At 39.0% G+C, this 273,968-nt stretch overlaps 6 protein-coding genes and 1 long non-coding RNA gene across 14 annotated transcripts in view; 3 read left to right on the top strand and 4 right to left on the bottom strand.

Annotated features, from left to right (window-relative positions):
• CHRNB3 (cholinergic receptor nicotinic beta 3 subunit) overlaps positions 1–22,199 on the top strand; it is a 55,513-nt gene extending 33,314 nt beyond the window's left edge. Inside the window, exons 5-9 of the mRNA XM_008706336.2 lie at positions 3,665–3,816; positions 4,872–4,916; positions 18,891–19,000; positions 19,225–20,107; positions 21,949–22,199. Of these exons, the coding sequence (XP_008704558.2) occupies positions 3,665–3,816; positions 4,872–4,916; positions 18,891–19,000; positions 19,225–20,107; positions 21,949–22,083 (1,325 nt within the window). The 3' untranslated portion in view covers positions 22,084–22,199. The remainder of the gene's footprint in view (positions 1–3,664; positions 3,817–4,871; positions 4,917–18,890; positions 19,001–19,224; positions 20,108–21,948) is intronic.
• A 13,655-nt stretch (positions 22,200–35,854) lies between these two features.
• On the bottom strand, positions 35,855–53,720 carry CHRNA6 (cholinergic receptor nicotinic alpha 6 subunit). The gene is made up of 6 exons (XM_008706279.1): positions 53,373–53,720; positions 51,105–51,244; positions 40,696–40,740; positions 39,239–39,348; positions 38,169–39,147; positions 35,855–36,177 (listed from the first exon to the last, which is right to left on the bottom strand). The coding sequence occupies exons 1-6, from the start codon at positions 53,449–53,451 to the stop codon at positions 36,046–36,048; spliced, it is 1,485 nt and encodes a 494-aa protein (XP_008704501.1). The 5' UTR covers positions 53,452–53,720; the 3' UTR covers positions 35,855–36,045.
• An 18,047-nt stretch (positions 53,721–71,767) lies between these two features.
• Positions 71,768–73,239, bottom strand: LOC103677048 (elongation factor 1-alpha 1-like). Its single transcript, XM_040643209.1, is given in 3 exon segments — positions 71,768–71,955; positions 71,958–72,815; positions 72,818–73,239. Coding segments are annotated over 3 exon segments (1,383 nt in total). The 5' UTR covers positions 73,170–73,239; the 3' UTR covers positions 71,768–71,782.
• Positions 73,240–107,258: 34,019 nt separating this feature from the next.
• Positions 107,259–117,246, bottom strand: THAP1 (THAP domain containing 1). Its single transcript, XM_008706277.2, has 3 exons — positions 116,915–117,246; positions 113,609–113,804; positions 107,259–109,176 (listed from the first exon to the last, which is right to left on the bottom strand). Exons 1-3 carry the CDS (start codon positions 116,983–116,985, stop codon positions 108,802–108,804), a joined length of 642 nt encoding a protein of 213 aa, XP_008704499.1. The 5' UTR covers positions 116,986–117,246; the 3' UTR covers positions 107,259–108,801.
• On the top strand, positions 117,129–118,023 carry LOC121105638. Its single transcript, XR_005838234.1, has 2 exons — positions 117,129–117,271; positions 117,552–118,023. It is a non-coding gene; the product is annotated as an uncharacterized LOC121105638 (long non-coding RNA).
• Positions 118,024–125,884: 7,861 nt separating this feature from the next.
• On the bottom strand, positions 125,885–164,754 carry RNF170 (ring finger protein 170). 8 transcript variants are annotated; one of them, XM_040643206.1, is made up of 9 exons: positions 164,532–164,754; positions 158,582–158,657; positions 158,361–158,431; positions 157,775–157,918; positions 143,178–143,253; positions 140,582–140,687; positions 136,667–136,740; positions 132,897–133,007; positions 125,885–128,784 (listed from the first exon to the last, which is right to left on the bottom strand). In XM_040643206.1, the coding sequence occupies exons 4-9, from the start codon at positions 157,909–157,911 to the stop codon at positions 128,515–128,517; spliced, it is 774 nt and encodes a 257-aa protein (XP_040499140.1). In that variant the 5' UTR covers positions 157,912–157,918; positions 158,361–158,431; positions 158,582–158,657; positions 164,532–164,754; the 3' UTR covers positions 125,885–128,514. The 8 variants fall into 8 exon arrangements, with proteins under 8 accessions (XP_040499140.1, XP_040499139.1, XP_040499138.1 ...); XM_040643205.1 differs by lacking the exon at positions 158,361–158,431; XM_040643204.1 differs by lacking the exon at positions 158,582–158,657.
• A 173-nt stretch (positions 164,755–164,927) lies between these two features.
• Positions 164,928–266,849, top strand: HOOK3 (hook microtubule tethering protein 3). Its single transcript, XM_040643202.1, has 22 exons — positions 164,928–165,224; positions 173,259–173,344; positions 191,210–191,282; positions 194,775–194,825; positions 196,356–196,488; positions 200,666–200,733; positions 208,733–208,795; positions 210,192–210,275; positions 215,316–215,479; positions 219,654–219,794; positions 221,357–221,558; positions 225,711–225,821; positions 226,389–226,476; positions 232,937–233,006; positions 235,425–235,565; positions 245,215–245,302; positions 250,104–250,138; positions 253,527–253,609; positions 255,220–255,320; positions 256,864–256,968; positions 257,141–257,212; positions 259,882–266,849. Exons 1-22 carry the CDS (start codon positions 165,168–165,170, stop codon positions 260,020–260,022), a joined length of 2,157 nt encoding a protein of 718 aa, XP_040499136.1. The 5' UTR covers positions 164,928–165,167; the 3' UTR covers positions 260,023–266,849.
• The last annotated feature ends 7,119 nt before the right edge of the window (positions 266,850–273,968 follow it).

Raw genomic sequence — 273,968 nt, 5'->3', positions numbered from 1 at the left:
GGGGGGGGGATGTGTAGGGCTTCAGCACAGGAATTTGAAGGGACTTAGGTATTCAGTCCATCACTGTCAGTACAGATTTCCGAGTTTTGTTCCTCAGTTCGGACAGCAGCTCACCTTCTGACATTGGCCAAAGTGGGTAAAACATACAACGGTCCCTGAGAGAGCAGATCTGCTTATATCCCTTTGGATCCCGGCAAAGAGCAGGGATCCAGCCATCCCCGAGGAGCGTGTAGCTTTGAAGGTCGCAAGTGCTGGGAATTGTCAAGGTCAGCATTTTAGAAGGTCCCTCCCGATGTGCAACTCCAACTCCCTGCAAACTGACAGTAAAATTGTCCTGCCAGGAAAGGAAATTCAAAAGTACAGTGTCTGTTCTCAGGACCTTCTCTCAAGTCCAGAATTATAATGGCAGGGCTGTCCAAACTAAGAAGTCCGTGTGTGTGTGTGTGTGTGTGTGTGTGGGTTCAGACATTACGCAGTTGCTCTCAGCCTTCCTGGAGTGTCTCCATCCATTGTGAGATGGTGTCGTAAGTAATTAGTTCTCACTGGCCTGAACTGGGACACAGGGGCTCTCGGAGAAGGGCAGGGCTCTGTGGCTCAGCTGCTAGAACTGCCCTCAGATGTATGTAACAATGGCTATAACCATTTATCCCAAAAGGAGGGTTGCTTTTCCCACACACCAAGAAATTTGGAGGCAGGCAGTCCTGGGCTGGTTGGCGGTCCTATAGCACTCTCAGGGACCCATGCTCCGTCTCTCTTTCTTATGTGTGGAGCTTTCATCAGGCTGTGTGAGATACCTGTGTGGCCAAATCCCTAGATACTGTGTTCCAGCTCCAGGCTGGAAAGAGAGCAAAGGCTGAAAGCCAAAAAGTGAAAGGTGCAGGTTGGACCGAGTCTGTCCTCTTCCACAGTATTCCTACAACCTCACCCCCTGGCTCTGTTTGTCTCCGAAGTGGCCAATGTGTAGGTCACATGGCCATCCCCAACTATAAGGGAGACTGCGAAGGGAACATTTTAGGCTGGCACCATGCAATCCTGAATAAATTTAGCACCTGTTACTGAAAAAGAAAGGGCAAATAGGCTGTTGAGCAGGAAACCAGCAGCCACTGCCACGGTTCCCAGGAAACAATATTCTCCTTACTGGAGGGCTGCTCGCACAGGGGAAGGCAGGGGGAGGACAGCTGTGGCCTCCCTGCCTCTCTCTTCTCCTGAGCAATTCAGCTCTGGCCCAAAATCTCCAAACACCACTCAGCAAACAGAAGCTGAGTAGCTCACTGCTTTGCTACACAGGTGTTGGCTCAGCAACCATGATGTGCCAAGCCCCACAGAGCTGGGAGGCAGCAGTGAGGAAGGTTTCCTGGAGCTGCCATTTTCCCATGGGACAGACAGACAATAAACAACACATATGACATGTCCAAGTGCTCCAATGCAAGATAAAGTACCGTCAAGGGGATAAAGTGTGAGGAGGATGTTTAGATTGCGTAACCCAAAATGACCTCTTCAAGGAGATGACAGGTGAGCAAAGATGGGACAAAATGAAGGAATGAGCGTGGGGTCATGGGGTCTCTACAGGGCAAGGGACTGCCCCAAACAGAAGCACACAGGCATGTTTTGGAAAGAGCAGATGGGCCTGAGGCCCTGGGGAGGAGGGCTGAGGGAGGAGTGGGAGAGGGTAGGGACCATACACAGCCCGAGAAACCATGGTGAGAATGTGAGATGTCTCTTCTAGGTTTGATGGGAAGCCATGAGGAGGGTTTGAGCAGGAAGTGACATAATCTCTCCCGCTTGTAAGAGATGGCTCTAGAGCTGAGCAGAAAATGAACTGTAAAGGGGGCAAGAGTGGAAGCGATGAGGAAGCTGTGCACGAATCTGAGAGATGATGGAGTTTGTGACTTGGGTGGGACCAGAGGGGATGGTGGGAAATAATCAGAGTTGCGATGGATTTGGGAGGAAGTAAAGACTGGATGTGGGGTAGGGAAACTTGTGAAGTGTAGCCTGAGCAAGTGAACAGCCCGTCCCTCAGAAGGCTTCGGGGAATTTCAACTCCCACCCTCCCCTACACTTCCAGTAAGGTTTTAGGGCATTTACAGAGTGCTGTCCTGGCGGCCGCCCAGCTGACCTGCTCCTTAGCATAGCTCTGCTCCCTGAGAACAGCTCAAGTAGCAAAGCGAGAGAACAGTTAGCTTTTTAAATAACTAAGCACAAACATAAGTTACAGCTCTCTCCATCACTCATTTGCACTTTAATATGCTTTTTAGAGAGTTAGAGAACAGGGTGGGGGCAGCCCGAGTATGCAACCCATTTTATGGACACCTCTGTTCAGCCCTAGGAGCATTAAGAGTGGGTTTCAATTTACTTATTTTGTAACTGGGGGGACAGACTTCCAGTGACACAATACATAGGTCACAGAAATGAAAAGTACAGCATAGGGAATATAGTCAATAAGGTGGTAATGACGTTGTTGGGTGACAGATGGTGACTGGACTTGTGGTGATGAGCACGGAGTCGTGTGTGGGACTGTTGCGTCATTATGTTGCACACTTGACACTAATGTAACACTGGACGTTAATTATACTTCCATTTAAAAACAGAGTGGATTTTTCATTGCTACTCCCTTAGTAAAGCGAAGGTCTATGCACACGCAAGGAATGTTGGCTCTTCTTCCTACTAATAATCTGCATTTTGATTGCGTAAACTTTGGGGTGTGTCTTGCATGTGATCACTGCCCATCATGTGTCTCTCAGTGGGAAAAAAGGTTTTCTTTGGTAAACCACACAGTGCAGAATGAATAGGGTGCTGAATATACCATGAGAGGAGCTGGATTATATTCAAGACACCAACAACAAAGCTTCCTTGCTTTAAATTTGATAGCATAATGCTTTTGGAAAGAAACATAACTTATCTCTAGACTGCATTCCTAAACCATTTCTTCAGCCTGAGGGTCAAAGCTTAAAATTAGGGTGTGTCTTAAGCTCTCAGACATATAGGGGTAGAGAAGAGTGTTAGCACCTGGTTGTTGACCAGGGAAGGTCTTTATAAGGGAAGACTTCCTTAGAAAGAAGGCAAGGGAACAATCGGCACAAGGGATGCAGTAGGTGTTCAATGGATATGTGTGGAAAATGGCTCCAACATATTCCTTTCATTCCATTCACTAAATAGATGTAAAATGAGCATGTGCTGTGGGCAGGCACTGTTCTAGGTGCTGGAAAAACGTCAGCAAGTAAAACGGATACTGTGCCTGCCATCATGGAGCTCAGGGGAGGGATAGACAATGCCAAATACACCACACAGTGTGGCAAGGGACAGGATGGAGCCAATAGGGCGCGGTGGCGGACAGTCGCACGTGGGCAGAGACGGTGTCTGTGAGGAGGTGGCAACTCAGGTGAGATGTGAGGGAGAGGTAAGCGGGTAGCGTAGGGGATTCTTGGGGTCAAAGTGCTGATGTCATGATGGGAAAATCCCGTGACAGAGTCAAGCTCTGGATAAAGCATTGGGTCTGCTTTCAGCCGTGTGTTGTGGGCACGGAGAACGGTTCGAGAACCTTGTACACTCAAAGCTGCCTTTGCTGCACTAGGCTGTGTAGACTGTATGAAGCTTCAGGCTGTAGGACGCTAAACCAGCCACGATGCCTTTCCCATTAATTCGGTTCCCCTCATGATTTTTGCAGCCGCTGCAGGATTCAGCTCAATAGCCGAAAGCGAAGACGCCCTCCTCAGACACTTATTCCAAGGTTATCAGAAATGGGTTCGCCCTGTATTAAATTCTAATGACACCATAAAAGTATATTTCGGATTGAAAATATCTCAGCTGGTAGATGTGGTGAGTAATCCTTGGCGCGGAGCGGAAAAGAACATGCATTCCTTAACCTGTTTGTGAGTCTAAGATTTTATTTTGCTTTCTTTCCCCATGTCTGCCATTTCCATTTTAAAAATAGCTTACTGTGAGAGAAAATCTGCCCCAAGAGGCCCGTGAAATGACCCGAGGAAGGAATGAGAAGTGTTGTGGCATAAATTTTCTTTGCCGCGCTGTCTGTGTGGGACCTTTTGCCGGGGGGCCGATGTGGTTGCTAGGACAGGCATTGCCCCTGGAGGGCTGGCTGGGCACCGGGACGAGCACCCAGGAGCAAGGGGCGGGAGAGAAGGGAGAACTGAGCCAAGGGCTCCTCAGTGCCCCCAGGCTGATTCGGTGTCACCGGGACTGCGTGAGAGCTTTCAGGGGTGCTGGCAGGGAGAGAAGGCAGATGATGTTGGTGGCTCCCAAGTGAGTGCCTGGCGACCCCATCACCCTCCTGAATGCACTCAGGACCCCACATGTTCCCCTGCCCCACCCATACCTTCACGTTCTCTGCCAATGTTCCTGTGGGGTCCCCACTTCTGCCATGATTGCAATCCGGGGAGATCAGTGAACTTTAACAAGCCCATTCTGCAAAGTCATCCTGCCGTGGTCCCCAGAGTTCCAGAATAATCCTCCCATATTGCCCCAATCTCCCGCCCCATCACTCACAGGATCACCCTCCACCCCCAGCTGACTCAATGCCCAAGGATTCCTTCTAGAAAATCATGCAAAACCAATCTCTGGCTTCGCTGATAGTCATTCTGCTTTGCCACCTTACCATGCTTTCTGGGTTATGCAATTTTAGATAAATATCACCACAATGAACTGCTACTTGCTTTAATTATCATTTTTTATTTTAAGCAAAATATGCATAATTTTTTAGGATCCCATGCCATTTAACTGTGCTTAAGTTGAGAATCCTTTACACTTTGAATACCTCAAATGTATGTGTCAGAGAGGTCTTTCTGACAAAAGAAAAAAAATCTAAAAACAACTTCGCTTAATTTGAATTTACCTCTTCCTAATTGTCACTTTCTTAGGATGAAAAGAATCAGCTGATGACAACAAATGTGTGGCTCAAACAGGTAACTGTCAACCCAAGCATTATATCCGCTAACCTGATTATTGCCATGCTTTTCTATTTAGAAAGACACCCATTTGAATAACAGTTATTTTACAGAGCATATTGGGTTCCTCGGGGAGATATTTGGGAATGGTTGGGAAGGGTCTATTATTTACTTATCTTTTGCGGGAGCTGGAGAGCCAGTCCTGGAAGCTCGGAGGCATGTGTGGAGGGACTCTGACACCGAGGCCTGGGCACTGCTCCCTGGCTACTTGGAGGAGGGGGGGGAGCTCCAGAGTGCCGCTTACGTCCCCTGCCCCTGCTAGAGTACAGCAACTAGAGAAAGCAATCAGCGATCTTAAATTCTCCCTCATCCCCACTGGTCCTCCGTGGGAGGAATCTGCCCCTAGTCTTTCCCGTTGCTCCCTAGAAAGAGAAAACAGGGAGGACAGAAGGCCTCTCATCATCAATTTCAGAACAAAGTGAAGCCTGAAACAAAATAAGAAACATACGTTTTCCTGGTGTTATATGCAACCAATGCCTCGTTGAACACTACGTCAAAAACTAATGATGAACTGTATGTTGGCTAATTGAATATAATTTTAAAAATAAATTAAAAATAAATAAGTAAATAACTAAAAAGGCATTTTTGAACGGGTTCAGCTCTGCTTAGAGAGCTTGCTTTGAGCGTGACTGGAGCCTGTCAGCTAAAACCGAAGCGTCCGTTCAGAGCAGCTTGTCCTAGAGCAGTCAGGGGAAACTACCTTTCAAAGCCCAGTTTTGCACATGTGATGTAAAGGAGAAAATACTGGCACTTCTTTGATAGGAAGTGAGACGTTTGGTCTCCTTATTTTTTGTTGTTGTCATCGTCAGCACTTACTTGTTTTTTCCTGAATGTCCAGATATTGCTTCACCTCCCATAGACTTAAAATCTTCCTGGTGAGGGATCTTAAATATCTCACTGAATTTTAACATACATACATAATGTTTTTTGTTCATTTGTATTGAAATAAGTTAATACCTATCCAGGTTCCCGAGACATCGTTCAGCTCTGCTAAGGGTTTATAGGAACAGTGGACCGAGATTGTAGGGAGCTTCCCTGGGCTTCCTTCGTGTCATATTTCTCCCACCCAAAAACTTTGGTCAGAGTCACAGAATTATTATCATTTTTACTACTCTCTAATCCTTCAATTCTTTGACTGGTAGGTATGGTAGCAAGTTACGAAATGGATCTGTGTATTATTTTACTTGCACATAAAGATGTCCAGGAGAAAATAATAAGCTGGTAATGTAGATAGAAAAATACAATTCAAATAAACATATTTTTCTGTATACCCATCTCCTTCCTCAGTGATGTACCCCACTTCTGCAGCTGAGAGGTTGTGGAATTCAGAAGTATTTTGAGGTAATAAAAATCAGTACGAGGTGCTGTATTTGAGCTTGCAGGGGAGAGAATAAAAGCTTTTAAAGTGCAAATGGGTTTAGGAAGCTAACAGACACACACACACACACACACACACACACACACACACACATCCTCTGCAACTGCTCCTTGAGATTAGCTTTTATTACTCTCTCACAAAACAGTGGTCCAGGGACTCTTGGCCTTTCATATTGGCGCTTTTCACTTTGCTTGAGATTTTGAAAACATGACGTCATTTCGGTAGACGTGGGTGACAAGCCGCGGCTCCTCAGAACTTAACTACAACTGTGGAAATGACCTCCAGCTAAGCTGTGCCACTGGAATCACAGTGGCCTGGTGAGGGCCTCCAGGTCAAGACAGAGGCAAAACCTAAACATCTCCAGGCCCCAAAACAGAGCAAGAGAAGCCCATAGGAGTAGGGCAAGCCAATGCTTGGAAAAACCCACCTCGACGACTTAGGTTCCCATTTTTTAGAAGTAATGAGAATAATAGATTTTTTTTTCATTAAAGTCTGGTTGGCACCCAATATTGCATTAGTTTTCAGGTGTGCAACGGAGCTCTAACAAGTCTGTCCTGCATGCTGTGCTCACCACAAGTGTCACTCCCATCTGTCGCCTACATGCCATTACAATACCAATAACTACGTTCCCTGTGCTGTACCTTTCATCCCTGTGGCTCCTTCATTCCAGACTGAGAGTCTATCTCCTACCGCCCCCCCATTTTGACCATCCCTCTCTGACCTCCTCTCAGGCAACCACCAGTTTGTTCTCTGTATGTGGATCTGTTCTGCCTCTTTGTTTGTTCATTTGTTTTGTTTTTTAAATTCCATATATACGTGAAATCATATGGTATTTGTCTTTGTCTGATTTGTCTCACTTAGCGCGATACCCTCTAGGTCCATCCATGTTGTCACAAATGCCAAGATCTCATTCTTTTTTATGGCTGAGTAATATTCTATTGTGTATATATATATATATATATATATATATATATATATATATATATACCACATCTTTTTTACCCATTCATTTATCAATGGACATTTGAGCTGGTTCCGTATCTTGGCCATTGTAAATAATGCTGCAATAAGCATAGGGGTACCTGTATCTTTTTAAATTAGTGTTTTCATTTTCTTTAGGTAAATACCCAGCAGTGGAATTACTGGATCATAGGGTAGTTCTATTTTTAATTTTTCGAGGAATCTCCATACTGTTTTCCACAGTGGCGTACCAGTTTGCATGCCCACCCACAGTGCACAAGGGTTCCCTTTTCTCCACATCCTCACCAGCACTTGTTATTTCTTGTCTTTTTTATATTAGCCAGAGAATAATAGACTTTCACTGCATCAAATTTGCAAAAGGTTGTCATCTCTCTTCTCTCATGTACATTTCTCAACACTCTGAATTCACACAGCAGGTATCACACTGCCCCTGTTTACAGAGACGAGGCGTCCAGGAGTTCATCTGGCTGGACTCTGGGTTTCCCCGTTTAGGGCCTTCTCTCCATACCCAGTCTCTGCACTAACCATCAAGCCCTGCTTCTAAATCAGTGGAAAAGCCAAAGTAGGAGAAACCTCTGTACACTTCATGGAACCACAGAGAACATTATCAAAGCTATTCTGCACACACAGATTGGATGGGGAGTGCAAATGTCATGATAAGTATTAGTCAGTACATGCTATGTTATGGGACAAACAGTGAGGCGCGTGTGCTGCTGAAGCGAGCACAGGACACAAAGAGTGTGGGAGCAAAAAAAGAAAGATGAATTGGTGGCATGGTGGCAGTCAGGGAGGGCTGCATGGAATAGAAGGCATTTGAGTTCCATCATATGATGTATATGTACCTTTTTATTTCTTTGTAAGATTTTATTTTTAAGTAATCTTTACACCCAACATGGGGCTCGAACCCACCACCATGAGATCAAGAGTCCCATGTTCCACTGACTGAGCCAGCCAGGCGCCCTTAGCTTTTTAAAACTAAAAAGGTAAAAGAAAGATGAAGGATAAAAGAAAAGAGATGATAAAGGTTCAAAGAAAAGAGCTTCTAAAAACAAGAAAAAATTGACGTGAAAAACCATGGGTGTTTTATACAGATCTCGGTTTTAGAGTAGCTAACAATAATACCTACGAGTTAATGACCACGGACTTAAGTGCTGGGTTGCTCTGCTTGGGTGTGTCATAGGAATGAACTCAGTTCATTCTCACAGCCACCTTGTGAGGTAGGTTCTGTTAGGACCCCACTTTGCAGATGAGAAAACTGAACATTGGAGAATCGGAGTCACTTGTCCAAGGTTAGGCACTGTTAAGTGAAGTTGGGCTCCCATGAAGAAATCCTTCCCTTGCCTTGGACAAGGGAGCGGATGGAAGATGTTCAGTGCCCCGCTCAGTGCCGTCCCTGCGGAGACTACTTCCTTCCTAGTCCTTGTCTTCTAAGGTTTTGGTCCCTCAGGCTCTGGGATATCCGATGGTCTAGAAAGGCATTTCGGAGAGAATGAAGTAAGGATTCACTCCATCTTCCATTCATTCCACAGAGTTTATTGAGAGCCTTCTGAGTGTCAGCCCCTCTGCTAAGGTTTGTGAAGAGTAAATTGCCCTGCCTTCAAGGAGAGGACATAGTGTTTCTTGTGTAAAAAACAACGACTATAATATGATAACCACCATAAGGCAAATCTGCATAAGTACTGTGTCACTACAAAAATGACAATGAGGCAGGGAGAAAATCGGGGAAGCTTCCAAGGAAGGAGATATTTAAGTTAGGTCTCACAGGATCAATAGACGTTCCACAAGCCAAAAAGGATAGAGAAGTTGTGAACTGTATATTCTTTCCAATCACCTAACTCCCCAAAGCTCCCACACCAGAGCAAACCTATGGGAACTCCCCAGCCGCCCTGTATGCCTCTGTCAAAATAAAGACAGGAACGATAAACCTGTTCTTTTCCCATTTGCTGCCCAGACACTGAAAAATGTTCCTGATTCACATCACAGAGAGAATAAAACCCTTCGTACTTGGAACAAAAACATGTTCTACGTGGTTTCTGCGACTGAGATGCTTGGTTTTTTAATGCAATTCTTCCGTCTGACCCTCTATTTCCATAGTTCTCCTCTGCTTTATTTAGATGTTCTTCCTTCGTCCTCTTAACCAAAGACCTTTATCGAGCATAAATTTAGTGACATCCTGAGAAAGTCCTCTATGTACAGCTATTTTTATTTTATTGATTTTATTTTGGAAACTCATTTGTCTTCTTCCTTCCTACTTCTAGAGAGTAATCAAAACCCTACTAATCATAAATAGATTATTAACACGGACTCACTAAAACTACATGAGAAAGTACTTAATGCCTCGCCACCGAGATTCTGCTCCGTCACATTCAAGGTTAGGAAAACTGTACTGCGAGCAGCTTAAAGGCGAATGGGAAATGAAACCACGCTTTCTTTCATGATAAAGCATTGGACCCTTGGCCTAGACACGATCATGTGAGTAATCACTAAGACAGCAGATGTCAAAATTACTCACTCAACAAGCATTTCCTGGGCACTCGGGCACAAGCACCGGGCACTGCGTAAGATGCTGGGCTGGGCACCATCCGGTGTAGACACCAATAAGACAGCAAGATTCTGAGTGATCCGGCTTCACTGTAGCTGAGAGCACTTTGCTGTCCTATCCCCTTCATTTTCCCGAGGAAGATAAAACTGCCTGAACGTCTGCCAAGGCCAACATCTCAAAGCAGCCTTGTTTCTCCAACAGCTGATTCCCGTTTTAGATCAACAAAAAGTTCAGCAAACATATGCAGGCCTCATAGGCTAGAGCCCTGGTGCTGGTCTCGGAGAAGAAATCAGAAACAAACCTGCCATGGAAGCCTCGGCCTTGCTGTAAAGGTCTGGGGGATCTTCCCAAAGTCTAAGTACCTCCCACAACCTGCAATGGCACCTACAAGTCTGTGAATGTATCTCCGGCCTTAGTTTCCTTTCTTCTCCTAGCCTCACTCGGACCTCAGCACAGGAGGCCAGTTTGGTGGACGCTGAGTGAGAATTGAGCAGGAATTAGGAGTTAGGAATCAGAAATCCTGCTGTGTAAACTTGGGCAAGTCATTTGGCTCTCTGACCCTTAGTCTCTTCATCTATAAAACAGAGGCGATGCCTAGCTCACAGTGCTGTTAAGAGGTGCAATGCGATCGTGTGTGAATATGACTGCCGCGTTGTCTGGCGCATAGTGGGGACTCAACAAATGTCATTTCCTGCTGCCACCTTTGGAGGCTTTTTCACCCTTAATGACAAATCCCATTTCTTGGCCCCGACAACTCATGGTTATAATGGGAATATGAGACATGGAATATGTCATGTTGTTGCCTTTAAGATAAAAATGAATCAACATTAACTTGTTTTCAGAATTTCACACTTGAGGGCACCTGGGTGGCTCAGTGGGTTAAGCATCTGCCTTCAGCTCAGGTCATGATCCCAAGGTCCCGGGATCGCATCCCGCATCAGGCTCCTCACGCAGCAGGGAGCCTGCTTCTTCCTCTGCCTGCCTCTCCCCCTGCTTGTGCTCTCTCACGCTCGCTCTCTCTCAAATAAATACGATCTTTAGGGGAAAAAAAGAATTTCATACTTGATTTTAAGAACATCGAAGATCCCAGGGATGCCCCAGAGGCTATAAATCGAGGCATTACTTGTTCCTTACTATCTTTCGGTCTTAGTATTAAACTAAGAAAAACTAGAAGAATTTTTTTGTAGTAAAAAAGTCTTTGATTTAGGTTTAAATGAAATTTGGTTCTGGATAATAGCTAGACATTTATGAGTGATATTTCAGATAATGTCTGTAAGAAAGGACAATTTTAAGGGAATATGTATGATATGGATAGGAATTGCACTTTTCAGAATTAAAAAACCTATTTTTCCATTCTTTTTCTTAGTCATAGATTAACTTTGCTCTTTGGCCCTGACATATCCTGTGCTCTCCCGTTTACTGCAATGACACAGCTCTCCACCCAGGCACTGCTTCAGGGTAGAGCTGGTGTTTGTAAAGGGCTTTGTGAAGCTTGGCCGGAGCAGGCTATAGGAACACAGGATGTTATTTCTAATCTCTTACTTGAAGAGGGGAGAGACAGGAGATTAGTCTCCAGATGTCCCCAGGGTTTCAGGGAGAACAGGAAGTGACTAGAAAGTCTCAGAGCTCCTTAGCAAGATAGAGGAAAGGGCTCTGAACCCTCACCCTGACACTCTGACGTAGCACGTGCTGTCGTCCTGGGGCATGGGGCTCTGTCCGCATCGTGAGGGAGCATATGTTGGTTGAAATTCAGGAAACCCCTCTGGATGGATGTGTCAGGGAGAACATCTCTGATTCCCCAGGTCTGGTTATAGAAGGATACCTCACAAAGGAGTACAACCAGTAAAGGACCATATGGGTAGGAAACTCAGGGCTTCTGACTCCAATTTAGTGCTTTTGTTCTTCTGGGTACTCCAAAGTAAGCAGCATTGACCAAAAGTCACACCTAACTCCTTTCTATTTACTGGTTAGGAATGAAACTCAGGGGAGGCCTGGGTGGCTCAATTGGTTAAGCATCTGCCTCTGGCTCAGGTCATGATCCCAGGAACTCCTGGGACCGAGTCCCGCATCAGGCTCCCTGCTCAGGGAGCCTGCTTCTCCCTCTGCCTGCCACTCCCCCTGCTTGTGCGCTCTCTCTCTGACAAATAAATAAATAAAACAAAACAAAAAAAAAAAGGAATGAAACCTAAATCACTTTAGATTTCTTTACGTCCTCCTTGAGGATTCAATGCACCCCTCCTTCATCGTTCACTCACTTCTGCCCCAGCACCTTCCCAAGCCCCCCTCCTTTCCCCTACCACATACCGCCACTCACTGCTCCTCCCTACCCTTCAGGTCTCAGCTTTTGAGGTTGTCTCCTCAGAACTACCTTCCCTGTCCACCCTGCTGTTCCCTACCATTACACCCAAACTGCATCCCCTTCAGAGCAGTGACCACAAGGCGTGCCCATTTGTTTCTTATTATGTGAGACAGCCCCAGGCCAGGAGTACAGGGCAGCAGCGACGTGTTCCGTGTGAGCATAAGCCTTTCGTACTTGTGGAATGTCTCCATTCCCCCCAAACTGTAAGCCCAATAAACCACCACCACTCTGTTCTCTAGGGCCGCGGCTGTTCATCCTGTGGTTGGAGGTCTGGAGGTCTTCCTGACCGAAAAGCCCCACACCCTAGGGTTTGCCCTGGTTCCCTTAGAACCAGGCAAAACCAGCTATGTGTTTGCTGGCATTTGCAAGAAGGCAGAAGCCCTAGCATGGCTGCCATCCACCTTCCCTGCAGCGTGGAACCAGGCGCGGGAAAGGCCGGCTGTGCCTCCAGCACAGAGGAAACTGGACCCAAGAAGCAGGCAGTGTTGTTGCAGCAATCTTTACGTTCCAAACGGAGGAAGTGTGCGACTGGACTCCGTGGCTGAGCTCACCAACGTTGTCCACTCAAGACAGAGCCAGCGCCAATCCGCCAGTCCGCCGGAGTCTGTCCCTGCGGCTCACTGCCTGCTGGCCGGCGGCCCACCACCTACTCAAGATCTACTCACATTCTCCCAGGATCGGCTGAGAAGTTTTTAGTTGCACACGACAGACAACCCAACCCAGACTGGCTTCAGCAAAAACAGAACATACTGTCTTTCACAGCCTGGAAAGTCCAGGGACAAGGCCAGGGTTACACGCAGCTTGATCGGGGGGCTCAAGCAATACTCCCAGGGATGGTGTTCCCTCTGTGTGTCTCTGGGCTCCTCGTCCTCCAGGTGACCCCATTCTCATCTCAGCCCTCCTCTAGTGGCAGCAAAGTGGCTGTATCAGCTTCAGCCTCAAAGTGCTTCCTGTGTTCACGTTCAGCAGGAGAGAGAATGGCCAGCCTCTTTTCCAGTGGTTCCAGAAGATTCATGCTATCTCACTGTTTCCCATGTGGTTACCTGCCGTCCTGGAAGATCACAGTGGGCAGGTGTGAGGCGCAGCCCCATTTCTGGGGCAGGAGGAAGAGTCAGATCCACCCATAGCTGGTAGGTGACTATGCAGTAAAGTGGTTCCCCAAGAGGAAACTGGGGTGCTCTTACCAGGAGAAAGGCAGGTGAACTTGAGGCAGCAGGCAGTATGTCTCCACTTTATTTCTGAATTCATTTTCTCCTCTTTCTATAAAGAACTCCTGACATGCCATTTCCTTCTCAAACAAAACCTTGCCTGAGTGGAAGTCAGCCAAAGGCTCCTGTTATTAACAGTTCATCTTCATCCGTAATTTCTCTCCCCTTGTTTGTCCATGAACTTGGACACAATGTAACATGCTTATTTGGATAATTCCTCCACTTTGGTACAGATATTTTACCATTAAGGCCAAATAGATTTCCTGTTGTTATTGTCTTCATTTTCTTTTTTTAACAGAGGAAAAGATAGAATAAGCTACTGTTTTAGCCCGAGTACAGAGTCAATAACCTTATAAGAATCAGCAGCCCGGAAACATCCTTGAGAGCAGAGCCACAGAAAGCTTGGTCAAACAACTGACGTTATGAAGAATTTTAAGCCACAAGTTTTTCCACTGTAAGGTAGCATGAAGAGGGAAAAGAGTGCAAGGTGTGGCTTTGGTGTACCATGGCACACCTCCAGGGGGTGCCCTTCACGTCCTAGTCGATGTGGAAGGCCCCTCCTGGAGTTGTGATGCCCGGCATACCCAGTCACATGCAGCAGACTTGAATCCTGTTTTCTCTACTGACCAGCTGTGTGGCCTGGGACAAGGCACTTGAATTCTCTGAGCCACGGGTGCCTCATCTAATACAGCACCAATGAGAGGTCATTTGTAGGTTATTGAAGAAATCAGCATTAATAAATACAAAGCACTTAGGCCAATGCCTTGCACATCACCAGCACTCGGTAACTTTTATACTTTACTATTTTTATTTTATTATCAGCATAGCCACAAAATAGTGTTTTTAATGTATGCTGCAGTTGTATTAAATCATCATATAAACATTCCCAAAGAAAAAGGGGAATATATGGGTTGCTTTCCTCTCGTAATTAGCCCAGACTTGTATTAGAGATTTGGTGAATTATGGGAATGTACTTTTTACATCTACAAACATATTATTTTAAAATGCTTCAGTAGCAAAACCACAAGGGTACATGCCATCTATTTCACTGCTTTCATTTTTCTCAAGGAAACCTCACTGTGTTTTTATTTGAATTCAAACATCAGGAAAACCGTTAGAGCAACACGCTCCTGGCCAGTGCATCCTTATTCTCTGTAAGGCAGAGGTCACCTATTTTACCTTATATAAGAAGAAAAACTATTATATAAAACTGTAATACATCAGAACTATGTGGGGTGGATCCCTAGAATGCAAGGCTGGTTCAACGTTTGAAAATCAGTCAATATAGGGCTCCTGGCTGGCTCAGTCAGTACAGCATGTGACTCTGGATCTTGGCATCTTGAGTTTGAGCCCCATGTTGGGTTAAAAAAAGAAGAAAAGAAAATCAATGTAATTCATCTTATTAAGAGATTAAAGAATAATCACGTAATCGTCTCTATAGAAGCTGAAAAGCTTTTTATACAACTCAGGATCCATTCGTGATGAAGAAAAAAAACCTTGGGGAGCCTGGGTGGCTCAGTTGTTGAGCGTCCAACTCTTGATTTCAGTTCAGGTCGTGATCTCAAGGTGTTGGGATCCAGCCCAGTGTGGGGCTCCACACTGGGTGGGGAATCTGCTTGGGATTCTCTCCTCTCTCTCCCTCTGCCCCCTCCCCACTCATACTCTTTCTCTTTCGTTCTCTCTCTCAGATAAATAAATAAATCTTTAAAAAACCAATCTCAGCAAACTAGAAATAGGAAGAAGCTTCCCTTTTTTTTTCTTTTTAAAATTTTATTTATTTGGCAGAAAGAGAGAGAGCACAAGCAGGGGAAGTGGCAGGCAGAGGGAAAGGGAGAAGCAGGCTCCCTGCTGAGCAAGGAGCCCAGGACCCTGGGGTTATGACCTGAGCTGAAGGCCAACGCTTAACCAACTGAGCCACCCAAGCGCCCCAGGAAGAATCTTCCTTAATCAAATAAAAAGCAGTTATGAAAATCAACAGCTAACATAATACTTAATGGTGAATAACTAAATGTTTCTACCCAAGACCAGGAATAATGCGAGGATATCTTCTCTTCCACTCCTATTTAATGTCATACTAAAGGTCCTAGCCAGTGACTTAAAGCAAGCAAGAAAAAAAAACCAATAAAAGGCATTCAGATTGGAAAAAAAGAAATAGAACTTTCTATTTGTAAATGATGTAATTGTTTATGTAGAAAATCTACCAAAAAAGCTCCTAAAATTAAATGTGCTTATACAAGGTCACAGGATATACACAAGGTCAATATAAAAAAATCAATTATTTATATTCTAGCAATGAACAATTTGATTTTTTCCTTTAATTTCAAAGTACCATTTACAATAACATCAAAAAAACAGGAAATACTTAGGTATAAATCTAACTAAATATGTGCAGGGTCTATAAGCTGAAATTACGAAACACTGATTAAAAAATATCAAAGACCTAAATACATGGAGCAAGAAATGATTTTCCTGGGTCAGAAATCTCAATATTATGATGTCAGTTCTCCCCAGACCAATCTATAGATTTGAGGCAATCACAATTAAAATTTCAGAAGGATTTTTCTTATGGATAACAACAAACTGACTTAAAAATGTATACAGAAAAGCAAAGGAATTAGAATAGCTGAAACGACTTGGAAAAGGAGAAGACAGTTGGAGGACTCACATTACGGGATTTCAAAACTTACTAGAAAGTGATGAGGGTTAAGAGAGTGTGGTACTGGGGAAAGGAGGGACACAGATTAATGAAACAGAACAAAGAGCCCATAAATGGACCCACACAGTTTATGGTTCGTTGATTTTTGACAAATGTGTATAGGTAATTCAATGGAGAATGTTTAGTCTTTTCAACAAAAGGTACAGGAACGATAGGACATCCATATGCGAAGAAACTGAAAAACCTCAACCCATATTCACACCATAATTAAGAAATTAACTCAAAATGGATTTTAGATCTAAATGTAGAACCCAAAACTATAAAATCTCTAGAAGAAAACATGGGAGAAAATCTTTGTGACCTTGAGTTAGGCAAATATTTCTTAGATATGACTTAGTTCCTAAAAGATAAAATTGGTAAAATAAACTTCATCCGAGTGTAGAACTTCTGTCTTGTGAAAGACACCGTTTAGAGAATAAAGAAACCACAGACTGTGGGAAACTATTTGCAAATCAAATATTTGACGAAGGGCCTTTATCCAGAATATATAAAGAAGTCTAAAAACTCAGTAATAAAACAAACCGCTTGATTAGAAAATACGCCAAAGTTTGAACAGCCACTTCACCGAACAAGATGTATGGGTGGCCAAAAAGCACATGAAGAGATGCTCAACATCATTAGTCATTAGGAAAAGGCATGTTAGAAACCGTAATGAGGTACCATTCCAGAACTCTTATCATCGAAATTTTAAAAATGAGACGATAGCAAGTACTGGAGAAGAGGCTAAAGAACTAGGACTCTCACACATTGCTAGCGGGAATGCAAAATGAGACGGCCACCCTGGGACACGGTTTGGCAGTTTCATATAAAGTTGAACATACACTTACAATATGGCCCAGCCATCCCACTCCTGGGTATTTACCCAAGAGAAGAAAAGAACGCTTTTCACTCAAAAAGCTGCACAAAAGGTTTATAGTGGCTTTATCTGTAATCATTAAAAACTGGAAGAATCCAAATATCCTACCCAGAGAATGGATAAATAAATTGTGGTATATTCATAGATGAGAATACTACACACGAATAAAAATGAACAAATCACTAATATAGAAGAATCTAAAATGCATTATGATAAATAAAAGAAATCAGGATCGAAAGGCTCTCTAACCTATGATCGATTCTATTTATATGACCAAAGGCAACATTACAGGATCAGAAAGTAGATCCTGGTTGCCAGGGGGTGGGGGATGGGAGGAGTTGATTACAAAGGAGCAGCACAAGGAAAACATTTTAGGCAACAGAGTTGCCCTTGTATCTTGATGGTGTTAGTGATCATACAACTGTTTGCATATAGAGCCATACACAAAGAGTGAATTTTATTGTATGTCAATTTTAAGAAAGTAAAAGAAGTGAAAGCGAAACAAACAAAAAGTTCTATTCTGAGTTCCATTCAACATTTCTGGGATTCAGACCTGCTACGGGTAGTACAAGTCTCCTTAGGAGGAGACAAATTATTCATAGGAAGGAAAATGTATTTGCTTTTCAAAGTGGGCAGAGGAGGGAGGAAAAAAAGAGAAGCCTGTGAGTACCAAGTAAACATGGTAAATACTTTATTAGTTGGGCTCTTACACTGTCAATGTTCAAATGCATGGTTTTCCATAAATAGGCATGCAATCTTTTATCCTTTAGACTGCAGCTTTCTAATGACCCATATCCTTTTCAATTTGTTTTTCAAGGATCAAGCCTCACAAATATTGTCTAGGATAGACAACTCTCATCTGGGGTGTACGATCTCATACTTTTTCAGGCATCATGCATATTTCAGTACTTTACCATCTAGTGCCGTTACCCATCTGCTGACTCCTGATTTTTTAATGACAGGAAGGGTCATATTAGGCACACCCTTCAAACTTTCTGGAATGTCATTTAATATTATCCTACAGCATTACTCAGCTGTCCTCATGAGGGACAGTGGGATAGAAGAATTTAATTTTCAGGTCAGATTTCATAAGATTCTGAACCCAAATCTTTTTAAGAAAGTCCACATCTGCTGTAATTGGATCATCCATACATCATCCTCTTGACCTTCATAATCCAATCAATTAGTGGTCAGGTTTGTTAATCTGGGTCCATTAGCCCTTGTAAAACATGCTAAATGATTTCATTCTATTATGAGGAAAAATATGTAAGTATCTGGAGGCTAACAATATTAGGAACATAATTTAAAACTGTAATTGGGTGGTCACAAGATAAATTCAGATTAGAACTTAAAAGGAAATTCCTGGAAAATATTTTTTCATTGGATTAAAATTGTAATGTCATCAAGACTAGTCAGTGGATACTGGATGTTTTAGATTACCATAGTGGGTGGATGTTTGTTCAAGACACTTGAGTGATATTCAAAATTGTTTGTACCCATTATCATGAGATTAAAATATTACTGGACCAATTCTCCTAGAATATACTGAGTTAGATCCATCTTTTGCTTCTTAAGAGAAAATAGGCTGAAAAAAAAAAGAAAATAGACTGAAAAAATGGATCACAAATCAGTGGCGTTTGCTGCTGAGACTCTTCATTGGGTGGTAGATACATGGCAATTTTGGAAATCCCAGGTAGGATGGCTCTGTGGGCCTGGGAAGATCAGCGGCCAGGCTGGCTCAGCCTGTATCTTGAGAAGCCTAGCAAGCACAGGTACAGGGGCATAAGCTCTAAAATGGATACTGGATTGGTAAATTAACATAAACTTGAAGATTCCAAAGTCAAACACACTGAATTTTCAGAATAAAATTACAGTATGCTCATTTGATGCAGGAATGGACAGACTACCAATTACGCTGGAATCCTGATGAATACGGTGGAATTCGTTCAATTAAAGTTCCATCAGAGTCTCTCTGGCTTCCTGACATAGTTCTCTTTGAAAAGTAAGTATCCCGGAAGAAAAATACACTGGTCAGATTAGGACTAGAGATGGAGAAGCCTGACTTTGACAAAATAATTAAGAGAAATGTACGACTTTGAGGATAAAGGAGAACTGTTCCTTTCTGAAGTATTGTTTGACTCTGCAGTAGGAAAATAATAAATGCAACTAGTAGAGGGAGGGGAGGGCAAAGACCGGACTCATCAGTGTTCGACTCTCTTACCACAGTGCCGACGGCCGTTTCGAAGGCTCCCTCATGACCAAAGTCATCGTGAGATGGAACGGCACCGTCGTTTGGACGCCTCCCGCCAGTTACAAAAGCTCGTGCACCATGGATGTCACGTTTTTCCCATTCGACCGGCAGAACTGCTCCATGAAGTTCGGCTCGTGGACTTACGATGGAACCATGGTTGACCTCGTTCTGATCAATGAGAACGTTGACCGGAAGGACTTCTTCGATAACGGAGAATGGGAGATCCTCAACGCAAAAGGGCTGAAGGGCAGCAGGAGAGACGGCGTCTACGCCTATCCGTTCATCACCTACTCGTTCGTGCTGCGCCGCCTGCCCCTGTTCTACACGCTCTTCCTGATCGTGCCCTGCCTGGGGCTGTCCTTCCTGACCGTGCTCGTCTTCTACCTCCCCTCCGACGAGGGCGAAAAGCTGTCCCTGTCGACGTCGGTGCTGGTTTCCCTGACGGTGTTCCTCTTGGTCATTGAGGAAATAATCCCCTCTTCCTCCAAAGTCATTCCTCTCATTGGGGAGTACCTGCTGTTCATCATGGTGTTCGTGACCCTGTCGATTATCGTGACTGTTTTCGTGATTAACGTTCACCACAGATCCTCTTCCACTTACCACCCCATGGCCCCCTGGGTGAAGACACTGTTTTTGCAAAAGCTTCCTGCATTGCTTTGTATGAAGGACCACGTGGATCGCTACTCTTTCCCAGATAAAGATGAGAGTCAACCAGTGGTGAAAGGGAAAGCTCTAGAAAAAAGGAAACAAAGACGGGTGAGCGAGGGAGAAGCAGTTCTTGTTGCTTTCTTGGAAAAGGCCGCTGAGTCCATCCGATACATTTCAAGGCATGTGAAGAAGCAGCATTTCATCAACCAGGTGAGTACATTGGTGTTCGTCCCAACGTTCTCATATCTCTTTACAACAAGATGCTGTCGTTGTTTAAATGTGACGCTATTAGCTCTCTGCTTTCCATGTGTAAAATGTTAAGCAAGCCCTGACATGACTAAGAATTTTACTATGGATTTTTAGGAAGCAGTTCACAGAAACAGAAGGAGCAAAAGTGAAGTCGATTAAGGACCATTCCTTACAATTAGACATGATTCTATTTAAAATAATTTAATTCTACATTTTAAGTTGGTTATCCTGGTCTCTGGTTATGTATCTCTCATTTTTAGTGCGATGATGGTTATTTCTATCTGTAGTATTTGGAAATAAAAAAAACAGAATTAGATTTGGGGATTAATATAAAAATATAGTGTTCCAACAGATATTTTGGTGAGGGAAAAGGGCATAGTAATTTAGCTTACAGATTTAAAAAAAAAAAGTGTGGCGAGAGTGTGGGTTTCAGACTCAAGACAGTCATGGACTTAGATCGTACCTGTGCTTGAAACAAGGTAGAGGCCAATTTATAGCGTTCAAGTACTTTATTCTAAAATCAGTGAAAATTAGTGCCAAGAGATTGATCCCATAAACAAAATTATGAAAGAATTTTTTTATTTTTATTTATTTATTTGAATTCAATTAGCCAACGTACAGTACATCATTAGTTTCAGATGCAGAGTTCAGTAATTCATCATTTGTGTATAACACCCAGTGCTCATCACATCATGTGCCGAAAAAATTTTTTTAGAGACCTATCCTTCTGTATTTTATCTGGACACTTACCTAGTATATTCTCTCTTACTATTCGTTGTGTTTTTCATCCACTGAAAAACATTTTTAAAGCATTAGGAAAAATGCTGCTATAGAAAAAACATTTCGGCTATTTTTAGGGTTGTTTGTTGTTGTTTCTTTACATCCTTTAAAAATTCTAATTCAAAGATTCAAATAGCCTTTTTAAAAATTATTAAAGTAACACCTTATCAGGTAAGGAATTTGGAAAATACTGAAAGTATCAGTAAGAAAATTAAAATCATTAATAATCCCACTACTTAAGGTTGACACTTTAAAACATTTCAATGTGTCTTCTTTGTGGTTTTCCCCCAAAGTTTTATTCCTAAACCTCTATGTGTGCAGATTGCATTCAGGTTCTCCATCAGTCCCTATGTCCCCTGTAGAACTCCTGTAAGGGTCTGTCTTTATAAAATCCCCATATAATAGAAACGGGACATTTCTTTTCCTTCGAAAGAGAACTGGCCCCTATCCTTCACACCTCTCAACTTCTTCCTGCTCCGACCTTGTTCTGATAGCGTGCTGCCCACTGTCCCTCAACTTCCCTTCCTCCAAAGGGACCCGGTCTCCCCCCTCCCTCGAGGATTGCTGTCCTTTCCTGATCACTTCTCTCCTCGGCAGTTTCCCAGCATTCCAGAGATGAAGCAGCCATACCCACATGCAGAGTGGAGGAAGAGAGGCTTGTCATATTGGGTCATATAAGTTTGTGATTTGTTTCCTATGTAATATCAGGAAGATACTGGCTTTGTATGTATGTAAAAATCAGGCTTTTCCCGTTTTGATCGAATTGTTCACAAATACAAACCTGATTCTGTTGTTCTGTTGAATATCTTCAACGTTGATGACAGTGTTCGCAGGCTGTTTCCTCTTCGCCCTGCTGGTGAGGTCGCGGGAAGAATTTGAGCCGACACTGCGGGGGTATGTTCAGGGCGTTTTTAAAACTGAAGTGCTATACATCTGAGTATTTGTCTTTTTCAGTCCCTTGAAATGAGTTCAGAACAGTTGCCCTGCATCTTGAATGGAAGGCATCTTTTTCTCTTTTGCAGGTGGTACAAGACTGGAAATTCGTAGCCCAAGTTCTGGACCGAATCTTTCTGTGGCTCTTTCTGGTCGTGTCAGTTACAGGCTCGGTTCTGATTTTTACTCCTGCTTTGAGGATGTGGCTCCGTAGTTCCCACTAGCGATCCAGAGCCATCTAAAATACCACAAAGACAAAATGACACCTTAGAACTGACCTCCAGCTACATGTCCATACAGTATCCAAGCGCATGAGCTTTTCGGAAGGGCCCACGTGGGACTCGGGGAAACTGAGCATTGGCAAATGCGGGTCTGCCCTCAGTAGATTCGTGGTTGCCACTGGAGCGAGTTTGGTTTAAATAAAGCAGAAGCTCCTCAGGCCCCTGCCTTGGCTTCCCCAGACGTCAGGGAGTCGTAGGTTCCAGGCCTGACTCTCCAGCCAGGACGCAGTAGGAGTGTCGCTGGCTGCTGGACCGATGCCCCCCAGAAGCTGGACTGAGGCCCTGCTGAGGACGCCCCCCAGGGATTCAAGACGGTCTCCGGGTCAAGCTATTTGTGTGCCCCGACCTGGGCCTCCTGCGTCTATTGGTGTCCTTGGTGGTTTTGCCTGAGTTTGCAAACTGGCTGTATGTCGTGCTGCTACAGCAGTGAGTGTGTGTGAACAAATCTCAACCACCATTTGGGGACTTGCCCTGGTGGGACAGATCTGGCACAGCATGCTTGTTTTCATGAAGATTCCAAGATGCGTGCTGCCCAAGTCCCTCCCCACCCCCCACAAACACGGCATTTGTTGAAAATAGTCTCTCTTGACTGTGGTGATCTCTCGGGCAGGTGGTATTCATGGATTATTCAACATTAGAAAGGTTTTCTGATGCTGAAACTAGAACCCACTGTGAGGTGTGGCTTGCTTAAAGGGCCGTATCAGAATAACTGACAGTAGGAACAACGTCATCGAGTACTGGGAGTGCAGTCATTAACACCCATTATCTTTTCCTAGAAAATACAGGTACCGAACATTCTTTGCTGAGGGGTTTTTATGTCGCCGCATCCAATCTAATCCGTTTCAACAGTACTCTCGAGGCTTTCCATTCTGTTTCTTCTCTTTTTTCTTTTTCTTCTTCTTCTCTCTCTCTCTTTTTTTTGGGGGGGGGACACTTAAGTTCTACTCTCAGCAAATTTAATTATACAATGTAGTCTGATCAACTAGTCACCATGTTGTGTATCAGATCCTCAGATCTTGTTCATTTTATAACTGACAGTTGATACCTTTTACCAGCCTCTCCCGCCAGCCCCTGGCAACCACTTTTCTACTGTTTCTATGAGTTTGACTTTTTTTCTTAAGTGTCCACATATAACTGAAACCATGCGGTATTTGTCTTTCTCTGTTGGATTTTTTCACTTTTTAGCATAATGCCCTCCAGGTTCATCTGTGTTGTTGCAAACCACAAGATTTCTGTCTTTTTAAAGGCAGAATTATGTTCCAGTGTGTGTGTGTGTGTGTGTGGTCACATTTTCTCGATCCATTCGCTCATCAACAGACACAGGTTGTTTTCATACCTTGGCTATTGTGGATAATACTGCAGTGAACACTGGAATGCGGGTAGTTCTTTGAGAAAATGATTTCGTTTCCTTTGGACACACCCAGAAGCAGATGGATCACATGGTAGTTCTATTCTCCATTTCCTGAGAAACCTCCGTAACTTTTTTTTATAGGGACTGTACCAATTTACATTCCCACCAACAGTGCAAAAGGGCTTCCTTTTCTCCATGTCCTCACCAGCATTTTGGTACCTCTTGTCTTTCTCGTTTTTGCTTTTTTTTAAAGATTTTTTATTTATTCATTCAACAGAGATAGAGACAGCCAGCGAAAGAGGGAACACAAGCAGGGGGAGTGGGAGAGGAAGAAGCAGGCTCATAGCAGAGGAGCCTGATGTGGGGCTCGATCCCATAACGCCAGGATCACGCCCTGAGCTGAAGGCAGACGCTTAACCGCTGTGCCACCCAGGCGCCCCTCTTGTCTTTCTTGTAATAGCCATGCTTTTTTTTTTTTTTTTAAGATTTTATTTATTTATTTGACAGAGAGACAGCCAGCGAGAGAGGCAACACAAGCAGGGGGAGTGGGAGAGGAAGAAGCAGGCTCCCAACAGAGGAGCCCGATGTGGGACTCGACCCCAGGACTCTGGGATCACGCCCTGAGCCCAGGCAGACGCTTAACGACTGCGCCCCCCAGGCGCCCCATGTAACAGCCATTCTAACAGCTGTGAGGTGCGATCTGACTGTGGTTTTGATTGGCACTTTCCTGATGTTGAGCGCCTTTTCATGGACCTGTCGACCATCCGTATGTCTTCTTTGGAAGTGTGTCTGTTTAGATCCTTTACCCGTTTTTAAATTGGGTTATTTGGTGTTTTACTGCGGAGCTGTATAAGTTCCTTGTATAGTTTGTAACTAACCTCTTATCAGATACATGGTTTCCAAATCTGTTTTCCCGCGTCATAGGCTGTCTTCTCATTCTGCTGATGGTCTCCTTTGCTGTGAGGTCTAGTTTGATGCAGTCCCACTTGCTTATTTCTGTTTTGTTGCCTTTGCTTTTGGTGTTAAATAAAATCATTGCCAAGATGCCCTCCATTCTGTTTCCATGTGTCTTCCTGCCCCTCAGGGAGCTGTCCGCTCCCCGCCCCCCGACCCCCACCAACTCCCTCTTAAAGATTCATCAGGGAGAGTAAGTTCAGAGGCTTTTCGCCCTCCAAAATTGCTGCTGCCAAATCCTGGATTTTAGCTTGAAGCAATTGTTCTTTTTTCCCAGATTTAAATCTTAACCCCTTCTGGATTATTTTGTTTGGGACATGTTCCCCTTAAACAGTTTACAGCTGAGACGGGGTCTAACCCTATCACATATATTGTTACCATACATATGGTTAGTCTTATGCATGCCATTTTGTTTTGTGTTTTCTTTGTAATGTTTTCTTGTTCTTTCTTTTTTTGCTTCTTTTCAGTCCTGACTGAATTTGTCTATTGTTCTTTCTTCTCTACTGGTTCGAAAGTTATGCATCCATTTCTATTAATTTATTAATGAATATAGCCAAACTTTATTTATTTATTTATTTTTTTAGAGAGACTGTGGGGGAGGGACAAAGAGAGAGAGAATCTTTTTTTTAAAAGACTGTATTTATTTGAGAGAGAGAGACAGAAAGAACAGGAGCAGAGGGAAGGGGCAGAGGGAGAGAGAGAAGCAGACTACCTGCTCAGCGGGGAGCCTGACATGAGGCTCGATCCCAGGACCCTGAGATCATGACCCGAGCCACAGTCAAATGCTCAACCAACTGAGTCACCCAGGTGCCTCAAAAGGGAGAGAAAGAATCTTAAGCAGACTCCATGCCCAGTGTGGAGCCCCACATGAGGCTCCATCTCACAGTCCTGAGACCATGACCTAAGCAGAAACGAGGAGTGAGCCACCCAGGCGCCCCCAAACTTCTTTTCATTGGCATTGGGATTTAATGCCTGTAACTACCGCTCTTGAAATGAAACAATTCCTTTAGCTCTTTCACTTCCCCTCTTCTTTTATCACTTTTTATATTTTATCTAAATCGCCCAGAATTTTAGTTCTAGGTTACTAATTTTTTATATTTTGTGTTTCTTTCTTCTGAATAATTTCTTGACAATACATTCTGCCCACAACCACATTATAAACAAATAATTGTTTTACTCATTTCTTGGTTCACCACTTTTTTTCTCCTGTTTTCCTTTCCCTGATTCATTTCATTATCTCAGAGGACTACATCTCCACGCAATTCTTTTAGAAAGTTTTGACTGGGGTTACCTTTCTGAATCCTTGCGTTTCTGAAACTGGATAGGTTGGCCCTCCTCAACCTGAGCTGGTTGAGGGTAGGTTGGCTGAGTATGGAATTTTGAATTCAAAATCACTTTCCCTCAGGACTGTGAGGATAGTATTCTGTAATTTGCCATGATCTTTCTTTTTTCTTTTCAATTTCCCATGTTCTAGATGAGAAGGATGGTGAGGGTTGATTCTTATTCCTTATTCCTATAGATTCCTGTTTCTCCCTTTATGAAACTCTTGGACTTTTCTTTCTATCTCTGGACTTTAGAAATGTCACCTGAATATGCTGTATGTGTTTAAATGTAGGGCTTGTACTCTCTCTCTTTCTCCCTCTCTGTTGGAGAAGGAGACTTGATAATTAATGTCTTTCTTCAACTCATGCCAATTTTCTTCTCTTATCTGTTTTATTATTCCCTATCCTCCATTCTCCCCTTCCTTTCTTTTTGGAAATTTCCAGAAGGATCTCAGTATTCCCAGATCTGTCTTCCATGTTTATTAACTTATGAACTCTTCTTTCATATTTTTTATTTCTTTAATTATGTACATTGTCAGTGTGATGATACCGCTAACTGATTTGATATTCAGTCATTGTCTGCTTTGCTATGCAGCCCACCTACTGAGGTGAGGTTGTGACTGTTTGTGGAAGAATCGTGTATTTGATTTCCAAGAACTTAGGTTTTCTTTTTGGATGCCATATGCTCGGTAATAACTTGGGGGAATACTAATTGTGGTTGTTCTTAATCTCCTGTTGTCTGCATTAATAATTTTTTTTTCAGTGGTTAATTCTTCTACTGATTTTTTTAAATGCTTTTTGTGGTAGTTCTACTCCAGTGTTTGTTGATTTTGGGTATTGTTTCTTTACCTGACAGTGGAAACCATTTCTGATTGCAGGAAACCAGGCTCCAGTTGCTTTTCTTTATTGTCTTTGTCCAAGGAAGCATTTCTCTAGGTTGTGTGACTAGCTCATTTCTACATTCAAGGAACCCCTTTCTTCTCGGCAGCCATAAATAATCTGGAGCACTGAACTATTTCTCTGACTCCAATGCTCACTCTGGTTTCTCCTGTGTCAGAATGCCCACTAGTTGGGACAGACCACGGAAGCCACAGTGACAAATGGAATACTGCTGCAGCTGTTCTTGGCCCTTTCCTTGATTACCCACCAATTATACCTTAGGTCTCCCCTGTTTATAATCTTAGAATTATTGTAGGGTTCTGTTACAGAGAAAATAATTTCTTTGGTGGTCCCGTCTTCCTTTCATGGGACCAAAATTCCACCGTTCTGTTAGGTTTTATCATAAATCTGACCTCCTGTCCTACGTATTTCAGCCATTCCCCAACAATCTGGTCTGTGAAGGTCTCTCAGCCAACTTCCCAGTGCTGTTATGGATGTATTCATTTTACATTTCTCTGATATACCAGTAGGATTTGGAAGACCAAAAAAAATTATTTTTAATTAAAAAAAAAAAAAGGAAACACATCTGCCAGCCATTTTATACTGATCTTTTCTAAAACAGTCCTTATAGACATGTCCAGTTGTGTATAGAAGCTAGGACACTGAAAAATCACTATATCATGAGAAGAGCGTGGATCTGTGTTAAGGATTCTGATGAATCTTGACTTTACAGACAGGTGGATGCTGGACATGATGGGGACTGGAAAGATGATTCTGTTGGGAATAAAATTATTAATTATTGGCCCCCAAAAAGTGAAGCATGTCTTGAAGTTAGTGATCCACATGCGTTGTTAGATTTGGCAGGAGGACTAATGTGGTTCTTCACACCTGGCTGTTTACAGTCTCCCAGACATCAGCGCGGGTTTCCAAACTGCCTCTCCTGCTCCTAGTCAGATCTCTCCGTCCTGTTCATACCAACTAGCCTTTGTCTTTTTCGTACCTAATCTCTCCTTCCCCTGTGCCCTTGATCTCTCCTCCTGGAAATGGTTTCTTTAATTACCCTGGCTCCCTTTCCTAGGCCTACAAAGTGCTCAGATCTGCTTTCGTTTTAGAACAAACACAGATCATAGTGAACAGAAATAATAGAGCTTTTTCAAACAGCCTGGACTGCTTTAGTAGAGAGAATCATGCCATTCAAATCATCCTCAAAAACAGTTATAAATTCCAAAACAGAAATCACCTTTATATATTTTCAAGTGTTGAAGGAATATTTAATATGGTCAGTACATTTTTCAATGGATACCAAATTTTATAGCATAGAATTTTATTTTTATGTGCTATGCACACACGTGGAACGTTGGGCTCCTTGTATGGTCTACGTATCTATTGCTTTTCTGCTCATTCTACTGGATTTTTAAAGGGAAACAACATAATGAAGTGGAACACAGGACACTAGGACCGTTGGGTCCCACCCCAGCCATTACCTAGCCGTGTGGGCCGTGGGGCCTTACGTGGGTCACTTGCCCTCTGGTTTCCTGGTCAGTTAATTAAAGGTTATGACTCATGGTTCTCTCCTGCTTTGAAATACTAAACTTTGGCGATTTTCACAGTTTTTAAACCACACAACTTCTAATCATAACTTTGCTCCCTTGGGAAATATCATCTGCTTTATCACTGCTTTAGAACAGGATTTGCAGGGATACATTGTGATGAAAACCAAGGATGCCCTGCCTTAAATCCCTGGTCGGACTGTGGACTCAAAGGCAAATCACTGTTCTTCCTTTTATTGAGAACACTGTTGACTTTGCCTCTTTACTTAACTTTATCTGACTCATTCCTCTGCTAGGTAAATGACAACACTAATCTTAGAAAAATGCATTTAAATTCAAATTCAGTTTTAAAGCTTGAAAAATACCACATGAAACACTTTCCATAGCAAGCCTCTTCCTGACCAGACACAAATACAGCGAAGGTCAAACATTTATATGTGTACACAGAGCTTAAGTGGGACACGACACGTTTCAAATATGAAAAGTATAAATATTTATATATCACAATAACCCGAAGATAGTAACTACAAAAGATAACTTTAAAGCAAAAGAAATTTTAATTTCAAATATATAACAAGAAAAATCTTTTTTTTCTGTTGCAACCGGGAGGCAGGGGTCCAAGAGAACCTGGATCCGGGGATCCCCAACAGACCAGTTTTGGCCACTCTCCGATGACAAAATCCAAAGGCAGGGGTGTCTGGGTGGCTCAGTCGGTTAAGCATCTGCCTTTAGCTCAGGTCATGATCCCAGGGTCCTTCGATGCAGCCCTGCGTCAGGCTCCCTGCTCCCCGGGGAGTCTGCTTCTCCCTCCGCCTGCCACTCCCCCTGCTTTTGCATGTGCTCGCTCTCTGTGTCAAATAAATAAATAAAATATTTTTTTAAAAAAGGTGGAGAAACTCGTGGTGGTAAAACCAGAAAGGAATTCATTTCAGTGAGGCCAACACTGGGAAGACAGTGGACTAATGTCTCAAAAACTGTCTCCAAAGTGCTGAAAATACGTCCAGGTTTATGTAAGTAAATGGGGGACAAACGTCAGTGGGTACGTGCAGGTGGCCAGTAAAGGTCAAGTCAATCACTGTCTTGGGGTCAATCACCCCAGGGTCTTGCTGGCTTCAGAGCAGTTGCCATTGTTGCTTAAGGGGTAATGGTTTCAGTCCCCAACACGGGATGCTTTGCCCACAGCTGGGTCTTTTGCCTGAGTTAAAAGATATGCAGGAAAGAAGAACTTAACCAGAAAGTACAGACTGAGGTCAGAATGGAGGTAGGTGGTTGAAGTCCTCTTTCACTATTTCCAACAAGTAGATGTTGTGAAACCTGTACAACTCTCCATCACAAGCGTGGGAATGTGGACACACACCTATGCGGACACACAGAGAGCTGTCCTAAATTGTCCTCAACCTTCAGATCTCTGCTCACACCCCACCTCATGAAGCCTTCACAGAATATGTCGCCCCAACCAAGCTCCCTGTCTCTGAAAGCCTGTGGTGTTTGCAGTCTCTGCTAGATAGTGTAGACTATAATCGTCCCCTATTACTTTATTAAGTGAATTCTATTTCCCTTAGTGATAGCACAGCATATCATCCGCTATATGCCCAACAGCGTCTAATAGAGCTGAGTGCATGGCCAAGGCCTAATTAGTACTTGTTGATGAATTAAACCAACACCAGAAAACCTGATTGTTTAATTTGTCTGCAATGAGGACACATTTGTACCCTTGCTCAACCTCTCTCAGTATTTCCAGCTCTGTGTGTGTGTACATGTGGGTGTAGTTTTCAGTATGCACCTTCAAGACACATTTTCCTACATTGAAAAATTTCTAAAATACTATTATCATACTTAGATAAATTAATGATTCCATATTCAAGCCCCTATCTCAAGAGCAGCCTAAATTTATAGCCAGCTTGTTTGAAAGAGGATTCAACCATCGTGTTATGCCTCTTAAATGTATTTTCATGTCTTTCTTGTCTCTGACTTGTTGAAAGGACCAGATCAATTTTCACCAAGAATGTCTCATTTTGGGGATTCAGCTGGTCACTTGCTTTCGGTGTCATTTAGTTTATGCCTCTGTTTTCTGCACTTCCTATAAATTGGAAGTGAAGTTACAACATAATTCTGGTTAAATACTTTTGGCAGAATATGTCACAGACTGGGTTGTGTAGTTCATACCGTATGGTAGGAGGGGACATACTATCAGGCTAGCTCATCATTCGTGTGGAGACTAATCCCTGGATCAAGATGGTAACCGTCTGATCCCCCTGCCCAGTGGTAAATACAGTGGTATGGCGTATGACATACAGCAAAGTTATAGACTCTTACCTATTACCTCGGACCCCTTAGAGATGGTCACCAGCTATATTAGAACACTGCAATTTCCAAAGAGCAACATTTTTGTGCTGGGTTGGACCTTTGATTGTGTCATAATTCTTTCTTGGAACACCTACTATTATGTATTAAAGTGAATTCGTTTAATGAACACCCTGGTGACTACCATTTATGTTTAACCTGATATGAATTTCTCTTTGTATCAAGACTTTCTGTTTAGTATGTGAATAAAATAATAGTGAAAATAAAAGTAACATTGCTTCTTTGGGTCATGGACAACCTTAGGTTTGGGAAACTAGTCAAGAGCAGCGATACATCCACTGGTGTGTCATCTCACTCCACAGTGACCGCCGTCGGGGCAGGGCAGCCTGGCCTGTTGTGAAATCAGATGTACCCCTGAGCTCAAGGGTGGCCCCAGCTTTGGGCAACCAGAGGAGACCCAGCCAGGCCAGAAGAATGCAGCATAAAAAGGGAAATCATACTCAAAAGAATACACATTATGAAGATTAACTCAGGTAACCTTCTAAACAGCCCTACAGGGAAAGCGCTAGCATCATCCCGGCTCACAGGTAAAGGTCTTAAGACTTCACGGGCAGAAGTCGACCCTCAGGCGAAAAGAGCAAGAAGGATCCATCTTACTGTTTGTCCAGCAGAAAGGTGTTCTTGCCACCAAGAAGTACCCGGCGAGGGTGTGCTGGGGGTGGGAGGTGTGTGACTGCCCCCAAACAAGCTGGCTTAGCGTGTGCCTGCAGAGGCCGGTGCTCCAAACTAGGACCCTCAAGAGTCCTCTGCTTTTTCATAAGGGGCCTTCGTGGGAATTTTGATAATTCTACACTGGCCTGTCCCACACATCGCAGGATGCCTTGCATCCCCAGCCCCCAGGACTTACGTGACGATAGTCATTGCAACAAGCAAAAATACCCTTTAGACATTTCCCAACACCAACTGGAAATAGAGCGTGTGTGTGTGTGTGTGTGTGTGTGTAAAAGGGGTGCAATAGCATTTCTGGTTCCCAATGGCTGGATACTGCTGAAGGGTCCAGATGAGAGTTCAAAGTCAAAAGGGGGATAGGCAAAGGGACGTGCTCAGATCTTTTCCCCCATTCTTGTTGCCCTGTCCCCTCACTGCATGCAGGGGGCACACGCTAGGCCCTGCAGGAGGATGAGGCTGGGTGGAGGCATCCCAAGATGTGGAATCTATTAGCTGTGTGATCATGGGCAAGCCACTCTACCTCTTGAGATAAAAAAGAAAGAAGAACAAAGAAAGAGAAGAAGAAAGAAAGAAAGAAAGAAAGAAAGAAAGAGAAAGAAAGAAGAAAGGGAAAGAGAGAGAGTTGGGCTAAATAATCTATGAGTTCCATTCCATCCCTAAAAGTCACTGATCTTATAGTTCAGGCACACAGACAGTCCCACACATGTGCACTTGTGTGAGTGTGTGCACGTGCACGCCACATCCCCCCCCCCACGGATATTGATAATGAAATTATAACCAGGATAATTTCAAGTCAATTCTAAAAATAAAGTGTCAGTTAACAAAGAATTCTTTAATGATTTACTGTCTTTGTGACCCTTTATGAATTTTCAATCCTCGCTTCCCCTTGTTCTTCTGAACAAACGCTGTGACTTCCCTTTTATTCACATGCTTATCTCATTTCTTTTACATGCATAGTGCTGGTCCCCCTTACCTGTGAGTACAAGATCCTCTCTCCTCTGAGGATCCCTGAGCAAATTCTGGAAAGTTGGGCTGGAAAGTCTGAGGTATGTTCATGTATACGAGAATGTGTGAGGAAGTCAGGATTGGGGTTTCCCTGCTCCTGGCCAGGGGCACTTTCCTCCATCCTCCTGCTTTGCATCCCTTACAAGTTTTGTTTTTATACCTAATAAGGGGTTAATGTCCAGAATATATAAGAACTTTTACAACTCTTCAACAACAACAAAAACAACCTGATTTTTAAAAGTGCAGAGGAGGGGCCCCTGGGTGGCTCAGTTGGTTAAGTGACTGCCTTCGGCCCAGGTCATGATCCCAGGGTCCTGGGACCAAGCCCCACGTCGGGCTCCCTGCTCAGTGGAGAGCCTACTTCTCCCTCTCCCTCTGCCTGCTACTCTACCTGCTTGTGCTCTCTTTCTCTTTGTCAAATAAATAAATAAAATCTTTTAAAATAAATAAATAAAAGTGCAGAGGACTTGAATATACATTTCTCCAAAGAAGATATGCGAAGAAGAAGAAGAAAGAGTAAAGAAGAAGGAAGATGAAGAAGAAAGAAGAAGAAGAAGAAGAAGAAGAAGAAGAAGAAGAAGACGACAAATGACCACATGAAAAGATGCCAATGACTAGGGAAATGCAAATCAAAACCGCAAGGAGATATCACCTTACGCCCATGGGATGGCTACTATAAGGGGAAAAAAACAGAAAATAACGAATGTTGGCAAGGATGTGGGAAAAATGGAGCCTTTATGCACTGTTGGTGGGGATGTAAAATGGTTGCAGCCACTGTGGAAAAACAGCATGGCGGCTCTTCAAAAAATTAAAAATAGAACTGCCATATAACCCAACAACTCTACTTCTGGGTATATACTTCGAAGAATTGAAACTCAGCGACGTTCATACACACCTATTCACAGCAGCATTATTCCTGAGAGCTAAAGGGTAGAAGAAACTCGAATGTCCATTGATGGATGAATGGAAAGACAAAATGTTGTAAGTACATACAATGGAATATTATTCAGCCTCAAAAGCAAATAAATTCTTATGTCAGCTGTACTTCAATTAAAATTAATTTTTTTAAAGCAAAGAAGTGCTGACACATGCTATAACACGGATGAACCTTGAAGACTATACTTAGTGAGGGAAGCCAGTTACAAACAGACCACTCCTGTGTGATTCCACTCATATAAGGTACCCAAAGTAGTCAAAGTCATAGAGACAAAGTGGAATGGTGGCCAGGAGCAGACGGAGTGGTGGGGTTAGGATGCTAGGATGCGGAGCTGCTGTTAATGGCTACAGAGTTTCAGTTTTACAAGATGAAAGAATTCCGTGGATGGATGGTGGTGAATATCACTGAACCATCTGCTTAAAACGGTGAAGATAGTAAATTCTGTTATGTACATTTTACCACTATTAAACTTTCTAGGGGCGCCTGGATGGCTCAGTTGGTTAAGTGTATGACTTTGGCTCAGGTCATGATCTCAGCGCCCTGGTGATGAAGGATAGTCGGAAGGCAGGCAGGGACAAGGGGCCTCGCACCCTAAGCAGAAACCACCTTTAAAAGGATTTTACACCCTGGAAGGAGCCCTCCCCCTTTCCCGTGTGAGGGAAACCTGCTTGGATGACAGGTGCAGGGAGGGTTCATCAGATTAAAACAGCCCACCAACAACCCCATAAAACCCCTAGACCCAGAAATTCTGGTGGCAACCCTCTCCGGTCCCCTCCCTGCTCAGGAGCTTTCTACTATCACTTTGTTGTTGCTCAATAAACCTTGCTTTGCTGCCCACCACTCTGTCTGGTCTACGTCTTCCTTCTTCGCAGCAGCGTGACCAAGAGCCGTGGGCACCTATGGAGAAAAAAATCCTGTAACCCTGGGAGCAAGCTCGGGGTTCTGCTGCACTGCGTTGGGCTCTGTACTCAGTGGGGAGTCCGTTTGTCCTTGTGCCCCTTCCCCTGCTGGTACTCTCTCTCAAATAAATAAAATCTTTTAAAAAATAAAACTTTTTCAACAATGATATTAAATATGGATTTGGCGTAATATTAAAAAAATAAATGTATCAAGTAAACCAAAGCATTGTAAGAAAGATAAAATACAGATATGATTACAAACAGGAGAGGCAGTAAAAATACTTTAAAACGGAGAAATTCAAGTTCACGACCTCTGCCTGCTGTACGGCAGAGGGCCTGAGGCTCGTGGACGAGGTCGACAAGGGAGAATGCGCACGACGTAATAGTTGTGGTGGAGCGACACCTCGGAGATTACGCAATCATAAGTCGTATAGGTCAACGTAGGGGCCGCTGGTAGGCAGCGGCGTGAGCAGGGGAAACCCAGCAAGGCACAGGGGCCCACGCCGACCACGACCGCGGGGCTGAGCGCAAGCAGGCTCGTGAACGACCCACCTCGAAACAGCCGTAGGCCCTCGTTGACCCATGGGCGACTTACACCCAGGCACAGTTTCCAAAAAAGGGAAAATTCTATTCGTTCCCGTAGCTCCGTCGTTCCGCCCTATACCTACACCCCTTCACCACCGCATCGAGAGACCCCCGTCTCTCCCTCGCTGTCCTGCCCGCTGCTCCCTTGCCATGTATTCAATAAACCCCGATCTCTTTGTTCTGCCTCTCGTGAATTCTCTCACCACCGGCGCCGCCGGCCCCCACCTGGTAGGGACACCCCACATTCAAGCCTATGCAACATCACAGAGGAATAATCCTGGCATGTTTTGAGAAAACAGCAAAATACAAAACTGAAAGGTAAAATTGAAGTGTAAATTATGTGTGTGCACAGACAAGGAGGAGATGGGGAAAGACCAGAATATAATTAGGTCCTTTGTTAAGTAGATTTATTTTTTTCTGCTTTGAAATACATTTTTTAAGTTACAATAATATTTATACAACAAATATGAAGATAAATGAGGGTGGAATGAAACAGAATTCCCCAAGTGCTCCCTCTCAGAAAAGGTATTGCTCCAAGAGGTACCAGATCACAATTTCTTGCAGAATAACTTTATTTGCTGTCTCAGCTGCAACGAACAAATGGAAACGCTACTGTCTCGGACCGGCAGCAGAGGCTGCTCCGTGTCTGTGTGGCCACACCACATCACGCTCTCCCACTCCGCTGCTCCAGCCACATTCCCCATGCGCCACCTGGTCCTGGAGATCTTTGTGTTTATGGCTTTTCCTAAAAAGCTGCAAGCACTTGGGGACAGGACCTATTTCTGTTGCCCTCGCCATGCCTAGCACAGTGCTGGGTTACCACTCGAGTTTCTAGCCAGATGAATGTTAATTAGGTGCAGCCTGCTGAGATAGACACTGATGACCTGCTATCACTTTTTGCCAATTAACATATCAAATAATGTTGACGTGTCTGAGCACATCCCAGAGGCATGCCTAAGGAAGCGAGCGTGTAATAGTTCCAAGCACCACAGGTGCCGGCAAGGTACGAGCTGGAGTTTCACGTCTGGATGATAAGCAGCAGAAGCTGGAGGGATAAGATACCCCGTTCTAGCGTGGCTTGATGTTGATTACATGGTTCACTGTATTATGGGTCATTCGTGTCCCTGGAAGTCGAACAAGTACAGAGAGGAGAAGCCTGTGGGTGCTGCCCACTCTGCTCCAGGGCTATCAGACATCTTCAAGTACCCTCTGTGCTACAGAGGAGGGCGTTCAGCCCCCCGATTTGCAATAAAGTCCTCTTTCCATCTAGCCATCAGCTTCAGTAAATGGGGGACTTGGATGGAAAGCTTTATGTCCCTTTCCTGATGGTCGGGAACATAGAACAAATACAGCATCTGTAAGTTTCAAAAGCTAAAAGGAAAATACATTCTTAAGACTTCCCTGTGCTCCCCAGCAGTGGCTGTAGAAATAGCCCCGCAGTTCCAAACACACAGACAATTATAAACACCCAAAGAAACACCCTGTCCACCACCATGGCAACATATTTCCAGTCGTCCTCCACCTGAAAGGCAAACAAAAAGTCAAAACAATTAAAAAGTACATATTGAAGCCACAGGAAATGTGCTTTGTCTCATAAATAAGCTGCTTCTTTTTCAAGAAGACTTCCCTGGTAATTTTTAAAGCAAATATTCGTTTCATCCTGGTTAAGCCATGCTGCCTATATAGTTCACAGAACTTTTTTTTTTTTTTAAGATTTTTTTTATTTGACAGAGAAAGACAGCCAGCGAGAGAGGGAACACAAGCAGGGGGAGTGGGAGAGGAAGAAGCAGGCTCCCAGCCGAGCAGGGAGCCTGACCCAGGGCTTGATCCCAGGACCCCGGGACCACATCCTGAGCCAAAGGCAGACACTATGACTGAGCCACCCAGGCGCCCCTAGTTCACAGAACCTCAGTCTGAAGAGGGTGGAGTGTAAGCCCTTCCAGGACCTCCCGCAGGTGGCTACAGAGTGAGCAGGACTGCACGGGGCCCCAAGGACTTTTCCTGCAGAAAGCACTCCCGAGAAAGCCACTCAGATACCTCAACTTCTGGCCCTTGGCCCCACTGGATATTCTGATTCTTTGGCAAGTCTGGGAAATGGGTTTGGGGCAGGGGGTGCAGGACGTGAGGAGTGATGGAGGGCCCCCCTCTCAGGAATAGCAACCTTCCAGCCCCCAAAGCTGTGCTGGCTGTGGAGAGTTCATTGCATTTCTCATGGCCTTCTGGTGAAGGACAGTCGGAAGGCAGGCAGGCAGGGACCAGAACCCCCGCCCCGCCCCCGCCCCTGCCCTAAGAGGAAACCACCCTTAAAAGGATTTTACACCCTGGAAGGAGCCCTCCACCCTTTCCCATATGACAGAAACCTGATTGGATGACAGGCGCTGGGAGGGTTCATCAGATTAAAACAGCCTGCCAACAAGCCCATAAAACCCCTAGACCAGAAATTCCAGTGGTAATTGGTCCCCTCCCTCCTCGGCAGCTTTGTACTATCACTTTGCTGTCGCTCGATAAACCTTGCTTTGCTGCCCACTGCTCTGTCTGGTCTATGTCTTCCTTCTCCAAAGCGGTGTGACCAAGAACCGCGGGCGCGGATGGAGGAAGAAGTCCTGTAACACTTCCAGTTTCCGACCTTCAATTTATCAGCTTCCAGCTTATGCCCTAGACTGACGGCTCAGGTTGTGTCTTGACCTGCCCGGTGGTGTTTAAATCAATAACTCTAGCCTCCATTTTATGAAGGTGTTACCATGAAGGTACAGCTCTGGGCTCACCTGTCCCGTGATGCATCCCCCACCCCCTGCCTTGCGACTCGCAGTCACAGTATCCTCCCCTGCACCAACGGGGCGGACTTCAGGTCTCGAGACAGCCTTTCACTAGGAGATACAGATGACGGCCTCTGCAGCGTGAGGTGAAACCCAGACCCCTGGTGCAGGTTTTCAGATGCCCTCAGCTAGCCATCCTGATGAAATGGAAAATTGGCATGACTTTCTTGAGCTCTCTCTTTGGAGGATGGGGGAGGTCCATGCTGCTATAGTTAGATTCTGGGCAACAAAAGCAGAATATGTTGATGCTAAAAATATCCCCCCAAGGCTCATTCCATCTGCACCTAAATCCCTCTGCAGTAGAATAAATGGGGTTGGAATTGCAGAGGACTCAGTCCCCTCTCCCAGCACTCTCCGACTGTGGGCTGCTCTGTGGGCAGGTCTCCCCATCCACCCTTCCCTCTGCCACTGCTTTTAGGAAACACTTCGATTAACCAAGGTTGTCCTGAGTGTTTATTTGGACCGGATTTCACTGGAGTTAACATTTCCAGAGGTGGAGGTTTGCAACGAGGCTATGGTTTACTCCACCCAACCCCCAGGCCACTTCACGCACAACTGCATAATAACCGAGCTCGGTCTTAGAGTAATGAATGCTCCCTGACCCTCCTGCAAACAGCTCATGCTGGAGCTCTGCCCTGCTCCTCCAAGTGCCCCTAAGCCTGCTTCAGGTGGAGGGGCTAGGGGGCCATGTACCCACCTCCTTTGTTTCATTTTGGTTCTTCATGTTTGCTGCTATGAATTGAACACTATTAATGACATCTTCGACGTCGGGCGAGTGCTCTGAATTGTCAGTCGTCCACTGTGAGGGCCCATGACTCGATCTGCTCTCGCTGGCGGCCAGCTCACTTGATGTATGACAGCTGCAGCGTGCTTTAGGAAGTTTGGTCTCTCCGCAATGATCAAAGTTGACTCTGGTGCGCCTACTGGAAATGCTTTTGTAGTTTTTATCAGAACTCGTCCCCCTCGTCTTGTCCAGAGGCCTCCTCCTCATCAGGATCTGGGGTAACAGCTGGAGGAAAACCGTCTTCACCCACTTGGGCATGGTGTGTGTTGTTGGCGTGCGATAATGTATGTTCAACACGAACACGGTCACTGCAATGGACAGGGTGACAAAGATCATGGTGAACAGGAGGTACTCACCCACCAGTGGGATCACAAGAGACGTGGACGGGATGGTTTCCGTGATTACCAGCAAAAACACAGTCAGAGAAAGCAGAACTGAGATGCAAAGGGTTACCTTTTCACCACAATCAGAAGGAAGGTAAAAGACCAGCACAGTTAGAAATGAAATAAAGAGACAGGGGATGATCAGATTAATGGTGTAAAACATCGGCAATCTTCTAATGTAAAAAGAATAGGTTATATCTGTGTATATCTCCTCACAACAGTTGTATTTTATGTCATGCTTGTAGCCAGAAGCATCAACAATTTCCCATTCGCTGTTTTCCCAAAAATCTTTCATATCCACTTTAGATCCAATGATTAGAAGATCAATTTCAGCTTTGTCATATGTCCAGGAACCAAATTTCAGGGAACAATTTTGGTGATCAAAAGGGAAAAAAGTGATATCCATAGGACAGGAACTCTTGAAAATGGCTGGTGGAGTCCAGGTTATCATGCCATCGTATTTAAGAAGAGCTTTTGTCTTGCCTTCGACTTGAAAATCGCCAACAGCACTGCAAAGTAAGCCAGACACCATTAGTAACACCCCCTTTGCTGGACCGAAGGCAACTTTGGAAGGAGACTGCTGCTGCCAGAAGCCCTTACTTGTTGTAGAGAACAATGTCAGGCTTCCAGATCTTATCTGCGGGAACACGTAGAGTCTCAATGCCATCATATTCCATTGGGTCCCAGCGCAATTTATAATCATTCCAGATCTAAAGGCAGTAGAAGACAGTTGAATAAAAAATTCTTAGTTACTCTCTTCCAGTGTTAATTCTATGTTGGTTTAGCAGGGATTTTTTTAGGAAAAAGTAAGTTTTTATTTAAAGAGTACATTGAGGGGCACCTGGCTGGCTCAGTCGGTAAAGCATGCAGGTCTTGATCTCAGGGTCATGAGTTCAAACCCCACACTGGGCATGAAGTCTACTTAAAAAAATAAATGAAGAGTACATTGGTTTCTTTCTTCCTTTCTTTCTTCCTTCCTTCTTTTCTTTCTTTCTTTTCTTTTCTTTTCTTTTTTTTTTTTTTGCGAGAGAGAGAGAGAAAGCATGAGCAGGGGGAGGGGAAGAGGGAGAAGCAGATTCCCTGTTGAGCAGGGAGTCCAATGTGGGACTCGATTCCACGACCCTGGGATCATGACCTGAGCCAAAGGCATACACTTAACTGACCGAGTCACCCAGGCGCCCAAGAGTACATTGGTTTCTATCAAAAGTCGGGACATTAAATCCATGTGGAGTAGGGGGCTAGGTAGCTGACCTGATTTTGGCCAGTATGACTTAGATAATTAACTACTGATTATTAATTACCTGGCCAAGGTTATAAACTCAATTTCTATGTTCCATAGATTATATTCACACTGGAGCAACTCATTTCTAATATTAAAAAGATAGTTCAAGTGTACAATGATGAGTTTGTTACAAAGTCTGTTTAAAAGATTAAGATAAGAAGGAAGCATGAGGGGGCGCCTGGGTGGCGCAGTCCTTAAGCGTCTGCCTTCAGCTCAGGGCGCGATCCCGGCATTCTGGGATCGAGCCCCACATCAGGCTCCTCCGCTGGGAGCCTGCTTCTTCCTCTCCCACACCCCCTGCTTGTGTCCCCTCTCTCGCTGACTGTCTCTGTCGCATAAATAAATAAAATCTTAAAAAAAAAAAAAGAAGAAGGAAGGATGAGATGGTATAACTGATCAAACCAGCTGGTGGGAATCTAACCCACACGCTCTCATACTCGTTTCCTGACTTCCCTGCGCCTGGTGCAGCAGGATCAAAGAGTGGGAAAGCATCTGACTCCGGGGCTCAAGTTACAGATAAAAATAGGAGACTCGAGGGCAGAAACCAGAAGGGACAGGTCTCTATGTCCTAGAGCATTTTATCATTATGTTTCTGCACCTGTGACGTCTGCATCAAGCAGCTGTTACCAGAGCTGAACTTTAGGCTTTGGAGACAGATAATATTTTATGCTCTGTATAAGTTGGAGATGGAAAGAGGGGATGCTAGTGGAATTTATCCATTAGGCACTGCTAAGCTGGCACATGAGTAAGACACGTCCAAGGGCAGGACACATACGTGACGTAGCCACAGATTGGTTTCCATGATCTGGTTTACTTCATCCTGGGAAAAAGAAATAATATTTTTTAGCCTTAAATGTACTTGCTAATAAAGGTGGATCTTAGAACAAGAATTACAACAAGAGAGAGCCAAATCTGAGTTATTCACACCAATAGAGGAAAACAAAGAGGACTAAGAAAGCAACTTATAAAATACAACCAGAAATATGTATTTTCACATCTGGTTCCAACCCTGTTGACTTGGAGAGAAAATGTAGTTTAAAGACTGTCTTTCAAATCTGATTCAAGTCTCACCTCTTATGTGAAAACTTTCTTGTTTTTATTACTGTTTTTAAGATTTTATTTATTTTTTGAGAGTGAATGAGAAAGAGCATGAGCAGGGGGAGGGGCAGAGGGAGAGGGAGAGGGAGAAGCAGACTCCCCTCTGAGCAAGGAGCCTGACATGGGGCTCAATCCTGATCCAGGGACCAGGATCATGACCTGAGCTGAAAGTAGCTACTTAAGCAACTGAGCCACCCAGGTGCCCCTTGTGAATCCTTTCTGATCACCAAAGTCTGCAACGCTTTCTGATTCCATGAAAGGAGGAAGAGAAGGTGCAGTGGGAAGGAGGGAGGGGAAGTACTGCAGATCGTGCCAGGTATCAGAACCTGGTTCATTGTTTTTACCATCTTCGTCCCCAGTCCTGGAAACCTCCCTTCCTCAGCTGTGCTCAGCACTCTCTAGGCTCTGAGTCCTGAGCCCAGTTGCCCCTTGAAATGTCAGCCACAGTTCCCCATGGAGTTTTCCAGCTGGGACCTAACACTCCACTACAACACATCCCAATTCTCATCCAAGCCATGCTGATTGCTTCAAGCATTTATTACCCAAATATTTACTGAGTACCTACTATGTGCTATAAAATGCTGGGACTGCAGCAGTAAACAGGATGGAAAAACTCCCTCCCTTCATGTGTCTAAACTGTTAACTGGGGAGACAAAAAAATCAATAATAGATATATAATATAATGTATGATAGTTAAAAGTTCTATAAAGAAAAATAAAGAGGGATGGAGTGGTGTGTGTGTGCGTGCAGACACACATGCACACACACACATACGCACACACATCTGTTTTAGACAGAATGGTCAAAGGAGGCTTCTTTGAGGAGATAGTTTAAGCCGGGACCTAAATGGCCTGAAGAGAGTCATGGAGCTATCTAGAAGAAAACATTTCAGGCCAATATCCCAAATATAATGTGTTCTTAAGCAGCTACTAGCCTTCAGTGGAAAAACTACTAAAGACATATCCAAAACTTTCAGCAACTTTACAGCATAGCAGCTTAGAAGTTATTGGGTGTTCCCAGTGGCCAGCACTGGGTTCCCCAAACTTAGCAACTGGGGTGCTTGGGTGGCTCAGTCGGTTAAGCATCTGCCCTTGGCTCAGGTCATGTTCTTGGGGTGCTGGGATGGACGCCCATGTCGGGCTCCCCGCTCAGCAGGGCGTCTTCTTCTTCCTCTCCTTCTGCCCCTCCCCATCATTCATGGTCTCTCTCTCACTCTCTTTCTCTCTCAAATAAATAAATAAAATCTTTACAAAAACAACTTACCAACCTTGCTTTACAAGACACGTGGACACCCTCAGAGTCAATGAATTCAACTGTGGTTGACAGAGCTGTGGCCAGGACTCAGACACCAACCTGCTCTTTCTCACTGAGCTGCTCTGTAGTTCTCTATTCTCCCTGCCAAGCTTCCTTCTTCAAATGGGTTTGTGTCAAGTCATGGTAAGCCCCAGAGTTTTAAAGGGTCAACAAAAGTAGTTATAGTCATGGTTTCCTATTAACCAGGAAAAGGGGGAAAAAAAGAAAAAAAGCTATACTTATCCATTGGCCAAGCAGTCCATGGCTTTATAATCACCCAAGCCCAAGGCTGATGACTTCTGCTTATGAAAAGGTCATGTTGTGACCTATAGATTCCAGCAGAGGCCATGTCAATAAATTCATTGGCTGCCAATCAGGAATGGACTAACTATGCAGTCCAAAAGGTCTCAGGGATAAATGTCATAAGCATCCTCCAAAGACTGCATCCTCCCTGTACATTAGTATACTGTGTTGATAGAACTCGTGTACACTGTGAACTCCTACACTGTGTCCAAATCATGCACGTCTGTTGGCAATATCATCCTGACAATATCCTTGTCTCCCCCCAACATGTCCACAAGCTGGTGAGGCTCAATGTGGTGTGGACATCCTCAGGGGTGTCAGCCAACTTTACGGATCAAGACTTGTTCTCGCAAGTCTTGTTCTCCACCCAATTCCAAACCACACTGATGGTCATGGACACTACCATCAGACAGCCCAGCTGGAGGAGGCCAGAGACCCAGAGTAGCACTCCACATTTCTGGGACCATTGCCCTGTATCTCTTTCTTGGGAAAATAAATTAGTTGGCACCCTGCTTGCATCAAAGGATTGGAGTTACAATTTCAAATTGATTAGCTTCTGGAGCAGCGGAGACTGAGATCAGAAGGGTCAGGTGGACTATACTTTAAGGCCTTTAAGTTCGTCATTTCAGACATGTGGGGCCATCAAAACATTGGACAGGGGCTTTGTCTTGAATCCCCATTGGCGGGACAGCAGATGTGCTCTTACGCTGAAAGATCATTCACCCAGAAGCCTTTGTGGCCAGAGTCATTCTGTATGGTAGCGAAAACACTTCCAGGTAGAGCAGCAAGAGGCTTAGAGACTTTGAGAAGGGAGCTTTTGTGCATCCTGGCTGTACTGCATCACAGAGCCATCCCCAGAGCCCACCATGGCTCAAGGACAACAATGAATATGGTCCACAGGGACTTCTGGTGCCCCACATGAGTACAGGTGGCTTTTAATACACCAATAAGAATGGCTACATTAATATCTGACAAAGTTGACTCCAGAAAAAAACAATTACTATAGACAAAGAGGGACATTACATAATGCTAGAAGGATCAATTCACCAGGAAAACATAATGATCCCAACTGTATACACACCAAACAATCGCCTTAAATTACATGAAACAAAAATGATAAAGCTGAAAGAAGGAACAAACCCCCAATTATAGCTGGAGACTTCAACACCACCTCCCTCAGCAAACAATAGAACCACTAGTCAGAAAATCAGCAAAAATATAGAAGATCTGAAGAACATAATCAATCAGCAGGATCTAACTGGTATATATAGAACACTTCACTCAAAAGAGCGGAATACACATATTTTTCAAGCATGCATGGAATATTAACCAAGATAATAAACCATATTTTTATCACGGGCCATAAAATAAGCCGTATAAAATTTAAAAGAATTGAAAACATACAGTGTGTTTTCTGACCCTAACGGAATCAAACTAGAAATCAATAACAAAAAGACAACAGGAAAATCTCTAAACCCACAGGAACTAAACAATATTCTTCTAAATAATCCATGGGCCAAAGAGGATGTCTCAAAGGAGATTTTTTTTAAGATTTTATTTATTTATTTGAGAGAGAGAGAAAGAGAACACATGCATGCACGAGCAGGGGGAGGGGCAGAGGGAGAGGGAAAAAGAGAATCCCAAGCACACTCTGCACTTAGCACGGAGCCCCATACAGGGTTTAATCTCACAATCCTGAGATCACGACTTGAACTGAAATGGAGTCAGATGCTTAACCGACTGAGCCGCCCAGGTGCCCCTCAAAGGAGATTTTTAAAAATACATAGAACTGAATGAAAATGAAAAAACAACATATCAAAACATGAAGGACATAGCTAAAAAACAGTGCTGAAAATAAAATTATAGCATTATATGCTTACATTATAAATAAAGAAAGGTCTCAAATCAATAATCCAAGTTTCTACTTCGAGACATTAGAAAAAGAAACACGAAATGAACCCAAAACAAGCTTAAGGAAGGGAAAATAAAGATAAGGGTAAAAATTATGGGACACCTGGCTGACTCAGTCATTGGAGCATGCAACTTTTGATCTTGGGGTTGTGAGTTCGAGTCCCACATTGGATGTAAAGATTACTTAAATAAATAAATAACCTTAAAAAAAGAGTAGAAATCAATAAAATTGAGAAGGAAAACAATAGAGAAAAATCAATGAAACAAAAGCTGATTCTTTGGGGGGAAAAACAACAAACTGATGACCTTGTAGCAAGATTGACAAAAATAAAAATAATGACAAAACTCACCAACATCAGAAATGACTTGGGAACACTACAGATCCTGTAGCCTTTAAAAAGAATAGACAATACTATAAACAACTTTATCATACATTCAAAAATTTAAAAGAAGTTGATTAAAACCCCAAAAGCCACAAATTACCCACATTCAAAGAAGATGAAATTAACAGTCTGAACAGCCTATAGTCATTTTTAAAAATTGAATTTATAGTTAAAAACTCCTGGAAAAGAAATCTCTAGACCTAGTAAGCTCCCCTGGAGAATTCTGCCAACTATGTAAAGAACTAATATCAATTTTATACAATCTCTTCCAGAACATAGAAGAGGATGGAACAATTCCAAATATTTTTTATGAAGTATTATCCTGACACAAAACCCAAAGACAGTACAAAAAAAGAATATTACAGATCAGTATCTGTCATGAATCTATCAATAAAGTATTAGCAAACTGAATCCAACAACATATAAAAAGTTATACACCATGACTAAATGAGATGAAAGACCGGTTCAACATTCAAAAATCAGTGTAATTTACCATATCAACAAGGTAAAGAAGAAAAATTATGTGACCTTATCAACTGATGCAGAAAAAGCATTTAACAAAAATTCAACATCAGCTCGTGATAAAAACCCTCTGGAAACTGGGAATAAAGGAGAACATCCTCAACTTGATGAAAACCTCTATAAAATGCTTACAGCTCTCATTATACTAAATGGTGAAGGACTGAATGCTTTTTCCTTAAGATTGAGAACAAGGCAAAGATGTCCACTCTCACCACTCTTATTCAACACAGTACTGGAAATTCTAGTCAGTGCAGTAAGGCAAGAAAAAGGGGAAAAAAGGCACAGATTGAAAAGGGAGAAATAAAACTACCTCTATTTGCATATGACATGGTTGCATTTATGGAATCTATAAAAATACCGAAACTAATAAGTGAGTTCAGCAAGATCTCAGAATACAAGATCAACATACAGAAATCAATTCAGTTTCCATATACTAACAATGAACATGGAGAAACCAAAATTAAAAGCACATTATTTTCAATTGATTCAAATAAAACAAAGTACTTACATATATGCATAATAATGCATGAACAGGATCTGCATGCTGAAAATTATGAAATGCTGATGAAAAAAGAGCTAAATAAATGGAGAAATATCCTGCATTCATGGGTTGGAAGACTCAACAGTAAAAATGTCACTTCTCCCCAAATTAATCTACAGAGGTAATGTAATTCCTTTCAAAATCCCAGCAAGGATTTTGGTATACATAGGCAACTTATTCTAAGGCTTAGGCCCCAGAACAGCTAATATAATTGTGACAAAGAAAAATAAGATGGCAGGAATCACTCTGGCCAATATTAAGACTTACTGGGTGCGTGGGCAGCTCAGTCGGTTAAGGGTCTGCCAATGGCTCAGGTAATGATCCCAGGGTCCCGGGATCGAGCCCTGCATTGGCCTCCCTGCTCAATGGGGAGTCTGCTTCTCCCTCTCCCTGTGCCCCTCTCCCTGCTCCTGTTCTCTCTCTTTCTCAAATAAATAAATAAAATCTTTTAAAGTTAAAAAAAAAGGCTTAGTATACGGCTACAGCAATCAAGGCTGGGTTGTATTGGTGGAAGGTTAGTCACAGAGATCAATGGAATGGAACAGAAGACCCTGAAATAGACCCACACAAATATACTCAACTGATTTTTCACAAAGGTGCACAACCAACTCAATGGAAAAAGGGATAGGCTTTTCAACAATTGATACGGGAGCAATGAAACACCGCAGACCAAACCAAACCAAACAGAAACACCAAGCCTCACATTTTATACAAAAATTAAAAATTAACTCAAAATGGATCACAGTCTTAAATGTAAAACATAAATAAAACTTAAAAAAAATAAAAGAAGATCTCTGGGATCTGCAATAAGGCAAAGAATTCTTAGGCTACTGAAAGCACAACACATAAAAGGACAAATTGATAAATTGGACCTCATGAAAATGGAAAACTTTGAGTGAAAGCCCACATGAAAAAGATGAAAAGAGAAGCTACAAACTAGGGTAAAACACAGCCGACCCTTGAATACATAGGTTTGAACTGTGCAGGTCCACTTACGTGTAGAATTTTTACAGCACAGTGCTGTAAATGGACTTTCTCTTCCTTATGATTTTCTTAATAACATTTTATTTTCTCTTGCTTTATTGTAAGAATACAGAATATAACACACCTACCATACAAAATATGTGTTAAGCAAGTGTTTATGTAATCAGTAAGGCCAGTAAGGTCAGTAGGGTCAACGGTAGACTATTAGTAGTTAGGTTTGGGGAGAGTCAAAAGTTAATGAAGAATTTTGACTATGGCAGGGGCTAGCGCTCCTAACTCCTGCATTATTCAAAGGTCAGATGTATCTGCAAACCACATATCTGGCAAAGCGTTAGTATCTAGAATATAGCAAGAACTCTCAACACTGAACAGTTAAAAAAAAAAAAATCAAACAATCCAATTAGAAAATGGGCAAAAAAACCATGAACAAACATGTCACCAAAGAAGACATACAGACAGCAAATAAGCACGTGAGAAGATATTCTATATCATTAGTCATTAGGAAAATGCATATTAAAACTACAATGAGATATCATTATATACCTATTAGAATGGCTAAAATAAAAAATAGTTACAACTCCAAATACTGGTGAAGATGTGGATAAACTGGATCACTTATATATTGCTGGTAGGAATGAAAAAGATATATTCCCTCTGGAAAGCATTTGGCAGTTTCTTAAAAAAAACTAAACACGCGACTACCACATGACCCAGCAATTGCACACCTGGCAATTTATCCCAGAGAAATAAAGATTTACGTTCACACAAAAACCTGTACCCAAATGTTCTTAGCACTTTTATTTGTAATAGAATGAAACTGGAATGAACCCAAATGTTCTTCAAGCTACGAAAAGTGAAATAAACTGCAGTGCATAAATATCACAGAATATGACTCCGTACCAAGAAGAAATGAACTATTGATACCATCAACACCTGGGAGGAGGGTCCAGAAAATCATACTGAATGGAAAAAACAATCCCACACTATTAGGTACTATATCATTCGTTTTTATATAACTTTCTCAAAATGACAAAATTTTAGAAATGGAAGACATATTAGTGATTGCCACTGGGGAAACTGGGCAAAGTGTACACAGGATCTTTCTATCATTTCTTACAGCTGTATATGAATCTACAATTATTTCAGTAAATAAAATTCAACTTAAAAAACTAAATTTCCCAAGTCTCCCTTAGAGCTGGAGGTTGTCAGTGAGATAGGAAGCCAAGGATGTTAGTAGGACTTCTAAGAAAACTCCTCAAGGAAGTCACAGATGTCTGTTATGTGCCCTTCTCCCTTTCTCCAGCTTATTACCAAGGATGTGACTATGATGAGTGAAATCAGCAGTTACCTTGGACCACCTTGGCAACACTGAGGGAAGAAAGCACACGGAGAAATAGAAAGATAGGAACCTTGCTCACCGTCACCATGTATGGTTTATGCTTTTAGCATCATGGTCCATGGGGTTGGTGTCCCGTGGGTGTTGTGCAATGCCTAACCTGAGCAACCAAACACAATGGTGCAGTCACTAACACCATGAAGCCACTTGGTGTTAACCTCCTAAACTGTTAGCCTCTAGATTTCTGTTACATAAGAAAGAAATAAACTTGTTTTATTTAAGCCGTGTAATTCTTAAAAATCTTTGAGAGCAGCCAAATGCAAATGTCAAAATCTGTATTCTGCCGTCCCCACCCACCATCCTCAGAGCAATGTCCTGAAAGGGTATATCAACCATGAATTTGAAGTAATGCTGTACAGTGAAATAGACTGCCTTTAAGTGAAACTTTCTTTATAACAGCCCAATCCACAGCAAATTATGGTTCCCAGCCCAGCAGGAGGCCAGTAACCAGTACAAAACACTATTTGGGGGTAGAGAGGATCAGAATAAGTACCAAATAAATATTTTTTAAAGGAATGAGTGAGTGGTCTCTTCAATAAATGGTGCTGGGAAAATTGGACAGCTACATGCAAAAGAATGAAACTTGACCACTCTCTCACACCATACACAAAGATAAACTCCAAATGGATGAAAGACCTCAATGTGAAACAGGAATCCATCAAAATCCTAGAGGAGAACATAGGCTGCAACCTCTTTGACATTGGCCACAGCAACCTTTTTCATGACACATCCCCAAAGGCAAGAGAAACAAAAGAAAAAATGAACTTGTGGGACTTCATCAAGATAAAAAGCTTCTGCACAGGCAAGGCAACAGTCAAAAAAACGAAGAGGCAGCCCATGGAATGGGAGAAGATATTTGCAAATGACACTACAGATGAAAGATTAGTATCCAAGATCTACAAAGAACTTCTCAAACTCAATACACAGGAAACAAATAATCAAATCAAAAAATGGGCAGAAGATATGAACAGACACTTTTCCAATGAAGACATACAAATGGCTAACAGACACATGAAAAAATGTTCAAAATCATTAGCCATCAGGGAAATTCAAATCAAAACCACACAAAGATACCACCTTACGCAAAAAACAATAAATAAAAAGATTGTTTCCTTCCTTCTCTCCAAACAGAAGCAGTGGGAAGGATAACAAGTAGAAAGGCCACTCAAGGGATGCCTGGAATCACTGTGTCTTCGTGGGCTCGAGAATCACTAACGATGTGGTGGTACCCATACTGCACCATTAAATATCTTTTAGTAGGTCGACTCTAAGACCACTGTGATCATTAAAATTATTTTTTAAATTTTAATATTTATGTTCCAGATGAATGTCCCTGAAAATAAAAATGGACCTATCACACTGATGTTTGTGGACTATCTTAGGCATAGGCAGTGAGGTATTCAGTGTGACTGCCAAATTCTTTCTGGTAAGAAATGATAATATAGTCTCTCATGGTTCACAAACTGAGGGCTTCAGAGGGGAGGGGGGTGGGGGATGGGAGAGGCCGGTGATGGGTATTAAGGAGGGCACATATTGCATGGAGCACTGGGTGTTATACGCAAATAATGAATCATGGAACACTACATCAAAAACTAAGGATGTACTGTACGGTGACTAACATAACATAATAAAAAATTATTATTAAAAAAATAATAAAATAAAGGAATGAGTGGGTCCATCTAAGCAAAAGAAAACGTGACTTTTTAAAACAAATATGTACCAGTATATATATACTTCCAACTTGGGCCAGAAGCCAGAGGACCAGGCCAGGGTCAGCCTCGTCCACCCCGAAGCATGGCTGTAGAAAGTCGTGGGCCCTGATTTCACATCTGTAATTGAGGTCTTTCCACAGTGAACCTTGAGAGCCACCACTGTTTCCCAGGGGCAAAGTCTACGAGGACAGCGACTCCTTCCTCATCCACAGGCTGGGACTGACGAAAGGAGCTCTCTTTGCTGTTGTCTTTCTGGAGATGCTTTAGCCCCCCCCCCCCCCCCCACTCACTCTCCCTTGTTCCTAGAATTTGATCCAAGCCAGCTCAGTCCCGTCCCTTGCCTTGGAGCCAGAACCCTGCACTATGTTATAATATCAGGTCCCGCTACCTCCTCTCCTGCCAACTAGGGCATGAAGATTATTCAAAAAGAGCTGCTGTCCTACTTGCCCTTGAACATAGAAGCCATAAATTAAAGTAAGAACGCCAAATTCACATCTGTTTTTCAGGCCTGGATGGAACTCCATATAAAAGAAGGTGATTTTTTTTTTTCTTTCTTGCATAATGTAGAAGACTTAAAGCCATTCTTTTTCTACGGGGTGAAAAGAACATGAGCTTTGGAGTCAACCAGGCTTGATTAAGATCTCAGTTCCGCCATGTTAGAGCCGTACAACCTTAGGAAGTTTGCTCAACTGAGCTTCCCTCCAGCTATAAGATGCAGATGACAGCCACTAGGTGTAGACACAGTGACTGGTGCATAATAGGTGCACAATGAAGTTAGCTTCCTCTGTATTCTCCCTTCAACTTCCCCTTAGCCTCTTTGTTTCATAAACTCACTCTGAAAGCACTTCCAGAAAGACACTGCCTTGAAGTGAGTAATTATAGCATTAATGGGGCAGTGTGTTTGTTCGTATTTTTTAAATTTCTATATTTACCATGTGCAATAACTGGGACAATGTCGAGAATTGCTCTGCTCCCGCACCCCCCTGCCACCCGCAGAGTCAGGGTTCCTCCAGGAACAGGTGGTGAACTGGAGGCACTTACCACATTGGCCAGCTGTGTGATGGCCACTTCAAAATGCACCATGACGGGATCAGAAACGTTTTCTACAGGCCTGATGAACTGGTTATACTGAGAAAACAGTTTGTGAAAAAGTCTCTCTTCAGAGGCACAGCCTGCAGAGCCTGTATCGCCAAACAGAGGGAAGAGTTAGAGAGGCAGAGAGGGTGTTCACAGATGGGGAGGTTCTGGCAGCTTCCATCACTAAGTGACACGGGCAGTGGGGCGTCCGAGGCAACTGAGCCCTCCTGCCCCTGCGTTCTGTCCACCCCGCACAGACTGCCCCTGGTGTCCACTGTACCTCGCCTCTCCGAGCCTCGGTTGTTACCTCTGCCCTGAAGATGAAAAGAGTAATGCCTACGTCCCAGAACTAGTGTGATGTCAAATAAAATATTGGCAGGAGTACTTTTAAAAGTCTACTGCACCATGGGGCACCTGGGTGGCACAGCGGTTAAGTGTCTGCCTTCGGCTCAGGGCGTGATCCCGGCGTTATGGGATCGAGCCCCACATCAGGCTCCTCCGTTATGAGCCTGCTTCTTCCTCTCCCACTCCCCCTGCTTGTGTTCCCTCTCTGGCTGGCTGTCTCTCTCTCTGTCAAATAAATAAATAAAATCTTTAAAAAAAAGAGTCTACTGGGGCGCCTGGGTGGCACAGCGGTTAGGCGTCTGCCTTCGGCTCAGGGCGTGATCCCGGCGATCTGGGATCGAGCCCCACATCAGGCTCTTCCGCTATGAACCTGCTTCTTCCTCTCCCACTCCCCCTGCTTGTGTTCCCTCTCTCGCTGGCTGTCTCTATCTCTGTCAAATAAATAAATAAAATCTTTAAAAAAAAAATAAATAAATAAAAAAAAAAAAGAGTCTACTGCACCAACATGTAAAGGGATAGCATGAACTCCAGTTTCTGCTTATGTCACTGGCGATAGCTTATGATCTCACTGATCTGGTTCCTAAGGAAGAGTCCTGCCCTTTCTTGTCAAAGTGCTGATCCAACAGCCAGTGAAGCGCTTAGCGGGGAGCCTTCACCAAACAAACTGAAATAACTAGTAATTTTATTAAGATCTTAACAAACCATACTCTTTAAAATCAGCTTTGAATTCAATTATTCTGGAGATTTATGGAAGTGCAAGGTTTTTGAGGCAAGCTTATTTAAATAGTTTTAAAAGAATTGGGAATTAGCTCTTAAATAATAGCATTTTAGTCACTAAATTTTAAATAGTTTAATGCGTATGTCTGTCTTTTTCCAAGAATGTATTGAAAGTAGGTTACTTGCCTTCATTCGACATAATTCATTTCATTAATACCCCTCTATATTTTCCCTTAATAGAAGCCAAATTTGACATCTGAAATACTGTTCTACTAATTTCCCAGAGAGATTTATACCCTGAAAGAAAAAAAATTAAAGGGACTGAGAACTCATTCCGTAAAAATGAACAAAAGGATAGCTGTTGTATCACTAAATAAAGAGCTGTTCGACGAATGCACTTGGAAACACTGAAACTCGGAGCTTTCAGCAGGAAAGAACAATTTTAAATGTAACATAGCACTCTTACCACTATCATCAATAATGGTAGAAATAGTTCTACATAAAACAGACGAGAAACAATTCTTTCCATTACCCTGTTACCCATCTCCCCCCCCCCAAGACACTGTAGATAAGCCCTCCATGAGTCCTGAAGCAAGCCCCACAAAGCCACCAGCATGTGGAAATGTGGTTTTCTTCAGCCAAATAGCAGCTGTCTGTTTCCAACTCCTAACTTTTTAAAATGAATAATCTTACTCTTAGGACACATTCCAGCACAGTAGTATGACAGGCTTCCCAAAACAGTAATGATTATCTTCAAAATGGAGGGGTTCATGGACTAAGTCATAGTATCAGCTAACAAACAAATCACACTTTTAAAAAATATACATTAAATGCAAATACAAATAAATCAGTTGAATATACCCATAGCAGAGATGGATAGAAAACTGCATCATTATTATCACTATATTTCAGTGGGACAATAAAATAAGGTATGGTTTACAATGTTCCATTGTCCTCCCCTCCCCACCCCCTAAATCTCATGTTACGTGTTAAACCCACCCAGTAGGAAATCGATTAATTAGCAGTTATAACAGTAGTAATTCTCTGCAGACCCTCTACATACTCAGACATAGAATATCTCATCTCTGCTCAGTCAAGCACGACTAGAAAAGAAGAGCGAACACATGTAGCCGAGAAGAGACTACGAGATAAAGCAGAAAGAAAACCCACCTTTCAAGCCGGGCATGAATATACACAGCCAGAGACACAAACCAAAGGGAAGGGGTCCCTGGCCCTTGCTGGGCAGCATGATTCAAACACACTTTGATTTCTTCTTCTAGTCGAAGGACTGTGGAAAGCAGAGAGCTATCAGACAGCCACACGCATCAGACCTTTAAATCATCCGAGTCCCACTGCAATCCACCTGTGTCTTCTGTGAAATAAAAACATTCACAAACGCAACACGACTATTCCCAATATCAGAGCCTGAGGCCAACAAAAGGGCAAATAAAAATGACTCAATCTGATGTCAGATGAGTCATCACTTCCCTGTCCCCCTAGATCTCTTTTCGTGCAAGAACAGTGAAGAAAAGCAGTGAGGGAACGCGAGGCAGGCAGGACTGAAGGAGGACAGAAAACATTGCCTGGCTTAGATCTTTCTGTAGCACAGTCTCGGCAGTCATCCTTGGGGAAAGAGACACCCTTTGACTGAGCCCCAAGTCCAGGGACAGGAGGTGCTGGGGCCCAGACAGTGTGTTCTGATTCACTGAGTTCTCTGGTTAATCAAGGCTTACCCTTGTTATTAGAAAACTTCCTAAAATAGGGGTTTCCTTTCCTGTCTTAATAAGTGTGGCTTCGAGCAGCACTCATCTGGTTTCGCCTGACTCCGGGGTTTCTGGTGTCTTGTCTTTCTGAGCTCAGCAATCACCATCCAGGACCAGAGATTAGGTGTTTGAGAACCAGAGGGATGCGAACTGAACACAGGATGCCACCTGGACAGCCCTACGTTTACTGAAATATCCTTGTCATCGACTGCTTTTCTTATAAGTTTCTTCTTGCCTCTGTAAGTTTAGTGTCAATAGGATTCTGATGAACCGGGCCTTCTGGTCAGATTTTGGTGCTGGTTAAAGGGGAGACAGACCCACGGCAAGCAACTTGTGGAATGGGAGAAAATATTTGCAACCATATGTCTGATAAGGAATTAATATCCAAAACATATGAGGAACTCATAAAACTCAATATCAAAACAAATCCAATTAAAAAGTGGGCAATGGACCTGAATAGACATTTTCCCAAAGAAACATACAAATGTCCAACAGGTGTATGAAAGCGATCTCGAAGTCGCTGATCAGCACAGAAATGCAAATCAACCAAAGTAAGATATTACCTCCCACCTATTAGGATGGCTACTGCCAAAAAGACCAGACATAACAGGTGTTGGTGAGGGTGTGGAGGAAGGGAAGTTGGTGCAGCTGCTGTGGAAAACAGTATGGGGTCCCTCAAAAAATTTGAAAAAGGAACTACCAGGGGTGTGGACATGCCATTTGTTGGCTCACACCTTCGCAGCCACCAGAGGCCTCATCACCCGGAGGGGAGAGTAGGCCGGAGCCGGTGGGGGCTCTCTTCCTGCTAAGATGTCTATGGGAGAGCCGATGAGAGTCCCATGGGGACGGGTGAGACCTAGCCGGCGAGGTGTATCATGGGAAACTCTTTGATGCAGAGGACAGTGTGAACTGCCACATGTCCAACATCACACTCACATACGGAGAAGGCCGCGGGGCCCAGCGGGGCGGGCGTACATCCGTGGCAGCAAGATCCGCTTTCTCATTTTGCCTGACATGCTGAAAAACGTGCCCATGTTAAAGGACATCAGAAATAAAAACCAAGGCTCAGGGGCTGACTGGGGAGAAGCTGCTCTTCTGAAGGCCCAAGGGGGCGCCTGGGTGGCTCAGCGGGTTACCCCTCTGCCTTCGGCTCAGGTCATGATCCGGGGGTCCTGGGATCCAACCCTGCTCAGCGGGGAGTCGCTTCTCCCTCTGTCCCTCCCCCTGCTCATACTTTCTCTCTCTCTGTCTCTCACATAAATAAATAAATCTTGAAAAAAAAAAAAAAAGAAAGAAGATTGTTGTTTCACGCCTTTTGTTTTACCCGACAATCCTCTATAGTCACGCCTGTCGCCTAGGGGAGCGATCCTCTGGACTGGGTCCCAAACCAGCCCTGCTTTCTTCTAGGAGCATGCTATCTCTCCCTGGGGACTAAGGTGCAGAGTGGGAGGATGGGGGACTTTATGAGGGTGGGTCACAGAAGAGCTTCACGGGAGGCAAAGAACGCAGAGGGAGGAATACGGACTTTGGAGTCAAATAGACCTGGATTTGTATCTGGCGCTGATACCTGGGGGATGTTGGACAAGTTGCTTAAACTCCTTCAGCTCTGTCACCAGAAAAAATGTGATTAAATTTAGTAATATAAATCATTTCACCTCTCCCTACCCAATTTTTCGTGTCATTTTTACTCACTCTCTCTTTCTTTTTTTTTTAAGTTTATTTCTTTATTTTAGTAATCTCTTCGCCCAACGTGGTGCTTGAACCCACAACCCCAAGATCAAGAGTCACGTGCTCTTCCGACTGAGCCAGCCAGGTGCCCCTCTCACTCTCTTATCACTGCAAACAGACAACATAATTGAGTAGCTCTCGGGCCTGAACTTGTAGGAAAAATGTGCTGTATTTCAAATGCTTATGTAGAATATACATTCTCCTGTTCAAAGAAAACATTTATACTACCCCCTCATCATCAGAAAAATGCTTGAGTTTGTAATTCAATTATGGGTTTATATCATGCTTTAATCCCTTTCTGAAAATTGCGGGGATAGAAGTTAAGACCAAATACACAGAAGAAAGGAAGCACACTTCCAAAAAATTTTTTTTAATTTAATTCAAGAAACGAAAGAATTAAAGACTTTTTGTCTTTTCCTGATGTTGCTGGTTACCATTTTATGTTCGTATTCCAGTAATTAGTTTAGCTGTGCTCTCAAACCAACCAGAAGTTTAGTGCAGCTCATGGTTTATGGAGGTGGAAAGGCTGAAGGGAGGGAGAGGGTCATCGACCTGGGAAGAGTCCTCTCTTGCCCTCCCCGCCCTCGCCCCTACCACACACACACCCCTCCAACCCCAGACCCTCTCATTCCTCTTAGCCCGTTCCAAAAGGAAAAAGGAAGAAACAATGCAGCTTAACTTTTCCAAGACCATAAATCTGATGAAAACTGTGGCTCCTATGCCTCCATACCCTTATGTGTATCAAATAAAATTTGATGTCTAATTCCTGGGGATTTCCAACCCAGGGGGAAGTAACCCATTGTTTTCCCACTTCCTGCCCCCAGTCACCCCACATCATCCCCTAAAAAAAAAAATTTTTTTTTTAATTTATTCTTTTGGGAGAGAGAGAGAAAGAGAGAGCACTAGCAGGGGGAGGGGCAGAGGGAAAAGCAGATCATCATTGAGGTAGGAGCCTGACGTGGGGCTCGATCCCAGGACCTGGGATCATGACCTGAGCTGAAAGCAGACACTTAACCATCTGAGCCACCAGGCACCCCCACATCATCCCTTTTTAAAATAACATTCTAGGGGCGCCTGGGTAGCACAGTCGTTAAGCGTCTGCCTTCGGCTCAGGGCGTGATCCCGGCGTTCTGGGATCGAGCCCCACATCAGGCTCCTCCGCTGGGAGCCTGCTTCTTCCTCTCCCACTCCCCCTGCTTTGTGTTCCCTCTCTTGCTGGCTGTCTCTATCTCTGTCAAATAAATAAATAAAATCTTTTTAAAAATAATAATAAAATAAAATAAAATAACATTCTAGCAAGCTAATGTGTTCCTTTTCGGTTCTGATCCATAGACACTAACTTCAATTTCGAGGTTTTCTGATTAAAAAAAAAAAGTGATACTTCTTAATATGAAACTTTTAATTATTAATATTGTTTTAAGCATTTTCCCCTCCAGTAGCTAAATTAAAGCCATTGCCTCATTTGCTCTAAAAATAAGGGTGACTGTTTGATACATTCTATAAAACTGGTTAAGTACTTAGTTGAAGTCTGGGGGGGGTTGGCATAGAAACTGCATGAACAGGGGTGCCTGGGTGGCACAGCGGTTAAGCGTCTGCCTTCGGCTCAGGGCGTGATCCCGGCATTATGGGATCGAGCCCCACATCAGGCTCCTCTGCTCTGAGCCTGCTTCTTCCTCTCCCATTCCCCCTGCTTGTGTTCCCTCTCTCGCTGGCTGTCTCTATCTCTGTTGAATAAAATAGTAAAATCTTTAAAAAAAAAAAAAAAGAAAAGAAAAGAAACTGCATGAATGAACATTTTGTTGACCTTTCTCCAACTGTCAGATCTCTTTAAACTCAAAACGAGAAGACTTTCTAGTTGTCCCTAAAGAAATGTAAAGGAAATAACCCTTTAAACATGTATTATTTATAAATTCACTGCAATAAAACATCATCAATAATTTAATGATCCCATATGCCTGTTTTTTTTTAACTACTGTCATTAAAACTGTCACATGTTCAAAATCCCTAGTCAGTAGTATTTCACATTCATACCACTTGACATTTCCCATACAGGAAAAAAAAAAAAAAAACAGCAGTAGGGTAAGTATTCAAATTAAATGCTAATTTTAGACCAGGAAGAAACATTTAATAAATAGCTCATAAGAGAGGCTCGAATTAATCCTACACCCCCACCTTTGGACCACCTACATTTAAAGAAAAAGGGAAAGCCTTCGAACCTGAGGTGAGGTCAAGCAGTGAAAGAAGGTCAAAACTGTGTTGAAATGCAAGACCGTGTGTCACCATGATAGCTCGCTCCCAGCAGCCTGTGTGCCCATCAGCAGGCTAAGTCCTTTCCTTTCTTCCTTTAATCCCCCAGCCACTCGAGGAAGTGAGACTCCGTGTTGTCGGTGAAGACACTGACACTAAGCAGGTGAAGTAACTTGATTAAAGGTCCATCATCACTGATTGATGGTGAGTTAAGATACCAGTCTCGCTCTCTCTGCATCTACAGCTAACACTTTAACCTTAAAACTATCCTCAAGTGCTTTTAGATCCATGAATACTTTATAAGTTCAATATATTTTTAGAGCGTTGTTTTTGAAATGGGCCATGGTTAGTGTTCACTTCACTTTCATTTGCCATGGATCCTTCACATGAGTCGAGGAAGCCAAAGCTAGTATATAAAGGAGTTGGAACGGAGCACATAATACCACACAGAGGTGAAAGCCCAGAGATTGCCCCACTTAAGGCACAAGCTGATACCGGGCAAGTTCCCAGCTCGGGGCGTGTGGGCGATGGCGGCCACAACCACATCCTCAGGGGTGCTGCTGCTGGCTGTGCGGTGAAGGTCGCTAGGCTAAGCACTTACTGGTGACGGGCATGGTGGGCCACACGCTTCCAGCCAGAATGGTTCCTACACAGACCTTTGGGAATTCTGTACCTTCCCTCCAGCTTTTCCCCTTCACTAAATGGCAGCAATTATCTCTGAGAATGTGCTTAAATCATAAATCCCCTCAAAGGAAGAATTGATTCAAGGTGACCATTGTCCTACAACCCAGCAGTAATAAAATTGTAACACAATGTACTCCACTTACAGTAGACCCAGCTCTATGATCGTAAATAGGAATAACTGCCAATTTGTATTCATTTCCTGGGACTGCCGGACCGAACTACCACAAACTTGCTGGCTTCAAGCAACAGAAAGGTATTCTTTCACAGTTCTAGAGGCCCGAAGTCAAAATCAAGGTGTCAGCAGGACCTGCTGCCCCTCCGGCGGTAGGAGGGAACCCTTCCTTGCCTCTTGCAGCTTCTGGTCGCCCCAGGCGTGCCTTGACTTGTGGGCCACATCACTTCCATCTCGGCCTGTGTCATTACACGGCCTTCTACTCCGTGCCCGCGCCTTTGCCTCTTCCGTGTCTTAGAAGGAAGCTGGCCCTTCGATTTAGGTCCTACTGGGTAATCCAGGAGGAACTCATCTCAAGATCTTTAACGAAATTACATCGGCAAAGATGTAACTTTCACAAGTAACAGGGGTTAGGACACAAGACATATCTATCTTTGGGGGGGCCACCATTCAACCCACCACAGAAACTCCCAGGATTGCGGTGAGGATTTAATTAGGAAGCATATATAATAGCAGCTACCGGAGTACTGTTGGGGCAATGCACATTCATTTTCTTTTTCCAGAGAACAGTACTCTGATGTGTACAAGAGGCTCTGAGGACTGGTGGGGAAGCCCAGAAAGTATGACTATTTTTGTATAAAATGGCAGATTTCTTGTTTTTTCAAAAAAGAAAATCTGAAAAGTTACATATATCATGGCTCCTGATTAGTAGTTCAACTCAGTGTGCATCAGAATCAAGGGTAGGGGACAGTCTTTAAAAGCTCCGATTCCGGGTCCTGTCCTCAGAAATCCTAATTGGCTGGGTCTGTGGTGGGACCTGGAAAAGCTCCTGAGTGGATCCTGCTGCAGGCGGGCAGCGCCGCTGCCGAGCTGCTCCCGCAAGCTGCGGTGGGATTTCCACTCAGTCCGCCTGCAGTGCGCTTCTGTGATCTTATGGAGTTAGACGTTTCTGGGACATACGTGCCCCCACAAATGCGGAGGTCACCAAACAAAAATGTTAGAGATATTCCAAAGTTGTTATACAGGCACTGTGTTCTGTGTGAAAAAGCTCCTTCACTTCTTAGAGATTCTATATTCTCGTTAATATTTTCATTAATACTTTTTTCAAACCAATGGAACAGAATAGAGAACCCAGAAATGGACCCTCGGCCCTTTGGGCAACCAATCTTTGACAAAGCATGAAAAAACATCCAGTGGAAAAAAGACAGTCTCTTCACTAAATGGTGCTGTGAAAATTGGACAGCTACATGCAAAAGAATGAAACTTGACCACTCTCTCACACCATACACAAAGATAAACTCCAAATGGATGAAAGACCTCGATGTGAGACAGGAATTCATCAAAATCCTAGAGGAGAACATAGGCAGCAACCTCTTTGACATCGGCCACAGCAACTTTTTTCATGACACATCTCCAAAGGCAAGAGAAACAAAAGAAAAAATGAACTTGTGGGACTTCATCAAGATAAAAAGCTTCTGCACAGGCAAGGCAACAGTCAAAAAAATGAAGAGGCAGCCCACGGAATGGGAGAAGATATTTGCAAATGACACTACAGATGAAAGATTAGTATCCAAGATCTACAAAGAACTTCTCAAACTCAATACATGGGAAACAAATAATCAAATCAAAAATGGACAGAACATATGAACAGACACTTTTCCAATGAAGACATACAAATGGCTAACAGACACATGAAAAAATGTTCAAAATCATTAGCCATCAGGGAAATTCAAATCAAAACCACATTGAGATACCACTTTATGCCAATTAGAATGGCAAAAATAGACAAGGCAAGAAACAATTGTTGGAGAGGATGTGGAGAAAGGGGATCCCTCCTACATTGTTGGTGGGAATGCAAGTTGGTACAGCCACTCTGGAAAACAGTGTGGAGGTCCCTTAAAAAGTTAAAAATTGAGCTACCCTATGATCCAGCCATTGCACTACTGGGTATTTACCCCAAAGATACAGACGTAGTGAAGAGAAGGGCCATATGCACCCCAATGTTCATAGCAGCATTGTTCACAATAGCTAAATCGTGGAAGGAGCCGAGATGCCCTTCAACAGATGACTGGATTAAGAAGATGTGGTCCATATATACAATGGAATATTACTCAGCCATCAAAAAGAACGATTTCTCAACATTTGCAGCAACATGGACGGGACTGGAGGAGATAATGCTAAGTGAAATAAGTCAAGCAGAGAAAGACAATTATCATATGGTTTCACTCATTTAGGGAACATAAGAAGTAAGAAATCGGTAGGAGAAGAAAGGGAAGAAAGAAGGGGGGCTAAACAGAAAGGGGAATGAACCATGAGAAACTATGGACTCTGGGAAACAAACTGAGGGCTTCAGAGGGGAGGGGGAGGGGGGATTGGGAGAGGCGGGTGATGGGTAGTAAGGAGGGCACGTATTGAATGTTGCACTGGGTGTTATACGCAAGTAATGAATCATGGAACATTACATCAAAAACTAGGGATGTACTGTATGGTGACTAACATAACATAATAAAAAATTACTATAAAAAAAACTCCTTCAGCATAGGTATTTACTAAGTCCTACTATGTTCTGAGCACAGGGATAGATGCTGAAATACAGCTGTAGAAAATATACACTTATGTTTTCAAGTATCCAAGGAACATTCACAAAAATGGACCTCTTGTTATGACCAAAAAAGACTCAAAAAGCAACAAAGAGTCTTTAGCATACAGAACACTGTCCACACAAAAGCAAAATTAAAAATTCCAAGATAAGGCTCCAAACTTCCCTTTCTTGCAGAGCTCAAAATGTTGTATCCAGTCTTCTCTTTTTCAAAGTCCAGGGAGGTAAAGCTAATAATGGATAGAAGCTGTATGGCTCTGGTTTCATGGGTCCAAATATAACTAAAATCATATTAATCCTAAGGTGTGATCACATCCGTCACCCAGCCTGCAGCCCCTTCCCAACACTGCCCTGCTATTCAGTCTGCTGTCCATGCCTCTGTGGGAGCTGGACTCTGCCCCGGGCTTTCCTGCTATTTCGCTGAGCGTGGTTGCCTTCCCAACATCAAAGCCTCCCTAAGTTCTGAGAGTTGGGATGAGGAATGGGGGGGCTGGGGGGCGGGGAGGTGTTCTGGGCAGGGAGGGACCAGAAAGAATCACCACCTCCACCTGCTGAAGCAGGGTTGCTTGTGCCCCAACCTTACCTGGATTTTTCTAAACATGGCGGTAAGGGTACCAGCTAGGCCCTCAGCTAGGCTACAGTCTCCATCTGCTAACCCCTGCACTCTCTTTTCTGGAGCCCTGACACCAGAACACCTCCCTCTTCCTCGAACTAACAAAGCAGAGGCCCAAGGCCTAGCTGTGGATGTGAATTGCTAGGGAGAGAGTTGGCACCAGGAAGCTCCAAAGTCCAGAAACAACAAGTGAATGGAGGGACAGAGGAGGGAGGCACCCCCCCCACAGGAGGCCCCGGGGTGGCTCCCTCAATGTGCTGTTACTCATAAATAAAGTTTCATGGGGAGGATAAAGAAAAATCAAACTTGTGGCCAGGGAAGTGCACTGCTGTCTGGAAGGCGATGTCAAAGCACTGTGCTGGAAGCAATCACGGCCACATCAAGAGACCACCTGTGCCCCCTGCACAGGAAGACCCTGATTTTACCTCTCTAGGCAGCAACTTCCTCCTTCAAATGAGGTGATAGGACCAGATGAACTCAAGGCCCCCACTCTTAGTTTTACTCGATGAAATACAATGACGTGAGCAAATACGCAGTGGTAGCCTACTGTGGCCAGTGTTTTAATTTAAAAACTAGCCTGATATTAAACGGTACAGGGAGGTGCAGACATCCTTGAAGGAAAGCAAGAAAACATTCGCTTAAATGACATGAATGAAGGGGAGCAGTCTGTCAGGGGAAAAACGAAGAAGTGAGAAAGTTAGGGTATCTGGACAGGCTAAGTAGACGAATTTGGCTACTTGATTGAGTGCATGGAGAGCTCAGAGCTAGACTTTGAAGGAACCTGAGTGCTAAGCTGACACATTTGGTGTTTGGGTGATAGGAAACCACTGGACAGTTTGAACACGGGATTAACATGATGGAAACTATAGTCGAAGAACATTAATTTCCACCTTACGCTGTGTTTGTTTTGACGTATCAGACTTTTTGTTTTTAATAATTCATAAGTATTTTCTCTAGCATATTTGAAGGAATTGAAAGGGAGTGAAATGAATTAAACTAATTCCCTTAAGACATCCTAAGACTTTAAAACCCTGTGCTCTTTTCAAGTCCAATGCTCTCATGACTTAACAAGAAAAGTTTTAGAATCTACTGCAAACTCATAGAACACACTATAGTTTTTACATTTTAGTTTGAACTTCAGGAATCTATAACCTAAGACTTAAATTATGTTTAATTAGTTTCCACATGTCCTCTAGAAGTTCAAAACTAAAAAGGCTAATTTATATGACATCTTATTGTTCAGTTGAAACAGTTGGCAAGACTGTTTTTCACTTTCCCTAGCAAATATGAGGTTAAACCGAAGTAATTCAACTGTTTTGACCTACAAAGATGGTAATTTTCTATAGCATGGCCAATTGCATTGTTACATGTTTTGCTACTACACACTTAACGTCCCATTTTCCTTTAAAAGTGTGCATAGAGGGATGCCTGGGTGGCTCAGGTCATGATCCCAGGGTCCTGAGATGAGTCCCTCATCAGGCTCCTTGCTCGGCGGGGAGCCTACTTCTCCCTCTGCCTGCCACTCCTCCTGCTTGTGCTCTCTCTCTTTCTCTCTCTCTCTGGCAAATAAATAAAATCTTTGAAAGTAAATAAATAAAAAATAAAAGTGTCCATAGAGTATATACTACATGTGAGGTATTGGGGCAGAGGGAGAGGTAACTGAGATAAATAATAATGATCCCTAAAAATCTAGAAGATTCTCAACCTTGCACGTATATAAGAATCATCTGGAGATTTCTTTTTAATTATTGCAAATCTCCAGAGACTCTAATTTTTACTAAACACGTAAAGCCAGAGTTCTCAGACTATCCTCTCTCAAACACTGATCTACAGAGAGAAAGAAGCACTTTAATGACTACTATGTTCGGGAGGTAGGACAGCTAGAACTCAGAGGAGGACCATTTTCTGCCTGGAACTCTGAGGAATTCACAAAACATTTAGAAGCAGTTGTCTACTGAAGGTCCTCTCAGAAACAGCCAGAGTGACCTTTGGAGAAAAGGATTAGGTAGAAAGAAGAATCAACTGTTTGGTTTTTTAAAAGATTTTATTTATTTATTTGAAAGAGAGTAAGAGAGAGAAAGAGAGAGAGAGAAAGCACAGAGGGAGAGTGAGAAGCAGACTCCCTGCTGAGCAGTCTGATGTGGGACTCGATCCCAGGACCTGGGATCATGACCTGAGCTGAAGGCAGACACTTAACGACTAAGCCACCCAGGTACCCCCAGAAGAATCAACTTTGGACTGTTACTAAGACTTTCCTGGCCCATGGGTCTCCCACTTTAGTTACATTCCTTTTTTTCAAAAATGGTCCAGAAATAGATCACTAACCTAACTATCTCAGCTTGGTGAAAGTATTCTAATGGCCAAACTTCTTTTTTTGTTTGTTTGTTTTTAAAGATTTTATTTATTTATTTTACAGAGAGAGAGAGACAGCCAGAGAGAGAAACACAAGCAGGGGGAGTGGGAGAGGAAGAAGCAGGCTCCCAGCGGAGGAGCCCGATGCGGGGCCCGATCCCACAACGCCAGGATCACGCCCTGAGCCACCCAGGCGCCCCTAATGGCCAAACTTCTGTATTCTAAGTAGAAAGTTCAGATTATACTTTTAATTAATTACAGTACAAAGCACCTGCTTGTTCTGAGACCCGGTCTGACCTTCCACAATTTAATAAAGTATCTTTCTTTCTAGTGTCCTCCATCTTCTTTGTGTTCTTCATTTTCACTGCATAACAACCACTACCAGCACAGCCACACTCTGGGCGCAATAGCGGCAGTCCACAACATCCCCCAGAGTGGCACTCCTATCTCAAGCACAATTTCCTTTCTAATAAGTCGATTTAGAAGTTGATGGTAACCCTGTTTATCCCACTGTGATAGCAGGACCTGAGGCACGCTTTCAGTGAACTTGGATGTGCTTTGGATACTAAGACTTAGCAGAGAACTTAGCTCCTCACAGCCTGCAGAGATTTAGTTATTAAATCATTTATCAGATACAGATTCTGAAATATAGTTTACATATCTAAAGAGAAAAGAAAGATGGTTATCATAAACATGAAGGAATAAGAGACTCTCAAAATGACCAAATGACAGATATGAAAAAGAATCAAATAGAACTTCTGAAAAAGAAAAATATAATATTGAAATTAGAAACTAAATGGATGGCTTAGACTGGAATTAGACATAATGAACTAATAATGATTTGAAAAATTATTTAGAATGTAGCACAGAGACAGGTGGAAAGTATAAAAAAGATATTAAGAGACATGGAGGAAAGAGAAAGAAGCTCTAAGATATATCTAATTGGGGGCAGTAGGCTATCGTCACAAGAGAGTTTGTGGGATCAATGAAATAATAATGGCTGAGAATTTCCTAGAGTTTATTAAAGACATTGCATCCAAAAACTGGTATAAATATCAAGCAGGATAATTAAAATGAAATCTATACTGCTGTGAAAATGTAGAACACCATAGAAAAAAATCTCAAAAGAAAGTAGGTAGAAAAAACAAATCATGTACAAAAATACGATATTTAGACTGAATGTAAGTTTATCTGTAGCAACAATGGAGGTCAGAAGGTAATAGACTAGGGGCGCCTGGGTGGCTCAGTCGTTAAGCGTCTGCCTTCGGCTCAGGGCGTGATCCCGGGGTCCCCACATCAGGCTTCCTGCTCCGCTGGGAGCCTGCTTCTTCCTCTCCCACTCCCCCTGCTTGTGTTCCTTCTCTTGCTGGCTGTCTCTCTGTCAAATAAATAAATAAAATCTTTAAAAAAAAAAAAAAAAGAAGGTAGTAGACTAGAATCTTCAAAGTTCTTAGAGAAAACTATAGTCAACCTACAGTTGTAACACTATCTTTCAAAACCAGGGTGAAATAAAGACCTCTAACAGAGCTAATACAACCTAAGGGTTAACTAAGAGGCCTTCGCTTGGTACCTGCTAAAGGATGTACTTCAGAAAGAAGGAAAGTGATCACATTAGGTCAGAGATGAAAGAAGAAACAAACAGCAAAGAGCATTATAAACGTGTAGGTTAGTGTAAACAAATATTACTTATCTTGACTGCTAAGGAGTTTTTTTAATACTCTCTTAAATTTTGTGCCCAGGGCAAGAGCCTCACTCACTTTATTATGCCCTAAGGAAGGGTCTCATCATTCAGTGTGGAGAGTTTCACTTTATCTTCCTATTTTCAACATGGTACCCTCCTCCCAGCCCCATACTTACCTGGGCCAGACTGACTCCCTTTGATTCAATATCTCAAGACAATGAAGCCCCAGCCCTTTGCTTGGAGGAAGAAGGGAGATCTGGGGTCCAGTGTTTAGTATACAGACATTCAGAAATCTGCCTGTTTTGGTCCTCATGTGTATCCCTCATTTCATAAGTATCCAGTGTTTCCAGTTCCTGACTTTTCTGGGGATCTGCCAATTGATTGATGGATTTCTCTACTGCTGGCTTCGGTTTCAACTTTCTTGGGTTCATAAAGTCAACTATCACTCATCTATCTCTCTTCTAGCTTCCAAAATTTTGTCCTTTTCTCCCATCACCTTTACCCTTTACCCTTCCTAGCGTCTTAATGGCGTTTCAGTTGGATGAGAGGCATTTTTCAACCCACCATATTTTAACTACAGATTTGTCTCCTGTGACTCTTTCTTAGGAGAGAGAAGAACCTCAGAGATTCCTTCAGCAGACTTCCCCTTTCATCTCAACTGTCAGAAATAAGTCACACACCCAATCCTAAAGGCGTCACAGGCAAAGAGCAGGGAGGGAACTGTCACGCTGACTCGAAACCTAATTATTTGGGGTGGAACGATGTGTGAGAGCAACCACACCCTCAAGAGCCTAATTAGGGAGTGGATAAACTCCAAACCACTTACCCAAGCCGGAAGATGACCTCTTAAAGGCAGCGGTCATATTTTATAACTCTCCATACCTTTAGCAGTGAATGTCAGCGTTTATTTGACCGAGGAAATGATCTATTACATAAATACAATGTACAGAGACTTTATTTGCATATAAAATGGTGAGATGGTAAAGGCACGATGATAATGAAGGTTCTCCACTCAGACAAGACCTGCAATCTGGAGGGGGGGAAGCTTTAGAGCCTCTGCGGGGACACTGCCTGAATCCCGCTGCACTGACCTGTACCAGTGACTTCCTGGGTAAAGAGGCATTTTAAATGTCAAGGAGCGAAAAGACAGGATGATGGTGGCTCTCAAGCTAAACACGAAATCAAATTACTTCAAGGACTACAGTCTTAAGGTCATATTTATATAACTGGTGGCCAAATTAGACTGGACCAAACTGCTTGGGCTCTTCTGCTCGCTGCAGCTCATGTGTGTATACATAAATACACGTGTATCTGGAACACTCCCCGTTCGGCAAGGCATTAAAAGAGCGTCTAACAAATTTAATCAAGTGAAGCTTTGGTCTGAAATTAAAATTTGTCATAATCATAAGGTGTAGGTTTAATATGAAATTCTAAGAGAAAGTCAACAATTTATTAAACAGAATAAAATACAGTTACATTGGTTGCCTAAAAAATAAGCAAAACACACGGAGAGATATGTTTTCTCATAGTTCTAAATTGTCTGCTACAAAAACCTTGTAGTTTAGGAAAGAATATATGAGATTCAAGAGGTTCCATTTTTTGTCTCCTAAATGTCTTGTTTAAAGGGCGCCTGGGTGGCTCAGTCGGTTGAGCAACCAACTTTTGATTTCAGCTCAGGTCATGATCTCAGGGTTGTGAGATCGACCCCACCCCACCATTGGGCTCTGTGCTGGGCATGGAGCCTGCTTTGGGATTCTCTCTCCCACTCCTTCTGCCCCTCCTCCCAACTCCCTCTCTTAAAAAAAAAAAAAAAGCTGTTTAAGTGTATTTTTAAGTGTATATTTTGGCAAGATTTAGATGCATAATTGAAAAAGAATCTGGGGGTCCCTGAGGAAGATATTTATCTAGAACTGTTAGTTGAGCTTACTGCTAATGCAGAAATCCAGAAAGTCACTGGCCATTTCCAACTTCCAAAGCTGCTGAGCCACAAATTTTTGAAAAATGAAGAAACATAAAAACTATACAGGCAGCTTTTAAAGGAAAGTGCACAATGGATCACATTCAAAGTACACAAATACATAAGTACTATTTTCCTAGAAACGTACTTTATATTGATGATAAAATATCCTACAATACCAGATTTTATGTGCTACGCATATGTGAAAAAAATGTTTCTTTTTAAAATTTTTTAAAAGATTTTATTTATTTGAGAGAAAGAAAGAGAATGAGAGAGAGAGAGAAAGCACAAGAGGAGGAAGGGTCAGAGGGAGAAGCAGACTCCCTTCTGAGCAGGGAGCCCAACTCGGGACTGGACCTGGGTCTCCAGGATCTTGACCTGAGCCGAAGGCAGGTGCTTAACCGACTTAGCCACCCAGGTGCCCCCAAAATAATAAATTTCTAAATATGATGCCCCCTTGTCTGCCTTCAGCTGGAGTCACATATTGGGCTCCCTGCCCAGTAGTGACTCGGCTCCTTCCTGCCCCGCAGCCCCCCTCCCCCCTCCCTTGCACATGTGCTTTCTCTCTCTCTTTTCTCTCTCTCAAAAATAAATAAATAAAATCTTTTAAAAAATGTATATGATGCCCTTTTCCAGCAAACTCATGAGTCTCTGACATCGCCATGGGGAATTTACCCAAAGTTTCACAGAAGAATAAAACGCAGGAGATCTTCTAAACTTTGAAGCCAGTGGGTGATGTATCTAAGAAAAGAAGAAAACTACGTCACACTCCTCTCTGACATTTTTTTAAAACAGTATAATAAACAGTATAAATAAATAACAGTATAATAAACGAATGCCTTTATTTAAAGGCAGGAGAACTGCAGACGGATGCAAATACTGATCGGATATTCTTCAGCTGTTCTCATTGCTGATCACCGAGAGAAATAGGAGATAGATGACAGTGTACATGGAACCCAGCTCCTTCATGGTGGGTCTCTATCCCATAAGGTTCACAGGGGAAATGTATGGTGGGGAGGAGAAAATACTTACTATTTCTATTTTTTTAATTAATTTATTTTTTAAGGATTTTATTTATTTGGGAGAAAGAGAGAGAGAGAGCATGTGTGCACAAGAGCACAAGCAGGAGGAGGGGCAGGGGGAGAGAGATAAGCAGACTCCCCGCTGAGCAGGGAGCCCAATGTGGGGCTCTATCTCAGGAGCCTGGGATCATGACCTGAGCTGAAAGCAGATGCTTACCTGACTGAGCCACCCAGGTGCCCCAATAGTCACTATTTTTAAAGCAAGCTACAGTTTAAGACTGTTGCTTTAAGCAAGGGCTGCCAACTCAAACACCTCTTAGAGCCAAACAAGCAACAGTCAGGAGTGAAAGGGCAAGTGGGGGAAGTTACCTGCATCTGCCCCTCAAATACACCACAGCCCTGCTCTGCTCTAGCCCATGGAGCCACGTGGAATGGTGTTGCCAGGATTGCTGGGGTTTTTTTCAAGAAAAACACAAACTTTCAATTAGATGTGATTTCTCTTGATTCTTTTTGTTCTTCTTTTTTTCTTTTTTTAAGTAATACGTATGCCCAATATGCAGCTCAAACTCACAACCCCAAGACCTAGAGTCACACGCTCTACCGGCTAAGCAACCAGGTGTCCCTCTCTTCTTAATTTTGACAAATTTAAAAACATTTTATTTTTTAAATGTCATTTTAAAAACATCTTGAATAGCTTGTGGCCCCACAAAATATGTCTGCTGACCAGATTCAGACCATGACCTCACAGAATTTTCTAGAATTTCTAGAATTTTCTAATGCTACTCTAGAGGAGAAACAGTATCTGTAGGTAGAGGATTGCAGCATCACTTAAGAAAATATGCAGATGGATCTTTTTGCTGAGCTAGTCTGCCTTGCTTAGCTGCTCTATGTAACAAAGTAAGGTAAATGTGTCATTTGCGTGGAATTTGGGGGCCAAAAAAAAAGAAAAAAATTTCTTCAAAGTGACTGGGAAAGCAGATGTCAGCAATATGGTTGATGGTCTACACTTTAGCTGAGGGAGATGGTAAGAAACTCACAGGGATGAGATGACTGAAGCTTTACTCTGTGTGTGTGAGAGAGAGAGAGAGAGGGAGAGAGAGAGACTGCAATACCCCTCTGTTACCGCAGACCTTCAGTACAAGCCCGTTTCACAAAAGCACTGCAGAGACGGTGCTAGCAGAATACAAGCCCAAATTGCCCCACCGGAAAGTTAGAGAAGTTCCGAAGCAAAGATCACACTGTAATTATTAAGAATGAAGACTACCAGAATGCAAATGTGTATGGGGAAGGAAAATAACAGTTTGGGTTACTCCGTTTTAATTTGGAGAGTGATGTGTGATCACAGGGACTTTCAAGGAGACGTTATTTTTGTGATTAGGGAGACCGAAAAACCTGGCTTTTCTTCCTTTCAGACACTTCAAATACCAAGCTTTCCCTGCCACCTGCTGGTTATTGGTTGCAACTTAAAAAAAATCTGAATAATTCATAAAGTATGAAGAACCCCCTCACAATGTGCCAGCTTTAGAAATAAAATATTATCAACAAAATTTGGAATCTCCTGTATTCCTCTCCCTGACCACATCTCCCCTTCTCTTCCGAAGTATTCATCTTGAATTATAAGTTTATCATCCCAACACACTTTATAATTTTTCTGCACATGTATGTATCCCTAAGCTATGCTGGTGATATTTTGTATGGCTTCAAAGTTTATATAAAGAGTATCATTTTGTATAGGATTTTCTGTATGAAATCTGCAGGTTACTTTTTAATCCCACACTGTGTTTATGAGATTCATCCTTTTTTTTTTTTAAGATTTTATTTATTTATTTGAGAGAGAGAGAGCGAGCGAGCGAGCACAAGCAGGGGGAGCAGCAGAGGGAGAAGGAGAAGCAGATCCCCCCTGAGCAGGGAGCCCAATGTGGCGCTCGATTCCAGGCCTCTGGGATCATGACCTGAGCCGAAGGCAGATGCTAAACCGACTGAGCCACCCGGGTGCCCCGAGATTCATCCATGTTGACCAACAGTGCGTTTTCACTGCCACATAGAATCCTATTAAGTGGATATGTCATGAGTTATTTGCCCCTACTCTTTTCGATGTGTATTTAAATAGCTTCCAGTTTTTTACTAACACAGACATTGCTTGTCTAACATCTAGAACATGTCCTCATATGTAAATGCTGAGTTTCTCAGATAGCAATACTGTGATTGTTTTGTCATAATGTTTACACATCTTCCTCCCCACTTGATATTGTCAGATTCCTGAATTTTTGTGGTTCTGGTGGGTGTGCAGTGATATTTCTTTGTGACTATTTTCATGACCTTGATGGCCTTTTGCGCCGGATCTGTGAATCAAGTTATTTAGGTCATCTAGAATAAAGGTTTATAATCACCTCCATAAAGATTCTTTTATTATATTCATTCTTAGGTAGCTCATATTCTTATCCTAAATGTATTGGTGTTTTTTTTCTCATTAAACTTTTGTTTTTTAATGGGTCTCAAAATTCTGTGACAGATTTTTGGTCAAGTTGTTTCCATTAAAACTACTGATTTTAAAAGCTAATAACTTAAAACTGCCACACACACAAAAAAAAAACCCAAATGGTCCACAAAACATTCTCCTTTCCTTCTGAAGGTTTTACGATGCACTGTTCTCATTAACCAGTCTTCTGCTATTAAACTTAAATGGCCAATTGACACAAACAGTTCGGAGACCGTTCTTCCACCACTGATAAGACTGGGGTGGCAGGTATTGGGGGTAATACTCATTTAGCCTTCTGAGCTTTCTGGGCAGACTTGGTGACCTCGCCAGCTCCAGCTGCCTTCTTGTCCACCGCTTTGATGACACCCACAGCAACCGTCTGTCTTGTGTCACGAACAGCAAAACAGCCCAGAGGAGGACAGTCAGAGAAGCTCTCAACACACATAGGCTTGCCAGAACCATATCAACAATGGCAGCATCACCAGATTTCAAGAACTTGGGACCATCTTCCAGCTTTTTTCCAGAACGACGATCTATCTTCTCCTTCAGCTCAGCGAACTTGCAAGCAACGTGAGCTGTGTGACAATCCAGCACAGGTGCATATCCAGCACTGATTTGGCCTGGATGGTTCAGGATAATCACCTGAGCCATGAAACCAGCTGCCTCCATTGGTGGATCGTTTTTGCTGTCACCAGCCACATTGCCACGACGAACATCTTTGACAGATACGTTCTTGACATTGAAGCCCACATTGTCCCCAGGAAGAGCCTCACTCAAAGCTTCATGGTGCATTTCAACAGACCTTACTTCAGCTGTAACACTGACTGGAGCAAAGGTGACCACCATGCCAGGTTTAAGAACACCAGTCACCACTAGGCCCACAAGGACAGTACCAATACCACCAATTTTGTAGACGTCCTGGAGAGGCAGACGCAAGGGCTTGTCAGTAGGACGAGTTGGTGGCAGAATGCCATCCAGAGCTTCAGGCAGTGTGGTTCCACTGGCGTTCCCATCTTTACGGGTGACTGTCCATCCCTTGAACCAAGGCGTGTTAGCACTTGGCTCCAGCACGTTGTCACCATTCCAACCAGAAATGGGCACAAATGCTACTGTGTCGGGGTTGTAGCCAATTTTCTTAATGTAGGTGCTGACTTCCTTCACAATTTCCTCGTGTCTCTTCTGGCTGTAGAGTGGCTCAGTGGAATCCATTTTGTTAACACCAACAACTAGCTGTTTTACACCCAGTGTGTAAGCCAGAAGGGCATGCTCGCGGGTCTGCCCATTCTTGGAGATACCTGCTTCAAATTCACCAACACAGCAGCAACAATCAGCACAGCACAGTCAGCCCGAGATGTTCCTGTAATCATGTTTTTGATGAAGTCTCTGTGTCCTGGGGCATCAATGATGGTCACGTAATACTTGCTGGTCTCGAATTTCCACAGGGAGATATCAATGATGATACCACGTTCACGTTCAGCTTTTAGTTTATCCAAGACCCAGGCATACTTGAAGGAGCCCTTTCCCATCTCAGCAGCCTCCTTCTCGAATTTCTCAATAATTCTTTTGTCGATCCCACCACATTTGTAGATCAGATGACCAGTAGTGGTAGACTTGCCGGAATCTACGTGTCCAATGACGACAATGTTGATGTGAGTCTTTTCCTTTCCCATTTTGGTTTAGGTTAAGCGGTGGTTTTCACGACATCTGTGTTCTAGCGGCAAACCCGTTGCAAAAAAGCTAAATGTATAGTTTTTAAATGACATTTTTTAATAGATTTTTTTGGTGCTAGGGTCTGCAACTGATTTTTTATATCAGTTTTCTGTCCAGTAACATTGTTAAATTCTTTCATCAACCCCTAAGACTGTATTTGAAGATTCTTCTGGATCTTCTATGAAGGCAATCATATTTTCTATGGATTTCTATTTTCTTTTTTCTTTTTAAATTCTCCTCTTCCCTATTTTTCTGATCTTATTACACTGTCCTGGGATGTGGTAGAGTTGAATAGAAATGGTGAAAACCAGCACCTTCGGATAGCCCATGATCTTATCAGGAAGTTCCCCTTAGTCCTAGTTTTGTAAGAGTTTACTTTTTGTTTTGTTTTTACCATGAATGTGTGTTAAAACTTATCTTTTTGGCCCTGGATATATTGATAATTCTATTTGGTTTGTGTCTCTTTCATCCTGTTACTCCAGTAAATAACATTAATAGATTTTTTTCAGACTTAAACCAGTCTTGCATTTGGGGTATAAACTTAACTTGAGTTTATCTCAAAATGCGTGAGTGCAAGCCTGAAATGTTCTTTTCTTACACTGTTTGTCCAGTTCTGGCATATCGGCCACATAAAATAAACCGGGTCACATTCTCTCATTATCTTTTCTCTGCCCTGAAAATTAAGACCCGGTAGAAATATCTGTTTCTGAAATCTGAGGCGTCAGTGGGAGCATTTAAAGAATACTTCAGGGGCGCCTGGGTGGCTCAGTCAGTTAAGCGTCTGACTTTGGCTCGGGTCATATCTCAGAGTCCTGGGATCGAGCCCCGCATCAGGCTCACTGCTCAGCAGGGAGTCTGCTTCTGCCTCTGCCTCTGCCATTCCCTCTGCTAGTGCTCCCTCTCTCTTTCTTTCTCTGTCAAATAAATAAATAAAGTCTTTAAAAAATAAAATAAAGAGTACTTCATTTCACTTTACAAATGTATAGTCTACGGTTAAAAAGAAAGTCTCAGGCCCAAAATGGTGTCATTTAGGTTGAGGCCCCAAGACTTAATACCTAGTCTAACCGCAGTTTCACCCCCCCAGAAATGTGACCTTTCAGTAGTCAACATGGGAATTTCCCGGTCAGCACTAGGAAGTTTACTGATAGACCCCTTCCGTTCCCTTTAGGAGCGTGACCTTGCCTAAAAGAATGGATTCTTGGCTAATAATTTCCTTTTTACCACTCCCTCTCTACCTTTAAAAACGCTTCCTTTTCTGCAGCCCTTTGGAGCTCCCCTCTACTTGTTAGATGGGATACTGTCGGATTCATGACTCAATTAATAAAGACAATTAGATCTTTAAAATTTATTCCCTTGAATTTTTGTCATTTAACAGGGCATATGTCAAAGATTCACTTCTTCATGAGGGAATCAGCAAGGTAATAGAGCTGGTCGAGTATTGGAAAGACTGACTAGGTACTGAAGCCAGATGCTGGAATATGATGACCAAAACAGGCTATTGTCTACAGACGGAAATAAACTGTCACCTGTGGGGTTATCTCTTCTACCAGATAGAAATCTCAAGCATCCCTACTGGGGAAAAAAATTTACGGGTTAGCATGCAACTTCAAAGGGTCTTGGTTCTAATCACTATTAACTAGTCAATCAGACAAAGGTATAGTTTCTTGGAGAATGAAATAGTCTTCGATGGGCCTGTCCCATAATGCACTGGTCTGACACTGAAGACATGCGGTCATCCTTTGCCTTACTTCCATGTTTTGGCTCTTATTTCTTAACAATTGGATGCCCATTATGGGCTGAGCACTCTACTGGGGACAAAGGTTTAGCAGAGAAAGACAGTCATGTCAATGACCAATTTCAATACTGAATTATAAGAACTATGATTAAGTCTCCCAGGGCACAGGAGAGACACTAAGAAGGGGTGGTCAGGTGTTCCTAGGAGAGCAAAACGGCCAAAGGGATTGTGCAGGTGCTGGGGAGGGGAGGCCATTCCAGGGAAGAACCATCAAAGGCAAAAAGGTGTAAAAAGCCAGTCATTTTACTTGTCACAATCTCTCTTTATAGCCTTTAATTACATACTGTCCTGAATTGTCGTTTAGCTGCTTTGTCTAATAGCAACATTCCAGCAGCATCACATACTTGAAGCAGAGAAATGCTGGGCAGAGATGGTCTTCTGATTTTGAAAAAAGTAAGAGGTCGTGGGTAGCCTATGAGATTTGTAGAAATCAGGACAACTGACATTCGGAACCCAGGTTCAAATCCCAGCACAACCATTTGCTAGCTGCGAGACCTTGGGTAAATTAATAAACTCTCTGTGATTGCTTTATGCCAAAGGGTCCCCAGACTACGTGACACTAGCACCAAGAGGTCTAAATGAAGAATAGTGCTTCTTTGGAAGCTCTCACGCGGCGAGGCAGCCGAGTCCAAAGATCCTCTGCACTTCTGCCCTCCCGCGGGTCAGCGTGCCAGGCCGGGGAAAGAGAGGGTTGGGCACACCACAGAGGTGTCCAGGAGAAGGACTCCACTGCGTAATCACACTCTAGCTATGTTTGGGGGAGGGGCAGAGCCAGAGGGAACATCTAGGTGAAGCCAGAATTATGGGAACTTTCTAGAGGAGGAAATGACCTTTTTAGAAAGATGGACCTCCAGAGGCAACCTCTGGTTTCAGCCCGTCAGACCTGTGTTCAAAAAGTATTGCTGCACGATTTTAATTCACACAAGTGACCAAGTGCCAACAGGAGAGGCCAGTGCCATTAAGAGAATTTATCACTCGCATTTCCCAAGGGAAGGGGCCATTGTAAGGCCACACGGGGTCACAGGGCGAAAGCCAGGTTTGGTGAGGTGGCAGAAGACAGGAAGGAGGGGAAAGCTGAGGTCAGAGCTTCTACTGGGGTTTAAGGGAAAGGCTAGGCAGTGTGGGGGGAGTGGGGCTGGCGGTTACAGTTTAGGATTAGCTAGTTCAGATAATTCCGGTGGCTTGGGCTATAGGGGTGGTCTCCAGTGTCCCATTCCTGACACTGGGGTGATTTAGGGCTGGGGAGATACCGGTTTGGTGTGCGAGAGTCAGAGAAGAGGGTGGGGAGGGCCCAGCCTTGCGTCTGCCAGTCTGCACATGAAAGGTGTATTCTAGGGGCGCCTGGGTGGCTCAGTCGTTAGGAATCTGCCTTTGGTGTGATCCTGGAGTCCTGGGATCGAGCCCCACATCCAGCTCCTCCTCTGGGAGCCTGCTTCTTCCTCTCCCACTCCCCCTGCTGTGTTCCCTCTCTTGCTGGCCGTCTCTCTGTCACATAAATAAGATCAAGAAAGAAAGAAAGAAAGAAAGAAAGAAAGAAAGAAAGAAAGAAAGAAAGAAAGAAAGAAAAAGGAAGAAAGGAAGGAAGGAAGGAAGGAAGGAAGGAAGGAAGGAAGGAAGGTGTATTCTAGGCAAGCTACCCACTTGCCTACCCATTGTCCCCAGGAAGTCGCAGGCCTGGGAAGGGCAGTCTCTCCCGGGTCCAAAAGACCCCCAAGAGATGTCAAAACATCATAAATACAGAAAAAACAAACCATAATGAATACAGCCTCCTGGACAGCCCCTTGCTAAGCCAGTCCTGCGCCTCCAGCATCTCCCGGAGGGTCTGTCCTCGCCGCATCGTCCGCACGGGAGCGCTCGTGTCCAACCTACCTCACGAGGTTCTCGCGAGCCGGAAGTGCAGCGGCAGGCGCTTCATAAATGGCAGCCCTGTGACCTGTCTCACCAGCCTAAGTCAATAATCCCTCGTCACTCTTTTCTTACTGTGGTAGAATATCCATAACATAAAATTTACCATCTTAACCATTTTTAAGTGTACAGTTAAGGGATATAAATACATTCCCGTCGTTGTGCAGCCATCACCACCATCCATCCACAGAAATCTTTTCATCTTGAAAAACTGAACTCTGGACCTCATTCTCCCCTCCCACCAGCTCCTGGCAACCACTGTCTTTTGTATTTTCACTACTCTAAAATACCTGACGTAAGTGGAATCACACAGTATTTGTCTTTTTCTGACAGGCTCATTTTCCTTAGCATACTGGAGCAAGATTCATCCACATTATAGCATATTGCAGAATATCCGTCCTTTCCAAGGCCGAATAATATTCAATTGAATGTCTATATCACATTTTGCTTCTCCATTCTTTTGTCAGTGGACACTTGGGCTGTTTCTATCTTTCGGTTACTGTGAATAATGCTGCTATGAACATGGGTATACATATATCTTTTTGAGACCCTGCTTGTAGTTCTTTTAGGTATATATCCAGAAGTGGGATTGCTGCAACATATGGTAGTTCTATTTTTAATTTTTTGAGGAACCGCCATATTGTTTACCACAGCAGCCGTATCATTTTATATTCCTGCCAACAGTGTACAAGATCTCTATCTTCTCCAATCTTTGCCAACACTTGTTTTCTGGGGTTTTTTGTTTTTTGATTTTTCTTTTATAGTAGCCATGCTAATGTGGGGTTATATATTGTTGTAGTTTTAATTTGCATTTCCCTATTTACTGGTGATGTTGAGCATTTTTCATGCCCTTAGTAGCCATTCCTATATTTTCTTTGGAGAAATATCTATTCAAGTTCTTTGCCCATTTTTGAATTGGGTTGTTTGGTATTTTGTTATTGAGTTTTAGGAGTTATCTATATATTCAGGATATCAATCCATCTCTAATTAGATATATGAGCTGCAAACATTTTTTTTGCCCATTCTGTGGGGTGCCTTTTCACTCTGTAGATAGTGTCTTTTGATGAGCAAATTTTTTTAATTTTCATGAAATCCCATTTGTCTATTTCTTCTTGTGTTACCTGTGCCTTTGGTGTCATAGCCAAGAAATCATTGCCAAGTCCAATGTCATGAAGCTTTTGTTCTATGTTTTCTCCTATCAGTTTTATTGTTTTAGGTCTCGCATTTAGGTCCTTAATGCATTTTGAATTAATTTTTGTATAGTGTTAGGTAAGGTCCAACTTTATTATTTTGCATGCATCCAGTTTTCCCAGTATCATTTGTTGAAAAGACTATCCTGAATGGTTTGGTCAAGAGTCATTTGACCATCTATGTGAGGGTTTATCTCTGGGCTTTATATTCATTCTATTAGTCTATGTCTGTCTTTATGCCAATACCACAGTTTCTATTATTGTACCTTTGCAGTCAGTTTTGAAATCAGGAAGTGTGAGTCTTCCAATTTTGTTTTTCTTTTTCAAGATTGTTTTGGCTATTCGCTGTCCCTTGAGATTCTTTATGAATTTTGGGATGGGTTTTTCTATTTCTGCAAAAAACAAAACAAAACAAAACCACCATTGGGATTTTGACAAGGGTTACATTGAATCTGTAGATTGTTTGGGCAATATTGACATTTTATTTATTTATTTATTTATTTATTTATTTATTTTAAATATTTTATTTATTTATTTGACAGGGGACAGAGCCAGAGAGCACAAGCAAGGTTATACACAAACAATGAACCATGGAGCACAACATCAAAAACTAATGATGTACTGTATGGTGACTAATGTATCATTAAAAAAAAAAAAAAAAGGAATGGCAGAGGGAGAGGGAGAAGCTGAAGGCAGATGCTGAACTGACTGAGCCACCCAGGCACCCCGATACTGACATTTTAACAACATAAAGTCTTCCAATCCATGAACATGGAATGTGTTTCCATTTGTTTATGTCTCCTTTAATTTCTTTCAGCAATGTTTTATAGTTTTCAATACACATGTCTTTTAACTCCTTGGTTAAGTTAATTTCTAAGAATTTTTTATGCTATTGTAAATGAAATTTCTCTTGTAATTTCTTGCTCAAATTGTTTGTTGTTCATGTATATAGATAACAACTGATTTCTGCATATTAATTTTTATCCTGCTACTTTGCTAAATTAATGAATTAGTTCTAACAGCTTTTTTTGTGTAGTCTTTAGGGTTTTCTACACATAAAATCAGAGCTTCTATAAACAGAGATAATTTTACTTCTTTCTCTCCAGTTTGGATGCATTTTATTTCTTTTTCTTGCCTAATTGTTCTGGCTAGAACTTCCAGTACTATCTTAAATAGATGTGATGAAAGCAAGCGTTCTTGCCTTGTTTCTGTTCTTAGGGGGAAACTCTCAGTTTTTCACTATTGAATATGATGTTTGCTGTGGGGTTTTCATACATGGCTTTTATTACGTTGAGGTAATTTCCTTCTATTCTTATTTTGTTGAGTGTTTTTAGCATGAAGGGTGGTATTGAATCCCACATCACTTTTATTTCTCAAAGCAATCACTCAAATCCACCATGACCAGATCACTAGGAAGCTCGTTATCTCTTTCTTAGCCTCCTCCTGCAAAAGCAGGAACTGGATGCCAGCCCTGGGAAGCTAAGGCAGTGAAACGACTGCAGAGTGAGGGATGGTAATGGGCACTCTGCTGGGACAGCATCCGCCAAAGAGCTGCTGTAGAGAGAGTCATTCCAAAGCAGACTGTGGTGTCTGCTCCTTTGCAGCCCTCCACAGCTAGTAAAAATCCTGTTCCAGCCCCAGTGGTCATTCACACGGACAGTCCCTCATTCTTGGCACTCACTTGGTCTGGCTGCCTCACGCACTTTATGCCCATGTGCTCAGGTGCTGCTACCTAAGCACACCTGCTGGGAGTTGAGGAAGATGGAGCAGGACTTTCACGCCCTGCCCCGGGGTTCCCTGTCACCAGGCCAGATGAACCATTTCTTCATATGAGGTCCTCTGAAGGAGCCCTTGGGGCCTTCCCTGCCCGTAGACCTCACTTGGTCCCTTACAAAGGTTCTAATAATATTGAATCTTCAGAAGTGAGTCCACTGTGACCCTTGAAACTGTCAAGGTCATGAAAAACAAAGAAAGACTGAGAAACTGCTACAGACCTGAGGAGACTAGGGAGACGTGACAACAAAATGCAGTGTATATCCTGAAACAGGAAAAGGACATTAGTGGAAAAAGTGGTGAAACGTAAGTTTGGAGTTTAGTTAATGGCAACATACTAATATCGGTTTCTTGGTTGGCAAAGGTACCATAGACTATGTAAGAGGAAGACAGGGGAAGCTGAAACTTTGCAACTTTTCTAAAAATCTGAAATTATCCCAAAATAAAAAGTTTATTTTAAAAAAAAAGGTTGGGGAGGGGAGGGGAGTCCAGGTTTTAGTCCCATTTCTTCCAGATGACTCCCTGGTTCTTACACAAATTTATTTACCTCTTTCTACCCATTAGTTTCTTTTTTCTTTTTTAAAGATTTATTCATTTTTGTGAGAGAGTGCACAAGAGAGTGAGGGAGGGGCAGAGGGGGAGAGAGGAAGAGAATCCCAAGCAGACCGCCTGCTGAGTGTGGAGCTTGACCTGGGGCTCAATCTCATGACCCTGAGATCAAGCCCTGTGTCGGACTCTGTGCTGAGCATGGAGCCTGTTTGGGATTCTTTTGCTCCCTCTCGCTCTGTCCCTCCCCCCCTTACACTCCCTCACACATGCTCTCTCTCAAGAAAAGAAAGAAAGAAAGAAAGAAAATGTAAAGTTCTGCTAACCCCCCTTATAGTAACTACTCTTACTGTTGATATGAACTAATGAGAAAAAGATAATTACCATATATTTTTAAAATATTAATAAATGAACCAAGTTACTTATTTATAAATCTTGACCTATGGAGAAGTATCATTAGCATCTTCTAATTGGAAGAGATTGTCTAGATATCTCCTAGGATAAAATAACCCCAAAGTGAGTTCTCCTGTTCAGTGTACATGCATTATTTACATTCTGTGTTGGTGTCATTTTATTGATGGGAACTATCAAATGACTCAGCTGTAAATATGTTAGTAACATGTTAAACAGCTATCAACCTGACTGCCAACATCAAATATCACAGGAATGTGTTCAGTAGTCCCATGATGGCCAAACTTGTAAATACCCAGGCATCTTGTAGCAACTTGAATGAATGAATGTGAGCAGAGACCTAGGACCTCCAAAGTCTTATACTGACCTAACAGGGACTCCTGTGCCAAATATACCACAGGTTCCCTAATGAGAAATGCTAAGGGGAAGAGAGAAAATAATTTTTCTGGACATACATAAAAAACAGATTCCAAAAGTAAAAAAAACAGTAAACAATAAACAAAACAAAAGTTCAAATAAATGACGGAGGAGCTAGCCAATGACCACAACTCTTGGTACCCTGCAGCTGTCCCAAGCCAAAAGCTGATCAGGTATTGAACTTTTCCCCACCTCTCAGCATAATTTAAGCAAGAAGCCTAAATTCAGCAGACCGGACTATTTTGATGCTCCTACTTTAGCCAACTGAGTGGTTCCCCTGTTCATCATGATTCCCTCAAGATGGAGAATGGGGACCCAGTTGGCTACTAGGCATCTATACTAGATGGTAAAATGGGAAAGTGATGAGGTGGGGCAAACTAAGTCCTTCTGAGCACCATATTTCCAAGATTTCTATTTTAAGACCCTAGCTATTATGAATGTCTAATTTGAGTGTGTGACTTAGGGAGTGTATCTGTCAAGGCTCTTTGCTTTAAGCAAACAGAAATCAATTCTGGCTAACTTAAGCAGAGAAAAAATGACCATATTTCACTGATTCCTACCCACATATTTTTTACTTTTGGAATCTTTTGAAATCAGGAATATCTTTCAACAGATGGTGCCTTATAACTGCCTTTGGCCAGGTGGCAGTCGTGACATAGTTGTCATGGCCTGAACGTATGCAAACTAGGTTAATATTCCCATTGGCATGATGGAAAAGGCAATCCTGGACATTTCTGTCAATAAGCCATTTAAGGTCCACTTGAGGGAAGAACATGAGCCTGCTTTTGTCTGACATCTATGGTAAGATCAAGAAAGTGTGAGCATCGCAACTTGAAGCACTGGTATGAGGGACACGGAAGAACTCGAGTGGACAATAGTGGGGCGCCTTTCGATAAATACTTCATCACCTAAGCTCTCAGTGGCATAGAGAGCAATGTTGCATGGAGAAAAAATGTTTCTTAAGGATTCTAAAAAATCAGACTCTGAATGAGAAGATGTTTTAGGAATACCTTAAGACGTTTGTTCTGTTAATAGTTTCCTTTTCATGTATCCACAGGTGATATATGATAAGGAACTATGTCTAAATACATCTTTAAAAAACATCTTTTATGAGTATACAGATTTAAAATTCCTGGTGGTAAGAAGACATTGCATCATCATTAAATTGGCAGCCATTTCTCTTTCATAGTCGTACATGAACTGCTGATTCATTGATCATTGGAAGGTTTCTTGGATTTGATGATAATTAAAATGGTATGGTAAATAAGAATTATTGAGAGAATCAAAGAACCAAAATTGAGGTCAAAAGTCAAGAACAATGCTGAGGGGTGAATGGGTGGTGCAGTCTGTTAAGCATCAGACTCTTGGTTTTATCTCAGGTCATGATCTCAGGTCATGAGATCAAGCCTCCCGTTGGGCTCCTCATTCAGCACAGAGTCTGCTTGAGACTTCCTCTCCCGCTCCCTCTGCCCTTCTCTGCCGCTCTCTCTTGCTCTCAAATAAATAAATAAATAAATCTTTAAGAAGAAAAAAAAGAACAATGCTGCAAATCATGCCACAAAAATGGTATGGCATGAACACCGCTACTCCCACTCCCAAGCATAGATACCAAAGCTCGTAACGCCAATACCCTTAGCACTAGCTGCTGCACCAGCACCATAGCCAGTGCTGACCAACCTTGCTCTATTCTAATCCCTATCAGAGACGATGTCTCACTTTTTTTTCTCCCCTAGACTCCCTATGTCACCTTTTTGCATTATTAGCTTCTGATATAAAGACTAAGGTGGACATTAATGCCCTTGCCACAAAGACTGGAAAACCAGTATTTGGCATTTTGGTCCTTCATAGTACAAAGTGGACTTGGTCTTTGGCAAGTACTTACAGATAAGGGAATTCTCTAGCTATAAAAAGGGGATTCAGACAAGCGGCAGCCGGAAAGAATGACAAATATTCACACAGAAAGGATTGTGATCAGGCCTCCTACTGGCGAAATCATAATGCCCTTCTATGAAGGCCTTGGTAAAAAAAAATCATGGTTAATGCTGGGGAGAGGTCAGAATAACAAGAACTCTGAGCTCACCCCAAAATCAAAGCCCAAGGACATCAAGGATCCCCAGAGACTGCAATACTAGATCAAGAGATTCTGTGCTTATCAGACTTTATGTTTCAGCTTCATTGGTCCTGATTCTTCTGTCCAAAATAATAATGGACAAAATTATGTCCACTCTTACTTTTGGAAAGTCCTTCATATATTTGAAGATAGCAGCTCCTTAAAAAAGATTTCAACAGTTTTAAATTTTAAGTTATGAGAAAATAGAAATTGAAAAATTCTATGCTAGGGGTTCCTGGGTGGCTCAGTCAGTTAAGTGTCTGCCTTTGACTCAGGTCATGATCTCAAGGTCCTGGGATCAAGTCCTGCATCGGGCTCCCCGCTCAGCGGGAAGTCTGCTTCTCCCTCTCCCCCTGCTCGTGCACAGTCTCTCTCTCTTTCAAATAAATAAGTGAAATCTGAAAGAAAGAAAGAAAGAAAGAAAGAAAGAAAGAAAGAAAGAAAGAAAGAAAGAAAGATTCTATGCTAGCATCCTCAGGCTAAGATATTCTTTGTCTTATAGAAAGTTTATGAAGAGGAGTCCAAGCTGGCGGAGGAGAAGGCGACATTAGTTTCATTTGGTCCCAGGAATTCAGCTAGATAGCTATCAAATCATTCTGAACACCTGTGAACTCAACCAGAGATCTAAGGAAATAGCTGCAACTCTACAAATAGAAAAGAGACCACTTTTTGCAAGGTTGGAGGTGTGGAGAAGTGAATCCGAGACGGTATATGGGAAGATAGACCGTGCGGGGAGGGAGCTTTCATCAGCCGGCTGCCGGCAAGTGATAGAGCAGTGGAGCATAAAGTCAGAACTTTTAGAAGTCTGCTCTGGTGATGGACGTCCCTGCCTGGAAGGCGCTCAGGAAGCTAAGTGGGGTAGAATCCTGAGTGCGACAGAGTGGTCTCAGGATCCTCAAGGTCACAGGAAGACCGGAGGTGCCTGAGTGCAGCAGAGGTCCCAGACACCAGAGTGGGGAAGCCGGCTGCAATCAGTGAGCCCAGGAGTGGGCTCTCAGCTTGGGGTGCCCATAAACTGCGAACCGTGGCACAGTCAGGTGACCGTTCTCCAAGCAGGGGCCCAGCAAGCAGCAGAACTGACACCAGACACCCCCTCCCTCCCCGGGGCGGAGTGGCATGGGAGTGTGCCGCAGGAGTCTGTGGGGTTTGGAGTCTTGAATTGGGGTCGTGTGCCTGAGATAGAAATGCTTGGTCACAGGCTGGTGAGCACGGAGTGTGGCCGGACACCAGCGAGCAGCTTACTTAGCCTGGCCATGGGGAAGGGCGGTGCAATTCCACCTGGGGCAAAGACCCCTGAGAATCAGCTCAACAGGCCCCTCCCCCAGAAGATCAACAAGAACATCCAGCCAAGAACAAGTTTACTTGATCACACAGAAATGCAAAACTCCAGCACTAGGGGAAAATAGTATATAGAATTCATGGGTTTTTCCCCATGATTCTTTAGTCTTTCAATTTTAATATTTTTCTCTTTCCTTTATCAATGAATTTCTTATTTTATCAACTCTTTGTTTAAATCTTTTTAAATTTCCATTTTTACAGTTACATTCTACCCTTTCATTGTATTTAATTTTATTTTTGTCTATATATAAGTTTTTCTTTCTTTACAATTTTGGGATACAGTTTCAAACAGACCAAAACACACCCAGAATCTAGTGTGTGGCTCTGTTTTCTTCACCTATCTGCTTATATTCTCTCTCTCTCTCTTTTTCATCTTTACAGTTACATTCTATCCTTTCGTTGTATTTAATTTTTTGTACATATATAAGTTTTTCTTTCTTTACAAGCTTGGGATCTAGTTTTCTAACAAACAAACCAAAATACAACAGGATCCAGAGTATTGCTCTGTTCTGCTCACCGGTCTGATTACATTCTCTCTCTTCCTATTTTTAATTTTTTTTTTCAGTTTCGGGTCTCTTCTGATTTGTTTAGTGTATATTTCTCCGGGATCATTGTTGCCATTTTAGTAATTTGTTCTCTTATTCATCTATTCTTCTTCGGACAGAATGACAAGATGGAGAAACGCACCTCAAAAAAGAGAATAAGAGGCAGTACTGACTGTCAAGGACTTAATCAGTATGGACATAAGTAAGATGTCAGAAATAGAGTTCAGAATAACGATTATAAAGATGTTAGCTGGGTTTGTAAAAAGCACAGAAGACACTAGAGAATCCCTTTCTGGAGAAATAAAAGAATTAAAATCTAATCAAGTCAAAATAAAAAAGGCTATTAATGAGATGCATTAAAAAGGGAGACTCTAACTGTGAGGATAAATGAAGCAGAAGAGAGAATTAGTGATATAGAAGACAAAATGATGGAGAATAAAGAAGCTGAGAGAGATAACTACAGGATCATAAGGGGAGAATTCAAGAGATATGTGATACTATAAAGCGAAACAATATTAGACTAATTGGGATCTCAGAGGAGGAGGAAAGAGAGAGGGTGGCAGAAGGTATATTGGAGCAAATTATAGTGGAGAACTCACTTAATCTGGAGAAGGAAACAGGCATTCAACTCCAGGAAGCACAGAGAACCCCCTTCAAAATCAATAAAAATAGGTCAACACCCTGACATATAATAGTGAAACTTACAAATCTTAGAGACAAAAAGAAAATCCTGAAAGCAGCTCAGGACAAGCAGTCTGTAACTTACAAGAGTAGAAACATTAGACTGGCAGAAGACCTAGCCACAGAGACCTGGCAAGCCAGAAAGGACTGACATCATATATTCAGGGTGCTAAATGAGAAAAATATGCAGCCAAGAATACTTTATCCAGCTAGGATGTCATTCAAAATAGAAGGAGATAAAAAGCTTCCAGGAGAAACAGAAACTAAAAGAATTTGTGATTACTAAAACAGCCCTGCAAGAAATATTAAAATGGATCCTTTAAGGGAAGAGAAAGCCCAAGAGTAACATAGACCAGAATGGAAGAGAGACAATATACAGAAATAGTGACTTTACAGGTAATACAATGACACTAAATTCATATCTTCCAATAGTTATTCTGAATATAAATGGGCTAAATGCCCCAATCAAAGGACACAGGGTATCAGATTGGATAAAAAAGTAAGACCCATCAAGATGCTGTCTGCAAAAGATTCATTTTAGACCCAAAGACACCTCCAGAGTTAAAATGAGGGGTGGAAAACCATTTATCATGCTAATGGACATCAAAAGAAAGCTGGGTTAGTAATCCTTATATAAGACAAATTAATTTTAAACCGAAGACTGTAATAAGAGATGAAGAAGGACACTATATCATAATTAAAGGGTCTATCCAATAAGAAGATCTAACATTGCAAATATTTATGCCCCTAACATGGGAGCAGCCAATTATCTAAACCAATTGATAACAAAATTAAAGAAACGTATTGATAATAATACAATAATAGTAGGGGACTTTAACACCCCTCTCACTGCAATGAACAGATCATCTAAGCAGAAGATCAACAAGGAAACAAGGGCTTTGAATGATACACAGGACCAGATGGACTTCACATATATATTCAGAGCATTCCATCCTAAAGCAACAGTATACACATTCTTCTGAGTGCACACGGAACATTCACTACAATAGATCACATATTGGGTCACAAATCAGTTCTCGACTGATTCCAAAAGATTGGGATCATTCCCTGCATATTTTCAGACCACAATGCTTTGAAACTAGAACTCAATGATAAGAAGAAATTTGTAAAGAACTCAAATATATGGAGGCTAAAGATCATCCTACTAAAGAATGAATGGGTCACCAAGGAAATAAAAGAAGAATTTTTAAAATTCATGGAAACAAATGAAAATGAAAACACAACTGTTCAAAACCTTTAGGGTGCAGCAAAGGTGGTCCTAAGAGGCGAGTATATAGCAATACAAGCCTTTCTCAAGAAACAAGAAAGGTGGAGAAAGAACAGCAAAAAAAGCCTAAACCCAGTAGGAGAAGAGAATTAATAAAGATTAGAGCAGAAATCAATGAAATAGAAACCAAAAGAACAGCAGAACAGATCAACAAAACTAGGAGCTGGTTCTTTGAAAGAATTAATAAGATCAATAAATCCCTGGCCAGACTTATCAAAAAGAAAAGAAAAAGGACCCAAATAAATAAAATCATGAACGAAAGTGGAGAGATCACAACCAACACCAAAGAAATACAAACAACTATAAGAACATATTTTGAGCAACTATATGTCAACAAATCAGACAATCCAGAAGAAATGGATGCATTCCTAGAGATGTACAAACTACCAAAACTAAACCAGGAAGAAATAGAAAACCTGAACAGATCCATAACCAGCAAGGAAATTGAAGCAGTAATCAAAAATCTCCCAACAAACAAGAGCCCAGAGCCAGATGGCTTCCCAGGGGAATTCTACCAAACATTTTAAGAAGAATTAATACCTATTCTTCTGAAGCTGTTACAAAAAATTGAAATGGCTCACTCAAAAGAATAGAAAAATCTAAAATGCAGTTTTTATATTCTCACCTCAAGAAGCTGGAACAGCAACAGAGGGACAGGCCTAATCCACGCACGAGGAAGCAGTTGACCAAAATTAGAGCTGAAATCAATCAAGCAGAAACCAGAAGTACAGTAGAGCAGATCAACAGGACTAGAAGCTGGTTCTTGGAGAGAATCAATAAAATTGACAGACCACTGGCAAGACTTATCCAAAAGAAAAGAGAAAGGACCCAGATTATTAAAATTATGAATGAAAAAGGAGAGGTCACGACAAACACCATTGAAATTGGAAGGATTATTAGAAATTTTTATCAACAGCTATATGCCAATAAACTAAGCAATCTGGAAGAGATGGAATCCTTCCTGGAAACCTATAAACTACCAAGATTGAAACCGGAAGAAATTGATTCCTTAAACAGGCCAATTAATTATGAAGAAATTGAGTCAGTGATAAACAACCTTCCAAATAACAAAACTCCAGGCCCGGACGGTTTTCCTGGGGAATTCTACCAAACATTCAAAGAAGAAATAATACCTATTCTCCTAAAGCTATTTCAAAAAATAGAAACAGAAGGAAAGCTACCAAACTCATTCTATGAGGCCAATATTACCTTGATCCCCAAACCAGGCAAAGACCCCCTCAAAAAGGAGAATTACAGACCGATTTCCCTAATGAATATGGACGCCAAAATCCTCAACAAGATACTTGCTAATAGAATCCAACAGTACATTAAAAGGATTATCCATCACGATCAAGTGGGATTCATACCTGGGATGCAAGCGTGGTTCAATATTCGCAAATCAATCAGCGTGATACATCATATCAACAAGAAAAGACTCAGGAACCATATGATCCTCTCAATCGATGCCGAAAAAGCATTTGACAAAATACAGCATCCTTTCCTGATTAAAACCCTTCAGAGTGTAGGAATAGAAGGTACATTTCTCAATCTCATAAAAGCCATCTATGAAAAGCCTACTGCAAATATTATTCTCAATGGGGAAAAGCTGGAAGCCTTTCCCTTAAGATCAGGAACTCGACAAGGATGCCCACTCTCGCCACTATTATTCAACATAGTACTAGAAGTCCTTGCAACAGCAATCAGACGACAAAAAGGGATCAAAGGTATTCAAATTGGCAAAGAAGAAGTCAAAATGTCTCTCTTTGCAGATGACATGATACTCTATATGGAAAACCCAAAAGAAGCCACTCCCAAACTATTAGAAGTTATAGAGCAATTCAGTAACGTGGCGGGATACAAAATCAATGCTCAGAAATCAGTTGCATTTCTATACACGAATAACGAGACCGAAGAAAGAGAAATTAGGGAATCCATCCCATTTACAATAGCACCAAAAACCATACGTTACCTTGGAATTAACTTAACCAGAGACGTAAAGGACCTATATTCTAGAAACTATAAATCACTCTTGAAAGACATTGAGGAAGACATAAAAAGATGGAAAGATATTCCATGCTCATGGATCGGAAGAATTAACATAGTTAAAATGTCCATGCTACCCAGAGCAATCTACACTTTCAATGCTATCCCGATCAAAATACCAAGGACATTTTTCAAAGAACTGGAACAAACAGTCCTTAAATTTGTATGGAAACAGAAAAGGCCCCGAATCTCCAAGGAACTGTTGAAAAGGAAAAACAAAGCTGGGGGCATCACAATGCCGGATTTCGAGCTGTACTACAAAGCTGTGATCACAAAGACAGCATGGTACTGGCACAAAAACAGACACATAGACCAATGGAACAGAATAGAGAGCCCAGAAATGGACCCTCGGCTCTTTGGGCAACTAATATTTGATAAAGCAGGAAAAAACATCCGGTGGGAAAAAGACAGTCTCTTCAATAAATGGTGCTGGGAAAATTGGACAGCTACATGCAAAAGAATGAAACTTGACCACTCTCTCACACCATACACAAAAATAAACTCCAAATGGATGAAAGACCTCGATGTGAGACAGGAATCCATCAAAATTCTAGAGGAGAACATAGGCAGCAACCTCTACGACATCGGCCAAAGCAACCTTTTTCATGACACATCCCCAAAGGCAAGAGAAACAAAAGATAAAATGAATTTATGGGACTTCATCAAGATTAAAAGTTTCTGCACATCCAAGGAAACAGTCAGAAAAACTAAGAGGCAGCCCACGGAATGGGAGAAGATATTTGCAAATGACACTACAGATAAAGGACTGGTATCCAAGATCTACAAAGAACTTCTCAAACTCAATACACGAGAAACAAATAAACAAATCAAAAAATGGGCAGAAGATATGAACAGACACTTTTCCAATGAAGACATACAAATGGCTAACAGACACATGAAAAAATGTTCAAAATCATTAGCCATCAAGGAAATTCAAATCAAAACCACACTGAGATACCACCTTACGCCAGTTAGAATGGCAAAAATAGACAAGGCAAGAAACAACAATTGTTGGAGAGGATGTGGAGAAAGGGGATCCCTCCTACATTGTTGGTGGGAATGCAAGTTGGTACAGCTACTCTGGAAAACAGTGTGGAGGTCCCTTAAAAAGTTAAAAATTGAGCTACCCTATGATCCAGCCATTGCACTACTGGGTATTTACCCCAAAGATACAGACGTAGTGAAGAGAAGGGCCATATGCACCCCAATGTTCATAGCAGCAATGTCCACAATAGCTAAATTGTGGAAGGAGCCGAGATGCCCTTCAACAGATGACTGGATTAAGAAGTTGTGGTCCATATATACAATGGAATATTACTCAGCTATCAGAAAGAACGAGTTCTCAACATTTGCTACAACATGGACAGCACTGGAGGAGATAATGCTAAGTGAAATAAGTCAAGCAGAGAAAGACAACTATCATATGATTTCTCTCATCTATGGAACATAAGAACTAGGATGATCGGTAGGGGAAGAAAGGGATAAAGAAAGGGGGGGTAATCAGAAGGGGGAATGAAACATGAGAGACTATGGACTATGAGAAACAAACTGAGGACTTCAGAGGGGAGGAGGGTGGGGGAATGGGATAAGCTGGGGATGGGTAGTAAGGAGGGCACGTATTGCATGGTGCACTGGGTGTTATACACAACTAATGAATCATCGAGCCTTACATCGGAAACCGGGGATGTACTGTATGGTGACTAACATAATATAATAAAAAATCATTTAGAAATGGAAGGAAAACTTACGAACTCTTTCTATGAGGCCAGCATTACCTTGATCCCAAAACCAGACAAAGACCCCACCAAAAAGGAGAATTACAGACCAGTATCGCTGATGAATATGGATGCAAAAATTCTCACCAAGATACTAGCCAATAAGATCCAACAGTACATTAAAAGGATTTTTCACCACAACCAAGTGAGATTTATTCCTGGGCTGCAAGAGTGGTTTGACATCTGCAAATCAGTCAATGTGATACATTACATAAATAAAGAAAGGACAAGAACCATATGGTCCTCTTAATAGATGCAGAAAAAGCATTTGACAAAGTATAGCATCCTTTCCTGATTAAAACTTTTCACAGCATAGGGATAGAAGGAACATACCTTAATAGCATAAAAGCCATATATGAAAAGCCCGCAGTGAATATCATTCTCAATGGGGAAAAACTGAGAGCTTTTCCCCTAAGGTCAGGAACATGGCAGGGATGTCCACTCTCACCACTGTTGTTCAACATAGTACTACAAGTCCTGGCCTCAACAATCAGACAACAAAAAGAAATAAGGCATCTAAATCAGCAAAGAAGAAGTCAAACACTCACTCTTTGCAGATGACATGATACTGTGCATGGAAAACCCAAAAGACTCCACCCCAAAATTGCTAGAACTCATATAGAAATTCAACAAACTGGCAGGATACAAAATCAATGCACAGAACTCAATTGCATTTCTATACACTAACAATGAGACAGAAGAAAGAGAAATTAAGGAATTAATCCCATTTACAATTGTGCCCCAAACCATAAGATACCTAGAATAAACCTAACCAAAGAGGCAAAGGATCTATACTCAGAAAACTACAGAACACTCATGAGAGAAATTGAGGAAGACACAAAGAAGTGGGAAAATGTTCCATGTTCATGGATTGGAAGAACAAGTATTGTTAAAATGTCTATGCTTCCTAGAGCAATCTATACATTCAATGCAATCCCTACCAAAATACCATCAGCATTTTTTGTGGAGCTAGAACAAATAATCCTAAAATCTGTATGGAATCAGAAAAGACTCTGAATAGCCAGAGGAATGTTGAAAAAGAAAATCAAAACTGGTGGCATCACAATCCCAGACTTCAGGGGCGCCTGGGTGGCGCAGTCGTTAAGTGTCTGCCTTCAGCTCAGGGCATGATCCTGGCGTTCTGGGATGGAGCCCCTCATCAGGCTCCTCCACTGGGAGCCTGCTTCTTCCTCTCTCACTCCCCCCGCTTGTGTTCCCTCTCTCGCTGGCTGTCTCTCTCTGTCAAATAAATAAATAAAATCTTAAAAAAAAAAAAATCCCAGACTTCAAGCTCTATTACAAAGCTGTAATCATCCAGACAGTATGGTATTGGCACAAAAATAGATACATAGTTCAGCGGAACAGAATAGAGAACCCAGAAATGGACCCTCAACTCTATGGTCAACTAATCTTTGACAGAGCAGAAAAGAATATCCAATGGAAAAAAGACAGTCTCTTCAACAAATAGTGTTGGGAAAATTGGACAGCCACAGGCAGAAGAATGAAACTGGACTATTTTCTTACACCATACACAAAAATAGACTGGAAATGGATGAAAGACCTAAATGTGAGATAAGAATCCATCGAAATCATAGAGGAGAACATAGGCAGTGACCTCTATGACCTTGATTGCAGCAACTTCGTGCTAGACATGTCTCCAAAGGCAAGGGAAAAAAAGGCAAAAATCAACTATTGGGACTTCATCAAGATAAAAAACTTTTGCACCACAAAGGAAACAGTTGCAAAAACCAAAAGACAACTGACAGAATGGAAGAAGGTATTTGCAAATGTTTTATCAAATAAAGGGCTAGTATCCAAAATCTATAAAGAACTTATCAAATTCAACACCCACAGAACAAATAATCCAATCAAGAAATAGACAGAAGACATGGACAGACAGTTCTCCAAAGAAGACATCCAAATGGACAACAGACACATGAAAAAATGCTCAACATCACTCGGCATCAGGGAAATACAAATCCAAACCACAATGAGATACCACCTCACACCAATCAGGATGGATAAAATTAGCAAGTCAGAAAACAACAGATGTTGGTGAGGATGCGGAGAAAGGGGAACCCTCTTACACTCTTGGTGAGCATGCAAGCTGGTGCAGCCACTCTGGAAAACAGTATGGAGGTTCCTCAAAAAGTTGAAAATAGAACTACCCTATGACCGAGCAATTGCACTACTAGGAATTTACCCCAAAGATACAAATGTAGTGATCTGAAGGGACACGTGCACCACAGTGTTTATAGCAGCAATATCCACAGTAACCAAACTTTGGAAAAAGCCCAGATGTCCATCAACTGATGAATGGATGAAGGAGATGTATATATATATATATATATATATGCACACACACACACACACACATACATACACATACATACACATACACACACACAATGGAGTACTACTCATCCATCAAAAAAATGAAATCTTGCCATTTGCAATGATGTGGATGGACCTAGCTAAGTGGAATAAGTCAAACAGAGAAAGACAATTATCATACAATCTCACTCATATGTGGAAATTAAGAAACGAGACAGAGGATCATAGGGGAAGAGAGGAAAACATAAAACAAGATGAAATGAGAGAGGGAGACAAACCATAAGAGACACTTAATCGTAGGAAACAAACTGAGGGTTGCTGGAGGGAGGGGGGATCGGGGGGACAGGGTAACTCGGTGATGAACATTAAGGAGGGCACATGAGTGGAGAAATTTTTTCTTTCTTTTTTTTTTCTGAGACCTTTTCCATTGTAAACCTTATTAAAGAATTTTGCTGTTAAAAACATAGTGATCTGAAGGGGCACTTGCACCCCAGTGTTTATAGCAGCAGTGTCCACAATAGCCAAACTATGGAAAGAGCCCAGATGTCCATTGACAGCTGAATTGATAAAGAAGAAATGGTGTATATATATATACAATGGAATACTACTCAGCCAACAAAAAAATTGAAATCCTACCATTTGCATCAACGTGGTTGGAACTAAAGGGTATTATGCTAAGTGAAATAAGTCAGCCAGAGAAAGACAAATATGTGATTTCACTCATATGTGGAATTTAAGAAACAAAACAGAGGATCATAGGGGAAGGGAGGGAAAAATAAAATAAGATGAAATCAGAGAGGGAAACAAACTATAAGGGGACTCTAAACAATAAGAAACAAACCGAGGGTTGCTGGGGGGTGGGGGGTATGGAGATGAGGTAATTGGATGACAGGCATTAAGGAGGGCACGTGATGGGATGCGCACTGGGTGTTATATACAACAGATGATTCATTGAACTCTACCTCTGAAACTAATAATACACTATATGTTAATTAATTGAATTTAAATAAAATTAAATTTTTAAAAAGAAAACATGATTGTACATCAAGAAAAAATAAAATTTATTACAGGGCTAAAAACTACCATTTCCAAGTTAAGTGAGAATTACATACAGTAGAATAACATAAAAACTTTATGATGGGATCTTTATTCATCATTACCTGAATCAGAATTTAACTTTCAACTTAGAACAATGCAAATCAAAATATAGTCAAAACTTCAAATGAAAAAGATTCTGCCATATAGAAGTACTTTCTGCAGGAATAACAATAATAATGATAATAATTTTTGAAGTAATTATGCTGTGACTTAAATTCGTTATCATGCATTCTTTTTTCCCAGCTTCTCTGAGATATAATTGACATATAACAGTGTGTAAGTTTCAAGTGTATGACATGCTGATTTGATACATTTATATATTGCAAAATGAGTACTACCATAGCATTAGCTAACGCCTCCATCAGGTCACACAGCTACCCCCCCTTTTTTTTTTTTGGTAATGAAAACATCTAAGATCTCTTAGCAGCTTTCACTTATATAATACAGTATTATTAACTATAATCACCATGCCATTAAATAGATCCCCAGAACTTATTTGTCTTATAACTTGAAGTCTATACCCTTTGACCAACATCTCCAATTACCCTACCCGCCAGTTTATGGTAATCACCCCTCCACCCTCTAGTTTCTGAGTTCAGCATTTTTAGATTCCACATATGAGTGAGATCAGACAGTGTTTGTCTTTCTCTCTCTTCTTGCAGTTAGCATAATGCCCTTACGTTTCATCCATTTGTTGCAAATCATAACAAATATTCATAAGCTTCCTACATGTCCTGAAATTTGTGCAAATAAGTCTCTGAGGTCATTTCCAACTTGCTTCTAGTGTTTAAAATACTTCCTCCTGAGAGGCTAGAATTCAGAATGTTCAAAATATGTAACCGTTTCTTTTTCTAAAGAGTCTAGAACCTGGGATGCCTGGGTGGCTCAGTCGTTAAGCATCTGCCTTCGGCTCAGGGCGTGATCCCAGGGTCCCCACATTGGGCTTCCTGCTCTGCTGGGAGCCTGCTTCTTCCTCTTCCACTCCCCCTGCTTGTGTTCCCTCTCTTGCTGGCTGTCTCTCTCTCTGGCAAATAAATAAATAAAATCTTAAAAAAAAAAAAAGAGTCTAGAACCCTAGTCAGGCCCTGGTTTTTCAGATTCTTTGCTTTGAAAAGAATAGTATCACGTCTAATAGGCATGGTTTTCTTTTCTTTTTTATTTATTTATTTGACAGAGAGAGACAGCAAGAGAGGGAACACAAGCAAGGGGAGTGTGAGAGGGAGAAGCAGGCTTCCTTTTGAGCAGAGAGCCCTATGCAGGGCTCGATCCCAGGACCTTGGGATCACCACCTGCGCGGAAGGCAGACGCTTAACAGCTGAGCCACCCAGGTGCCCCAGGCATGGTTTTCTTTGCCATGCACTCCTCTCATCTAGAGTTAGGACCACTTTTTTTTACTTCTTAGGGAAGGCAGCATATCATGATGGCTAAGGGTGCCAATTTTTGAGTCAGGCTGATGGAGTTCCAATCCTAGCTCTGCCTCTAACTGTGGGATTTCTCTGTCCCTCATGATTCCATCTGTAACACGAGGATAATAATAATATCTTCCAGACTCGTTCAGGTGTCCTGAGGATCAAACGGTATGAAGTGTTTAGTAAGGTGTCTAATCTATATTAACTGCTAATAGATTGGCTATTTGTTGCTATTTTTTTTTCATTTTTTTGTTTTTGGAACCTCAGGTGTACAAAATTATATTAACTGCTTAATCCTTGATTCATAACCCACTGTCATCATTGGCCCATATATGGTACTCTTTTGTTTTAATCCTTTTATTTAATTTCTGTTCATTTTTTTATTTTTCTATATTAGCTTGTTTAATGCTATATTAGATACACACCAACACACTCAACCCTAGAACTAGGCGATTGCCCACAACTCGCATGTACTTAAAGGCTCTCACCTTGTCCTCGTCTTTAGCCTTGCTCCTCCCAAAGATAACCACCATCTTGAATTTTGTGTTACTCCTAAATACTTTTTTAAAAAACTAAGTTATATACCTATGTGGCTCAATAATATATTACTTAATGTTGTTGGTTTTGTACTTTAGAATAAGGGTACAAAACTATACATTGTGTTCTAAGACTTGCTTGTAGCCCACATTATTTTATTATGATTCATCCACATTTTTTCATGAGCTCTAATTCATTCATTTTCACTGTTATATGATATTCTATTGTGTGACCAAACCACAATTCATCAATTCTTCTATCAATGGACATTCGGATTAGTTCCTTTTTTCTTTTTTTTCTAACAGTGTTTCTATAAACATTCTGGTACACGTCTCTGGTGCATATGTGTAAGAATGTCTCTTGGACATATAAATATAATGGGTGTGCTAGTATATATGCTAAACTGTTTCCCGAAATGGGTGTATCAGTATATAATCTTACTAGCAATATGCAAAATATCACAGTGGTCTACATTCTCTCTAATACTTTGTATTGTCAGACTTTTTTTTCGTAATATGTTTATTTTTTGGCCTTGTTTAGGAACTATACAATAAGCAAGTGATTTTCTGTTAATTTATTAAAAATAGAGAAGATTAGTGGGGTGCTTGGGTGGCTCAGTCCGTTAAAAATAGAGAAGGATATTTGAAAACAATATATGACATTTTAATTGCTGAGTATCAAAGTCGATCTCGTGTTCAACAGAAAAAGAATGGAATGGAAGATGTTTTGTCTCAGTATGCTTAATTTTATGTTTGTTCATTCATGAGCTATGTGTACACATTATGATTAAAGTGCTAGGTTAAAAATATAATATTAATTGACTGGAATTTGAATGAGTAAAGTCAATTCTGTATTTTTCTTTCTTAAGAGACATGATTCAGATTGCTGTTCAGTTAATATATTCATTTATTTAAGATTTGTTTTAAATTTATTTACCTTTTCACTTCTTAATTCTTAACCATCAAACGAGGATGAAATTATATGTCTCATTATGGTCTCTATTTCCATTTCTCTAATTATTGATGAGATTAAACATTTTTTTGTATATGTTTATCAGTCAAATATATTTCCATTTCTGTGAAATGCCTTTAAGCAGTCATTCATATTGGATTTAATTATCGTTTGTTAGCCTGGCTAAATTTTGTCCCTTTTGTTGATTTTCCCATACAACCAATTTTTAGTTTCCTTTTTTTTTTTCAAAGATTTTTTTATTTATTCGACAGAGACAGAGACAGCCAGCGAGAGAGGGAACACAAGCAGGGGGAGTGGGAGAGGAAGAAGCAGGCTCATAGCGGAAGAGCCTGATGTGGGGCTCGATCCCACAACGCTGGGATCACGCCCTGAGCCGAAGGCAGACACTTAACCGCTGTGCCACCCAGGCGCCCCAATTTTGAGTTTCTTGGACTTTCTCTATTGTTTTTCTATTCTCTATTTCATTAATTTCTACTTTAATATTTATTATTTTCTTCCTTCTGCATCCTTTAGGCTTAGTTTGTTCTTTTTCCAATGTCTTAGGTAGAAGGTTAAGTTATTGAGTTGAGATCTTGCTTCTTTTTTTAAACATAGGTTATAAATTTCCCTCTAAGCATTGCTTGGGCTGCATCCCATAAGTATTGATACTTCATGTTTATTTTTGTTCATAAAATATTTTTTAATTTCTCTTGTGATTTTTCCTTTGTTCCACTGGATGCATAAGGATGTGTTTTGTAATTTTTACATTCTTAAATTTCTTTCTGTTATTGAATTCTTATTTAATTCCATCTTGGTCAGAGAATATACATTATATGATTTCAATACTTCAAAACTTGCTGAGACTTTGGTTTTTTTATGGCCCAGCATATGTTCTATGTGATTTGAAGAGAGTATGTACTCCGCAGTGGTCAGGTGCAATGTTTCATAGAGGTCCGTTAGGTCTAATTTGTTTATAGTGTTGTTAAAGTCTTCCATATTCTTGTCAATTATCAACTTAATTGTTCTGATTATTGAAGATGGAGTATTGAAGTCTTCAACTATTATTGTTGCATTGTCTATTTCACTTTTCTCTTCATGTATTTTGGGGCTCAGTTGTTAGGTGCATATATGTTTATAATAGTTATCTTTCTGATGGATTCACCTTTTATCATTACCAAATATCCTTCTACATTTAGTAATGTTTTCTTTTTTCCTTTAAAGTCTGTTTTGTCTGATATTAGCATAGCCACTGCAGCTCTGTTGTGATTGTTTGCCTGGCATGTCATTTCCATCTTTTTACTTTGACTTATTTTTATCTTTAATATAAACTGTTTCTCTTGTAGACAGCTTATGGTTGGAGCTTATTTTTCTTATCCAGTTTGACAATCTCTGCCTTGTGATTGGATTGTTTAATCCAGTCACATTAAATGCTGTTATTGATGTAGCTGGATTTATATCTGGCATTTTGGTTTTTGTTTTCTGTATGGCTTGTGTCTTTTTTCTCTACTCCTCCTTTATTGCTTTCTTTTGCATGAAGTAAAGGTTTCTAGCTTAAAATGTTAATTCGTTTAATGATTCTTCCTCCTACATTTTGGAGTTATTTTTTAGTGGTGGCTATAGGGCTTATGATATTTATCTTAATTTATCATAATTTACTTCAGAGCTGTACCAACTTAATTGCAGTGAGGTACAGAAGCATTACTTCTATGTACCTCTATTACCTCCTATTTGTCTATTATAATTATTATACAAATTGCATCTATATATGTTACAAACCCAACAGTACATTTTTATAATTACTACAATGTATATATATTTTATATCTTCAAAAAAAGCTGAGAGAAAAAAGGACAGCAAGTATATATTTATAGTTTATTAACCTTTTATTTATCATTTTTATTTCTCTACATGTCTTCTTATGGATTCAAATTACTGTCTGGTGTTATTTCCTTACTTCAGCACAGCTTTTTTCCCACGCACTTGTTACTGTAAAATAGATTACATTTCTCTATGTTATACGCTAACAGTTACACACATAGATTTATGTAATTGCTTTTTAAATTAGTTAAGAGTAAAAAATGCACTTATACTGTCTTCTATAATTGCACAATTACCTTTATTGGCAATCTTTGTGTTTTTTTAATTCAAATTACTGTTGAGTGTCACTTGCTTTCAGTCTGAAAAGCTTCCTCTAGTATTTATTTTAAGGTGGGTTGGCTAGCAACAGATTCAGTTTTTGTTTATCTGAGAATCTTTTTTACTTTATCTTCATTTTTGTAGAACTATTTCTTCCTTCAATTGTGCCAAATTTTTCTTTATATATTTTGGTGGTCTGTTTTTAGGTATATGAATGTTTATAATTTTTATGTCTTACTACTGTATTGAAACTTTTATTAAGACAAAATATCCTTTCTTTGTCCCTTGTAAACTTTTTAAAATCTAAAGCCTATTTTGTCTGATGGCCACCCTTGCTTTCTTTTGGTTACCATTTGCATTGAATATCTTTTTCCCATCCTTTTATGCATAATCTATTTGTGTCTTTGGATCTAAAGCGAGTCTCTCTGAGACATAATATAGTGAGATCACGTTTGTTTGTTTTTTTAAATTCATTCTGCTAATCTCTGTCTTTTGATTAGAGTTATTCCATTTACATTTAAAGTAATTACTGATAAAGAGGGATTTACTTCTATCATTTAGCTACTTAATTTCAATATGCTTTATAGCTTTTTTTGTTTACTTCCTGTTCTACTATCTTTGTATTTCATTGAATTCTTTTTATAGTGAAACATTTAAATTCCCTTCTCATTTCCTTCTGTGTATATTCTATAACTATTTTCTTTGTGGTTACCATGGGGATTACATTTTACACCCTAAAGTTATAACATTGTAATTTGAATTTAAACTATCTTAACTTGTGACATACAAAAACTCTGCTTCTTTACTGCTTTATTCCTACCCCTTTCAGTTATTGATGTCACAAAATTACACTGTGAGTCCAAAAACATAAACTAAATTATGTAGAAAACAAAAGGTGGAGTTACAAACCAAAGTTACCATAATACCACATTTTAAGCTAATAATTTTTTAAAATGTTTATGCAATTATGTAGAAAACAAAAGGTGGAGTTACAACCATTGTTACAATAACAGTAGCCTTTGTGCTTACCTTTACTGAGATCTTTATTTCTTCATATTGCTTCAAGTTGGTGTTTCTTCTTCTTTTTTTATTTTTTTTTTTTTAATGATTTTTTATTATATTATGTTAGTCACCATACAGTACATCCCCGGTTTCCGATGTAAGGCTCAATGATTCATTAGTTCTGTATAACACCCAGTGCACCATGCAATACGTGCCCTCTTTACTACCCATCACCGGTCTATCCCATTCCCCCACCCCCCTCCCCTCTGAAGTCCTCAGTTTGTTTCTCATAGTCCATAGTCTCTCATGTTTCATTCCTCCTTCTGATTACCCCCCCTTTCTTTATCCCTTTCTTCCCCTACTGATCATCCTAGTTCTTATGTTCCATAGATGAGAGAAATCATATGATAGTTGTCTTTCTCTGCTTGACTTATTTCACTTAGCATTATCTCCTCCAGTGCCGTCCATGTTGTAGCAAATGTTGAGAACTCGTTCTTTCTGATAGCTGAGTAATATTCCATCGTATATATGGACCACAACTTCTTAATCCAGTCATCTGTTGAAGGGCATCTCGGCTCCTTCCACGATTTAGCTATTGTGGACATTGCTGCTATGAACATTGGGGCGCATATGGCCCTTCTCTTCACTACGTCTGTATCTTTGGGGTAAATACCCAGTAGTGCAATGGCTGGATCATAGGGTAGCTCAATTTTTAACTTTTTAAGGGGCCTCCACACTGTTTTCCAGAGTGGCTGTACAAGTTGGTGTTTCTTCTTATTTCAACCTGCAGGATGCCCTGTAGCATTTCTTGCAGGCAGATCTAGCTGTAATGAATTCCCCCAGCTTTTGTTTATCTGGGAGGGTCGTAATTTCTCTCTCATTTTGAACGACAATTTTGCCAGATACAGGATTCTTGGTTTACAGGTGTTTGGGGGGTTTTTTGTTGTTGTTTTTATCTGTTGTTTTTTTTTTTTTTTTCCCTTGTAGCACTTTGAATATATCAGTGCACTGTCTTCTGGCCACTAAAGCTTCACATGAGAAATCTGTTGATAACTTACTGAGAATTCCTTATATGCGATGAGTCACTTCTATTTTGCTGCTTTCAGTATTCTCTTTGTTTCTTGACAGTTTGATTATTAATGTGTCTTAGTATGAGTCTTTTTGAGTTTGTCCTATTTGGAGTTTGTTGACTTTCTTGGTTATTTATATTCATGTCTTTCACCAAACTTGGGGAATTTTTAAACATTGTTTCCTCAAATACTCTCTCTGACCCTTCTCTCTCTTTTCTGTTTATGAGACTCCAACAATGCATATATTGATTTACTAATTTGTGTCCCACACGTCTCTTAGGTTCTGTTCACTTTTCTGCAATCTTTTTTTTCCCCTTTTCTTCAGATTCAACTATTTCAATTGTCTTAGCTTCAGGTTTGCTGATTCTTTTGCCTGCTCAAATCTGCTTTTTAAGCCTTTTAGTGAATTTCTCATTTCTCTTATTGTACTTTTCATCTCCAGAATTTCTCTCTCTCTCTCTTTTTTAGTAGGCTCCACCTGGAGCCCAAAATGAGGCTTGAACTCACAACTTTGAGGTCAAGACTTGAGCTGAGATCAAGAGTCAGAGGCTTAACCAACTGAGCTCCCAAGGGTCCCCAGAAATTCTTTTTAATTCCTTTTTAGGTTTTCTATCTCTATTGATAATATCATTTTGTTCATACATCATTTTCTTGACTTTCTCCGTGTCTTCCTTTAGTTCTTGAGCATATTCATTAAACTTGTTTTAATATTAAAGTTGTCTAGTAGGCCTGCCAACTGATCTTTCTTAGGAATAGTTGCTTTGGATTTATTTTTTTTCCTTTGAATGGGCCATACATTCCTTTTTTTTTTTTTTTTTTTTTTTTTTTTTGGTATGTCTTATGACTCTTTTGTTGAAAACTGGACATTTGAATCCTATGATGTGGTAACTAGAAATCTGATTCTCTCCCCTCCCTAGGGTTTGCTGGGTTTTATTTTGTTTTTTATTGTTTTAGCCTATCTACTATGAATCTTCCAAGGGTCAGCATAAAGTGTAAACTTAACATCTTCTCAGGTTTTCTCCAAGATTTCATTTTTCCCTGGGTATGTATGCACAATGACTTTCCAATTTCCCTGTAAGTATGGGTGGTTTGAGCCAGCCTTTATTGCCTGGCTCCCAGAAGAGGAGAAAAAAATGAATTAGGGAAGAGAAGGCACCAGCCCCTTAAGTTCCCTGAAGTCACTTTGGTCAGAGTTGAGGACCTTGTGGAGTGAGGGGGATGTGACAATGGCTGCCCACCTCTATGTCTTCACCTTTATGATCGAAATAGCAGTCACCTTTTAGAACACAGTTCTTTGATATTTGGAGGACAGGATCCTTATTGCTCACCATAGCTTTCACCAGCTGCATATATAAAGTTTCTCCTACAACTCCTCCACTGCCTGCCATGGGGCTAAGGGTGGAAAATGGGTGCGTGTCACTGAGCTAACAGCTGAAATTGATTGATATTAACCACAGTTTGCCATCCAAGCCTTCTTTGGGAAGTTGCAAGCCCCCAATAGACTCCAGAGTTCCAAATATTTATATCAGATAGATTACATCAGTGCCATTGTTGCCTAGGTGAGGAGACAGATTCCTGGTGTTTCCTACTGCACTATCTTCCTGAAAACCTTCACCTTCATTTTTGATGGTTTTGCTACGTATAATAGTCTTGGCTAACAGGTTTTTCTTTCAGCACTTTGAATGTCCTCCCACTGCCTCCTGGTCTTTATTTTTCCTGGTAAGAAATCAGAAGTTAATCTTATTAGGGTTCCCTTGCGTATAATGTCATTTTTCTCTTTGATTTTGATCATTTTTTACTATGATGCATCTGGTTGTGGATCTCTTTATCTTAGTATAAGTATATATCTTGAATTTGTAGATTAGTGTTTTTCATCAAATGTGTGGGATTTTCACCCATTATTTCTTCAAATAATTTTTAAGTTTATTTTTTTAGTAATCTCTGTACCAAAGGTGGGGCTTGAACACATAAACACAAGAGCCAGTCAGGCACCCATCTCCAAATATTTTTCTGCTCCTCTCTCCCTCTTCCCATCATTTCTATTCCACCCTCCCCTCTTCTGGTACTTCCATTATGCATATATTGTACGTTTAGAGGTATTATGTTTCTCTGAAGCTCTGTTCATTTTCTTCATTCTTTGTTCTCTGTTTTTCAGATTGTGTGATCTATCTTCAAGTTCACTGATATTTCTTCTGCAAGTTCAAATAACTGTTGAGCTTCTCTAGTAAATTTTTCATTGTAATTATTGCACTTTATACCTCCAGAATATCCTTTTTAAAAATTTGTATCTCCATGATATTTTCTTTTTGATGCAATATTGTCATCATTCCTTCCTTTACTTCCTTAAGCATGGTTTCCATTAGTTCTTTGGAACTAGTATTTATTTAGCTTATTTATAATGGCTGCTTTTAAGTCTTTGTTAATTCTGACATCTGGTCCTTTTCAGTTTCTGTTTCCCGCTTGCCCCCATCTCCCCATCTCCCCTTCCCACCCCGTATGAGTTACACTATCTTATTCCTTTGCATATCTTGTAACTTTTTATTAAAAACTGGACATTTTAGATTATATATATTGTAGGATCTTTGGACCTAGTGACCCACCCACTCTTCTCCCAGGCTTGTTGTGATTTTTTAAAATTTAATAACTTGACTAATTTAGTGACATTTATTTCCCCTTCAGGGTGAATGAAGTCTCTGATTTCATTTCTTGGACGGTGCAGCCTTGGGCATGCACATAGTCACCTGGGGTGATAGAGCTTTTAACAGGCCTCTCTCTATTTTTGTGGTCTCTTTGTTAAACTGTCTTTGCTGGTGTCAAACTCAGATGTTAGCTCCATGCCTGTGGATTGCTCTTTGCTTCGATGATGTCCTAGGGCCAAATTGCCCTGTAGTCTGATCCAATTAGATCCGGGCCTTTTTGCAGAAGTTTTTGAGGCTTGTCTTTGAAGCTTGTTATGACCCCAGGAGGGCTCTTCTTACCTCTTTCCCTGTTCTCTCCGGTAAATTACCTATAACTTAGTTGGTTACTCTGGTGGAGCTACCAGCCCCCTTTTAATTTTTTACTATGAAACTTTCCATTGTCCTTGAGAGTTCCCTTAGTCCTGAACTTCCCCACAGTCTTCCAGATAAAATCAGTTCCCTCGGGGAGAGCTTCAGAGTTCTCTGTTCTTATGGCTTCCTCTCCCCTGGGAGGAAAAAAAATCTATGTCACTCCTCTGTAGCTACGGTGGTAGGGGCCATGATCTGCTTCTCTAGGGTTGATATGCCTACTTTATGATCAGAACTCAGTTGGGATGGTAGCTTCTGGTCTTCTTGACTTGCCTCTCCTGGCATGGAAACTTCACCCTATGAGCATCTAGGAAGAGGGTGATCAGAGTCCTGGTACTCTTGGCCTGCTGCACCTGAGGTAAAGCCTCCACCTTGAGTGGGAGCTGGGTAGAGGGAGTCTTGACCTTTTGGCTGCTCTTGCCTGCAAATTAGCCTTTGCAACACAAATCTAGGGGAGTATGAGAAATACTGGCTGCCTGCCCGTCCTTGGGAGATACCGCAGGACTTCAGTGGGTACTGGAAGGAGAGTAAGCATTGTCTTCTTGGCCATATCCACTCAGAATGGAGTTTCTGTAGCACAGAGTTGTGTGTGTGTGGGTGGTGGTGGTGGTGGTGGTGGTGGTGGTGGTGGTGGTTTAAGGCAAGAATTAGTTGTGGTGTAAATGCTCTTAATGTTCTTTTAGAGATTTAGATTTTCTTGAATGTTTCTTCATTTGCTGTATGACCTTAAGACAATATGCAGAGACCTTAAATCGTTGTTTAAAAAAATTTTTTTAACCAATCATGGTAGTTAGGGTGAACATGTAGCGATTCCAGAAATCATTTGTCTATTTGTCGTTAATATTGTACAGTTTATCTCACCAAAAATAGTTTAAAACAAAGGACGTTTATTCATATCCCTCAGGATATTTTGAAAATGAAATTTTGATAATCTCAAAACCCCAAATACTATGAATTTAGAAAAGAATAAAAATTCTCAATAGATTTTTTTGAGTTTAAAAAATATTTATCATTCAGAAAAAAATCTCAGTAGAATAAAACAACATCCAAGGTAAAAAAGACATCAAGATATGGAGTTCTAAGAGCAAACTTTTCCATTATTTTAAGTACAATAATTATAACTGCTTTTTTGCTTGTTTGTAAATCAGTTTGCTTTTTGATATTTTTTTTCACATTGAGGATTGTATTTTAATACACAATATATAAAATCATAATGCCCAGAAACACACCAGTAACCATCACAAGAGCAATGCCCTTCATTCATCGGTAATCTAATTCACATGGTTGCCAATATCAGGAGGAGTAATAAGCAAGCAGATTTGTGAATCTGCTCTCTTTTTCCTTTAAATGCTATTCACGGATGGCTGTCTTTTAAAAGTTCTGGAACATAAATGGGAGTTTTCTTTTTACAGATTATATGGACTTTTAAAAGTATATTGTTTTACGTTGCTTACTACTGACTTTATAAAAGCCATAGGTGTTGAGTATGTGTGTATAGTATTTTTAATAGCCAGAGATGATCAGAGAATATTAATTGAACCAAAAAAAAAATCCATATCAAGTGAAACTTTCACTTGCTTTCACCATTATTGTCACACTTCTAAGAAAGGGATTACACCAATTATAGTTGAGAGAAAAAAAAAGATCTCATGTACTTGGACTTCCAAGTAAAAAGTTTTGCTAATAATTTTAAACACCACTGTTTCTTTACTGCAATGACAATTATTTTTAGTTCACATAACAAATATACAGTTACTAAACATTTAAATTATTTTACAAAATTTTAAAACTTCTTTAACTCGGGAATTTGACAGTTCAAACTATGCAGCAGTTCAAAGTGAAGTTTATATTTCCACTATAACCAAGTATAAAAAGAATGGCAACTATTTCTATCCTAATCCAGAAACCCATTTTAAAGAATCTGAGAATATCTGCTTAAATGTAAACAGTAAACAGAGAACAGATGACCACTTGTCACGGATATTTTACAGATTTCTGTAGGGTTTGGAAGTCAGGCTAGTGTTCAGTCATTTGTAAGTCCCTTCTAATTCTAAAATTCTATGATTTTATAGTTTTCCTAACAGTTTTAATAAGAAAGTTATTTCTTTTCACCATTATTGCCGGATTACATCATTGCACATAAATGGAAATTTTAGTATGTTACGGTATGTGCTTAAAATAAATGTCATCTTTCAGAATATGCTGCAGTTCATACGAGTCTTCCCCTCATTTATTCCAGATTAAGACCGAGTCCATTTGTTTTAGACTGAGTTTCATCATGCTTGAATAGGACTTATTTCCTTTACTTGGCAATGTAATGAGCAATACAGTAGACAAAATGAATTTTTAAAACATTCACCAAATGTTACATCTCATATTCAGAAATAACCACCTGTACCTCAAACTCCCTATGTTAAACTATGATAATTTATTTAAATGCAAACAGCTGGTATACATACTGCTTGCTCAGTTCTCTCCAAATAGAGATTTATGTTTGTTATGAAAAGAAACTCCAGGTTAAATCATAATGTTAAGATGCTAAGTAATTAGGATTGCCACTTTTACAATTCAATGTTGGACTCTTGGTTTTGGGGACACATACACACAAACACACACACATTTCCTTTTATGTAGATGACAATAAGATATGTGCTTTGCAAGATGTTTACTCATATATCCTCCAGGAATTACTAGACAGATGAAATATAAAACCAAACTACTTCATGGGTTTCTAAAACAGTGATGAGATCCATGAGAAACTAGAAAACATCCTCTGATTCATTAGAGTTAGTTCTATATGTTATCAGACCATATAACTTCAAGTAATCTTCTGATTATAATTTTCTATTTTTGAAATACTGGTTCATAAAAAATCAAGGTATTATCTACCGGCAGCATAGCAGTAAAATACATTGAAAACCACATCTACAAAAGACACTTTTGAATGTCATTTCATAGTTTTAACACTGCCTTAAGAGGCCTGTTATACTTCAACTATCTCAGTGTACTTTGAAATATAAAATAATTGTAATTGGAACAATTATTCTAAATCTAAGTAGATAATTCCTAAGGCAGTATTTGTTTACTCAGAACATATTTTCATTTCAAATATGTAACTAAAACTTCTCACAAACTCAGAATACAACTCATAGTTTGAACAAAAAAGTCAGTGTTTAAATTTCAACATTCAGTAACATTAACACTACATATTAGGTTGCTCTGGAATACAAATCACTCATTTAAGTAAATGGGATATAATTTCTAACGTGTTAAAAGTGAAGAAATCCTTTTTTAAGTGAAGATGTGACCAAAATCAACTGGTCATATTATGGTACAAATCAAACTCTACTGACACAACACATTTGTTAGAAATCTGGATACACATATAACAACAGTTGGGAACTAGATGCTCCTTAAGGTTGGGAATAATGAAAGAAAAAGGCATACTATGCATCAGGCCCCTATTGTTATTACTTTATTAATAACAACGCCTACTTTATTGAAGAATGTCTCTTCCACTGGAGATACGCTTCTAATTTAATAATGCTAGACAGTGGGGGGAAAAAAGACAGACCCACTTTCATACTTCTTTACTCATATTGACTAGGTATAGAATGACTCTTCATTTTCTGCTCTGAAGACAACCAATTTATTTTTTTAAGTATTGACTTGTCCATTTATCTTTGACAAGTGATTAAGAAAGATAAACAAATCTTCTGACTTTACAAATAAGAATATGTAAGAATATATATATTCTGAGAAGTTATATCTCGTGATCTGACCTATACTTCTGACTTACAATGTAACTAAATTCTTTGAATAACCTGCATTAATTTTAAATTCTAAACTTAAATTGTCCTTGCTCTACTGTTTACATTCACTTTACTTTTCATTTTTACATTTCTATAAATACCCAAAAACCAAAACTCCTCAAATTGAAACCAACTTACATTGGAGTTCTGAGGTTAGTTTATAACTTTTAAGATATTTTGTTAAAATGTAAAAACCCTGAAATTACAAACAAAAAATTTACAATTTTACAGTATATATCTAATTTATTTTTTTAAAAAAATATTCTGAATTGTTTTTATACAAGTAATCAAGTGTTATTTTTTCAAATGAAACTCCTTTATAGGCTAGAAGAGGGTGTGTGGTGTTGCCCCGTTAAAAACCAATATAAACATCATTTTTTTATGCTGGCACTTCAACTATTTCAAAGTAGTCATTCGGCAAAATCACGTAACCTCTCTCTGATATGTCGTCCTTCTCTTTCTGGAAGTGAACAACCTCCTTTAATTTTTCAAGCTGTCGTTCTTGTCTTCTGCATCGCTGCTGTGCAGTCTTGAGCTTCTTTCGGAGTTTTTCAACTTGTTGTTCCAGCTGATGAATCCTTTTTCTCTGGTGCATTGTATCCTCCACAGTATAGTTGTGGTCACAGAAAACTGAGAGATTGTCAGGGGTCTGAAGGGGAGGCATTAGTAATCCAATAGCAGCATCGACCTGGGAAATGGGAGGTGTTAAAGGAGGCGGGGGAAGCTGTTCTTGTGGCTCCAGGAGATCTTCCTTCTACAACAATAATGCAGAGTATGTTCAAGTTTAGTAATGACAAATAACAGCTTAAAAGAATCCACCTGTGGAATTTAAGAATGACATTTTTACAAATTGGACAACCTAGAAGAAATGGTTAAATTTCCAGAAACATACAATCATCCAAGAACGAATCAGGAAGAAATAGAAAATATGAACAGACCAATCATTAGTGATGAAATTGAAAAGGTAATAAAAAAACTCCCAAAAGACAAAAGTCCAGGACCAAATGGTAAATTCTACCAAATATTTAAACAGTTAATACCAATTCTCCTCAAAATATTCCAAAAAATAGAAGAGAAAGGACTTCCAAATACATTCTATGAGGGCAGCATTATCCTGATATCAAAAATAAAGACATTACAACAACAACAAAAAACTACAGGCCAATATCCCTGTTGAACTTAGATGCAAAAATAAATATCAACATATTCGACAATACATTAAAAGGATCATTCACCACAATCAAGTGGGATTTATTCCAGGGATGCAAGGATAGGTCAATATTCGTAAATCAATGTGAAACACTACGTTAACAAAACAAAGGATAAAATCATATGATCACCTCAATAAATGCAGAAAAGGCATTTGACAAAATTCAACACCCATTCATGATAAAAATTCTCAACAAAGTTCGCTTAGGGGAACATACCTCAAAATAATAAAGGCCATATATGATAAATCCATAGTTAACATCATGCTCAGTGGTGAAAAACTGAAAGCTTCTCCTCTAAGATCAGAAACAAGACAAGATGTCCACTCTCACCACTTTCATTCAACATAGTACTGAAAGTCCTAGCCATAGCAATCAGACAAGAAAAATAAATAAAAGGCATCCAAATTGGTAAGGAAGAAGTAAAACTGTCACTATTTGCAGATGACATGATACTGTATATAGAAAACCCTAAAGACTCGAACAAAAAACTATTAGAGGTAATAAATGAATTCAGTGAAGTTGCAGGATACAAAATTAACATATGGAAATCAGTTGCATTTCTATACACTAATAATGAAATAGCAGAAAGAGAAATTAAGAAAATAATTCCATTTATAACTGCACCAAAAAGAATGAAACTCCTAGGAATAAATTTAACTAAGGTGAAAGACCTATACTCTGAAAACTACAGAACACAGATGAAACAAATTGAAGATGACACAAATAAATGAAAAGATATACCATTCTCAAGGATTGGAAGAATTAACGTTATTAAAATGTCCATACCACCCAAAGCAATCTACAGACTCAATGCAATCCCTATGAAAATACCAACAGCATTTTTCAAAGAACTAGAAATAATAGCCTTAAAATTTGTATGGAACCACAAAGACCCCAAATAGCCAAAGCACACTCAAGAAAGAACAACAAAGCTGGAGCTATCACAATCCCAGTTTTCAAGATATACGACAAAGCTGCAGAATCAAAACTGGCACAAAAACAGAAACACAGATCAATGGAATAGAACAGAGTCCAGAAATAAACCCATGCTTACATGGTTAATTAATCTATAACAAAGAAGTAAGAATATATAATAGGGAAAAGACAGACTCTTCAATAAATGGTGCTGGAAAAACTACAGTTACGTGAAAAAGAATGAAACTGGACCACTTCTTTACACCATACACAAAACTACATTCAAAATGGATTAAAGACTTAAATGTGAGACCTGAAACCATAAAAATTCTAGAAGAAAACACAGACAGTAATTTCTTTGACATCTGCCTTAGCAACATTTTCCTACACCATTGTGTGGACTACACCAATTGTGACTACACCAAAATAAAAAGCTTTTGCACAGGGCAGGAAACCATCAAGAAAATTAAAATGCAACTTAGTGTGGGGCGCCTGGGTGGCTCTGTCGTGTAAGCACCCCACTCTTGACTTCGGCTCAGGTCCTGATCTCAGGGTTGTGAGACTGAGTCCTGGGTTGGGCTTTGTGCTCAGCGGGGAGTCTACTTGAGATACTCTTCCTCCCTCTGCCCCTCCCTCACACATGCTCTCTCTACAATAAATAAATCTTTTTAAAAAAAGAAAATAACATGTGGGACGCCTGGGTGGCTCAGTCAGTTAAGCATCTGCCTTTGGCTCTGGCCATGATCCCAGGGTCCTGAGACTGAGTCCCACATCAAGCTCCTTGCTCAGTGGGAAGCCTGCTTCTGCCTTGGCCTATTGCTCCCCCTGCTTGTGCTTTCTCATTCTGACAAATAATAATAATAATAATAATAATAAAACACATGCAAACTAGTGAATGCAAAAAGATATCTGCAAACAATATATGATAAGGAGTTAATAACCAAAATATATACAGAACTTATACAACACCACACCAAAGAAATAAATAATCCATTAAAAAATGGGCAAAGGACATGAGCAGACATTTTTCCAAAAACATACACATGGCCAACAAACACACGAAAAGATGCTCAACATCACTAATCATCAGGGAAATGAAATTCAAAACCACAATGAGTTATCACTTTATATCTGTCAAAGTGACTAGTATCAAAAAGACAAGAAATAACGAGTGCTGGTGAGGATATGGAGAAAAGGGATCCCTCATGCACTGTTTGTGAGAATGCAAACTGGTGCAGCCACTGTGGAAACCAGTATGGAGGTTTCTCAAAAACTTAAAAATAGAATTACCATATGATCCAGTAATTCCACTACTGGGTATTTACCCAAAGAAAATGAAAACACTAATTCGAAAAGATATATGCACCCCTATGTTTACTGCAGCATTATTTACAATAGCCCAGATATGAAAGCAACTCAAGTGTCCATTAATAGATGAATGGATAGAGATGTCCTGTGTGTGTGTGGGGGGGGGTGACATACATTTATATCTATACATACATATATATGTACAGACATACACATGCACACACACACATATATACACACAACAGAATATTACTCAGCTATAAAAAAGAATGAGATCTCGCCATTTTGGGACAACATGCATGGACCTAGAGGGTATCATGCTAAGTGAAAAAAGTCAGAGAAAGACAAATACCATGTGATTCCACTTATATGTGAAATCTAAAAAACACAACAACAGAAAAAACAAACAGAAAAGCAGAATCAGACCCATAAATATAGAGAACAAAGTGATGGTTGCCTGAGGGGAGTGGAAGGGGGGATAGAAAAAATGGGCAGAGGGAGGTATACGCTTCCAGTTATGGAATGAACAAGTCACAGGGATGAAAGGTACAGCACAGGGAATAGGGTCAGTGGTGTTCTAATAGCCTTATATGGTGACAGACGATAGCTCCAGCTATGATGAGCATAGCATAATATGTAGATTTGTCTAATGAGTATGTTGTACACCTGAAACTAATGTAACATCATCATGTGTCAGTTACACTTTGATTACCAAGAAAGAATATTAGACTTTTTTGGTGAATCCTTGAAATAGGAGCATTCTAAAATGAGAAAACAATTTAAGTTTTAATTATACTTTTCACCTGAAGTAGAAGTGGGATGCTAAAAAGAGAATGATTGATAAGATTTAATTAAAAATTGAGGGGGAGGGGCACCTGGGTGGCACAGAGGTTAAGCATCTGACTTCGGCTCAGGGCGTGATCCTGGCGTTATGGGATCGAGCCCCACATCAGGCTCCTCCGCTAGGAGCCTGCTTCTTCCTCTCCCACTCCCCCTGCTTGTGTTCCCTCTCTCACTGGCTGTCTCTATCTCTGTCGAATAAATAAATAAAATCTTTAAAAAAAAAAAAATTGAGGGGGAAATACTTTGAAACTGAATTGTCCCTGATAAAGAAAACCCAAAACTTATCAACATACGTGTAGGGGTAGAGAGTGACCTTTTTTTTATTATAATAATATTTTTTATTATATTATGTTAGTCACCATACAGTACACCCCTGGTTTTTGATGTAAAGTTCCATGATTCATTAGTTGCGTATAACACCCAGTGCACCATGCAATACTTGCCCTCCTTAATACCCATCACCAGCCTACCCATTCCCCCACCCCCCTCCCCTCTGAAGCCCTCAGTTTGTTTCTCAGAGTCCATAGTCTCTCATGCTTCATTCCCCCTTCTGATTAACCCCCCCTTCTTTATCCCTTTCTTCTACCGATCTTCCTAGTTCTTATGTTCCATAGGTGAGAGAAACCATATGATAACTGTCTTTCTCTGCTTGACTTATTTCACTTAGCATTATCTCCTCCAGTGCCTTAAAGTAAGTTACAAAGCTAGACTGACTTTCTTGGTGTGAGGATGTTTAACTTTAATAAACTGCACTTTGGTATTTTTAAAATGTATATCATTGTTAATGGTGGTTATGTACAAGTTATGGCTTCCAGGTAACATTTATTTTCTTAACACTACTCTGAATTTTCCACAATAAAAACTTGAATTTTATAAATAGAAGGCCCAGTATTTGAAAACACACGTTACCTTGTCATGTGGCTCAGTACAGAGAAATATCGTGGGTACAGCATTCTCTTTCAGTAACTTGTTGTTGCACTCCCTCTTAAAGCAGTCCGGAGTAAAGTGTTCGGAACAGATACTGCTGTACTTCGTGGGCTTAAAGTTTTTCCTTCGGACAGCTGCCTCCCATTTTTTGCAAAGACTGGGTCGAGTAAGAGGAAACCTAAGAAGAAGAGATAATTCATTTCTCGGACCTTCTTTTAAAAGGAAAAAAAAGCACATCCAGACTTTTCTGATTAGCAAAGAACTATCTTATATTGGTGTTAAGAAGCTATGGGAAATTCGATTAAAACACTAGCTCTGCTATCTTTTTTTTGACAGTTTTTAGTTGTGCCTTTATTCACCCTAGTTAAGAATGTACTTGTTTTAAAGATCCTTTAAATAAAGTGACCACCCACTAGCGTATGATGTAAGTCAGCCCTCTCAGCATGGAATTTTTTTTTTTAAAGCACTATTTGGGGGTGTAGTATGTAAGTGATGAATCACTGAATTTCACTCCTGAAACCGATATTGCACTGTATAACTTATTAGAATTTAAATAAAAATTAAAAAAATAAAAAGCATAAAAAGCAGTATTTATTTATAGGAATCTTCTGATCACAGAATAGTTATAAGAATGTCAGATACAATGATATATACAATTTGTTTAATCAGACAGGCTGATTAAAAATTTATAAAATATAAAAATATACATATCAAAAGTCAGCCGCAAAAACAGATGCATGCAATGGGAAGAGGAGATGATGGGAGATAGTAATATTGCTTGTCTTCCTCTATTACAGTAAACAACTTTCACTAATTGATACAGGTATTGTACACACATGTAAATATACAAGGGTAAATGGTGTATCTCCTCTATCTCATTTATTAATGTTTAATTTTTTATGTCAAAGACACTAAGAGTTTTAAGTAAAATACATACTATAGGGTGAAGCTGTACTGATTTTTTTTTTACCAATGAAAACAAAATTGCATTTTTATATCTACATATTGCAAAAAAAGAAGGTTCTAGTTCTCTTAGGATCAGTCTGACAAATATGAATTAATCAAATTATAGTCAAATCATAATGATAAATTTAAATTTTAATTCATTTATTTATTTATATGTTTGGAGAAGAGTGTTTGGAATTGAAAGTGAGTGGTCTACTAGTTTCATGAGCTTGAATGTCCAAGTCTCTCCCCAAGTTTGGGAAGTTCTTATTTATTTTTTAATTTTTAAAATTTGTATTTATTCATTTTAGTCTTCCAATTTGTTTTTAATTCCAGCATAAGAATATTATTTATCTTAATTTACCTCGAAATCAACTGGAATATGTCCATCAGGCCCAGATAAGGGGGCTTGGGAAGAGTTTAAATTTATTGTGATTTTGCTTTTCCAGGTCAAGTATTTAGTGAACTAGGGAGACTGGAAAGAAGCCAAAGGATGTTTCAATTCTATGTTCCAGTTTCTCTTCTACCTAGGGCATGCTAGAACCTGACTCTGCTATCATGAAGAACTTTAGGAACACCGTGTAGAAACTGGTAAAAGTACCCCTAGAAGATCCTTGCTGGAAATGGTCTCCAGAAATACAAACTGTGGTGGCAATCACTGGTAAAATTCAGCACCTTGCACCTCCTGTCTCAAGCACTACAATGCTCAGGCTGTTTATGGAGTTCTGTCAAGGTATTTCCCATCTAGTCCCCAAACTGTTCTTTATAGGTAAGAATGCGAGGCAGATCAGCTCTTCCTTTGATTTGTTTCATAGACAGCAGAAACTATTTCCGATATGTGAATGCCACCCTTAGTTTCCAGTACCAATGAAAGGTTCTCCACATTTTTAGATTCTTTCCGAGATATCATTAGAAATGGGGTTGTGGGCAGCTGACTGTATGTAACCGTGTCACCATCTTCTGATCTATTCCTACACTTTCGAAGAACTGGAAGTCAATTCATCATCTTCCAGAAATTCCAATAAATGAAGAAGTAATATCAGGATATACTGAGGTAGATCCTGGAAGTGTTAAGTGTTCTCTCTGGTCCTGGAGGTGGAGGGCAGGGGGTGGTGGTGGTGGTGGTGGTACATCAATCAGCACTCAAGATCTATGTTGTAAGGCACTCATTTCTATCGGGTCTCATATCAAACATAAAATGCATTTACATCCCCTGTTAGACACAAACGACCCCACCAAGAAACCTGAAGGAATATTTAATATTTGCTTTTGTAATTATTTACCTACAAATAATTCCTATAATTTACCATGGGTTCTAATTTCTTAGCTATCATCTATTTATAGTCGGGTATTCTTACAAAACAAGTTAATGTAAATGTAATAAAATTTGTAAATACTTTATTTGGCTGAATGAAAATGCCATTGTGTCACATTTGCAGACATCGATTATCATTAAGTCGTTTCCATTTTGCAGTTTTCTTTTCCCATTTTCAAGAGAACATTCTTCCCTCCAGGACTCTAATTGCAGCACTTCCGGATAAAACAGTCCTGAAAGTTGTGGGGCAGGTTCTTTTCTGAGGGCTTCTTCTAGGCGCCCGTAATAGCTCATACTGACTTCTATTATGACACTTGATTATGGCCGGTGTTATTATTATCCACGTTATCGTTACTGTACACTGAAAACATTAAGTATTCATCTTGGCAGTACCAGAAGCTTCTTCTAAAACTTGGAGGTCCTTTAAGGTTATTTCCTAGAAACTGGGTAAAAACATCCTCCCTGAAATTCTGGCCAAAAATCAATCTTTAATTACTGTGATGCTGGCCTCCCATCCACAGCAAGGATAAAAAAGAGTGGCTTCGTCACTTTAAAGGTCTTTGTTTATATTTCAAATTTACTTCTAAGGCGTTATTACCACCTAGCTTCTCTACTACCCCAGGGGCGAAATCCAGATGCCTCTCGGCTTTTTGGACCTCACGACCCGCGCGGGGTAGTCAGACATCGCTCCTGGGTAGCGACCACGCCAACCCGAGGCGGCGGGCGAACCTCGCGCACGGGTTCCGACCCTCGAGCGCGAGAAACGGTCACCTCGGCGACGCGCGCCGAGAACGCGCAGCCCTGGGCGGTGGAACAGGAGCTCCAACCCGGGGCGGGTACAGCCACCGCTCGCGGCCTTAGAGACAGCTAGTACGGCCCGGTCGTGCCCCGCCCCTGCCTCCGCCTCTGCCCCGCCCCTCTTATTAGGTCTCGCGCGGACACGCGCCTGGCTCCGCCCCCGAGCCTAACCGGCCGCGCGCCCCCAGCCCAAGCTGGGGCCAGCCCCGCGAGACGCGCAGGGTACTTACTTGTGGAAAGAAACGGGCTTATCCTTATCATACCGGTTCTTGCAGCCGTAGGCGGAACAGGACTGCACCATCCTTCCGGTCTTCAGTCACTTCACTTCTGCCGCTCCAGCGGGCAGAAGCTGCTATCAATGTCGCCGCGCTGGGCTTTGACACCCTCGCTTCTTCTGTAGCTTTGGTCAACAGTTACAGTGATGATAAGCTCACTCGGGTTGACTATTGTGCCCGTTTTGTTGTTTGCATTAGCAGAAGGACCACAGCCATCGCCCGTCTCCCATCTCCAAGATGGCGGAGGCAGCTTCAACCTCACCTCTCGCGAGGAGTTTCTCTCACTGTCTCTGATTAGCCCCTAGGTCAGAGGTAACGTTCCTTGGGAAGCAGGCCATTGGCTAAAGCCAGGCATTGCGGAAGTGGGTGGGGCCTCGAGCTTCCGGAAGGGAGAAAGGAAGTGTTTGGGAGGAGAGGCTAGGGGAGGGGTCCGGAGCGTCAGTGCAGGGTCAGACTCGCAACCTGTGTGATTTCCTTGTGTTATGTGGGACGGGTTAGGGCGGAGAGCAGCGTGGTCTTTGGGTCTGGTGGCCTAAAGGAGGACAGGTGTAAAGCTGAGGTCATTGGGTAATTCTTCACGTTTCTTTAAAAGGGCAGCCACGGACGGTATACGATTTGTGAAACTTTGTGGATCCTTTTCTACATCGCTAGTCTTCATCCATTACTTGTCGCTGCAGATATCACAAGGCTCTCTGAGAGCTCAGGCGCCAGAATTTTAGCAATGAAAAAAGACAGACACACTTCTGAAACCTTCCATTGCTGTAGTGTTGTGCAGGTGCTGTTGGAAATCATGAACCGCTGCAGCTATTTTCCCACCATCTGCCTCCTGTTGCGTGCACCTCCCCTCTGTGTAGATCAGAGCCTGGAGATCTGGATAGCAGATTTCACAAATTCCATAGCTCTATTATACTTTTTCTGCCCCCCACCCCCTTTTAAATCCTGATGTTTCCCCAGGGTTCCACCCCCTTTTAAATCCTGATGTTTCCCTGGGGTTCCATCCTCTGCGCTCCTCTGACTCTACACACCCTGCTGCTTGAATTCAATAAAATGCCATGATTTCCTAAGTTTCCTATTTCTTATGTAAATTTTTCTGCCTTCGGATTATCATCTGTGAATTATCTATTCAGTTGCTTAAACCGGAAATCTTAGTTTTCTTTCTCACCCTCTACATCCATTTGATGGCCAGGAAAATTTTATAAAATAAGTAAATACCAATTAAATCCACCCCTCTCCATCTCTCTTTTCATTGTTCTTGATCAGGCCCTCAGACCTACGCAACAACCCCTGACTCTCCAGTTTTGTCTCTCCAATCTTTCTTCCACATTAAGTAATTGTTATACACGAGTTCACATCCTTCAGAAGCTACCTTCTCTACTGGATAAAATCCAGACTTCTTAGGGTGAGTCATAAAGCCCTTGAGGACCAGCTACCTCTACCTTTTCACCATCAACTCCACCCACTTGTCTTTAACTTAACTCTTTCCTAGCATTATATTTTACACAGGGCAGGCATTCTCCTGGCTTCCGTAAATAGGCTGTTTTCCCTTGGCCTGAAATGCCTTTCTCTGACCTGTCCACCTTCAAGATGTGGCCTCAGCGTTATGTTTGCTAACAAGCTTTCCTTATCTTCTTTTTCTTAAGCTCCCCAACTTGGGCACCTCTCTTGTTCCAATGAAAACTTGCACTTAACCTCTCTATGATTATGAACCATACTGTAATGTCTGTGTCCTTGTCCCACTTCATGAACTAAGATCCTTTTGAGGAGTAAGACTTAGTCTTACTTAGCCTTGTAACCCCAGCACCTTGCAGTGTCTGGCATAAATTATCTAGAAAATGTTTGTTAAATCAACTGGGCCCAGAAACCTTGTGCCTATAATTTCAGAGCATATCCCTTTACCAAATACTAAAATAATAGTTTATCAGCATTTCCAGAGACAGACAGGCAGTAATTTCCTCCGTGGTTTGCTGTGCAATAAGGATCAGAATGTGATAATTGCTTGTGAACTGAAAAGTGTATTTTAACTAAGAGTTCATTGAAATTTTTTACTCCTCATCAATTGTCAGCAAATACTAAACATTTGCTAGGTTCTAGGGGGTTGGGCTAAATAAGTGAATAAGACAAAGATTTCTGCCCTCATGGAACTAATATTCTATTGGAGTTGGGAGGAGGCACCTGTTAAAAGGTGACCATATGACTTGCGGCAGTGAGGGGGTTGCAATTTTAAATATAATGGTTAGGATAGGCCTAATAGAGGAAGTGACTATTGAGCTAAGATTTGGAATGGGCAAGAGTTAGCTAAGAGGATATCTGGGGGAAGAGGCTTGCAGACAGAGGGAATGGGTAAGGCAAAACTGATGCTCAGTGTCCCCCAGCCTGTACAAAGAACAGTAAAGGGGCCAGTGTGGTTGGAGCAGAGTGAGGGGTGGGGGCGGGGAATATAAAGTCAGAGGAAACAGGATGAGGTCACATAGGGACTTGTAAGCTAGCATAAGGACTTTGACTTTTACTCTGAGATGGAGAACATGCTTTAAGCAGAGTAGTGATCCAGTCTTTTAAAACAGTCACTCTGCTGTGTTGAATATAGATAGCAGGGGGAACTTAGAGGCAGGGAGACTGACTGGTAGGCAGGCTTCTGTGGCAATGCAGGTGAGAGATGATGGCTTACACCTGGGTGGTAACAATGAAGGAGTAAGAAATGATCTTGTCTTCTCTCCTTTTTTCCCCCTTCCATTCTCTATTAACCTTTATTGAGCAAATAGCAGGCATTATCTTGCTCTTGGTGAGCAAGATTAACAGTCCCTATCTTTACAGAGCTTATCCTAGTGAGGGGAAGACAGACAATAAGAATGTGAATAAAATAACATTGTGCTGAGATGCCTGAATACATTAGAATATTTTAAGAGTGAAGGAGGTTAGAGGAGGGCTAACTAACTTCCTTTGGCTAGGGTAGTTAGGTAGTCTGAGAAGGGAACATTTTGCTGAGAACCAAAGAATGGGAAAAAATCTAGTAATGCAAAGAATGAAAATGGGGAGGCTGGGGAGAGCATTCTCCATACAGGGAGTGTGTACGAAGGCCCTGTGGCAGGAGTGAGTTTAGTATTTTCTGGGAACTGAATGGAGGCTGGGGTGTAGACCCAGGGAGCCAGGGAAAGAAGGGCATGAAGTGAGGGTGAAGTAGGTGACTTTAAATGCAGCAGGAAGCCAATGCCCCTTGTTAGGCAGGGGAGAGACAGGACATTTTTCAACATCATTCTGGCTGTTAGGTGAAGAGTTTATCAGAGGGGCAACAGTGCACGTGAGTAGCAGCCCAGTTAAGAGGCCATTTCAGGCAAGTAACACAAGATTGGTAACTTGGACTAGGGTAGTGGCAGTGGAGATGGAATGACCAGGATTTGAGAATATGTTGGAGGCAGAAATGTCAAGGCTTGGTGCTGATAGATGGATATGAAAATGAGGAAGAGAGAGGAATCAAGGTATTAAGGTTGACTTGTATTGAATTTCTGGCTTGAGCATTTAGATGGAAGGATGGTGATAGCTTTTACTGAGATGCAGATGGCCTTTAAAAAAGAAGAGAGCTCTATACCCCTCACAAAATAGAAGACTTGGAGGATGGGAGCAGTTTATGAAGTGGGGTCATCAGCTCTGGGAGTGTAGGAGTGGGGAATGTCAGAAGAGAAAGAATGTATAAAAATTGTCAGAGGTTGATAATGCAAGCCACTAAAGAAGCATGCAAGGATCACCAGCCAGTGCAGAGCACCCTTTGAGGTTGGTGATCATTTTTAATCTGTTTAGAGTGAAAGTAGTCAATTTCATTATTTGGTTGGATTTCCCTCAATGAAGTTCTCTTCTTCACTCACCTTTTTTCTGTTTTCTTTCTTGTAACTATCCGTAACTTGGAAGTGAAATCTACATTTTTATTATTTATTGAAAATAATCCTAATGTTTCCTTACGTCGAAATGCCCATTTCTTCTCAACATTTCCTAAGGCTCAAATAAGTATTCTCTACTTGTCAAGGAGTGGCTGCCGGGAACACTACTTTCAAAGACGATAATCTGCCTTTTTAACAATCCAAATGGCCGTTAATAGTTGAATGAATAAGTTGTAGTATACTATAGGGAATCAAAGTAAAGAAGCTAGGATCCACCACAATATGGATGGTTCCTACATAATATTGAAGAAGTCACAGAAAAGCAAATATATGATCCTATTTTTTAAAGAGTAAAAAGTAAGTAAAAGTCAGAAGTTATTTTGGAGTAGAGAGGCAATGAAAGGGGGCTTATGGGATGGTGGTAATGTGTCTTTTTGACTGAGGTAATAAACAGTGTGTTCACTTTATGATAATTCATCATCTGACCCTGATGATTTAGAAAATCTCTAGTGTAAACAAACTGAAGGTTGCTGGAGGGGAGGAGGATGGAAGGATGGGGTAATTGGGTGATGGGCATTAAGGAGAGCACTTGGTGTAATGAGCATTGGGTGTTATATGCAACTAAGGAATCACTAAATTCTACGTCTGAAACTAATAATACACTATATGTTAATTAAATTGAATTTAAATAAATTGTTTAAAAAAAATCCCTGGTGCTTATTCTACTTTAATAAAATAAAACAGCCTATTAGGCAAACAAGGGCTACACAAGATATGCAAAATTGCCTTTCTTTTCGAGAATGGGAGAGATGTTTATATAGTCGTTTGATCTCTTCATTTGCTACCTTACATAAATATCAAAAATGAATATATGCCTTAGCTTTATATGACCGTTTAAGGGAATGAAACTAAATAGGGGTAAACTGAGGAATGTTGAAGTCTGTTGGTTTTCAAAGTCTTAAGAGGCCAAGAGCTAATTCACTTACTAATAGACTTAAGGAAATAGATGAATACAGTTTTTAAGGAAAAAAGAAAATGTAACCCTTGACATTAAAAGGATAAGTTTTGTAATAATTACTCAAGAAGGGTAAACTTTGTCTTCTTTTTGGATAAACTGGAAAAAAACAGGCCACTTGTTTTGATGTAGGAGAGAGCTAAGGACTAAAGATGTTTTAAACTCACTAATATCTAATAGTTCAGATTTTAATTTATATCCAACTATGCTTTTTCTCTGTAAACAACTTTTATTAAAAATACCCTAGCGTTCATTGTCTCTGGCCCTCATTATCCTTATCTGTAGAGAAAAGCTGTGGACTAAGTGAAGAATTCTTAATTTGGAATCCATGAATGGCCAGGTCTTTGAATCCTCTGAAAATGAAAGAAAATTATACATACGTGTGTGTGTGTGTGTGTGTGTGTGTGTGTGTGTGTGTGTATATATATATATATATATATATATATATATATATGCATTTTTTCTGGGGAGTTATCTATAGCTTTCATCTGGTTTCCTAAGGTCCCTTCCAGTTCTAATAGTCTAGGATTAGTGAAACAAAGATTAGAGTAATTTTTATGTAGATATAAATTAAAGGTTTTCTCTAAGACTGATTAGAAGGATTAGTGTTTTAATCTGAATGTCAGGTATTACTTTGTTTTTTTAGAGATTTATTTACTTAAAGAGAGCAGAGGGAGAGAGAGAATCTTAAGCAAGCTCCTTGCCCAGCCTGACACGGGGCTCAATCTTGAGACCCTGAGTTCATGACCTGAGCCAAAACCAAGAGTCGGTCACTTAACTGACTGAGCCACCCAGGTGCCCCATGAATGTCACGTATTTTTAAATACCTTTTCAAAAATTTATTTTTAAACAAAATTCAAACTGTTAGATGCCAGTGAGTTTGTCAAAACATCGTTAGCCTTTAGCCCTCTTCTATGTCACATGTTATACTCCCCTCAAAAGGCCTACAGCTTAATACCACAGTCTGAAAGAGAGTAAGGACAGTGTCCAAACATGTTCAGTGTTTCCAACTGGGTGTTTACTCCTCTTGTGCACCCTTCTGGAACATGGAACAAATCAGAGGATGCAGGTGGATGAAGATAACACCTCAAATTTGCTTGTAGGCAGTATATCAATGCTTAAAACAAATACTGATGCCATGAAGATGGTCTGGTTCTGAGAGAATAACAAAAGCTCAGTGTTTGTCTTTATTTCTATAATGGTATCACCTCCTGTCAACAGCTCTTAGAGCCCACTGGCCTGGTCCTAGGAAACTCTTTAAGTCTTAGGGCCATAAAAACTTGAGTGCCCTTTCCTATTCTGACCCATTCCCAGGTTTATGCATTGCTGTTTAGCAAAAAAGAGCCTGGAGTACATTAGTACATTTAGTGTTTCAAAGAGGAGTGAGGGAAGGTGTTGGTGCAAACATAAGGGCACAGATTCAGAAAAGAACATTTCAACATCACAAGAGAGGATAAAAACCATACAATCATTTCAATAGATGCAGAAAAAGCATTTGACAAAATACAACACCGTTCATGATAAAAACCCTCAACAAAGTAGGCCTGAGGGAACATAGTTTAACATTAATAAAGACTATATATGAAAAACCCATAGCTAATATACTCAATGCTGAAAAGCTGAGAGCTTTCCCCCTACAGTCTGAAACAAGACAAAGATGTCCACTCTCACTTTTATTCAACATAGTAGAAGTCCTACCCACAGCGATCAGACAAAAAAAGAAATAAAAGGCATCCAGGTTGGTAAGGAAGTAAAATTTCCACTCTTTGCAGATGACATCACAAGTAGAAAACTTAAAGCCTCCACCAAAATACTACTAGAACTGATAAATGAATTCAATAAGATTGTAGGATACAAAATCAATATACAGAAATCCATAGCATTTCTATGCACTAACAATAAAGTAGCAGAGAAATTAAGAAAACAAATCAATTTATAAATGCATCAAAAAGAATGAAATGCCTAGGAATAAATTTAACCAAGGAGGTGAAAAACGTGTACTTTGAAAACTATAAAACATTGATGAAACAAATTGAAGACAACACAAATGGAAAGACATTCTATGCTCCTGGATTAGAAGAGCAGTATTGTTAAAATGTCTATACTGCCCAAAGCAATCTACAGATTCAATGCAATCCCTATGAAAATACCAACAGCATTTTTCACAGAACTAGAACAAATAATCTTAAAATTTGTATGGAACCACACAAGATCCCGAATAGCCAAAGCAATCTTGAAAAACAAAACTGGAGGTATCACAATCCCAGACTTCAAGTTACATTACAAAGCTATAGTAATCAAACAGTATGATAACCGGCATAAAAATAGCCACACAGATCAATGGAATAGAGAGCCAAGAAATAAACCCACAATTATATGGTCAATCTTCAAAAAAGGAGGCAAGAATACGTAATGGGAAAAAGTCTCTTAAACAGTGTTGGTAAAATTGGACAGCTGTGTGCGAAAGAATGAAACTAGACTACTTTATGTCACCATACACAAAAACAAATTCAAAATAATCACAGACCTAAACATGAGACCTAAAACCATGAAAATCCTTGGAGAGAGTAAGCAGGTGGTAATCTCTCTGACAACAGCTGTAGCAACATTTGTCTAAATAGGTCTCCTAGGGCAAGGGAAATTAAAAAAAAATAAAAAGAAAAAAACTATTGGGACTGCATCAAAATAAAAAGCTTCTAGAGGCAGCTAAGGAAACGATCAACAACACAAAAAGAGAACCTACTCAATAGGAGAGGGTATTTGCAAAAGACCTATCCAATAAGGAGTTAGTGTCAAAGATATATAAAGAACTTCTACACTCAACACCAAAAAAGCAAATAATCCAATTACAAAATGGGCAGAAGACATGAACAGGACTTTCTCCATAGAAGACATCCAGATGGCCAACAGACTGAAAAGATACTCAACATCACTAGTCATCAGGAAAATGCAAATCAAAACTACAATGAGATATTACCACCTCATACCAGTCAGAATGGCTAAAATAAAAAACCCAAGAAACAAGTGTTGGTGAGGAGGTAGAGAAAAACGAACTCTCTTGCACTGCTGGTGGAAACGCAAACTGGTGCAGCCACTGTGAAAAACAGTATGCAGTTTCCTCAAAAAATTAAAAACAGAATTACCATGTGACCCAGTAATTCCACTACTGGGTATTTATCCAAAGAAAATACTAATTTGAAAAAATAAAGATATGTTCACTGCAGCATTATTTACAATAGCTAAGATATGGAAGAAGCCCAAGCATCCACTGATAGATGGATGAAGATGTGTTACACACACACACACACACACACACACACACACACACATAAATAATGGGATATTACTCAGCCATAAAAAAGAATGAAATTGTGCCATTTGCAAAAACATGGATAGATCTAGGAGGTATGATATTAAGTGAAATTAAGACAGGGAAAGAAAAATACCATATGATTTCATTCATATATGGAATTTAAGAAACAAAACAAACGGAGAAAAAAGATAAAGAAAAAACCAGACTTTTAAATATAGAGAACTTATGATGGGTGAGGAGATGGGTGGGGGGATGGGTGAAATACGCGAAGAGGATTAAGAATACACCTATCATGATGAGCACTGAGGAATGTATAGGATTGCTGAATCACTATATTGTACACCTGAAACTGATGTTAACACTGTAAAGTGATTATACTGGAATTAAAAATTTTAAAAAATAAGTTATAAAAAAAGGGTAACGTTTCAGTTATCAAATATATACTCAAAAGAAATAGGGGTGGGGAATCAGGGTATAAGCCTAAATTTGAATTCCAGTTCCACCTTTATTACCAGAATAGACTGCCCAGATTAAATAATTTTCCTCAAAAACAAAAACATTTCTACTTTTTCAGTTTAAAAATATCTAAGCATAATTAATTAGAAATGTGATGAGACAATGAACGTCCATTAGTGAAAAAGAAAGTCTTCGCAATAATTATTTTGAACACTATTTTCAGGAGTTCTGAATTTTAAAGCAAACAATATTAAACAGGAATATAACACAAGTTTAGTTTTAGATATGTTGTTTTTATTCAAAAGAATAACTGCTCAAACAACCTAAGTCACAAAGTTTGTACCAAACCACCAGTCCACTGAAACAGCCCTTTGAGGTTTGTATCCACATAGCCACAGGGACTGACAAAGTCCTTTCGTCCCTTGTTGCTCTCAAATGCTGAGGACTGTAGTAGCTGAAACCACTGTTCTAGTGGACAGTTAGAATAATTGTTTCCACCATCTTGTTCCCCACAAGAGCTGCCCAAAGTTATCTTCTGCTCCTGAGGTTGGACCGTCTGTTTTCGTGAAAGTTACATATTGCAGTTTACAAAAATCCAAATTGTTCCTTTGATTTATATTATCTAACCGAATCATAGGAGTATTACTATGATATTTAAAACACTGATCGATTCTACTTGCTTTAAATACTTTCTCAGATCCCTTTTACGTTTATTATCAGTGATCAGTGAAGATGACATAATAAGCAGGCCTAAAATTCTGAGATGTCCATATGTTCTTTTCAATTTAATAAGACTTCACATTATATAGTGTTTTTGTATGTTACAAAAGTTGGTACAATACACCTCCTACTGGGAAAGTCTTAGAAGGAATTCCAAATATCACAGGAAAATTGTAACTAGAAACACGACACTTGGAGCAGAATACATGCAGAGAAAATTAAATCCTTTCAAAAAAATGACATTGCTGTAGCCCCACACCAAATTTGTAATTGGCGAAAAATCTGTTTCTAGTCTGGTAAATGGTGGTTTAACAAAGTCCCGACTCATTAGCTTTTCAACTTGGTGACTGCAGCTGAAATGTTTCTATGAAGCATGCCACCATATTGGACATTTGATTTGGAAGTGTAGAATCAGAATTCATGAAGTCTTGATATGTAATCTTTCTAGACCTTTCCTCTTAGAATCACCTAAGTGCTGCTACTCCAGTGTGTTCTGAAAGACTTCCCAAGGATCCCAGTTTCTCTCCTGCTTCCCCTCTTCAAAATAGCCTTCACATCAATTGAACCCATACTAAGGAGCTTACTAAGGGTCAGATACCTGTTCAGTCACGTATTTGTGCATGGCTTCAGACCAAACTCTGACCTGTAACATACGGATTTCCTCTATGAAAAGGAAGGCAATGCCTTGCCCCTTCTTCACACAACTGTCCTAAGGATAAAATGTCAAGTATGCGAGAAATGCTTTACTTATAATGTGCTATATTTAAGCATTATTGTTTTTCTCTATGACAAGCAACAGCTTTGTCCTACACCCAAATTAGAAAATACTGTTATTGATACTTCATTCAGCATTTCATTAATTGAGGACTAATCTGATGAACTTGAGAGAACGTGATCGATTTGGGTTTTCTCTCCCTATCAATACATAACAAGGCTCACTAATACATGAATGGACAGTATGACCATCAGTGACTGCAAGGTGACAGAGCCAACACGGACCCCTTGGCATCGATTACCCTGCTGTCCAGTTCAGAGACGAGCAGTGCCAGCTGAGGGAGTTAGGATTTCATAATACCTGTGGTTTTGATTCTTCTAAAACAGAAAACTGCAGATGAGAGCATTACGCTGTAGCCATCAAAAAAAGATAACTTTCTTATTGAATTGCCTCAGACAACATTTGCTCATTCTGTTAGACCTGAGGAATCTGGGCTATATGCTGCCATCTAGGGACAGTATTACAAAAGTTTTCTGATAAGAGAAAACAAAATTTGTCCATTCTTTTGGTATAGCTCACCAGTAATTTCTCTTGTCAAATTTAAATAGCGTTCCTATACCCCTCCCAGGGTCTATGATGCTCATTGCCATGAAGAATCTACTTTCCTCAGAAATGCATCAAACTACTATGTGTTTGCAGTATCACAGAAGTTCCTGAAAAAAATTTCCTTTTACAAGTTACTTTTATATATTATTCCTATAAAAGGACCCCCAAACTCTTGTTTAAACGTCACAACTGAGAAAATCATGTGTGCCGACTGCAGATAAATGTCTTGTACCTTGTTAATTCTTCCATTGATTAAGAACTGTCTTATAAACCAGAACATGAAATCAATTATAAACCCCAAGTTCCTTCTTTTACTTTTAGCTGATAGCAAAGAATTATATCAGGATGGAAAAGCACAATTGCTGCAAGTGCCTAAAACGTAGCTAGTACTAAAAGACACACTGACTTTCCCCCAATATTGTACAACATTTTATTGTAACAAAAATAATTAGATGCATCTCACAGCAATATATTATCACGTAGGTACACACTGAGAAGGATAAATGGGATAAACTATAAAACAGTATCTTACTATACATCCAATTAATCTGAGTAATTTTTGGAAAAAGAAAAAGATATAAAATCATCCCTTTTTATATAATTCTATATGTTTTCCAGAGACTTTATAGACAACACAGAATTAAGATATAATTGTAAATTATTATAATTCTAGCCTTAATATTAGAACCTGTAATGTACAAATTCCAGTCATATCTCGCTGGCATTCGCCAAATGAAATCAAATGTTTGTCATACAGCGGTTTTAAGCTTGTACAATAATATTCCAATGCCGTAGACTGCCATGGGCCCTTCTGTCTGGTTTCACACATTAGCCGAAAGATTTTAGTAAACTCACATTTTTTCACCTGTTTAGTCTCTGTGTTATCACTTCGCGATACATAATAGAGATGTAGATGAGCAACAAGAAGATGACAAAGAAATCATCTAGAAAGCCTAGAATTCCAAACAAGGCTTCAGGTACAAAATCCAGGGGTGATATAAGATAGAAAAAAGCTCCCATTAAACAAAGTATTATCCTGATGCGGAACATCCAGAAAAGGCCCCCAACTGAAAACATTTCCCTGAATGCATGCCTCAGTAAAGTGGGTAGATCCATAATTCTTTCCATAATCTGGCAGGGGGAAGAACAAAATATGATTTGTCATCTAACATGTCAGATATCAAAATAATATATTTTTCTTATGATGTGCAAACTCAGTTAACATGAATTAAGGAGTTTCACATATTTTCTAGTCATGCATTTTATTTAAAAACATCTTTGATAACTAGGTTCTTATAAAATAGATCTTACTGCAGATAACTGAAAGGCAACTAAAATATCAACAAACTTAAAATATAGGATATAGTGAGGCAAAACTCAAGTCCTCTCTAATTTGAATTAGTAAATTAAACCAAATGAAGCACTTAAGTGTATATAGGAGTAGAGCCTGAGGCTCGAGCTGGGTCTGGGTTTAAACTCGAAGTCAATCTCTGAGTGGTCAGGTGACCCTGGGGAAAGTTTAACCAAACTGAGATCGGGCAACAACTAACCAAGTATGTGTCACAAGGACTATTAAGAACTAAAAGAGATACTGTATACAAAAGACCTTTATAAATTGCCAGACAATATACAAGTAGTCTACATTAAAGACACATTAACTTGGATGCCTTTGACAGTCTAGGAAGAGCAATGAAACGGACTCCTTCCTAGGATGTTTATTTGGCTTAGCTTGAGTTTAAGTGAATTACTAATTGCCACAAAGATTTCTGGAATGCCAGACTCTACCTTTATGAAAATGATTCAGTTTCTGAATATGTACAAAAGCATCAATTACTAGTTTTTACATAAATGAGCATAATTTTCATAGCTGAAAGTTAACAAATTACATAAATTTTTGAAAATTGAGGCATTCAGAGAAATTGGAACCCTCACACACTATTGGTGGGAATGAACAGCCTCTTAGGAAACAGTTTGGCAGTTCTAAATGTTAAACAGTTATCATAATATCCAGCAATTCCACAATGAGGCATATACCCAAGAGGAATGAAATCATATGTCCACATAAAAACTGGTACACAAATATGAATGGAAGTATTATTCATAATAGCCAAAACATATAAACAATTCAAATGTCCATCAACTGATGAATGGATAAACAAAATGTGTATATTACTTGGCCATAAAAAGCACTGAAGTTCTGGTATATATCACAACATGGATGAGCCTTGAAAACACTATGTTAAGTGAAATAAGACAGAGACAAAAGGCCATATATTATATGATCCCATTTCAATGAAATGATGAAATATCCAGAATAGACCAATCTATAGAGGCAGAAAGTAAATTAGTAGGGGGGATGGGACAGGAAAGGGGAGAGTGGGAAGGGATGCCAAAGCTTTTGGGATGAAGAAAATATTCTAAAATTAGATGATGACAGTAACTGGATTATATTTACTCTGAATACACTAAAGACCATTGAATTATATACTTTAAACAGGCTGCACTTTATGGTGTGTAAAATACATCTAAATAAAGCTGTTAACAAAAGAGTACTAATATTGTATGACCTTCAGCAAGTTAGTTTATCCTCTGCCTGCAAACTTTGCATTTGTTTTGGGTAGTCTGTTTGGACTATATGGTCCTGTGTCGTAGTGAACTACCATGACTTCTCAACATAACTCCTTTCACTATCTTGTTTCTCAGGGGCTGGTAGATACAGAGAAACTGGCCAGAGGAAGAAAGTCACTTCCTGTGGTCATTCCACTGGGCACAGTTCAGCTCTAATTAACAATCTGTATAATTACCATATGTCCAAGGTCATGAGTGCCAAATAAGTAGAGAGGGAAGTGGAGACAAAACTGGGAAGAACTAAGCAAGTGATAAGGAAACAGTTTTATAAACTCGACCAGATAATCTTGTAAATCCTTTTTGGAAAACTGGTCACAAAAAACCAAAATGGTCTTTTTAGAATCCGTTCCTATGTTAATTTTCTATTCTCTATGGGAGAAACTAACATGTAAAGCAAAACAGCTGCACAACTTTCACAAGACTATGGTAAACTATTTTAAATATTCTAGTAACCAGCCAGTATATCTTTTGAATACTTTCCTATCCTTTACCAGAGCTGTTTCTTCACTTCTCATATGGTATCACTTATACAAAATCTATAATAAGTAGACAAGAAGTATGAAATGGGTCATTAAGAAATGTTTGTATATTAATCTCAGTCTTACTCCAACTTTAGATGAGGCAGAATATCAAAGTAAGAGCTAAATGTGTCTATTACACTGTAATTTCATCACAGACCAGGACTTCTTACTCATCAAATATCTGACAACTACCAAAAATTAATAATTGAGCAATGATATGTTTCACACTTAGAAACAGGAATGAGTATCTTAAAATGATTTTTTTTTTTTAAGTTCAGTGGTAGGTCTTGACTTTGGAACATGCTGATTTTCAAAGAATCATCCTACAGATGTCACTGGAGGATATATAAGAAAAAAAATTGCTGGATGAAAAATAGCAGAAGAGGCCCCCAAATAACTGGGGAGGACAACAGTGATTGGATTAAGCTTTCTTTTTGTTTAAACATCTAGAAGATTTACCCGTTATCCACAAGTTGACACTGTATGCCCTTAAATGTACATGACATCACAGTATAAGAAATACGTGCAAGGAAGCACAAGAGCACACACGTGTTTAATTTTAATAGCTTATATTCTTGGCTGAGAGTAGCAGTATCAATTCTTAAGGATAATTCATTAATTTATTCAACAAATATTAAGGGCCTACTGTATCCCAGGCACTGATACTGGCGATGAGAATATAGCGGTGAATATATAAGTATAGTCCTTGCGCTCATGAGGCTTTTAGTCTACTGAGAGAAAGATAATGAGCAAGATTTCAGTATGGTTTGTGACAAATGCTACAAAGGAACGGTGGGCAGAGGACAATGATAGAGAATACCTTAGTTGATCAGAGAAAGCCTCTCTTAGGAAGGTCTATTTAAGACCGACCTAAAGGATGAGCAGTCAGCCATGAGAAGAGCAGAGGGACAAGCATTGCCAACTGAAGGGTCATGTGAGAACTGAAAGGCGGCTGATGGAGGTGAAGCATTTTGGGTGAGACTTGGGAGGGAGGGCCCAGGTCATGTAGGGCCTTGTAAGCACATTGGAAGTTTTAAAATACAAGAATATCATGTCTTACTTATGTTTTCAAAATATTACTCAGGCTGCTGTGCAGAGAAAAAAGTCAAAGTGAAGAGGACACTTGCAGTTATCCTAAGCAAGAGATGACTGTGGCTTAGGCTAGCATGATGGCTACAGGCACAGGACAGTTTTATGAGCTAAAAATGACAGGATCTCCCCAAATGAGAAAAGAAATGATAGCATTTATTTATATATCAGATGAGCGGAATGAGGGAAAGCAAGAAATCAAAACAGCTGAGTAAGACTGAGAAAAGAATACACTGAGTTGAGGAGGGAAGCAACTCAGTATCGTATATACCATGTTTGAGATGCCTATGGACCATCCAAGTGGAGATGTAAGCAAACACTTAGACATATGCTCTACAGCTCAGAGGTCTAGGCTTTCCATATAAATTTGTACTTACAATACTGATTTTTGAAGTACATATTTAGTCATGCACACACTTCTAGAATTTGTTAGATTTTGAAAAAACTGGAATGAGCCAGTAAAATGTGACAGTTTTTAATCTACCAAACACCTTTTCGGGGTGGGGGGGAGGTCAACTGTAAAATTAATGTGTTCTTTAAAAATCAAATGCTTTTGAGTAACTAAAATGACATAACAGAAAACCTCCCCAACACCTAGATTTACTTAGGGAAACATTTCAAAGAGGCCAGGGTAAATAAAAAAGTGGAAAACACAACTATAGAACTCTCCAGTTCTCAGTTATAAGTTTCTCATTAGACAATCCCTATTTTAGATTCACACAGGAGTCAATTGTTCTACATTTCCCTCCAATTTTTCTTTTTTTTTTTTTCCTGAAATCTCTCTCATAAAGACTTTTATAATGCTTTTTTTTTTTTTAAGCTAGAAAACTGTAGTCTTTGGGAAAGCTGTAATGGTGATTGACAACAACAATGTAGGTTGAAACTTTACCCAACACACAAACAATGAGATTTTTTATAGTCAAAGAATATTTGTCGGTAAATCTCACCTTACCAAAGAGAAGCATCATTATACTCTAACTTTGCACCTGCTATAACAATACTTACAGATCTGGGCTGCCCTGAGAATCTCCGGTTATAATCATTAATATCTTGACGCAATGATACAACATCCTGAGATTGGTCATTTTCACCAAATACTGTTAGCAGTAAAGTCACCTGTATATTAAAAAACAAAACAAAACAAAACAAACATTGTTATACCTTTCTGCAGCATTAATTGTTTTCATTTTGGGTTATTATTTAGTAGAATGAGAAAAGCTTCTAAATTTGTATTTCACTCATTTTATTTTTTTTTCACTCATTTCTTTTAATAAAGGCAACATGGGGAGGAAAGTAAGTTATCATTGCCTTGTAATAAAATCCAGTGCAAAATGTAATTTGAATTCCCATAAAATCAAATGGGTACCTCAACCAAACACTGTTTCTAATATTTTCCAGTTCACATCAGGGATAAAGTCAGTAGTTCTTTGTTTGGGCTAACAAATATTTGAAGATATAAGAATGATGAGAAAATATTCAGGAGAAAAGTAACATAAAAATATATGCTTATCATTGTGAGAGTGAAAAATTAGGGATTTCTTTTGTGATTAAAATCATTATTCTTCAACCTCACTGGTATTTGAAATATCTTTGAATGCTACCAACCATAAAAACAGAGATTAAGTTACGGCAGAGAACCACTCTCAAGCACCCATCCCTACTATCATCAAAAAAGGAAGTTCTTGATACGTAATATTTTTAACCTGGTTTCCTCCCTGGTAGAGGTAAGGACACACAAATGTCCCAGGACCACACTGAGGTAACCTGAAAATGATGGTATCTTGAAAAACAAGTACATTTTAAGATATATCAGTGCCTATAGAAATGATCACTGTACAAGGAGATAAAAATGGGAAGGAGCAGTGACAGATTTAGGTTTAAATTATCTAGCTGTTTTTATCCTTCCTCAGTTCAGCTGTAAAACCAGGACCTCCCACTACTCAGATGCTTTCCAAACAGCCAAAGGAGTGATGAAGAGCAGCAGGTCGTAGGAAAGCAGGTACAGCCTCTCTTCACAAATTTGCTAATAAAAATGTATCTTTAAATGAATAAGTGAGCACTTACTGCAGGCCAGGCACTGTGCTAAGTGCTACACAGACCCCAAAACTGAAGACAAAGCCCTGCCCCTTGCTGACCACAACACCCAAGACAGAAGGGGAGGCAGACCTGTTATAAGGCGCTGTGGTGAGGGTTATTATGATGCTTGGGTTATAAGGACTTCTGCCTGGGGTGCCCAGAAAGCCAGAAACAAGCTGGCCCTTGAAGTGCAGGTAGGGCCACCGGTATGTTAGTGTATGCATTCAGGAAGAGAAGTGGTGAGCATGTGAGTCAGAAGCCGCAGCCTGGGCACTATATCCAGGGAAACAGGGTGGGGAACAGGTCCCTACCACCTGTCCTACTTCCAGGATGGATTATTCTGTAGTTAGAGAACCAAAAGCTAGTATATAAAAACAATTTTATCTCTATCTTTCTAGACTAGCAATTTATGGGTGGGATGGTCAAAAGTGTATCACCTGCTAATACATATACACCCTATGAAAAGCCATGGTTAGAGCCAAGAAGAGGGGACAGGTGGTGGAACTAATTCTTTCATGTGAAACCTATGGCCTAGTCACAGTGCTGCTGGCAGATAGCTAAAGATTATGAGAGGTAGTATTGGCAAAGAAACTTCACTGTTGACTGGCTTGTTTCACATAATCAAATCAGCCAGAGAGGCAGTACAAAAAAAGAAAAACAACCAATTTTCCTCCTGCCATGTGATACAAAGTCAAATGTGAAAGAGGCAGAATTTGGGAATGTAGAAACAAGGGGGAAAGAAGCCCTGAACTTCCCTCTCTACACCAAAAAATGAGGCAGTGATGGGGGTAAATGGATAGCCAGAACAGAGGTTGAAAGGGTATGTGTGTCTATGTGTAACAATACATGCTGTATGGTTTTATTCACATAAAGTCCAAAAATCAGACAAAACTAGACAATAATCTCAGAGGTGTATGCTAAGGTAATAAACCTATAAAGAAAATCAAGGAAATGCTTATCATAAAAGTCAAATAGTAGTTGCCTCTAGGAGAGGAAGGAGGGGGGGGAGATTTGGTCGTGAGGAGGCTTCTGTGGGCTGTTGGCCAGTTCCTATTTCTTCATCTGAGTGGTGATTACTGAAGTGTTGCTTTGTGATAAAGCAATGAGCAGTACTTCTATGTTTTGTGTGCTTTTCTGTATGTCTGTTATAGTTTACAAAGAATTTTGGAAAAATTGTTGCCTCATCTACCATTTTGTTTCATTTTTTGGTCTCGGTGGGTTTATGCCTTTACAAAATGTCCTGTTCTTTTAATGGGGTTCCAAAGAGGAGCAGAAGTAAATGTATGTGTTTAATTTGACATCTTTATTTGAAAGCTCTCTATCCTTTCTGGATTTCACTTTGCGCACTGGAAGATTTCCTAAGGAGCTGCCGTCTTTTTACATGTTCATAACTCATTATTAGAAAGGTAGGTATTTTTATTTTAAATGAAAAATAAAATAAGTATACAGGAAATTATGAAAAAACTATACAACTGATAGAATGTTCTATTGTACTATATTTACTAATTTAAAAACTAAGAACTTCATTTTCTCAAATTTTTCAGTATTTTGTTTTTCCAGTTTGTCAAAGAAATTGAGAAAATCTGTGCTGACATTTCAGTCTTCAGTACATGTTTATAAAAACTTATCTCTCTCCTGAAGTAGCTTCTATATTAACTAAAATAGTCTGATCTGTTCTGGATCATGTAATATGGATATGTCTCTAAAAGAGACATTTTAAAAAGTTACTATTCATCATATAAAGCTATCTAGACCTTCACTGGAGAAGGGCAGATTATAAGTAAATTGAAAGGGAAAAATATTTTTTTATTTCAAAAGAAGTATATGTAGGGGAAATATTTGATTAAGCCTGTTAGCTAGTTCAGTTATTCCTTTGCTGGTATTACAATGAAGAGTTACTAAAATTTGGGGGAGGATTCATTCACCAGTTGTTTTTTACTATAACTGAAGGATCTGGAAGGGAATTTCCCTTTTTTGCTGTCTTTAAGACATTAAAAAAAATAATGGAAAATAACATCATAGAAGCTTTGGATAAACAGAACTTCCCTACAATCCAGCAACTGCACTAGGTATTTACCCAAAGAATACAAAAATACTAATTCAAAGGGATATAAGCGCCCCAATGTTTAGCAGCATTATTTACAATAGCCAAATTATGGAACAGCCCTAGTGTCCACTGACTGATGAATGGATAAAGAAGATGTGGTATATATATATGATGGAATATTACTGAGCCATAAAAAAGAATGAATCTTGCCATTTGCAATGACATGGATGGAACTAGAGTATTATGCTGAGTGAAATACGTCAGTCAGAGAAAGACAAATACCCTATGATCTCACTCATGTGGAATTTAAGAAACAAAACAAGGGGAAAAACAGAGAGAGAGAGGCAAAGAAAGAAACAGACTCTTAATTATAGAGAACAAACTGATGGTTACCAGAGGGAGGTGAGTGGGGGATGGGTGAGACTGGTGATGGGGATTAAGGAGTGTTCTTGGCGTGCTGAGCAGCAGCTGTTGTATGGAAGTGTTGATTCGCTACACTGTACACCAGAAACTTATATTACACTGCATGTTAACTAACTGAAATTTAAATAAAAACTTTAAAAAAATCAAAGCAATTCAAAAGTAGATACAGAATTATAAAAATTTACAAAATCAACTAGCATAAATGATGCTTTCTGGATACAAACATTACCGTTTGTCTACAGATTGGACAACTGATTGCCCCAAGCCATGAACCATATCGCCAGTATGCAATAATGCAGGTACCTAATGAGGAAAAAAAAGCCCATTAATACTAATGTTTTAAATGTTTTAAATTTTAAAAGCCCATGAATCCTCAGAAAGTTTCAAATATTTGAAATATTTTTATAGTATCATCTTATTTTAAAATATTTTTTATTTCATCCAACCAACTCTTTAGGCAAATTCAAATCTAGTAACAATTCCCAGCCATTGAAAATATTTTTATTTAAACTACTAGTTAAGATACAGATAAATTTCTGGCTTTATACAATCCAAAGCAAGCATGCATTAACTGCTTCAATGCTGAGGCTTAATAGAAGTATTGCATTTCCTATGTAAAATAAATAGAATAAATAAACATTATTGCAAATATGACAACCAATAAATCACAGTATGGATTTTCTGTTCCAAATTTGGTATACATATTACAGAAACACCAATTCTATTTTTTTTTAAGAATTTAGAAAGCCAAGTTACAGTGGCATCAATAATAATAATTAAGCACCATGAACAAGGAACCAAAGTATACAAAGATTACATGCTGTTTGACCTAATAAAGTTTACAATCCAGTTCAATAATTCAATCAACTTTTATACTCGGTGGATTTGATTCTTCTGCTAAAAGGTGTTCATGAACAGCAAAACACCTTAAAGGAAGAGTTTATAGACCTCAAAAAGTGGCAGGTAAGCTAACTGTAGAAGCACTTAAAGTTCAGGCCACTAACGAAGAAGGAATATTTTATTTTATTTTATTTTTTAAAGATTTCATTTATTTGACAGAGAGAGAGAGAGAGTACAAGTGGGAGGGGAGAGGGAGAAGCAAAGGGAGCCTGACATGGGGCCCAATCCCAGGACCCTGGGATCATGACCTGAGCTGAAGGCAGACGTTTAGCCGACTGAGCCACTCAGGCACCCCAAAAAGGAATATTTTAAAATAGTGTCTGATGTTTAAGGGCCCAATTCATTTCTTCTCTGCAGGACACCTATTTCTCAGACAATCCAGGTCCCATTGTGAATCTGAACTAAATGCTTCCAGCCTCCAGCATCTTTTCTGTTTTCTTACTCTTGTCTTAGCAACCTAGCTTAGCCCTCCTGCATTCCTTATTCTGATTCTTCTAGATCAAATAAATGTCCAGAATTTTGAAGAAGCAATGACAGTCAAATTGAGAAGACCAAGGTGACATAGTGAAATCAATCAGAAGGTAGTTAAATCTCGAACCGTTTATTAACTTTAAGTACAAAAGGAATGCAGGGCGGGAGAACTCTGGGATGCATCAGAGAATAATTTGTAGATGAGAAAGGATTTGAACTGAACTTTGTAGGACAGGGAAGATTTAGATGTAGAAAACAGGAAGGAGGATGCTCCCAGTTTTATGAATAGAAAGGAGCAAATGCCAGAGGTAAAATAAATGCCGTATGAGGAGACTAGTGAGCAATCCAAGAGGCTAAGCAAAGGCTATCCACATTGGACAGTACAGTGACTATGGGCAGAAACCAGTACGATGATTTAAAGATGAATTTAAAAGCCAAACAATATCTGGTATCTTTTCCTACTCTCAGAGTGCTGTGTTAGATAATATTTATTAATTTGAGCAATCTAATTTCATAGAGAAACTATATGAAAGCAAAACTTATAAATCTTTTTGGTATTATTATTAACATCCACAATGATGCCTCAACTTTATCTACTACTTGTTCACTCAAAAATTCAATGTGTTTTAACATACACTAACTTATTTAATCCCACATCTCTTTCCTACAAACTGGAGTACAGGTGTCCTTGCTTTGCAAATTATGTAATGGCCACTGACTGCACAGAAAAACTACGGTCCAGCAAATCAAACGCTCCAGTTCACACACATCTGCTATGATATGCTCAAGGCTTTCCCTTTTCTTCAACTTTCCCTGCTATAAAATGAGAGATCCGCTTAAATAAGATGGTGGGAGAGATGACTGATTGACTTTAATATGGGTCATAATCTGAGTCCGTTTATTTGTAAAATGGGAATAACGCTTCATAAGACTGCCAAAAAACTAAATAAAATACTGTGGGTTACAAATGCAAATAAAATGAAGTCTGCTGCTGCTATTATTCTTAGCTCACTGGAAAGGAACAGAACTGTAGTGCCATATATAGGAGCTAAGCTAAGGTGCTCTTGAAATATGTAGTATCAATATACTTGAACTACTTATTCAAAGAAACACATTTCTGTTTATTGAGAAGTGGAACGACTAGTCTTTTAAATCTTTGAACCTAGAGACAGTAAATAAAAGTATCTAACAGCAGGCTATCAGAAGCAATCTACCCAATTACCTCAGACCCAGAAACCAAGAACACAATACAGCCATCTTTCAATTGACTGGGTTATCCACTCAGTAAATCATCTAAGCCTGGGTTGGCAAATGGAGCTCATCTAGCCTGCCAAATCTCATTGATTCTTAACACCTGCCTGAAGTACTGTGTTAAAGGATGGTTGAGGCCACATCCAGACTTGGAAAGAATGTCCAATTGATTAGGAATATCTACCTGAGGTTTGAGAGGGGAAAGTATCTGCTTTCTCTGATGGCCCTTTAATTCTCTCTATGATACTCCATGATTTTGCTGCTCATTAGCATTGCCAACAGACAAAGATAGACACTGAAATGAGTGTTTCATAACTTGTTAGCTAGCTTAGGGAAAAAACTTTAGGGAAGAGGATAAAATTAATGGATGATGAAATAATGGGATTGGTCAGCACTTACTGAAGGAGCGCAGGTATAGAAAACCCTGCAGTGCATGATCTGGATTTCAAATTATTTATGTCATCCCCCAAAGCATAAATGATAGCACTACATACCTAAAAATTCTATATAAACTCACACAACAGATACAAAGGGGAAAAAGAAACTTAACGGATCACTGTATGCTACATTTTAAATTGTCTTAAAGTGGAAAATGGGTACATTTGGGGAGCAATTAGAATCCTGTCTTGAATACAACCATTGAGACAGAAAGAAATACTACAAATAAAACAACAGATCTAGTGAATGGATAAATGTTAAATAGAGAGTAGTCGTAGAAGCTACTAATCACATAGCAGACCACAGGGTTTGAAGTTAGACCTACATTTAAAATCTGGCTCTTCTAGCAGCTGGGTTACCCTTTGTAGAATTTCTTAACTCAGCTTCAGTTTCCTCATACGCGGGATTCAAGGAGATGAAGTATGGTAAGTGTCCAGCACATAGTAGGTATGCAATAACCGACTCTCCCCAGTCTCATATGACCATAATAAACAAGGACTATACGATATCCCATCTTTATGAAATCTTTCTGGAGGGTCAGGAAAAACACCCAGAGGTAGAAAGCCCTCCTTCCTGAGACTAAGCACGCGTGTAATCTATGTTCCCTTCTTGTCCTACTGTATGCTCTAGGTTCATCATTCTCGCTCACCAACCCGCTGAGGTCATGACAAAACCCAGGCTAATAACTTTTGTGCTGATGCAGGGTATAAACGAGGTAAGAGGGCTAAAGGGAAGGTCTTGGGCAGGGTCCTTAAGAGAACTTTCCTGCCTTGGGAAGGATGAATAATAAATGAAACTACCAAAAAGTGTTAAACAATGAGGGATTCAGTGAATTCCTCATGGTATTCATATACTTGGATTACCATTCAAAGAAACACATTTCTGTTTATTGAGAAGTTGAACAACTAGTGTTTTTTAATCTTTGAGCTCACAGACACTAAACGAGAGTGGCTAACAAGTACAGCAGGATATCAGAAGCAATCTACCCCTTTCGTGAAATACAAAATTAGGACTCCAGCCCGTGTACACATATGGGTCTTGATCTAAATACTCGCTTTCCCCCAATACAGCGTTATTTGCTTACCACAAAAGAGATGTCCACAGTTCGTCTCGACAGGGAGGGAGGCTTGATGTAAACAGATTGGACAGTACATGTCAGTGTAGAACTGCTGTCGAGCAGCAGGGGCATCCTGATGAGAGGACAGATATTCACAAGTACACAAGAGTATCTCTAGGAACGCAGTTACACTGAACACAGTCCAGAGGGCATAATCCTCACCAGCTTTTAGATGTGCACTAGTTTAAAGTCTTATACGTTTGATAAAGTTATGAGGCTATATAATTGTTTGATTTAAGCTGCCTGGGCTCTACCTTCCTTCCTGAACATGACCTACATTAACTCTGGAGTTTCTCTTTCACTCTGTTAGAATGAGTAAGTTATGCTGAAAAACATGAGGCTGAACTAATGCAAAAGCTAAAGAAATGTCAAGCTGTTTCCCAGGTATCAGCTTTTAATCATTTTTTAAAATTTAAATAAAATTAATTAACATGTAGTGTATTAGTTTCAGAGGCAGAGGTCAGTGATTCATCAGTCTCCTATAACACCCAGTGCTCATCACATCATGTGCCCTCTTTAGTGTCCCCACCCTCCTCCCCACTTTAACCATTTTTAACATCTTTTTCATTCATACGTTCTGACAAGCTGCTGCATGTATGCTGTACCTCACAAGGGCCCAGAGTTAAACTTTCAAAGGAGAATACTGGTCATTTTGGAAGAAGGAAAATTCAATACACTGGTAACTTGGGCTTAATCTTTCCCATGGTCAGATTAATAAAATTTAACGTTCCTCGGTTACATCAGTGTTGTGACTGTAACAGGTATGGGGAATAGAATCACCACTACGAGAAGCATCCAGATATAAAGAACCCGCCAGAATGTAAGTATATGAGGATAAGGACTTTATCTACAGGACTCCTTATAGTGACCCAGGAACTAGAAAAGTATCTAGCACTAGTATGTAATGTGTATCTTTTAAAATACATATAAAAACCTATTTTTATAGCACCCAGCACACCTCTTATAAACAATGTAGCCGGCATTAAAAACATCAAATTACCAAAAAAAATTATAAAATTCACTAAACATGATGAACCAAAGATTTTGTCATCTGAAACTAATAAACATAACTAAAACCTCCTATTTCTTCAATCAGTCCTAAAATACTATAATATTCTATGAGCCATGGTCACACATTAATATTATAGTCTTTTATATCATTTTTAATGGTGCAAAAAGAAAAACAAACAGCTCTTAACGTCCCACTCTCTATCTTTTGTCTTCATTATTATTCTTTGGAAATTAACTAAAACAAAACAAAACAAAAACCAAAACAACAAAAACCAATTATCAGTGCTGCCCAACAGCACTTTATGCAGTGATGGAAATCTTTATCTGTGGGTACTGAGTACTTACAGGTGACTAGCATAACTAAAAAGTACTGAATTTTAAATTTTACTTAATTCTAATTTAAAATTAAATAGCCTAATACGGGTAGTGGCTACCATATAGGACAGCACAAAAAGGGCTAAGTCACTAGCTGTATTCCAACTAGAGCTGAATGCCATGTCTGAGGAAGGTGGGAGGGGGTGAACTGTACAGTGGTGCAAAGGAATCTGGAAGATGCAGCTCAGTGCGGGTCTTCTGTACAGCCGGGTCCATTCACGTTATTCCGGTGTGAATTTGAGTACATCTTAGTCATCTAGTATGTCAGATGGGAATGATAATTGTTGCCTCACCGACCATGTTTCCAGATTAAATAAGATAGCTGTATGTAAAAGCACACTGTAAATTATAAAACACTATCCCAGCATGAATTATTAATAACAGTAGCTCTGGAACAGAGTACTACTATCATGCTTAAACTATTTTTATATCAGTGAATTTAAATTTTTTGAAGGCAGAAATTCTTATTTGTTTAGCTCACAACTGAATCCTCAAGGCCTAGAATAATGTCTGACGTATGGTAGATGTTTAATAAATATTTGGTGAATGGATAAATTGTAAAACACTCTTTGGAATTAAATTTTGATTGGTGAGTGGGAAATCAATTTTTAATTTTAATTTTTTGATATTAGCGACTCTGGCATGAAGGTGTACAATATCCTACTTATTCCAGCTTTCGTGAAATCTATTTCTGATTCGTAGAGAGTCCATCTGGTTAAAAGCATACAAGAGAAAGAAAAGTTTTCTTCTTTGCCTAACTAGTTTTCCTAACTTTGACCACTGAAGAAAAAGAAGAGGAAAAAAAAGGCACCCCCTGTAGTCACCTCTTTGTAGGTCTTCAGGGAATATGTGGGTCTTTGGGGAAAAAATAGTTTTTCCACTACATTTAATTAAAGCCAATTAGACAGTGATTATTTCCTCATAAATAACAGGAAAACTGCTGTTTTTAAAGCAAGTTAAAAAAAAAAAAACCACACACACATGAAAACATCTGAGTAGTTAAAACTAGTCATTTACCTAATCTGAAAATACACAATCAATAGAACAATTTAAATTAATAAAGCAGGAAATCACTGCATGTTTCCAAAAAGTTAGTTACTGTTTCATCACAATTTCATACGCAAGGGGAATACTGTTATTCCTTATACAAACGCACGTATTTGTAGAATAATGGTACCTGTTCTGTTTGAAGTTGCTCCCGAAGAACCCTTACTAGTTCTTGGTTTTCTGGATGAATGTTCTGATGTGCATTTCTGTTGAATAAAATATAATAAACTCTGAATACAAAATATTGTCAGATGAATCAGTTTTCTTTTTTTTTTTTTTAAGATTTTTTTTTTTTTAAGTAATCTCTACATCCAACATGGGGCTCCCACTCAGGACCCCAAGATTTAGAGTCACATGCTCTACTGACTAAGCCAGCCAGGCGCCCCAAATTAGTTTTCTTTATGGGTCGAATTTTCAACCAAGAACTACTGGTAACTTCATAAATGTAAATGATGGCCTACAACTGTCTCCACTTCCAGGACTGAACATTCCAGGTTACTCTGTGAGGAGTTCTAAGATCACGGGGTATGGGCTGATTTCAGGCTCAACTGGCAAATGAAATCCAGAGGCCTAGTACCTTGTAGATGTGAGGTAACTGCAGGCTTACAAATCATATGAAGAACAATTAACACATTTATTTCTTCCATGAAATTCCTTCAAAATAAGCAACTATATAATTATATTATCATGCATTTGAACACTTATCCACATCTAATTAGATCTTTCCACCTATGAGGGGAGGGGTACAGAGAACAGAAAATAAAATTGCATTTTTTTTTTGAAATTAGAATTTTTTACTAAAAATTGAATAATTATAATATAATCCAATTCACTCTGAAACCGGGAAAATAGTTCCTCCACAGCTAAAGACATAAAGAGAAGTCCACATCGAGAAGGGTAAGATGAGCAGAGATGTGGTCAGGATCCAAACCCCTTGCATAGCATCCCACAAGTGGGAGGGATATCACAGGCACAAAGGTCAACTCTGAAAAGGGAGGGGATGAAGCCTAACATGGGGCGCCCCCAGTCCCAGGGAAATGCACTGGAAACACAAGCCTTCATAACATCTAGTTTTGAAAAACAGCAGTTGAACTCCAGGAGCTCGAGGGCTACAGGAAACCAATTCTCTGCTCTTAAAAACCCAGTGTGCTATACTATCACTTGGTCTGAGAACCAGCAGAGACCAACAGCCTGAAAAGCACCTGCACTATAGGTGAAGGACATTTACTGATTAATTTTAGGGCATGTGTCAGAAAGGCAGAGATCTATAGGAACTTTCTCTGGAAAAGGAAGTGCTGGTAGGCACCATTTTTCCTGCCTTCCTTTGGCCTAGGTAGCCGGATGGCCATGGGAGACAGTTCTGATACTCTCCATCCTTGCTAGCCTTGCTAGCCATGCTCACTCACCCCATCCCAGCATTTACCTGTGGACCTGCCCCACCCAACCACCCCAGCCTGGCAGGCACCCTTTCCTGCTGCACCCAGCCAGCAGTCCTGGCTAGAACCAGCACCTGCTCCAAAGCAATTCCTGCCCGACAGAGGGAGGAGAGCCAGGCCTGCACATCAGCATGGCTGCAGCAGCTGTGGCTGGGGCTCTCCGCCAGCTGTGCAGGAACCAGCCCCACCCACCAAAATGGCAGCAATATACATACCCAGGCCTGGGTATGTAGGACACATGCAGCCTACAGGGAGGACACCATTGGAGCACTGATTCTAGTGACCAGGGAGGACTGTGCTACTGGGCCCCACAGGACACCTTCTACCTAAGGCCAATACCTTCAAGACCAGGAGACACAGCTGACACATCTAACACACAGAAACAAACACAGAGAATGAGAAAAAAATGAGGAGAGAGGATTATGTTCCAAACAAAAGAACAAGACAAAACCTGAGAAAAAGAACTAAACAAAATGGAGATGAGTAACCTACCTAATGAAGAGTTCAAAGTAATGGTCATAAACATGCTCACTGGACTTGAGAGAAGAGTGGATGAACTCCGTGAGAACATCACAAAGAGAAAATCTAAAAAGAACCAACCAAAGCTGAAAAATAGGGGCACCTGGTGGCTCAGTTGGTTAAGCATTTACCTTCGGCTCAGGTCATGATCTGGGGTCCTAGGACTGAGTCCCGCTTACAGATCCCTGCTCAGCAGGGAGCCTGCTTCTCCCTCTCCTTCTGAACCTTCCCCCTCCCCGCTTGTGCTCTCTGCTCTCTCTCTCAAATAAATTTTTTCTTTTAAAGCTGAAAAAAACAAAAGTGCAATAAAAAATACACTTGAGGGAATCAACAACAGATAGAAGATGCAGAAGAACAGCTCAATGACTGGAAGACAAGATAGTGGAAAGCACCCAAGCTGAACAGAAAGAAAAAAGGATTAAAAAAAAATGAGGATAGGTCAAGAGATCTCTATGACAACACACTAACATTCACATTATAAGCAGAAGAAAAAAACAAAAGGGCAGAAAACTTACTGGAGCGATAATAGCTGAAAACTTCCCTAAATTGGGGAAGGAAACAGACATCCAAGCCTAGGGAGCACAGAGAGCCCCAAATAAGATGAACCCAAGAAGGTCCACACTGAGACACATAATTAAAATGCCAAAAATTAAAGAGAGCAATAGAAGCAGCAAGAGAAAATAAAATAGTTATATACAAGGGAAACCCCATAAGGGTATCAGCTGATTTTCCACAGACACTTTGCAGGCCAAAAATAACTGGTATGATATACTCAAACTCCAAAAGTAAAAAGCCTATAAGCAAGGATACTCTATCTGCCAGAGCTGTCATTCAGAATTGGAGACAGAAAGTTTCCCAAACAAAAGTTAAAGAAGTTCATTACCACTAAACCAGCCCTACAAGAAATGTTAAATGGACTTCTTTAAGCAGAAAAGAAAAAGTCAAAACTATGAGTAACAAAATTATGAAAGGAAAAAATTTCACTAGTAAAGCAAACATATGGTAAAGGTAGTGGATCATTCATAAAACTAGTATGAAGGTTAAAATACAAAAGTTGGGGCGCCTGGGTGGCTCAGTCATTAAGCGTCTGCCTTTGGCTCTGGGCGTGATCCCAGCGTTCTGGGATCGAGCCCCACATCAGGCTCCTCCGCTGGGAGCCTGCTTCTTCCTCTCCCACTCCCCCTGCTTGTGTTCCCTCTTTCACTGGCTGTCTCTCCCTCTGTCAAATAAATAAATAAAATCTTTTTAAAAAATTAAAATAAAATACAAAAGTAGTAAAATCAATTATATCTACCGAAATTAGCTGAGATACACACACACATGCACACGCACATGCACAAAAGATAAGAGTGCCTGGCTGACTTAGCCAGCAGAACATGTGAATCTTGATCTCAGGGTCATGAGTTCAAGCCCCATGTGAGGTGTACAGCTTACTTAAAAAAGAAAGACACAAACAAGACAGATGTAAAATATGGCATCATGTACATAAAACATGCAGGGGAAGGAGCAAAAATGTACTGCTTGTAGAATGTGTTTGAACTTAAGTACCTTCAACTTAATAGAGACTGCTATATATACATAGGACGTTATATATGAATCTCATGGGGGCTACAAACCAAAAGCCCACAAAACATAAAGAGAACAGAATCCAAGCAAACACTTAAAAAATCATCAAATTACAAGGGAAGAGAGCAAAAGAAAGGAAACGAGAAGAACAACAAAAACAACCAGAGAACAGCTGACAAAATGGCAGCAACTTACAGACCTATCAATAATCACATTTTATTTTTATTTTTTATCATAAGTGTACTCTTTAAGCCCCATTGCCTATTTCACCCATCCTCTAAACAACCTCCCCTCTGGTAACCATCAGCAGTTTGTTCTCTATAGTTAACACTCTGTTTCTTGGTTTGTCTTTCTCACTTTTTTTTTCCCTTTGCTCATCTGTTTTGTTCTAAATTCCATATACGAGTGAGATCATAACGTATTTGTCTTTCTCCAACTTATTTCACTTAGCATTGCACTCTGTAGCTCCATCCATATTGTTGCAAATGACAAGATTTCATTCTTTTTTAGGGCTGAGTAATATTCCATTGTATATGTATACCACACTTCTTTATTCATCTATCAATGGACACTTGGGCCGCTTTCATAATTTGGCTATTGTAAATAATACTGCAATAAACACAGGGGTACATGTATCCTGTTCATTAGTGTTTTTGTGTTTTTTTGGTAAATACCTAGTAGAGTGATTACTGGATTACAGGGTAGTTCTATTTTAAATTTTCTGCGGAACCTCCATACTGATTCCACAGTGGCGTACCAGTTTCCATTCCCACCAACAGTGCACAAGGATTCCTTTTTCTCCACATCCTTGCCAGCACTGGCTGTTTCTTGTGTTTTTGATTCTAGCCATTCTGACAGGTGTGAGGTGATATCTTATCATGTTTTCATTTGCATTCCCTGATGATGATTGATGTTGAGCATCTTTTGGTCATCTGGGTGTCTTCTTTGGAGAAATGTCTGTTCAGGTCTTCTGCCCATTTTTTAATTGTATTTTTTTTTTGGTGTTGAGTTGTATAAGTTTTCATATATTTTGGATATTAACTCCTCATTGGACATATCAATTTCCAAATATCTTCTCCCATTCAGTAGGCTGTCTTTTCGTTTTGTTGATTGTTTCCTTTGCTGTGCAGAAGCTTTTTATTTTGAGGTAGTCCCAATAGTTTATTTTTGCTTTTATTTCCCTTACCTCAGGAGACAAATCTAGAAAAATGTTACTATGGCTGTTGTCAGAGAAATCACTGCCTATGCTTTCTTCCAGAACTTTTATGGTTTCAGGTCTCACATTCAAGTCTTTATAATCTATTTTGAGTTTATTTTTGTGTGTGGTGACAGAAAGTGGTCCATTTTTATTCTTTTGCATGCAGCTGTACAGTTTTATCAACACCATTATGAAAGAGATGGTCTTTTCCCCATTATATATTCTTGCCTCCTTTGTTGAGGATTAATTGACCATATAAGCATGGGTTTATTTCTGGGTTTTCTATTCTGTTCCATTCATCTATGTGTGTACTTTTTCTTTTTTAACAAGGCTCCACACCCAGCGTGGAGCCCAACTTGGGGCTTTAACTCACGACCCTGAGCCCAAGGCTTGAGCTGAAATCAAGAGTCAGACACTCAACTGACTGAGCCACCCAGGCACCAGTCTATGTGCCTGTGCTTATGCCACTATTGTACTGTTTTAATTACTACTGCTTTGTAATATTACTTTAAGTCTGGGATTGTGATACCTCCAGTTTTGTTTTTCAAGATTGCTTTGGCTATTCGAGGTCTTTCATGGTTCCATACAAATTTTAGGATTGTTTGTTCTAGTCTATGGTTCAGTAAACACTGAAAACCCTAAAGACTCCACCAAAAATTATTAGAATAAATGAATTCAGTAAAGTTGCAGGATACCAAATTAATATACAAAAATCTGCTCCATTTCTATACATTAATAAAAAAATAGCAGAAAGAGAAATTAAGAAAACAACCCCATTTGCAATTGCCCCAAAAAAGAATAAAACACCTAGGGATAAATTTAACCAATGAGGTTAAAGATCTGTACTTTGAAAACTATAAGACACCAATGAAATAAACTGAAAACAACAAAAACAAGTGGAAAGACATACCACACTCATAGACTGGAAGAATTAACATTGTTAAAATGTCCATACCACCCAAAGCAATCCACAGACTCAGTGCAATTCCTATGAAAATACCAACAGCATTTTTCAGTGCACCTGGGTGGCTCAGTTGGTTAAGCATCTGACTCTTGATTTCGGCTCAGGTCACAGTCTCATGGGTCATGAGATCGAGCCCTGTGTCAGGCTCCCCACTCAGCAGGGAGTCTGCTTGAAGATTCTCTCCCTCTGCCCCTCCCCCCACTTTGTCTCTGTCTCTTTCTCTCTAAAATAAATACATAAATCTTTGAAAAACGAAAAGAAAATACCAACAGCATTTCTCAAAGAACTAGAACAAATAATCTTAAAATTTGTACAGAACCACAAAAGACCCCCAATAGCCAAAACACACTTGAGAAAGAACAAAGCTGGACGTATCACAATCCCAGTTTTCAAGATACACTACAAAACTATAGTAATCAAAACAGTATGGTACTGACACAAAAGCAGATACACACATCAAGAGAACAGAATAGACAGCCCAGAAATAACCCCATGTTTATATGGCCAATCAATGTACAACAAAGGAAGCAAGAATATACAACGGGGAAAAAGTCTCTTCATTAACGGTCTTGGGAAAACTGGAAAGCTACATGCAAATGACTAAAACTGGACCACTTTCGTATACCATACACAAAAGTAAATTCAAAATGGATTAAAGACCTAAATCAGGACCTGAAACCATAAAACTCCTAGAAGAAAACATAGGAAATATGTATGTATGTATTTTATGTATTGGACATCAGCCTTAACAATATTTTTCTGGATCTGCTCCTCAAACAAGGGAGACAAAAGCAAAAATAAGCTGTTGAGACTGCACACCAAAGGATACTGTCAATAAAGTAATAAGGCAATCTATTGAATAGAAGATATCTGCAAATGATATATCCACTAAGGGGTTGATATCCAAAATACATAAGGAACACATACAACTCAGCATAACACTCCCAAATAATCTGATTAATAAACAGTGAAAGAACTTGAATAGACATTTTCCCAAAGAAAACATCCAGATCACCAATAGACACCTGAAAAGATGCTCAGTGTCACTAATCATCAGGGAAACACAAATCAAAACTACAATGAGGTACTACCTCACACCTGTCTGAATGACTATTATCAAAAAGACAAGAAATAACATGAGCTCCCCTATGATCCAGCCATTGCACTACTGGGTATTTACCCCAAAGATTCAGACGTAGTGAAGAGAAGGGCCATATGCACCCCAATGTTCATAGCAGCAATGTCCACAATAGCTAAATCGTGGCAGGAGCCGAGATGCCCTTCAACAGATGACTGGATTAAGAAGTTGTGGTCCATATATACAATGGAATATTACTCAGCTATCAGAAAGAATGAGTTCTCAACATTTGCTGCAACATGGACGACACTGGAGGAGATAATGCTAAGTGAAATAAGTCAAGCAGAGAAAGACAATTATCATATGGTTTCACTCGTTTATGGAACATAAGAAATAGGAAGATCGGTAGGAGAAGAAAGGGGGGGTAAACAGAAGGGGGAATGAACCATGAGAGACTATGGACTCTGGGAAACAAACTGAGGACTTCAGAGGGGAGGGGGAGGGGGGATTGGGAGAGGCGGGTGATGGGTATTAAGGAGGGCACGTATTGCATGGTGCACTGGGTGTTATACGCAAGTAATGAATCATGAAACATTACATCAAAAACTAGGGATGTGCTGTATGGTGACTAACATAACATAATAAAAAATTATTAAAAAAAAAAAAGACAAGAAATAACAAGTGTTGGCCAGAATATGGAGAAAGGCAAATCTCTGTGCACTACTGGTGGGAATGTAAACTGGTGCAGTCACTGTGGAAAATCAAATGGCAGTTTTAATTTAAAAAAAAATAAAAATAGAAATATCATACAATCTAGTAATTCCTCTTCTGGGGAATTACCCAAAGAAAACAAAAACACCAATTCAAAAAGATATATGCACCCCTATATTTGTTGCGGCATTATTTACAATAGCCAAGATATGGAGACAATCTAAGTGTCCTTTGATAGATGAATTGATAAAGAAGATGTGATACAGGTACACAATGGAATATTACTCAGCATAAGAAAGAATGAAATCTAGAAGGGGTGGAGAAAGAAATCTTGCCATTCATGACAGCATGGATGGACCCTATTGGTATTATGCTAAGTGAAATAAGTCAGAGAAAGACAAAAACACCATATGATTTTACTTGTATCTGGAATCCAAAAAACAAATGAGCAAACAAACAAAAAGAAGAAGACTCATAAATACAGAAAACAAACTGATGGTTATAAGAGAGGAAGAGGACAGGCAAAAAAGGTGAAAGGGATTAAGAGGTACAAACTCTCCATAATAAAATAAATAAACCACAAAGATGTTTAGTACAGCATAAGAAATACAGTGAATATAATACTGTAATTTAATATGTTGACAGATGGTAACTAAACTCCCTTACTGTGGCGAGCATTTGATAATGAATATAATTGTCGAATTACCATTTGTATACCTAAAACTAAGGTTGTATGTCAACTACAACTAAAAATAAAGATTAGGAAAAAATAATCTACTCTAAAAAAATAAATAAAATAAAGAAAGAAAGATAGAAAGAAGAAAAAACCCAACCTAAAATTTGTATGTTATGTCAATGGACCCCAAAAAGCTAAAACAATCTTGAAAAAGAGTGATGTTGTAGGACACACACTTTCTGATTTCAAAACTTACTACAAATCTACAGTAATCAAAATGGTATGGTACTGACCCAAGGGCAAACATATATACCAATGGAATAGAACACAGAGTCCAGAAATAAACTCATATAAATGGTCAAGTTATTTTTGGTAAGGATGCCAAGACCCTTCAATGGGGAAAGGGTGGTCTTTTCAACAAATGCTACTGGGAAAACTGGATATCCACATGCAAAACAATGAAGAAGGACCCTTACTTCCTTCCACATACAAAAATTAACTCAAAATGAATCAAAGACCTAAACTTAAGAGCTAAAACTACAAAAATCTCAGAATAAAACATAGGTGAAAATCTTCGTGACCTTAGATTTGGCAATGATTTCTTAAATAGGACACCAACAACACAGGCAACTAAAGGAAAAAATAAATTTGACTTTATCAAAGTTAGAAACTTTGTGCATTAAAGGACACTATAAAGAAAGTAAAAAGACAACTCACAGAATAGAAGAAAACATCTATAAATCATACAGTTGATATGTGATTAATACCAGAATATATAAAGAACTCTCATAACTTTTCTGTCTACTATACTTCAATGAAAAAAAAAAAACCTCTCATAGGGGCACCTGGCTGGCTCAGTCGGTAGAACATGAGACTCTCGATCTTAGGGTCTTGAGTTCAAGCTCTACGTTGGGTGTAAACCTTACTAAAACAAACAAACAAACAAACACTCTCATACCTCGAAAATGAAAAGCAAACACCCCAATTCAAAGATGGGCAAAGAACTTGAATAGACTTCTTAAAGAAGACATATGTATTGCCAATAAGCATACGAAATGATCAACATCATTCATCAAGAGTGAAATGCAAATCAAAACTCCAATAAGAGGGGCGCCTGGGTGGCTCAGCCTGTTAAGCGGCTGACTCTTGATTTCGGCACAGGTCATGATCTCGGGGGTCCTGGGATCTGGCCTGCACTCAGTGGGGAGTCTGCTTCTGGATTCTCTCTCCCTCTGCCCCTCCCCCTGCTTGCATGCGCACACATTCTCTCTCTAAAATAAATAATAAATAAATCTTTAAAAAAAAACCTCCAATGAGATACTGCTTCATAGCCATTTGGATGACAATTATAAAAAAATAGAAGGTAGCAAGTGTTGGCAAAGATACAGAAAAACTGGAACCACTGTGCACTGCTGGTGGGAATGTAAAATGGACCAGCCGCTGTGAAAAACAGTTTCCTCAAAATGTTAAAAATAGAATTACCATATGATCCAGCAATTCCAATTGAAAGCAGGTATTTGTACACCAATGTTCACTGTTGTATCATTCCTAATAGTCAAAAGGTGGGAACAACTCAAATGTCTATCAAAAGCAAATGAATAAACAAAATGTGGTATATACATACAGTGGAATATTATTCAGCTCTAAGAAGGAATGCTATTCTGATATATGCTAGAATGTAGATGGACCTTGAAAGCATTATGTTAAGTGAAATAAGCCAGACACAAATGGACAAATATTATATGATTCCACTTTATGAGGAACCTAGAATTGACTAATTCATTGAGATAAAAGGTAGAATAGAGGTTACCAAGGGCTGGAAAGAGGGGGAATGGGAAGTTAATATTTAATTGGTACAGTTTCTGTTTGGAATGATAAAGTTCTGGGAAGAGACAGTGGTGACGGCTATACAACATTGTGAATGTACTTAATGCCAATGAATTGTATACTTAAAGTGGTAAATTTTATGCTGTATTTATCTTACCACAATACACAAAAAGAATTATAATGGTTGAAAACTTCAAAGAAATTACAGAAAAAAGACAAAAGTTTTATCTAAATTGTAAACTACACATGCTACCCCTCTCCCAACTCATTACTAATTGATAACTTCAGCTGAAGTAACAGGATTACAACTGGCAATTGAATTTGAATCTGAAGAGCTGGACAGGGACTTAAACTGACCTCCTACCCAATCATATGACAGATTCAAGACAATGTCTAAGTATAATACGGAGCACCTTGTATAATTTGAAAAGTTACTTCTTAGGTAGATCCAAAATTTATTATTTATCTTGACCTACTGGCCTTCGTTCTGTCCACGAAGCCACGTAGAATAAATCTAATTCTTAAAAAAAACAAGCCCTGATCATATTTAAAGGCCGCTCTTATGTCCAACAGTCTTTTCCACTAAGCTAATATCCCCAGTCCCTTTAACCATTTTATATGGTTTTTACAGCTTTACCCACTTGAATGTTTACCAGTTTAAAATTATTCACCCAAACTGTAAATAACCCAAATGTGATCTTTATCTGGTTATTCAGATTAATCCAGCATAACACTGTTAAGTTTTTGACATCTACAACATACAATTAGTTTTTCAAATATAAAACTTTTGGTTTGGGGGCACCTGGGTGGCTTAGTTAAGCATCTGCCTTTGGCTCAGGTCATGATCCCAGAGTCCTGGGATCGAGTCCCACGTAGGGATCCCTGCTCAGCAAGTAGCCTGCTTCACCCTCTCCTTCTGCTGCACCCCCTACTTGTGCTCTCTGTCAAATAAATAAATAAAATCTTAAAAAAAAGAAAACAACCAACTTTTGGTTTGGGCTTCTTATCTTTCCAGTCTGTGGGGAAAACACTTTTATTATACAAGTAATAAATATCCATAGCAGAAAAATTAGAAAAACAAATAAGGGAAAAGAAAAACATTTTAAAATAAAATTAATTTTATCAAAAATAATTTTTAAACAGTATGGTTTACTTGACTTATGGTTTTGTGATGTGTCTTTCAATCATCAGTTCTCACTCAACAATTTATCCCCGATACTTCCACATGATAAAGTTATATCTACATCTCATTCTTAATAAAGAACAGATACTCTATTTGTATTTGCCTAGTCATGACTCACTTTTTATTTTTTTTTTATTAATTTTTTTTTTAAGATTTTTTTTATTTATTTGACAGAGATAGAGACAGCCAGCGAAGAGAGGGAACACAAGCAGGGGGAGTGGGAGAGGAAGAAGCAGGCTCCTAGCGGAGGAGCCTGATGTGGGGCTCGATCCCAGAACGCCAGGATCACGCCCTGAGCCAAAGGCAGACGCTTAACCGCTGTGCCACCCAGGCGCCCCCCATGACTCACTTTTTAAAACAGCTTTATTGAAATATAATTCACATACCACACAATTTATCCACTCAAAATGGTTTTTAGCATATTCACACATATATGTAACCATCACCACAATTTTAGGATATTTCCATTACCTCAAAAAGCTCTGTACCCCTTAGCTATAATTCCCTATATCCTGATCTTCCACTCCGGTCCACTAATCTGTTTCCTGTCTCTATAGATTTCCCTATTTGGACATTCATATGAACAGACTCATATATGTGGTTTTTATATCTGACCTACTTCGCTTAGCAATAATGTTTTCAAGTCTCATCTATGATGTAGCATGTGTCAGTATGTTATTCTTTTTTATTGCTAAAAAATATTCCATTCTATGTATATGTCACATTTGTTTATCCATTCATTTGTTGATGGATATTTGGGCTGTTTCCACCTTTTGGCTGTTATTAATAACGTTGCCACGAAAATTCTTGTAGAAGTGTTTTTGGTTTTTTGTTTGTTTTGTTTTGTTTTTTTAGGGGGGAGGAGGGGCAGAGGGAAAGGGTGAAGAGAATCTTATGCAGGCTCCACGTGGGCTCAATCTCACAAACCTGAGATCTTGACCTGAGCCAAAATCAAGACTTAGACACTTAACCAACTGAGCCACCCAGGAACCCCTCTTTTACAAGTTTTTGTGTGTAGATGTGTTTTCATTTCTATTTCTCATACACACACACACACACACACCTAGGAGTGAAATTGCTACATCACATGGTAACTCCATGTTTCATCATTTGAGGAACTGATAGTTTTCCAAAGAGGTGAATCATTTTTAGATTTCCACTATCAGTATATGAGGGTTCCAATCTTCTCACATCCTCAACAACTATTACTGACTTTTTTTTTAAGATTTTATTTATTTATTTGACAGAGAGAGAGACAGCCAGCGAGAGAGGGAACACAAGCAGGGGGAGTGGCAGAGGAAGAAGCAGGCTCCCAGCGGTGGAGCCCGACGTGGGGCTTGATCCCAGAACGCCAGGATCACGCCCTGGGCCAAAGGCAGACGCTTAACAACTGAGCCACCCAGGCGCCCCTATTACTGACTTTTTTATTGGAGCCATTCTAGTGGGTATGAAATTGTTTCTCACTGTGATTTTAATTTGCATTTCTCTGATGATTAACAATGTCAAGCATAGTTCATGTTCCTATTGGCCATTTGCATATCTTCTTTGAAGGAATGTGTATTCACATCCTTTGCCCTATTAATTACATTATTTGGCTTTTTATTATTGAGTTTTGAGTTCCTTATATATTCTAGATACAAGTACTGTATAGATAGGGGTGGCTAGGTGGCTTAGTCGGTTAAGTGTCCAACCCGATCTCAGCTCAGGTCTTGATCTCAGGGTCATGAGTTCAAGCCCCAAGCTGGGCTCCATGCTGGGCATGGAACCTACTTAAACCTAAAACAAAAAACAAGTGCTGTATAGATATATGATTTGAAATATTTTCTCCCATTCTACAGGTTACCTTTTCATTTTCTTTCTTTCTTTTTTTAAAGATTATTTATTTGACAGAGAGCACGCATGGTACGCACACAAGCAGGGGGAGAGGCAGAGGGAGAGGGAGAAACAGACTCCCTGCTGAGCAGGGAGCCCAATGTGAGGCTCGTTCCCAGGACCCTGACATCATGACCTGAGCTGAGGACAGATGCTTAACCAACTAAACCACCCAGGTGTTTCTCATTTTCTTGATGAGAAGCATGCAAGTTGGGAATTTTGATGAAGTCCAGTTTATCTGTTTTTTCTTTTGTTGCTCACATTTTGTATCATATCTAAGAAACTTGATGTTTAAAAATCTTTCCTATAATTTTACAGCAAACTCACTGATTTGTAATTTTTAAAATTAATCTTTTTTCTATTGTATACTTTTTTCTACTTGTTTTCAATGATACATACATATACATGATTTTATTTATCTCCATGTGTTAACACTTAAATTCCTAGTTTATATCCTAGTCTCTGTGTAATGATAAACACCTGAAGCCTTTAAGTATTATACCTGATTCTATAACAGTAATTTTAACTTGAATCTTAATTCCCTCCATACTGTCCAACTTTTTTTTTGCCTGTTTTTCTACTTAAAGAGTGAAAACATCTTGTACTTATTATTTATATCACTTACAAATTGAGGGATTCAATTATGAAAATTACATTTTTAAACAATGATACTTCCATAGAAAATATTAATATTTTATTCAAAATACGGTATTTAAGTTTTATCTCATAAGACAGCTGATCACAGGAACAATATATGGTAGCACTTAGAGCCTAGTGAAAAATAAAATACCTTAGTAAATATACAATTGATGTGAGAAACAAAGGCAAAAGAAAAAATTAAATTTCCTTACTGCCACAGCTCATTGACAAGTCCTTGAAACAGGTAGAGTGACCTTTCCTCTAGGAGCTCAGCTGCCTCAATGTTGACACTTCGCTAAGGGCAAAAGGCAATCTTAGCTTAACATTATCCTGACCTCACAGGGTCCTGTTAAGTCTACTTTAACATATAAAAATTCCTTTGGAAACTTCCTTTATCTCTACCCCCCCCCACCCCAAGAAATGTTAGCAATCATCCTCCATGCATATGGCCCACTGATATACATCTAAAGGGTCTCACGCTAACATTTTATTAGAGAGTAATAAATGACCTTTTCCTAACAATAGCTAGCCCCCTCAAGCTCCTGGAACTCTTCCTTCCAAAATTCTTTAGAGGAGTGTCTGGGTGGCTCAGTCAGTTAAGCATCCACTCTTGGTTTCGGTTCGGGTCACTGAGCCCCACGTAAGGCTCTGCACTCAGCAAGGATTCTGCTTCTCTCCTCCACCTGCTATTCCCCACCCTACCCCTTTCTCTAAAACAAATAAATCTTAAAAAAAAAAATTATTTAGAGACTTATGCTATTCCTAACCCCCTCCCAACCTGAAAGTATATAATCAGTCACCCGTCACAACCTCAGTGCAGCTCCTTCTGTCCACAGATCCTGTCCCCATTCTTTAATAAAACCTCTTTTTTGCACTAAAGATTATCTCAAGAATTCTTTCTTGGCTGTCAGTTCCAAACCCCAACATTTCCACATCACAATTACTGAGCTCTATTACTCACTTTTTTAAATGAAGTATTAAAAATTACTAGAAGCAGTCAGAAAGCAGTGGCCCTTGCAAATATACATTATTTCAATTCTTTTGTCCTTTAGTCTCACCTGAAAAGTGCATATACCAGGGTAGCAATCAAAGCGAAACTGACCACAACTGCCACAAGTACTTGGTCACTTACTCCTTCTATGACTGAATCATCATCCAATTTCAAACTTTGAACTTCACCTTGATATTTGGCCATTCCAAGTCTAAAAGATAAAGAAACAAAAGTTACAAATGACACAGTGAAAATAAGATATACTAATCAAAACCACATAAATATAACTGAGTTCTAATGTATATTATTTTTTAAAGAACCCACTTAAGGAAAGTTGCATTAAGTACAATTCTAGTGGGGATTCTCCCATTAACGAGTTCTTTAAAATTTGCCAGACACATTATTTTGAGGAGTACAAAATTTTATCTCCTTTAAGGTAAACAATTACTCTAATTTATCATCTATTTACATTTTTTGAAAACAAATTTTTGAAAAATACCCTTTCTTCTTCAAGCTCTGTTCCTTTAATCTTAAGGGAAAAAAGGCATTCCTCATGGCCAACTGCTCTTCTCATTCTTGTATACTAAATCAATTCTCCCAGTAAATCAGATCCCTCTTCACCCTCACAGCACTGAATATGTCCTAGAACGTACCATGTATGGATAGGGAATGTATTTTCTTCTTCTGTAAATATTCCTGTGTAGTGCTCTGCACACGGTAGGACCTAATAAATATATGTTTAAATATGAGTGACTTACCTTATTTATAACGTTAGTAATTTGAAAAGTAAAAGACATTTAGGCTATAGGACATTTATATCTAAGATTAGTTGAATTAATGAAAATTCTGGTGCTTGAAAAACTATTAGCCTCACCTGGAACTAAGCTCAGCTTATGGTTCAGAATTCTTTGAACTGCCTGGAATATGGAATCACTCTGAGGCTGCATTTCCTTATGAAGAGAAAAGGGAGGATATGAAACTCTCCTTCCCATACACTAAGCTTGAGAAAAATGGTAATACCTAATTTCTATAGGTATGAAGGGAAATAACCCAACCACATCAGAGTCCAAGTATCACAGATAATTCATATTTTTATATTGCAAAACAGAAAAGATTTAGCCTCATAAGACACCTAAAGGAAAATAAAGGAAATACTTAAACATACATGACTATTCATAATTAAAATAAAATTTGTATCTATGTAACTTATTGCACTGAAAAGTTTTATTCATTAACCTAGCCAGTCTCTGTTAAGAGGAAACTTTGTGAAAGTCTAACACCTTTGAAAGAATCTGAATTGGCTGCTAATAAGGAAATTACCTTATGGAAGAAACCTAAGCAAACAAACAGATCAAAGCCAATTTCCATCTTTACACATAGTAATAGCCTAATGTATCAGGAACTTTCTAATCATAGGTTTTAAATGACCATTATGAAGGCCACACACCACGAAACTCAGAGAAGCAGCTCTAAGTTCATTCTTTTCATTCAAAAGAACAGTCAAATGAACTGCCAACTGAAACTGAACAAACAGTGTCAAATAATCTAGGGGTGGGCCATGTAGTAAATTTAGATGTTTATTTTACCAGGTTTCCTCTTTTTATTTTTTTAAAAAGATTTTAAGTAATCTCTAAACCCAACATGGGGCTTGAACCCACAACCCCAAGATCAAGAGTTTTAAGCTCCAATGACTAAGCCAGCCAGGAGCCCCAGGTTTCTCTTTTAAAATTAGAGATGCTTTGTACAGCTGTGTCAAAAAGTCCTAAGGGCAGTGAGAACTACTTGCAGCTGCACAAAAGACAGCCAAAATGTTATCCCCTTGTCTCAAGATTTCCAGTCTCTACTGAATCTAATTACTTCACAGAGTTGAAACGATTCTTCCCAATGATATAAATTTAGGCAGTTTACTACTGAAGGGGAGAATCTGTTACCCCCAAATAATGACTCTCTGTTTTAAGAATTACTTTAGGTTATCTTTTTTCAAAAGAGCAAAGGAAAAGTTCTGAAACCCAAGTAGAAGTTACCCTTCTGTAAAAGAGACATTTACAAGGGAAATCTCCATTTGTAAAGGTATTTCCCTCTCTATACCAGAAGAGGAGGACTAAATCCCTAGAGCCTGTTACGAATGGAGAAGGCACAGACTTAAATCTGCATAACAACTTTACCCTTGTTTACTGTGCTTTTCCTGGTAACCTCCCATAACTGGGTCCTCCCCCCCAACATCTTTCTTTTGTCTTTAGCAAAGGTGGTATTTAATGTGACCACCTGGGCCATTCTGGAGTTACTCAGTTTTCCTGGGTAACTCCCATGTACACAGGAAGTATACAAATTATTCACCTTCTTTTTTTTTCTTGTTAATGTCTTTTATTACAGGGACGTCTCAGCCAAGAACCTAATAGGGTAGAGGGATAGTTATTTTTTCTCCCCCAGGCTCCTTTGTATTTTTTTTTAGTGGGTTACATTTGTTTGTGTCCTTCCATGTGTAACCAATGGTGACATGACTGAATTCCACTGTACAAATTGTTTTTTCATTCCACTGTATATTAAACTTCTTTGCAAATAAGATATTGCTTATGATAGATATTGTTTCAAGCACAGTTCCAAGAGCTCAGAGATCCAAGATGCTCTAAGTATTGCAGAACCATATAATGTTATTTGCATCATTTTATAGCAGAAGTTTCCAATATTATTGAAATGAAGAGTTATTTTTCACTTCCACAAATGCTGGTATCCCCAAAGAAAGTGTTTGGGCTGAGAGAGGGGAGGAGGGGAAGAGGCTGCTGATAAATTTTTTTTTTAAAAGATTTTATTTATTTATTTGACAGAGAGACAACCAGCCAGAGAGGGAACACAAGCACGGGGAGTGGGAGAGGAAGAAGCAGGCTCCCAGAGGAGGAGCCTGATGCCGGGCTTGATCCCAGAACGCCAGGATCATGCCCTGAGCTGAAGGCAGACACTTAACGATTGAGCCACCCAGGCGCCCCTGCTGATAAATTTCTGAGAGGAACAGAGAGGTTAACTGCATTTTCCTGTCACATGGAAAGCCCAGCTAAACCCAGAGATCTCACAGGGAGAACTACTAATGGCTGATCCTCTTGGGGGCTGCCAATAGCTCAACTTCCACTAGCAGTTTTTCTTATAATCGTAATTTTAAAATGGAACTGTAGGAATTAATAGCTCAAAAATGGGGTAAGATACTGATCTAAGATTACAGAGGATAAACGACAGAAAGTTTTCTACTTGAGGACATGACTAATACCTCAATCTTGAAAAGTCAGTCTTTCCAATCTGAACTTCAGTTCTCCAACTTGCGCTTTACACAGTCAGGTCTTGTCTAGACCAGAACTGTGCTGCTGGTTTTGCCCAATAGCACAGGCTCTCAACTCAAGCCTGCTTGGACATTAACAGCCCAGATTCTAGTTCCAGTTCTACTACCACAACTGTGTTCTCACTTAATCTCTAAGGACCTTTCATTTTCTGCAAAATGTAAAAACTGGGCTTGAGGATTTTTTAAGTTCCTTCCCCCATTACCAATATGAAAATAAGAGTTACCAGGACTTTATTTTTACTATTTGGGATTCACGGAAAACACCATAGATCTTGGAAATCGTGGTCTAATTGATAGAAGCCTGAAGAGGAACTGGTTTCTAGCTTTGGTTTTGCTACCGATTAACTAGCTCTTATTGAGGAGTAGCTTAATGTCAAAGAAGTGTAAGCTTTGGAGTCACACAACTGTACTAATGTAAAGTTTACACCTCAGCTTCCTCATACGTAAAATACATAAAATTAATTTTAACCACACCAAATGCCCACTTTTAAGTAATCTCCACACCCAACACGGGCTTGAACTCACAACACTGAGATCAAGAGTCGCATACTTGGGGCGCCTGGGTGGCACAGTGGTTAAGCGTCTGCCTTCGGCTCAGGGCGTGATCCCATCTTTCTGGGATCGAGCCCCACATCAGGCTCCTCCGCTATGAGCCTGCTTCTTCCTCTCCCACTCCCCCTGCTTGTGTTCCCTCTCTCGCTGGCTGTCTCTGTCTCTGTCGAATAAATAAATAAAATCTTTAAAAAAAAAAAAAAAAGAGTCGCATACTCTACCTACTGAGCCAGCCAGGTGCCCCTCAAATGCCCACTTGTTTGACCAAAAAAAAAGTGTAATTCTTTGTTTTATGGAGTTTATAACGAAATAATGAAGGTAGAGAATTCAGCATATTGCCTGGACCACCATATAGGCTCTCAGTAAATGGAAGCCATAATATTTTGATTACTGATTTTTTTATAGATTTTATTTTTTAAAGTAATCTTTACACCCAACATGGGCCTCAAACTTACAACCCAAGATCAAGAGTCACATACCCAACCAACTGAGCCAGCCAGGCACCCCTTGATTACTATTATTAACAACTGTCAAGAACCACTATAAAACTTAGCCGTGCCTTCCCCATAGCTGCACTATGTTGCATCTGAAATTCTCTTTTAATCAAAGCTCTAAGTATGTATTCCCTGGGAAGACAGCATAAACTTGGGAACATTGCCACGCAGGACACTACCATATTTATTTAAATCTGATAAACAGCTATAAAAATAAATAAATCAGTCTGATAAACAGCTATAGATGAGAACCAGTCTCCAACTAACCAGAGTAAGGAAACAGCTAAGACAAGTTGCACTCACCTCTCTCCTTGGTCTTTTCCAAAACTTTCAGAAAAAAAATTATTAAGAATAAGGGAAATATAGGAAATTTTGTAACTTCCAAAGGAGAAACTCAGTCTTTTTACCAAAGTTCACGTAGAAACATGACGGCCACATGACTTCCGCAATTACATCCAAGAAGCTTTTAATATAATTTCCTTCATTGAGGGTAATTGGAGCCACAAATGAAATCTCAAGAACACTGCAGTATCATACATAAATGCATTGTGGGTGAGCAGTCAAGACTGAAAAAGGAGGCTTAGGTCATTTGTGTCAAAGCCTTGAAAACCTGAGCAGCTGGAGTGAAGGTGTTCACTACACCACAGTCCCTCCAGAAAAGACTAGCATCTTGTTCTCCACTTTCAAAGACAAGTTGCAGGTGAGTCAGGCTTAAGTCAATGTAACATATACTTACTGATTTTACGTGCCTAATAAGGGTAATGGTCATTAAAGTGCTAGGAATTCTACAGAAACAACCTAGTATGGAATGTAGGAACTCTGGTTTGACAGCGATCCTGAGGCACCAACAAAGGAAACAAAGGCAGGTAAGACACATTTATCATTTCTAAAGATTTCTCTGCCCTTGGTGGAAGGAGGAATACATTTTTTTTAAAGACCATTGAGAAGACTTTAGGTAAGATTTTTTTCTTACATTTACAAAATGATAAATTCATCAAATGTGAACTGTTAATTGGTACTCTGTAAGGCATCATTAAAAACTCACTCCAGGGGCGCCTGGGTGGCACAGCGGTTGAGCGTCTGCCTTCGGCTCAGGGCGTGATCCTGGCGTTATGGGATCGAACCCCACATCAGGCTCCTCCGCTATGAGCCTGCTTCTTCCTCTCCCACTCCCCCTGCTTGTGTTCCCTCTCTCGCTGGCTGTCTCTCTGTCGAATAAATAAATAAAATCTTAAAAAAAAACAAAAAAAAACTCACTCCAATTCTGAATGTTCAATGACAAAACCTACTCCTAATGGGAAAATGGGGGCTCCAGGAACTCGCAAACCAAAGTAAAGGTGTGCTCTAGGAAGTTAAGTTTGCTGCACTCCAAATAAGTCTGACATTACCTGGTAGTTATGTATACCCTATGACTCAACGATTCTCCCAGGATTCCTAGGAGTACATATCCTAAAGAAACCCCCTACACATTTGCGCTAGTATCCAGGTGTAAGAATACTTAGAGCACTGCTTTTAGTAGCCCCAAACTGGGACAACAAAATGTCCATGAACAGAATGGATACGCTGTTATAATCATACAGTGGAATACTAGAGAGCAATAAAAATTACCTATAGGTATACACAAATTTACTATAAATTCAAAACCACAAAATACACTGATTGCATTCATAAAAGTTCAAAAACAAGCAAAGTAAAACTATATTGTTTAGGCATGCATACACAGTAAAGCTATAAGTAAAAGCAGTGAAGTATCATAAAAGTCAGTCTAGGGAGGCAATTGTTTTCAGGAAGGAACACTAGGTGTGGGTAGAACTCCTGAGGTATGGGCAGTGTTTTGTTTTTATCTGGGTGTTTACTATTATTTTTCTTTAACCACGTACGTTGTATGCACTTCTCTGCGTACGTTATACCGCATAAAAATATATTGGTATCTCTGCAGGAATCCACGCCTCTAAAAAGGTGGGTGGGCTCGCTGGCAGACCATCCACCAAGCCATTAAACAAGAAGGCCAACTCCTAGATCTGCACTAGGAGAAACAGGCCCTAGAACTAACGAGGTCTTCACGGACTAACAACTGGCGCACACCCTCTCCCTACTTAAGTAGCCGAACTTTTCAGGGAGTCGAGGCTCACCGCGACCCAGGAAGGAACGGCCGGCTCTCCTCCCCGGCCAAGCACCTAGAACCACGAGACGCCCGCCACGTCGGCCCTTCCACCGTCTCCGGAATTCCGGGCGGGAGCCGGGCGACTCTGGAGCTTAGCCCCGGGCTGTCTGAACGAAGGCGGAGCTCCGGGGTCCAAGTCAGCATCTCCCCCCGCCCCGAAGCCCGAAGGCGACCCCGGGGGCAGTCCCGCCCACGCCGGAGCCCTGCCGGCCGCTCCCGCGAGCCCGAATCCGGGTGGGCGTGGCCGGCCGCGGCCCGGCCGCTGGGAGGGGGAGGGGGCGCGTACCTCTCCACCGCAGAGGATACCTCGCCAATTCCCGGTGACTGAGAATAGAGATTATTTCCGGGCACGGCCCCCGCCACCCCTCCCGGGCAACCACTAGCTGTCCCTTTTTTAATTTGGAGAGCGGACACAGGCGCACGCGCACTGCCGAGCTTCCGTGAGAGTGCGAGCGGACAGGCGAGGAGGACCCGCCGCCGCCGCCGCCGCCGCCGCCAGGGCCGGGCGCGTGCGCGAGGCGACACGCAGCGGGCCGGCGTCGGGGCGCGCGCGGCGGCGGCAGGGAGGCGGGCCGGCCGGAGCGCGATTGTGCGCAGTGGCTCGTCGGCCGCGGCTTTGGCCAGGGCCGGCGCTCTCCGGAGGAGGGGTGTGGGGGGCTGGAGGCGGGGACGCGAGGCTGCGGGCGTGGCCGGGGGCGCGCGCGGCGGGCGCGCGGTCCCGAGTGAAAGGAGAAGGAGGGGCAGCGGGGGTGACGGTGCGAGAGCCGCTGGCAGCGCCGGGGCGGTAGTCGGCGGCCCGGGCCCGAGGAGAAGGTGGGCCAGAGGCCAGGTCAACTGCCCGGACCCTCCGACGCAGCCCCAGACCGAACGGCAGCGGTTTCTGGTGAGGTGGGGAGGCGCTGCCAAGCCCCAGCTGGGGAAGATGTTCAACGTGGAGTCGGTGGAGCGGGTGGAGCTGTGCGAGAGCCTTCTCACTTGGGTATGTGATGACTGGCGGGTCGGGGGAAGACCCCCTCCCCCAGCCTCCTTTCCGGGATCCCCCACACTTGTCGCGGGGGGCGAGCGCCGAGGGCGGCGGTGCCGTCACATCCGGGGCCTGGGGCGGGCGGAGCCGGGGGACGCCGGTGCGGGCCGCGTCTACCCGGCGGCCCGGCCGGGCGGGGGGCGGCGGGGAGCGGCCCGGCGCTGGGGGCTCAGCCCGGAGTCCGAGGGAAACTTGCCGGGCTTGACGTGTTGGCTGCTCTCCGAGTGGAAACCGGCCCGGTGGAGGCTAATGATGGGGTGCAGGCGGCACTGTGATTAGGATTGTTGTTGTTTGCAGCTGATGGGGCTCTGGCGCTTCTCTCGCGCGCTGCCAGGGACACCCAAGCGTTGGCTGTCTCTGCGTCCGGCACAGCCGGTAGAGGCACTCGGGACCCCTGGTTACGACGTTCCTCCCCTTTGTTGTAGCGTTCACGGAGGACCGAGGGTAGCCCCTTGAGGGATGAGCCGGGCCCACTGGAAGAGAAAAGTACTTTGAAAGGGAGGGTAGGAAAAATACGAAAAGGCACCCAGAGTCGGTATTTGAAATGCGACTTCAGAGATTAGAAAGTAAGTGGTGTGGAGATACTTACTAAAGGTATAAATATAAAAACAAATCTGGAATATATGTGGGAATCAGTAATGGAACTTGACATTTTGGGGCGACGTTATAGGCTTCAAATCTTAAATTATTAAACACCTATTAAAATTGTCATGTTTTAAAGTAAATATCTGTTTAGTTTTAATGCTAACAATTGTGCCTTTAGCAGCCTCTTCAAGAACCGGACCTAAAACCCAGGCTGTGTGTTTCACAAACTTTGGTGTCAGTTTTTATGGGGGGAGCGGGGGGTGTTTGTATGTATAGAGGTCTGCAGAGCCACGGGATAAACCTAGTGCTTTCTCTGGGAGTTAAATGTCATTTCTAGAATAAGACACTAATATATTTATTGAGGTGACCACAGCATTTGGGTTAATGTTAGAGGTAAGATACAGATGTCAAAGAAATTCTGTTCAGTGGTGCCTTGAGTTACAAGTTCAGATCCCTGAAATATAGATGTCACTTTCCTGTGTGGGGGCACTTACATGGAAAGGTTAAAGAAGCATTGCCTTGGGTAGGTTGTAACAGAGGTAGTGTAAATACTCTGAGATTTTCTTTTCTTTAAGATTTTATTTATTTGAGGAGCAAGAGAGCGAGCACTAGCGGGGGCAGAGGGAGAGGGAGAAGCTGACTCCCCTGCTGAGCTGGGAGCCCCATAGGGGGTTCCACACGGGACTGGATCCCAAGGACCCTGAGATCATGACCTGAGCAGAAGGCAGATGCTTAACCGACTGAGCCATCCAGGCGCCCCTACTCTGAGATTTTCATAATGTGTTCTGTGTCAGGAGCCAATTATGTTTTCTGAAACAATATATACACTGGTAGGGCTTGATATATTCTGTAACTTTGTTAGGCTATTCATGGGATTTCAAGGTGTTTTTTGTTTTTTGCAATAATGTTATAGTTAACATACAGCTTACAAATGTAGTGGGTTCCAACTTCAGATGAGAAGATGGGTTTCACTACTGTATTTTAGAGAAGAGAAAAACTGCTAAACTGCATAATGTGGCCAAGGCAGGGGAGAGATAAAGGAAAAGAATGACTACATTCTTGATACTGTGGAAGGAATAGATTTGGCAGAGGTTGTAAACAGAAGATTGAGGATCTTAAGGTGTGCCTTCTTGAGTGTACAAGTAAGTTCTTCCCTCAATGCTAGAAAAAGGCAAGAGGGCAAAGATGAGGACGCTAACTGAATCTGAAGTAAGGCTACATTCTTTGAAGTCTAGGAAGACAAGTTTTGAAAACAGGTGTATTTACAAGGGCATCTGCAAAAAGATAGTGATCATTGCAGTTATTTGAGTGAGAAATGCTAATCAGGGGCTCCTGGGTGGCTCAGTCGTTAGGCGTCTGCCTTTGGCTCAGGGCGTGATCCCAGAGTCCTGGGATGGAGCCCTGTATCGGGCTCCCTGCTCCACTGGGAGCCTGCTTCTTCCTCTCCCACTCCCCCTGCTTGTGTTCCCTCTCTCACTGGCTATCTCTTCTTCTGTCAAATAAATAAATAATCTTTAAAAAAAAATTAGAGGAAGAGTCTTAGAGGGAAGTTTGAAGGGATATCAAGAGAAGCACACAGTATGAGAGCATCTATTTAGAATCTGGTAAATGTCAAGAAAACAGAAAATCCAGGTTATCAGATATGGAGAGAGGTCAGGGAATATGGTGTTGTAGAAAAGGATTTTTGAAATGTCACTGGAAGGCTCATCAAGGAAAATTTCTGGAGAAAGTAAGATTACAGATTTTCAGTAACAACTGGAGGGCAGAGTCTACACAAAGATGTACAATTCTAAGATTGGAAACATTTTAAAACTTGTGCATTGAAATGTTTCAAAATAGAGTTTAAATGCTGGCTTCTCTAAGTTGTCATTATAAAAAGCAGAATAAATGTTTTTTTTTTTTTTTTTAAAGATTTTATTTGTTTATTTGACAGAGATAGAGACAGCCAGCGAGAGAGGGAACACAAGTAGGGGGAGTGGGAGAGGAAGAAGCAGGCTCACAGCAGAAGAGCCTGATGTGGGGCTCGATCCCATAACGCCGGGATCACGCCCTGAGCCGAAGGCAGACGCTTAACCGCTGTGCCACCCAGGCGCCCCAAAGCAGAATAAATGTTTATGCAGAAAATGAGGTAGCTAGAAGTGTACGTTTAGTCTAGTAGTTCCCCTCATATCTGAGGCCAGCTTATCTGAAAACAATTCCAAAACCAAGTGTAAGGGAAAAAATGTATGCAATAAACTCCAAAGACAAGACTCCTATTGGCACACCTGGCTGGCTCAGTCAGTAGAACATGTGATTCTCAATCTCAGGGTCGTGTGTTCCACTCCTACAGTTGGCATGGAGCCTACTTAAGAAAAGACAAGACTCCCATTTGGACTAATTTACTCTACATAAACTTACAGCCACATTGGTCGTGTGGGTTCTGTGCACACAGAAGGTTAGGAGGTAACTGCAACACTCGGCAAGGTACAGACAGCTGCCAGTGACCTAGAAGATCCAAGAACTGAAAACTCAGGCCTATGTGATTCATTCTTTGAGCTGACAGCCTTACAGAATTCAAGAACTTCCATGCTCAATTATTGAAGATCATAACTATGATCTTTAATATCAAAAGCTTATTTTCACTATATAGCATTTAGTACTAGATTGGAGGTAGATACCGCACTTTAGAAGTTCTTCCACTAGAAATAGTTAAAATAATAAAACCTCAGGCACTTAAAAGGGATGACTATTAGTCACCTATCCAGAATTCATTTCTGTGGACATCGAATTACCTTAAATGCCGGATAAATTGCTATTCTATCAGAGAGGCTACTAACCCAAGAATCAAATGTTCCAAATTTTTTTTGAAAGAAGAATACTTAGGAAAAGAGAGAGTATCCTACCAGTGGAAAACACCTTAAGCTTAAATTCCAAATCAGAGTTTATGCAGCAAGCAAGTTCAACAGGATGTGCTTGAAATTTTCCACGCTACCTCCTCTCCCCACCCTTTGAGTCAAATTGTATTCTTACCTGTTAAAGAAATCTGCCCTGCGTATTACACCTGTCAAGCCTAATTTCTTGAACTTTACATGAAAAGATTGTTCTTTCCTAGGTTTTAGAGACTAAAAAACCAGAAAGAATGTGGAATGCTACCAGTTAATGGCAAGAAGTTAAGTGGGAAAAGAATCGTCATATAGGCTAAATATGTTTCTTCTGGAAACCCAGCAACACTAGCATATCCTTGTAATTTTCATATTACTTAGTTAGCAGTCAATAAAATGTATACTAGTGTATAGACTTGGGGAAGGTATCATTTTTGTGATGGTATCTTCCACATTCCATTCTCTCTGCCTAACTCCATTGTACCAACAATTTTTGTTCTGTGATGGAAGAATAATCAGTGTACAAAAGTTAAAGCATATTTTTTAAAAACATTATTTTTCTTTCTTTTTTAAAAATTGAGGGTGAATATAAAATGGTAGATGAGAGCATAGGTTCTGACATTAGACTACCTGGGTTCAAATCCTATTTTTATTTCATACTAAGTGTGGGTGACCTTAGGTAAGTATGACTTTATCTCTGCGTTTCAGTTGCATTCATTCAAGTGGTTCTTATGCTTTGGTATTGATTAGCATTGTTAGAGGACTCATTAAAACACTGATTGCTGGGCCCCATGTCCAGAGTTTGTAATTCAGTAGGTCTGGGCTGCAGCCTGAGGTTCTGATTCCTAACAAGTTTCCAGGTGATGCTATTGTTAGTGGCCGGGGGACCATATACCTTGAGAACCACTGCTCTAGAGCAGGGATTTTTAATTTTAGCATTATTGACATTTGGGGTTGGAGAATTCTTTGTGACAGTGCATTTGAGGACATTTAAAAGTAGCATCCTTGGCCTCTACCTACTAGATGCCAATAGCACACACCTATGTGTTAAAACAAAAAATGTCTCATAGGAAGCAAAATCACCCCTGGTTGAGAACTGCTGTTGTGGAGATACTAATTCCAGGTGATCTCATGCTTTACTTTCCTCATGCTTTTGTGGGGAGGGTGAGATGGTGGTTGGGTGATGTTGATAGAGCTTCTTGGGATTGAAAGAGAGGTTATAATCTTTTAGGTAGAATTTCACAACTTAATGCACTTAGGTGTAATTATCTTTAAATTTTACCCTACTGCTGTCCCGACACATCCTGTAGATATTAACTCAGAGTTGATGAGAACTGGTAGATGATAGATTTTTAAAATTAAAATATAATTCACATCCCATAAAATTCATTTTTAAAAAATTTTTTCTTTAGAATTCTTTTTTTCTTTTTTAAGGATTTTGTTTATTTATTTGACAGAGATTGCGGGTGGGCACACAAGGAGCAGGGAGCAGGGAGTGGGAGCTTCCCTGATGAGCAGGGAACCTGTTGTGGGGCTCGATCCCAGGACCCTGGGATCATGACTTGAACCAAGGGCTGATGCTTAACCGACTGAGCCACCCAGGTGCCCCAAAATTCATTCTTTTGAAGTGTACAGTCCAGTGGTTTGTAGTATGATCACAAGGTTGTTCAACCATCACCACTAATTCCAAAAACAGTTTTATCATCCCCAAAGGAAACTCCATAAAGCTAGATTTTCTTTAGGACCTGCTTTGCTTGTTACATGTATCCTTCATGATCAAGTATTTATTTACTTTACGAGCCAGTACAGAGAAAGTAATTGTTCAGAAGCCACATTTTAGAAATCAGAATGAAGATCGTTTTTTTCTAAGTCCCAAGAGAGAAACAGAATTTTAGTAGTAAATTATTACATTATTGAAGAATTACTTGCTTTATTGAGTTTTTTTCTTCTAATTGGCCAGAGACCGTTTTCTAATCTGCTTTGGATCTGAGGGTTCCAACCAGTGTCCCACCACATAAGAATTATTTGATGAGCTTGTTGATTCTCAGCCTTCTTCAACTTCCCAGATAATTCTGATGTACACCAGGTTTGGGAACCACTGCTTTAGACCTTTCAGAGTACCTAATGTACATTCATTTTCTCATTTATTCTTTTAGCAAAACACCTCTCCATAATGCATTTTTCCCAATTGGTAGATTAAAAAACTCTTAAGAGAGGTAAAGTGGTACACCCAGGTTCACACAGCAAATTAGGAGCAAAGCTGGGATAGAATTAGTTCATTACATTCAAAACATACTCACTTAGGGCTTATTTTGTGTCAGACATTGTGCTAAGACTAGTGGTAAAGAGATAAATGAGATGTGGCCCTCACTATTGCCTCTTTTTCATTCTAAACCTGAGAGAGAGAGAGAGAGAGAGAGAGAGAGAGATTGATTTATCAACTGTAAAATGAAAGCAGGTGTTTATTTCTTTTTAAACTATGTTGTTGTTACCACATTACTATTGACGAGGCAGCTGGACATAGTATAGAATAAAATTTAATTTCAGTTCCTGCAGATATTTATTTGTTCGTTTATTCATTTAGTAATTATTTATTGAACCTTTACTGTATGTGAGGTTAGTGTCAGGGAATGGCTTCTTTTCATTACTCTCCCAAATGGATACCTAGGTAAAAACCACTTGCTATGTGATCTTTAAGATAATTCCACCACCATAACCATCACTACCCACAAGACTTTCTGGTATAGGAAATATAAAGCAGCTGCTGACTGCATTTGTCAGTAGCTTTTTTTTTTTTTTTTTTGAGATTTGATAAATGATACAGTACTGAGAAGTAGACACCTACTGTTACAAAGTGAGAAAATTACTAGAACAGAATTACTAGAATTAATTTATCAAAACCTTTAAATATGCATACTTTGTATTTATCAAAAACCTTAAAACGTGCATCCTTTGACCCAGTAATTTCACTTCTGAGTATGTAACCCAATAAATAAAAACATGAGAAGACCTGAGTGTTATTCCCAGTATTTCCATTGTCTCTACTTAGTTTGACCTCATCTGTGTTAATAATGTAAACCTACTAAAATAGGTCTCTGTGCCTCTTCCCCTTCAGTCCTTTCTTCATACTGCAGCCAGGATGATCTTTATACAGTGCAAATCTCATGGCCTCAGTGTCCAGCTTGGAGTCCTTTGCTTACTGCCCCCCTCACCACATTGCTTTTAGAATAAAGTCCTAACATGGCTTATGAGGTTTTGCACAATAGTGCCCCCATCTTTCACCATTGTATTCTTTTCCCTGTTCCAGCTCTTCCTATTCCCACCCCCCATCCCATGCTAAGCTGTTTTTCATTCCTAGACTGCATCCCGCTCTCACTTCTAATCTTTGTGTTGCTGTCTGCACATCCTGTCATACTCTTTCATTTTGTTAACCTATAAACTGTGGGAGAGCTTGGCCACATGTCTTTTCTCAGTGGTTTATATCCTTCTGAGTCTTGGTTGCACTACTGGGTATAATAATTTTTGGCTCAGCTGTATTATCTTACCCATGGAAATAATTTTTATTTCTCGGCCATGTCATGCTTACCAGTACAGAGTTAGTCGTTGGTTTTTTGTTTTTTGCAAAGTTAGATCTAATTCAGAATACATTTAGAATCAAAATTGAATATCTAACCTTAATTATAGTGAATATAACTTCTACATCTGTATAAAGATGTTTTGGTTTTGAGGCGCCTGGGTGTCTCAATCGTTAAGCATCTGCCTTCCGCTCAGGGCGTGATCCCAGCATTCTGGGATCGAGTCCCACATCAGGCTCCTCCACTGGGAGCCTGCTTCTTCCTCTCCCACTCCCCCTGCTTGTGATCCCTTTCTCGCTGGCTGTCTCTATCTCTGTCAAATAAATAAAAAATCATAAAAAAAAGAAGTTTTGGTTTTGAGTAAAAAGTCTCAACCTGACCAGCCTTAAACACATCTATCTCACATAATAGGCTTCACATTTTTTTTTTAAATTCAGTGGCTCAGTTTTGGCCTCAAGGACCTAGTTCTTTGTATCCCTCTTCTCTGTCGTACACTGCATTGGCCTCATCTTAAACTGTATTCCATTAAGAGCCCTAAGATGACTGCGTGACAGTTGAGGCAACATACTTGTTCACAGCAAGAGGAGATTGGCTTTTCTTTCCTAGAAACTCAAGTTCAAGCATCTCCCTGCAACTCTTTGGTTCAAATTGTCTTTGCCCTGTGAATCCTAAGTTAGTCACTGGTAGAGTGGATGAAGGTACCATGACTTGCTTAGAGTGGTCATCTGTGAGGAGAATGGATGCTGGGATGTCACCAGGTGTCCACCACAATTTCTTTTCTACCTAAGGGAAAAAATGACAATGAGAACCTGTAGAAAATTTCCCATAAGGGAAAAATTTTCCAACTCTACTGCTTTTTAAAATTTATTCCAACTCTCAAGATGAGATAATCACAATAAGAAGCCTAAGAAATCTCCTGTACAGTTAACCATGGAATCTAACCCCTAACCCCCCCTTTTTTCCCCCAGATCCAGACATTTAATGTGGATGCGCCATGCCAGACCGTAGAAGATTTAACGAATGGGGTTGTGATGGCCCAGGTTCTTCAAAAAATGTAAGAATAAATTGCTTTGTCTTTTTGTGGATTCTTATATGTGAATATTTATTAGATTGAAAACATGGACAAAAAAATAAGATGTTTACATGAAATGTGTGTGGCATGTAGAATAAGAGCTATAAATGTCAGTTATAATTTTGATGGCATGTACTTGTGTAGGTGCAGATTGTCTGAAAGTTTAATTAGGGCCATAATTGTTAGAACACTCCATTGATTTTAGCAGAATTATTTGTTCTTGTGTGTTTCAGCGTAAGCTTGGCAGAAATTTTCATGTTAGTGATAAGATTTTCTCATTGTAGAAGAATCTAGAGGCTTACTCCCTCTTTCTTTAGAATTTTGCTCAAATGTTATCAGTGAGGCCTTCCCTGACCACTCCATAAAATAAGTGACAACCATTCCCCCTATGCTCTGCTGTAGCCCTTTTAACCTTTTATGTTCTTCTTTGAGGTATTTAACACCATCTTATATACTGTATATTCATTTGTACTGCTCTCCCTGCCACCCATGTATATACACACATAGTGTAAGATCCACACAGGCAAGGAATTTGTTTTGTTCACTCTTGTGTCCTAGCACAAGGTTTGGTTTTTGGCTGAATCATATGAAAATGCCCTTTGTAGGTCACAAATGGTTAAATATCATCAGTTTGTCATGATTCAGCCTGCATGATGGATACTCATGTCTACCAAATGATTAAAAGAATGACATACTTGTTTGGGATATAGGAAACATACCTAATTCTTCTAAGTACTTGAAAAAATAGAGGTTGTAAAATTGATGTTGTATGGCTACCTCCGACTTGATCTTGGAATTTTCAAATAAAACATTACTTATAAATTTAAGAAATCATTAGGCTTGATGTGACTTAGGTTATACTTTTGTCTTTTGAAGCACTGACCACCTGTAGGCCTTTGATACTGGAAGATTTGCATATGATTAGATGGGATTTCCTACAGTTTTGTTAAGAATCAATATCAACAGTAAATGAATTCTTGATGTTGTTCACTTTGCAGTAAGCTATATAGAGTTGCCCATCTGAAAAGCAGTTCAGATGCCTACATTTCAGAGAATCTGTGTGTCTGTAGAGCTAGGGACTGATGGTTGAAACTAGCTTGCTGTTGCTCTCTTCTGTAACAGATACAAAGGTGCACAGACTTTTTGATGGTACTTGAAAAGACTCATTTGAAACTTGGTCAGGCTTGGTTCTAGCACTCTGAGAACAGTGATCCTGTGATTTTCATGGTCACCTCTGAGTGGTGCCCTAATAATTTTTAGTCTTTGAATGGTCTCGAGAGTTTCACTGAAGCTAAGTAAGCTTTCCAGGTATGTGTCAGTAAATGAATGTTTTGCTTAGTTAGGGTAGGATTTCTGTCATTTGCAGAAACTAGAAGAACTGTATGTGTATATTGTTTTACCAAATCAAAATCATGGCATACATTATGTTCTGCAAAGTAGTTAATTTACCAAGGTCTTTTAGGCATATTTCTCATCAGTACTTAGTTTTTTACTTTTTCCCCCAAGATGTCTTCCTTTTTTCCTTTTGTTATGGTAAAACATATACAGAAAAGTATACCAAAAAAAGTGATGAAATGTGTGTGTGTACGTATGTCGTATATTTGTTTATACACATCTGTGTGACCACCACCCAGATTGAAACATACACCCATCTAGCCCCAGGTGGTTCCCTCATGACCATCTCTGATCAATACCCCTTCCGCAATGATAACCATGATTCTGACTTCTGGGCCAGTAAGTAGTTTTTTCTGTTTTTGGACATCTTATAAAGGGAATCATACAGTGTGTATTCTTTTGTGTCTGACTCCTTTCACTCAACATAATGTCTGAGATTCATTCATATTGTTGCATATTATCTCTTTTTAATAACTGTATAATATGTACAACTTCAAGGAAGTTCCGTTCCTCCTTGTCCCTTTGATATTTATTGATTGGCTACTTTGTGTCCAGCGCTGGTGATACAGGGGTGAGCCACAACTCACAGGTCAGTTGCCTTCAGAGAATATATAACCTTGGGAAAAACAGATTTTTAAATAACTATGAAAACAAAATTGCTATTACAACCAGTGCCACAGGGCTGAAATACACAATGTTAGGAACGTTTGTAAAGAGACATACTTAATTTAAGGAAGTCACAAACATTTTACCTGAGAAAATAAATTAAATCTGAAAGATGATTGGTAACAGATTTCTTAGCATATAGAAGACCATACACAGATGAGGCCATACCAGCTGATGGAGTATGGTGAACACCACCACAGAAAGAGAGAGGGTTTGAGTGACTAAAGCAGAGAGAGGGAGCATGTTACAAAATGAGAATGGCAAGAGATGTTGCCAGACCATGTAGGGCCTTGTATCTTTATTCCAAGGGATATGAGAAGCAATTTGGGAGGTGTGGAGGCAGGAAGGGTTAACAAGGTCAGATTTACATTTTTTTTAAGTTTTTATTTAAATTCCAGTTAACATATAGTGTAATATTAGTTTCAGGTGTACAATGCAGTGAGTCAGCACTTCCATACAATACCTGGTGCTCATCACAACAAGTGCCCTCCTTAATCCCCATCACCTATTTAACCCTTCTGGTAACCATCAGTTTGTTCTTTACAGTTAAGAGTCTGTTTCTTCCTTTGCCTCTCTCTTTTTTATCCCTTTGTTTTGTTTTTTAAATTCCACATGTGACTGAAATCATATGGTATTTGTCTTCCTCTAACTTATTTTGCTTAGCATAGTACTCCATGTTGTTAAAATGGCAAGATTTCATTCTTTTTTGATCGCTGAGTAACATTCCATTTGTGTGTGTGTGTGTGTGTGTGTGTGTGTGTGTGTGTACACACACCACATCTTCTTTATCCATTCATCAGTTGATAGACATTTGGGCTGTTTCCATAATTTGGCTATTGTAGATAATGCTGTTAAGCAACTGGGGTACATGTATCCCTTTGAATTAGTATTTTTGTGTTCTTTGAATTAAATACCCAGTAGTGCAATTGCTGGGCCATAGGGTAGTTCTATTTTTAACTTTTTGAGGAACCTCCATACTGTTTTCCACAGTGGCCGCACCAGTTTTCTTTTTCTTTTTTTTTTTTTTAAGTTTTTATTTAGATTCCAGTTTGATTTGCATTTTGAAAATATTCTGGCTGCAGGTGTAAAATGAATTAGAAGAGGCCATAATGATGAGGGATGATCAATTGGAAAGAAATTTGTAGTAAATCAGAAAGGAGATTATGGTACTTTGGATTAGGAGGTAGTAAAGGAGATAGAGACAAATGGATAGACTCAAAATAGTAGAGAAAACCAAATGTTGATGATTGATATGGGTTAGTGAGTAAAAGGGAGGTATCAAAATTGACTTTTAAATTTCTAACTTGAGCAAATAACCAGAAGAGGGGGCAGACCACTGATGTGGGAATGCTGAAAGGGGATCTGCTGTGGAGGAGTGCTGGATATATCATGGGTTTAGTTTGGGGGACATTGAATTTGAGTGGAATTGAGACATCAAGAGAAAATAAGTTAGCATTAGATCATATAGTTCTAAAGTGCAGAAGAGAAGTCCAGAATCAATTTGGGTATCTCTTAATTGAAGCCATTAGTGTGGATTAAGTCACTTAGGGAATACTATAGCATAAGAGGGAAATATGTGTAGCCCGAGCATTGGAGAACTTTGACATTTAATTCTGGTTGGAACCTCAGACAACAGAGGTACCAGAGAGGTATGAGGAAAGCCAAAAGAGTGTGGGTACTGAGCAAAGAGTTTCACTGGAAATTGCAAATCTTTTCATTTTGTCTGAGCTGAGAAGTGAAAAACTGTATCTTTCTGTAGTTTCAATAGAAATTTTATCAAATATGAATGGGCTTAAGTATGTTTCTTGTTAGTATAATTTTTTCTCTCTCCACCCTTTTAGTCCTTTTCCATTCATCTGCTTTCCAGCTTCTAAAATTTTGTTGCTGTTGTCTTATCTCTTTGTCCACGTAGGTTCATGCCCTCCCCCTTATTTTTAATTAGTATGACTTTGTTTTTTAGAACAGTTTTAGTTTCACAGCAAAATTGAAATGGCAAACAGTTGCAGTATGGGATGACAGAGTTCTGGGGGTGGATGATAGTGATGATTGCACAACAGTGTGAGTGCACTTAATGCCACTGAACCACACACTCAAGTTTAAATAACAAATTTTGTGTATATTTTACTACTTAAAGAAAAGGTTTTTAAAAATTGAGTGTAAAGTATGGCTAATTCTCACATACTCCTTGCCCTACTACGCAGAGCTTCCCCCACTGTCAACATCCCATGCCAGAGTGGTACATTTGTTGTAATTGATGAACTACTCCAAAGCATCATCACCCAAAATCCCTATTTTACATTAAAGTTCATCTGTGTTGTACATTTTCTGTATGGGTTTGACAAATACGTAATGACACGTATCTACCATTGTAGTATCACACAGAGTAGTTTCACTGCCCTAAAAATCCCCTTTGCTCTACTAGTCATCTACTCCCCAGACCCCCAGCAACCCGTGATCTTTTTACTGTCTCCATAGTTTTGCTTTTTCTAGAATGTCATGTAATTGAAATCATAACCATATGTAGTCTTCTCAGATTGACTTCTTTCACTTGGCAATATTGCATTTAAGATTTCTCCATGTGGCTTGATAGTTCATTTCTTTTTAATGCTCTCCTCTTTTTTTGCAGCTTTAGTGAGATGAAATTGACATATAGTAAATTGTACATTTTTAAAGTATAGTATTTGATAAATTTTTACCTGTGTAGATGCCTGTGCAACTATCACCACAGCCAAGATAATGAACGAATCAGTCACTTCAAGAAATTTTAGTCCCGCGGCGCCTGGGTGGCACAGCGGTTAAGCGTCTGCCTTCGGCTCAGGGCGTGATCCCGGCGCTGTGGGATCAAGCCCCACATCAGGCTCCTCCGCTATGAGCCTGCTTCTTCCTCTCCCACTCCCCCTGCTTGTGTTCCCTCTCTCGCTGGCTGTCTCTCTCTGTCAAATAAATAAATAAAATCTTTAAAAAAAAAAAAAATGTTAGTCCCTTCTTTCTGCCACCCCTTTTCCATCCCCAGGCAACCACTGACTTACTTTCTATTACTTTAGATTAATTTGCAATTTCTAGAAATTTATATAAATCGACTCACACAATACATTTTCTTATTTGAGGGAGAAGGTATGGCTTCTTTCATGCAACATAACTATTTTGAAATTCATTCGTGTCGTTGCCTGTAATAGTCCATACATACTCCATTATATAGATATACCATGATCTATTCATCTATTCATCTGCTGATGAACATCTGGGTTATTTTAGTTTGAGACTATTAGAAATAATATTTAGGAGACTGCCAAAGTGTTTCCAGAGTGGATGTGCCGTTTTTGCTCCCACAAGCAGTGTACAAACGTTCTTATTTCACCACAGTCTCACCATCACTTGCTAAGGTCAGTGTTTTTTGTTTTTTCAGTTTTTTTGGTTTTTTTAAGGCTTTATATTTAAGTAATCTCTACATCTGGCATGGGGCTTGAATTCACAACCGTGAAATCAAGAGTTACATGCTCTACCAACTAAGCCAGCCAGGTGCTCCTGTTTTGTTTTGTTTTAATTGAAGTATGGTTGATACACAATATTACATTAATTTCAGGTGTATATGGCAGTCTTTTTGATTTTAGCCATTCTGATGGCTGTTTAGTAATAACTCACTGTGGTTTTCGTTTGTATTCCTAGGATGACTAATGGTGTCCGGCATCTTTTCATGTTTTTGCCATCTATATATCTTCTTTTGTGAATGGTTTCCTGTAATCTTTTGCCTGTTTTTTATTTAAATTGTCTTACTGAATTTAGAGTTCTTTATAAATACAAATATAAATACTAAATACAAGTCGTTTTTCAGATGTATGTTTTAAAATATTTTCTTCCAATCTGTGGCTTCCCTTTTCTTTCTTTCTTTCTTTCTTTCTTTCTTCCTTTCTTCCTTTCTTCCTTTCTTCCTTTTTCCCTTTCTTTCTTTCTTTCTTTCTTTCTTTCTTTCTTAGATTTGTTACTTATTTATCTGACAGAGCACAAGCAGGGGGAGTGGCAGACGAAGAGGGAGAAGCAGGCTCCCCGCTGCGCAGGGAGCCTGATGGGGGGCTAGATCCCAGGACCCTGGGATCATGACCTGAGCCACCCAGGTGCCGCCCCCCCTTCATTTTCTTAATAGTGTCTTGGCAAAAGTTTTTAAATTTCGATAAAATCTAATTTGTTTTTCTTTCATGTTTTTTTTTATTCTTTTTTTTTTTAAGATTTTATTTTTAAGTAATCTCTATACCCAGTGTGGAGCTTGAACCCACAACCTCAAAAATTGTCATAAATTCCATTGACTGAGCCAGCCAAGTGCCCCCATGTTTGTTTGTTTTTTAATTTAAATTCAGTTAGCCAACATTTTTTTTTTTAATTCTAATAAGAAATATTTACCAAACCTGGGGTCACTTAAGATTTTCTTCTGTGTGAAGGGGCGCCTGGGTAGCGCAGTCGTTAAGCATCTGCCTTCGGCTCAGGGCGTGATCCCTGCGTTCCGGGATCGAGTCCCACATCGGGCTCCTCCGCTATGAGCCTGCTTCTTCCTCTCCCACTCACCCTGCTTGTGTTCCCTCTCTTCGCTGGCTGTCTCTCTGTCACATAAATAAATAAAATCTTTAAAAAAAAAAAAAAAGATTTTCTTCTGTGTTTTCCTCTAGAAGTTTTATAGTTCCAGTGCTTACATTTAGGTCTGTGTTGAATTTTGAATTACTTTTTGTGTATTATGGATTGGCTTTTTTTTTCTTCTTTTTTTGCAGTATTTATTAAAAAGATTCCTTTCCCATATTTTCAGGACTTTTGATTATGTTGATTTGCCTAGTGACCAGACAGACATCATCTATAGATGATTAGATTCTTGTTTAATTTTTACTATAGATCAGTCACCAAAAACGTTAAGATGTACTCCCTCCTTTTACATCTGTACATTAACAAATACAAAATGAAAACCTTTTTTTTCCCCTTATGTCTTAAGGGAACTGTGATTTTTTTTGTTTTGTTTTGTTTTAAGATTTTATTCATTTATTTGACAGAAAGAGAAAGAATACAAGAAGTAGGCAGAGCAGCAGGCAGAGGGAGAAGCAGGTTCCTCCCACTCCCCTGAGCAGGGAGCCTGACGCGGGGCTCCATCCCAGCACCCTGGGATCATGACCTGAGCCAAAGGCAGATGCTTAACTGACTGAGCCACCCAGGTGCCCTGGGAACTGTGGTTGTTAAATGAACTTTCTATTTTCAGCTTTTTGGTTTGAAGAAAATTAATATTGGTAAAAAAAAATATTTAACAAAGCAGAATCCACTTCAGAGAGAGCACAGGATGTTTTATATGAAATAGCAAGAAATTTGAATTGGCTGTTTATGCTCTTAAGCCTGTGATTCTTGGTTAACCTTCAGGACTTGTGCCAAAGAACAATCAGCACTTTGCCTGATCCACCTTTGGCTCTGAAAGAAATCTGGTTTTCCCCTGACACTGGTTCTGCAGGCTTCTCAAGTGATGGCTGTTTTTTCTCCCAGTCTTCAAGTACTGCTTAGCCCAGAGGTGGTACTCCTTAATGCTGCTCCCAGACCATTCTCCTTCATCTTTCCTGAAACTCTAGTTTTGAATCTTAGGACATCATCCACTACCCTTCGTTGTTGTCATCTCTTCTCGTTTCTCGACAATATTGGATCCTGGCACACTGCCGGCTCTTTCCAGTACTACTCTTACCTGCATTCTTGTTGATTTGGATGTATACCTAGATGATCCTTCATATCCTTGCCTACCAGTTTCTCGAACTCCTCTCCACTGACCTTGTCTTCTACTAGATTTCAGGCACTCCTTCCCATGATCATACCCTATATCTTGTAATTACTGATAAAGTGTAATCCCCACATAATCTCAGTTTTCTCATTACCACTGATTATTGTTTCCTGTCTTTCCATCTCCCTTCCTCTGGTATCAAGTCTCCAATAATTCTTTAATTCTCTAGTGCCAGTGGGATCTTAATACTGTCCACCTTTACTGTTCTTTCTTTCCTCTTATATAGCTAAAACTCCATGGTCAATCATAATTACTCCCCTGCATACACTTTTAGCTCCCCTGCCCCTCTCATATTGTATTTGTTTCACAAAACTGCAACTCTGGTTAAATCTAATGTCCTACCAGTTCTGCTTCTTACCTATGCAGCTGAACCGAGCTGGAAAAAAAAATGCAAACATGCTGATGGATCTCATTTTAAATGTCCCACCACAAAAACTGCAGGTGTTACCTTATGGAATCCCACAATCATACTGTGTTTCCCTAGTGTTTCATTCCCCCAGTCTTCCAGATGACTATCTCACATTTTTCTCTCTTCAGACCTCAGGTGCCACCTTCCCTATCTCTCTTATCTGATCACCTTACAAAGTAGGTCCTACTTCTGAGGAAGTTGAAACAAATAAAACATCCTACTTCTGAGGAAGTTGAAACAAATAAAACAATTTCCATAGAATCCCATGACTACATGTACCCACCTGCCAGCATTAGTTTGACTTTGTCTTGCTACCTGTTATGATAGGTAGAGCTATAGGGTTGGTGGGGAAGGTTTCTATCTTAAAGTCAGTACTTGCACTTTGTATATTGCATCCCATTGCCTATCGCCTACTCAGGATCATCACTTTACCAATTTGCCCCTCTTTCCTATATCATCAGTTTTCCCTTCTCTGCTGGATATATCCACCAGCATGCAAGCAAATCGTTACTTCTTTTCTCTTTAAAAATACTTCTGATTTCAGGGCGCCTGCATGGCTCAGTTGGTTAAGTGTCTGCCTTCAGCTCAGGTCATGATCCCAGGGTCCTGAGATCAAGTCCTGAGTCTGGCTCCTTGATCGACGGGGAGCCTGCTGCTCCCCCTGCTTGTGCTTGCTCACACGCTTTCTCTCTCTCTGACAAATAAATAAAATCTTTAAAAAATAATAAAAATAAAAATACTAATGATCTCACTTCTGTCAGTCAGTTTCTCCTCCCCTTTGTAGCAAAAACTTTTTAAAATAGTCTGTACCCAGCTCTTTTGGATTCCTATCTTCCTGCTCTTTTAAATCCACTTTTAAGTCAGGAATTTTTTTCCCCCACCATTTTATTAAAATTGCACTTGTTAGGACTGCCAGTTATCTACACATTGCTGATTCTAATGGCCCATTCTCAGTCCTTATCTGGACCTGGCAGCAGCATTCAAAGGACTTAATCTCCTTGTAATACTTTTAAAAATTTGGTTTCCAGGATACCGTTAGTCTCTGGATTTTTCTCCTGTCTCACCTGATGATCTGAATTTCCTTTGCTCATTTTTCCTCTTCTATCGTACTTCCTAATTCTGGAGTGCCGAAGGAGTCAGGTCTTGTTCCTCTCCCCTTTTCTGTTTGCATTCACTTACTGATGACTCATGGATTTAAACATCATCCGTATCCTAATGACTCTCAAGTTTGTATCTCCAGCATGAATCTTTGCTTTGACCTCCAGACTTAACCTCGTTGTCTATTCAGTGTCTGCATTTGAGTCTAAAAGACCTCTCAGAGTTGTCATATCTAAAACTAAGCTCCCTGTCTTCTACCTAAAACCCACTCAGTCAAAAATCTTTCTCATTTCAGTTGTTGGCATGTCCTTCCAGTTGCTCAAACCATAAAACCTTTCTTTTTTTTCCCCATCAGACATCAAATCTGCCAGGAAATCCTGATATTACTATACTTTTAAAATACATCTATAAAGTATATTTATATCTGGGCTTTAGCTCTGACTTCCAGTTTACAGAAAAGCGCAGAGCCTAGAGGAACAAGTTACACTAAATCATGAGGAAACAATCAGGCAAATCCAGAAAGTGAGATATTTTACAGGACAATTGACCTAGTCTCCTCAACAAATCCATGCCATGAGAAAAAAGAAAGGGGGGGTAGACTATGCTAAACTAAAGAGCCTGAAGAGATGAGAAACAGTAACCAAATGTGTTGCATGGTTCTTGGAAATCCTGCCATATGCAACAACATGGATGAATCTGGAAGACGTTTATGCTTAGTGAAATAAGCCAATCACAGAAGGACAAATAGTGCATGACCCCACTTGTACGACATATCTAAAATAATCAAATGCATGAAAACGGAGATTAGAATGATGGTTGCCAGGAGTTAGTAGTTGGGGCAAATGATGAGTTGCTCTTCAGTAAATATGAAAGTTTCACTTATACAAGATGAGGAAGTCTAGGGTCTGCTGTACAACATTGTGCCTATAGTTAATATTGTGCACTTAAAATTTTGTTGAGAGGGTAGATGTCATATTAAGTGTTCTTTCCACAATTGCAAAAACAAATGCAATGCATGATTTTTCTTGAATCTTGTTTGAACAAATCAACTATAGCAGACGTTTAGAGGATGATATAGGAAATTTGAAAATAGGTTGAATATTAGATGGTATCTGGAGAGTGTTTGTGTTTTAGGTGTATGTCAGAAAAAGTGCCTTATTAGAGATGTGTAGTGGAGTTTTTAGGAGTAAAATGTCAAAATCTAATATGGAGCAAGTATGGCCGGATGTTCTCTGTGATTGGCATATGGTTGTTCATGATATTTTACTTCTCTGTATGTTTGGAAAAGTTTTTTTAAAGGTTTATTTATTAGAGAGAGAGAGCATGCGCGAGCAGAGGGAGAGGCAGAGGGATGTGGACAGAATCCTCAAGCAGACTCCCTGCTGAGCGCAGAGCACAGCATGGGACTTGATCCAGGACCCTGAGATCATGACCTGAGCCAAAACCAAGGATGCTTAATCAACTGAGCCACCCAGGTGCCCCTGGAAAAGTTTTATGATAAGAATTGTTACTTTTCCTGCTACATCAGCCACCGTCATCTCTTGCCTTTATCGTGTTAATAATTTCCTGATAAGGGTGTTTCTGTACTTGGCTGCCCACAGCCTTATGTGAACCCAGCAGACAGAGTGATTTTTTAGTAAGTCAGATTTTCTGCTTAGAACTCTACATTGGTACCCCATTTCACTCAGGATAAAAACCAGAGTACTCAACAATAGTATATCCTAAGTGATCTGGACTACTTGTTACCATTCTGGTACCTTGTTTGTTGAATGAATGAATGTGGATTTATTTTGACTTTGAAATTAAAAGAAAACAGCTTTTATCATTTATCTTTTGTCTCCAAGAATAGTTCACCACCACTCATTTTCCATCACCAATTTCCCTGATACCAGCTGGATGTCCTGCGGTTCAGTTCTGACGCTAACTTTTGAGTCAGTGCGGACTCCACAAGTTAAGGCCTCAGTCCCACAAAACTGCCCCAACTTCACATGCCAGGTGGATGTGCAATCCTCAGCTCAGCCACACTTCTTCCTGGCCAACTACAAATTCAGGAGTTCCTGTGAACTCCTGTCTACCCCCAGCGCTTTCAGTAATTTTCAAGAATGACGCAAAACTCAGGAAAGCTTTATACTTAACGATTATAATTTCATTATGAAGAGTATAATCCAAGAACAGTCAAATGAAAGAGATGCATCGTGCAAGGTATGGGGCTGTGGGCAGCACAGAGCTCGCAGCTTCCATGCTCTCTGCAAGCATGCTACCCTCCAGCACATCAGTGTGTTCACCAACTTAGAAACTCCCTGAACCCTGCTGCTTAGGACTTTTATATGGGGTTTCATGCCATAGATGTGATTGAAATTGTGAACTCAACCTCCAGCCCCTTTCTGGAGGTCGAAGTGGGACTGAAAGTTCCAGTCCTCAGTCATGTGGTTGGTTCCTTTGGAACCAGCCTCCATCCTGAAGCTATCTAGATTCATCCACGATGTATCACCTCATTAGCATAAACTCAGTTATGGTCAGAAAGCACTCATTATAAATTACAAAGGACATTCCTGTCACTTAGGAAATTCTAAGGGTTTTAGGAGCTCAGTGCCAGGAACCAGGGACGAAGACCAGATATGTTTTTTATTATACCGCAACCACATATTGATTGAAAAACTAAAAGCAGAAGTAGTAAGTTATGCCTCTAAGTGCCATTAGTCTTAGCTTTCAGAGTTTAAGAAAGGGGGACAAAGAAAATAGACCAACAGAGAGAGAATGAAGGTCAAGCTGTGGACACTGGTGGAAAGCTTCTTAAATGGATACTTTTCTTTTTTTAGTACCCTGAGTTGCTGGTTCTTGGCTTAAAGCCTATCCCTTATGTGCCTTTATTGCTTAATTTAATGTAGTAGGGGCTAAGCATAATTTGCTATATTTTTGTTGTCATTATAGTTGTGAAAATTATTATAGCTAACTCTTGAATACACATTTAATGGCAGGGGACCAAAATGATTGTTTTGGGTAATTGAAAGATAATTAGAAAACAGACCTAAGAATCAACGTATCTAAAAAGTACTAAGGTTTGTAATAAAAATGCCATATTAAGAGATGGAACCAAAATACAGTGTTGGTTTTGGACCCATCTTAATTTGGCTGAGTTCAATAAGAATATTATAGTGCTTAAATAATTTTAGCAGTACAAATGAAATTTAATGTGTTTATTTTTGTGAAGGCAATTAAGTGCAGGCAGATAATATATTTCTGAAATTATGTTGCAGATTAAAGTTAATGGGCCTTTTTTTTTTTAAGTTTAAGCTAGGACCAGTTCATAAATTATAGTCAAATAGATGTGTTACTGGAAGAATCTGAGGAAATGGTTTTGTATGTTTCATAGTTTCTATTTGTTTTTTCTTAGCAAGAGTCAGCTAAAGATAGCTTCTTACTCATGAAGAACACTCCAGTAAGATTATCAGTTGTTATTTACGTGTCTGTGCAGAACTATGATCTGTTGCCTTTATATTGTTTGGTCATAGCCTGAGAGCATTAATTAAGGGGTACTTAGAAAATATTGCTGAAATTGTAAACTACTTATAGAAACAGAGTTATGGCTAGATGCCTACATATTGAATCAAAGTTTATTACTAGGAAAAGTCACATTGGATGTAAGAAGACTGTAAGACTACTATTGTTGCTGTGTTCTGCCCAAGTAGTAGATGGGAAGTTTATCGATAGCTTAAAAGTACCTCCACTTTCCAAATGTATTTCAGTCTGCAGATATTTATTGAGAACCTGCTATGTGTCAGATATGAGGTATTGGGAATGAGTGAATGAGGACAGAACAGATTCCTGCCCTAAATGAACATAGAGTGTCATGAACCATGTTGGTCCCTCTCTCCTTCTGACCTAGTTTATTCAGCTTAAAGGAGATAATGAGCCACAGGACCTTAGTATTGTTTGCTCGAACCAGTCTTGTGTTGAACTTTCCTGATCTGTTTTAACAAAAACGATTCTACCGCCAACTCTGCCACTTAATTATCTGGTTGAACTTGGGGAAATTACTTGATTTCTGAGTCTGATATTCCTTATTGGTAACAGGGATAGTAACACCTCCCTTGCAATGTCATTGTGAATGTAAAGTGCCTGATTCAGTGCCTAGTATATTATTATTGGTGCTTAGCAGTTGTTTTTGTTGTCTTCCCTCCCTAGCTCGATGATTCTGAGATTTTGATTTGGTGATCTTTTAAGAAATAAGCTGTATTATAGTGTTTGATTTGCAATATTTTATTCAGGTATTTCCGAGTTCTTTTACCTATAAGTATTGTTTTAAATTGCAAATTAAGTATCCTAGGAGTTCTTGGAGTATTTAATTTCTTAGACATTTTTAAAATTAATTTGAAAGTAAACGCTGCCCCCAACATGGAGCTTGAACACATGACCCCAAGATCAAGAAGTCAGATGCTCTACTGACTGAACCAGCCAGGCGCACCTTCTTAGACATTTTAAAGCATTCTTTTTTATAAAGTTATGAGCTTGCTGTAAGTATTTTTTACTTGTGTGACCCTGAATTGCCCCTTAGCTAGTAAGCTCAGTGCCTTTGGCTTTGAGTAATAATCATCTGCCACATAGCACCAAACTCAGATTGCTTGCCTTATGTGTCTTTTTTGGTTGGAAAGACTAACACTTGATTGGCTTTTTAGATTATTCAAGTATCAAAAAATACTGAATATTTTCTTTTTTTTTTTAATGATTTTTCTTTTTTTTTTTTTTTTTAAGATTTTATTTATTTATTTGACAGAGATAGAGACAGCCAGAGAGAGAGGGAACACAAGCAGGGGGAGTGGGAGAGGAAGAAGCAGGCTCATAGCGGAGGAGCCTGATGTGGGGCTCGATCCCAGAACGCCGGGATCACGCCCTGAGCCGAAGGCAGACGCTTAACCGCTGTGCCACCCAGGCGCCCCAAAAAATACTGAATATTTTCTAGTTGCTGAATTATTTTTATAATGATTCCTTAGTATTTTAGTAAAATTCACTCAATTGTTGCTTTTCTTTGCATTATCTATTTTTACAAGAGGTTTTAAGGAAGAAGGATACTTTCTGGGGTGGTCTGCCCATTTTATAATAGTCACTTTCTCTGAAAATTCACCCTTACCCTGCCAACTGTGGTCATTGTTCCCCCTAAAGTTGTGTGTGACCTACTTGCAAGCTTCTATCCTTTTGGTCACATATAAGTTGGATTAGGGATGAAAAACAGACTCTATCTGGATTATTTGGAATGATCTGGGAATTTAGAATTGGGACTGAATGATGGCTGGTCTTTGTTTGAACTAAAGTGTCGAAGACTTGGAACTTGTCTGCAGCTGTCGTCAGCATTGTATATGGAGAAAAAGAAAAAAGTCAGTCTGCAGAGAGGATGGTATAGATGGGCAGAAACAAAGACGAAAGTCAGAAGGAGCATACTGTCTGGGTTCCTAACAGCTTTCAGGTCTTTATTCTAGTACTTTGTGAGGTCTAGTTATCCTAATACCATAACATACCTCAGTGATCTTCCAATAAGTTTCTCTTTTTTGTGCAAGGTTGCTCAAGTTTCTCTTACTTAATTTTTTTTATTCTTTTGTTGAACTTCTAAAAAAGCTAGATTAAGCTTAAAAATAAAATGGTTGTGAATATCCACATGCAGAAGAATGAATTTAGACTCCTCCCTTATACCATACACAAACGGGTCATAGATCTAAGTAGAAGGACTAAAACTATAGAACTCTTAGAAAATGAAAGGACAACTCATGGAATGTGAGAAATTATTTACGTGTTTTATGTCTGAGAAGGCTTTTTTTCTTGAATACTAAGGGGGAAAAAAAACCCAAACCCAAAAGCAGTTCTTAGAACTCAATAATAAAAGGATAACCCAATTTTTAAACAGGCAAAGACTGAATAGACTTTTCTCCAAAGAGAGTATACAAATGGCTAATGTTCAGCATGATTAGTCATCAAGGAAATGTAAATCAAAACCACAGTGAAATACCACTTCACATCCACTAGGGTGGCTGTAATTAACAGGACAGAAAATAACAAGTGGTGGCAAGGCTGTGGAGAAATTGGAACCAACATACATTGCTGGTGGGAATGTAAAGTGGTGTAGCTACTTTGGAAAACAGTTTGGCCTTGCTTCAAATGTTAAACACAGAGTTACAATGGGATCCAGAAGTTCCACTCCTGAACATATACCCACAAGAAACATGTCCACACAGAACTGGTGCATAAATGTTCAAAGCATCATTATTCATAATAGCTAAAAAGTAGAAACAACCCAAATGCACATCAACTGATACATGGATAACCAAAATGTATTATATCCATAAATGGAATATTGTTGAATCATAAAAAAGAAATGATGTGGTAATACATACTACAATATGAATGAATCCGAAAACCATCCTAAATGAAAGAAGCCAGACACAAAAGACCACAAAGTGTATGATTTCATTTATATGAAATGTCCAGAATAGGCAAACCCATGGAGACAGAAAGGCGATGAGTAATTCCCAGGGGCTGGAGAGAGAGAGGGAAGTGGGCAGTGATGGGTAATAGATAAAGGGTTTCTTTTTGGGAAGATGAAAATGTCCTAACATCATATTTAGATCATGGTTATGGTCATACAACTCTGTGAATGTACTAAAGTCCATTGCATTGTATACTTGAAATGGATGAATAGTATGGTATATAAATTATATCCCAATAAAGCTATTTTTAAAAGCTATATGGCTCCAAAATAACAGGCTCCAAAAATAATTATGAAATAATAAAAAATAAAAATAATAAAATAAAAAAATAGATTTCTAGAACTGATTTAGTTGTAACTGCTTTTTTCATAAATTTTATACCTAAATACATTTTTCTTTTTTAACAGTGACATTGAAAATTGTAAGTAGCATGTTACTTTATTTAAATATATGAACAAAATTTAGTGCTGATTGTATCAGTTTGAGTGACAGTTTAAGTTGAAATATAGTTTTTTTTCTAACATATTTCTCTCATTGCCATTATGTTTTTGGGGTGAATGGAGACAGTTGTGGTGTTGTGGAAAGATCTCTGGACTTAGCACTTGCTAAAGCAGGACAAACATAGGTGTTCAATCTGTGGTCTTGAATAAATCATGTCTTAGAGCATTGGTTTCAAAAACTTTAAAATGAGGATCATGCTGGGCTAAAAAAATTTTTTTCTTCCTATTTGTAGTAGTTTGGGGAGGTTTTCCTAAGAAAAATAAGTATAGGTATATTCATAGGTGTTTCAATTTGTCCACACTAGTATTATCTTAGATTTTAAGCATTTTGCAAACAGTGTCCATCTTGTCTAATGCTTAGTATTACATGTGAGAAAATAGGTTCTTAGTCTGTACTATTTTTTTTAAAGATTTTATTTATTTGACACAGAGACAGCCAGTGAAAGAGGGAACACAAGCAGGGAGAGTGGGAGAGGAAGAAGCAGGCTCCCAGCGGAGGAGCCTGATGTGGGGCTCGATCCCAGAACGCTGGGATCACGCCCTGAGCCAAAGGCAGACGCTTAACGACTGTGCCACCCAGGTGCCCCCTTAGTCTATACTATTTATTTACTTATTTATTTTCACTCTATATTATTTAAAAATTGATATTTTGGATCACCTAGGTGGCACAGTCAGTTAAGCATCTGACTCTTGGTTTTGGCTCAGGTCATGATCTCAGATTTGTGAAATCAAGCCCCATGTTGGGCTCTGCACTGAACACGGAGTCTGCTTAAGACCATCCCTCCCTCTGCCCCTCCCCCCCCCCCGCTGCATATTTGTGCTCTCTCTCTCTCTCTCAAATCCTTAAAAAAAAAAAAATTGAAAAATTTTTAAAGATTTTATTTATTTATTTGACAGCACAAGCAGGGGGAGCAGGAGAGGGAGAAGCAGGCTTCCCACTGAGCAGAGAGCCCCATGCGGGACTCCATCCCAGGACCCTGGGATCACAACCTGAGCCAAAGTCAGACATTTAACCAACTGAGCCCCCAGCAACCCAGAAATTGAAATTTTAATAGCATTATTGGTGACTTTCAAAGTATTAGTTGATGGAGATTATTGAAATATTAACTGAAAGGCTTATGTTAACCTTTTTCTTGATACATTTCTTTTGTCTGTTTAAAATTGTGTCATCAATTTTGACTGGTTTTAGATATTGTATCTAAAAATTATGTTAATTTCAGGGTAGCTTATTCATCTGTAATTTGTTTTTAAAACTATATCAATTGTAATCATTTTCACCTTTTAGTTTGTTTTTGATAATATACATATGTTTTGTGATGTGCCGATAACGGGTTAATTTTAGAGAAATCTACTATAATTGCATCCAGTCTCCAGACTGAGTTATTTAGTGGCGAATATGTGGTAAATATATTTTTATGTTGCAGTTAAGTGAATTATGGGATAGGTTTCAGGGTTTTTTTTAAGCTTGATAGCTGCATGATTAATATGCTAGCTTTTTCTTATTTGCAGAGATCCTGCATATTTTGATGAAAATTGGCTAAACAGAATCAAAACCGAAGTAGGAGATAATTGGAGGCTGAAGGTATTTTCTTTTTATTTTCCGTCTGTTAGATAGTCTTTTAGTTGTGTGTATATAATATTTGTTGAACTTTCATCTGATATGTTCAGTGAGCTTTAGAAGCCTAGATTGCCTGTAGTGAAATAATCCAGAATTAAAGATTGGAGGTAACCTGAAGTTGTTCACAAAGATACATATATAGTGTCAGTCAGTGAAACACAGTGACCGCGGGCATGGACTCAGAGCCACAGTGCCTGTGTTTGTATCACAACTCTACCATCCGCTGTCTGGGAAAGTCTTGTAATCATTCTGTACCTCAAATCCCCATTTGTAAAATGAGGATTGTAATAGGATCTACCTCACAGAAATAAATGAGTTAGTATATATAATGTACTTGGGTTAGTGCATATGTAGTGTTAGTTGCTAGTGCTATTAATGAGAAAATATTGGTCATTGTTAACTGAGCCCAGAACACTAAGAGAATGAAGTATTTTAATTTCTTTCCTAGTAGCCTTAAGTTCCAGTATTTCTCAAGCTTCTATGAGAAAGCTAAAACCCACAATAAGAAACACAGTTTACATTGCAGCCTCCTGTCCACCTAAACATATGCGCATACAGAGTTGAACAAGTTTTTTTCCCTTATTCTAGGCACTGATGTTTTGATTTTGAAAAAATATTAGTTGCAACCCATTAAATTATTTTAACTTTATATTTTGAAATAATTCTAGATTCACAGGGGGATGCAAAAAAAAAATGTACAGAGAAGTTCTGTGTACCTTTCACCCAGTTTCCCCAGTGGTTACATCTTGCGTAACTATAATACAATATCAAAACTAAGGAACTGACATAGGTACAAGCCAGTTCATTTGGGTTCTACCAGTTTTACATATGCCCTTTTGTCCCTGTGTGTACAGTTCTGTGCAGCTCTAGTGATAATGTAGTTTCCTGTAATGCTCACCACAGTGAAGACACAGAGTTGTTCCATCTCTGCAGGACTCCATGGTGCTGCCTTTATGACCACATCCACACCACACACTCCTCACCCTGTTCCCTGGAAACCACTGATTTGTTCCCCATCTCTATAATTTTTGTTACATTAAATTGATTTTTATGACCCAGTGATGATCATTACTGCCAGTTTGGAAAGCTCTAAACCATTTCTCTTTGATATAGTCAGGTAGAGACTCAGAAATGCAAATGAGTAAGCATGTGAAATCCCTGGACTTGAGATATGTTAAGCTTGGCTTGTCTTTATATTTCTTCCATAAAACACATATTCGATGAAAAATAGTCATTGGTTGCTTAAATATTGGGTCTGCCAAAATTTAATTCCTTTTAATTCCTTTGTTTACTAAGCTAGAGTGAATGGACACTGGTTTAAGCTACTATTTTAATTTCTAAATACTCTTTCAAGAATAGGCAATTAAATGACTTACACAAATATATTTTATATATGTATATATAATATATGTGTATATATATATTTTTTTTTAGAGAATCCTAAGCAGGCTCCAGGCTCAGTGCAGAGCCCTATGTGGGGCTTGATCTCACAACCCTGAGTTCATGACCTGAGCCGAAATCAGGTGTCATTCACTCAACTGACTAAGCCATACAGGCACGCCTAAGTGATTACTTTTTAATGTTATAACATGTGTAAAGCAATTCTGGATTTTTTTAAAATAATGCTACTAATCAATTTGTGTTTGCTTGCTGTCTTGACCAAAGAGAGAGTTACATACCCCACCTTTCGTGCACACAACACACATGTAAAATGCACACTGTCTCCAGTGTCATGAGTGTGGCAGACGGTACTATAGAGAAGGGGGGAAACTTTATCATATTCTTAACATTCAGAACTGGAAGTGTCAGTTTTTTTGTTTTTTGAAATGTCAGTTCTGATTTGCATTCCTATTCTCCATATTTTATCCTATGTTATATTTCTTCAATTTTAAGATACCATTGATTATAACATATATAGCTCTTTTCAATGGGAAGTAAACTACCATTTTAAATGAACACATTGATTTTTGAGACATTTTAATTTCAAATGTTAAAATATGAAAAAAATGAATGTTGTAAAATAAAGGAAATAAAGTGTATTATATATTTTCCATGTCTCCAAATTTTTCTAGAAGTATAAACATGTTTTCTTTATGAGATTTTTTTAAAAATAAGTTTTCAGGGTACCTGGGTGGCTCAGTCGATTGAGCATCTGACTGTTGGTTTCAGCTCAGGTCATGGTCTCAGGTTCATGAGATTGAGCCCCAAGTCGGCCTCCGTGCTCAGTGGGGAGTCTGCTTCTCTCCTTTTCCCCATCCTCCACCCCAATGCTTGTGCTGTTTTTCTCTCTCTCCAAAAAAAAAAGTACACACATCTTGAAAAAAAAATTTTTTTTTTGCCTTAAAAATAATACGTCTGATTGCACTGGATCACACTGCTATGATTAAGTCACTTTTACTTGATAGTCACAGATTCTGCTGTCTTCTGTCCTAGGACATCAGCTACTAACATTGAGTACAGACAGCTAGGTAGATGGTCAATAGAATCGTATTGTGTACACATTTAACACAATTTTAACTGTATGAGTTGGGTCAAAAAAGAAAAGGAAAAGAATAATAGCTTAAATAGTATAGGTGATTCTACCTGTCATTTCACTCAGATAACGTTTAGGCCAGTGAACTCTTGCTTTGGAGTGGCTGAGTGAGAGGAAACATGTAGATTCCTCATCTTATCTTGCTTCTAGGATGCTTTTTTTTTCCTTTTTTTTTAAGTAGGCTGCACACCCAGTGTGGAGCCCAAGATGGGGCCCAAACCCACAACTCTTGAGATCAAGACCTGAGCTAAGATCAAGAGTCAGATGCCCAACCGAGCCCCCAGGATGCCTCTTATACCACAACTATCTTGCAGTGCTAACTGTTATAGTAGCATTTCAAGACATAATAGTATTTTTTTAACCATATGGCTCCTAAATATTTACTTTAGTGCTTAACTAAAGTAACAACAGTCTTTTCTGACAGTGGAGAGAATTTGGAGACATTATACTTAGGTTACTTTAAGAGATTTCCAATTTTTGTCAGTGTAATCATAACGTTGAAAATTTAACATGATTGGAAACAATTTTTTTTATAAATCTCTTGAGATCACATAAGCCGTTGATAGTCCTTTTTTGATGATTATGGTAATTCACATATACTGTTGAATTTTATTTTTTATATTTATTTATGGTTAATAGAACAATTGGTTCAGGAATTTTTTTTTTCTTAAGATTTTATTTCAGAGTGAGCAAGCATGAGGAGGGGATGGGGGAGAGAGAGAAAGGAAGAAGAGCAGGCTCCCTGATGAGCTGGGAGCCCAGTGACTTGGCGCTTAATCCTAGGACGCTGAGATCATGACCTGAGCCGAAGGCAGATGCTTAACCGACTGAGCCACCCAGGCGCCCCCAGAAAATTTTTATGTTAAATTATATTTTGATCTGTTCTTGCCTTTTACCTAGTTGTTTTATCTCTTTCTAAACAGATAAGCAATTTAAAGAAAATTTTAAAGGGAATCCTGGATTATAATCATGAGGTAAGGACTTTCTCTCACTCTGCTTAGAAGTATTACTATAGGATAATTTAATTTTATAGTAGTTTCAAGTAAAGGAAAATTTACCTCAAAATGAGTAATCCATTTATCTTCCATTATATGGTTTTTAGGATGTTGGTTCAAACAACTGTTTATTAGGTAGTTTGTAAATGCTCTTTTTCACTATAATATGGATAGTTTGTAGATGAGAATTTATGTACTTTCTTTTCTGCCATCTGTTAACTCTCCTTTTCTTCCCTTGTGAAGGTGGTTTAGAATCCAGGTATTATTATAGTCAACTCTCTTGCTTACTTTAGTTTTTTTCCTTGGCAAACCCCCATCCCTGGATTAACTCAGTTTATCCTCTGAGTCTGCATCAGAATAGTCAAGGCATAGCTTGGGGGAAAAAATCAGGCAGTGGAACTAGTTTTACTTTAAATTTCACGATCCCAAATATCAAATGGACACGGCATAGCCTGGAAGCCTGTGTTATTTTCTTACTGTTTTTCCCCAGAAGTTTACCTGTATTTATACCTACATGTATACTTACATCATTTATCTTCACAACTCAGTAAGTAATCCTGCTGTCCACCCTATTACTCAAGCCCAAAACCTATAAATAATTCTGTAGTCCTTCCTTCTTTTGGTGATCATCATAAGACCTACTGGTTAAATCTCCAAAATACAGCTTTTTCTGTCTCTAGTGCTACCACCTTATTCCAAGCCATCATTAGCTCTCGCCTAGATTTCTAGTCTGACTGGTAAGCTTGATTTCACTCTTGTCCCTCTACAGTCTATTTTTAGTCTTCACTCTAAATCCAGAATGATTTTTAAAAATAGAAGTCTGATTATGCCACTCTTCTCAGTCTTTTATGGTTTCCTGTTGTATTGAGAATCAGATTCATACCCGTTACCATGAGCCACCAGACACTGCATGACCTCTTTAGCCTGTTCACCCATAACACTAGAGCCATATTCATCCTGCTTCTGTGCTTTTAGGATTTTCTTTTTTCACTGTATGCTTATTAGACAGGGACCTAACCATTTGTCAGCATATATTTCATTTCATTTGGGGCCAATTTCCCCATAAAGGAATCCTCCATTCTCCTTCCTAATATAGGTGTTTGGCTATCAGCATTTTGGAGTCAAATGGAGTGAACATATTTGGGGGGAATCTTACTGTTGGGGCATGAACCTATATTTAATCTCCCCTCTTTCTGGTGCCCCCTTGTTCAGAACTTCTCTGGCTCTACTTTGAACTTCAAAAAATTTGTCTTTCTAGGGGTGGTGAAGAGGTCAAAGTTTTCAGTTTCTTTGGTCAGTGTACGTACATACCAGATTGGGGTCTAAGTTGTGGTGATGGAGGTTGTCATAATTTAGGTATGGGAGGTAAAAATAGAAATTGGGAGTGAAACTGACATAACAGCTCTGTCCTTAGCAATGAGTTTCTGGTGCTGACAAACTAATCTGTATCAGATATTTTATTTAAACATAAAATGTAAATGTAGTTCTAATTCTTTTGTCCCCATTCAGATTTTAGGACAGCAAATTAATGACTTTACCCTTCCTGATGTGAACCTAATTGGTGAACATTCTGATGCGGCAGAGCTTGGAAGGATGCTTCAACTCATCTTAGGCTGTGCTGTGAACTGTGAACAGAAGCAAGGTAATTTATATGATGTTAGTGTATGCATTTAAAATAAGGAAAGTAATACATATTGTATATATTATATATAAATCACCAGTACAAACAATAACACCTTCATAAGGCCACCCTCAAACAATGCCATTTTTTTTCCCCCTAAGTAGGCTCCACACCCAAATGGGGCTCAAACTCATGACTCTGAGAGCTCAAGAGTTGTGCGCTTTACGAAATGAGCCAGCGAGGTGCCCCAAACAATGCCATTTTCCACAATTTTTCTGGTACTTTGTTTGCAAGTGAAAGAGTTTTGCAATTTAGAATAAATTTGATCCTGATGATATTCTTTCCCTTTAAGCAAGACTGCATAATTCTTTGAGTTGATTATTTTTAACTATACTGAATGTGATGAAATTTACTGTTAATTGGACACGGTCCAACTAAATTAATATCAGTAATGAGAAGGTTAAACTGGATCAGTTCAGCTCTGGGAACTTAAAATTGGATACTTTAGATTGCGAATATGAAGGATTTATTTCACAAAATTTACTGAACTCATGCATTATGCTGGGGCTAGGAGCACAGTGCTAGACAGAACAGACATGGCACCTGCCCCTGTGGAACTGTTAGGTGAGTGGAGGGTAGGGCAGTAAGCAATGCCACACACAACTGTGTGATCTGAGTGGTGCTGAGTGCTGTGAAGGTAAAGTGTAATGAGGGGCCAGTGCAGGCATGGGCGGGGAAGTTATTTAAGCAGAGATGTGGAGGAGGATGGACTAAGAGTAATCTGAATAGTAGGAACTGAATGTCAGAAAAAGGTTACCTTTGAGAGATTTAAGAAAACCACAAGTAGAATTAGAGAATAGTGAGGAAGGAATGAAGGGCGATGAAACAGAAGGGTAGACAGCGACTACTCTAAACAATGATGAGCCAGTATTTACTATTATACTAGACTATGACTTTCATAGAAGATGGATTTTTTTTTTAAGCCCAAACGTTTTTTTCTTATTCCTTCTACCTTACCCCTACTGACACAAAATAGATTTTTATTTGACTTACACATTTTAATTGTTCTTGTGACAAGTTTAATAATGGTCAACATTGTTTTCTTGAAGCTATGACTAGTATTTGGTCTGTGATCTGAGAGTTTTTTCTAACAATGTATTTATTTCTCTTTGTCCCCATTCCTTTTAGATTTTAGCATGCATGCTCATATAGTAAGTTTTAGTTTGTTTATTCAGTTCAACTCAAGAATTAAAATAGAGAATTTTCTACATTTGTGAGTTTTGTATATTACTAAAATATCGAAATGCTTTTTGTCAAAGGTTAGAAGATTGGTATAAATAAGATTCAAGACATATTAAATCTCTAATTAGATGCTTTGATTTTAAAAGGTGTATAAAAATTTATTTAATATTATTCACTGAATTCAGATAATGACTCTTACGTGTTTATTCTGTTAAGAGATTCATCAACTCTTGGAAGCATATAGCTGTTAAGAGTTGGCTAATTGTATTTACTACAGGGTAGAAATAGGAGAACACAAGGATGTTACCTATATCCATAGTCCTATGGAAAATCAGAGAATCATAATATTTATCCAGCTTCTCACACAGACCAAGTTTCTCCTGTAACACCTAGATTCAGTTTCTCCCCTGAAATTGTATATAAGTGATGAAAACTTTAACAGGATTTTAACATCATATTTATCCAGAGGGCATTCTCTGTTTTCAGAAACATAGTTGAGAACTAAGAATCAAAGTAAATGAATTTCTGAGTTCAGTATTACTTGTCACTGCACATTTATGATGGATAACGTGAGGCTTACTAAAGTGGATCTTCCATTTGCTACCTGACTGACATTGAACTAGGCACTCAGCCGCTGTTTCTTCATCTACAGAATGAGGATGCAAAACCTGGTGGTCATGAGGAGTAAATGAAATTGTATGTGCGTATTTCCTTTGTAATCCGTAAAGCACTATACAAATAAAAAAGGCCTTATGTTTAGATGAGTTTTTCAGTTACTGGAAGTAAGGAGTGATTGCTCGGAACATTGACCTAGCATACATTTATTTAGGCCATCTGACTTCTCAAATTGGGGAAAATAAATGGTGCTAAAATTGAAAAAGCAAAGATTAGTAGTAGGAGACACACTAATAATATTTACTGAGTGTCTCTCTTCTGCCTAGTACTCTACTAGGTACTAACAATAAAAAATACTTTTTACACATGAGGAAAACTAAGTATTCTAAGACTTGCCCAGGATTTCTGGTTTCTGAAAGGCTAGGCAAGGACAACAACCCATGTCTCTCCATGTTTAAACATCATATTCTTTATACTAATCTGCTGTAAATTCTGGCCCTGAAAGCTAAGTTTTCCAGATAATCTCGCTGACCTAGCACACCTCATTCTCAGCACTGCCTCATAGATCTGCACCCAATAATCATATATATTTGTATTTTGGACACTAAAGATTTGTAGGGTTTTTGTTTCTGTTTTTGCTTTTCAAAGATTGTACATTAACATAGTTCTCATCATCATTTTATCATGTAGCATTTTACGGTGTTCGCGGGGAAGGGCCTTGACGTGGCAACACCGCTTCTTAACTAACGCTTCCCCTCTCACACCTAACTAACTTCCTAACCTCCCTGTTCCCACTGTGATTTTCTTCACTTCCAATAGGCTGTCATTAAATTTTCCTTCCCCATTATCAATGCCACTGCTTTTTCTTTTCCATGTTCACAGTCTTTTATTTCAAGGGCTGTTTAGTCATCCTAGCTTTGCCATTTTCTCCAGAGCCTTGGGATTCTGTGTTTGGTACCTCTGAGCAGAATATCTAAAAGCACTACTTTGTGTTCCAAGACTTACAGGATGCTCCTTGTTAACAGAACAGAACAAAAAATTGAGCTTGAAATAAAGGATTTTTTTTTCAAATAGTGGTCCTGATACATTCTTACTGTTGTCCTAAGAAATGCCTTTGATATAAGTGTGTTGTGTATATTTGTATGTGTCACCACACATTTGATTGGGTACAAGTATCCTTGGAATAACACTTGCTTAAAAATATGTTTTTGATTAACGAAAAGCTTTGGCATTAACAACCGGAATGTCAGAATGTCATAATTTAGTAGTGCTGCCAAAATACTTTGGTTTATTTTAATGAGTTATCCATCACGCAAAGCATTATACAGCTTGGCATTCCAAATTCATGAGTCTCTTACCAAAAGATCACTTGAACAATTTCATCATGCAATACTTGAAGTGCTGAGACAAGTTTTTGGTGTATGTATGGAGAGGTTTCTTTAGATGTATAGGGAGAGAGGCAGGTTGAGGCTAAAATTCCCTAATTACTTTTCTAAATGTTTCTTATTTAAGACATATTTACCATATTTGTTAGAACCCAGCTGGCCTGTTGATATTTTTTGTTCGTTTTGTTCAATACCACGTTGTCCATTCATTGTTGAATTTGCAAATAAGGAAAACTACTTCTAGGGCTTTTTTAGAAGGCAAGAAATTATCTTTTCCTACTGACAGCTAAGAAATCCTTCTCTTTTCTTGGTAGTGGTGAGGGTAAGTAAGATTGACGAAGTTGGTATTTTAGCTTATTAGTGATGTGTATATTTTAAAGCCCAGGGTTATGCAATATTTGTTTAATTATGGTATCACTTTCTATCTTCATTTTAATTCTTTGTCCTATGCAGCGCTGAGGTTTATTAAGATTTTTCTATTCTGTAGTAGAAAGTATTAAGGTAGGAATTGTACATGATGCAATGCTTTGATGTCACACAAGAATAAAGCACAGACATCAGAGTTTTTTTTAACCTGTGACAAAGTATAATGTGAAAGACAGATAATTTTTAAATTTTTAGGAATAGTAATAAGGAGTTCTTTCCGTCCTGGCTTTAGGCTTTACCATTTCATTGTCTTACATTCCTAAGAGACTGTATTCCTGTGACCTTTACCTGTAGCCTCAACTTTGTAAGTAATGGTGATGTTGGGGGGGGGGGTTATCTTAAGGAAAGAGAAATACTGTGATTTTCGGCCTTTACTTTACCTGTGATGCATGTATTTAACCACATACGAAGAATTCCTGGGAAGAATGAAAACATAGAAAACTACTTACAAGAATTCATGAAGTGTGAGCCTTTACTCCTTGAGTATCTTTAACTTGAACAGTGACATTCCAGATTGTTCTTGTTTTCAGAGTACATCCAAGCCATTATGATGATGGAGGAATCTGTTCAACACGTTGTCATGACAGCCATTCAAGAGGTATGTTGGAGCTTTATGCTTACTGTTTGTGAGAAATTAAAGGAGCAAACTGGAACGTAAACAGTAGACGTAGAAATTTTAAAGAGATTCTCCTCATTTTTTGAGAATTTTTTTCTTTGCACTTATGATATAGCTTGCCTCATTTTTATTTAAAAATATCGTACATTTAAATTTGTCATTTGTATTTAAATCTCACACATTTGTCTTGTAGATATAGCTATTCAGTAACTACTCCTAATTTTTAAAAATGCCCCAATGAACTAAAAATAGTAGACTAATTCCTAAAGCCATTATAAATACATATCTTAAACCAGCAGTCTACCTTACACTTAATTATTGGTTTCTTGTTTGGCAGAAAGTGGGTCTTCCAACTCCAACCATACCCCAAGCTATTTCTAGACAAATATTTATACCGAAACTGTAGGGGAGGAAAAATCTTTTTCTTCTGCCTATCCAAGTTCTCAGCTGAGACCTCTGTATCAAAGGACAGATTAACAAGAAAAAGGATACAGATGTATTTAATGTAAGTTTTACATGACATAGAGACCTTCTTAAGGAAATGAAGACCAAAGAAGTGTTTATTTTTTATTTATTTTTTCAAAGAAGGGTTTAAACCTGAGTGTTTTGGTGCTAGGTTTGATGAAGAGTGGAGAATCATGGAAAAATATGATAGGACAAACAAGGATTTGAGCTAAGAGTAGTAACCTGGTAGAAACAGCAGGTCCTGTTGATTCAGAATTCTTTCAGAATCCCTCTTATCTTCGGAGAAAAGGATGCTTCTTTCCTTTGAGTATAGGGAGGGCACCTCTCACATGAGGCTTTCATGACCTGCTTCAGGAGAAGATAGAAAATCCTTCCTGTACCTGCTATTTCTGCAGTTCCCTTCAGCTTGAAGTATTCAGTGTGCCAAGGTACTATACTTTGGGGTAGCAGGCCTTGAACTCCATCAAATGTGAAACATAAAACTATAAAAGTAAAAATAAAATGTAGATTAATAACCAGTTGACCTCAGGATGTGAGAATTTTTTAATCATGAAAGCAATGGAACAAACCGTTAGGGATATTAGAGGACAATGTAGGACTTGAACATGCAACTGACAGAGAAAAAAATACAAAAGACAATGTGAAAAGTGCTAAGTGCAAATTAAGTAAAGTTGTGTTTTTTTAAAAATAAATCCAGGTGTTCCCACTACCCCCTCAGGGTTCTGATTCACAGAACTCAGGAATGATGACAATATTATTATAGCAAAAGAATACAAACCGGAACCAGCTCCCCCCACCCCAAAAATGCATACCGTAAGGTCTAGAAGGTCCCAAATGCAAAGTTTCTATTGTTCCCTCTCCATGGAATCAAGACTTATCACACTCCCAGCACATTACTGTGTAGCAGTTCCAAAGTACTGCCCACTGGGGAGGCTCACCTGAGTTTTCATGTCCAGAGTTTTTATCGGGCTTTCATTATGTAGGTATGATTGATTGTATCAGTGACCATGGGGTTGAATGCAGTTTCCGGCTCTCCTCCTCCCCCTCCCCCCCCAGAAATCAGGCTGATTATCAAGTGGCTCAAAGACCCAGTCCTCTGATACTTGGTTGGTTTTTCTTGCATGGCCAGCCCCCAATTTGAGTCATCCAACTTTTTTTTTTTTTTAAGATTTTATTTATTTATGTGACAGAGAGACAGCCAGTGAGAGAGGGAAAACAGCAGGGGAGTGGGAGAGGAAGAAGCAGGCTGAGTCATCCAACTTTTTAGCTTACACTACCTAGGGGCCCACAAATAACAAAGATACTCTTATCAGTAAGGAAATTCCAGAGATTGAGAGGCTGCTTGCCAGTAACAGGACAAAGACCAGCCAAATTCCTTACTATACAGGACCTTTCAAAAAGGCAAATCTTTGAAAAGATGGTCAGTTTATCAGTCAGCTCTGATGGTAGGAAGATAAACTGGTACATCTTTTTAAAAATATTATACTCTTTTATATCATATGAGATATTAGGTCATGAGTGTTAAAATGTCAAAATAATGATCTCTCAAGCAAGATGATAGAAGTTATTTTGCTCTTAAGTGGTCCTGGATTCTGCGCTGTAGTCATCAGGGACCTAGCTTTCTTGTTTCTTACTTAGTCTGCCATCCTTAATGTGTGTTTCCCACTTAGTGCCTCAGCTGTGGCTTCTCAAGTTCAGCTATCACATTCCCTTTCCAGCCATCAGGAAGGACTGGAGGAAGAGTTAGCCACTTCCTCTAAATAAACTTTCAGCAGTTCTCACCCATATTAGCCAGATACTACTCACGTAGCCACACAGCGAAACCGTGGGAAATGTGGTCTTTATTCCGGGTAGTCAGAAAACCAGCCAAAATATGAGAAGTCTGTTACTAAGCAAAAGTAGGAAAAAGAATAAGGGGCCACTCACAGTTCTGCCTTACTATAATTGATCTGTAATTCTGTTTTTAGGAATTTATCCTAAGGACATCTGAAATACAGAGATACATAATAGTAATAGTAATGGCAGACATTTATCTCAAACCTGCTGTGTGCTAGGTAGTGCTGGTACTTACTAAACACGTTATGTCTATTAACTCATTTAAAATTCACTACAGTTATAGTTAATGCCACTGAAATGTAGACTTAAAATTGTTAAAATGGCAAATTTTATGTTCTATATCTTTTACCAAAATTTAAAAAAATGAAAATTTAATATTTTGAGGTATAGGCTGTTATTGTCCCCATTTTATAAAAGGGGAAACTGAAGCATACATAGTATGAGTATCCTCGAGTTCACACAAAAAATAGTGGCAGAGTTAGAACTCAGGTCTAAGCAGTCTGGGTTCAGAGCCCACGCCTAGACTGTTTATTGTTTATTTCAGCATTATTTTCTAGTACTGAAACATTAGAAGTAACCTAACTGCCCAGCAGTTGGGGCACAGATAAATAAATAAATTATGGTAGAATAATATATTGGCATATTGGGTAGCATTTAAGTATATTTTTGAAAAATATATAACAGTGTGCGTAAGGCTTATTAGGGAAACCAAGCACATGAGCAGTATAATCCCATTTCTGTTAAAAATAGAAATTAAGATGAGTGAAAATGACAAAATGTTAGCCATCTCCAAGTGGTTGGATGTTCTATGCTCTTCTGTATTTGCCAATTTTTCTAAAATTACAGGTTTGTAATTATAATCAGGAATATTTTTAAAATTAAAATCTGTGACCAATGATTTTTAATTCTATGAATCTAGCCCAAGGAATTATTTAAAAATTCAGACCAAGATTGGGCACAACAGTGTTTCTCAAACTGTTTTATATAATTTTTTTGAAGTTTGTTTATTTAAGTTAATCTCTACTAGACCCAGTGTGGGGCTTGAACTCACAACCCCAAGATCAAGAATCACATGCTCTTCCTACTGAGCCAGCTAGGAACCTCCAAACTATTTTATATTAATAGAAATACGACAACAGTGTGCATCCATTGGGAAGCAAGTGTTTAGGGTACCTACATCTTGCGGAATATTATATAGCTGATACTGATTTGTTTTAAAAACTTTTTCTTAGGGGGCGCCTGGCTGGTGCAGTCGGCTGAGCATCTGACTCTTGGTTTTGTCTCAGGGTCCTGAGACATGACACAACCTGAGACAAAACCAAGGTCCACACCCCGTGAGGCTCTGTGTTCAGTGTGGAGTCTGCTTTAAGACTCTCTCTTCCTCTCCCTTTGCGCATCCCCCTCCCTACACACACACACGTTCTCAAGTGAGGGACACCTGGGTGGCTCAGTCGGTTAAGCGTCTGCCTTGGGCTCATGTCATGATCCCAGGGTCCTGGGATCGAGCCCCATGTTGGGTTCCCTGCTTGGTGGAGAACCTGCTTCTCCCTCTCCCTCTGCTGCTCCCCCTGCTTGTTCACTTGCTTGCTTTCTCAAATAAATAAATAAAATCTTAAAAAAAAAAAAAGTTTAAAATGTCAAGTGAACCAAGCAATATATTAAATTGTACATACAATTAGATTTTAAGAATAGATGGTATGTCTTTTATGTGCATATTCCTTTTATTCATTTAGCACATACCATCAAGCACCTAATATGCACCAGGAGCTGTAGTACGCATTCGGGATGTAATTATGAACAAGACACACCTGGTCTCTTGCCCCTGCAAAGTCTAAATCTCATGGGAGAAATGGCTAACCAAGCAATTCACATACATTCAAAGCATTCAAAATGAAAAGTACCATGATGGGAAAAATACCAGGCGTACCGCAAAGGAGTAGCTAAACTCAGTTTGGGAACTTAAGGGAAGGCTTCTCAGAGAAGGTGGCTCTTGACTGAGCATGGAAGGATGAGATGAGATAAGGAAAGGGCAGAAATTGTTCTAAAGTACAGGAGGCGAGAGAAAGCAAGACCTACGTGGCATGTTGGATGTACTGAAAGACGAATGCCTGTAGCAAACATGGTGAGGTAGGGAGTGTTTAGAAATGAAACAAGAGACCTAAAATCATTAGAATATTGAGCAGTTTCATTAGGGAGTTGGGATTTTGGTAATCAGTGAATAGATTTTAAGGAGAAAATACATTTAAGTCTATATTTAAGAAAATCTGTATGATGAGAAGAATGGTTTGGAGGAAAACTGGACTAGAAGAAGGGAGAGCAGTTAAGAGACCTCGGTAATTATCCAGTGAAGAATGATGGAAGCCTGAACTAGGTTATGGCACTCAGGGTGGAGACAGGTGGACAGATTTGAAAATTATAGGAGCTTGAATCAATAGGTTTGGTGACTGATTGGACTTTGGGGGAGAAACGGGGTAGCTGCATAGAATAATGGAAGTAAGAAGGGCTTCTGTTAAATGGTAGTCTTTTTTTTTTTTTTTCTTCAGGTACATTCTATTTATGTTTCTTTTTTCAGGTATTGCTGACATTTATTTACTGTGGTAAAATACACATAACAAAATTTGCCATTATTGACATTTAGTATGTTCATAATGTGCAAACATTACCACTATTTTGTTCCAGCACTTTCTCCATCACCACAAAAGGAAACCCTGTACACCCACTATACAGGCAGTTCTCATTTCCTCCTCGCTCCAGCCCATGTCAACCAGTAATCTGCTTTCTGTCTCTGTGAATTTCCCTATTCTGGATATTTCATTTAAATGGAATCATATGATATGTGGCTTTTCGTGTCTTTGTTCATTTAGCATAATATTTTTCAAGGTTATTTTGTAGCATGTATCAATACTTGTTCCTTTTTATGGCTGAATAATCCATTGTATGGATGTGCAGCATTTTGTTTATTCATCAGTTGAGGGACATTTGGGTTGTTCCTACGTTTTGTCTATTGTGAATAATGCTGTGAGTGTTAGTATAAGGGTTTGTTTTTTTTTAACACCTGCTATTAATTCTTCTGGGCATATTGAAATTGAAATTCATTTATTTTAGCACACAAGTGGGAGGGGCAGAGGGAGAGGGAGAAACTCAAGCAGGCTCTGTGCTGAGCGGGTGTGGAGCCTGACGTGGGACGCCATCCCATGACCCTGACATCATGACCTGAGCTGAGGAACCAGGAGTCGGACACTCAACAGACTGTGCCACCTAGGCACTTCTGCCCATCTTTTTTATAATAGCCATCCTACCAAAGAAGCTGAGAAGAGATTGGGTCAGGGAGCACAAGTGGAGGGATTAGCCTTCAATGGGAAGAATAGCAGTTGTCTTACGACAAGATTGAAAAAGGAAAGGGTGGCATGAACATTGCCAGTTTTGTGGATAAGACATGGGAAATTCTTATTTGGAGACAGGTTTTTCTGCTGAAGAGTGCGGAGGTTTGAGAAGTAGAAAAGGTTTAGAATAATCTCTCAAAGGAATAAAGAGACTGCTGACTGAGGAAGCATTATTGTACATTTGGGGCAACTTTAAAGGCCCAGTTGAAATTGGAAACTATTAACAGTGTTTTATGATTTAATTTTTTTTTTTTTCACTTTCTCAGTACTTAGCAATCTGGTGTATGGCCAGAAGAGATAGGTAGGTAAATTGATCTTAGGCTAAGATTTTGCTAGGAAGAAGGAATGGAAGATAAGAAAATTGAGATATTAACAAAGGTCACCAAGGTAATAGACTGAAAAGTCTAGACTAGAAATAGAAGGTAGTTGGTTAAACAAATGATGAACCATGGAAGCTAAAGCAGGGGACGGAAATTCCCAAAAATAAGATGATGGTGTTAGCAGAAGGAGGAGGAGTAAATGTGAGCAGGCAAAAACAGTAATGTTTACTATAAAGTCTAGAGTAAAGGGGCACCTGGGTGGCACAGCGGTTAAGCGTCTGCCTTCGGCTCAGGGCGTGATCCCGGCGTTCTGGGATCGAGCCCCACATCAGGCTCTTCCGCTATGAGCCTGCTTCTTCCTCTCCCACTCCCCCTGCTTGTGTTCCCTCTCTCGCTGGCTGTCTCTATCTCTGTCAAATAAATAAATAAAATCTTTAAAAAAAAAAAAAAAAAAAAAAAGTCTAGAGTAAGGAAGGAAGTGAATATCAGAATGATGGATTCTCATTAGAAGCCCCGGAGAAAGGAGGGAGGTATAGAGCTTGGAAACCTCAAATTGAGGAGCACATAACCTAAACGTTATTGAGAGAGACCAGGGTTGAGAAAAGGTGGTATTCAGAGTGTGGGACACCTAGGTTTTTATTCAGAGTTGTCGCTGTGTTATGGTGAGGACTTAACTGTAACAGTGAGAAAAAGAAAAAGACTGGGGGAAAATACTCCTAGACTTTCTCCTACCTACCTCTGATTAGGTGCTGCCTCTCTGAGCCTGTCACAGCCTGTGTCACACGGTAGTATGCTTGTCTTTCTCACTTGACCTGTGTGTGCTACACCCATGGATGGTAGCTTCTTAAATGTTCAAAATTATAAAGGTGATTGTTTCTAGATGGTAGAATAATGGTTTTTTTCTTTTTATATTTTTATGAATTGTATATTCTTTACAGTGGAATGATTTTTTTCAGTTGCAAGAAGTCTTAAAAATCTTATGATTGTCACAAGAAAAACATAAACACTGAAAGCAGTGTTTTTTACTCTTCCTGAGATTTTTTTTTTCTAATTATGCTGAAGGACTTTGAACTCTTCTCATCGGTTAGTATAGAGTAGTGATTCTCAAACTTCAGTATGTATCAGAATCACTCGGAGGACTTTATTAAATATGTTGCTAAGCCCTAACCTCAGAGTTTCTGAGTCAGTACCTCTGGGCTGGGACCCAGTTATTTGCATTTCTGAAGAGTTTCCAGGCAACGCTGATGGTTTGAGAACTTCACTTTGAGAACCTCTGATAAGGAGGAAAAAATACAGCTGAACGTAACGTTTCAGTTCTCTCCAGAATGATGCTGAAGGCTGAAATTACAAGATCTCTCAACAGTGCATCCCCACATTTCTAATTGTCCCCCTTTCTTTTGTCCTTCAGACAGAACATAAGGAAACAATAGAAAATTGGGACCATTTGAGTCTGCCCCTGACATTTGTCACAGTCAGAATTTTATCCCCTTCTCCCCCAAACCCTCACACGTTACGGATCCTCTCTTTGCAACACAAGGGTGAGAGAGGCTAAGACATAGATGTGTGTGTGTGTGTGTGTTATAAACATCAGCCGTTTCATTTTGGCTAATATTGATGTTGCCCGTATTTATTCTTTAGATAGATTTACTTAAGTGTTGCTGTTTTTTACTGAAAAGTCAGTTTTAAAATATTTAGCCACTTTTTAAACTTAAAGATTTGTCTTGATTCTTATGACTGGGCTTACAGTGAAAACAAGCACCAGAATTTAGACCTGTAGTTTTAAATGAAGGCATTAATCCTGGGATGAAAAAAATTTCAGACTGAAAAGTTTCAGTGTATAGGAAGATGTTCCTTTTACATTTGTGTTTTCATTTTAATTTTTATAATTCTGTAGTGGCTGGGTGTTCGTGTTGTCTAATATATTTTATATGATGTAATTTTGCCTCATAGTTACAATCATTTAAATCTTAATTTCAGCTGATGAGTAAGGAATCTCCTGTCTCTGCTGGAAACGATGCCTATGTTGACCTTGATCGCCAGGTATCTAATTTTGCATTCTTTTTAATCCATGTAGAGTTTGAAAAGAATAAACTTTAGATATTAATGAAAAGAATGCTTCAGTTGAATTTGCTTATAAATTGTTTTTTACTTAAATTCAAGACTTAAGCTACTTTACTGGTGGATATTACATATTTGTAATTAAATTTATAATTCGTAATTAAAATATTGCATGACACACTTTAAAATGAATTTAAGTCATTGTAATTCGTGTTTGCTAGTCATGATTTTTCTTTTTTCCTTGGCGATATCTTTCTGTATGCCACATTTAACACAACAATGCAATCCTGGAAAGTGGCATGCATTTTAATCTTTTGATTTACTTATAATACAAAATACCTTTTATTTCACATGAGTTTTCCGTTGCAGATGTCTCCTCCACCCTTCATCATTGTGAAGGATTGAACAGTCAGTAGATAGTTAAATGCACTAAGAAATCTGTATTTTTGAAGGAATTCTGTATTTTTGAAGGAATTCTGTATTTGAAGGAATTCTGCCGTGTATTCTTGCGATTTTAACCAAAAAGTTATTTTGTAATTTTAATTATTGCTTTCCAGTAAAATGCGACTTACATTGTCAGTTTCTGTCCTGAGACATCTGTTCCAAAGTGTGAATAGACGTGTTATCCTCTCTCTTTTCTTCCCAGTGGTTTCTAAATGTTTTGTAGGAAAATCTTTGGGCATGATTAAATTTTAACCCAAGTTGTAATTTGCTTCCCTTACTTTGTGGTGTTAAATTTTAAAGTTGTTGCCTTGTATGAATTTTTTTTATCTGTATTACCCAGAAGTTTGGTCACATGAAAGGAAAAGCTAATATAATTTTTAATCAGTTTTTTAAATTAAGTAATCAGTTTTAATTAATTAATTTGTCCACGCTTTGCTAACTTAGGGTTTATTGGACGCAACTCAGAAATGTTTGGTTTGTGTTGAGAATCAGAATAATAAAGTATTTTTAAAACTGTGTTATACAAATTAACATAAAGGTTTAATACGACTGAAGAACATGTGTTGAAATAGTATATAGTTCAACAATTGAAATGCCCATACTCTAGAACCTGCATATTTTATCAAGGGAAAATTCCTCAGTTATTACAGAATCAACATTACCAAGAATCATGTAGCCCAGATAGGAAGGTGTAAGGAAACGTGATAAGAGGAAAGAACCAGATTCAGAATACAGAAAAGACAAGACTTAAGACTAGAAGATAATCGAAGTTAGAAATGGCTGCTTTGGACTCGTCAGAAGAGCTCTCGATTTCTCCCTGCCCCTCAGAAAGAAATGAGAGGAAAGTGTTTTAATTGCTTACTGTGCCTATGTAGTTATTAATTGTTGCTACTTCATATTGAAATGTTTATTGTATCTCTTTGTTTCTAACTAGTTGAAGAAAACTACAGAGGAACTAAATGAAGCTTTGTCAGCAAAGGAAGAAATTGCTCAAAGATGCCATGAACTGGATATGCAGGTTAGAGATCTTTTCTGTGTACCACCTATTTGAAATGCACCACTGTAAGCAAGACCAAACATACTATGTACTACCATACAGTATAGTTTGGCTATCATGCAATCCTAATTAATGAAAAAGGGGGGGGGAACAGATTTTTGGTTAAAGATAGTAGACTCATCAAATATATTAATTTTCTTTCCTTCCTGCAACCCCATTAAATTGATAATAAATGAAAATGGTATAAGGACACAAGAAAAGAAAGGAGGACTATCTGTGCTAGCTATAGAGAGGGGTGGGGAGATTTTTTTAAAGCCCTCATTTGTAGGGTATGCCAATATCCCGTAGTAGATACTCATAATTTACATAAAGTCCAGCTCTTTATAGATAAGCCCTAATGTGAAGCTTATGAATGCATAGCTTACAGTTGCCCTTGCTTTGATTACTTAACTAAGGAAAATCTGCATTACAAAAGAGAAAGCAAGATAAACAGGAAAGTAGTCCTAGAGGAAGTGGAGAAATTTGGGGTAGTAGCAGAGATTAATCGAATCTATTTAAAACCCTCAGTGAAATTAGTAAAGATACTCCATCTGGGACATGATGCTAAAATCAGAAATCAAACACTTAAGTAAATTAAAAATAGAATTGTTAAAGTAAAAAATTTAATAGGATAAAGTTTAAGAAGGCTCTCACAATTAAAAAAAAATAAGTAAAAAATTATGTGCGATTTACCTCAAAATTATGGAGATGGGGGATGGAAGGAAAGGTACAAATAAGACATAATTGGCCATATTTTGATACTTGTTAAAGCTGGGTCATGACTACAGAGTTCATAATGTTTTATAATAGAAACATTTTACTTTGAAAGGCAGAGGTGTTGGTCATTGCTGTGGTTACCCGTAGGAGGAAGTGTAATCATAGCACACTTGCTGGGTCATACAGTAAATGATATTTATCTAGTCACAATATAAATGCCATTAATTGCTTTTCAGAATTTCGAAAACTTTACACAAATGCTAAGATTAGTAATAATAATGAGTTGATTATTTTTATGACTAGAATATAATCTCTGATAATATAACATGAAAGTTATACACTAGGATTACCATCTGTTTTTGTAGGTAAAGGCTTATTGTAGCACAGCCCCGCTTCTTCACATATTATCTGTGACTGCTTTCATGCTACAGTGAGAGTTGAGTACTTGCCAAAGAGACCTATAGCTCTCAAAACCTAAAATATTCACTGATTCTTTATGGAAGAGCTTACCAATCCTTGGTATAGACAGATTGCAAAGTGAATGGCAGGGTTGCAGAGAAGTTAAGAGAAGGGGTTGGCCTATAATACATTTAACTCCGCAGAAAACAGTAGTAACCCACTTGATAATGTGATCTCTAAAGTAATAATATAAACCAATTTCATCATTTAGAATTGTCTGTAGAGAAATGTTATTGCCAAAGTAAAAGTACAAATGAGAGCAGTAGATGAGGACAGGAGACAAGAGGGAAAGGTAAGGTCACTAATGTTCTTGCCTTACCCGAAGGGAATCAAGAACCACTTCTGAGGCACAGCATCCATTACATGGCTGGTTCCTTCTAGTCATCCAGTTTCAGCTCAAAATCACCTGTTTTATTGGTCATAAAATATTAATTGGGCACTGAGATGTGCCCAGTACTAGATTAGGCCTCCTGGGAATGCCTTCCATGGTCCTGTGGTCCATGCTCCATATAGTAGCCACACAATGAACATTTGAGTGAGTGAATGAACGGGTAGGGGATTGAGTGAAAGGAGTCCATAAGTACTTGTTTGGGATTGCAGAGATGACCAGTAAAGGAAACAAGAATAGTGATATAATTGTATTTGTGGAAAGGAAGGATGACACAAGTAGGTATAGTTTAATCTGTCAGAGGAGTCACTAGATAATGTCTAAGGTTGATGAAGCACGAAATGGTGGTGTAAAACACTTAGAAATGTAAAATACCAGTCCAAAACAGAAAAGTTAGGAAGTTAAAATTAGTTGTCTCTTCAAGTAGAAAAACTCAACAGGAAACTAACTTTTCATTATAAGCTCCTTTATCTTGTCTGATTTTTTTTTTCTTAAATCATGTTGTGTATTATTTTTCATTACAAACATATCTCAGAGTTATTGTGGGTTTGGATTAGGCTTTGGCTGAAGGGAATGTTGTGGCTGGTTTGATCTTCTATCCAGAGCACTAAAACTTTCTCTGTATCCGCAATAAGGCTGTCTCTTTTTCTTATCATTTGCACGTTCACTGGAGTAGCTTTAAACTTTTAATTTCCTTCAAGAACTTTTCCTCTGCATTCACAATTTGGCTAAACTGGTACAAGGAGCCTAGGTTTCAGCCTCTCTCAGCTTTCAAAATGCCTTCCTCATTAAGCTTAATCATTTCTAGCTTTTGATTTAAAATGAGAGATGTACAAGCTTTTACTTGAATACTTACAGGGCATTGTAGGGTTATTAATTGGCCTAATTTCAATATTGTTATGTCTCGGGGTATAGGGAGGCTTGAGGAGAGAGGCCAGTGAGGAAAGGAACAGCTGGTCAGTGAAGCAGTCAGAACGTTCTCAAAAGTTATCAATTAAATTCACCATCTTATATGGGCATGTTTTGTGGCACCCCAAGGCAATTACAATAGTAACATCAAAGATCACAGATCACCGTACAATAATAATGAAAAAGTTTGAAATATTGCAAGAATTATCAAAATGTAGCAGAGACATGAAGTGAGCAAATGCTGTTGGAAAAATGGTGCCTGTAGACTTGGTTGCCACAAACCTTCAATTGTAAAAATTGCGGTACTGAAATGTGCCGTAAAATGAGGTATGCCTGTAGTGTCCTTTTTCTCTGTGTGTGAAAAAGACTTCTGGCAAATATATAGGCATACCTCATTTTTTAAAAAGGAGGAAAGAGCAGAAATGAATGAAATAGGCCAGTGCCATGGAACAGAGCCACTGCTCTGTTCTGAGAAAAGACTCATGCATTTATGGAAATCTGACAATTATAGAGCTGGCATTTTAGCTTCATTTATTCAACAAACATTACTGAGTACCCATTGAGGAGTGTGTGTGTGAAGTGGAAATCAGTCTGGAGAGGCCTTATAAGCCTTTGTAAAGATTTTAACTTTGAGTAAATGGGAAGCCATTGGAGGATTTGAGCAAAGTAGTCATGTGATCTGAGTTTTGTTTTGATGGACTACTGGGGCTGCTGTATGGAGAATAGACTAAAGGGAGGCAAGGGTCAAATTTAAGAGACTAATTAAGAAGTCGTTGCAGTAATCCAGGCAAAAAAAAAAATATGTTGGCTTAGATCAGAATTTTGGGCTGGTAAGTGCTAAAAATATGTGTGAAGGTAGAGCCAGTGATATTTGCTGACAGATTGGATGTGGGTATGAGGTAGAGATGTTAAGGACTATGACTGAGCAACTGGAAGGATAGAGTTACTTTTCACTGAAATGGGAAGGACTGGAAGGACTGGGGAATGAGGAGTAATTAAGGGCTCCACTTGGACAATTTAAATTTGAGATTCCTATTAGACATCCACATGGAAGTAATACCCAGTTTAGGGTTCCAGATGAGAAATAGAAATGTGCAAGTTGTCACTGAATAGATGATGTTTACAGCCATGAAGCTGGAAGCCATCACTGTAGGGAAGGAAAGCTGTAGGGCACTCTAACCCATTAGAGGAATTGAGTAAGGAGAAAGAGAAGCCTGGTAGGAAAGGAGAGTAAGGTGTCCTGGCAGCCAAGTGAGAAAAACTGTTTCAGGGAGGAGGATGTGATCGGTTGTGTCATGTGTTGATTATTCACAGTGACATGGAAGCGTCAGTAGTGACCCTGATGAGCAGTTCTGTGGAATGGTGGGGCCAGTAGCCCAACCAGAGTCAGCTCAAGAGAAAGTGGGGGGTGGCAAGTGAGAATTAGAAATGACAGTTAACTTTTGTTTTTACCACTTTATTGAGCTATAATTAACATATAATAAACTGTTCGTATTTAAAGTGTACAATTTTGATGCATGTTGGCATGTATGAATGTGTGAAAACATTACCACAATTAATATAATGAACCCATCACCCTCGAAAGTTTCCTCATGACTCTTTGTATTCCCTCTGTAGTCCCCAGCTCTGCTTTGTCACTATAGATTAGTTCATATCTTCTAGAATTGCATATAAAAAGAATAATACATTGTATATACCCTTTTTATATGTCTGACTTCTTTCATTATTTTGTGATTCATTCATGTTGATAGTATCAGTAGTTAATTCTTTTTTTTATCACCAAATAGTATTCTATTGCATGAATATACTAGAATTTTTCCATTCACCTATTGCTGTTTGTAGTTTTTCTCTATTATAAGCAAAACTGCTGTTAACATTCTTTATAAGTCTTTGTGTGGCCATGTGCTTTTATTTCTCTTGAGTAAGTAAATACTGGCTGGGTCATGTGGTAGTTGCATGTTTAATTTTTTTGGAAAATGCAAAGCTGCTTTCCAAAGTGCTTGAAGCATTTTACATTCTCACCAGAGATGTATGAGATTTCCATTTGTTCTACATCTTTAGGGGCGCCTGGGTGGCTCATCGGTTAAGCATCTGACTCTTGATCCCAGCTCAGGGCATGATCTCAGGGTCATGAGTTCAAGCCCAGTGTTGGGCTCCACGTGGAGCCTACTTTTAAAAGCAAAGGGAAAAAAAGTTCTACATCTTTCCCAACACTTGGTATAGCCAGTATTTTTTATTTGAGCCATTTTAGTAAGAGTGTATAGGTATAACATTGTGGTTTTAATTTGCATTTCCTTAATGATTAATCATGAGTATCTTTTTGTGTGCTTAGTTGCCATTTACATATCTTATTTGTGAACTATCTTTTTAGATATAAAGAATGAATTCTTGCTTACTCTTACATATTGCTCTGCCTGTGCAATATTCCAAAGTAATATAATAAAGTGGCAGTTGATTAAAACAGGCTTTCATAATGGTAATTCACAAGTGATTATGCTGATGCCAGTGTAATTGGAAGAAATAATTGCTGTCTTCCTATATTCTAACAGGTTGCAGCATTGCAAGAGGAGAAAAGTAGTCTCTTGGCAGAGAATCAGGTATTAATGGAAAGACTTAATCAATCTGATTCTATAGAAGATCCTAACAGTCCTGCAGGAAGAAGGCATCTGCAGCTCCAAACTCAGCTGGAACAGCTACAAGAAGAAACATTCAGGTAAAAGACCACTCACTAAAGTCCGATTTCTAAAAATCTGGTAACTATCTTTTAATGTTAAAAATGTAATGTTAGGACTTTTGGGTAGCTGCAGACCAAGGAGGATATGAAATAAACAACTTCCCCCAAATCTTCCCACATGACATGAAACAACTTCATGTCGAGGAAAAATCTGTCAAAGCTACACCCTCGGCGGCACCTGGGTGGCGCAGTCAGTTAAGTGTCCAATTCTTGGTTTCAGCTCAGGTCATGAGATCAATCCACACATTGGGCTCTGCACTGGGCATGGAGCCTGTTTGGGATTCCCTCTCTCCCTTTCCCTCTGTCCCCCCACCACACCCCCAAACAAATAAATTAGAAAAAAAAAAAAAAACCACTACACACTCATTATTACCTGAAGACAGAAAGCCTTATCTGAAATGTAACTGTGAGGAAAAGAAACATGAACCACACATCCCACACACCTGTCCCACCCAATCCTGCTAGGTGCTTGGAGGCAAGTAAAGGCAGACTAACAAAAAAATTAGAGGAAGACAGAAAAACACTAGTGAAGGGACCTGTGGGTGAGTTGGAGAGATCACCAGAAAGATTAAATTCACTCAAAATCTGAAACTACTTTTAAAATAAAAAAAAGATTAGACTACATACTGCAGGGGAAAATTTTCATAGTTAAGTATGTCATCTTAAAGGACCAAACACCATAAAAACATAGAGGCACTGAGTTTAAAAGAGATTGGTGCCCTTTGCAGGCACTTGGTGTAAAGAGACATAATATAAAGACCAGGTGCCTGATTCATAGAGACAGACTTATTTAAAAGGCAAGCTGATTTAAAGGGACAGTCTTCTAAACATCATCTCGGAAAGGAAAAGGCCATGGGGCGCCTGGGTGGCGCAGTCGTTAAGCGTCTGCCTTCGGCTCAGGTTGTGATCCCGGAGTTATGGGATTGAGCCCCACATCAGGCTCCTTCTCTGGGAGCCTGCTTCTTCCTCTCCCACTCCCCCTGCTTGTGTTCCCTCTCTCGCTGGCCGTCTCTCCCTCTGTCAAATAAATAAATAAAATCTTTTTTAAAAAAAAGAAAGGGAAGGGCCAAAAGGAAGGGAGAAAGAATGGCCCTTTGGCGATTGGATGGTGAAAGGGAAAAGAAGAAAAGGAAAAATTTGGTGTCCTGCCAGACAAAACAGAACCACAAAATTGAAGGACTTAGCAGTAAGAAGTAGAATATCTTGCCTTAACAGGAAAGAATAAAAATGATTCTTAAGTCTTTTCTAAAACTTTAGAAACAGTCCACCTCCTGTCGTCTACATTAGCAATTCAAGATGTGGTCTGAGGACCCCTTCACGTTCACTGAGACCCTTTCAGAGAGTCTTCCAGACCCCTCTTTTCTAACTACGTATCTGTGCAAGGGTAGATTTCCTTCATAAATTTCAGCCAAAAAGCCATCACAACAGGTGAATATAGAAATAGCTATGACAAGCCAGCTGTCTTCTGTTAAACTGGATTATTTGAATCATAAAAATGTAAAACATCACCACTCTTCTCACTTTTTGTTTTAGAATATAGTTATTTTTCATAAACAGTGTGTTATCTATAATATAATGGGTTTATTGCTGTTATTTTCAATGTATTTAGATGTTTGTTTTAATTTCTCAATATGATAAATAAACCTCAATAGATAAAACTTATATAAACAAAAGTTCTTTGAAATTTCAGTAATTTTAGGAGTGTGAAGGAGACCAAAAAGTTTTGAGTACCCTTCATCTGCATCTTGCTTTCTTTCTTTTTTTTTTTTTTTTTTTAAGATTTTATTTTTATTTATTTTTGAGAGGAGATAGAGCGCACATGAGCTGGGGGAAGGGGCAGAGGGAGAGGCAGACACCCCACTCCCAGAACCCGGATGCGGGACTCGATGCGGGACTCGATCCCAGAACCCGGAGAGATCACAACCTGAGCTGAAGGCAGACACTTAACTGACTGAGCCACCCAGGTGCCCTGCATCTTGACTTTCTAAGACAGAATCAGTAGATAGTAGAATTTAAGTATGACCATACCCTTTTGTTTCTAAATTGTGGCTAGTCTTTTAAAATATGGTTTGGGCAAGTGATATTTAGAATTGTCCTGCGTTTTCATTATAAAGGAAATAGTGTCTAATGCTTTTATCATTGCAGTACATACTGCAATTTATATTTTGAAGCACTTAACTCAAATACTTTATTAGTACTACATATTTATATATCTCAGTATTTATTAATTTTTTTGTTGAGAGAGAGAGCAAGAGAGAAAGAGCTCACGTGTGAGTGGGGCAGAGAGAGAAGGAGAGTAGGGAGCCCAACGCGGGACTGGATCTCATGACCCCGAGATCATGACCTGAGCTGAAATCAAGAGTTGGTCACTTAACCGACTGAGCCACCCAGGTGCCCTTCCCCTTTATTATTCTTTATAGTCAGATATAATGCTTCTGGCTCATCTTTATTGTGACCTTCTACCTTTAATTTTTTTTTTTTTTTTTTGGAGCATTGGTAGCTTTTAAGATTTAAGTCTCATAGTTTATTTTTAATTACAAAAGGGACAATATACCTTTTAATGGTGAGATCTGGCACTTACCGTTTTAACCAAATCATCAAAACTTAGCAGCACCACCCACATTGTACCCAGTGTCACCTATGTAGTATTTTTGCCAAATACTTAACCTGAATGTAATCATGAAGAAATAATCAGAGTAAGGAATATCCTTAAAGATGGCTAAGACTACTCAAAAAATCCAAAGTTATAAAAAACAAAAGAAGGGAAAGACAAAGGGATAATACCAGTAAAGACAATGTGAAAAATTTCTTTGGATCCTGGTTCAGGGTGGGGAGAGGGAACTATAAGATATTTTTACTATAGTTGGAGAAATTTAAATATGGACTACATGTTAGATAATATTATTAAATTAACATTAGTTGTCTTAGATATGGTGATAGTATTATGATGATGTATGAAAGATTGTCCTTCTTGCTGAGGTATTTATTAGGAATGAAAGGTCATGACCTCTGCATCTTCCTTTCAGATTGTTCTCCAAGAAATTCATGTGTGTGTGTGTGTGTGTGTATTTTTTTTTTTTTTTAAGTGAATGAGAGAAAGTATATGAAACAAAATGTTAATAGGTGAATCTGGCAAAGGGTATGCAGGTATTCACTGATTTATCTTTCAAATTGTCTATAGATTTCAAATATTTAAATATAAAGAGTTAGGTGGGGGGAGTTAAATCCAATTTTCTAGACAATAACAGCTGGAGTATAAGCATTTGCTTCCACTTTTCCCTACCTTTACATCAAAGTTAGCAAAAATAATTTAAAAAAAATACTAACATAAAAAAAAGAGTACTAACATCTCATTTATGAATATTTTTTTAAATAATCCTAAATAAAACAGAGCAAATTCAGTACAGTACTATATTAAAATGAACTTTTTCCCAGGACCTGTTGAATATTATTATCTATTACAATAACTATTAAATTTATTATTTTAGTTCCTTCAGTCCATAAGTTAAAGGACAAGGAATAGTATAAAATAAGCTTGATATGTGAAATTCTCAGTAAAGTTAAGAACAAGAGGAGGATGAGTGTTAATCTAATATTTGAATTTTTTCTAGACATTCTAAAAATCCTGGCTTTGCCACTTAGTATCTCTGTAACCTTGGGCGTCCCTCTATTTCATCCACTATAAAATGGTCTAATAATAACCTACCTTCTAGAAATTTTGAGTATTAAATGAGTTAACATATGTAAAGTACTGAGAATATTGCCTGGTGCATACAATTTAGTTATTACTTTTCTAGAAAATGAAATAGAAATGACATAAAAATTTTGCTTTTCTGTATTTTGTAAATTTTCAACAAAGGAACATGTTAATTTCACAGAAATAAAACTTTAAATGAATTATATGTGCTGTATTTTGAAAAATATTTCTTGACATCTAATTTTCTAAATAAAGGAGTGGTAATCAGTTGTGAAGTTTCCGCAAGCCTTGGACCAGTGGAATCCGTTTTCAGGACAGTTAAAACTTGGAGATAGAGCTTATGGTCACAGAAGATTCAAGAGTTTATGCTCACGTTTTTTATTTCCTTTTATTGTTCAAAGGAGAATTGTTAGACAGTAAATAGTACTTTCTTGGTCTGTTTTGTTTTGGTTACAGACTAGAAGCAGCCAAAGATGATTATCGTATACGCTGTGAAGAGTTAGAAAAGGAAATCTCTGAACTTCGGCAACAGAATGATGAACTAACCACTTTGGCAGATGAAGCTCAGTCTCTAAAAGATGAAATTGATGTACTTAGGTAAACAATCTTCCCATCTTGTTAGAATCTCAGGCCTGTCATCTCCCAAAACAGCTCTACCAATGATGTTACAGACTCTAGGATCTCTGAACATAGCACGGTGTTTAAGAGGACTTACACCTGCTGGACTACCTGAGCTCACATTCCAGTGCTGCCATTTCTTTTATCTCTGTGTAACCATTTTCTCATCTGTAAAATGGAGATGATGCACATACCTCTCTCAGATTTATATGCAGAACTGAGTTTATATTTCTGAACAGTTGGAACAGTATCTGGCAAGTAAGTGCTATATAAATGTTAAGGAAAAATTAACCTCCAGCCATCGCTTCATACTTGTATAGCTCTGGAGCTTTTCTTATAATGACTCCTTTTCTTTAATTTCAAGTCCTCTGGTCACTCAGTCTTCCTCTTCCTCGGATGCTGTCACACCCATGAGGCGTCATTTCCTTGCTGGATCGTTTTTTCTGCACTTTGTTCTCTCACTAAGTGCCTTCACTCCCTGCCACCTCGTTTTCTGACCATTTCACTTGTATAATCTATCCTCTGTTGGATCATTCCAGCCATTTTTACTTCTGCTCTTTGAATACTGAAAGGAATAGAGAAAATCACATAGTGATACAGTTTTGTCCTGCTACAAATTCATGATCGACTCTTCGTTGGGTTCTTACCTGTGGTCCACCGTTCTGCTGGTCATCATAGATAGTTCTGTCTCCCATTTCTGTCATAGCTAGTACATATTTCCATAACTTCTCACCTGGATGCCCACCCCCACACCTCTCCATGCCTTAGTCTCAGTAGATGATATTGTCTCCTACTGCATCAAGGAAAGGGGCCATGTACTGTGGGACTCTCCATGTCCTGACTTCCTGCACCTCCTAACTGCCCTGCATTCCCACCTATCTTTTCATTTTTGCTTTGAGAATATAGACTTGTTATTCTTTCTCATGTCCAGTACTGATCCCTTTTTCAGTGCTCTGGGTCTCAACACTTCTTGCTTACACAAGGACTGTGTTACATCAGTCATCATTTCTCTTCACATTTGGATCTCCCACCTTAGCATATTTTTATATGTTTAGGTTTCTTTCCTCTTAGAAAAAAAGACTTATTACTCTCTCTGTCCCTCCAGAACAAATTTTAGATTACACAAGGTGAAATTTACATTGTCTCCTTAACTCCCTAAAATTTGCCACCTCCTGCCCCCACTACTCCATGAAAATAACTCTTCCTGTGGTCATTAATAACAGTCTAATTGCCAGATCATGTGGACCCTGCACAATTTATTTTGCTTTGAGCTACATGTGACTCTGCTGGTTACCCCTCCCACACACCACCACCACCACCACTTGCTTTCCTTAAATTATGTAACATTCTCCATTACACATTTTGCTATAATTTTGGTCATATTTTTTAGCCTTAACAAAACATTAATCTGGAATCACCTTTGGTCTTATCATTTCGTTAAAATGTATTCTTTTCTGGCAGTCCCTCTTGGGTTAGCACTATTAAAACAGCTTTACAACTCTGGATGTGTTTCTGATTTCTGATTTCCCATCTCATTCTAGACATTCTTCTGATAAAGTGTCTAAACTAGAAGGCCAAGTGGAATCATATAAAAAGAAGCTAGAAGATCTTGGTGATTTGAGGCGTCAGGTTAAACTCTTAGAAGAAAAGAATACTATGTATATGCAGAACACTGTCAGTCTAGAGGAAGAGTTAAGAAAAGCCAATGCAGCTCGAAGTCAACTTGAGACATATAAGAGACAGGTAAAAAGAATAGTAACAAAGTTTCTTGATGTTTTCAAGCAAGTTCTCCATTATAACATTGTGGTTTACCAAAAATCCACTTACTTTTGTTTTCACAGTATTGTTTTTTACCTACGAAACTTACGTTTTTTTGTTGTTTTTTTTTAACTCAGTTTTTAATGTTAATTCCAGTATAGTTAACGTTGAAACTTAATTCTTATCCAGAGGTTTTTGACAAGTGTCTGTAGCAGATCCTTCTATTGTTTTTTATTTTTAAATTATTATGTAATACAAAATCCGCAGAAGTGAAAGAATAATACAAGTATCTATGCTTAAAGAATAAAAGACTCTTCCCCTTCCCATTATAATAACCACTGTGCTCTTTTGTAGTTTTCATTACCATGCATCTCTTTATTCATTTGGTGCATATATATTAGTTCATTTATGTATAATGTATAACATTTTTGACATGGTTCAGAAATATATAAATGATATAGTAAAAGGACTCTTCTGTCATTTACTTTGCGCAGTATATTTGGGAAATTTGTTTATGTTGATAGGTATAGCTTTACTCATTTGTACCACTGTATGACATCCTGCTGAGTCACTATACCACAATTTACCCATTTTCCTGTTGAAGGACATACAGGATGTTTTAACTTTTTTTTTTTTTATTGTAAGTGCCACTATGCATATTATTGAACATGTCCTCTTCTATACATGTGTGAAAGTTTTGCAGCTATAAGGAATTTCTTCCTTAGAGTATCTTCATTTAATTAGATGTTGCTAAATTGTTCTTCAGAGTGATTGTATTACTAAACAGAAGTTTTTATGAATTCCTGTTGTTCCACATCATCACCAACATATAGTATTGTCATACTTGAAATTTTGCCAATTGGATGAATATGAAATAGTGTCTCCTCATGATTATACTTTGCATTACCCTAATTACAGATATATTTACTGATCACAGTTCTTTTGTGAGTGGCCCATTTTAAATCTTTTATTCATTTTTTAAATTGTATTATTTCTTTTTCTTACTGATTTCTGAAAGTTCTTTATATGTTCTTGCTATTAATCTTTTGTCAGTTACACTTGCTGCATTTATTTCCTGCTGGTCTGTAATCGCTTTACTTTTTTTGAGATTAATTTTAAGATAATGAACTTTAAATATCTTTTTATGATTTGTGCCTTCTATGTCTTAAGAAATCATTTCCTACATAAGGGTATAAGCCAATCTCTATTTTCTTAAAGATTTAAAGTTTGTTTTGTACAATTGGGTCTCTTATCCACATGGAATTAGTTTTTGTGTAGGATGCTAGGTTAAGGATCCATTGGATACTTATTGTCTATGTAGGCAACCATTCAGCCTAGTGGCATTTATTTAGTAGTCTCTTCCACAGGGACCTGCAGTTCTTTCTTACCACATATGTAAAGTTTCCATCTTAAATGTAAGTTTGTTTCTTGGCACTCTCTTCTGCTTCATTGGTTTATTTGTCTACTCTTACACCAATACCCCACTTATTATTATTTATAGATTTTTTTAGTAATCTGATATTTCATAACACAGATAACACACCTTGTTCTTTTTCAAAACTGTCTATTAGACCTTTTCCTTTCCTTTTTATCCAAAACCTTTGGGAATTGGAATAACATTGACTCTGTTGATTAATTTGGGGAGAATTGACATCTTTATGACAATGAATGTTCGTATTGGTGAATACATCTTTCCATTTATTTAGGTCTTCAGTGTCTTTCAGTTAAGTTTTATAATTTTCTTCTAAATGTCATGTACATGTTTTGTTATATTTACTCTTAGGTACCTTATTCGGATTTTGTAACTGCAATTAGCAAAAGAAGGTATACCATTTTCAGTTTGTTGCTCATTTAAATGATTGAAATTGATTTTTATGTTCATTTTACAACCATGCCAGATTCTCATATTACTTCTAATAATGTCTGTGGAGTATCTCGTCAGAAGTCATATACAATGACAAGTACAAAGTCATACAAATAAAAGCAGTTTTATTTCTTTTTTTCTACTCCATACCCTTTTGTTCCTTCTTAATCAGCATGTTTGACCTGTAATACATCTCTGAACAGAAGTAATCTTAGTAGGCAACCATTTCTTGTCAATTTTATATAGAATGCTTTAAATGTTTTACCAGTATAGTGTTAGCACATTTTACTCAGGTTGTCTATCTTAAATGGATGTTGAATTTAATCAGCTCCTTTTCCTACACCATGGAGAGATTCCGGTACTGCGCCTCCTTTCTATTAATGTGATGGATTATATTAACAGATTGTTGATACTTAAACCATCCTTGCATTCCTGAGTTAAATCTCATAGTCACTGAGGATTTGTTGTTTTCGCATTGTTAAATTTGCTTTGTTTATTTTACCTAGAATCTTTTTACTGCATGATTGACTTGAAGTTTTCTGTCTCATATGTTCCTGATCTGATTTAGGCATCAAAATGATACACTAGCTTAAAATGAGTCAAAGAAGTAGAATATCTCTGTACACCATGAATGACTAGCAAGTTTTTTTGCTGGATATATTTCTTCCCGACATTTTATTATGAAATCTTCAACACACAATAAAGTTGAAAGAATCAGTGAACATGAATGTGGGCTGAGAAATTACCCAAAATAAATGTACCCCAAAGAAACTATATGTGAAATTTAAGAATATTAAATTAAAACGAGATGATTTTAATTAGAGTTTCAGAAGAGAGAACAGCAAGAATTATAGAAAGACATTATTTGAAGAAAAGAATGCCTGAACAGGGGCGCCTGGGTGGCTCAGTTGGTTAGGCACCTGCCTTCAGCTCAGGTCATGATCCCGGAGTCCTGGGATTGAGTCCTGTATCAGGCTCCCTGCTCGGCCCTCTCCCTCTGCCTCCTTGTGTTCTCTCTTTCTGTCAAATAAACGAATAAAATCTTTTAAAAAAAAATGCCTGAACATATTTTAGAACATCAGAGATAGTATTAACAGTGAATTACAAGATAAATAAGGACTCTACAACTAGAAATATTGCACTACAATTCTATAATACATGAATTCTCTCTACCTATTTCGATCTGTGGCTTAATATACTGTTTTTCAATGATAGTATTTTTCTTTCTACAAATTCTCTCTGAGTGTTCTGTCAAACCTGCCCGATCATCTTCTTTCGTAATTTAGGTTTCTGTCTTTATTTTCTTTATGTATTAAACCTCGTATTTTATAACTGATAATTCCAATCAAATCTTTATAGGTCTTATTCTACTATTTTGTTGTTGTTGTTGTACTGTTAATGTTTTTCTAACTGGTGTTCATAGTGGCTTCTTTACGGCCTTTGCGCTTTCATCTGGCTCATCTTTCTCTTCGGGAATATTTGGACGTTTGGTTTGATGTTGTGTTCCTCCAGACAACACATGTTTCATTTAGGCCAGATATTTCACAGCACTATCAACCAAGACTAAATTAATTGCTTGAGTTAGGATTTGCCAGGTAAGCCATGTGGTAAAAATGGAAGCAAATCTACGTATTAGCAGGCCATAGTTAGAATCAAAATTTCAAGTTACACTTCATTAAACCCAGAGCACTCGCTATAAGATAGGCAATCTTCCCTACTGTTTTTTCCAGCTAATGGATTTTTTCCTAACCTACCTGTGTACTGACTCAGCACCTTTTAAAGCCCAAGGTGGTTTAACAACCTCATCTTCCTTTAAATTCAAAGCTCTAGGTTCCTGGTATTTACAGTTAGTGGGTACTTCATGGTACCCCATAGCTTCCACACAAACTTCTCACCACAGTTTTCACCTCTGAAGGTTTCCCTTACTTTCTTGTAAGCTTAGCTGTGCAATTCGACTTTTTCCCCTTGTGTTTTTTGGCTTTGTGCTGAAAGAGTTTCAGACTCCTTTGTTACCTGTATAATAGAAAATGGAAGTCCATCCTGTAGGTTCCTTCATAATTTTGTTCATTGCTACTTTGGATGATCTGGTTTTAGAACCCATAACGTCTGGGTAGGTGTTTGTTACTGGTTCTCTCTGTTGGGGTAGGCTGCTATATCATACACATATTTTTGAGTATTTTGGGGGGAGGAAGTTTTCATAGCTCTGCAGAAGAGAATAGTGAAAATTTTTAATATTTCAAATTATACAAATTAATGGTACCTTTCTGAATCAGGTAGTAGAACTACAAAATAGATTATCTGAAGAATCGAAGAAAGCAGATAAATTAGATTTTGAATATAAGCGGCTAAAAGAAAAAGTTGACAGTCTTCAAAAAGAAAAGGATGTGAGTATAAGGCGTTTTGGTTTGGAGCACTGCTAAAATTAAGATAATATTTAATTCCTTCTATTTATAAATTTTTAAATTAGAGATCCTGTTTGTTTTTAAATTATAGATTTATGTTTGTGTTTCAGAAATCTAAAAGATTAAAAAAATATTTTTACTTCCACTAATTTCTTTTGCATATCTTTATCTTTTCTACCACTGTTGCTTTTTATACATTGTTCTGCTCATTACTTTCTATAAATTTGTGTAGCTTTTTCGTTTTCTGTAGAATTAATACAGAGGACACCATTCTTTTTGTTCAGCATATTTTGAATTTTTTAAAAATGTTTTTACTTTGTAATGGTTTATGAATCTTTAAAGTCTTTGCTGTTTGATTTTTTTATGTCTAACGAAAGGAATGTTATTTATGTAATTATACTTAAGGACAGAGTACACACTTTTGTTTCTTACGTTTAACTGGATAACATTGCCTTGCACATAGTAGATATTCAGTATTGTTAAATGGGAAAAAGTTTGTTGTAATATTTTCCTTAAAGTTAACTTTCCTTCTTTTCAATGTTCCTCCAGAGGTTAAGAACAGAAAGGGATTCTCTGAAGGAAACCATTGAAGAGCTTCGTTGTGTACAGGCTCAAGAAGGACAGCTCACAACTCAAGGTAGAAACAGTTCAGTAGCCAAGATTATTTATTTCTTATGATAACAGTAGAAATTTTAGCTTCAGGGGTGCCTGGGTGGCTCAGTCAGTTGAGTGGCCAACCGTTTTTTTTTTTTTTTTTTAAAGATTTTATTTATTTATTCGACAGAGATAGAGACAGCCAGCGAAAGAGGGAACACAAGCAGGGGGAGTGGGAGAGGAAGAAGCAGGCTCATAGCAGCAGAGCCTGATGTGGGGCTCGATCCCAGATCGCCGGGATCACGCCCTGAGCCGAAGGCAGACGCTTAACCGCTGTGCCACCCAGGCGCCCCAAGTGGCCAACTCTTGATTTCGGCTCAGATCATGGTCTCAGGGTCCTGGGATCAAGCCCCATGTTGAGCTCCACACTCAGCAGGGAGTCTGCTTGAGGATTCTCTCTCTGCCCCTCCCCACCACTTGCACTATCTCTTTCTCTCTCTAAAATAAATATGTAAATTTTTAAAAAAATTTTTAGATTCATTTTAAAGTGCTTGCACCAAATGATGAAAATGAAAAATTAGTGTACAGGCCATGAAGTTGATATAAATTCTAAACTGTTACCCAGATTTTATGGCAAGTAAGCTATAGTAATGAGACCAGATTTACTTGCCTATTTTGTATTTTAATTATATTTAAATATTTGAATTTTATTAGGTCAAAAGCATAAACATTTGCTAAACCATCTCTGTTAATAATAAACCTGGGGGGCGCCTGGGTGGCTCAGTCGTTAAGCATCTGCCTTCGGCTCAGGGTGTGATCCCGGCGTTCTGGGATCAAGCCCCACATGGGGCTCCTCCACTGGGAGCCTGCTTCTTCCTCTCCCACTCCCGCTGCTTGTGTTTCCTCTCTCACTGGCTGTCTCTCTCTCTGTCAAATAAATAAATAAATCTTTATAAATAAATAAATAAATAAATAAATAAATAACCTGCGAAGTTTTATTCTGGAAAGTTTCTTATGACCTCTTTTCTAAGTCAGTGACTTTTTTTTTTTTTTTCACCTGAGATGTGGGGTGGATATCAATCTGTTATAGGACTTCTGTCCAAAGTAGAACTCTCCTCTTCTTGCAAGAAAGGAGCAGCACTTAGCTCAGAGTTAGTCCCTACCACTTTTGTCATCATGCTGACAGATGTGGAGCCCAAACGGTGACTTGGACAGCGTCCCAGTTGTTCACTCCCAATCTAGTTACCAGCCCCTTGGCTTTTCAGTTACCCAAAACTGGGATTCTTCCTTTCCTCTGACTACACCTTCCTTTTTCTCCTCCTCATTCCTTCTACCTATTTCACCTTTAACCCCCTCTCTGTTGTTTCTATTGATAAGCTGGACAGCCCTCTTCTGGCCTCATTTTCCAGCTTACACACCCTGCCTAGCAGCCATTTTAACTATGTTTTCATCACCACCATCTTTCCTTATGCTGAAAGCTTGTCAAACCCCAACTCAGGTAGCCTGAAGTTTTTTTCTCTATTCCAAATTAACCAGGGCCAGCTAAAGAAAATTATATATATTTATTTTTTTCTTTTTTTTATTAAGGTATAAGTGACATATAACATTATGTTAGTTTCAGGTGTACAATCTAATGATTTGATATTTGTATATATTGTGAAATGGTCACCACACCAAGTCTAATTAATACATCCGTCAACATACACAGTTACAAAATTTGTTTTTTCGTGATGAGAACGTTTAAGATCTTCTCTCAGCAACTTTCAGATATGCAATACAGTATTATTAACTATAGTTACCATGCTGTACATAATATCCTTGTGACTTATTTATATTGTATCTGGAAGTTTGTACCTTTTGACCCCCTTCACCCATTTTTCCACACTCCACATCCCACCTCTGACAACCACCAGTCAGTTCTCTATCTGTGAGCTTGGTTTTTTTGTGTTCTTGTTTTTTGTTTTGTTTTCTTTAGATTCCACATACAAGTGAGATCACACAGTATTTGTCTTCCTATATCTGGGTTATTTCACTTACCATAATACTCTCAAGGTGCATAATATCACAAATGGCAAGATTTCATTCTTTTTATGGCTGAATAATATTTACATACACATTCACACCACAATTGTTTATCCATTTATCAATTGATGGAAATTTAGGTTGTTTCCATGTCTTAACTATTGTAAATAGTGAGGGCACAGATATCTTCTCAAGTTGGGATTTTCATTTTCTATGGATAAATTCCCAGAAGAGGAATTGCTGGATCATATGGTAGTTCTATTTTTAATTTTTTAAGGATCTTCCATACTGTTTTCCACAATGGCTACACCAAATTACGTTCCCTCCAACAATGCACAAGGGTTCCCTTTTCTCCACATCATCACAACTTGTTATCTCTTGTCCTCTGGATAATAGCTATTCTAACAGGTGTGAGGTGACATCTCTTTGTGGTTTTGATTTGCATTTCCCTGATGATGACTGATGTTGAGCATCTTTTCATGTGTCCGTTGGCCATCTGTTTGTCTTCTTTGTAAAAACGCCTATTAATATCCTCTGCCCATTTCTTAATTGTTATTTTTGCCGTTGTGTTGTATGAATTCTTTGTTTTCGATATTAACCCTTTATCCAGATGTATGGTTTACAGATATTTTCTTCCACGTAATACATTGCCTTTTCATCTTGATCATAGTATTCTTTGCTGTGCGGAGGCTTTTTAGTTTATGGTTGTCAGTAATAGATTTTTGCTTTTGAGAAAATTGTGTATGTTTTTACACACACATACACACACACAAAATTATTTTTGAATGTAACTGGACCCTTGTTGCTCCTTGGTAATCCTTTCATGTATCTCTAATCAACCATATGAGTTTTCCCAAAATTTAGGAATCAGCTTAAGCCTTAATTCTTTAACTCTCCGCTCCTATATCATCAAGAGAGGCCATCTTATGTAAACTCATAACCTATTTCATCCATCCCTCCCACCCATCTTCCCTCTAGTAACTGTTTTCTATAGTTAAGTGACAGTCTGTTTTTAGGTTTGTCTCTTTTTCTTTTTCTTTTTCTTTTTCTTTTTCTTTTTGAGAGAGAGAGTGGGAGTAGGGAGGGACCAAGAGAGAGGGAGAGAGAGAACTTAGCATTATACTCTCTAGCTTCATCCATGTTGTTGCAAATGGCAAGATCTCATTCTTTTTATGGCCAAATATTATTCCTTGTGTGTGTGTGTGTATGTATGCGCACCTCTTCTTTATCCATTTATCTGTCATCGGACCTAGTGGTTGCTTCCATAATTTGGCTGTTGTAAATAATGCTGCAATAAACATAGGGGTGCGTATAAGGATATTCACTCTTGCCACTTCTATCCATCATTAGTATCAGAGGTTCTAGGCAGTGCAGTCGGGCCAGAAAAGGAAGTAAAAGGCATTCAGATTGGAAAGGAGAATGTAAAAAAATCATAGAGCTAGTAAATGAGTTCAGCAAAGTCTCAAGATACAAGATCAGTATATAAATACCAACTATATTTCTGTGTACTACTAGTAAATAATCTGAAGATGAAATTACAATAGTATCATAATAAAATACTTAGGAATAGGTTTAACAAAGGAGTGTAAGACTTGTAGACTGAAAACTATAAATCATTGCCAAGATAAAGATCTAGATATATGGGGTCTCCTGGGTGGCTCAGTCAGTTAAGTGCCTGCCTTTGGCTCAGGTCATGATCCCCAGGGTCCTGGGATCAAGTACCACATCGGGCTCCCTGCTCAGTGGGGAGCCTGCTTCTCTGTCTGCCTGCTGCTCCTCCTGCTTGTGCTCTCTCTCTCTCTCTCTCTGACAAATAAATAAATAAAATCTTAAAAAAAAAAATCTAGATATAGGGAGAGGCAGTCCATGTTCAGGTATCAGAAAATTCACTCTAGTTAAGATTGCAGTTCTCTTTATTATTTAAAGATTCGGTGCAATCCCAATTAGATTCTAAGCAGACTTCTTTTGTAGAAATTGACAAACTGATCCAACAATTTATATGAAAATACAAAGCTAGTATAACAACAACAAAAAAAAAAACACGGAAAGGAAAAGGTTGGAGAGCTCACACATTCTGATTTCAAAACTTACTGTCAAGCTACTATAACTGAAAAGTATGAAATTCAGGTAAGAATAGACATACAGAAATCAATGTAGTGTACCACATGAATAGAATGAAGGGAAAAACCACCTGATCATCTCAGTTGATGCAGAAAAGGCATTTGACAAAATCTAACACTCTTTCATCATAAAACACACACAAAAAAACCACAAACACCTCAATAAATTAGGAAGAGAACTAGGAAGGGAATTTCCGCAACATGGATAAAGGCCATATATGACAAACCCACAGTGTACATCATACTCAGTGATGAAAGACTGAAAGCTTTTCCTCTACGACCAGAAGTAAGACAATAATACCAACTACCGCCACTTCTATACTTCTGTTCAGCATAGCACAGATGTTCTAGCCAGAGCAATTAGGCCAAAAAATAAATCTAAATTGGAAAGGAAGAACTAAAACTATTTCTGCAGATGACATGATCACCAAAATAAAAAACGCCTCTTAGAACTAATAAAATTAATTCAGCAAAGTTGCAGGATGCGACTCCGTTACATTAGCTGCAAAATTAAATTATATATGTGTACACTAATAATAAGCAATACAAAAAGGAAATTAAGAAAATTTTATTTATAATAGGATCAAAAAGAATAAAATATTTGGGAATAAATTTAACCAAGGAGGCAAGACTTGCACCCTGAAAACTATTAAAGTATTGGGATAACAATACTACCAAAAGCAGTCTACGGATTCAGCACAGTCCTTATTAAAATATCATTGGCATTTTTTGCAGAAATACAAAAACCCATCCTAAAATTCATATGGAATGTTAGTGGATCCTAAATAGCCAGAACAGTCTTGAAAAAGAAAAAAGTTGGAGAACTCACCCTAATGATTTCAAAACTTAAAAGGTAGCAATCAAAGCAGTGGGTATAGGCATAAGGATAGACATATAGACCAATACAATAGAATAGAGAGCCCAGAAATAAACCTTCCTGTATGTGGTCAGTTGATTTTCAGCAACGGTGTCAAGACCATTCAGTGGGGGAATTGAAAGTCTTTTTCAACATACTGTGCTGGAAAACTGGATATCCACATCCAAAACCATGAAGTTGTATCCCTAGACCATATTAAAAAAATGAACTCAAATGGATAAAAGACCTAAATGTAAGGATTAAACCTATGAAACTTGTAGAAGAAAACCAGGGGAAATTGTCATGACTTTGCATCTGATTTCTTGGAATTGATACCAAAAGCACAGGCAATAAGTGGAAAAAATTGGACTTCATCAAAATTAAAAACCTTTGTGCATCAAAGAACTGTATAGATAGTGAAAAGGCAACCCATAAAATGGAGAGAAAATATTTTTAAATCATATATTCGGTAAGTGATTGATACCCAGAATATATAAAGAACTTACACAACTCAACAACAGCAAAAAACAACTAAGCTCACAAATAGGTAAAGGACTTGAGTAGATATTTCTCCAAAGAAGATATACAAATGGCAAAAAAAAGCACATGTAAAGGTGCTCAATATCAATGTCATTAGAGAAATGCAAATCAAAACCACAATGAGATGGTTCACATCCATTTGGAATAGATTATTACCAAAAAGAAAGAGAGGAAAATAATTCTTGGGAGGCATGTGGAGAAATTGGAACCCTGCTGGTAGGAATGCAAAATGGGGAGCCACTGGTGGAAAGAGTTTGGTGGTTCCTCAACAAGTTAAATATAAAATTACCACATGATCCAGCAATTTCATTCCAAAGTAAATATCCAAAAGAATTCAAAGCAATGACTCAAGCAGATACTGGTTTACCAATGTTCGTAGCAGCATTATTCACAGTAGCCAAAAGATGGAAACAACCTAAATGTTCCTCAGCAGATGAACAGATCAAACAAATGTACATATATGTATTTGTATACGTCTACATATCCAATGGAATATTATTTGGCCATGAAAAGGAAGGAAGTCCTGAGAAATTCTGCAACATGTTTGAGTGTTCAAAACATTATGCTAAATGAAGTAATCCAGACACAAAAGGGTACATAAATGGTATGATTCCACTTATATGAGGTATCTAGAATGGGCAAATTCATTGAGACAGAAAGTAGGATAAAGGTTATGAGGGGCTAAGGAAGAAGAGTTATTGTTTAATGGTTACTAATTTATGTTTTGGAAATAGGTAGTGGTGATGGTTCCACAGCATAGTGAATGGAGCTACTGCCCCTCAGTTATACACTTCACAACTGTTAAAGTGATGATAATATAAGGCAACTGTGACATGGGCTTTTACTTGACTAAAACAAAGACTTTAAATGTTAAAATTAATGCTTAAAGTAGGGTTTCATATAGAAACTAAAGGAAATCGATGTACTCTCTCTTAAACCTGGCAACCATGTTTGTATAATTGTAGGGTTAATGCCTCTGGGAAGTCAAGAATCTTCAGATAGTCTGGCAGCAGAGATCGTTACGCCTGAAATCAGGTAAGGAGATCATGAAATTCAGTCGTACTGCACAGTGTTCCTGGAGGAAACTTACTCCTTTGCAATATAAAGATCAGTTTCTTCATTGTTACTAACACTTTCAACATGAACTCAGTATTTAATGTCCATGTCTGCAGCATTTCAGAAGCTTTCTTTAGTTGGCCCAAGAGACTTGATTTTCCCACTTCAGTAGGACAATATTTTACACATTCACAGCAAACTAATATATTTGTGATTGGGTATCCTTACCAGACATTTAGCAGTGAAACCACTTGACTTAAAGACAAAGGTTACTCCTGGCCAACAGCCTGCAAAATTAGTCACTAAGATTTATTTATTAACTACGTGAAATGGTCTGGGAAAGATATAGTAGACAGAATATTTCTCCATCTCTACTACTCTTCCCTCAATATTACCTTACATTCTTATTTAGTCATAGCGTTTTTTTAAATTCCATTTATTTCACTATATACCTGACTTGATATGTAAGAATGAAAAATTAGGGGAGAGGCACCAACTGTCCAGCAGAAGGAGAATGATTAATGCTGAATATTGCTTTTACCTTCTATGGGACTATTTGCCCCCTTTTAAAATTGACACTGGCCTTGACTCTTCATAACATCTTTGAGGGGTATTCAATGAAATCATGGTTGTGTAAGAGTTTTAGGAACTCTGAAAGTTACCATAGGCATTCAGTCACTTGTTGAATAAATGATGAGAATATTAATTTATTGTTGTTGGCATTTATGTAAGGAGGACAAACAAAAGGAGTATAATGCAGCACCAACAGCGGAAGCATCTTGTATGCCTTTTACTTTTCTGCCATCTGATGTGGTACTTTATTATTGGACCAAAAATATTTGTAGAATGAATGAACGTTTTTTATTTATGAATGCTTCTAAGCACATGGCTATACCAGAAAAATAAAAAACAATTTTTGGGGTGCCTGGGTGGCTCAGTCGGTTAAGCGTCTGACTCTTGATTTCAGCTTAGGTGATGATCTCAGGGTCATAAGATCGAGCCGGGTGTCGGTCTCTGTGCTGGGTGTGGAGTCTGCTTAAGATTTTCTGTCTCCCTCTTCCCCTCCCCACACTCAGGCATGCATGCCCACTCTCTCTCATCTATAAGTAAGTAAAGAAATAAAAATTTTTAAAAACAATTTTTAAGGAAGCTTTAAGGTTATGCAGTTGGATTTTTAAACCTGAGGAAGAGAAAAATGATAAAGATTCAACAAATAAAATGGCTTTTTTGAGTATGACTCAATACAAATTCAAATATACTGTCTCCAGAAGAGCTATCAAGAAAATGAAATGGTAAAAGAGACGAAGTGTAACATTGTATTAGTTGAAGGTGTACAACATGATGATTTCATATATGTCTATATTGTGAAATGATCACTGCAATGAGTTTACCACTGCACATAATTACATTTTTTTGTGTGTGGTGGTACAACTTTTCTTTGTGCAGTTTGGCAGAATGTGGATATTGTCTACAAATATCCACAAAATTACTTTTCTAGAAATTAATCCTAAGGAAATAACCAATAAAACTGACTGTTACTAACACGTTAAAGCTCAAAATTGGTAACAATCAAATTCTGAATAATTGGGTATTGATTAAATAAGTAACAATTCATCTATATTGTTTAACATGTCATTTAAAGTATTATATTATCATTAATGTATAATATTTAATGATATGAAAAGATTATGAAAAAGTGTAAATAGCAGATGCAGCTCTAATACAGCTTATTAGCAAGAAAACAATTTAACATGTTTATAGGAATGGGTGGAATGCGTATCTTGAAGGCATTCTTCATTGAATATTATATCTTGACACTAAGTGATCAGTGGTTCAAGAGTGTAGCATTAGATGGGGCGCCTGGGTGGCTCAGTCGTTAAGCGTCTGCCTTCGGCTCAGGGCATGATTCCAGCGTTCCGGGATCGAGCCCTTCATCAGGCTCCTCTGCTGGGAGCCTGCTTCTTCTTCTCCCACTCCCCCTGCTTGTGTTCCCTCTCTTGCTGGCTGTTCTGTCTGTCAAATAAATAAATAAAATCTTTAAAAAAAAAAAAAAGTGTAGCATTAGAGATCATGATTTTGATGAGAACCAAGGAACAAATATATAAATGCATTCATAGCTTAAACATTTAAACCAAAAAGGAAATAAAATTTTGAAATATCATTCATTACAAATCATGGTATTTGAAGATGCTGTTATCTTCAGATTATCCATTCTGAAAAGAAAGTACTGAACACCTGAAATGTAATGTCTTAGCAAGTTACAAGAGCTAAATTCTTTGCAGGTATTTTGTTTTTTCATTTCTGTTCTCTGTGAAATCTGTAATTGTGCACAGCTGGATTTTGATAATGATATTGTATTGATGTGCCGCATTATCAGTTTTTCTTTTGCTCATTCAGGGAGAAACTTATTCGTCTTCAGCATGAGAATAAGATGTTAAAAATTAACCAAGAGGGTTCAGACAATGAAAAAATTGCCTTATTGCAGAGTCTTCTGGATGATGCAAATCTACGCAAGAATGAACTGGAGACAGAGAATAGGTAGGAATGTATACAGATGGCATTTAGACACAGGTTTTCTCTTTTCCTTGGTTTTGATTCCCTTAAACAAAGATTTGAGTTGTATTTTGAGTATTGATAATGTGTTATTCCATTTCATTTTAAGAGGACTTTAATCCATATTCCTACTTATGGACAGACGTGCGGAAAAGTATTGTGCCGCTTTGCAACAGCATTTCCCTCTTTATTTCTTCAAGCAGAATGGTATCAGGCCCCTCCCCTTTTCCCTCTCTAATTAGTAATTAAACCTAGAATATTGAAAAAGAGTCTGATCATTAATTCAGTCTTTCACAACAATTTCAGCTGTATGCATTACCAGATTAATAAGTTGACCCTGTTTTTATAAGCTAATATGTTGAAGGATCAGTTGATGTGAGAAAATAGGATCCATTATAACTGAATTGACAGGAACTTAAAAAAAAAAAAACATTTCTTGTGAGCCTTAAATTATGTCATTCATCTTAAAAACAATTCAGTTATGAGAATTTAGAATCTGCAAATGAAACAAGAAAAACACTTTTCTGCTTGTAAGTTTTCAGTATATTGAATTATGCAGTCATTCAAAGCTACTTTAAAGCAGTAGCTTACTTTGGAAAGGATTACTTTTATATTTTGTTATGACAATCTTTTGGTTCTTTCCTGTTTTGGAAATGTTTCTTAGATACCAAACATATGATGTCTTTTCCTTTCCTTAGTGCAGTGATGTACTGTCATTTTTGAGGGATTTGACATTTTTATTAATGATTTCATATTTTGCCTGATATTACAGATTCTTTGTTTATTATGCCTGATTGATTTGGCACTTCCCAGGTATGAGTCAGTCTTGTGAATCAACATTGTTATGACAATTTTACATGGCCTGCCCTTCTTGGCATTTTAATTTTTAAAGTTGCTGAGGTAGAATCAACAAACAGTATAAATACAAGGTGATTATTAGAGCACAATTAAGCATAAACAGAAGGAGATCAATTCTTAGAACATAGAGAATGAATACTTTTTAAAAATACTTAGAGAAAGTTTAAAATGAAAAGGGGAGAAAAGGGAATTGCAGAAAGCAGCTGGCAATCACGAAGTCACGTGGTGAGAGCACCCTCTGTTCAACTCCATAATCCTTTGCCTCTAGGCTATAGTTTAACCATCTTACAGGAAGGCCTTCTCTGTACCCTAATTTTTTTCAGTGAATCAACACCCACAACTTCCTTTATAATGCTTCGCATTGTTTCTCACAGGCTTTACAGTTATTGGTCTTCTCTCATCAGAAACAAAACAACTACTTGTCATTTGTACAGCACTTGTGTTGTCGATGATGGATACCTCCCAAGTCCCGATGGCATTTACAGCTATTTACAACTTAGTATTGTGTTTGTTCTTTTTTTTTTTTTAATCATTTTATCTTATTTTACTTTTTCATCATGATCAGTGTACTCTTTAATCCCAGTCCCTTCTCTCCCACATCCCCACACCCACCTCCTTCTGATAACAATCAGCGTGTTCTTTATAGTTAAGAGTCTGTTTCTTGGTTTGACTTTTTTTCTTTTCTTTGCTTATTTGTTTTGTTTCTTAAATTCCACATACGAATGAAATCTTATATAGTATTTGTCTTTCTCTGGCTGACTTATATCACTTAACATTATACTCTCTAGGTCTCTCATGTCATTGCAAATGGCAAGACTTCATTCTTTTTTATGACTGATATTCCATTTATATATACCACATCTTCTTTATCTATTCACCTATCAGTGAGCATTTGGCTTCTTCCATAGTTTGGCTATTGAAAATAATGCTGCAGTAAACACCGGGGTGCATATATCCTGTTGAATTAGTGTTTTTGTATTTTAGGGTAAATACCCAGTAGTGCAGTTACTGGATCATAGAGTGGCTATATTTTTAACTTTTTGAGGAACCTCTGTGCTGTTTTCCACAGTGTCTGCACCAGTTTGCATTCCCACCAGCAGTACAGGAGGGTTCCTTTCTCTCAATAGCCTCATCAACACTTGTTTCCCTTGTCTTTGATTTTAGCCATTCTGACAGGTATGAGGTGACATCTCATTGTAGTGTTGATCTGTATTTCCCTAATGATGAGTAATGTTGAGCATCTTGTCATGTGTCTCTTGGCCATCTGGATGTCTTGGTTGGAGAAATGTCTGTTCATGGGGCACCTGCGTGCCTCAGTCAGTTAAGCGTCAAACTTCTGCTTGGGTCATGATCTCAGGGACCTGGGATTGAGCCCCATGTCGGGCACACTGCTGAGCGGGGAGTCTGCTTGTGTTTCTCTCTTTCTCTCTTGCCCTTTGCCCCCCCCCCCCCACTCATGCTCACTTGCTCATTCTCTCAAATCAATAAATAAAATCTTAAATGTCTGTTCATGTCTTCTGGCCTTTTTTAAATTGAATTTTTTGGTTTTTGGTTGAGTTCTGTATGTTTTTTATATCTTTTGGATACTAACTCCTTATCAGATATGTCCTTTGAAAATATCTTCTCCCGGGGCTCCTGGGTGGCGCAGTCATTGGGCATCTGCCTTTGGCTCAGGGCGTGATCCCGGCGTTCTGGGATCGAGCCCCATGTCAGGCTCCTCTGCTGGGAGCCTGCTTCTTCCTCGCCCACTGCCCCTGCTTGTGTTCTCTCTCTCGCTGGCTGTCTCTCTCTGTCAAATAAATAAATAAAATCTTCAAAAAAAAAAAAAGAAAGAAAGAAAATATCTTCTCCCACTGCATAGGTTACCTTTTAGTTTTGTTGATCGTTTGCTTTGCTATGCAGAAACTTTTTATTTTGATATAGTCCCAATAATTTGTTATTGCTTTTGTTTCCCTACTTCAGGAGACATATCTAGAAAAATGTGTGATGGCTGATGTCAGAGAGATTACTGCCTGCACTCTTTTTAAGGATTTTTATGGTTTTAGGTCTCACATTTAGGTCTTTCATCTATTCTGAGTTTATTTTTATGTATGGTATATGTTTGATCTGTCCATTGATATAAGTGGGTGTTTAAGTCCCCTACTATTATTGTATTACTGTAGATTAGTTCATGTTTGTTATTAACTGTTTTATGTATTTGGGTGCTCCCATATTGGGTGCATAAATTTTTTAAATTGTTATATCCTCTTGTTGGATTGTTCCCTTATATAGCGTCCTTCTTTGTTTCTTGTAACAGTCTTTTTATTGTAGTTGTTGTTTTTAAAGATTTTATTATTTGAGGGGCGCCTGGGTGGCTCGGTCGATTAAGTGTCTGCCTTCAGCTCAAGGGTTCTGGGATCAGGCTCCCTACTCAGCAAAGTGCCTGCTTCTCCCTCTCCCTCTCCCTGCTTGTTCTCTCTCTCTCTCTCTCAGATAAAGATTTTATTTACTTGCAAGAGCAAAGAAAGCACAAGTCGGGGAGAGGGGCAGGAGGAGCAGGAGAAGCAGGCTCCCTGTTGAGCAGGCAGCCCAGTGCGGGGCTCAAGCCCAGGACCCTGAGACCATGACCTGAGCCGAAGGCAGATGCCCAAACAACTGAGCCACCCAGGTGCCCCTAACAGTCTTCATTTTAAAGTCTACTTTGTCCATTATAAGTATTGCTACCCTGGCTTTCTTTTGACAACTATTTGCATGGTAGATGTTTCTGCATCCCCGCACTTTCAATCTGCAAGTGTTTTTAGATCTGAAATGAGTCTCCTATAGGCAGCATATAGATGGGTCTTGTTTTTCTATCTACTGTCACCCTGTGTATTTTAATTGGAGCATTTAGTCCATTTACGTTCAGTGTAATTATTGTTAGATATGTATTTATTGCTGTTTATTTATTGTTGTTACTTGTTTTGTTCTTTTCTAGTTTTTCTGTGATAATAAGTTAAATGAAGTTTAAACCCATTTTTTTACTCCTCTCCCCACCCCATGTTTTAGGGCTATGGTGTCATATTTTACATTCTTTCCTTTCGTGAATCCCTTGGCTGAATTTTAGAGAAATGTTTATTTTTACTACTTTCGTGGTTTTTACTTTTCATACTCCCTTATGGCCTTTCCTTTCCGCTCAGAGTCCCCTTTCATGTTTCTTGTAGAGCTGGTTTAGCGGTCATGAATTCTTTAGTTTTTGTTTGTCTGAGACACTATCTCTCCTTCTATCCTGAATGATAGCCTTGTGGGATAGATATTCTTGGCTACAGATTTTTCCCTTTCAGCACTTGGAATATCATGCCTGGGGCGCCTGGGTGGCACAGCGGTTAAGCGTCTGCCTTCGGCTTAGGGCGTGATCCCGGCGTTATGGGATCGAGCCCCACATCAGGCTCCTCCGCTATGAGCCTGCTTCTTCCTCTCCCACTCCCCCTGCTTGTGTTCCCTCTCTCGCTGGCTGTCTCTATCCTGTCAAATAAATAAATAAAATCTTTAAAAAAAAAAAAAAGGAATATCATGCCACCCCTTCTGTCGTGCGAGGTTTCTGCTGAGAAATCTGCCAATAGCTTTATGGGGTTTCCCTTGTATGTAATTGTTTTCTTTTCTCTTAATTCTTTAAAAAAAAAAATTTAATCCCTACTTCCTGCCATCTTATGTGTCTCAGTATGGACATTTTTGGTTTGAATGGGGAGGGGGGTCCTCTGTGCCTCCTGGTTCTGAATATCTGTTACCTTCCCCAGATTGGGGAAGTTTTCAGCTATTATTTCTTCAAATAAATTTTCTGCCCCCTTATCTCTCTCTTCTTCTGAGATCCCTATCATGCAGGTGTTATTACCTTTGGACATTTGCTTAATTTTCTTTCCTCTCCTTTGCTTATCTTGGTTACTTCCCATTGCTCTTTCAGGTCATTAATTTATTCCTCTGCTTCATCTGGCCTGCTATTTATTCCATCAAGTGCATTTTAAATTTCATTTATTATGTACTTCATCTCTGATTGGTTCCTTTTTAATGCTGTGTGAACGATCTCACTGATGTCCTCCATTCTTTTCTCAAGTCCAGTGAGTATCTTTATGATCATTACCTTATATTCCCTGTCAGGCATGTTACATACATCCATTTCACTTTGGCCTCTTGCTGTGGTTTGGTCCTTTTCTTGCATTTGGCACATATTTCTGTGCCTCCTCTTATGTTCTGTGTCTGTTTCTGTTAGGAAAGTCAGCTACTTCTCTTGCTCTTAATGATAACAGCCTAATGAAGAAGAGGTCCTGTAGTGCAGTGTCACCTGTTCCCCAGGGCCTGGCACTTCAGGGAGTGTGTCCTACTTGTGTGCTCTGCTGAGTCTTGACCTCTTTTTCCATCATTCCAGTTGTCTATAGAGGCTCTCTTTGCCTATTATGGGTAGTGTTTGGTCCCCAACAGGGGTGGGGAGTGTTTTAACAAGGTGTGCAAAGGTGTGCTTGTGAAGTGAGATCTGCCCCACAAATGAGACCAGAGGTCCCACAAAACACACAGACTGGGAGATGTGATGTTGGCAGGGTTTGCGCCAGTCTGGGGGTGGGGGGGGGCTGCAGCACTTGGCCTAAGGGGAGTGTGACTGGGAAGGGCAGAACCATGGGGTAGTGCTTGCTGCAAAGAAGTCAGGTAGGAGTGATGGCTGTGTGTTTATGCTGGGGGGCAGTGAAATGGCATCTACCAGTTCCTTTATTCCTGGAAGGGTCTCTGCATGATCCCTGTTTCTCCGGGCCATGTCTGCCCTCGGTGTTTTTCAAGCTGCTGTTTCTGTGCTGTTTCTACACTGCTGTTGGTCATGCTCTCTCTTTAAGGGTTGGGGCACTGCTTCCTTTTGCAGTCAGAGCTCTACCAGAGCCGAGCTCACCAGTTTTTTAAATTCCAGGCTTTAAGTCCTGCTGGTTTTAAGAACTCATGAAATTCACTTTCAAAGTCAAATATTACAGAGATCCGTCCTCCCTGTTCAGGACTCCCTGATGTGAACATGTGTTTTCTACCCTTCTCCATGCCACTGGCTTCCTCACCACTGTGGGCAGTCATGGTCTGTTTCACTCCCAGACCTTGACTTTGCCCTTCCTACCTTTTTCAGTGGGACCTCTTCCCTACCTTTAGTTGTGAAGTCTGTTCTGCCAGTCTTCAAGTCGTTTCCTGGGTTTTTTACACTCATGTGAGTGTTCTCTAGTTGTAGCTGTGGGACATGGCAAGCTTAGGGTCCTCCTACTCTGCCATCTTCCTGGCAGATGTAATTTCTTGAATTACAGTACTGAGTGATAACTTCCCTTCAAAGTATGACCATCTCGAACCTAGAACAATAATAATAGCAGCTAATGTTTATTAAGATTTTGTTTGTTCCAAACATTATGTTATTTCATTTTAAATATGCAGTCTTATCTTTATTAAAGTTTTACAGGTGAGTGAATTTGGGCTCAGACCCAGGCTACCTGAATTCAAAGCCTCTACCTAATCCATACCTTTTTTTCTTTTTTTTTAAGATTTTTATTTTTAAACAATCTCTACACCGAGCATGGGGCTTGAACTAAATCCGAGCGTAAGAGCCACATGCTCCACCAGCTGAACTAGCCAAGCGCCCCATCCGTACCCTCTTTCTTGTCCATTTATCTTTTGCCATGTTGGCAAAACATTTTTTTCTGTCTTCCCCTCGTGGAATGCTTTTTCCCTTAAGTGAATTACTCTGAGTTTGTTCTTACTGAGTTTAATAAGTTTGTTCTCACCCTGAGTTGTCTCTAACTTAACCTCTTACTAGTTCCACTGAATCTTTTAACTTAAATGCAGTTTGTTCACCACCAGTATATTGTCTGTCAGAAGGAAAGGTTTGTAGCAAACCTCCAAAGTCCTTTCCAATTAGTTTTCCCAGTAAGTTGGCATTTTTTAAATCTGTAACACCTGCTGAGCCTCACTCAGGGAGCTTTGTCAGAGTATACATGACCTTGTTCCTTTTCTACTCAGAGTTTAGTATGATTTCAAGCTCACCCTCTTTCTATACCCTCCTGACAATTATATTTAAGTAGACTTTACTTAAAATGTTAACTAACTAAACTTCTGAAGGGGGAGAAAATAGGTAGAGGCAATTCACATTTATAGAGTGCCTATTACGTACAGGTACTCTGCTGGACACTCTGTATATTATCTTACTCTTCTAAACAACACCATGAAGTGGGTATTATAATGCTTCTTTATTTTGATTTTTTGAAGTTTGCATTTTTTGAAAAAAGATGAGCTCATTTTTTTTCATTTATATTTGTAGAGTTTCATACCTGTGTGTGTGCATGTGTGTGTGTGTATACTTCACACTTTAACAATTATATTGCTTTGATTTTTTGTCTTTTCCCCCTCACTAGATATGTGAGTTGTTTTCAAATACTTAAAAGGAGCATCTTGATATGGATTTATTACTTATTATGTTAATTACCAAGGTTTACAGTACTTTTTACTACATAATTTCAAAAATGGCCAAGATGGATAGTTGAAATACTCTAATAGTTTGAAATGTATTCTCATATTTCTGAAAAGATTGAACAAAGTTACAGGGTCTGGTAATGTATTTATGTATCTCCCCATGTTGATATGGATTTCCAGATAGTTCCTTCACTATTTAAAAAGCACCCAAATTTTCTGTTCCTTGATTTGAAAAACTTCAGTTATTATTATAGATTTGATTGAATTTTTACTATGATTTTCAATAATTATAGAACTTGGAGCATTTATGGTAAGAATTTCTTACATTTTATTTTATTTTATTTATTTATTTTTTAAGATTTTATTTATTTATTTGACAGAGATAGAGACAGCCAGTGAGAGAGGGAACACAAGCAGGGGGAGTGGGAGAGGAAGAAGCAGGCTCCTAGCGGAGGAGCCTGATGTGGGGCTCGATCCCATAACGCCGGGATCACGCCCTGAGCCGAAGACAGACGCTTAACCGCTGTGCCACCCAGGCGCCCCTCTTACATTTTATTTAATTAAAAAATTGCTTATTGAATTTTCTGGCTGTTTGGATTCTAAAAATTCATTACCTTGTTCTGTCCTTAATTCAAGGTAATCTCGCTTCTACCATTTCACTGTGTTTCCTACTAAAATAACCAGCATCTTTTAAATGGCTAATCCAGTGGGAGCTTTCGAGACTTTATCTTTCCTCATGTCTATTGTATTCAGTATTGTTGATCATTTTCCCCTTCCTTAAACTTTTTTTTTTAATTTCGGTTAAAATTTCTTATGTTTCTCCTAATTCTCTTCAGGGTGAAGTTTCTCTTTCTACCCTGTGGTTGGTGACTGGCCATGGACCATCTTTGTTCCTCTTTTCCACTCTTCTTCACATTCTTCCTAGTTAGTATTATTTTTGTTCATGGCTTCAGTTAACTCTAAATGGCTCTCCTATCTATGTCTTCAATTCAGACTTTGTGCTTCACATGCAAAGATCTGTTTGACATATCTCTAGGCACTGCATTTTCAATAAATACAAAATAAGTTTCTCTTCCCTTCTCAACATGTTTCTCCTGTATTCTCCTTCTCAGTAAATGTTTTTGAGTAGCTCAAACCAAAATCCTACATATTAATTCTTATTCCTTGTATTCTTTTGCCCTTTAAATCATTTCATCCTTGTTACCTCCTCTTTTAGACATATTCAGTAATAATTGTGGTAACCTCCTCCTGATCTTCATGCCTTCGCTTTGACCTTTTTAATAACATCTTCCTCTCTCAAACCAATGTGATCTGTCTGGAATGTTGTCTGATTAAGTTTCACCCTTCTTGCAGTCCTTTAGGGTGATTGCCCAAGACCTAGGGAACCTAGTTGCTGTACTGAATGTTACATCATAATAACTTAGGGAATTATTGAGCTCCAGAATCAGCATTGTTTTAAAGGCTGGGTGGGTTATTCCGTTTCAGTCAGATTTTAGGCCAGATTATAAGATAAGTTCTAAATACTTGCACACTTCTTGCAAGGTTGTACCCAACTTCTCCTCTTCTCTGGTTTCATCTCTAGCCATTCTTTCCCTTATAATTTAGTTTTTAGACATACCATTCTTAAAGACTTTGTTATTATTTATTTATTTTTAATTTTAAGTAGGCTCCACGCCCCACGTGGAGCTTGAACTCACAACCCTGAAATAAAGAGTCACATGCTTTACTGACTGAGCCAGCTAGGCACCCCCTTTTTAAAAATTATTTTTTTTTTAAGGTAGGCTCAGACATGTCATTCTTAAACTCACTATACCCTCTCATTTTCTGTGTGCTTTGGACATGGTATATTCTCTGTCTTAAATCTGCTCTCCACCCTTAATCACTTAAGTATTTTATTTCTTATTTTAGTCTCAGTTCAGTCAAGCCTGACTCCTCCACACAATAGGATAAAGTTCTTGCTGTTTCAGGCAGTCATTCCTTTTTGGTACCTCTGTGTGCTGTGTGGAAGTATTTATATTGTATTTTAACATTTTGTCTCCCCACTAAATTCCTTGAGTATAGGGATCTTTTAGCACCTTGCTGAACCTACATAGTGCCTGACACATAGTTTGGATAAACATGTATTGATTTGAACTTGAGATAATTAGATATGTATAAGTATACTTGTGCATAGAAATTTCAAGTGAAACAAAAAATAACCAGAACAGTGAGATGTACTACTATGTTAACATGAGGGTTTGTTTTGTTAATTATACTGTCTTTCTAACCAATATGACAACCTAAGGAGAACATAGAAGTAAGTCTAAACTTCTAAAATTAATATGCATTTGATTTCTAGGCTGGTGAATCAGAGACTTCTGGAAGTACAGTCACAAGTTGAAGAATTGCAAAAATCTTTACAGGATCAAGGCTCAAAAGCAGAAGATGTAAGTTTTAATATGTACCAACCGGTAGTTTCACAATGTTAAGAAAAGCTATAAGTTTTGTTTTTTATTTGATTGTCTCTATCAGAATAATTTATAATTATATTGGTTATAGAAAAGAAGCAATATTTTCCTTTTACTAACATTCCTTATGAAAAGGACCAGACAGTACTTCATTGTACTGATTGGAATCACTCTGCTGGGAATTAGAAGTTTATTTGTAGTTATTAACTAAGGAATTAATCGAGGCATTGTAGGGTTTTTTGTTTGTTTTAGGAAGTGGGGAAGCTAGGATTTTTTTAAGTATTTATTTATTTAAGTTCCTCTACACCCATCGTGGGGCTCAAACTCATGACCCTGAGATCAAGAGTCTCCTGTTCTTCTGACTGGGCCGGCTGGGCTCCCTGAGGCTTTGTGTTATGAACGTATTTATCTCAGTTTTCAGAGTTCAGGGTTTTTCCCTCTGGCCAACAACAACAAAAATGCTGGTAGAAATTTAGCATGTTCAAGTAGAAATTTTCTATGTGTAATTGATATTTTTAAAAATCACGCTATCCTTAGAAATAACAATCTCTGAATTTCTGAATCCCTCTTGCTACCCCAACCATGCCCCACTCAAATATAAGTTCACGGACCTTTTTTGTAATATTTCCTTATACTCTGCATATCTGTCATAGCCTTGCCTGCTTGACTGGCATGCTCACATTAGAATACAGTAAATGTGTTGAGCCAGAACTAGATGGACTTTCAACTTCTCATGCTCACTATCTAAGTTATCACAGTGCTTATGTAGCACATTAGTAGTCAGTCTCTGATGAAAGTGTAAATAAATTTTGCAAATCCTTTCCGTTTAATAAGCAATGGAACTGCAACTAGAATGTTCAAAAATATTGTAAAGGAAGGGGGACCTTATTTTAGTGACCAATCTTTGCTTCAGACAGTTGGTTCTTTTTTTATTGTTGCTAGTGTAATTTGCTATAAACTCTGACCTTTGAGTATAAACCTCTGCATAGTTGCTTTCATGGATAGTTTTTGGAGAATCGTCAAAACTATAGATACATCATTTCTATCCAGTCTTATTAACGTAAGAGAGTATGAAAACAAAAGGAACCAATGAAGGGGTATTAAATCAGTATATTACTTAAAACCAGCGAATTTAGATCTAAAAAGCTCTCATTGACCTAATTTTATGAGTTTCAGAAAATATGTCTGTTTTATATTGGCAGTATGCTCTTCCTAAGATCACTGGTTTTTGGTTTATCCTTTAATTAATGTATGGGTAGTCCGTCTTAGTTTCCCAAATTGATTCCTAGTTCCTAAAATGGTCACCAACATCTAAACAACCTTATTCCCTTATTGAGATAGAACTAGTTTGAAATGTCATGGTTTACTTTTTAAACATGTTTTTAATCCAGAATGCTAAGCCAGAAAGAGGTGAAGCAAAACCAACATTAGTATATTAAAATATTAATAAGGCTAACTAAGACTATCTTAGAGATGAACCTAAGTGATTTCTTCAGTGAAATCGCTTGGTCTCTAAAACTTGGAGGAGACTTTTTGTTGATTTGTTATGGGAGAAAGGGAAGGGGCGTGTGATACATAGGAAATAAGAATGGCGGAGCGTCAGTGTCAGCCCTGCCTTAGCGTTATAGCAACAGCCACCATATGTACTTGAGTCTCTTACTTGTGTTAGAACATACAGAAGGAGTTTATTCTGGAAAAAATAGTTTTGCGTAGCCTGATTTAGGTATCACTGTGGTAATCAAATCTAATTAAATATGCTGTGCACCATTACTTAAAGAGCACATACTTCAGAAGTGAGATGCCAGCCCTTAAAGTACTATTTGCATAAGTTAGTCAATTTATCTGCCCAGATGTTAAAGAGAGGTGTTGCTCTAAATTCTTAGATATTCCCTTAGAGTTCTTTTATATGGATAGAAGGTTCAGATAGGAACTTTCCTTACTGTGATATGCCTCAAATCCAGCAAATGCTTGATGTTTTCGTCTTCTTTTTCACTAACCTATAGTGTTGCATCTCAGGAATATCAGGTAGTATGTAGAACAACCTGCCAAATGGAGCTGGTCCTCTCTGAAGAACAGCATAATTTCTGCCCATTTCTGTTACCAAAAGCACAGTCCTTTCATGTGACCTTAAGTCAGAGTAGGATGGTTTACACATTTTTATTATTATTTTTATGTCATTTATTTTTAGCATGGAAGCAGAAAAGCATTGTTATATCCAGTCATATGGATAATTTGAGCTAGCCACAGTGTGTAAAACTCAAGAGAACAAGACAGGATGAGGAGACCATAGAAGAAAGAAAAATGTACATTTTTGAAAAAAAATGCATAATTTTTACTTCTGTTCATGAATTACTAAATCGTTCCTTCTATTGGCTGCTGTGTTTGCTTCATACTAATATGTCCTCTCTGTCTCTTGGCATGGTTTCTGCTCAAAAGGCTATTGTAAGTATGGCTTCCTATTCATTTCTATATATTGAGCAAATTTTTTTTTATGTACATTCTCTTCCATCATAGTTGATGGTATTGAAATTTCTAATTATGGGAATTTTATGCAAATGAATATGTTATTTGCCTTACAGGTTTATGCCTTTTACACTTAAGATAGTTAAAGGATATTGAAAACTTAACAAGTCAAACCAAAAAGACCTCTGCTCTTATTTGTTTCCCCCAGCCCACTCCTGCTCTACCTCCTTGTTATGATTAGTACATTTTTAGAAATTATTTTGAAGCTTCCGGTTGCAGTCTGGCCTTCTCCTGCCACCTATTTGAGTAGTAACAGTCTTCAGTGGACAGGTGGTGGAGCCTAGGGAGCATGGAAGTAAAGACCATGCATCAACTTCGGAGTCTGGCAGACCCGGGTTTGTTTTTTAGATGTGTTTTGTTTTGTTTTTTTCAGACCTGGCGTTTGTTTTGGGGTCTGCCACTTGAAAGTTACTGAATGTCTGTCTCCCCAGTCTCACCTTCCTCACTTATAAGATGGGGCTAATAATTGCTCACAGTTGTGAGATTAACATGAGACTGCAGTGCCTGGTGTATTAACCATTTATGAGATGATTATTGTGTATTATCTCAGTTAAAACTAATTTTGCTAGAGCCCAGTCAAAACATAAATGCAAAATGACAATTACGATATTTAGAAAGTATTTTCATTTTACCATCTGTACTAAAGAATGAACAAAGCAATAACTGAAAGTTAACAGGGTTATTGCCTTTCTTTTATATTTGGGGGAAGCACTGATAGGGGGCCTTGTGGTCCATTGATCTTGATACAGTTTACATACTGAGCAAAGAAGTAAATTTGATGAATTCCAGAGCTGTGTTACAATGGACTTGAATAAACAATTATAGTAATCATTTTTAAATAAGGTGACCGAAAATCAAAGAACTCCGTGTGAAGGGCCCCACTGCTGCTATTGACTGATTGGACAGTTTGTTTTATAAGCCTGTATTAATTGGGTTTGGCTAAGTTTATCTCAGAATGGAATGTTTCATGGAATTTGTTAATAATCTGGACCCTGCAAGTGTTCAGTTTAATTACAAAACCTAGTCGTCCTTTATAGAATGCCATTATTTTTTATTTTTAGGCCAATTCTAAAATCTGCTTTTTAGGAGAGAGAGAGAGTGTGTGTGTGTGTGTGTGTGTGTGTGTTTTGAGAGAGAGAGACAGACAGAAAGAGCACACACATGACCTGGGGGGACAGGAAGAATCTTAAGCAGGCTCCATGCCCAGTGCTAGCTGCCACAGGGCTCGATCTCACGATCCTGAGATCATGACCTGAGCTGAAATCAAGAGTCAGGTGCTTAACTGACTGAGCCATCCAGGCACTCCTAGGAGACTTTTTATTTTTATATATTTTAAGACTTTATATTTATTTTAGAGAGAGAATCCTCAAGCAGACTCCCCGCTGAGCATGGAGTCCAACACAGGGCTCCATCCCAGGACCCTGAGATCATGACCTGAGCCAAAATCAAGAGTCGGATGCTTAAGTGACTGAGCCACCCAGACACACACACACCCAGCCCCCAGAGACTTTTTTAAAAATACTCAGCCAAAGCTGCATTCTTCAGTAAATTAAATTCTGTGCATACAGCATCCTTCACGTTCCCATACAATCACATAAATTATTTGTGTGCATATTCAGAAATCTCTAAGTCAGTAATTATGGAAATTGATACCTGTCTATCGTGATGCAAGGAAAATAATACAGTAGATAAAAAATATGTTAGGGAAAAATCTATTATTACTAGAATTCTACCTGCCTATTGGTTCCTTTTTATTCATTTCTTCATCTTTTCTTTTTCTTTCTTTTTTTTTTAGATTTTATTTATTTATTTATTTATTTATTTATTTATTTGACAGACAGAGAGTGTGAGAGAGAGAGCACAAGCAGGGGGAGCAGCAGGCAGAGGGAGAGGGAGAAGCAGACTCTCTGCTGAGCAAGGAGCCTGATGTGGGGCTTGATCCCAGTCATGACCTGAGCCTAAGGCAGACACTTCACCGACTGAGCCACCCAGGCGCCCCTATTCAGTTCTTCCTGACTATAAATAGAGACTTCAAATATGCAGTTTCTAGGTATCTTATACTAATTGCTATCACTCATGGGCTGTGCTCTCTCTAATCAAAAAGAAATAGACTTAGGTACATTGTGTGTTTTGAGCTCTTTGACCAGAGAACTTACTGAGAACTCATTCAGAGTCTGTTACTACTGTACTCTTTATTTTTTAAAAATAATTTGTTAGTTAAAATGTTAAATAAATTTCTTTTATTTTCCATTTTCAGTCAGTTCTTCTAAAAAAGAAGCTTGAAGAACATCTGTAAGTATAAAAGCTGTTGAGTCTCATTCTCCTATCCTCCAGTGAAATAGAAGTATTTTGTTAGGTGGTTACAGAGTATCTAGACAATGGCACAGGTGGCCCCTGAAGATACGGGAAATTAGAAGACATATTAATAGTGTCTAAAGGGTCATCTCCTCCCAGTGTCCTTAAGACAAAATAAGTACTGCTTTAGAGCTGTTTTCTCATACAAGATTCCAGAGTTTTATATCTTTGTGGTAGTATTTCTAACTATAGCTAGGAGTTTGAGACACTCTAAATCAGGAGTGGCCAGGCCTTTTTTCGGTAAGGGGCCAGACAGCAGTTACCTTAGACTTTGCAAGCCATGGTCTATGCCACAATCACTTAGCTCTATAGTTTGAAAGCAGCCATAGATGATAAATTAATGTTGCGACTGTTCCAGTAAAACCTTATACAAGAACAGGCAACAGGCTGAATTTGGCCCACAGACTGTAGTTTGCCAGCTCTAGAGTATAGCCAGCTGAATCGTCCTTTTTAAGTAAAGTTTTGAAGTACTACAGAGCTTATCAGTAGCAGATTTTCAAACATCTCCTTGAATTGCAAATATATCTGAAAGTGACTTTTTAATCTAAAAATGAAGTAAAATTTAAATATTACGTATGTTTTCTCATGAAGAAAAAATCTTCATCCATCTTTATCTTTAGCTGAGGTTGACATTGTTAGGGATGTTTTTTTATTTTTCTCACACCCATTAACAATTTTAATCCTTCCTATCACTTTCTAGCAACACTCTCCTAACAAACACTGAGTGTAGGGTGGCCATGAATTACTAGCCTGTTGGGAGTGTTCCACTGTTCCACTGTGGTAAACCAGACATCCTCAGTATCATAGAGATAACTTTGACTTGCTCTACTGTGATTGGAAAAAAAGTTCTATAATCTGGCAGTTTGTCTCATGCTATCCAATTTTTTTTTTAATATAGGAAAAGTGAGATAATCCTAGGAACTGATACTTGCTGGCAAGTCTAACAATGGGCAAATTCTTAATGCACTAATAGAAGAGAAAATGTTACCTTCTAGCCACTGTGAGGTTACCTAGAGTCAGAATTCAGTACTGAATTCTGTCCTTTTTTCTTTCCCACTTCTGTATTGCAAAAAAATTTGAATACCTGTTGTTTCATAAAACTGACCACTGTTCTGTGTTCCATTACATGGTAAATCAACAAGAATTTATTAGTGAGGATGAGGCCTGTTAGTCTCCTGTGGCTGCCGTAACAAATACCACGAATTACCACAAACTGGGTGGCTAAAAAAAGAGAAATTTATCCTCTATCGGTTCTTGCAACTACAAGTCTAAAATGAAAGAAGTCAAAAGGATGGGTTCCTTCTGGAGGTTCTAAGGGAGAATCTGTTCCATGCCCCTCTTCAGGCTGACTGCTAGCAATCCTTGGTGTTCCCCGGCTTATAGACACATCACTCCAATCTCTATCACCTCATCTTCACAGGCATTCTCCTCTCTGTACCTTTTGTCTTCACATGGCCTTCTTATAGGCACACCAGTCATTGAACTTAAGGCCCAACCTGATCCAGCACGACCTCATCTTAACTAATTATATCTGCAAAGACACTATTTTCAAGTGATGTCACATTCCTAGGTATTGGGGGTTAGGACTTCACCATATCTTTTTTGGGAGATAAAATTCAGTCCACAAGAGAGTCCATAGATATATCAAAAGGTGGTCATTCTCATGCAAATTAAAAACTACAATGAAGACTACTTTATATACACCAAGTTGGTAAAACTAAAAGTCAGACATACTAAGTATTGCCAAAGATGTTCAGCAGTGTCTACTCCACTGAGTATGTATCAGTTTACTTAGCAAACTGAACATGCACATATTCTGTGACCCATCAGTTCCACTCCCTACATAAACCCTTGATTCCTAGAAATGCTGTTACCCGGGTGTCAGGAGACATGTAGAAGAAAGTAAGAAAGAATACTGTTTGCAATCACAGAAAAGTAGAACCAATACAAATACCACCAATTTGTAAAACAATAGCTAGAGTGAGTTATATTCAAACAACGGAACACTATACTGCAGTAAAATGTGTAACTTAGGGCTAACACATCCATATACATGAATCTCAAGAGTATGGTGTTAAGTAAAAGATGGCAGTCACAGAACAATACATATGGTATAATGTATAAAGTAAAAATTTGGCAAAATTCACCAATATATTGGTTAGGAATACACACAAAGACTCATCACAAAAGTCATGAGAAAGATTAAAATTCTGGGTTTGGGTTCCCTAAGGTTCTGGGATAATTTCTGCTTCATGACCTGTTTACTGGGCTTAAATTTTCTTATTCTTCTAACTACTGTATATACTCATCTTGTATGTAGATATGTCACACACTCAATTTGTTGAAAAAGAAATAGATTTGTTAGAGTATTACCCATAGAAAAGACCAGAAATAGACTTAACAAAGTACTCTGTTTTCTTCTCAGTTTTTTTCTATATTTTCCAATTTATGCAGCCTTTTTCCCCTCTCATATTACAAAGTGCCAAACTAAGTAGAGAATTACACATATTATAACTAACAGGAAGAAACTTACTTTCTGTTAATTTTTTACTTTTGTATTGGAATATAACTTACATAGAGTAGACAAATTCTAAGTTCCTAAATTTGATGAATGTTTTTCTACATACATAAATATCCCAGATCAACATATAGAATACTTCCAGCAACTCATCAGGATTCTTCATTCTCCCTTCTAATTGATTCATTCGATCCTCAAACTAGTCATTATGCTGCTCTCTTATCACCTTTCATTAGTTTTGACACATTCCGAACTTCCTATAAAAGGAATCCTACAGTATTACCCTTTTGTATTTTACTTCCTATGTTCAGTGTTGTTCTGTGATATCTATCCATGTAGGTGCATGTATCATTAATTCTTTCTTATTGGTGGATAATGTTCTTTCTCTTTTTATTTTTAGCACCATTTTTGCAATAAGATTTCTGCCTTATAAAACCTCTGAAAGTTTTAAATTAACTCATATAATATCCTATTCCTAGAAAAGAAGATGAAGACCATTAAGTTCTCTGTACCCTGTTGTGCATATTTATGTAAAAGAAATTATTATTACTTCAGAGTCTGAGATTTTTTTCTCTGTTTTGTGTGTGTGTGTGTGTGTGTGTGTGTGTGTGTGTGTGTGTGTTTTTACCAATTTTAAAAATATATACTAAATTCATGTGGATTAGGCTTTTTATCTTTTTTTTGTTTGGTAGCACTTGTGTGCTATGCAAGTGTATCCCAAGCATTAAGAACTTAGATCTTTCATTTCAAGTGGAAAAAAAACCAGAAACAGTAGTAGGTGACAATGTGTTACGTATTTTGTTGCAGGGAGAAGCTTCATGAAGCCAATAATGAATTGCAGAAGAAGAGAGCCATTATTGAAGATCTTGAACCACGGTTTAATAACAGCTGTGAGTTTTTCCTAATTAGTATAGTTGTTTTTAATTGGAGTATAGTTAACATATTACTAATTGCCACAGTTTTTGTGTTTTTGTTAAGATTTTATTTATTAGAGAGTACACGTGCAGGGGGGAGGGGCAGGGGAAGAGAGAATCCCAAGCTGCTGCCACACTGGGCTTGATCTCGCAACCCTGAAATCATGACCTGAGCCGAAACCAAGAGTTGGATGCTCAACTGACTGAGCCACCCAGACCAGACACCTAGTGATGAGTTTATATAAAATTGTTTCTTTCAGAAATAGGTCCTATTACATATTCTACCAATTAAATAATTTGTCTTACAGAATGAGTATATAATCATCTTTACAGTATTTCTAATTATAGTTTTGAGTTTTTCCTTAACTGTGGATGGTAATGAATATTTTATGCAATTAGCTATTTTCATAGTCTGGTTGCATGTAAATCAGCCAAACTTTTACTGCTTTAGATATTTATACATGTAGGTAGCCTGACTTTATTAATGCTTTTTTTAAATTAAATTTTATTTATTTATTTGAGAGAGAGAGAAAGAGAGAGAGACAGAGAGCACGAGAAGGGGGAGGGTCAGAAGGAGAAGCAGACTCCCTGCTGAATAGGGAGCCCCATGTGGGGCTCCATCCCAGTAATCCAGGATCATGACCTGAGCCGAAGGCAGTCACTTAACCAACTGAGCCACCCAGGCGCCCTTTATTAATGCTTTTATGTGGAGCAGCACATAGACCTTCCCCCCCACCACCTTTTCCAACTGTGGTGAAATATATATCACATAAAAATGACCATTTTAGGGGCACCTGGGTGGCTCAGTTGGTTAAGCATCTGATTTCAGCTCTGGTCATGATCTTGGGTCCTGGGATCGGTCCTGTGACAGGCTCCATGCTCAGTGGGGAGTCGGCTTGTCCCTTTTCCTCTCCCTCGGGTCTCCGCTCTCCCTGTTCATGCTCTCTCTCTTTCTTTCTCTGTCAAATAAATAAAGTATTTTTTTAATGACCATTTTAACCATTTTTTAAGTATATAGTTCAGTGACATTTAGTACATTCACATTGTTGTACCAGCACTATCCATTTCCAGAACTTTTCATCATCTTAAACTGAAACTCTATGCCCATTAAACAGTAACCCCCCATTCTCCCCTGTGCTCCCAGCCCCTGGGAGCCACTGTTCTACTTTCCTTCTCTGAGAACTGTTCTAAGTAACTCATCTGAGTGGATTCATACATTTGTCCTTTCATGTCTGGCCTACTTCTAACAGAATGTCTTTCATTTTCACTTATATTGTCTCCATGTTATCGCATGTATCAGAATTGAGGCTGAATAGTATTTGATTATACATATTGACCACATTTTGTTCGTGCACTCATCCATTGATGGTTACTTTTTAATTTATGCATTTCCAAACTGAAGTTTTTATTCATAAAAAAAGCTTTTTATAAGAACAAAAAATTAGGAATTTTTAAAATAAAATTATAAATAGGAACAGACCAAACAATCTCTCAAAGTTTCTACTTATTTTGTCATTTGAAATGCTTTTCAAGTTGTTACAATCTAAAAAAAAAGGTTTTTTCTTTCTTCATTCTGTCATTTGTAGCCTTAAAAATTGAAGAATTACAAGAAGCTTTACGGAAAAAAGAAGAGGAAATGAAGCAAATGGAGGAACGATATAAAAAATACTTAGAGAAAGCCAAAAGTGTAAGTATGAGTTTCTGGGCTTCTCCACTTTCTGATCATGCGTCACTGGTCATCCAGTTAAGCACATGTACAGTGACTTCTCACACCGAGAACTATCAGGAGAAGAACAAAAGAAATCTTTTGACAAAGAAAAACACCAAGGAAGAAACAGTGATCAAAATAGGTCACCCCACTGAGTAGTTACTAATTACGAAGAGGAAAATGGTCCTTTCTGTGGAAAGTAAGTGGCAGTCACCTCCTTGGGATAGTAATCAAAATTAGCTACACTGATGGTAGACAACCAACAACATCTTGTGCCTCTTGATAGCATATCATTGTCAATAATATTTAACCTGAATCTAAGCAGTCTTTTAGACGCAACTTTCAGTTCCCAGGGAAAGTGAGATTACCAGAACAAGTTAAATAACACTTTCAGGAAATCATCAAATAAATCCAGAATTGGGGATAAAAGTCAATGTATGAAAAACAAAAATAGTAATTGGAGTATGGGGGAGCACAAGAGGCTCTTCTAATGTAAAAGGGCCCAAAGTACCAAATGTAATGCATTAATATTTGGGTCCTGAATTGAGGGTGGAAGGAGCAGTGGTTTATCAAAGACGTTTTGGAAACACCTGTGGAAATGTGGATTTGGACTGAATAGTGATGACTTACAGAATTGTTCATTTTCTTACAGATGATGTTGGTATTGTGATTGTGTAAGAGAATGTCCTTAGTCTAAGAAGATGCATGTTGAAGTACTTAGGGGTTATGTGTTCCCAGGTCTGCAGATTACTTTACAGTAGGCTCCCAAACAAGCGTGGGTTGTGGAGGGAAGAGAAAATGTGGCAGTACAGCAATTGGTGAATTGGAATTAAAGGAAATGGATTTTTATTGTTTCTCTCTTTCAGTTTTCTATAGGTTTGATAGGTTTTGATAGTAACAGTATTGAGCCAAAAAGCAAAAAGACCGTTCCCAGAAGACCGCTAGTTGGCCAGCTAGAATTGCATCATATGCCCATGCCTAAATCAGGCCACTGGCAGAAGAGGCAATGGGGTCACAGTGATAGACTTTTTAACCATCAGAGGAAAGGGAAGACACCTGTCAGTAATGGCTGCTACAGTATTATTTATTAATTTTAAGCCAGGATTCTTATAATTAATTCTTTTACATAGCTAAATGTTTTATATAATCAAAAGTTGTAACAATTGAATATTATTTCATACATTCAAATTTTAGAGTACCCTTTAAGACAGCTTTATGATTCTTACAAGGTTTATCCTTGGTTTTTTCTTTTAAAGAACTGCTTCCTTAGATGTTATGTTCTTTAAGTCTGAAACTTTAAAATTTTTTCTTTGTGGGAGCTTGGGTGACTCAATCAGTTTAGTGTCTGCCTTCAGCTCAGGTAATGTCCCAGAGTCCTGGGATCGAGCCCCAAGTCGGGCTCCCCACTCAGTGGAGAGTCTTGCTTCTCCCTCTAACCCTCCCTCCTCTCCTGTTCTCTCACTGTCTCTCAAATAAATAAACAAAATCTTTAAAAATTTTTTTTCTTTGTTCCTCTTTGCAGGTTATCCGTACTTTAGACCCTAAGCAGAATCAAGGAGCAGCACCAGAAATACAAGCTCTTAAAAATCAGCTCCAGGAACGAGACCGACTGTTCCATTCTTTAGAGGTAGTTTGCTATACTATACTATACTATACGATAAGACATTTGGGTTTTGATTCTTTATTTTCTAGGAGCCTTGCTACATACAACTGTGTCCATGAATTTAGATAACTAATTGCATTTTATTGATATTGAATTGTTTTTCATCTTTACATGTTTACATGTGCTTGTTTTTTAGAAAGAATATGAGAAAACAAAGAGTCAAAGAGAAATGGAGGAGAAATATATTGTTAGTGCCTGGTACAATATGGTAAGAAAATAACACTTCAAAACACATTGCAAAGTTCAGTGAATAAGTAATGTTTATTACACTACTTGTATTATAGAAGTAGTTCTACCAAATGAATCTGAAAGTAATTGCTATCCTAACACACACTAACCAAACCTAACGCTGATCTTAGGATTGAAAAGGAGAAATGAGAACCACCATAAACAGGGTTAGGACGTATTGAAACCATCATTATTCCTAGAGGATAGAAAGATAAATGACAGTTTGATTTCTGGCTCTGAGAACCATTTTATTCTAGGAGAAGGGGACTTTAATAATATCAAAGCACAGATGCAGTAGCGTTTGTTTTGAGGGGCTATCCTGTTGTCTTCGCAGGAGTGGTACTTAGAGTGAGGTGGTTTCTCTCACAGGGTTTGGAAAATGTTCAGGGTGTTAAACCCTGAACAACTGGAGGTTTTGAAACTGAATTTTCCAACTCAAAAAAATGTTTAAAATATTGCAGGGGAAAATAAATGCTTGTCAACATTCTGGGCTTCAGTAAGATTTTCTGGATTTGAAGAGTGTGCTGTACTTTTTTCAGTATTTTTGTCCTAGACTTCCCTTTTTTCTTCATTGTTTTTCTTCCCAGTAAGACCACTTCTGCCCTGTCAAAATGTTAGTTGCCGAAGACAAGAAATTGAACCAGATTTTTTTTTCATCATCCTCCCCTCCCCCACACCCCTACAGTTATCTTGTGGTTGTTTCTGTTTTACAGTTGTGACTGATACTGTGTCTTAAAGGGTAATGTCCCAGGTCTCCTAATAATGGGATTTGACCTTTGTCAGAAATTCATATAATTTCATGACATGTTCACATTTATTTTTGTCGTGGTTAAAACAACATATTTCAAATTTTATCACAATTCTAAAAAACAAAGGAAATCAAACTGGGCTTAGAATACTATTTTGGTTAACAAATATAGATTTCTTGAAAATTAAAAATTAAAAAAGGAAAAACTATTTAAGGAAGTTCTCTGAGAACTGGTTCTGACTCTACCTATTCTGTTTCCTCTTTGTCCTCTTTAAAGGTTAATGTCAGTGACCTTGGAACTCTGCCCCTTAAACCTTATTGGTCATTTCATAGATTTGATTGATTTGTAGGACTTCGCATATTGTGGTTGTAGAACTGAACTTACCTATTCTGTGACATGGTATTACAGAATAGCCCTACTTTTCAGCTCTCAGGGAGTAAAGGAATAACTCCTAGTAGACGCACACAAGTTATGTTCCAGTAAGATAGCCAGGAACAGCTTCATACACACATTCAGAAAGTTCTGCGTCTCGGACTACTGAATGGAAGGGAGGTGACAAGCACTGGGAAAAGGCATTAAGTATCTCAGAGCACGACCCAGTCATGGCTACTGGGGTCCTAAAGGTGTGTGAAGGATTGGAATAAGTTGTGTGGAATGTGAAAGTGAAAAAAAGATAGTATATTTTAAATAAAATAGAATTGGTAATATATGTAGCCACATTAATAAATTTAAGGATTACCAATAGATATTTGTCAGTTTTCTTCAGATTCTTAAATGCTTTGATTACAAATTGAGTAAAAAACATGTTCTGGATTTTCTCATTGGGAAAATGGAGAAATGTTGTTTATTTGGGTATATATGAGAGACTTAAATTCTGTTAAAGACACAAAGCCATGACTAGTGTTTTCCTTAGAAGCTAACAAGTGATGGGAAGATTGGTGTTTCGTCTTCTGTGCCAGTCTATCCAGTTCACTCTAGGAAAGCCCTAGGAATTTTCACATAGCTTGGGTTAGGTACCTGCTGTCCTTTTGGCTCTCAGTTGCTTCTTTCTTCCTTTCTTCCTTGTTTCGGTGTCCACTTCCTCCCATCAGTTTACTCGTAGCCAATCACTGGTGAGAATAGTCGCTCTCCATTCTTAATGTTTCCCTGGTCAGGGTTCTTTACTGGCTTATTAAATAAGTACCCAGACCACTTTTTCCCTGATCTCCTCACAGACAGTTTAAAACAGTTTAAAAGGCACACTCTCAGAGGTTTCCTCCCTCCTGTTAAGGTGGGCCCAGCAATTGTATATCCTCTCCCTTCTAAGCTAGTAGGCCATCCTACTCCAGTCTTCAAGAAAGACTCCCTGCTCTCGGTTGGGCCCTCTGTTGTGGACTGTCAGGAATTTTTCTTAATTTGCTTGAGAATACAAGCCTGCCTGAAGTGAAGAAAAACACCCCGGTGGTATGTATTATACCTAGTGTGGCCTTCCTCCTTAAGAAACAGCATGTGCATTTGTGTTTTCCACTCAAAATAAGCCGTGTGATTTCCACAGCCCCATGTGAATCAACTGGTACCAATCAATTGCATTCTTTGTTCTTGGAGATCAGTTTATACGTTTGATTTGAAAAGGAAGTATGATTGAATATGGGTAATGTTTTCCAAAATTCTGTCTCTGTTATCTGGTGTTTTGGTTATTGTAAATTCAGAAAATTAAGCCTTAATTTTTCCAAGAGAAGATTTGTACCTAATTGTTGGAACTAAAATGTCTCTATAAGATTTTAATCTATAATGAGCAGAATTAACATCCCTAATTGTGCCTTATGATGCGACGTGACAAATTCTGCATGATGAAATTTTCTTTTGTGAGAGTATGGTCTACTTTTTCTCATTGATGACTGTTTTTTCCTATGTTGTATAGGGAATGACCCTGCATAAAAAGGCGGCTGAAGATAGACTTGCTAGTACAGGTTCAGGGCAATCATTTCTGGCTAGGCAAAGACAAGCAACCAGCACAAGAAGATCTTATCCGGGCCACGTTCAACCAGCCACAGCAAGGTAGACAAGTCTTGCCATCAGAATAAAAAAACAGCCTACATTCAAAGCATACTTCTGTTACATATGACGACATTTCAGGAAATTCAGCCAGCTTATTTTTTGTCTCTTTTATGTTGATATTTAGTTGTTTCTCATTAGAGGACTTTCTCTCCTGTATCTATATTTTAGTTTCTTGGTTCTTTATTTTGTAGTCCTTTCGGTTCCTTTTAATGTGCCAAAAATTTTTAAATGCCCTATTAAAAGTGTTGTATAATAGTGTAGTACTTTTCTTTGTATGAAAATGTCCTTTCCCCAATGGTGTAGGCTTTGTAATGAATTAGATTTTCTGCCAATAATTGATATACAATTTATATTCTTTATTGTGCCTCTGTGTTACCATGCTTTATAAGAATGTCTTTGTTTAAAGGGAATTAATCTTTTTATGATGTATTAATCTGTGTTTTCAATTGTTTTCCAAATGCACTTCAAATAACTTGCATATTTACTATATAAAATGGTTGGCAAGTGCACTTTTTGCAAAGACATAAATACATTGGCAGAGGTGCTAATCACATGTTACCTAAGGCACCTGATAGATTTATTTAGAGGGAAAAAATGAGTTTTCCACATTGTTTTATAGGAAACTAAATTTGTCCAAAGATTTGGAAAATATTTTTAAAACATACATAAAATTTCATTATTTCTTGCTATCTTGTTTGCTGACAGAAGATAAATGCATTGGTTAGGTTATTTGGGGAGAAATTACAGAAGAAAAAAAATCAGGCAGTGCATTAATTTTTTTTCTCGTTTTGGAATAGCCTAGTAACTGAACATCAAATTCTAGCAATGTGGCTGACATTTATAGTTTCATTTGCCCTCCACATCTAAAAGAGTCATCTTTCATGTACTTACAAGTAATAGGTAGCCTTACCTTTTGAACAGTTTCCTTGTTGACTTGCATCTCATTTTACTTACTCTTTAATATAAACCCTTCAATTTCTCAGTAATTCCTAAACCTAACATCCTAATATCAGTCATTAAGATCAATAAGTGACTTCTTGTATGTGATGTTATGACAAGTCTCTTAACATTTTTTTCTTAATTCTATGTACTAGTCCAAGACTTTGCTATCGAATAGATTCTCTTGAGTATTTGGTTGCCGCAGAGTTCTTAGATTTGTTGGCAGATTGTAAACCATGTTTATTTACATTGAGGAATGGCTGTCAAGTAATAATGATTGTAAAGCACTTTGTATAAGGTGCTGTGTAAATGTGAAATATTATTCATTTGAAAATGAAATGCCTCTGACTTTCCATAGTGACTTAAGAATTTGGTCCCAAATTATATTTAAGTTCCCCTCCAGCCTTTTTCTTGCATCATATCCAATTTTTTTTTAAAGCAAATTATTTAAAGCAAATTATTGAAATTGGGTTGGCTGGTTTTGGTTTTAGATTGGTCCTCTAATAAGATTTTATTTCGTGTACTTGCTATTTGAAAGTTCAGGTTTCTTTTAGACCTGTATATTAAATACAAACAAATAACACTAAATCAAGCTACATGTAATTAAGAATTTTCAGAAACTATATTCAGGTATTTGACTTTAAATCCTTACTTTTTTTTTTAATAAGAAAATTGACCTAAAAATAGTGTTTTCATTTGTCCTCAGAAACTGTACTTGAAGAAAGGTATTAAGAGTATACACAGAAATGACTCCATGCATTGTGCTAATTTTTTACATCAAGTACAGAAGTCTGAGTGCAGTGTGAATGCTTCTACCTGATAAGACTGTAAATCAGGAAGAATCTGTAATAATAGAACTGCATGAGCAGAATGCATTGTGGGGTTTCAGGAGGCTAAGCAGACCTCATCAACATAGTTTTAACGATAAAAGATTAAAAACTAGTTAAGATGGTTCTACCCCCAACCCCTTATTTCTCAAATAGCATAAGGATTTAGCTGTTTTAAAACAGGACATGAACACTAACTTTGGTAACATTAAAATTATTTGGGAATTATACTACCTGTGGAATAAGATAGATAAAATTAAAGAGTCTATGAGCTATTCATTAAATGGATTATATCCTATGAGATGAGAGGTTTTAATTTCAGTTCTCTATTTCTCTGGTCTCCTACCTACCTATCAACTCAAATATATTTCTCTAAACAGGAGGAAAAGGTGACAGGCTTTTAGAAGCACGTTTACTTTTTATTTTTCTATGGCATCTGTTGCATGCTATTTTTTTGGTGTTTACATTCATAACTTTCACTCTCCTTTACCCTTATAGTTTAGTATGTTACTTTCATTACATAGAAGAAATTATATTTCTAAGCATCTGATGCTTTTTCAAAAAGCAGAAATAAAACTTAGCTGTAGCAGTGACAACCCTGTTTCTCTTGCCCAGCTTTGGACAGGATTTATAAATTGCTATTTCTCCAGTAATGATTAATAATTTCTCAGGAGGTTTGTGATGATGCATGGTCTGTCTGGAAGTTGAAAGCCACTGGGCACTTTATCTAGATGTGAGCTATACTGTGCTATATTTTTACAAGCTCCTTGAATACAGTAGCTTCATGAAGCCACAGTTCGCTCGGACAGTGGAGCTAGCCCTGGCCTCAGCAACGGAGTAAGTACAGTGTTACTGCATTAGGTTAGGGTGACCCATCCCCGCAGTGTTGAACTCTTATCAACAAAAAGCTTATTTTCTCTTTTCCTTCTAACCAGGGTAAGAAAGTACAAAGTAAATAACTTAAGAATATGAAAGAATAACATTTATGTTCTGCAGTGTGTATTTACAAAGTTTGTAATAAAAAAAAAGAATCCGACAAATGTCATAGTTTACCACATAGAAAAAGAATAAATAATACAACTGTACATATCTTAAAAGAGCTTCAAAAACTCAATCATATCTTTTTATCATTTGTCTAATTATTTGATAATAACCAAGGAAAAGAAGTCCCTAAATAAAGGACCCATGTTCCAAAATTGATTAAGATTGACTTATTTGTTTGATAAGCCCTAGCCTGGTAAAATCGGCTTGCTGGGATGTGAGATGATTAGATTATAATAGGATTAATTTTGTTGAAGTTTTATTGTTTTGCTTATATAGTAAAAGCTCAGTTGTACAAAATTAAGCTAGATGTTCTCCAGCCAGAAACATTGGCCTTTTATCTCATTAGTCCCTGCACAGGCATGAAAATCCACACTGTGCAGATAGACCAGCAATAAGTGATTGTTCAGTAAAAGATGAGTTAGGCTGAAGAAAAGATAATTTTATTAGCTACTTTACTTACATCTCCTTTTGAATAACAGCTTTGTTTATTTTTGTTAGCTAATGATAAATATTTTTGAGTGTCTCTTGTTCTCAGACAAGCATTCATCTTTTCAAGATAACACCATGTTAAAAATTTGAAAATCTCTATCCGAGTATGAGAAGTATCTTAAAACAAAAATCTAAATTTTTAAAATTATCTTAACTCTCTGCACTTAATTCCCAGATGTCTAGATCTCTGACTTTGGGATGTTAACAGTTGGAACATGTGTAAACCAGCTAGCGTAAACCTAGCTAGTTTATAGCCCTGTGGATAAGAACAACTGTGATCCTAAAATGAGAGGAAAGTGCTTGGTGTCTTGCTTTTTGCTAATTGCAGAATAACATTAAGACAAAATGCTTTTTGTTGTCTATGCATTAAACTATGGAAGGAAACTTGGACTTCTTACCCTTGTATTATGAAGGGATTCTTGTCAAGGCGATGTAGCATTATGCTTCTTCAAAGTGAAGCCCGTGTGATACCCTGAAGTAGATGAAGGAGTGTATTAAACAAGAGAAATGGGGTATCAGAGTCTTTGAGAATTATGTTAGTGTGCTTTTTATTTTCCCTTTTTATAAGTTAAGGAGGTTTCCATTCAATAATGATAATCTCTTTTTCTGTAGTCCCAACTGTTGAAACAGCAGCTTATTTTAATAGTTGCACAAACCAGTTTCATTACATTTAAAAGTGGTCTCAGAGCTTATTCTTTGTAACTATAATGATTTTAATATTTTATATCATGAAGTTTTTATATGAGGAAGGCTATTCTCAATGTATCTGTCATCTAATTTTTTACTTTATAAAGCATATTTAAATAATAATTGGTGTATGTTCCTTTTATTGAAAATTTTGAAAATGTTTTATTGTCCAGTTTAAGCATAATAATTTTATTCTAAAGTTTTGTAGTAAAAACTGTTCATTTCTCAGAAACCCAAAAAACGAAATAATTTGCTACTGACACAGCTAATTTCTGCCCTTCCCCATTCCCCAAAATCACAGAAGTATTAATATTTAGCTTCCTTTTTATAAAATGAAAATCACAAATGTGATGACATCCATCTCTTTTAAATCATTGATTATGTTCTTGGGGAGAATGAATGTATTGATTATGTTGTTAAATAGCTTTTTATCAATCCAATCCAACTCACATGTGTTATCTATGAAATATAAAAACTTATGAAGTTTATTTAATGTGATCTTGAACTAGGATTCTTCACATTGTGGTTAAATTGATAGAGAAAGGGACATTCGTTTGAGAAACAAGAGACCTGAACCTAATTATGGCAAGTATATGAGTTTTGACAATTGTAGGGGGTCTATACATGTTTCCTAGCAATTATATATCAACAATTATATGATGTCTCTCTTCATTATTTTTCTATTTTCCAGTATTTTCCAGTAATATTCTGTAAGATAGGTTTATATGCTGTATTTATAAGTGAGCATAAAAATCTGAGAAAGTAACAGAAGGCTGTTAAGGCAAATCCATTCCTAGAAATTAGAATGGATTATCAGGATACAAAATGGCCTGATTATAAACAAATATCCAGGCGGATGGAAGTACTAACACAATTAAAAATAACTGTCTTAACAAATGTTCCTAAAGTGATAGCTTACATAAAATCTTCTGACTTCCTTAACATGATCATTAAAGAAGAGTAGACAAAAATATAATTTATTTTCTGATCGTCCTTCCCTTCAGTAGGCATTAACTGGGCATACAATACAATATTCACTATACGTTTATCAGTGGAGGGGAAAGCATCTATTTTTATTTTGAAACTCTTACCCATTTCTAAATCTAAGATAGTGACTTGAAGCCATTAAGGATACTATGATTTGATAAGATGAGAAGAAACCTGTGGGCTGAAAATTACTACCAACTTCTCTAGATCTGCTGCTTTATCTAGTTTAGAAACCTTAGGCTCAATTCTATGTTCCTCCCTAATTACACATAGTAGCCCACCAACAAAATTTTGTTTAAATTGAAGGCAAGAGTAGAGTTTTTAAAAAACATATTCAAGAGAGTCTTTACGTACCTGATAAATTACCCCTAGGCTCAGAATTAGATCTTTATAGAGTCTTGAAGATGAAATCATCAGAAAAAGTGTCTGTAGCCTCAAACTTTCAGGCGTGTGGGGCTATCAAATATCCTGAATTATATCTACTCAGAGCTTAAAGGAAGAATTAACTATCATGACAAGAGTAATCTCAAAGTGAGAAAAGGGAAACTACCAAAGCATGTGTGGCTTTAATGTATGTGGGGGACTTCTTAGCAGGTGTTATCACTTAAGAGATCTCAAAGTTGACAAACGAAAATAATTAGCTTAGCAACTATATTGCTAAAATCAGTAAAAGGGACTCGTGTTTATTCTTGGTGTATTTGTCAACCTATGGGCAGTGAGTACTGTATATACATTCTGTAGTGTTTATATATGTCACTATTAGAGATGAGTGTCTTTAATATTATTTACTGTTACATCTAATCATTTATGTATTATTTATACTTTACTGCAAGACTCACAGCACTTTACTAATATTAGATAATTATTTCTCTTCTACTTTTCTGTGGCATTTTCGATTTGTATCTTTTACCCTAGGGTTCTTTTCCTTATTTTGGAGCACTCAAGAAGAAAAGTGTGAAAGATCACCCAAAGAAATGGGCTCTGTGTTCTCCCTGAAATGTCTAAAGTGGGATCTGAAAATCTAAGTCTAGAGATCTATTTGAAGCTGAATGGGGGCTACTAAGCATTAATTACATTTTATATTTCACATTAATAAGACTTATAAGTCAATACTCCTGAAACCAAGTTGTCTCAAATGCCAATATATTTGAAACTTTTTGTTTTCTGGAGTCGCGTTAATAAAAAGTAACCAGTCTTCTAGTTCATCAGAACATGTTCTAACCTTTGCTCTGCCTCCTAAAATACAAACCTATCAATTGCCCTTCACTTTCTTTCGTAGTTTCTTCATCATTGCCTAGACCCAAAGACAGGGGAAAGCAAGCCAAGTTCCAGGAGCTCTGAAGTCAGAGAATCTGGGAACAGGTGGAGGTTAGCTGTGGGGACAAGGCAGACGCTGCAGCTGGCAGAATGCTACAGAAATGTTCCTCGTTCTGCTGTAACAGATGTGCTGAATGAGCTTGGCTCTTGTTAAGTTCGAACAGAGCAAAGTGTTCAGCTTGGTTTTACTGAGAGGTATCTTTAAGAGTCAGGACTTTTCCATTTGTAACTTGAATATTCAAATCATAGTCCGAAAGTAACTGAAATATTTGTTGTTAGGTAAACATTGACACATGGTTACTGCCAAAGAATAGGAAGATTTACTCATATGAACATTCTCTTAGAGTTTTGTTTTGTTTTATGCTTTTACATGAGACAAATGCTTTTATACTGTGAAAAGTTTCGGTAGTATTTTCTTCTGCATTACCCCCTGTTCTCCTGATGATCTTTGCTTAAGCAAGTCACCTAGAAGAGAGTAACACTGAAATAGAGAAGTGTAGACTCTGACCTTTGAGGGAGGATTTGCTTTTGTCTCCCCAAAGTAAAAAGTTAAAAATGAAATACCCTCATACACACACAGACAAAATAAAATGTTTTGAATATCTACTAATTAGTTGTTGAATGGATAAGTTCTCTTCTAAATGCCTTTATCATCCAGTGGCTTTTTGCTAATTTACGTTAAGAGCAGATTCTAGACCTACATTTTCCAATTTGTTAGCCATTAGCCACATGGGGATTTAAATTAAAATTAAATAAAATTAAAACTTTGGTTCTTCAGTCACCTAGCCACATTTCAAGTGATTTGTGCTGCACAGAGATAGTGGTTACCATATTGGACAGCATAAATACAGAGCATTTCCATCATTGCAGAAAATGCTTTTTTACAGTGGTGTAATGCCCAAAGAGAAAATACAGTCAAAAATTATTCAATTAACTTAAAATAACTCTTAGGTTTTACTGCCATAGTTGAAGAAAGCTGTTTCTCTTACCAAAAAAATTAATACCAGCCCTTTTTAAAGACATTGGAAAAATCAAAACACCATTCTTTGAAACTAGTTTTCAATATTTTTTTTTTTTAGATTTTATTTATTTATTCATTCGACAGAGATAGAGACAGCCAGCGAGAGAGGGAACACAAGGAGGGGGAGTGAGAGAGGAAGAAGCAGGCTCATAGCAGAAGAGCCTGATGTGGGGCTCGATGCCATAACGCCGGGATCACGCCCTGAGCCGAAGGCAGACGCTTAACCGCTATGCCACCTGGGCGCCCCTAGTTTTCAATATATTTTTAAACAGATTCTCAGCACTTTACTTTTCAAGTGATATAATTAAATCATTTCATAAATCATAACTTCGTATCTTCAGGCTCTTCTCCCCTTTTTTGTAGTCTTTTCAAACTGATTATACATAGTTTCTAACACATTTAGAGCAGAAACTAGTGAATTCTTTATTTACAAATACAAATTGTTAAACATTTATCCCGTTATTTTTAAATATATGTAGATCTAATGAAAGTGGCGAAAGCTTTTTTGTTTCTGTCCCTTTAAACATTTCTTTTTTTTAAGATTTTATTTATTTATTTGACAGAGAGAGAGACAGCCAGTGAGAGGGAACACAAGCAGGGGGAGTGGGAGAGGAAGAAGCAGGCTCCTAGCAGAGGAGTCTGATGTGGGGCTTGATCCCAGAACGCTAGGATCACGCCCTGGACCGGAGGCAGATGCTTAACAACTGAGCCACCCAGGCGCCCCTGTCCCTTTAAACATTTCTCCCTAACATTGCATTTGATTATCTATCCCCTAAAGGCACATCACGATCCAAATTACTTCTTTGGTTTTCTTCATAGTTTCTTGCTCTTAAGAGCTTTGATTATGAATCAAGTTCAGTTTCGTGTATAAAGCAAGCATTTTATTCTAGTGACTTTAAACATTTTTAGTATTTATTATTACACTTCTTAACATAACGAAAGGATGTATATGGCTGCATCTTTGAGTTTTTTAATGAAAATAAGGGACTAATCATATTTCTTTTGAGTCAGCTTGGTGCTTAGTTAAAACTATCCTGTTGGAAAGTCATGATGCTTTCCTCTTCCTTTTTAAATGTTTTAAATCAGGCAACAGACTCAATCCAGTAGTGTCAAATTCCAAGCAAATTATGAAATTATTATTGTTCAAGTACAGATGGATAAATGGTGTGATTTGAGGGTCTTTTTGTTTTTTGTTTTTTTCTTGTTGGCCTAATTTAATGTGTGTACTACAGAGACTTCTGTTAGTTAAGGGAAATTTTCATTATGCTTGAAATAGTATTTTAGTATAAATACAGGAAATGACTGTACACAAATGCCAATCAATGATTTGAGGCCTTTTATTTTTTTTAATAGTAGCCTTTTGTTTTTTAATAGCCTTAGTTATTTAAAATTTAGTTGCACTAAAATGTCATTGCTGTCACTAACTTTGCTGTGTACAGGTTACGTGTAATTCAGAATGCTTTGCACTTAGAAGAATAATTTCTAGGTTTATCTTGTTTTGCAGTTTTCATGTTTTGACAATTGCCCCACCATTTATAACACCCAATTTTTGGTTGTGTAATGAATGGTAAAATTCAAACATATCTAATAATTTAATAATTTGCCTTATTTTGATTAATAAATTCTATCAAAGATTTGAGGATAGAAAAAGGCTTTTTTTTCCTATAGTATTTTTTAAACTTTTCAGATGAGCTGGAAAACACCTTAGTACATTGGAGTTGGAGTTGTATTGACTACAGTCCCAGCTCTAAAGCCTTATACTCCTGTCTTAAGTATTAGCGATTGTTCTATGAATGTTGTTAGTTTCCTGTTTGGCATCACAGTTATCCACCTGGCAGTGTAGCTGTTGCAAAAAGGGTATTACTAGGTGTATTCTGATTTCTGGTTGACTAATGAATTTATAATTTGATGACTTCATTTTTTGTCACTGTAATCCAAAAGTGACATAAATCCACATAGGACTCTAAATTTCTCCATTCACAAATGGAATCAATACAGATACGGCACCATTGTACGTAATGGCATCCAAGGATTTTTCCATGTGTTTACCAAGTTTACCGACCATTTATTGTATATTAGATTGGTGGGTTTTCTCACTATTTTTCTGAGGTGAAGGACTCAGCCTCAGTAAGAAATTTTCACTAAAATCACAACATAATGTCCAATAAACCACCAGAAGACAGATTTTTAATTTTTTTGAAATCTTATATTGTATTTCCTTTTGATATCACTTACTCATTTTAATTTTATGACTGCCAACTTGTTATGGTATTAATTATATGTATATGTTAATATGTATGCATATAATATATGTATATGAAGAATAAAGTTAAGATTTGGTCAAACTATATTTTCCCATTCAAGTACAAAAATGTTTTCAAGGCTGCAAAAAGTGTACAGTTGTTAAACAAGTTGTAAATAAAGACTTGTATAAAAATTCAGTGTAGATTTTTTTCCTGCTCTTAAACCATGATAAACACATATTTAATAATTGCCTAATAGTATGCATCCACTTGCCTTTGACACTTGCCATAGTGTCCTATCAATTTAAAGATTATGCCACTGATTTATTATAAATCAGGAATATTCCTTGAGGTTTTTTTCCAGTACCTATCATAGATTGTGTTTTGATTTAGGCTGGGTACTCAGTAGTTGTAAGCTGATTATCTAAAGTTCTTAAGGGATAAAAACTAAACATGGCTTCTACCGTCTTAGAGTTATCGTGTGAACACCGTCAGTCTTAAGAACGGCAAGAACCCATGGCAGAGTCATTGCATTCTTTAACAGTGTAAAGCCTTATTGTTGGAGCATCCTATTTAGGTGACTAAAGCCCCTTTTCCTGCCTTGTACACCCTTAAAATTTACCCTTTTCCCCATCTCCACACTAAACATTATTGAAATACAACATCTTCAGTATCGGGTGAAGTGGCAATAGCAGTGTGGAAATTGATTACGTTAAAATAATCAGCTAAGTAATTTCAAAGTGAAATTAACACCAAGATTTAAAAAAAAAAAAAACCTATGTAGTCGAAATAGTGCCCATTTTACTGTCAGATAAATATAAGTTTTTTTCACTCCTTACCATGGGGATACCATACTAGCATTTATCGAGTGTCTCTTCTGGGTATTTAATACTGAAGCAAAGGAGAAAGGTAGGTTGAATCACAAAAAATAAACCAAAAAATGTTTTTGCCTTCAAAGATTTGGTCAAACGAAACACAACACGGAAAAGTTCCCTAATAGAACCGTCATGGAGGTGAAAGCCTACCAGTCTGCCTAAAATACATTTCTGTACTATTCAGGTTATCGCTGCATTACAAACCACTCCGAATCTTAATGGCTTTAAACAGCATAGTGTCACTCTTGCATCTGAAGACACCAGGCTTCTCTCAGTAGGGACCCCTCATTCAGGCTCGGTTAGATGATGGCTGGGGCTAGAGTCCTCCGAAGGCTTTCTATCGCACAGCTGATACCGAGACTGATAGTGACGGAACACCTGAGGGCTGCCCAGGCAACTCCACACACAACCTCCTGACATGACTCGTTTGGACAGTCACAAAACAGGGTCTCAGGCTGGATGAACTTAGGACACAGCTAGCTTCCTCGGAGCGAGTTCTCAGAGACCCACGTGAAAGCTTCAGAGCTTCTTAGGACGTAGCCTCGGAAACTACACAGCATCGCTTTTGTCAAATTTGTCACAGACCAGAGCAGCTTCAAGAGCTGCCCAAATACTCCACTTCTCAGTGCGGGAACGACCAAGTTAGCCTGGCTGCTGCTGTTCGGCACTCGGGCAGAAGGAGGATTTCTCCTATGAAGATCCTATTCTGAAGCCATCAGTCTCTCCCTATTTGCCAGTGCCTGTGCCAAGCGCAGTCACGGAGGTACAGGTAGTCAGGCACATAACTTCGGTGAGAGCAAAACCTGGTAGACAACAGGACTCCAATAAGTTAAAGTCACAAATATGCTCATATTTCGTTAATTGCGTATAAAATGGGCTGAATGTTTCTACACTTTGATAGTTAATTTCTAAAACTGTTTTAAGGAAATTGTTGAGAATATAAATGTCTATGTGTCTGCACAATACGTGCCTTCTAAAAGATGTGTTTCCAAAGATACCCACCCCTTGAATTTTCAGTTTTTCCCTTAATGAATCGTTCCCATTAACATACAAACATGCTGTTATTTCTCATATCTTCTTTATTAATGAATTGTTAATTTTTAATTATTTTTAAGTGTGTAGTTTTTGACATATACATTCGTGATGAATCCATCACAGTAATCAATGAGCATACCCATCACCCCAAAAAGTGTTTTTAGGCCCCTCCAAGGGGGCCTTGCTAATCCCTCCAAGTCCTCCTAGGTCCCCTGTACCTATCCACATCTCTAGACAACAATGGATCTGCTTTCTGTCACTATAGATTATTTTCCATCGTCTATAATTCTAATGCAAGTGGAATCCTATAGGATGTACTCATTTCCTCCCTGGCTTTTACTCAGCATAATTTGAGATTTCTTTATATTGTGTGTATCCATAATTCATCCTTCTTTATGACTAAAATAGTATTCCATTGTATGAGTATTCCACAATTTTTTTATTCATTCACCTACTTGTGGACATTTGAGTTGCTTCCAGTTTGGGACTACTGCCATTAAAGCTATTATGAATGTTTCTTCACAAGCCTTTGTGTGGACATATGCTTTCATTTCTCTTTTATAAACACCTACAGTGGAATGGCTGGGTCATACGGTAGGTATGTACTTAATTTCTTAGAACTGCCAAACTGGGGGCACCTAGATGGCTCAGATGGTTGAGTGTGTGCCTTGGGCTCAGGTCATGATCTCCAGGTCCTGGGATCAAGCCCTGCATTTGGCTCACAGCTCAGAGAGCAGTCTGCTTCTCCCTCTCCCTCTGTCTCTGCCCAGCTTGTGCTCTTTCTCTCAAATGAATCCATTTTTAAAATCTTTTAAAAAAATAGAACTACCAAACTGTACTACAAAGGGGTTGTGTATTTTACATTTCCATTAGCTGTGAATGAGAGATCCACTTCCTGTACATCTTTGCCAAGACTCAGGTCTTTCTTTTTGATTCTAGTCATCCCCATGGGTGTTAAGTAGAATCTCGTCGTGGTTTTGTTTGAAGAGTCTGTTTTGTTTTGTTTTAATTTTAGCCATTCTAATAGGTAGATAATAGTATTTCATGGTGTTAATTTGTATTTTCCTACGGACCCATAAAAACCATTTCATTTTCTTATTTGCCATACATCTTTTTAGATAAAATGTTCAAATTATTTTCCAAGTTTTTATTGGATTGTTTTCTTATTAAATTTTGAAAATTCTTCATATATTCTAGATTTAAGTCCTTTATGGGGAAATTGATGTGTAAATATTTTCCTCCAGCCTGTTGCTGGGCTTTTCATTCTCTCTGTCTCTCTCTTTTTTTTTTTTTTTAAGATTTTATTTTATTTATTTGACAGAGACAGCCAGCAAGAGAGGGAACACAAGCAGGGGGAGTGGGAGAGGAAGAAGCAGGCTCCTAGCGGAGGAGCCTGATGTGGGGCTCGATCCCAGAATGCTGGGAACACGCCCTGAGCCGAAGGCCGACGCTTAACGACTGTGCCACCCAGGCGCCCCTGGGTTTTACATTCTCTTAGCAGTATCTTTCAAAGTGCAGAATTTCTTATTTTCATGAAGTATAATTTTATCAGTTTTTTCCTTTAATATTATTATGTCTTTTGGTGTGTAAGAAATCCTTGTCTAACCTAAAGTTATGAAGATTTCCTCCTATGTTTTTTAGAAGTTGCATAGTTTTAAATACTACATGTTATGTTTATGACCCATTTTGACTTCATTGTTGTATACACAGCAAGTGCAATGTATGGATTTAACTTCCCTCTCTTTGGAGGGGGTGCAGAAGCATATAGAACTGCCCAGGGCCATTTGTTGCAAAGACTGTCCTTCCTCTACTGAATCGCATTTTGCACCTTTGTTAGAAATCAATTGTCTAACTATATGTGAATTTTATTTCTGGATTTCTATTGTTACATTCATCTCTATCTTGATACCAGTAATATCCTGTCCTGATCACTGTAGGTTTATAAGAAGTGTTGAAGTCACACAGCATAAGCTCTCCATCTTTGTTCTTTTACAAAGTTGATTTGGCTATTTAGGTCCTTTTCATTACCTGCCATATGAATTTTAGAATCAGCTCATTAATTTCTTTTTTTTAATTATGTTCAATTAGCCACCACATAGCTCATTAATTTCTCTAAAACAAAGCCTGCTGGGATTCTGACTGGGATTGCATTGAATCTATAGATCAGTTTTGGAGAATTGACATCTTTATACTGATTTTTTGATCCATTTATTTAGGTCTTCTTTCATTTCTCTCATCAGTGTTTTGTAGTTTTCAATGTACAGGTCTTTTCTTTTTCTTTTTTTTTAAAGATTTTATTTATTTATTTGACAGAGAGAGACAGCCAGCGAGAGAGGGAACACAAGCAGGGGGAGTGGGAGAGGAAGAAGCAGGCTCCTAGCAGAGGAGCCTGATGTGGGGCTCGATCCCAGAACGCTGGGATCACGCCCTGAGCCGAAGGCAGACGCTTAACGACTGCACCACCCAGGCACCCCAATGTACAGGTC

This window comes from Ursus maritimus, unplaced genomic scaffold, assembly GCF_017311325.1.
Source record: "Ursus maritimus isolate PB19 unplaced genomic scaffold, ASM1731132v1 scaffold_28, whole genome shotgun sequence".
NCBI classification, from domain to species: domain Eukaryota; kingdom Metazoa; phylum Chordata; class Mammalia; order Carnivora; family Ursidae; genus Ursus; species Ursus maritimus.
The sequence above is the reverse complement of the archived record's forward strand: the minus strand, read 5'-3'. Positions and strand labels throughout refer to the sequence as shown.

What these genes read in the sequence shown, in the direction of transcription:
- CHRNA6 (XM_008706279.1), bottom strand. Translation starts at nt 53,451, where the DNA reads ATGCTGCCCAGCAAGGGCCAGGGACCCCTTCCCTTTGGTTTGTGTCTC. An exon ending in CCAATCTGTGGCTACGTCAC is followed by an intron (nt 39,349 to 40,695) that starts GTATGTGTCCTG and finishes TACTGCCTTTAG; the next exon opens with ATCTGGAATGATTATAAATT. An exon ending in GACATTGTTCTCTACAACAA is followed by an intron (nt 39,148 to 39,238) that starts GTAAGGGCTTCT and finishes CTTACTTTGCAG; the next exon opens with TGCTGTTGGCGATTTTCAAG.
- THAP1 (XM_008706277.2), bottom strand. Translation starts at nt 116,985, where the DNA reads ATGGTGCAGTCCTGTTCCGCCTACGGCTGCAAGAACCGGTATGATAAG. An exon ending in AAGCCCGTTTCTTTCCACAA is followed by an intron (nt 113,805 to 116,914) that starts GTAAGTACCCTG and finishes TCTTCTTCTTAG; the next exon opens with GTTTCCTCTTACTCGACCCA. An exon ending in GTACTGAGCCACATGACAAG is followed by an intron (nt 109,177 to 113,608) that starts GTAACGTGTGTT and finishes TTATTGTTGTAG; the next exon opens with AAGGAAGATCTCCTGGAGCC.
- RNF170 (XM_040643206.1), bottom strand. Translation starts at nt 157,911, where the DNA reads ATGGCCAAATATCAAGGTGAAGTTCAAAGTTTGAAATTGGATGATGAT. An exon ending in CTGTGGACATCTCTTTTGTG is followed by an intron (nt 136,741 to 140,581) that starts GTAAGCAAATAA and finishes TTTCCTCATTAG; the next exon opens with GTACCTGCATTATTGCATAC. An exon ending in TCTCAGGGCAGCCCAGATCT is followed by an intron (nt 128,785 to 132,896) that starts GTAAGTATTGTT and finishes TCCCCCTGCCAG; the next exon opens with ATTATGGAAAGAATTATGGA.
- HOOK3 (XM_040643202.1), top strand. Translation starts at nt 165,168, where the DNA reads ATGTTCAACGTGGAGTCGGTGGAGCGGGTGGAGCTGTGCGAGAGCCTT. An exon ending in GCCATGAACTGGATATGCAG is followed by an intron (nt 210,276 to 215,315) that starts GTTAGAGATCTT and finishes ATATTCTAACAG; the next exon opens with GTTGCAGCATTGCAAGAGGA. An exon ending in GAACTGGAGACAGAGAATAG is followed by an intron (nt 235,566 to 245,214) that starts GTAGGAATGTAT and finishes TTTGATTTCTAG; the next exon opens with GCTGGTGAATCAGAGACTTC.